The sequence below is a fragment of the Diaporthe batatas genome, assembly GCF_019321695.1.
Source record: "Diaporthe batatas strain CRI 302-4 chromosome Unknown Contig00003, whole genome shotgun sequence".
Classification (NCBI taxonomy): Eukaryota; Fungi; Ascomycota; class Sordariomycetes; order Diaporthales; family Diaporthaceae; genus Diaporthe; species Diaporthe batatas.
Window position 1 is genome coordinate 1,458,775 of NW_025408550.1, and position 204,693 is coordinate 1,663,467.

Consider the following 204,693-nt stretch of genomic DNA (forward strand, 5'->3'; position numbering starts at 1 on the left):
AGAGCGCTTCCTCCTCAGAATTTATACCTTCCTGAGACGCACTGCACGGCAAAGGTATTTCGACGGCCTTTGACGGCCTCAAACCAAGTTGCTCACCCCTCACTGTAGCTTCGAACTTGATGGGCCGGTTCATGTCAATGTTGATAACACTAACAAGGCGAGCATTGAAACGATGTATCACTAAATACTCTAGTGTGAGGGATGACCTAACTTTTAGAAAGGAAATGAAAAGGTCACTGTGTAACAACTGCTGTGGCGAATCTAACCGTTGAAATGGTGACCCACACGTCAATTACACATGCCAGGAATACAGCAAAGTCAACACGTTCAGTTAGCTCACGGTATCATATCCATATCTCGAAGAAATACACCAATCCTACATCTGCTATGATCACAAGTAGTGGAATTCTTGAGCCAGCGAAATGACCATCGGAGGACGATCCTCTAGACGGCAAAGCTACTTACCTAACTAGTGTAGCACTGTGAAGAAAAGATTTACTGGCAAAATAAACGGCGCGGCAAAATAAACGGCGCAGTTCTAATGGCGAGAAACTAACCTAGGATGCCTTACATCCATGGAACTGTTCATTTCGAAGTAAAATGGAAATACAACTAGCTTACTAGCACTCATACTCGTAAAAGGAAGTGCTCCCAGAAAGGCCTGGCTCTTAATCAGGCATAGAGTTTATGCTGCCGCCGTATTCTCCAGATGAAAACCACAACCTGTGGTGTTCCCTAGCTACTGAGAACGAACACCTCACCGCCACCGCTTAGACCTGGTTTACCTAGCGTAAGCACTGCCCGCCTTGGGTGGAACGACCCCCAGGGCTATATTTAAGGCCTCAGGTAGTGCTTATCGGCCTCTATGATACGGTAATTTAAGGCTTATATATTGATCTACTGGGTGACATAGACGCAAGGATACTTAGTAGTAGCTGATTGATACTAAAAAAAAGGCTTCTGTAAAATTTTCGTCACTCAAGTTGAGGGTGAGTCAAGGTACTTGAGTATCATGTGGCCTCGTATATCACCCTACTCTATGTGATGAGACTTTTCCGCCTATTCTCCATCGACTGCACGCTATATCGTCACGGACCTCGTAACAGTTGATCCAGGTATTCCTGTGCACATGCTCCATGCCACTCCTTCATTGCGTATGGTCAAGAATCCATCGGTAGAGCATTTTCTGGTTGACACAATCGTCCAAGGGCATGGTTTGAGTTCTCCTGAAAATCGGGTCATTGTGAGGCTCCTTGTCGGCTATGAAGAGCTCAACTTTAAAATCATTTTGAGCCTATCAATATCTGTTATTAAAAGCATAAGGAGGATCTCAATGGCGAATCACAAGTGTTCCTAGCCTTTGTTCCCTTGCCAGCCATGGTGATACAATTTGGATATGAGACTTTGGGGTCCGGATCCTCTTACCTTCATCTTGCCGGCCATTTCACAAATATCGTCGACGAACAGCTCGTCACCCCCCGCAAGAATCAGTATCCTGTCTACTGGGAGATCTCCCCACCAATCCTCTGGCGCGTCAAGTGGCGTATTGAAGAAGTCAATTCGACCATGCTCCAGATATGTGTCGGAGCACTTCTTCAACCCCTCAGAAATCATGTTATCCTTCAAACGGTTCGTCCTGAATGAGGCTGCGTTCTGGTCAAAGGTTACCCATGGTGAGACAAGGACGACCCCCCTGAGGTTCTCTCCACCTGACCGTAGATCAGGGACGCAAGGGTGATCGTGGGAAAGGAGGGATATCAGCCCTAAAGCAAGGTTGCCTCCCGCTGAGTCGCCACCAAGCAGGATCTACGCTTCATAATCAGCTCGACTCCCGGCTCCGCAGTTTATCTTCATACCTGCGAGTTAGACTTTCCAAGTTCAGAGTTAAGGTAGCAGACAGCGGCTGCAGCCTGCTCTAGCTGGCGTGGGTACTTCGCATCGGGGGCAAGATCTGGATAGAGAACCGTGTTAACCTGCATCATTGACGGTGGGATCTCGACAACTCTCACCGTATTCTGGAACGAGGACCGCCAGCTCCTTGGACTGACGCTTGGCCTGGGCCACCACCTGCTCCAACATGTCGAAAAGCTCTTGTCTTGCACCCAGTACAAAGCAGCCACCTGGGGGATGTTAGATATACACGCGCGCGTGTGAGAACATCAAGAGATGCGGACCGTGAAGCCAAATAAGAATAGTCGTCGCGTTTCTCCTATCGCCCAACCAACACCCGGATAGCCCATCGCAGATCGTAGTAATATCTGGCTCGAACCCTTTTGATTCCGCAAACAATTTATAGGAGTCCGATGTAGAGGGCATAAAAGTACTTCGTAAGTAAATGAGTAAGAAATATTTCAGACTGGTTAAGTGGCTGTTCAACCCACTGCAGTTGGCGTGCGGTGAAACTGTCCAGGACCGCTCCATTCACGGTATGTAGAAATTGTCTCTTATATACCTGCCACCCATTTGAACCGCGAAAAGCGGCGTTGATGACCGCTTTGGTCAAGATGTATGCTGAGTGGGTGTGAGCGCTTGTGGCATCTGGCGTAGGGACCCTGGAGTGGACTGCAGTGTTACGTACCCACGCGATAAAAGCCGCATAGAAATGTCACGTACTCCCAAACAGAGAGCTGAGGTCTTTCGTACATCTTCGATGTCATTTCAACCGCCGATTTCTAATCAACGTCTTTAGATGCAGCTATACAAGTCTCGAGTTCCATCCTGGACTACTAGTACTTGTTGCCGAGAGACGGAGTGTTGGGGTTTAATGAGCAATTAATGCAAACAATAGTTAGTTAATTGATATTAGGGAGAAGTCTACAATCTCTCCCAGCGCTCAGAAAGAGTGAGTATAAGTGTTAGTTAGCTTAATTAGCTAGACCTAACTATACCTTCCAATACACCCTCTATCTATTAATAATATTATTATTATAAAAAATATTTAAAATATATAAATAATATAATATTTTAATTATTAAATTAATAAACCTACTATTAAACTTTCCTTTATTATTCTATTAATATCTATTAATATTAAGTCTTAAATCTATTAAAATTAAATAGATAATAAACTTAATAAATAATAAAAATTTAATAATATAAACTTTAAAAATACTTTTATATAAATATTTATAAAATTCTTTATAAATAAAATATATTTAATATTATAAATACTTTTAACACCTTTTAAATAAAGTAATAATAAATAACTATATACTTTAAATAAATAGTAATTTTAATATTTTAAATAAAATCTAATATAAATTAATTATTAATATAAAATATAAATAAATACTTAATATATAAAATCTTTAAATCTTATAATATTTAAATTATCTAATATAAGTAAAAGAATATAAATAAATAAACTATATATTTAGCTTTATAAATTAATTTAATAACTATTAATTAATATTTTAATAACTAAATAATAAGTAATTTATTAAGAGCTAAATCTAACCTTTAAATACCTTTAAATTATTTAAATTTATATTATATAAAATATTATTATATATATTAAGCTTTATAAATATAATATCTTAAAGATAAAATATTTAATAATTTAAAATCTACTTAATATAATAAAAATACTTACTAATAATAAAATATTATTTTATTAAATTAGTATTAAATATTAAAATAATAGTTATTAAAAGATAAAATTAACTTTTATATTTATTATTAAAAGTTTACTAAACTAATAAAAACTAATATATTATAAAATTAATAAAAATATAATTATTTTTTTATTTTAAAAATAAATTTAAATTTATTAAGGTATAATAACTATTACTATTAAGTATATTAAATTATTAAAATATATATTTAGTATAACCTTATTAAGAAATAAAGATCCTAGCTTTAATTTAATAGATTTTAAAGTTAAAAATACTAATAAAAATCTATATTAATATATTTAAATTTATTTAAAAGGATTACCTTAAATTTAATAATACTATTAAAATAACTAATAACTAGAATATTATTAATATAAATAATAATAATAATATTATTACTTAAAAGATATATAAATTAAATATAATTTAATTATAAAACTTAATAAGTTTATTATATAATTTATTAAACTATTTTATTTTAATTACTTTAAATTATATAAGGCCTAAAACCTTAAATATAATATTTTAAATAATATTTAATATTTAAATAGTAAATATATATAAATATTATATTTTAAGTATTTATAAAATATATAGTTTTAATATTAAATTATTAAAGATTTATTTTAATTATAAAGGTAATTTAAATAATAATTTTAATATTTTATATTAAATAACTAAATTATAAATATTATTATAGTTAATTTTATAAATTTATATAAATTTTTAAATAATTAAATAGGCCTTATATTAAATAAAATTTCCTTAATATTATATTTCTTTATATATATTTATTAAGGGTTAATAATATATTAATTATAATAAGTAGAAACTTCTATTTAGGTTTTTATAGCTTTAAGAAAGTATAATTCTTTTTATAATAATAAACTAATTTAACTTTTAAAACTCTTTAAAATTTATATATAATTTTATAAAATATTATTATTTTAAATTATTAAAAATATAGTAATAATAATAGGTAATTTATTATAATTAATATTAATTAATACTAATAAATATATAATAGATTTAGTAATTATAATAATTAAATTATTTAAATTATTATTATTAAAGTTAGTATTTATTAGTATTAAGTTATTTAAATTAAAATTAATACTAATTAATATTAAGTTAAAAATTAAAGTTTATATTAATTAATATTAAATTAGTTTTATATATTAAGTATTAACTTTTACTTTTATAAAGGTTATATATAATAACCTTTTAAACTAATATTTAAAAGTATTTTACAACTAGTTTAGGTAATATTATAGGTAATTATAGGGGTAATAATAAAAGTAAGTCTATAGTTAATTAGGGATTATTTTACTAATTTAATAATTACTTTAATAAAGTTTCTAATTAACTATATAATTATAAGTTAGTATTTCTTTTATTATATATAATTATTTATAATAGTAATAATAACTTTATAAAGTAATATATATAAATATAAAATTAAATTATTATCTATTTTAAATTTAATAAAATATACTTTTTTAGCTTAATTTATTAGTTTTATTCCTAATTTATAGGTTTTTATAAAAATATAAATATAATAAAAATAAAAGTAAAGTTAAAAATATTTAATATTAAGTTTCTTTTTATATAGTATTTTAAAAAATATAATTTAATATAGTAGTTGTTGGTCGGCTTTTTGTATATATATATAAGAGGAATGGAGGTTATTTGTAATATGGTTGTATTTATTTTAGTTGTGTGTGTTGCCTTTTTAGGAAGTATGGTGAAGCTATGTTTAACGAGGCAACCTATCTAGTATATTTACTTATATAAGTAGATATAGTCTACTTACTATTATTAATTTATTAGATTAGTTTAACCTATACTAGTAGTCTTTAAAATTATAGTGTTAATTTATTTAAAATTTATAAAGAAAAATATAAGAAAAAAAAAGTCCTTTAAGGTTAAGTTAAACCTTAAACCCTTTTATATTTTAATTTAAAGTTTTATAACTTTTTACTTTATTATACTACTATTAAATAAAGGTATATATAAAGTACTATTATTATTATTAGGGAGGTTTAGTTTATATATTTTAGTTTTAATTATTACTTTAAAAGTTAGTAATAATATACTATTTTCTCTATATAAATTTTTAATCCTAAAAGATTATTTACCTTAAATCTTAAATTTAAATATATAAATAATTACTTTTAAATATATATATAGGCTTATACTTTTATTATTTATAGAATAATATAAATAAATATAAATTTAAATTTTTATAGACTTTTATAAACTTTTATAATTTTAACTCTAATATTATAGATTATTTAATAAAAATAAAAGCTTAATTATTTATAATTCCTTTAAAATAAAAGTTTATTATTAGGTTATTATATTATTATTATATTATTATTATTAGTTATATTATAATATAATACTTTTAAATAAATTAGTAATATAGGTATTATAACTATAAAATCTAGCTAAGAATACTTATTATATATAAGTTAATAATTTAAGTACTTATATAATAGTAAATAATATATATATTTTTAACTTTACTAATATAAATTATTAGTTTAAACTTTAATTATAAGGTTTATTTTTAGGAGGGATATAAAGTTAATTATTAATTAATAATACTATTTTATAAAGTAAGATATAAATAATTAATATAATATAGATTTAAACTTTTATTAATTCTTTTATTATAATTTATAACCTTATAGTTTTTTTAGTTATTATTCTACTTTTAGCTTATAGACTCCTTTATTTTACTTTTTATAAATTTTAATATTCTTTAATTTTACTAAGCTAATTAACTACTTTAAAGGTACCTTTATAAATAACCTTAAAGATTAGATTTTAATACTTTTTAATTAATATATTTTTATATTTTAAAGTAAAGTTTATTAGTAAAAATAAGTTTCTTTAAGGTTTTATTTAATATTAACTTTATTATTATATTAATAGGTTATTATCTTTATAAATTTAATAGATTTTATTAATCTCTCTTTATTTATAAGATTAATAAAGTATTATTATATTAATTATTAGTGTTTTTTATAATTTTAGCTTAATAAAGTATTTATATAGTAAGAATAAGTTTATATAAATAATAAGAGTATATAGTTTATTTTAAGTTAGTTAGTAATTTTATAAAGTATAATAGAAATAATTATTATTATATTAAATTTATTAATTATTTTATAGATTTTAAATATTAATATACTTTTATAATATATTTATATTTAATAGAAAATTAATAAATAATATTATTAGTTATATTTTAGTATATTTTATTATTATTTATCTTTTAATTATTAAAATAATTATAAATTTAATTTATAAGTTAAGGTTAGTATTATTAGTAAATAATCTATTTATAAAACTATTAACTTAGTTTTTATTAAGTTAATTAGTATATATTGAGTCTTTAATTAAGGTTCTTTATTTATTACTTTAAATATTTATTTAATTTTATATAGTTATTTTTATTAGTTTTATAATTATATTATAATTAATAAATTAAATAAGGCTTTTAATTAGTATATTAATACTAGATATATTTTATATACCCTTTATTTAATATAGTAATATACTTAATTTAATATTTTTATATTAATTAATTTAATCTTTATACTTTAGCCCTTTTAATAGATATATATTTAGTTATTCTCTTTTATTATATAAACTTTATTAAAGTTAAGTAAGTTATTTTTAGTTAGTTTTTCCTTTAGCTTATATAAGATCTTTTCTTCTTTATTTTTTATTATAAAGCTTAAAAGACTTTAATAATTAAATTAAAGTATTATTAATTTATAAGATTATTATTTTAAATATATTTAATAAGTATTTTAAATTTATTATTAATAAATATAAATTAAATATTAATATTTTTATTTTAATATATTAATATAATAGCTTTATTATATTTTATATTAATAAACTTTAGATTTAATAAGTTTATAAAGTAGTTTAATTATCTATATTATAGTTTTAAAAATATTTAAGTTAGAGTTTAATAGAGAGATAAATAAAATAATATATTTAAGGTTAGACTTTAATTATAGATATACTTAAATAATATTCTAACTCTTTATTATTATTTTATAAAACTTTATTAATAAAATTAAAATAATTAATATAAATTATTAGCTAACTTATTAAATTATAAATAATTTTATAAAGATATCTTTTTTAGGTTATTATTCCTTATATAATTATATAAATTTCTTATAAAGCTTAAAGTTTTTACTTTTAATTTTATATATTATATAAACTTTAAATATATAGATTTTATTATACTTTTATTTATTATATATTTTAAATATAAAGATATTATTTCTAATTAAGTTTATAATTTTAATAGTATTAAACTTTTAAATAGTTTTTAATAGTATTTATTATACTATTTTTAGAGTTTTAGTATTAGTATATAATTATCTTTTTCCTTTTATATTATATAGATATAAATAATAGGTATTTTAGGTTTATTTTTAGATTTTAAGGGATATTTTTATTATTTATATTCTAATAGTATTAATAGAATTACCTATAGTGTTATATAGTGTTATAGATTATTAGAAACTAATTTATTCCTATCTCTATTTATAGGTTCTATCTCTTTATAATTAATTTTTATATTCTTATTATTAAAGTATAATTATATAATTATAAAGTAAAACTTAATAAATTTATTTAATAGATTTAATATTATATTATACCTATTAATTATAATTACTTTATATAATTTTATTATTCTTTTTCTTATATTATATATAAATATTACTCTAAATAAATAATATTAAAGTCTTTATTATTTTAATTTATTATATATATTTACTATATTCTATATTTATTATTTTATAATATATTAATATACTATTTTATTATTTTTAAATTAATTCTATTTAATAAAGTATAAATAATATAAAAGGAGAGTTTATATAAACTTAAGGGTATACTTTAAATATTAATAATATTAGTATTAATTTATTTAAATCTATTATATTATTAATAATCTTTACTACTATTTATAAGATAGTATTCTAGCTTATTAATTTTATTATTTCTATATATAGTATATTAAAAGTATACTTTAGTAGTTTATAGTAATATTCTACTTTCCTATAAACTAATAGGCTTCTATAAGGATTTACTTATATATAATTTTATAATTTTTACTTTAAATTTAAACTTTATAAAGATAAAGTTTATTTTAATATTATAAACTAATATATCTAATAGTTTTAAGTATATATTAATTTATATTATATATAATACTTTTATATATTTTTATAAATAAAGATTAAAGAAAATATATAGTTTAAAAGGAGGTTACTATATCTATTATATAAAGAGTTAGTTTATTATTAAAGTATATTATATTAATAATTAGTTTATAATTAAAGTTATAATTATTCTTTAAAGAGAATTTAAATTATTTTAAAGTTAAATTATAAAGTTAATAATAATAATAAAACTTAATAATTATATTTAATATATTAATATTTATATTCTTATAGTTAGCTTATTTAAGTAATTAATATAGTTAGTTTATTAATAAATATTTAAAATAATAATAAAGTTATTATAGTTTTATTTTAATAAAAGATTATAATATTATATTTAAATATATAAAATTATAAATATTTTTACTTATATATAATTAAAAGAAATTATCTTTATTATTATAATTCCTTTAAATAATTTAGTTTATAATATTATTAAAGAAAATATATAACTTATTTATATCTTTTAAATATAATAAAAAAGTAGGTATATTAATAATATAAAATAATAGTTTTAATAAAAGTTTAATATAAATAGTTTTAAATAAAGAAATCTTTATACTTTTACTAAATTTAATAATAACTTACTTTATTTATTTTATATTTAATAGTATATTTAGGTTTTATATTATAGTATTAAGTATTAATTATAACTTATTATAGAGTACTTAATAGTATTTATATTTAGGATAATATTTTAAAATTTCTACTTAAAGTATCTCCTTTCTAATAGAAATTATAATAAAGATTAATATTTTCTAATATAATAAATCCTTTATTTTATTTAGGAAATATAGTATAAAGGAATAAAGTATTTATAATATATTATATAGTTATTATATTATATAGAATATTAGTAAAGTAGTAATTATATATTTTTATATTTTTAATTTTTATTTTTTAATTATTTTTATTTAAATTAATTTTTAAAGTTAGTTAAAAGGTAGTATATATATTATTTAAATTATTATTATTATAGTATTAAATATATATATTAAAGTTATTTTTAACCTACCTTTTTACTTTAAAGGGTAATAAGTAAATTAATAATCTTCCTTATTATATATATAATAGTATTTATTTTACTATTTTTATTATTATAGTTATTATATTAATAGAATTCTTTATATTTATAATAACTATTACTATTATTATACTAATTATAAGAGGGTTTATTATTATTTTAATATAAATTATATAAAGGTTAGTTATTTTTATTACTATATTTAAATCCACCTTTTATATAGATAGTATTTATTATTATTATATTTATAGTTAATATAATATATTTTAATTTTAAATTAATATTCTCTTTATTATTATATTTTATAATTTTAAAATTATTATACTTAAAAGCTATTAACTTATTATTAATATAGAATTATTAATTTAATAAATTTTAAATTAAAAGGTTAAAGGAAGAATAGAGTTCTAAAATAAATATTTATATAAACCTATTAAAGTAAATAGTATATAATTAAACTTAAATATATTAAAGTATATTTAAATAATAACTATATATAGAATTTATAGCCCTAGAATTTAAGTTTAAATACTTATTAGTATAATTATAGTCTATTAAATAAAACTTAAAGAATTTTTATAATTTTTATTAATATATACTAAATTACTTTATATATTATATATATTAGATTATCTTAATTAAAAATACTATATATAATTAGAATTAATTTTAAAGTAATCTTTTAATATAAAATATATATTTTAAAATATAAAACTATATTTAATAGAGTAAATATAGTATATTTTAATTCTTTTATTAAAATAAAAGGAGTATAATATAGAATTAATTTAATATAATACTATATATTATATATATATAGAATAATAAGTATATCTTATTATTTAATAAGTTATAAAGTTTATTAGTTTATTTAATATAGTTAGTTTAAATTTTAATAAACTTTATTATTTTATTTAGGTTTATAATACTATTAAATACCTTTTAAATAATAGGATAATATAGTTATTATCTTTAAAGTTAATAATTATCTTTTAAATATAAAATATAGTAATAATATACTTAGATATTTTAATATCTTATATTTAAAAGTATTAAAAGATACTTATAATTAAGTATTATTTATTATATTATAAGTTTAAAAAGTTCTTACTTTATTTCTATTTTAATATAATTATTACTATTAAGGTTATTAATACTTTTAAAGTATATAAAGTTTATATATATATAAATTTATTATAATTTCTTAAAGATAAATATTTAAGTTTATTAAGTTTTTATAAATAAAAGTATCTTATTCTTTTAATATATATTAATATTATTTTTATTATTTAATATTAAAGTTAAAGATTATAATTAAATAATAAATAATATAATATTAACTTTTATATTAAAAATTTAGTATTTATTACCTTCTTTTAGTTTATTAGATTAAGTTTAAGTTATTTAGTAAATATATACTATAAAGAAAAGGATTTTAATTATAAAAATAGTTAATTTTAATTTTATTTTATACTTAAAGTTAATAATTTTAATAGTTTTAATCCTTTTATTTTAATATTAATAAAAATATTTATTAAGCTTTAAAAGTTAAGGAAATTATAAAGTAAAAGAGTGATTTCTACTTTAAAACTCTTTTATTATATATATATCCTTAACTTAACTTTAATCTTTATATTTTAAACTTCTATTAAAGTTATTAAAGAAGCTTTTAATAATTAATAATTAGTATAATTATAGATAAATACTACTATTATATTTTAATTTAATATAAATATTATACTTTTATATAAATTTCTTTAATATATATAATATATATATAGTTTAAAATATATATTTTATTTATTTAATAAAATTACTTTAAATTTATATAAAGTTTATTATTTACTATTATTAAAAGTAGTTATTATTTATAAATTTTAAAATATATATATTAAATTAATTAAATAAATTAATGATTATTATTAAATTTATAATAATTAATACTATTATATTTTAAATATTTTAATTTTATTTTAATTAAATCTTTTAATAATATTAAACTTTATATAAATATTATTTATTATTATAGAGTTATTTATAATAAAGTAAGTTATATTTTCTTTTATATGGTAGATATATTACCTTTAAAGTTATACTCTTCTCTTAAGGGTTATTACTTATTATAATAAATAATATAATATTTAATTAATTTTTTATTTTTATTATATAGGTATATTAATTATTAAATTTATAATATATTAAAAAAGTATAAGTTAATTAATTAAATAAGTAAATTAATTATTAATTCTATTTAAATAAGTAATTAGGAGAAAAGATCTATTTTAATATAAAGTTTAAGATAACTTTTATATTTAAGTAAATAGTATTATTATATATAATTTCAATAAATAATATAATATATTTAATTATATCTTATTTAATTATATTTATATTATACTTTATATCTATATTTAAATAAATAATTAATTATATTATATTTATATAATTTTAATATATTTTATAACTTTTATATAATTTATATAATAAATTATTTAATTTATTAAGTTATAAATATAAATAAGGGTATAAGTATAGTTTTCATTACTATTAAAAGTAGTAATAAGAAGGGATTATAGTTTATAATATATTATTAACTATAGGAGGAGGACTAATAACTTAATATAAAAGTTATAAAAGTAAGAAAGTATTAAAGTTATAAAAGATAAAAATAATTATTATAATTATTATAAAGATTTAATTAATATATTTATAATTAAGTTATTTAATAAAAGTTTATATATAATCTATATAATAAATATAATTATAATTATATAGTTTTAAATATTTTAAGGATTATATAATTATAACTTAATCTCCTTTAATAAAGTTTTAAATATTTTAAGGACTTTATTATAATTAATTATAATATAGGTATTACTATTTATAAGAAGAGTTTTAAATATTTTAAAACTCTTTTATAATAATAATAATAACCTACCTTTTAACCTTATTATTTTATAATTATTAAATAATTATTAATTAATATTAATTAGCTTTTATATATATATATAAGAGGAAGGAAGATTATTTATAATATAGTTATATTTATCTTAGTTATATATATTACCTCTTTAAAAGGTATAGTAAAGCTATACCTAATAAGGTAACCTATTTAATATACTTACTTATATAAGTAGGTATAGCCTACTTACTACTATTAACCTATTAGATTAACTTAATCTATAATAGTATTAAATATAATTTATAATTATAAAAGTAAATTAAATATATAATATATTTAAATTAAAATATAAGGAATATTTTATTATAAATTATAGTTTTAATATTAATAATAACTATTTATATATATTATTTAAGTATTCTATTTAATTTATAATAATATAATAAGGATTTTTAATAAATAATTCCTTATTAATAAAATAAGTTAATTATAGTTTTATTAATATATTTATTTTATTATTAAAAGTAAATATTTTAACTTTTATATTAAATTATATTTCTACTATTATTAAAAGTTTTAATAATTATAGAAATATAATCCTTCTTTTAATAAAAAAATTTAATAATATTTTATAAAGTTATTAATAAGTAATATAAAGTATTAAAACTCTTTAGTAATCTTATTAAAAGCACTTTAAAAATTTAAGTAAATAATTTTAAATAATACCTCTAATTTCTATTCTAATAGTAGTTTTAAATATTATTAAATAAATTTTATAAACTTATAAAGTTTATAATTAAATACTTTTAGTTTTATTAAAATAATATTAGTATTAATATATAATTATTAAATAAAAGTTTTATTAATATTACTATATTTAAATACTTTATAAAATTCTTTATATAATAAAAGGGCTTTAATATTTTTATTATTAATAGTTTAAATCTTAAAATTCCTTTTAAAATTTTATTTATATTACTTTTAATTTATTATTTTTAATTATAAGAAAATATTATTTCTTTAAGTATTTAAATAAAATTAGTTTTAAATTATAATTTAATTAAATAAATAAATATTTTTAATTTTTAATTATAAAGTATATTAATAAAAATATTTTTAATAATTAATCTATTAGGAGCTATAAAAATATTTATAATATTAACTCTTTTATAATAAAATAAGTTCTATTAATAATAATAATTATTCTATTATATAATTAAAATAAACTAAAATCCTTTATATATTCTATTATATATTTTAAAGTATTTAAATTAAAGATCTATAATATTTTATTTATATTTTTAAATAATAAAAGTTTTACTATATATATTAAAATATTAATATAAAATATTATATTTTTTATTATTATTAAAGATTTTATTATATTATCTTTTATTTAATTAATAATAATTTATTTTTACCCTTTTTTACTTTTCTTATATTTTACTAACTTATTATAATTTATATATAAATAGCTAATAAAAGTAAGATTATAAAAGTAATATTATATATATTCCTTTTATTAAATTTCTTTAATAAGGAGTTAAAGTTAGTACTAAATAATATAAATTTCCCAGGCTTTTTAGTACTAGTTAATACTAACCTTTTAAAAGGTTAAAATATAATAGCCTTTAATTATTTAATTTTTAAATAAATAATAATATTTAATATTTTAAATTTAATATTAAAAACTTTAAAATTTTATAATTATTAAAATTATTAATAATATTATTTATTATATTAAGTAATATTATAAAAAAGAATTTTAATTTATTATTTTAAATAAAATTTTATAGATTTTATTATAAACTAATTAAATATTAAAGTTTTAATAAAAGTTTTATTTAAAATTAATAAAATAAATTAAAATATTTTATAAATTAAAACTATTTTTATAATATAAATTAATTAATTAATAAAATAAATAAATAATTAAATTTTTAATATTATAATTAAAATAATTTTTAAAGTTTTTAAATTAATAAAAGTTTTATATAATATAATATATATTATTAGGTTAAAATATATAATATTTAAAAATATAATAAAACTTAGTTATTTTATTTTATTATTTTATAAAGGTTTTATTAATAATAGTTTAGCCTTTATATTAGTAATAATTTTATTAAGGTTTATAAAGTGGAAAGCTTAATTTTAAGTAATATATTAGTTAAAATAATTCTTTTTTAAATTAAGCTTAAATAATAATAATAAATTAAGCTTAAAATTAAAGTTAAGTATTTTAAATAATATTTAAATTAATTTAAATAGTTTTAAATTAATATTAATTAATATAGAAAATTAAAGTAAAAGTAATAAATTATTATAAGTTATATAAAAGTATAATATTTATTAAAAAATATAAATAATATTAATAATTTAACCTTATAATAACTATATTTTAATAATTTTTAAATATAAAATAATTTAAAATTAATAAATATTAATAAAAATAAGTAAGTAAAGATATATTAAATAATATTAGGCTTATAATCTAATAAGTAATTAATATAAATAATAATTAGTTAATTAATATTAGAGAGAAGTCTATAATCTCTCCCGGCGCTCAGAAGGAGCAGGTATAAGTGTTAGTTAGCTTAGTCAGCCAGACCCGACCGTGCCTTCCAACAGGGTTGCCCTTCTCCCTTTCTTACCCCTCCCTTGCCTCCAGAGCCTACGGCACGTCGCATTTCTCTTCAGCTTACAAGAAGAGGACGCAGATATTTCCCTTAGTAAGCGACTTGTTGTGGTAAAGTTCAAATTCATTGGTGTGGCTGGAGAGACGCATTTTGGATATGACATCTTGGCCTATCAAGAAGATAACATGGGTACCTAGGTAGTCGATAACTGCGCGTATTTTCTGGAGCGTCCTGAAACCTATCTTCTAAATGGTGAATGTTCTTTTTCAACTGGTCTGCGGTAAGTTGGATAGGCCGCTTTACCTATCCAACTCACTAGCGACCAGCATGATGGCTTCTGAGTAGATTGAGTTGCAGAAACAGGATAGTTGAATGAAGGTCATTGGAAAATCGCAGCAATATATCAGCTTTGACCGGGACCGGCTGGTTTGCGTCAAAGCTCATGTCACCAACACAACCGCATTGCCTAGGTACCTAGGTAGACAGATATGGCCCAAAGCTGAGACGAATGGATATTTCGAAATGACAACTTGTAAGAGGATACCAGTCTGTAAAAGTAGATTGGAAGGTTGCTGATGAAAGCCGACATAGAAAAGCTGACTGTATTCATCTAACACAACATACTCATAAGGTACTCGAATTAAAATTGGCATTGCCGCGTAATAGAAGAACCCAAAGAATACAATTAATCTATAAACCTGCTATGCATTCCTACCCCGGTAATGTCCACACTACCAACACATCGCCGTGGTGATTCCAAAAACATTCCATGGCCCAAAGCGAACGTAATAATGCAATTTTCGAGGTGAACGACAGACACCAAATATTACAAAAACCCGCTCCGCAATTAATGAAACCCAGCCGCGCAAAATATCTACCCAGGGTATCAAAAGGTACTCACGCACCAAGCCCCCCACGCCCCTCTCACGCCCCTCTCACGCATTCGCGTTCCTATGCTCAGCCTCCTTAGCCGACTGCTCCCAGTCGGACCGCGCGAGGTACCACAGCTCGACGACGCTGACGAGGGCCAGCCCCAGCGTGACGCCGAACCACAGGCCCAGGAGCTTCCAGCCGAGCCCGAACGCGGTGCCGAAGGCCAGCGGCAGCGCGACGACGTAGTACGAGACGAGGTTGGCGTAGCCGCCAAACTCCTGCTTGCCCGTGCCGCGCAGCAGGCCGTGCGAGATGGCGGCGAGGCAGTCGAAGAACTGCATCACGGCGCAGATGGGCATCGTCTTGGCCACGAGGTCGATCACGTCGCTGTCCGAGGTGAAGAGCAGGGGCAGCTGGTACCGCAGGGTCGAGAGGATGGTCACGTTGAGGACGCCGACGAGGCACCCGGCCCAGAAGGCGACCTTTGCGCACGTCTTTGAGGCGTCGACCAGGCCGGCGCCGATCAGGTTGGCCACACGTGTCGATGATGCGATGGCGATTGGGAAGGGGATCTGGAATGTGGTGGACGTGATCGTGATGAGGATCGATTGTGCAGCTAGGTAGGTCGAGCCGAATTGGCCGGTTGCGAGTGTCAGGATCTCAAAGGCAAACCACTCTGCTTCGACCATGATCATCCCGGGGATTGAGAGGCGTATCATCGGGCCTAATAGAGGTTAGTATGACAATCTCAGAAGTAGGCATGGGAGTAAAAGGCTCACCCCAGTTAGTCAGTGCGCGCTTGCTGAACCCTCCCCAGCATTGCATCCCGTCCACAAAGTAGACGTATAGGAAGAGTAGCATTGGCAGCAGGTTCTGAGTGATGGCAACCGAGATCGGTGCCCCGACAAATCCCAGGCCAAGATGCCAGACAAAAAACCAGTTGAAGAAGGCGTTCAGTGGTGCCGCGATTAGCAGGACGTATGTGGTCGCGTGGAAGAGACCCTGAGCCTGCACAAAACGTTTCCCTCCCTCAAATACGATAAAAGCGGGAACACCAAGGAGATAGATCTTCAGGTACATGCCAGCGAGTTCTGCTGAGCGGTACTCTGGGATCATCATGGCCAGCAGCTCCGTGGAATACATCCACAGGACGATGAGCGGCAGGAAGAGGAGCATCAGGAAGCTGATCATCCGCTGGATTTGCAGCCCTACGAGGTGCTTGTGGCCGGAGCCGTAGGCTTGAGCGCAAAGCGTGTCCAAGCTGGTGGCCAACCCCTGGAAGGGAGCTGAGCAGGTGATGTTGGCTGTCATCGTTGCCACTGGATATGTGTGAGCCGTTATCCCGGAATCATTTCAACCAATTTCAAACTCACAACTGATAGCACCGAGCTCGATCGTGCCAATACGGCCGACTGCGAAGATGCTGGCGACATTGATAGAGTACTGGAGGAGGAATGTGATGATCAAGGATCTCGAGTAGGTTGCGATCGTCTTGGCTTCTCTCTGCCATGTCGTCTTGAGCTTGCCTGAGGCCACGGCAGCCTCCCACTGCTCATTCAGAAGCCCATCCGCCGCCGGAGGGACCTCTCCGTTCCTGCTGATCTGGGCCAGCAAAGGCGCCGTCTCGGACACAACGCGCGACAGAGGTGCATCCTCGTCGTCGTCGTCTGTGAGGGGTACCTTGGTCGAGAATAGCTTTTTGTAGATCCGGCGCGGGAGACTCTCCTTCTCAGGCACTGGATGCTTCGGTGGGAGGATGTGATTATCCCTCAAAAGGCTGAGCTCTGCATTCCTGGACTGTTCCCATTCCTCGTGCGTGAGCACGGTCGATGCTCCTCTGGGCCCCAAGGCTGGCCGGGTAGTACCATACGCGACTGCGCTCGGCCTACGATACATGGCAGGTCCATGAGACTCCTCATCTGAAAGGTCATCGCCGAAGGTCGAGGTGAGATCGGCCTCACATTCGGAGTCTTCCTCAAGATCCCGCCTTAGCGCCTCTTGAGCGATAGGCGAGCCAGCCTGGAAGGAGGCTGCCAAGGACGATGCAAAATCATGGGCATGGGCATGAGACGGTGGGTTCGACCGACTGCTGTCATTGCCGGTTGGGATGGGCTTGCTGCCGGCCATTTTGCCTGCCCTTCTGAGTCTTGGGTCTCCGCCGTGGAAGTATATAATGTGTGAATGACGGGAAGCCAGAAAGATGTAAAAACCTGGGGATGGCAATTTTTAACAAAACCGGGTGCCCAGGCCAATTCCGCCGAGGGACGTTCGCCACTAACAAGGACCTGGGTAGTAGTGTGACAATCAATAACGGGGTGGTATACGTGCTAATAAAGGGCGCCAGAGCCGTAGTCCAAGCCAGCAAGCACGATGTGGTGGGCAAACCAACGGAACGACTAACAAGGGCAAGGCAGTCTCTAACACAGCCAGTAGGGCTGACAGACAAACGGCCTTGGTGAAGCGGCGGAGGTCACGACATGTTATGGGAGCACGGGAATGAGTCGTGTAGGGCGGAGGAGGCGGTGGTGACCATGATATGACACATTGGGAGGGATAAGCCGCAGCCCGCAACGGCGCACATGTGGGAGCTAAGGAGAGATATCGGAGCAGTGGTGCGAAGATCCACATGCACCCAGGGTAATGCAATGCAATGCAAATGTACGAGAGCGGCGCGCAAGACGGATGGGCCATGAGCAATGGCGATACCGCACTGTAGGTAAGCAGCAGACAACAGACACAACGGCGGCCGGGACTGGCTTGACTGGACCCGCCTGGGACCACCCAGGCATAAGGACCACGAGCCGGGTGACCCTTTATTAGGAAACATGAGCGGGCTGGCGGGCACTCCTGGCACTGGCCCAAGGACCCAAGACGAGATCCCTTCCCCACACCATGGTCAATGGGCTGTCATGGGTTGATGGGCCCAGATCCATGATCGCCTCGCTTCCGCAGTGGGGCTGCTGCTGGCAAATGGCACCAGTCGACCAGGCCGTGGCTTACTTCGGAGCCTGTGGGGATGGATGTTGGTCGTCTGAGAAATCCGGGAATCAGGATAGATAGGTGATAGGCAAAAAAGCACCAGAACTAGCGGATAGGCAGCGCTAGATGGCTAGCTCTTGTTGACGGCTCAATGATGCGGCCAGTCAAGTGAGGTCATTTGTCCTGCCTTCTCACCGCACCGTCTGGGCGGCTCAGAACATGGGTGGCATGTGCCGTATCTTTCCGGTGCCGGCCATCTGAGGAGATGTGGTTGTATGACAAGACTTGTTCGCACGGCTAGCCGTCGCTGCGTCGCCATGGTTTGCTCTGGTGGCACTGATCTGTGGTTGCTCACCCCGGATTGCCGTGCGTGGAGTGTGGTGGCGAGACGAACTGGCGAACCAAAGCATCTCAAGGCTGAGTAAGGTGCATTAGGAGGTGAAGGCGCACAGGTAGTGGTGCACATAGATCGGAAGGCGGCCCCGGCCGAGTACAGCATGCGCGACAAGTAATTTGACAGGGATGCTGAGGTGTGTCGGTGTGTCGAATGACGACGCCACAACCGCCGAGGTGCGTAGTCGACGACGTCCTCGACTAGAGTGCATCGTACTGAGACCTGTGAAGGATGGCAGTGCAATGTTCGAGAAGGAGGCTTGTGGGAACAATCAAGAAAATTGATGATGCTGAGAAGCGGGCCTGACTTCCAGTGTCTTTTGCGACAACTCCGCGTAGCATAACCTCCTATAGCACAAGCCTTCCAGAGGACAGGCATCCTACTATTGGACATGCTCGTATGAGACATCCTCCCTTGCATAGGACAGTCGCCCAGTCGAGCAAGAGCACTTGAGGGGAGTCGACAAGATTGATGCTGGGGAGCGGGTCTGGTTCCGTAGCCGGGCAGCCCCTCAACCGGTCCGACCTGCACCTGCACCCGCACCTGCCTGCACCAACAGGTCCCCGCCATCCCAGGCACGCAATCACGCAATTCCACAGGCAAGAGCCATTGGCCTATCACAGCAGACTGGCCGTCTCAAAACGGAGGCATGTGTGGATGCCGTAGTTTACAGCCTGACTGACATCATCCACCCACTGTACATATCCTCAGCCTCGTCAAGGTTTATAGTCTCTTTCTTCGACAGCCCAGGGACTGAAAAGAAGAATCGGATAGCCAGCTGGATCAGTGTTGACCAGGAAGAGTGTGACACATCACAGACATAGCCGAACCGCCTGCGTCTGCCGACCCGTAGCGACAGCCGCTATCGGGACATCCAGCTCGAGCTCCAGCCGCTATCGACAGGACGTCACGAGCACGCGATAACCAACGACGAGTGGCGCAATCAAGCCTACCAACTGAACAAATGAAGCCATGATGCGGATGGACCCCAGCCCGACTTCAATCCCGCCATCAGATAGACCCTAGACCCTTCAAAGTCATTATCCCCAGGATGAGGCTCTGCTGCCCATATTGCCTGGTCCCCACATTCATGTAGTAAACCTTAATTGTCCATCCGACCATTTTTAACCTCACTTAATAAGGGACCCCTCATCTCATAATATACTCACTCACTCCCGCCAACCCCCGAACGCTTTTCGGGGACACCAACATGGCCGACATCCGCGACGAAGAAGACGGCACCTTCTGCGCCGTGAGCTGCTGCAACACGCTCAAGGAGCTCAGGCGGCCCGTCGACGTCGACGACCTGTTCGACACGGGGTATTACTAGTAAGTTGTTGCCATGCTCAACACACAATGTACCAATCAATCTACGATGTGGTAGCAGGAGTTTGTGAATACAAACCCTTCAACAATACACAACACATCCAAACTAACCACCAGCAGCGAGTCCAGCTCAGGCCCCTCCTCGGCCTCCTTCTTCGCATGGCCCTTCCTGGGCCCCCTGCTCTTCGAGAACACGACCTCGGACGCCCGCGACCACTGCGCCAACGAGCGCACCTTCCTCAGCTACCTGCGCCTCTCCGTCTACATGGCCGTCGTCGCCGTCGCCATCGTCCTGTCCTTCCACCTAAAGTCCCAGCCCTCGGCCGCCGAGCTGCGCATGGCCAAGCCCCTGGGCCTGGTCTTCTGGGGCCTGAGCGTCGCGTGCTTATTTGTCGGGCTGGGCAATTACATTCGTGAGTTGCTTTGTTGCCCTACTTTGTCTTTTGTTCCCTTATGGTCTGTTTTCATGTATCTGTCACACGAGATGAATGCATTTAGCCGCGGACGGCCGCTCACATGGTGATCTTGCTCGGTAGAAACGGTAAATAAGTACAGCCGGAAGGCTGCTATAGTGCAGAGTGGTATCAAAACACAGCTTGTGAGTCTCGCCCGGAGCCCTCCCCTCTTTCCTTCCCGCCCATAAAGAAATGCAAGGGAAATCAGAAAAGGATACGTCGGTCCTGACCCACGACTGCTGCCAGACGATGGGCATCGTATCCCTCAGTATTATCGCGACCTGCGTGACGCTTCTGGTCGTGAACAAGATGAGCGAGGGAATGGACGACAGCAGCTAGGTCCGGATGCAATGCACAGACATGGCGAAATCCGATCAAGCAAAATCTTTGGAACCCCCCCCCCCCCCAACCCAGCCTCGCTCATGATCCCTTAGTCACTGCACAGTGAGACGTGTGAATCTTTAAAGAGGTATATACAACTTGCCAAATAAAACAAACAACGTCAACTATGTCCTCGATGACCCTAAACGCCAAGACCGACGAATCCAGAAGCGCCTCGCTTGTAAAGATACCTACACCCCGTCGTCGCCCATGCAGTACAAGTCCTTCGCGGACGGCTCTGGCGCGAAGGCCTGGCCTATCTTGCAGCCGCCGACCACGCGCCTGAACTCGGCCGCGTACTTGATCGACTCCTCATTCAAATCCTCGAGCGATATCCGGTCGTCGTCCCACGTGAGCAGGGGCATGTCGTTGAAGCGCGAGAGCCCCTCGCCATTGGACAAAAAGGTCCCGTGTCGGAGGATCACCGAGTCCTCGTCCCCGTGTTTCGAGCCCGACTTCTCGTTCTCGTACTCCTCGGGTTTCTGGTACAGCTCGCCGTGGATGGTCGCCAGGTCTGAGGCGAGGTCTGCCCCCGGGTAGACAGTCATGTACCCGCGGGCGCGACAGAGCCGGAGTGCGTGCTCCAGCCACGAGGGATAGTCCTTGCTTACGGACTTCTCAGCCAGGAGGGTGGGCGTGCTCTGGAAACCGTGTTGCGCTTCCAGCAGCTGCGAGACGAAACCGTGCAGCTCGGCCCACCTTTCCCCCAGGAAGAGTGCCGCGTTGCTGTTTGGCGCTTGCCAGAGGAACGAAGATGAGTGGCCGGAACTTGGGGCGCCGAGCTCGGCTCCATCAGGGCTGCTGGCCGGCGCCTTTGGTGGCACAAATGTTGCCGAGCCGTCGAGGGTCTTCCTGGGCAGGTCGAGACTCAAGCTAAAGACCCTCTTATCCCATGCTTGGTATATCGCAGGGCCCGAGTATCGGTATTCCAGAAGGGCCATCTTCAGGTAATGGTAGTAGTTGGGTGACAGCTCGACTTGGGGAGATAGGACCAGCACGTGGGAGAGGCTTGGGTCCAAAGGCCAGAAGCCCTCGAGGAACCGTACCGAGCTCTCCTCTTCCGTGGCACCACGCCTTGTTATCCGATGTCTGAGCGTCAGCTGGTTTGCAATCGCCGGATTGGTCGCTCTGCGAGGCGGCCAGCGGAAGGTCTTCAGGAACTGGGCCGTCGGTGGGTCGATCTCCTCCGGAAGTTCGATAGTCAGGTGTGGTGCAGCACTCGCAGTATAGTCAGCTGCGCGCAAAGACTTTAGCAGCCTGATCAGGCTCCCTGAAGCTCCCGCATGCGCGTGAACCAGTATATCCACGCTGAACTTGTTCCAATGCGATAGCGATCGCGAGTCTAGCTTCGAGACCCAGGACAGGCGATCTACTGCAGATCCGGGAAGCTCCACGACAGCCTGGCCGATTTCCATCTTGTTCGCTTGTTTCTGTATAGACTTGAGCAGCAGGGGATCTTCCACCCCCGAAGAGTCGACAATGATTGCTTGCGGGTGCATGTAGTTGTTGATGTGGTAGAACGCTCGTTCGACGGATTTTGCGAACCTCTCGTCTGAAGATATGCTAGGGAATTCGACGCGTGCATCTGCAGTCTGTTAGGAAACAGGCTCGACCTCTGGCAATCAACAGTGTACACCTACCGTGAAATATGATCTCGCAGCTCTTGTCGATCCCGTTGACAGCCCGCAGCTCGTCGATTTTGATCTCGTTCCTGCTCATCAATGCAAAATGGACATACGACTTCAGCTCCCTGCCCATCTTACAAGCCAGCGGAAGCAATGAGCCGGCGCTTCTCAAGCTCGACGCTGCAAACAGGACGTTCTTGTTGAGCGTCGCCCCTCCGTGTGTACCAGCTATCGCATTCAGGGTCCCGGCAAGCTCCATGAACCTTATGGGGCCATCAAAGCTGCGAGCAGGAGGGCCCTCGTCGTCCCCGTCGTCGTCGGCATCTGCGCCCGCCTCGGGGGCATGAGGCTTCGGCGCAGCAGCAGCAGCAGGTGGTGGTGCTTTCGCATTCGGGTAGGAGGGGCGGCCGGTCCGCCGCGGGCCCACGTCGGTGGGAATGTTGTGGATGAAGAGGTAGGCGGCAACGGCGATCACGACCAGGATGCCGAGGCGCTTGAGGGTCTTCCGGGGCGCCACGCGGGGCGCGGACTTCCAGCCGCCGGCCGACGTCGACGAGTTCCTGTTCCTGCCATGCTTGACGTGCAAGTCATCGTCTCTCTTGTGGGACCCAAGCTCCGGGTCGACGGTGGCTGGCATTGTCCCCAGCCGCCTCGCAGGGGCACGCGGGGATGCGACCACGTTGTGCGCAGGGCCGGGAGGGTGCGACGGTGTCTCGTGTCTTGGGGGTGCGCAGGTCGGGACTTCACGTCATGTCTGGCGTGAGGCGTATGCTGGCCCAGTGCAGAGGAACGCGGCTGTCTGGGTTGGGCTGCCGTGGACCGTGGCTCAGTGGTCCTTGGTCGGAGGACGAACGGGAAGGAGAAGGAGAAGCAGGGACGAGGGGCACACGAGTGGCACGTCAATAACGTGGGATCATCACCATAAATGGAGATCGGAGAAATCAGCCCTTGGGGAACACAGGTAAGTGTATGGCTCGGTTACTCCAAGCGTTCGAAGGTTGTGGATGTCTGGATTGTAACCACGTTGCCATTTGGGGCGGAGATGGGACGAATTGGGAGGGGGGGAAGACCAATGCGTGCTTGGGCGCGTGGGTGCGCGGGTGACAGCCCAGACCAAATTCAAATGGCATCTTCCGCCCGAGATGATCGAGGGCCAGGCTACTGGCCGGGTTCAAAGACAGCCTGTCCCTGACCCCTGTCGTCGTGGCCGATTAGCCACCTGCCCCACGGCCCTTGGGCCTCTGAACCCTGCATGCTGCTGGCTCACTGCAGATCAGTCCCGTGGTGGGGTCCAGCAGAGAGGAGCTTTACCTGCCTCACAGCCCTGACCCAGGTACATGGTAAAATCTCCAATCGGGTTCAGAATTGGATGCACAGTCACGAAAATTTGCAGCTTGATGAAAAGTTTCTGGCTGCTCAGCAACCCCATCCAAAATACCGTTGGTTACTGACCGTTTGGTTTTTTGGTTACCACTCCACTGCATTGGAATAAATTGGTTCAATTCACCCATACACCGCACAACTTTAACCGGAACCATCGACCAAAGCAGGGCAAAGCAGAGCGAGCAAGATGGGCAAATCCCGTAGAAACAGAGCCCATGCGCATCGCGCAGACCCCATATCCGCCGCCATAAAACCAGTCAAGGCCCCGACCGACCCTGAGCTCGCCGCACTTAGAGAGAAGCGGATTCTGCCTGTCATCAATGACCTCCGGAGCGTTGACCCCAACGCCCGCTCAGCAGCCGCCGGTGCTGTTGCCAACATCGTCCAGGATGCAAAGTGTCGCAAGCTTCTCCTCCGGGAGCAGATCGTCCCCATCGTCCTCACCGAGACCCTCACCGACGCAAGCCTGGACAGCCGTGCTGCCGGCTGGGAGATCTTGCGTGTGATTGCTTCAGAGGAGGAGAGCGATTTCTGCGTTCACCTGTTCAGACTCGATGTGCTCTCTGCCATTGAGCACGCTGGCAAGAATGTGAGTATCCAATCTTTCCAAGACATTCCCCGACTTCTGAGCCGCGGGCTAACACTTTGCATAGGTGGTCCAAACAGTCGGAGAGCCATCTTTCGTCAAGACACCCAAGGCTCAGCAACAGGTCGTGTGGAACATCACAACGGCCTTGATTGCGCTGGTAAATGCCCTCGCCACAGCTCGAGACGAGATCCTGGACGCCATCGCCTCCAATCCTCAGATCCTCCCCTTCCTATGTTTCCTCGCTACTCATAATTCCACGCCATATGAGACGTCTACCGAAGCTATCAGCTGTCTGATGTCGCTGTCTGAGGACAACCTCAAAGTATCGCAGCTCGTGCTGGCTGATCCGTCAGGTTGTTTCAGAACCCTGACCAAGTTCAAAGAAGGCCCTGACGTTAAGAATGTTTATTCTTGTGGCGTTCTTCACAACATCTACTCGTCACTCGAGTGGCACGACGGTAGCCCTGGCCAGGACGGCGCCACAGACGCACAACTCATACCGGCTTTGTCTAACGTGCTGCGACGCACGAGGCAGGAGTCCAAGACGAACAAGATCAGCGGGGTCCCCCCCGAAGCTGTGTCACTCGCGCTGGAAATTCTGGCCTCTATCGCAACAGATCTGCAAGACACTGTGGCAAAGGGCAACAAGGACAAGGACAAGGAGGAGTGGAATGGGATCGAGGACGACGACGAGATGGCGGATAACGACGAGGATGAAGCGAAGCAAGGAGACGACGAGGATGAAATTGCAGATGCCACAGACGCCATGGAGGCTGACGGAGCCGAGGGCGAGGAAGACGACGAGATGGACGAGGACGCAATGGAGGCTGACCTGGATTTGGTAACTGGGGAGGGCGACGACGCTGAGGACGACAGCGGAATCGATGACCTGCCGACGCTCAGAGAGTTTGTGACGAAGGCAGTGCCACAAATAATCCGCATGGCCAACCTGGCACCTGCGTCCGACGAGGCCGTCGCAATCCAGAGTGAGGCGTTTTCCGCTCTCAACAACATTTCTTGGACGCTATCCTGTTTCGACTACTCGGAGACTGGCAACGCTGGCATTCTGAAGGCCTGGACGCCGGTAGCCAAGCAAATCTGGTCCAACGTGATTACGCCCGTCCTCGCAGCGGACACGGGGGATGTGTCCTTGGCTTCCCTTGTCACTAGCATCGCATGGGCCGTCTCTCGCACTCTGCAGGGTTCGACCCCTCTGGTAGGCGACGAGCACCGGAAGTTCATCGCTCTTTACAAGGCATCTAAGGGTCTGCCCGCAAAACCCGAAGATCAGGCCAGCGAAGAAGAATCCGACCCCTTCCAAGCTCTCGGGGTCAAGTGTGTCGGCGTGTTGGGCCAGCTTGCTCAAGATCCCGCGCCCACCAGCCTCAATCGCGAAGTCGGCATCTTTCTGATAACGATCCTCAACGGGCTGCCGGAGACACCAGCTGCAGATGCGGTGGAGGCTCTCAACCAGATCATGGACATCTACGGGGACGAGACCCTGCCCTGCGACAAGGATGTGTTCTGGAAGGACAACTTCTTGAAGCACCTCGAGGAGATTCTCCCAAAGGCCAAGGCTGCGGTGAAGACAATCGACAAGAGGGGCGCGACGGCTGAGCTGAGGTCCCGCGCAGATGAGGCCGTTCTAAACCTGGGCCGATTCATCCAGTACAAGAAGAAAAACCCGCCAAAACCCTGAGAGAATAAGAGGTAGCATTCACGGTGGAGGGGTCAAGCACTTGGGGGCATGATTCACGACGATCTTGCTGATCGCTCACCTAAGTTCTCTGAACGGGTCGGAGGCTTGTACTTGGGATGTCGGGGGCGAACTGTCCCATAAGTCAGCAAGACGCAAGCTGTGCCTAGACAGGCACCGAAGGCAAATCGTGCAAACCTCGTTTGAAACGATGTGATTCATGAGTAAATAGCAAAATGACAGACAGGTCTCTGGCCGATACCATCAACTGGCCCACGTCGAAACCCGCAGGACCGGGTGCTCCTAAAAGAGAAAAAAAAAAAGGTGTCGTAGAGGGGGAACGCCGTGAAGTCTGTCCCGTAAGCAATACACCGCAACGCCACAGAAACCTTCCCGAAAGGAGTTGCTTTTTGTTTTACCCAATGGGCTTGAGCTTCTTCTTCTTCTTCTTGGACGGCTCGTCGCCGCCGCCGCCGCCCGTCTTGCCCTTCTGGAACTGCCTCCACGAGTCGATGCGCACCTCCCTGGTGGCCTCCCAGTCCTGCTCGTGCTGCCTCTTGCGCTTGCGCTCGTCCAGCTCCTCGTCCTCGCGGCGCTGCTGCCGGCCCTCCTCCTGCATCTGTCCCTTCATCTGGCGGCGGCGGCGCTGCTCGTTGTCGACGAGCACGCGCACCGTCTTCTCGGCCCACTTGCGCTGGAAGGTCTCGTCGGGATCCTTGACCTCGGGCGAGTCCACCGTCCACTTGTTCTCGCGGATCAGCAGCATCCGCGCGTCGGCGATGGCCTCGTCCAGCTGCGCCCGGTGCTTCTCGTCCATCAGCTCCGTCTGCGCCTTCTTGAGCCGGTCGAATGCGTCCGGCGCCCGCGGGTTCTTGGTCTTGTCCGGGTGGATCAGCAGCGACTTCTTGCGGTACGTGATCTTGATGTCCGACTCCGGCACGCCTGGCTTGAGGCCCAGCACCGCGTACGCGTCGAGCCGGAAGGCTTTCAGGATGCGGTCGATCTCGGCATCCTGTGGGGTTGGGAAAGAGGTGCATGTTAGTCATCAGCCTGTTCTGTTCTGGGCGGCGCAGAAGATCGGGCCCGGGGGGGGGTGGATGGTTGACTTGCCTTTTCCCACTCCTTGCCCTCGGATTCGAGAATGTCCAGGGCATCTCGGTCATCGACTGGCTTCTCTTCTGTGGATGCCATCTTGGGATCGTGACTTGTGACTTTCTTGCCAGGTGAAACTGGACAAATTGGGAGAGTTGTCGCAAGGCCAGCTGAAGTCGTCTTCAAATGCCGTCGAGTGCCACAATGGACAGGGGTCGGCTGCAGGAAAGCGCGATTACCTACTACCTAGGTAAGTAGCTACCTTTAAAGTGGGTCCACCCCACCAGTGGGCCAAGACAACCAAGGGTCCTTATCGATAAACCCGTCCCTCCCCAAAATTTCGGAATTCTTTAGTCCTGTGAAGATGGAAGAGGTGCTTGCTTCACCGCGGTAGCAAACTTTCAATTATTTGCGGTTTTCCTTCGCGCAACCCGCCAGAATGCCTCGTGCTGCGTCACCGACGCCTTCAGATGGCGAGATTGATATCTTCGACTCGCTATACACCGACAATGTAAATACGAAACCGCAAGCGACGGATGGAGGCTTCGATTTCCTCGACGATGCGAACCAAGACGACGGCGATGAGGCCTTCATCGCCCTCAAGCAAGCAGCCTCGTATCGGAAAGCTGCGAACCAGACGAAGGGAACTGGTCAGAAAGGAGGTGGTTTCCAGTCCATGGGTACGCATGCACATTTGCTACGGATCTTGACAATGCCCGGACCGTACTAACGAAAACCAGGGTTGAACGCAAAGCTTCTCTCGGCTATCCTACGCAAAGGTTTCAAACAGGCGACTCCAATCCAGCGAAAAGCGATACCCCTTATCCTACAACGGAGAGATGTGGTGGGCATGGCAAGGACAGGTTCCGGCAAGACCGCGGCTTTCGTCATACCCATGATTGAGAAACTGAAGGCGCACAGTGCTCAAGTTGGCGCGCGAGCCTTGATCCTGTCGCCATCCCGAGAACTTGCGTTGCAGACTCTCAAGGTGGTGAAAGAGTTCGGCAAGGGCACGGATCTGAAGTGTGTATTGCTCGTGGGTGGTGACAGCCTGGAGGAGCAATTCGCCTCGATGACGACGAACCCGGATATCATAATCGCAACGCCCGGTCGATTCCTCCATCTAAAGGTGGAGATGTCGCTGAATCTTTCCTCGATCAAGTACGTCGTATTCGACGAGGCAGATCGGCTGTTCGAGATGGGTTTCGGGACACAGCTAGCAGAAATTCTGCACGCCCTGCCAGCATCGAGACAAACCTTGCTCTTTTCCGCGACTCTCCCAGCTTCGCTCGTGGAGTTCGCCCGCGCTGGTCTACAAGACCCAAGCTTGGTGAGACTGGACGCCGAGACCAAGATTTCGCCCAAGTTGGAAAGCGCATTTTTCTCTGTGAAGGCTGCGGAGAAGGAGGCCGCCCTTATCCACATCCTACACGACGTGATCAAGGTGCCGACGGGTGAACCAGAAGGCGCACCCCAAGACGAATTCTCGAATCAGGTCTCAAAGAAGAGGAAGCGAGGGCCGGACGAGCCCAAGCATGATAAGCCAACCGAGCACTCGACGATCGTATTTGTAGCTACCAAGCATCATGTCGAGTATGTGGCCGCTCTTCTGCGCGAACAGGGGTTCTCAGTTTCATACGTGTATGGATCGCTGGATCAGACCGCACGAAAGATTCACGTCGACAACTTCCGCCGGGGAAGGACAAATATCCTCGTAGTCACAGACGTGGCGGCGCGTGGTGTCGATATCCCGATTCTCGCAAACGTTATCAACTACGACTTCCCCCCTCAGCCAAAGGTCTTTGTCCACAGAGTTGGACGTACCGCAAGAGCAGACAAAGAAGGTTGGAGTTACAGTATTATGCAGGATTCAGATGCTCCTTATTTGATAGACCTGCAACTGTTCCTGGGAAGGAAGCTGGTATTGGGCCGAGAAGGGGGTAGCTCGCCGTCATACAAGACTGATATGGTGGTCGGCTCTCTACAGCGCGAGGAGGTCGAGACGCAAGTCGAGTGGCTAAACAATCTCTTGAAGCAAAACGAGGATATCAAGGCACTGCGGAGCGTTGCTGCCAAAGCAGAGAAGCTCTACATGAGAACCAGAAACCCAGCATCAAGTCAGAGCGCAAAGAGGGCAAAAGAGGTCGTGGTGTCAGATGGTTGGAGTCAACTGCACCCGCTATTTGGGGTTGCGGACGAGGAGGCGGAGAATGCGCGCAACGATATGCTGGCGAGGATCAGCAAATGGACGCCAAAGGAAACCATTTTCGAGATCAACCTGGGCAAGAAGACTGCCCACAACCCAGGAGCAGAAGTCATGAGGAAGATCCGGGCCAAAATTATACCCAAGAACCGCGTGGAGAAGAAGAAGGGCGATGCAGAGGCATCGGATGATGACTTTGACATTGCCGATGCACCAGCAGCCCACGAAGACGGAGAAAGCGACGAGGACGACGACTCTGTTGAGAGCAAGGACGGGGACGACTCCGCATCCGAGGACGACGAGGAAGACGACGCCTTCAACCACGAGGTGATCTACCCCAGCGAGCACAACAACAAGAAGAAGAAATCCTACAAGGACTCGGAGTTCTTCATGTCCTACACCCCGCGCACGATCAACGCAAACGAGGAAAAGGGCTACAGCGTCAACAACGGCGGCGCGTCCTTCGTGCAGGCGGCCCGCGACGTGACGATGGACCTGACCAACGACGACGGCGCCAAGTCCTTCGGCGAGCCCGCGCGCGCAAAGATGCGCTGGGACAAGAAGCAGAGCAAGTACGTCTCGACGGCCAACGACGCCGACGGGTCCCGCGGCGAGAAGACGCGCATGATCCGCGGCGAGTCGGGCGTCAAGATCGCGGCGTCCTTCCAGTCGGGCCGCTTCGACCGCTGGCGCAAGGAGCACCGCCTCGGCCGGCTCCCCGGCGTCGGCGAGATGGAGAAGACCGGGCTGGCGCGGCTGGCCGACGACAGCGGGCCCGGCGGCGGCGGTTCTGGTGGGGCGGGCGGGCGCGGTGGGCTGCGCCACTTCAAGCACAAGCAGGAGAAGGCGCCCAAGGAGGCGGACAAGTACCGCGACGACTACCAGGAGCGCAAGAGGCGGGTCGCCGAGGCGCGGGAGAAGAGGATCGGCAAGTTCAAGGATGGGGCTGGCAGCCGGCGCGAGGTCAAGGGGAGGGAGGATATCAAGAAGTCGCGCAAGATCGAGGCGCTCAAGAAGGCCAAGAACGCGAGGCCTTCGAAGGGCGGCAAGAAGTAATGGAGGGCGGGCGGCGTCACTGCTGTGTATGTAGGAGTGGCCAGCGGCGGGAGATCAAGCCGTGCATCTTATTGCTCATATGATATCAAAACCAAGAATATTCCTGCTCGCTGTGAATCAATCCTAACGGGCCTGGAAATCAATGTAATTGGCTAAGATAGCTATTAACACTGTCTCATTCAATACAAATAACATCAACGTGACTCGTATGTAATCAAGGTATTTGGTACCATTCAAGTTTCCTTTAGTTTGCCATAATCCCATTAGGCACATACCGCAACAGCAGAATACATACATATCACAATTCCAGACTGAGCCATCCCAATCGCCTCGCCCCTCTTCATTATCGTCTTCAAAAGACAACCAGTCCAACAGAACTGCGTTGCCGAAATTCGACACACACACATCTCGTATTTCAAAGGGTCCGAACTAGCACTCCAAAGCCGTGGCCAGGGACTTATCACAAGACAAAGCCAAGTCAGCCAGTCAGTTCTAGAGAAAACAGAGACTCAAAGTGACCTGCAGCCACCAAATGGAGGAAGAGGAGGGTCAACGGGCCATCGCCATGTCCCTATCTAAACGTCTCCTAGGTTGGCTTTGGCTTCAATGTTTTCCCCCGCGGTGCGATAAATCAAAACAGAGGTTGAAACGGCGCATTCTAGCTCGGTGGAAAACTTGAAAGAACTACTTGTAACTCGAGAACATCTCTGTGAGAATAGGTTTTGCAAATTGGAGCTCTGACCCGTCATACTTGATTCACGCGAAGAAAATTCTCGTCCCTTATAATAACTAAGCAGTTCATCACCGTCACTTCATTGGGTATCACAGTAGACAGACAAAATAGTCACCAAGTCACACCGGGCATTTCAAAGCAGTCCTTGATCGGGATATCTTTCAATTTTTATTTAACTTGAAACTTCCACCCACGAGCACACGTTCGAGATATCTCCATCTCTCAGCTCAAGCCACAAAAGGCCGCTCTCCCCGTCTCCCCGTATCCGGAGCGACAAACTTCCCTGCCCTACTCCACCAACGTCCACAAAGACCGACCACAGTCAGGATGACCGAAAAAAAAAGACACAGCATCCACCCACATGCCCGTCCACCTTTCTAGAAGAATCGAACCAAAAAGAGAAGAACTGTGTATGGAGAAGAATATAAAACCGCTTGAAAAGAAGGCTGCAAAAAGTGTTTAATTTGTTCGTAGGTAAGGATTCGCTCTTGGATTCCCTGGATACCCTGACCATGAATGGAACGCAAGGTTCGTGTCGTTAAGAAGGAAAAGAAAAACATTCATTGCTGCCTCCAACGCCCGTTGTGGGGGATAAGTGGTCGTTAATTGCGGTTTGCTCAACTGCTCGCTGTCGGCCCTTGGGGTATAGATAGACTCCGCTGTCGAAGTGTGCCGCACTCTCTTCAAAGTTTTGTTTGTGCGAGGTCGTTAGAAAAAGTTGCAGATGTTGGTGCTTGGGTGCATTATTGTACACTTTTTGGAATCGACACATGTACAGATGTTTGATTCGGAAATTTTAGCATTTTCTTTTCTGTTTTCGATCATGTACACTTTATAGTCCATTAGACGTTCTCGTCGGCGGGATAGTCTAGTGATGGTCAGCGGACAATTGTTTTTCTCCGTAGGGATACTGTTTCAAACTTACACCACGAGCAGACTGCGATAATCACATAAAGGCACATCAAAAGCATTCCTTCCAGCCAGTGACTCTTGCCATCGCCGATCAGGTAGTTGACCAAGAGCACCGAGACGAACAGAACCGCAACCTGGAAGACGTCGAAGCTCAGGCCCATGGCATCAATTCCCATGCCCCACCCGATAATAACGAGGAGCGGGATCAGGAACAGCGCGACCTGCATGCTCGAACCAACAGCGACACCGATGGCAAGATCCATCTTGTCCTTGATGGCGACCGTGACGGCAGTGGCGTGCTCAGCTGCGTTTCCGACGATGGGGAGCAGAATCAGGCCGAGGAATTCCTTACTGATGCCACCCTGGGTTGTCACGTAGTCGATGCTGTCGACCAGGAACTCGGCGCAGAAGGCGATGAGGACGGTGGAGCCGGCCAGTGTGCCCATGGCGACGCCGAAGGAAAGTTGGGGCTCCTCCCCCTCCTCCTCCTCGTCGTCCATGCTCGGGTCCGCGTTGAGCATCTGCTGGAGCTTCTTGTTGTTGCTGCTCTCCTCGTCGTGTTTGCCGGGCATACCAATAAGCCCTGTGGGCCCGATCAGACCCTTCTTGATAGCGCCGGGGCCCAGGTCGTTCTTCTTAGGCCGCATGGGCACCTTCTGGCTCTCCTCGGAAAAGACCGAGTGATGGGTCTTGAGCTGGAAGTACAGGTAGCCCGCGTAGACAAACAGCAAAACGACTGATGTGCCCCGGGAAAGCGCGGCTGTCGCTTCGACCGGCAGCTTGGTTTCCCTGTCGAAGACTGTAGGGATGATGATGCCTGCGATAGCGAGAGCCAGAAGACTAGCGGCAGTTTGGGCGACTGTCATGTTGAAGAACTGCTCTTGCCTGCGGAGACCGCCGAAAAAGAAGCACATGCCCATGACCAGCAGCAGGTTGGACAAGATACTGCCGATAAGCGAGGTCTGCACAATAACGACTTCGTTCTTGACCAGGGCCATGATAGCCACGATGAGCTCGACGGCGTTTCTTTGCGGGTCAGTAAGTAATGGACGATGGGGGTGACAGGTGGAACATACCCAAAGGAAGCATTAAGAAGACCTCCGAGGGTCTCGCCGGTGCGCAGTGCAATCTCCTCAGTAGCAAAGCCAAGGAGGGCTGCGAGGGGGATGATGGCGACAAAGTTGACGACGAAGATGGCGATGGGGTTCATGTTCGGGATGGCACCCAAGGCAATGCCGACAGGGGCGGCTATCAGCAGTATGTTGATCCATGAGCTCAACAGGGTGCGCTGGATCTGGTTGCCCACTGTGAAGGGCTCCTTGGGCTGGACGTTCTTGAACAGACGGTGGTCCTTCTTCTTCTTTGGCTCGTCCGCGGGACCTGAGCCGGCGGGTGAGTCGATGGGCTCCTTCTCGATCCGCACCCGGTTGCGCATCTGGGCCCCTGTGTCGACGGCGGTGAAGTCGGAACCCGGGGCCTGGGAAGCAACGACGGTATCGCCGGAGCTATCGGGCCTCTCCCGCTCCCGGTCTTGGCCGGTGAGATCTGCGCCACCATCCTTGCTTGTCCTCCCGGCGGCGGCGTGGCTGGATGCACCGTAAGCCCCTGTCGGCGCGGTCTGCGAATGTTCTATTGGGGAGCCTGTCTCGATATCATCGTCGTCGGGTAACTGCCGCTGTGCCTCGCCGTCCCACGTTTGGCGACGGTCCTTGCTATTCCAGATGTGACCAAAAGGATTGAAACTGGCGTCGCTCCTGCTCACGGCATGTGCCGCACGTTTGATCTGAAAAGCATTGACTGGACGTTGTTCCATGTTAGCGCGGACTCGGAGTGGCGCGCCCCGCCGATGGGCCTCGTGAGCGGCGGTGTGCTGTGCTGCAAGAGTACGAAGAGCGGGTGTCAGGCCGTGCTACAAGGGGTGCTTGCAGACGACAGCAGCAGCAGCAGCAACAGAAAAGAGAGTGGTGGCAGTGATATGAGGTGGTGGTGGTTGTTCCCGGGGACAGACAGGCGGAGAAACGATTCAATTGGGCATGCCCATGGTATTACTGAAACGCGAATGAACCGGCTCGGAACGGTAAGCGAAGGAGAGACAGGAAGAAAGATGACGCCGATCGACGACGGATGGGCTCGTACAGATGATATGTGCAAATAAGGTAGGATGTGGTGATGTAGGGGGGGCAGGTAGCCTATGGGGTCAGGTGGATGTATACAAGGAAGGGGCAGGGCAGGAATGTAACCCCCGAAAAGGCAGAATCGTGAAGTGGAATGATGGGGAGTGAAGTGATTTTGAGTGCAGTGCAGTGCAGGTGCAGTGCGGTGCAGAGATGAGAAAATAGCGCGACGTGGGAGAGTTTGGGCGCAACGCAATGCAAGGTCAAGCAATGGTCTAACAAGAGACGGGACAGGGATGGGCGGTGGTCAGATTTGTTAGGAGGCTTGTTTTGCGGTTGTAGGTCTGTGGAGCAAAAACAAGGGAGACGATGGTCCAACAACCGTGCATGTGGTGCATGTGGTGCTTGTGCACAGGACAGGCCGTGGACTTTGGGGATTTTGGGTGGACCACTTTTCCGCCTGGCACTTTTGTGACCCTTTTATTTTTTAGGGACTGGCCGCTGTTGATGTTGATGTGGAGGTGCTGGGTGAGGGATAAATGATGCGCTGCAGAGTGATGTCTCAAGGCGGCAGAAAAAAAAGAAAACAAGAGGGGAAAAAAGGTACAATTGCACTTACACTTGTAGTCACTCATGACGGCGATGGGTGAGTGAGCTTGACTGTTGTGGGTGACTGGTGCTGCAGGTGCGTCGTCGTACTAGAGTAGAGGGTGCCGTGCGCGTCACGGAAGTTGCCCCTTTCTAGTAATCCAGCCGCGTACCTTCGGATGCCGTAATTTGAATCTCGGAGCGGCGACCTGGAATTTCGCTTCCTTCGCTTGGATTGTTCGCTTGACGTGCCCCGTCACAAGCAACCCTCGAAGAAGAGAGCTGGAGAGTACTTTGGCAGCTTTCTTGGACCTCCAATGCAATGCTAATAATGCTGCTTGCTGCTTGCTGCCAACGCTGCTGCTGCTGCTGCTGCGGCGGGCGATGGGTTGGGGGCTGAAGGGGGTGGGGAAATCGACCGTCAAACCGGTATCAATCGTACCCGTCCGACAGGCTAGCCGCGTTGGAGTAGACGCAGGTTGATATTCTTTGACGTGCGTGAGGAATTACTGTGCCGTATTAGAGTTTGGCTGCTGCTGCGGCTGCTTGCAGTTCTGGGCTGGACGTGGCTCGTTTCGGTTCTTGTTACCGTCGTCTGGTGTTCAACAATAGTATTATCGGCCGTCGAAACGGTTGCTGGCTTTGTTTCTGCAGGCAAGGGAGTACAGTATAGCCAACGCGGTCGGGCAGCTCTCGGCGGTGGATGACGGGTGGGAAGCCAAGACAAGAGATGTGGAGAGAAGAGATGGGAGAAGGGAAGCAAAAGGGCAGAGGCGATCGCCGGGAGAATTGGGCTGGCTGGCGTTTCTTTTTGACGACTTGTATCTCGCTCAGACTGGCCCAGTCTTGGGGGGTGCCCGCTGGCAGGCTGGTTCCTGACGGCCACCACAATCAAAGCCGGGGTGGGCTCGAGAATGGGCCTCCAACCAAGGCCCCAGAGGCCCCCAAGGGGGTTGCCGCCGAGTGACTTAGCCGACCCATACATTCGACGTGGCTGTCGCAGGTATCGATCGGTACCTTGGGCCTGCCATTTAAGATTGGCGGCGACTCAGAGTTGCAGGGAACCACCCGTGTGGGGTTTGGACTGTTTTGAGCATCACCCGGGGGCGGCGGCGCCAATGGGCTGAGTGGGCGCCACAGGCACGAGTGGACAGAACGGAGTCAGGCAGTCCCGTGGGACGGTCCTTCCCTGTTGACGGTGTGCGTAACGCCCAGCACATTCCAACGGATGAGCCCCCTTCCACCGGGATTCCACCGGAAAGGACTGGGAAGGCGCATATGAGAACAATGGCCACACCTTCCAATACCAAACATCCATATTGCACAGCCCGTCGCTGGGGCGAACTGGCAGAATAGGGTTCAAGAATATGCCTTGCCTTGCCCTTCCATTCAGCCATCTTAGCGTGGCGATGTGCACGAACGGAATGAAGACCGCCCATTTTCCATTTCCGACACTCCTCTTCCTTCGCCGTGTTCCAAAATAGGTGATGCTGCTGTGCCGCGGCCAGTTGGTGAGCCATGATATGATGACTTCGCGCTGGGCTGCATAGGGGAGACCTCGCTGCCGCCTCTAATTCTGTCCACAGGTTGGGGTCCGTCCTATGCAGAGCTGCACAGAGTGCGAGCCACTAGTACTATTAGATGTTGCAGTGCAGGCACAGTCCGAGGTGAGAAGGAAGGTCAGAGAGAACGAGAAGCTCTTTCCTCCCCTGCACCCCTGGCCGGAAAATTACCTACCGTGCGCGCATGCGACGTAATTTTGCATCTCACTTTCGCAGCAACCATCATCGACTTTCCCATATGCCGCTATTCCAAGGAATAATAAAGAATAATAAGTCCAGTCTAGTCCAGTCCGCCGTCGCCTTGAGAGCATTCCGAGTCTCACGTCCTCCCGTCAACGACAACACCGCGACGCTAGGGCACCAAGATGACGTTGCTCTGGTTGCTCTGCCAATGACCGGCCATCGCGACAGCCACAAAAGCGACTCTGCTAGCCACCACCGGGCCCCGTTTCCCTGCTTCCACTGCTGCCACTATCGATGCCCTAGTCGGCTGCATCAGCCATCATCGTCGTGGGGGACGGTGAGTGTGAGATCCACCGCCGATGGGGCCGATTGACGACGGCGTCAAGCGTTGTCGTCGTCGCCGTCGTTCCTCCAGCGCAGCCGCAAGGTCTTGGTCAAGCTTTTCGCGAGTGAGCCGGGCTGTCTTGGGAGGTCTTGGTGTCTTAGGCCAGAAGCTTGATCTGTTGCTTGGCCTGCTTGGCCGTCTTGGGCCTGTTCTCAACCTCTTGGAAATCTTGCTTGGCCAGCTTGGCAGGCACACAACAAGATCTGGGACTGAGGGACTCCGAGGCGGGCACGACTCGGGCTGCTACCAAAGCCAAAGGCCCCGCTTGTCGCTCCCCGGCATGCGATTCGACGATCAGTCGATTCTTTGGCCAGCACAGCACAACAGCCACCTGTCGTCGTCGCCGTCGCGCCACATCGATGACATTAAAACATGGGATGGGCGGTCAGCAGCTTAATGCGATGCTTCTGTACCACCCGAACCTACAGAGTCGACGATTACAAGTCAGAACAACGCCAGGGCCCGTCGCCACGAAACAACCGCAGCCCCGAGCCAAAACAAAACCCCTGCATTTACGTATGTACCTGCACATTCAGCCACCCGACCACCTGTCAGGCCCGCAGCCCGCAGCGTCAGCAATCAGCCACACACGTAACTCCACCAAGCTTGCGGGAAGAAACCCGATTAAAGTTTCGTGCAAGACTAGCACAACGCTGGCAAAAAGCTTGTGTGTGTACAGACGTGAATGACAACCAGCACGCATACGCTGACTATCCGATCTGCCCATCCGACGTGTCGCAAAATGTTCGACGGTGCTGCAGAGAACGGGCATCAGATTAGATAGTGACACCCGGGAGGCCTCATCGTTTGCGGCCTCATTGGCATTGTCTCCCACCGTCTAGACTACACCCAGATCCGCCCTCATCCTGCGCATCCCAATCCCGCCCTACGTACTAGTTGCCCACGTTTGATTGGCTTACATATTAGGAATCTGACCTCAATTGGTAGCCCGATATGGGGAACAGGACAGAATCGCACCACTCACTCACTGCCAACACACAACTACAAGCCCAAGTTCCGCGGTCATCCTCCTAATGTGTAGGAAGGAACCACAACCAACCAGGCCGAGACATCCCCTACAACAACGGGTCTTGGGCTGTGGCTCGTCACACACACACACAAATGGTTTCAATGCCCGGCTTGATATCACACGTCTCCATTAGTATAGTAAGTCCTAATAAGACACCCACATTATTCAGCATCAGCACAAAGGCCTGCCCGCCGCCACCTGTCACCTGGTCACTGTCAATCCGTCACCGATCCCCGGATCATCACCCGCGCATTTCCGGCGGCCTCCATCCCCCGACGCCTGATGAAGCCGCAAAGGTTTCACAGCTCGCTCGCCCTTCCTCGCACAGGTTTCCCACCGCATGGCGAAAATGAGTCGGAACGGGTGGGCGTCAGTTCATCACAATCACGCGTGATGGAAGGCAACGCCAAGAATCCTGTGATGGGAGACATTTATCTGCGACTGTCTAGGGTAGATTAGAATATACGACCAACCCACATCGTCCACCGCCAGTGTGACACAAACCCTAAAATGTAAACACGGCTCATCCCGAAACGCCTGAGTTCCATCAGCCATACTGCACGCTGCCCCTCCTCAGCAGGTGGCTGGCAGCCCCCATGATGCTACCAGGGCTGCTCGTCCGCGGCCCGGCCACAGAGCTGGGACTCCCCGGCCCGCCAGCGGCCCCGGCCCCGTCCTCGGAGGCCTGCTGCTGCGCGGCGAGCACGGCGGGCGGCAGACCCAGCGTCGGGATGTTGCTGTCGGCCACGACAGGGCCCATCCCGGGCGTGACCATCAACGCCGACGCCGACGCCGACGACGACGAGGCGTGGGTCGTCGGCCGCAGCCGGCTGCTGCCGAGGCCACCACCGCCCGTGTGCAGGCCGCCGGGGTGGGCGTGGTGGTGGTGGTGCTGCTGCTCCAGGACCTCGCGGTAGAAGGCCTCGAGCCCGGCCGCGTCGCCGCAGAACCGCTCGAACTCGGCCTTGACGCCCGACGGCTCGTACCCTATCGACGCCGTCACGTTCGCCGTGGCCAGGCCGAACCCGCCGCCGCCGCCGCCGCCGCCACCCCGCGAGGCTGAGGCTGCCGCTGCCGCTGCCGCTGCCGCTGCCGCGGCGGACGTCGGCGGCGGCACCGCGAACGGCTGGTCCACGTTGGACGCCGTGCTCGCCGCCCTGATCACGGGGCTGCTGAACGCGCCGACCGGCCGGATCATGGGCGACGACGTCGGCGTCGCGCCCGCCAGCCCCATGGGCGTGAACGCGCCGCCCAGCGGGCCGCGCACCGACCCGGCCCCGTTGCCGACGCGGTCGATGGACGCCTGCTGCTCGCTGCGCAGCTCGCGCTCGCGCGCCGCCATGGCCGCCCGGTTGGTGTACATGCGGTTGGCGACCATCAGGAAGTGGCCCTCCTCGTTGATCTGCGCGATCACCGTGCCCGACCGGTGGATGTACTGCGTGTACCTGAAGTCGGGCTTGCCCCACGAGAAGGTCACCTCGACGTTGCTCGGGAAGTTGGACGCCGCCTCCATGTCGAGCACGAAATCGAACTTCCTCAGGATCGCCTTTTGGTAGAAGTGATCTTCCATCTTTGCCTGCGGTGTAAAGGATGTCGGGTCGTAATACGTGATGGGCTGCTGGTTTGGGGTTGGCACCGCCAGCTTGACAATGTATGGCCTGCGGAATGGGTTTGTCTCGCTGATCGTGCAGGCCTCCGCGATGGGGACTTCGACTAGCCGCAGGCCGAACCTCGCCATGTCGCGGGTCCACTGCTCCACGGCATCTTCAATCAACTTCGCTGTCGTGTTCATCCACTCGATCCGGATGTGGTAGCAGTTATCCGGGTTATGTAGGCGGTCATAGTGCACGTCGATTCTTTCAGGCCGATACGATCGTTTCCTGGGGTCCACATCGTACTTCATGATTTTGCTCAAAGCAACCCTTGGTCGCCTCCTGCCGGCTTCAGTAGCCGGTATAGTAGGAGTAGTCCCGCTCGATGTTGACGAGTCCTCCTCGTGGATTGAACTCGGTCTCTGGAAAGCCAGTGGCCGGGGCGAGTCACGGGGCAGGTTTTCAGATATCGGCGTCGACGGAACAGATGCAAGGTTCCGCCTCGCACTGTTGAACCAGCTGGGCGGGTGCGGCTTGGCGTATTCATTACTGATTTGGTAGAAGTACTGCCCGTCTCGGAAGGTATGCCGCTTTTCGACGTGGACGAACAGGCCGGGCTCCTTTGACCCATCTTTCTCTTCCTCTCTGCTCTTATCCACCATCAGACTGTCGCCTAATGCTTCGGCCTCCTCTCGGCTCTCGAGATCCTCGAAGTTGTCAAGCAGCCAGTTGGTCATATCAGATCCGATGAAGCAGTTGTAATGCAGGCGGAAATGCCATCGGCGATTCTGAAGCCTGACACCACCCTCTTCCACTGGCTTCTGCATAGCTTCAGCTAGAGCTGCTACGCTGAAGTTCGATTTCTTGAACTGCTCTCGGTTCGTAACGACAAGATGTCCTTTCCTGTTTCCAGGTTCCATGCTTTCAAGCAGCGGTAATGTCTCGAGCTCCGCGGCGATCACAACCGAGGGGTCTTCAGTCTTGTAAACGATATCAAGCGGATTTGGATCTTTTCGATTTCGAGGGCCCTGAGGCTGAAAGCGGCGCTCGCCTGGCGGGACGTATCTGTGCCTCAACCACTGCTGAGCAAGGTACCGGATCCCTTCCAGGCGTACCTCTTCTTCGTTGTCCGCATACTGAGGGTTGGACATGTCCTTTGAAGAGGTAGTGGGTATCAAGACATATCGAGCTCGCCAGAACCTCAGACTCTCAGACATCTCGTCATAGTGCCCGGCTATGAAAGAGTCGATGTAGTTCCAGTTCCGCTCCATCTTTGGTGTAGTTATGTCAATCTCAGCTGTTTGGTAATCCCGATCCAACAGTGTCCGGATCGCCGGCCGGTACATTGCAGCAAAGCCATCAACGTGTTTAGTGGGCTCGGTCGGCTTGCGCACGTAAATGGTGACCTCCACCTCCGTCTCGTTGACACATGACAGCTCGTGAATCGTATTGCCTACCGTCATAAAGACGCTCGTTCCATCCTCTATCTCGCGGTCCCTCGAGAACACGTCCCCAATCTTGACGTGCTTCTGACCGAACGCTTTGGCCACAGCGGGTCCGATGACGACCTGGAAACCTTGCGAGAATCGCAGGCTGATGAGCTCTCGAAGGAACTCTTCTCGACTTCTTGGTTCCTCAGCGACTTCTTCATCGTCGAAGTCCTGAGCGATGTTGTATGGTTGGCGCTGGTATTCACGATCGAATTGCTCCTTGGTTGGGAAGTATTCCGTTGTCAGAGGCACTGCCGCTGGGGAGCATAGTGACTTCCACTTCATAACCCTCATCTCCGAAGGGCGAACAAAAACGTGCTGCCATCGGCTGTACAGTCGGGCCATGTCAACCTTGTCCGTTTCTGGATTTGAAGGATTGATCATTGTCAACCAGGGCGACATGGCAGTCTTAGGCGAGAGCATGGCAGGCAGTTCCGGCACATCACCTGCGAGCAGCTTGTTGATCTGGGCAGCATCCTCAACATCTTCGGTCCTTTCCTTCTTCCTCAGGAGATTCGAAAGCTTCAGCTCAGGGTTGTCGTCGCGAAGGAAGTTCGATGGCCTGAGGGTGGAGATGAGCGACTCGTTCACGAATGTCCGCGGCAAGAAATCCTGGGATGGCAACGTGTTTTTAATCAGCATCGGACGACTGGGTGTCTGCGCGCGGCTGTCCTTGGTCGGTTCAAAAGCAACGCTTCGAGGAATCTCCTTGGGCCCTGGCCCCGAACTTGCGCTTGACATGCTCTGTGGGGTAGTAGGCCGGCGTGGCTTCATCGTCATCTTGGAGGCCGAAAGTGCCGGCGAGGTGACAGCCACAGGGCCCATGACTGGAACAGCATTCTCAACATGAACTTCTGCTGTGACAGCCTTCGGGGCAGCGATGCCGAAGCCTCTCTGTCCAAGACTTATCTGCCTGAGGAATTTAGGCGCCTTGAAGGAAGACACCTGAGTGCTCCCGCCCACGCTTCCAACCGTGCCATTGGAGCTCTTCCTCGAGTGTGTTCGATGTTCTGGGCCATCGCGAATTGGGCGGGCAGATAGGCCAGCGATTGTGGGCACTGCTGGAGTGCTGGTCGATCCCCGGCGCTCATTTACGGACGTACCGAGCAACCCTGTGTCCTCTTGATGATGCCTCCTTGCTCCTTCTTCCAGTTCTCTGGCAAACCTTGGTGCCCGGCGTTGCCGCCGTTTTGCCACAACCTTCGCTCTAGCCTCGTCAAATTCTTGCAATTGCTTCCACAGAGACTTTTCCCCTGGTTTGGTGTGTTTGTCGGGTACAAACTTCTGGAACCCGTAAACGTAATCATGCAATGGGTCATGGACCTTCTCAGCCGGTAGAACAGCGAGCTCTTGCAACTCACGGAGCCGAGTCTGCTGTGCAGCATTGCCCTGTAAAATGCTCTGTGGGAAGAATGGGTCGCTGTGAAGGGGTAGCGTCTCGATTTCATTCGTCTCCAGCACGCTCCTCATTTGCAAATCGTACATGCGGCATCGGATAGGGAAGTGGTCCTGAGAGTGCTTGGACTGGTCTGCCACGGACAGAGCAATGCCTTCAAAGGACAAGGCATCGTCCGAGTTGCCCGTCCAGTACGACACATGCAGCCACTGGGGCAGGACAAAACACCAGTCATCGCCTTGCCGGAGGGATAGGGACTCGAACCTATGTGAGATATCGCTGGCCCTATTTGGCGACAAAGAACCCGCCAGGCTCTGATAGCTGGTACCCAACGGCGTAGATGGCTTCGGTGTGCTGCCGTGGCTGAAGCTCAGCTTTGACTTCACTGAATGTCCGTCTGGCTTCGCTGGGTTGCGATAACGGAAGAGGGGAACAGAATGAAGGGGTATCTTGGGTACGCAAATGAGATCAATACCAATCCCATTGCCGACAAGTGCCTCTGTTGTACGTCTCAAGGTCTCGTACTCGACCTCGAAAATACCTGGGCCCGGGGATATCACAACAATGGAGATTCCAGTCCTCCTTAGGTCCCGGTCGATGTAGTCATGGGAGAACAAAGAGGAAGCGAGATTGATGGCTTCAAGGACGTTCCCATATAAAGCTCTTGATGCTTCGGCCTTGATGCGGGTCGAAGGACCCTTCCCGCCTGGTTCTTCAGCGAGACTAGGGGCCGAGCTGAGGGCGCTCAGGTGGTGTATGCTAATGTCCCTGCGGAAGTGGTTGAATTCCTTCTTCAGCTGGTAGAGTATTTTGGTCCACTCGCCACTAGCCATCTCGCTTACTACGACCCGGTAAAAGTCCTTGTAAGGCCTTCTGTCACCGCATTCCTGAACGCCTGTGTAGTAGTCATTGTGGAAGGTAGCGTTGCCCAGCTCGGCGGTGATGCCGGTATCGTACTCGACACGCGCGAATAACACTATAGTGACGAGGTGCTTGACGTTGAGATCGGCCCATTTCTTGAGCAGGGCGGGCAAGAATCCGTTCACGACCTTGTTAAACATGATCTCACCAGAGTCGTCTGGGTCGAAGTCCCACATTTCCTTGGCCATCTGAATGAATATCACGTATCGGCCAGATTCACTGCGGAAGATGGGCTTTGTATTCTTCCCAAAGAAGGCCGAGTGGACCTTTCGTCCGTCGACGAAGACAGCCGAGATCTGGGCCTTGACAGTTCCCATGAACAGCATCATCTGGCCCTTGTAGACGGTGCGGCCAGCGAGCTCTCCAACAGTGATTCTCCACATGTCTGCGCGCGACAAGTACTGGTCCTTGAATGTCAACTCGACGTGGGAAGCCTCGGTTGCCGGGTTGTTCTCGTCGACAGGAGCCAGGATGACCTGCGAGCCCTTCTTGATGCCGAAGACATCGGCGATCTGTTTTGCAACGTATAGCTCGACGTGAGGGTACCTGGCCTTCAGCTCTCTTGGCATATCCTTGACCACGAAGATGTATCGCTTGGACGGCTGGCCGGGTTCGCTCGCGACGTTCTTGCCCGCATCCTGAGAGACCAGTCTCTTGGCCGTTGTTGATAGCTGCTTGGAGAACTCAGGCTTCAGAATGTCGATCGACACCAGCGAGCCAGGCCTGATGTGGCTGCCGAACAGGTCGAGGTTGACAAGGATCTCATCGCGGGCGAAGGACTCGTTGATGGTGACGGTGCACTTGCGCTCCAGGCTGCCATCAGGATGGTCGCGGTGTATCCTATCCCTGTGCCTTTCTCTGTGGTCTCCGCGCAGGGTCGAGGAGCTCGAGACGGTATCGGGTGATCGCGGTGGCTCGGTGGACATCTTGTCTAGGCTCGTCCGAGAGAGCTGGCGGAGATGCGACGACCAATGAGGCCGTCGCGGCGCCGAGGAAGACGGCATGCCTCCAGCATTTCGGGGCATGAATGTATCGTGGTTGGGACGTGGCACGGCCAGATCATCATCCCGGACGATGCGTCGTCATCGCATAAATCACCGAACCTGGGAATTGCGCCGAGTTGATGGCATTGCCATTTCCTTTTGCCATTGCGCAGTTCAGGGTAGCTTGGCGCTGGCTGGAGGCGCGTGCTCCATTTATGGTGGGCAGATTCGGCAACTAACGTGACCGCCTAGACTGATTAAGCTTAGCTGGGGAGCTCCATCCGAACTTGGTAGGTCCAGGGACCAACCACCTCTGGCTTCTCGAGATCTACAAATTGACAAGAACACCATTGCTAAAACTAACACATATTTGCGATTCGACAATCTCAGAGGGAAAATTGGTTCTGGATACCCAAACAAAGACACAGTCTAACACTGATCAACACCATAAAGCTGAATAGCCTCACTAAGCGCGGAAACGGCCAACGACTGACCCCACATTGTCTGAAGCCTGGGCTTGTCGTAATAATACTGCGCATCTTGGCCAACGCCGGTCGAACCACTGACATTTCTCACAAGCCCGTCCGGCGCTATCTGACCCAGAACAGCCTTGAGACCCTTGTGTACCAAGGGCTGATACTCTGAACCAATGTACCCCAGACGCTGAGCCTTCAGATATGAGAACAGAAAGCCTGCCGCGGCTGAGGTCTCGAGGTACGAACCCTCGCTGAGGGGCCGGTCCAGGACGGTGCGCCAAAGGCCCGAGGGGTCCTGTAGCTCGGCCAGGGCCGCCAGTTGTCGTGTCAATATGCTGCGGAAGTAGATGGCATCTGGATCCGTGTCGGCTAGACCTAAGTATTCCGGCAGTTCCACGGCGGCGATCAACCCCCAGGCATTTGCTCGCGCCCAGTGGATGGCGCCGAAGTTATTGTTGTCGTTGAAAGTGTACGCGTGGAAGAATAAGTCGCTGGGAGAGTCAAAGATCCACTTGACGTGGTTTCGAAACTGGAAGACGGCTTCTTGTCGATACTCGGGCTTGTCGGTCAACACACCAATCTTGGCCAGCGGCAGAGCCGCCATCATGAGGGTATCGATCCACATCTCGCCGGGATGGGGTTCGGTCGTGAGGTGCTGCCAGCCGCCGTCCGCGGTTCTAGTCAGGTTGTACATGGCCCAAAAAGCCCAGTCCTCGAGCACGGGCAGGTAGGATGGGTTGCTGGTGACATTGTAGATTTCGGCCAAGGCAGTGATGGCGGCCATGCTGTTGACATGTTTCGTCACGCCGCGGGGAATGGCCCGGGCGAACCAGGTCTCGAGCTCTTGGAGCGACTGTACATCTCCGGTCGCCTCATAGTGTTTCCAAATGCCATAGAGCCCTGTTCCCTGGTCCCAGTCCCAGCCCGTTGTCCAGGCTGGCATCCTGGTGAGACTACCAATGGCACTCTTTGCAGCGACATTGAACTGAGTCAAATTCAGGCCTCGCGGGGGAAGCATGGCCGACTGCCCACATGCAAGTACCAAGGCGCCATAGCTTGCCAAGAGAGGATATGCCGATAGGATGGTGTACACAATATTCTTCATCATGAAAGGGGTGAGTGTGAATGCCACACGCTGGGTATTTGACAAGTCTTGCTACGTTGCTGTGGCAGGATATATTCAGATCTCACGCCCAGAGCAATATATAGACAACCTCAAATCTATTTCGACCGAAACCCCGAGAGATCAACCCCGCCTTCGATGTACCCAGGTATGCAGAGATGTATCACATAATGAAAAGGTTGATCTTGCCGTCAGATGCAATCAACGGAACGCGTCTCCGCAGCTTTTCCCCTTGTGGAATCGTACTCGACATGGTTTTGCAGCTGTGAGCTTGGCTCAGACGGTACACATCAATGGATTGGCTGTACAAACGTAATATTGCAGCGGTCTTCCCCGCGCATACAATGAATATGACCAATTTTAATCTTGTTTTTTGACAGTTGAATGAATTCAAAAATGCATCACTTGGAGTGGGAGTAGTCAGGAATTTATTGAAGACTTGGTGGATTTAGTCGGAATCAGACTGTGCATGTAAACTGATGGTGGACATAATTATATACGCACAAGAATACTGGGGGCCGTATGTAGGCCCTTCAAGTAAGCAGCTGGCTAATCAAGAGGGAAGCAAGTAGTTATAGTTAAATATACGGCAGCATCGCTAACACGTTGACGCTAGAACTTTGCGAGAACCTAGACTCAAGACATTGCATTCACGGTACTACCTACCTAGGTAACTGATTCGGTTGTTATTCCGCGTACATAGTGCTTTTGTTTCTAGTCCCCATACATAATATAAACCGTATGCGGCGCCTTCAAAAAAAGAATACAGTGCCTCCGCGTACATAACGAGACGTATACGGTACATAAAAAGACTTGTACTTTAGAGGCTGTATCGAAACCTTGGAAGTTAGACCCACGCCGGCGGTTCTTCATAACGACATTGCGGACCCGTCCTTGTCTTGCGGACCCGTCCTTGTCTTGCGGACCCGTCCTTGTCTTTCACTACGAAGCCTGGCTTTTCGGTGGGCTTATTGTCATTCCACGCCAAAAGAAGACGCTGTCTCACCAGAAGAAACAGTGCTGAAATTTCGGTTACCGTCCTTGTTGAAACTTCGAAAGTTGTGTGAGTACCCTATATGCTGATTCATACTGGAGAAAAGGTCGATATAAAAGCAAAGTGCAGCTTTGTAAACCGAGAATGCTTAAACTCAGTCGGTTATCTTGACCTACCTAGGTACCTAGTAGGAAGTGAAAAACCGTTTGCGACCTTTTTATGCCTTTTTTCCATTGAGACAACCCAATCCAGAAATCAAGAACGACACATGTTGCCAGACAACCACGCTCTGGTGCCACTCGAGCTGGCTTCCAGGCAGAATCAGCACGAGAGTATATCTAGGTAAAGGCCACAACAGTGATACCAACATTTGAGGGAAACACCAGTTTGAATTGAGTGTGTTCGTAAACCAAATGTTTCCAGTATTTCAACGCCAAATATAATGTTAACCAGACAGATGAGTCTACGGCACTGTTCTACTTCTTATTACACACGGTGATCGCCCTCAAGACCTTCTGAGTTTGAGTACATCTCCCTAGCACTGCACTGTTGGCAGAGACCTCAAATGCCGAACAGCGGCGGTCTCAAATGCTGCAGGTCCTTTGTGTGCCATGGGAGCTACTGATACACGTATGGTTCGCTGCCGGCTCGCTGCATACAATAAGTGGGTTTTGTCGTCACCAAATTCCAAATCATTGGCATTGCGCGTATCCAAGTTTTGGTTGAGAAATGCAAGTCCTCGTCGTCTGTTTTAGAGGCGGATTACTGTGCTTGATTCAGAATTCCAGAATAACTTTAGAGCTCAAAGGATATGCCTGGGCAGAGAGGCAGGCACCTGGGCACCTGGGCAGTCACCAATCTTGGGTTATACTTATGGAACCCCGTCTTCGCCTACGGGATAGATTTTTAAACCCCAGACTTTGCTCGTCAATCGACACGCCAAAATGGCAACCACTCTGTCCATCTTCACCTGCATCATGGAAACAAACAACGCCCAGCGCTCGCCGGGCAAGGATCTCGTCAAATCAATTAGTATTGGAGTGCCGGAAATCCCCCCCGCCAAATTTGCCAACGAACATCTCTGCACGGTTTGCCCAAAACCAGGACATTTCCAGTGCTCAGCCTGTAAGGCAGCGCGTTACTGGTAGGCACATTCCTTTTGTCAAGACAGACCATTTTCTGGCTGAATCGATCCTTTGAGATTCTGTAGGGTTACCAGTTGATTAATTCATATCAGTTCTAGAGAATGCCAGAAAATTGATCGACCGACCCACAAGATCTTCTGCAAGTCATTCAAATCTTTCACGACCAACGACCGACCGTCTCCATTGCACATACGTGGAATCCTCTTCCCACAGGATAAGGAGAAGCCGGAGTGGACGTGGATACTGATGAGCGAGGACCAAACTGCCGTTTCTGTTCCACATCTGTACGAGGGTCTGCCCACGGATGGGTTGACTCGGGATGTTACAACAATGGTTATTAGATCCCACGCAATGCGTCATACGCAGAACTGGCTCACAAGCATCCTTCGACACCAACCAAGCCGAGGCGAGAATGCTTCTTCCATCAACAAGAGCCTATTAGGCTTGGGTCCTCCCGGCCACTTGACGACGTATTGGGGACCACTGCTAATGGTCTCCAATATGCCGGTCCAATCCAGTCCTACCAACGACGCCAAGTCCGTCGCCCATTTCCAAGACCTGGAAATGCAAGACCTGAGCACCGCCATTGTGCTCCTAATGTACGGTGACGACAGGTTGCCATGCGTGGTCAATGTCCCTCGCTGTCCTTTCAAGTCGCTCCCCGGCATCAAGATAAACTGTGTTGGCGACCGCATTCGCTTTCACCCCGACAAGGATCCAAATAGCGACGCAGCCATCTACGAGGCAGTCGACGTGCCAAATGCAGAGCCGTACCCAGAGAAGTCCCAGTGGCCGTCCACGCTCGCCTTCATGTTGGGCCTGCCGTGGCTCTGCCGAGTCGTGGACAACTCCAAGAATTTATGGGCAAAGGATTCCAGCGGCCGCTACTCCCAGCCGGACAAGGCCGTCGTCTCCAATCCGGAGCTGGGCCACCTATCTGCCTTCCTGAGGGATATCAATCTGGATAGCTTCGACACCGAGATCCCGAGCACGCCCGGTGTCAGCACGTTGGGCATGACCCCGGAGCCCGGCCCCCATTTCGGCTCTGTCATCCTCGTGCACATGTTCGGCGAGCGCATCCCCTCGGAACACGTCAAGATGGTTAACATGTTTGCCGAGGAAAGGGGTTTTGGTACCTATGATTACCAGGATCTGAACCTGAGATTGGCCGGGTTCCGAGAGTACTGGGACCAGAAGCAGAGGGAGAACAATACACCCGGCGTGGACTTGCAGGGTCTGCCTTCGCCGTATAGTGCTATAGGCCGATGGTACCCAAAGGAGCGCTGCGTCGAGAACTTTGCTCACTACAAACGCTTCTTTGACGAGATAGAAGTGATCATGGCCCTTTCCTCACCATCTCTCGAGTTCGAGCCACTGACTGGATGGCTACTGCCACAGGCCTTTGGATTCAACAGGTTTTGATCTGATCTGAGCAGACGAGTGAGTGGACATTTGGTGACAGAAAAGGGGGCTGCGTTCGGTGAAATAGTGCTGGTGATTCCGTTTGCTATGGATTAAGACAAGTGTGTATTGTAGACTGAGCATTGGGCATAAGGATAGGGGGGTCAAAACAATCTAGTATCTTTGAATCAATTTGTGCTTTTTCCTGGATACTTCTCAAATTTTCCTCTCCTCTTTTCAGAATAATAAATGCGCTGTGGGTGACGAGCTAAAGGCTGGAGAGCGGGAAGTTTTCTATTCTTCAATTAAGGTATGCTTTGCACTGCGGGCACTAGACTATTTGTCTGCGGTGCATGCCAGGTGCTTGACTAGACTAATATTGATCACGGAAGGCTTCATCCGCTTGCCACCACATTGAATACGGGCCCAGCCCCACCTTACTGTAATACATATGTACCCTCTTAATGTCAGAGCTAGGAAGTCTGCATACTGTGATAAAAAAGGGCCAAAATCATAATTTCTCGGGCTTAGAGCATAGATTTATTTAGACCGAAGAAAAGGTGTTCATTGATTGACGAAACTAATTGCGAGGCTTGTATCGTCTCTTCCCAAGCCCTTGGCTTCCCCTCCTACCCGTGGCTAAGTCAATCAAGAGACCCAGATTATATACTTGGCACTGTCTTGCAGCTCGGTCCCTTCTGTCGCGAAGCTTCCCTCACCCTCGGAATAATGTACTCCTGTGCTACTGGCTGTGAAATACCACGGATTTCAAAATATCCATAAATCTCCAGCGTCCCCTCGTATTGCACTCAATTTCTAGGGGCATCACTTTATCGTCAACCACGGCCTCATCAGCCAGCATGGTCGGCTCGATCACCTTGTTAGGCCTCGCCCTCTGGGCTCGAGCCGCTTTCTCTGCCATCACTACCTCAGAGTCGTCGAGCGCTATCAACATCTCCAATGGAAGACTTTCCATTGTGGTCTCAAAGAGTGCAGGTACGGTAAGTGGCATCACCCTCGATGGCCAGGACCTGCTCGGCTCCGGGGGAAGGCTCTACCTCGACTGCCACTGCGATGGCGGATACTGGAGCTCGGGGACAGGAACCCTTTACAAGGGAACCGACAGCACCGGAACTGCCTGGGCTGGCGTCAAGCTGGGCAGCAACTTTGCCGACAAACACGTCATGGAATCGTACTTCTTCCTCCGAGATGGCGAGACTGGTCTTCACACATTTGGCCGTGCTGCATACCCTGACGGCGGTGCCCTTGGCGAGATGCGCTTTCTCTTCCGCCCCACTTCGACCATCTGGAATCAGCTCTCGTCCAGCAATGACATGTGGTCTGTAATACCCACTGGAACCCGCGAGACCGTCCAGGACACAACCTACTACGTTCCGGGAAGTGGTCTCAACGAAGTGTACCGCAAGCAAATGTCAGACTATTTTTCCAAATATATGTTTTCTGAGTCTTGGGAAAATCACACACACCACGGCATGTTTGCGGACGGTACAGGCACGAATGACGGGAGTGTATATGGAGCTTGGCTTGTCATGAACACCAAAGACACTTTCTACAACGGGCCAAAATGGTCTGATTTGACTGTCGATGGCATCGTTTATAACTATGTTGGTACGTGGCAATTCGACACTATCCTGTATGTTCACACATTATGTATCAATGCTGACTCTTTAGTCTCTAATCACCACGGAAATGGAAACCCCGATCTTACAGGCGGGTTCGATCGCACCTTTGGTCCAGTAAGGCTGTCAGTCCGAGTCCTATTCAGCACTTGGAAGACTAACGCAATATAATAGTCATATTACTATTTCAACAAAGCTGCGAAGGGCACCTCGATCCAAGCCCTGCGTGCCGATGCAGGAAAGTTTGCAGACCCATCTTGGAACTCGCAGTTCTATGATTCGATCGCCCAATACGTTCCGGGCTACGTCGCAACATCTGGTCGCGGTACTTGGACCGGTCAAATCAAACTCCCGGCTGGTGTCTCCTACCCTATCGCTGTCCTTGCCAGCAACGGACTCGACTTCCAGGACAACAACTTCGACACAAAGTCATACCAATACTGGGGCTACATCGGCTCCAACGGCGCCATCACTCTTCCCCGTGTGAAGGCTGGTACGTACCGCCTGACGGTTTACGGCGACGGCATCTTCGGGCAGTACACGCAAGACGGCGTAGTCATAAAAGCAGGAGCTACTACAACAACATCGGCAACCTGGGTCCCAGAGTCCGCTGGCACTGAGCTCTGGCGTATCGGTACGCCTGACCGGAGCTGCGGCGAGTTCCGCCACGGCAAGGAGAGAGACACGACACGCTCCAACGCGCCGAACCAGTATCGCCTGTACTGGGCGGTGCACGACTTTCCGAAAGACTTCCCGAACGGCGTCAACTTCCACGTTGGCAAGAGCAACATCGCCACCGACTTCAACTACATGCACTGGAGCGTCTTCGGCGGAAAGGGAAACACCATCCGGCCCGAGCCGTACTACACCAACGTCAACAACTGGACCGTCACCTTTGACGCGACCGCCGAGGCTTTGACGGGGAAGACAAAGGCGACCTTCACCATCCAGCTGGCCGGTGTCAAGACGTCCGCTGGCAACACCGACAGCGATAGTAAGCCCTTTGGCAACTTGCCATATACTGTGGTCTTCAACGGAAAGGCTCTTCCTGTCTGGACTATCTCGTAAGTGCAATACAAACGCAAGTCATGTTGTCAAGGGTGAGCACGGGACTGACATTCCAAAAAAGGTCCAAGCAAAGCAGCTCGTGTGGTGCCCGCTCCTCTGATTCGTGCTATGTCACGGGCAATAAATGGACCTTCGATGCCAGCACACTAAAAGCAGGCCTGAATACTATTGTGCTCTCTCTCCCTGAGCGAGCCACAGCGCCTGAAGACGCGGTCCTGCCCGAGAGCACCTATTTGCAGTATGACGCCTTGCGGCTGGAGCTTGCTTAGGCGACTCATTACTAGTAGATTGAAGTCGCTCTTATCCACTAGTTATACCACGATATACAATGCTGCCTTGCGCAAATACCCACGTAGCCGTGGACTTGGACGTTGCGTCTTTTCCCCAGGATATTCAAACAACATATTAGGCATTACCGGTGACTTTGAAACCTTTCTAGGCGCTCTCAAACTAGATCCCAGCGTCTACACGCTTTGGGCATAACTTCCAAAACTTAAGCATGCGGCCCTCTTCTAAAGTTCCTCTTGAACCACTCACTGCAACATCTGCTGCATGGCATTAACGCGATAACTCTCTCTCCTCTCCATCAATTCAGCGTGTGTGCCCTGATCCACAATACGGCCCCCCTCAATAACAAGGATCACATCCGCCTTCTGCACTGTCCGCAGCCGGTGTGTGATAGCCAGCACCGTGGTGCCCACCGCAGCCCTGTCCAGCCCCTCCTGCAGCACCGCTTCGCTCTGCGCGTCCAGGGCTGAAGTGCTCTCGTCGAGGAGCAGCAGCCGCGGACGGCGGACCAGCGCCCGCGCGATTGCTATGCGCTGGCGCTGGCCGCCCGACAGTCTCGCCCCCGCCCCGCCGCCGCTGCTGCCAACTTCGGTGTCATAACCATCCGGGAAGCCGACGATGTCGTCGTGGATGTTTGCCGTGCGGCAGGCGGCCTCGATCTCGGCGTCCGAAGGGGTCGGCGAGCCCGGGCTGGCGCCTAGGGCGACGTTGAAGCGGATCGTGCCGTCGAAGAGGGCGGGTACCTGCGGCACGAGGGCAATCGATGAGCGGAAGGTGTTGGGGTCGGCGTGGGCAGAGATGTCGGCGCCGTCGATGGCGATGGTGCCTGATGTCGGGTGGTAGAGACGCTGGGCGAGGCTCATTATGGTTGACTTGCCTGCGCCTGAGGGCCCGACTAGGCCGCAGAATTTGTTAGGCGGGAGGGTGAAGGAGATATTGTCGAGTATTGTCTTTTCTGGGCGCGAGGGGTAGGCGAAGGACACGTTGGTGAATGTGACACCTGCGCCATTTCCTCCCTCATTGGCTTGTTGTGGAGGAACAATGGCTTTGGAATCACCGGCAGCTCCTTCGACATCATCGTGGCTGCGGCCGTGTCTTTTCGAGACATCCATGATGGCTTCCTTGTCTATGGCACTCATGACTCTCCCCAGTGCCAGTCTTGCACGAGAGAACTCTGGCGCCAGGGCAAACATGCTGCTCCACAGCTGGGCACTCGTGAGCATGGCAACGAGGATGATCAAGAAGTCGGTCTGGGTATATTCGCCCTTCATGATCTGCTGAGAGCCCCACCAGTACGCGAGAGCATTGACGAATATGCCACACGAGTAGCTGAGAGCGAGCCAGATGTTGGTCGACACGGCATTACGGACGGCCTGCTTCTTCGGGCCACGTACAAGCCGCTGATACTCGTCCATATACTCATGCTCGAGCGAGAGCACAGCAACCGTGCGGATAGACTGGATAGCCTCTGTCGCGAGCGTGGTTGCGGTCGCGAATGCTCCCCGGTGCCGCTCCTCGTAGCGCGCCAGCATTCGTAGCTGCATGAACCCACTCCCCAGTAGGATTGGAACCGTGACCATGCAGACGAGGGCGATCTTCCATGCGAAGCAGAGCGAGAGCACGATGGCAACGACCATGTTGACTAGCACGCCGAGAACGGTGCCGAACGTCGACCCGGAGAAGGCCCCGACCGCCACCGCGTCGGCGGTGATGATGCTCAGCAGGCCTGAGGGACTCTGTCCTGGGGCCTGGTGGAAGGTGAGAATATCTCTGTCTAGAAGAGCACGCAGGGCGAGCACACGCAGGTGGTACAGGAGGCGCTCTGCCACGATACCGAAGCCCCACCAGGTGAAGAAGTTAGCGAGCAGCTCGACGCAAGCTAGCATAAAGAAGAGACCTCCGAACATTTTGCCAACGGAGCGAAGGGAGTCTCCGGTGGCGCCGGCGGCACATGGGTTCAGCTCACCCACGGTGAAGCCGAATATAACACCTTGGGCGGAGAAGGTCGAGCCAACAATGAAGGCGGCGATGAGGGCAAGGATGAACCAGCCCAGATTGGGCCGGATAAGATAGAATAGACCCTTGAACACGGGAGTGCCTCTTTGTTCCTCTTGTTTGCCATCGTTGTTCTGTGCTATCGATAGTTGGCTCGATGCGGCCGGTGGCGAGGGGGAGGGAGGAGAAGAATCCGTCCCCAGGTCCTCCTGGCTGGCGGTGACCTTCGAAGAGGCGTATGGCTTTTTCTCGTTGTGCTCCTCGTCATTCTCAACGGCCTCATCATGACCAGCTTCTCCGTTACCAGTCTGTAGCTTGACCATACGAGAAAACTCGCTCGGCTCCGGGCCCCTGGCCATGAGCTCATCGTAGGTACCCTGCTCGATAACGCGGCCAGCCTGCATGACGACGATGCGGTCGGCGTTGCGAATAGTGCTGAGGCGATGTGCGATTGCGATGACGGTGCGCCGCTGGTCCGGCGGCGTAGCCTGGTACGTGGCATCTAGACGGTCCATGATACGCTTCTCGCTGGCCGAGTCGAGCGACGCCGTGGCCTCGTCCAGGAGAAGTACGTCCGGATCACGGATTAGGGCGCGCGCGACAGCGATGCGCTGCCGCTGCCCGCCGCTCAGGGAGGCACCACCTATCCCCGCAGGTGTTCCGTAGCCGTGGTCCAGGCGTGAGATGAACTCGGCTGCGTCGGCCTGCTCTGCAGCATCGCGGACCAGGCGGGCGATCTCGGCAAGCTCGGGGCCCAAGTTATGGGCACTGACAGCGGCGTCCAGGTCCACAATGCCTGATATTCTAGACTCCGCCGCGGCCTTGGCCAGGCGATCAAGATGGCTGTGCACGAGGAAGGGCTTCAGGGACTTATGTTGGGGTCGAGGGCTGTTGACCAGGCCCAGGGCGATATTCTCGAGGATGGATCGGTCCAGCAGTTGGCAGTCCTGGTGAACAACACCGAGAGTGCTCCTCAGCGAGCGTACGTTAAGCTCGCGCATGTCATGGCCGTCGAGCTCGACAGTGCCCTCGGTCGGGTCGTGTAGGCGCGCGAGGAGCGAGGCGAGGGTGGATTTTCCGCTTCCTGATAATCCCACGACGGCTGTATATGTCCCGCGCTCAAGCTCGAGGTTGACGTTCGATAGGGCTGGCTGGCCAGGACGGGAGGCGTATTCGAAGGAGACATTGCGAAGGGTAATGGCCCTACCCCGGGATGAGGTCGAAGGTTCGAGGGTCTTCCCCGATGATAAAGTGCCGTCAATTGTCGACGGTGCGTCCATGTCCTCCTTGAGACGGCCGTAGGCGGCAACTGCGGCGCTCAGGAAAGGCATGGATGGGGCGATACCGCCAAGCATCACACAAGCGTCCACTAGTAGGAAGACAATGGAGTAGATGGAACCCACACTGGCGTTATTGGAGGAGGATCCCTCGAAGACGGCGGCAATCAAGATGCTGCCCTGCCAAAAGGCCAGGGCGTTGGCACAGTACGAGACGAAATAGAGCGATCCCGTCTGCACGGCAGCAAAGGCGGCCTTGGATACAGAAGCGTCTCGGGCCCGGGCCATGTGGCCCGCAAAGGAGGCGACGAGGCGAGGCGCGGCACCAAAAGATTGCACGACCTCGACGTGCTCTAGGGCCTCCGAGGCAATGGACGCAGCGGCGGAGGAGGCGACAGTGGACTGGCCCACCAGCTTTGCAATATAATGTCCGTTGATCTGGCCCGAAAGCAACAAGGCTGGAAGTGTTGCCGCCAGCAGCATGCCGGCCAGCGCGGGCTGACGCATGAAGGCAAGGACAAGCACAGTGATGAAGAAGGAGAGCGTGGTAATAATGTTGCCGACCTTCTCGCTCGTGCCGGCCTGCACAGCTGTGATATCACCTTGAAGCCGACCTGACACTCGCCCAGAAGCTGCGTCGCCAACAACATCAAAGAACCCGGGTGGTTGCCGTAGTAGAGCAGCCACGTATTGTGCTCGAAGGCGCTGTGCCAGACGCTGGGAGACCATGTTCCAGCACGTCAGGTGTCCGTATATGAGCACCAACGCGATGGCTCCGATCCAGGCAGTCTGAATCACTTTCTCGTTGATGGCCTCCTGGTAGGCAAAGGCGTCAACATCTTGGGACGCCGCGCATGTTGCCGAGTTGAAGTCGTCTATCAGTTCTCCGAACAGGACACCCATCAGGGGGAATGGCACACCAGCGCCGGCTGCGCACAAGAAGCCGCCTGCCAGCAGGGCGTAGTCGATCCATGTAGGCGACGCCGCGGTCAACACCAGCTCGAACCATGCGAACATGCCTCGTATCTTCTGCTTGTTCTTCTTCATCTCTTTGGGGGCCTTTTCATCTTTTATGTCAGCGGGTCTTATCTGATTCAATTTCCTTTGTCTGTCTAAAAAGTCAAATTAAGCTAAAAAAAATACCACTCACAGGTGCTGCTACCGCCATCTTACTGTTGGCTTCCTCGCCAGCTGCTGCCGCAGTGGATGCATGCGCTTTTTCGTTCTCGCTCATCGCACTTGTTTTGAGTGCTGTGTCCAAGTACACGTATGCAACTCGTTCGAGACCGGGCCAGAACGATCAAAAGGGCATGGTGGAGGGAAAGCCAAGCGAGTGGAACAAAAGACGGGGTTGTGTTTATCCCCGGTGCGGTATACAAATGCGTCTCCTTTCCTCTGTTTCTCACATTTCGCACCGAAATAGGAGTCCACAAATGCTATATGGTAATTGGCAGTAAAGGCCAAGCAGGCCAAGCCCTGGTGCAAAAAGCTACCCATCGCCACCCATTTGTTATCAGATCTCCTCTGCTCCGTAAGCCAAGAGGTTGCATCCATAAAAATAATGGGGCCTCCACACCGAAATTTCCCTCATTGTGCCGTGCTACATGGATCTAGGGAAATCCCGAGAATCACAGGTCGCCTATTCAAGTTGCACCATGCGGATAGATGCAATTACGCGGGCTAGCCTTAATGGATCACAGGTAGTGGGTACTTACATATATATGCTGGTTGATGTTTTAACATGGCACGCACTGCGTATTTTCGTCGATCACTTTCAAATGATACTTGCTTTTACGCGTATACTCGAGTTCAAAATTTGATTCTAACTATTCTAAATACATACAACTGCGAGCCGCTGAGTGGTGATTGTACTGTTTAATTGTCCCCACTCCCAAAGACACAACACCGTAGAAACTCGGCTGTGAACGCAGCAAAGGTCTCCCTGGCAGTTTCACGTCTTTCATTAGAGAAAATATCAACGTGATTGGCCCCAGGGGTGTCTACAGAGGTGGTGCTCAATGCCGGCCAAGGACGGCCAAGCCCGTCAGATCGCCTCCACGACTCCATCTCAGCGTTGTATTCCAAGACTGTATGCTTGCGCGTCATTACCATCTATACAGCATGTGTTCCTGGTATTTAAGAGATCGTCCCCGAGGGTCTCCATCACGTCAACGTCGATCGTGTGCTCTTCTACTATCTGGTCAAGACCACGACACTGTTGTTTACTTATACTATTTGGAACTGAGAAATCCACCAGTTGACACGACGGTCATTATCTGACACTTCACCATGTCGCAGCCAATCATCCTAACGCCCCGATTGGAGCTAGTTCCTCTTGATCAAAGCCCCGAGCATAGGCAATTCCTTCTCGAACTAGATACCGACCCGGAGGTAATGCGCTACATTGCTTTTGGACGACCATTTGACGAAAAAGAGGCGGAGCTGTGCCGAGAAGCCCTGCTCAAGACCGCGGAGCCGACCGGGTTCGGGACCTGGGTCGCACAACTACGCAACAACCGAAGCAACCAAACCACCACCAACAAGAACAGCCCAAAGGAGTTGGTCGGCTGGTGGGTTCTCAGCCCAAGCGAGACAAACCCAGAAAAGCGCGCCGAGTTCGGCCTGCGGGTCGTACGACAGTTCTGGGGCCAGGGCTTTGCCAAGGAGGGCACGTTGGGCCTGTTGCGGTATGCCTTCGAGTCGATGCCCGGCCTTGGCACAGTCTACGGCGAGACCATGACGGTCAACGAGGGCAGCTGCAAGACAATGGCAAGCTGTGGGATGAGATTTGTGCGCAAATATTTCAACGAGTACAAGGACTTCACGCCGGCACCGGGAATCGAGCACGGCGAGGTCGAGTACGCCATCACCAGGGAAGAGTGGGAAGAGGCTCAGATCCGGGCTGCTGCTCAGGAACACCATGCCACACGGATCCACCAGGCAAAGCTGCAACCGAAGCAACTTGATAGTGGCGAGCACCGGCGCATACCCATGCATGCTAGCATGCCAGCGGTAGCTGTCGGCTCATTCTCGGCTTGAAGGACGAATGGGGCGGAATCGCCCTATACTACGAGTAATTGGGGTGGGGAACGCCCAGGAAATCCCACGCATTTGTACAGTGAACAATTGGCAAATCTTATCAATCTCATCTAATCAGTTCTGCACGCCAAGATGCCATGCCACTAGTGAACGGGGAATCTACGCCAACAAGTTTTCCTCCTCCAGTTGACGGCCATGTCGTCAGGTTGCAAGGCGACACCCCTGGATTGGATCAGCGTCTAGATGCTTGTCCTGAGCTTAGCGATGCCGAAGCGACGCTGAAGCGACACTGAAGCGGAACCTCTTGCATAATTTTTTCTCTCGCTGGTCTTGGCTCGGCCGTTCTTTCGCCCTGCCTTTTGTATTGAATACTCAAGTGCTGAGAGCTGAGCTCTGAGTCTCTGTACTCGTTATGTTCATATTCATCACACCACAATGGGGAAATCGTCGTACCCAGTGCACAGTACAGCATGCCCGTCCTTCCTATCACGGATGGACCTCGCCACGCGTCGTTTCCAATCCTTTCGTTCCCATGTGATGGCCCTCTAATAAAATACCTCGCCTTCTCGTCTATTGCCGTTGTAACTCAAAACTGCGTCCAGATCACGGAAAATCCTGCAATTGGGACGCACCCGCAAAGCTGATATGGCAAGATCACTCGACAAAGGCTTTGGTGGTAATACAGACGTCGGCCAAGCGGTCGAAATGCCTGTTGACAGCCGCAAGGATGGGGACGAGTCATCCCCACCAGCAGTGGCCGTGGATGGCACTGGCCTTAACGAGGTCAGCGACAACGCGCAGATTGGTGTTCAGGAGATGGAGGCAACAACTTTGACCTGGACCAAGCCATCTCTGGCTTGCCTGTTCATTGGGTGAGTACACCTGTCTCGGGGTAGTGATCGGATGATCATGCCCAGAAACCAGATTGGAGAAGACATGGATGCTCTAACAAGAAAGCCGAGCGCTGCAACAACAGCATCTGGTTCATATTCCTCGTCAACGGCTTCCGTCTGTCCATTCTGTCCTCCCTGTCGCCCTACATCACGTCGCAATGGGCGTCTCACTCCCTCCTCGCCGTCATCAGGGTTGTCTCCAGCTCCATGGCGGGGGCCGTCTACATCCCCATGGCCAAGCTCATGGACGTCTGGGGCCGTGCTGAGGGTTATCTCCTGATGGTGGGCTTCACCGAGCTGGGACTAATCCTGACCGCCAACTCCCACGACCTGTACACCTACTGCGCCGCCCAGGTCTTCTATACGGTCGGTTACTCCGGGCTTATCTACGCCGTCGAGATCCTGGCCATCGACGCCTCGGATCTGCGCAACCGGGCCCTCGCGTTCGCCTTCACATCCAGCCCGTACATGATCACGGCCTTTGCTGGGCCCGCTGCTGCTGAGGCCTTCCTTCTCAAGGTCTCGTGGCAGTGGGGATTCGGTGCCTTCGCCATCATCATGCCCTTTGTCACGCTGCCGGTCTACCTGCTGCTCAAGCTCAACCTGAACAAGGCCAAGAAGATGGGCTTGCTCAAGGACCGTGTAAGAAGCGGGCGCACCCTTGCTGAGAATATTGTGCACTGGTTCCACGAATTTGACGGTACGTTTGAGAAGAGGCCTTTTTTTTTTCTTGTGTACCCGCATGCGTCGCGCGACGTTTGCGCCATCTCTCAATTTGGTCGCTAATCACCCACACCTTACAGTTGTCGGCGTCTTCCTTTTCGCAGCCGGCCTCGTCGTTTTCCTCCTTCCCTTTACCATCGCAGCGCTAGCACCAAAAGGCTGGGAGACAGGATACATTATTGCAATGATCGTCGTGGGCCTCTTTTTGATTGCCGCGTTTACCGTATGGGAAATTTGGCTCGCACCTGTTCCGTTCCTCGCGGCCAGGCATCTGCAGAACCGCACGCTTCTCGCCGTCTGTCTCATCAACACGACATACCAGATGGCCTATTACTGCTGGAACAGTTACTTTACCTCATTCTTGCAGGTTGTGAATGGAGTCACTGTGGCACAAGCAGGCTACATCAACAATACCTTTCAGGTTGTGTCGGGCGTAGAGCTCTTTATTGTCGGGTATTTCATCCGACGCACTGGTAAGTTGGCCATCGCCTTCCCATCCCCTACATAGGTGGATGCACACGAAAGGGAACACTTGCATTAACCATCATCACTGGAAACAGGAAAATTCAAGTGGACTTTCTACCCAGCTATTCCCATCTACATCTTCGCCCAAGGCCTTATGATTTACTTCCGCCGCCCTGGTTTCAGCGTCGGCTACCTCATCATGTGCGAAATCTTCATCTCGATGGGTGGTGCCGTCTTCATCCTCGTCTGCCAGATTGGCTGCCTGGCTGCCGTTGAGCACCAGTACGTGGCCCCCACCATCTCCATGGTCTTTGTCTTCGGCACGGTGGGCGGTGCCATCGGTTCCACGATCTCAGGTGCGATCTGGACAAACACCTTCTTACCGGCCTTGATTCGGTTCCTGCCCGAGGCCGAGAAGGCGAACGCCCCCATAATCTACTCGGACCTGGTGACGCAGCTCTCATATCCTGTGGGCTCGGCGGCGCGTATCGCAATCCAGAACGCGTATGGTTACGCACAGACAAGGATGTTGGCTTCGGGCACAGGAATCATGGCATTGTGTTTCATCTGGGTTCTGCTTGTGGAGAACTTGGATGTTAAGAACCGGAGGCAGACTAAGGGAACGGTGCTCTAGTCTGTTCATGTTATGGGTTACTTTATGACAACTTGATGAGTGTGAGGATGGTCGTTGAGATGAGCATGATTCACCTGGCTGCTTGATGACGGAAAAAATCTGGACGGGTGGCGATTGTGTCATAAAATTGATGAGAGCAAGGGAATAAGGGAAAGGAAGGTAATGGCACGTATCTCTGTACATATGAAGTGCAGGTTGCATAATACATTGAGCAGTCGCATAAGCAATGAGTTGATGGTATGTCAAAAATCTGAGAACTGAGGATTAGTAACGGTCGAACATTTGAAGTCTTGATACATCACAGCCTGAAGGCCCCAGGCAGTGGTACGTAGGAGGGTAAAAATAAAGTAGGAGGCCACGCAACAGTTGAAACACAAAGAATCTGTATCGGTGTGTGCAGTACCGTTGAGATTCATTAATTGAGTACTCGTTCAATTTAAAGTCAGTGTGAATTTGGATAGGCTTGCGCCTCGTAGCAACGGCGTTATTAGTGTATCTAATGTCTACAGACTTGCAGCAATCAACATTGAGGTGAATAAACCTGTGCTTCTCAGAATGGCCTCCTTCCATGATCATGTGCCGAATTACAAGTCTCCGGTCAAGAATTCCATGACGCCGTGCTGGAATCCCGGGAGCGCAGCCGAGCCATGATCTTCCCCCAGAAACGACCTTACCTCCAGTGCCCTCAGGTTCGGATGGCCCTCGAACCTCTGTACCAGCCCCTCCACCGCCTTCCGGATGCCTGGAAGCTCAGCACACCGCTGCCTCTTATCGAACCGCGCATCCGTCTCCCCAGGCCGCCGTACCATGTCCTGCGCCTCCTCGCCATAAGTAACGAGCAGCGCCGGCGGTGGGCTGAAGTCGAGCTTTCGGGCGCGGAACGACGCCTCCTGCTCGCTCACAAACTTGCATTTGTTGAACTCGACGTCCGCGCTCGCGGCCAAGTACGTGTCCCACGTTTCCGGGTGGGTGTAGAGCGCGTTGAGCGTGAAGATCCCGCCGTAGCTGTGGCCCAGCAGCGCCTTGCGGCCCCACCGGCCCTCGAGGTGCGGGAAGAGGACGCCCTGCACGTAGTGCTTCATCACGTCCTCCCGGATAAAGTCCAGGAAGTCATCCGCCTCGCCGAACTTGATATCCGTGCGGGGCTTCCCGTTGCGGTCCAGGGGCGCGTCGTACGTGCCGTCGCGCGAGGGCGGCGTCAGGTCTGGCCCGCGCCGGAAGTCGTAAACGGCGCGGGCTGGCGGCATGGGGTAGCCAATGCCCACGACTATGCAACGGGCGTTGTGGGTGTACTCAAGGCGGCGGACTACGTCCACAGTGGTGGAGAAGTAGGCATTTCCATCAGTGAGGTAGCTGTTGATAGTTAGCAATCGGGGCCCACTCCAGAGTGGCAAGTAATTCATGTTTGGAGTGGTTGTGTCTACATTGATGGTATATCCTTGGCAGTGATCTTTTCGTCCTCAGGAGGGGTTCGGTCCTCGTTCCATTTGAGAGGCCATGCCACTTGTACCAGGAAGTCTCCTCTGTGCGTCCGCACAGTGGACTGGCAGGTGTTGGGTGCATGCGCATCCTGCAAGGGCTCGAACACGGGTGGTTTAATTTCCATTTTGGTGTAACGTTTGAGAGTCACAGAAGACGACGAGTACAAAGCTCTCCGTGGCCAGGTGACGCTGGGCCGAGAAGTCCGAATCGGCGGCGAAGGAAATCGACTGACGTGTCGGCAGAGCATGAGAGGATTTAACGCGGCTTGGCAGATGGGTTTTGCACGTGGGCGAGCATTTAATTGTGGGGTCTACGCTTCCGCAACCTGGTCAATCGAACGCGAAAATTCATGGCCTGATTTGTTTTCATGTTGTGGGAATAATTATGAAGACTATGCAGAGCCCGACTCCCTGTTGAAGTGATATACGTTTAGACGATCATGCAAAACAGATTGGGTGCACTGTGTGGTGGGGGTAATTGTGGGTCTTTGACGGTCTCGTGGAGAAAATTTTTATCAGATTGATTGATTAGATGCGACCTTGATCAGATATGAACGCTTGGCCGCTTGGCACCGGAACTTTCCCTGCGACAACGGCGACTGGTGATCCCTCGGAACGCCGAGAGTAGCAGGTTTTGAAGGCAAAGATCTGCGGCATGTGATGCAGACACAAGCAGTGAACTTTCGAATCTTGATCTCAAAGTTTCTTGAAGAAAATGGTGTTCCAGAGTCCGTCACAGAAACTACAATACCGCCCTTCAAGAAAGGAAGATTGAAGTTGATTTAAAATCGATATCCAAATCTACCTAGGTATCGAGGTACATCGAAAAATATGATGAGAGGAGATGTTTGCGGCATTGTTTAGTTGATGTCGGTTGAGGCACCAGGTCACCTTTGGCTCGATTCCTGGGCGTCTGTGACGAGTTCTCGCCCACTTACAGTTGCATTATTGCCACTGGACATCTCGTGAGGGCCTTCGCCCTCGTCTTCATCCTTCAGCCCGAACTCAGTGACGAGCTCCTTGCGCAGAGGGACCTCATGCAGCACGCAGGCGATGGGCACAGAGATCACACAAAAAGCAATCAGGACTTGCCATACCTCCTTAATCCCTGCGGTGTAGACGTCGACGAGCTCTTTCTTTAGCTCTGGTGTTTCATTGAACGCCTTCATGAAGTTGACCGTCGCGTGTTCTATGATTAAAGCATTGGTTAGACGAACGGTGATACATGGTATTTTTGTTTCTAATGCCCACCCATACATATGAAACATATATAGGGCCTTCATATAGTAGTAAACTCTCAAGACCCAGTGTTTTAGAAAGCTAGTGCCGATAATAGTATAGAGAGAATACAATACGTGGTACGTGACCTCAGCCTCGTGCCGTGTAGATAAGGCTAGGAGGTATCGTTCCTAGCGGGACTGCTAATCGTCGACATAAGTAGCCTGAGGGCTAATCTGCCACGGTGCTGAAGTCAAGGCCGGCAAAGCAGTCAAAGGGTGATATAATACGGGCAGCGCGGTGGAGGATGAAAGTTCTGATTTCTATGGGGGATCGACTTACCATAAGCACCACCACGCTGCAGAAGCTCACGGGTGGCAGTGTCACTGATGGTATATAGCATCCTGTCAACGCGAGAGTTGAAAATGGTCGCAGGGGTGGCAGCTCCCCAAATGGAGCCGAAGCTACGGACAAATGCCCAAGACGCCGTCGCCACCGCAACATCCGCTTCTGCCAGTGGGGCTTGGATAGCCGGCAGGGCTGCGGTGTGCGCCAGGCCAGCGCCTACGCCAGCTATGATCTGGAAGATTACCCACTCAGCCGTGGATGAGTGTGCGTCAAGCGTAACGAGGAGGCCGGCGCCGAGCGCGAGCAGGGCATGGCCTGCGATCATCGTCGGCTTGTAGCGACCAGTCTTGGCGATGATGAGGCCACCCGCGATACCAGCGGGCATGAGCGGGATGATGATGGCAAGGAGGTTAACGCCCGACTGCAGAGGGGACGCCTCCAGGAGGACCTGGAAGTAGACCGGGAGGAAGAAGCTGAGCCAGCTCATGGCGATGCCGTGGAGGAAGGACAGCACAAATGACAGCAGAGATGTGGTGTTGCTGTACACACGGAGCGGCATCGTGAGCTCTTTTGCGAAGTACTTCTGGTGGGCATAGAAGACGCACAGGCCCGCGACTCCGATCAGGAGCGGTACCAGAACGTGGAATGAGCTCCATGGGTAGAGGGTGCCGCCCCATGTTAGGCCGATGAGGACAGCGACGACGGACGCCATGAGGAGGAAGTTCCCAGACAGATCAACCCGGCCGAGGCGCGACACAAGGCTCCCCTCCCGCTTGTGATGCATCCGCAGGAAGAGGATCACCATGGCCAGTGCTGCCCCAGTGATGGGCAGGTTGATGTAAAACGCCCAACGCCAGGATATATTGATTGGTCGCGATAACGCCTCCGATTATGGGTCCGATGAAAGTTCCCAGCGCGAAGGTGCCCGTGACGAGGGCCATGTACTTTTGCCTTTCGCGGAGCGGCACAAGGTCGGCTACGATGATATCGACGAAGATGAAGAGCCCTCCGCCACCGAGGCCCTGGATGATCCTTCCGGCGATAAGCATTGCGGTGTCGCTTGCACCACCACACATCCCGCTGCCCAGTGTGAATAGTGCGATGGGGATCAAAAGGGGGTTTCGCCGCCCAAAGATGTCGGAGGCCTGGCCAAAGACAGGCTGGACAGCCGCCGTGCTGAGGAAGTAACCATTGACAACCCAGACGTACAGAGCGCCTGAGTGCAGGCTGTTGACGATTGTGGGGAGCGCCGTGGTCACGATGGACGTGTCCAGGCCGACTAGCAGTACAGAGAAACAGAGCCCTGGGAAGACGGCCCAGAAGCGCCAGCCGTGCTTCGACTTGGTCCCATCTGCGGGCCGGGGTTTGGAAGAGGATTTCATTACTATGGCCCACGGGGTCTCAGATTCTGTAAAGGAACCAGGTCGCATTAGGAGAGATAGTAGTGGGCGGGACTAATTATAATGATTGAGTGATGACGGTCTTCAGGTCAGACTTATATGTTGAAGATTACCTACCATAGGTTAGGTATGGAGACAAAGCGGGTAGAGCCGGAGTTGGTTCGATCGATCACTTCATGTTTTTGCCTCCCCCCTCTCTCTTACTTCGCTTCCCTTTCTCTTTGCTGATTTTCTTCGCTTTCGGGACAGAGTCTGGGGGCACGTCAGTAGCCAGGGCCGCTTAGCCGGAGCGGCGTCATGCGGGTCGCCGCCACGTTCTATTCTACATGATCTTCTGTATCTAAAACCTATTCTCTTCAAAACATTTCTCCTACTTAGATCTGTATTTTAAAATATATCCCTATATAAATGTCTATGAATGCTATGAACCGCCGTACGCAGTGACCTAAGAGGATGGCCATCACCGGGTGAGGACTGCATCCTTCTCGGGCTTTTGCGGGCCGCGTCTGACGAACCCTGGACAACTTATCCCAAAGCTCCGGAATGGACCACCCGGCTGCTTGGATGGGGTGAGCTCCAGGTGGATTTTGCCGGCTGTCCAATCAGGACGGGCTGCTGACCCTGATAGCCTCAAGGCAGCCTGTTGGTTAGGCTGCCACCTTGGCTTGGGATTGCCTTTAACCACCGGACTCGCAGTCTCAGCGAGTGAGCCAGGGGAAACGATGACGTCTCGTCCTGCATGAAACGCCGGTTGTTAGTCGATTCGTATCATGACGAAGACTTTGTCGTTGTTCGGAATGCTGGATGCCGAGACTACCTAAACATGTAGTAATTTCTGTGCACACTCTCCAAGAAGAAGCTGATAACATGATAATCCCACGCGGAAATCTGGTTCCCGCCTTACTAGCAGGTTGGCGTTGGCCAGGTGAAGCCCTGCGCTGAAGCATCTGGACATCATCAAAGGGGACAAATGATGGCTGAGGTGCCCAGTATAAGGACACATATAGATGCTGAAACTTTCCAGGAGTTGTCGAGGACCTAAAGTGGAAGACACTTTCAAAGCACATTGAGACACCAGACAGGGGTCTTTTGTATATCCCGGAAACGTTGATCCTTTGGAAATGTGCGGGTCTCCTTGTCAGATTACGAGCAACAATGCCAGCAACTACGCTGCACTTGGATCATAATGTGGGAAGCCCGAGCCACGACTCACCGTTTGGGGCTGAATAGAGTTACAGTACCTAGGTACTTGTGCGATGTACTTCTAATTGAAATTCATCAATAGCTTACATGATTACTCTCCCCCGCCGTCGACTATCACATCGTCATGAGTATTGATATAAGTAAGTACTTATAGGAGAAGGGGCCGGTAATACTGCTGAGCCCACTAACACACTCCTGCCACCTCCGGAGATCACGCGGTCTTAACCATTCCTTCAATCCAATAAAAATGGTTTCTCATCCGATACGATACTGGATGTAGCGGTACCTTTCTGGGACTGGAACAGCAAGTGACTCTTTTCTTCGGGATTGGCACTCGAAGTGGCGGTATCTTTGCGGAATCTCATGTTCAGACCGTCTGCCAATAGTTGGAGTCTGCCCTTGATCTTGGTAATAGGCGACGTGTGAATTTGGGGCTTTGATACTCGAGAGTGGGGGACACGAAGCGGTGCACCGGTTGAGTGTCTGGCTAACAGGTCCATCGCATGCTTGCTGATCGTATAGTTTGTTGGACTGGATATATTTGTGTAGTACATGCGTTGCAAGTCGTCCATACGCCCTAGTATCGTAGGACGCCGTGATTCCAGCCATTCCCGGTTCAAACAGAGGGTGTTGTGGCCACAGAGGTTGTTGTAAATCTGGCGATCATAGATGAGAGTTTCAGCCAGACGTTCCCAGTCACATTCTTGGATAAGCCGTGCGACGTAGGCACCTGTACCTTTGGCCCCCGCTTGACGTGCAGCTGCTGTAGCACAAAGCCTGTTTTCTGCGTGCGATACAAGAGAGCCCAGGTTCATCTCCTCTAAAGGAAACAAGACGTTCTCTTGGTAGTACTTGTCGTTATCGCTGGTACTACCATCTTTGGGTTGTCTGTGGTGTTGCACATGGCTGGACACATCCGAAAACCAAGGGTCACCGGGTAAAAGGGGCTCAAAAGGGCTGACGGACTGTAACGTGTAGTCCTCATACAACATCCCGACCAAAACGACTTCATAGCGATTGATGTTCACCAGGAGGAGACTGCGATCCGATGGGTCCTTGAAGACCTTGGACCAGTGTTCGTAGATGTCGTTGTGCATACTGTCCAGCTTCTCGACGAGATCAATATCTGCGGACAGCCGAGGCTTCCGTATCTCTTTTGCCATCAGTTCAATTGCGCTGTTCATTTCCTTTTGTAGAAGAGGTGTCAGGCGTTCTTGTTGAAGTTGGATCTTCCAGAGTGCAATGCGGGCCTCCAGAGTTGTGTGATAAAGCTCCTCGGTACTTCCCGAGGACTCGTCACTAGAGTCGGGCACAGAGGACGCGTCGCTCGCGTCAACGAGCTCAGGCTGTTCTGGTTGGCTCATTGCTGTGGGAGGATTGTAGAGATGACAAAAGAAGTGAAACAAGGTACGAGAGTGAGCTCAGATGTATGGCCCAAATAGATATAGAATAGATGGTGAGTCGAAGTGAAGAGGAGAGGGTGTTCAACATTATTTGTACTCCAGGAAAAGGAGGGGAACAGCCTTCCAGTTCTGCCCAAGTGACGTACAAGTACCTAGGTACTTGCGGTGAAGAGCAGGGATTCTGGAGGTCAGCGCGAAGGACGGGAGACGGGCTCACACCAACATGCATCCCTCGGTGTTAAGCAAATTGGCGAACGTAACGCGGGACTGCTATCAGGGCCTCCCAAGAATCTGTGGATCCTCTTGCTTGAAAATGACGCCAGTCACCTATTTCCTGCTTTTTCCAACACCCAACTTGAGGATTCCATTGTGTGTCGCTGGGCGTCATTCACAACATGCCAGCAGGCGGGACCGTAGATGTCGAAGGACTCATACTTACACCTGTCTTTCATGGTCCGGGTCACAGCACTGCCCGCACTATGCGCCTAGGCCAATTAACAACCCCGGGAATCTCAGGAAAATCGGCTTCCATACCCCAACTGGTAGTGCTGGGGCAGCCTGCGAGTTAAAACGGAGGGCCACCAGTACCCAAAATGCAGAGGTCTCTTGATGACTTGGGATTGCCACCTGTACATGCCGTGTCCTCTCTCGGAAAATGCCACCCAACTGAGCCCAAGCCAATCTCTTTCAGCTATTAGTTGACAGCAGGGCAATGCCAAGTAATCATGGCCGATTATTACCCTAGGGTACTCAAGGACACTTGGGTTTGTTCCTCCGCGTTCACTACTTGGCGTAAATCATTCTCTATTACAAGTCTTTACAGGTTCCATTTAAATCAACTTTCTGTCCTTAACCTTCTATAAATCTAGTCTTCTAGGAACACAGACACCTCTCGCTCGAAGCTAGCTCTATCGGAATCATCAACATGCCTCATACACAAAGGGGCTCTGGAAGATGCCCATCCTAGGTTCAAAGATGCCAGTTCCGAGCCCCTTATTGACCCACTAGACTAAACGAACCGACTCACTAGTCAGCTAGAATTCAAGAACCACCCATACTTTCATCACATCACTATTTACACCATGTCCAGCCAAGTTGTCCAAAAGATGCTTGATAAAGACATTGAAAATATTGTGACGCCTTTGGCGGAATTTGTTCGTGCCGGTCTTCTGTCTGAACGGGGCTCGGGACTAGGAAGGTGAGTGGCTTGCGTATGATCGTCTTGAGGACCCTCCATACCCTCAATACCATGACGCTTCCGTTAGTATGAGGTAGGTCTTTAGAGACAACCTACCCAACGAGGATTTCTATCAGAGGTCTTTTCGTGGAAGGTGCTGTGTCACAAAGCTTTCCTGCAGGAACTACCTAGGTACTTATACTTATGGACTCACGTCAAGGGGAGTCTACAGGAAATTGATCCATTTCAGTTCGTGTAGAAGGCTTTTCTATGAGGATGTGTTATTCTCCGGGGATTAGTTAAATGAGATTGTTATATATCAGAGTATCCAGTGATCCTGGGTTTATCTGACAGGAAATTAGTATCGGAAGCTTGGTAGCAAACAATATCCCCAGGCCTCTGGAGGAGAAAGACAGCAATTGATCTTGACAATCGGGCTTCATACGTGCAGTGAGTTCGAAATTCCACCCATCCAGGCTATCATTGGGATCTGTGTATAGAGCACCTATTTAGTGCTTCCTATGTCTATCAGAGACCAGAATACCTACTAGAATAATCACTGGGCGGGCATGGTAGATATCACGTCTTTCTCGCAATACTTAGGTACCTTTTCTAGAGCACTTGTGCGGCATGAGGTTGATGCTCCGTGCCCACGTAATGCATTCTCTCTGCACTATTATTGGCATTGAGCTTTTAAATGCTAGGTCTTGAGTGTTTACCACTCTATGAAGGCGCCACATAGGTTTTATATGTATGGGGACTCACATAGTAGTGGTGGACACTCAAAAGGCCCGGTCCTTGCTAGGAACAACATCATTGCTTATGACATTGATGATTCGTAGAAATGGTGTTTCTTTTGATTTCTTCTCATTCTGTACTCTTAGACTCCAATTTTACATACCCCACATCAGCAGGATCTCAATAATAAGAAATCTTCGGCAGCGGTGTCGCCATCGCTCATCACCAATTCCCATTAATGCGGTCCCTTTCCGGTGCGAAAAGACCATTAGGCAGTTTCTTCCGCTCGGCTGATTTGTACAGCCCGTCAACAGCGATATAGACCACAATGGAGAAGAATGCAACCATGATAGTGCTAACAATGAGCTGGGTCGTTCCGCTCTCGATGACACTGAACAAACTAACCACGAATCCGGCTGGTGTTAGGACAAATGCCAGAACGGTGAGGACGCCTAGTCGTGCATCGGTGCGGGCGGCCACTGTGTTGAATTCGGTGTCCATTAGGTAGACGCATTGTTCCTGCAGCATTTCTACCTCCAGATTCAATGTCTCCTGTTCATTTCCTAGCTGGTACAGCATATCACAAAGGCGGTCAGACGAGGTCTGCCTGGAGTGGTCTGTTTTTTCGTCCACCGTGACGTAGTACTGGACAATCTTCTCCATCGACTTCCGTGCTAGTTCGTGCGTCTTGAACTCGGTTCGGAACTCTGCCACTGAGGTTATGGTCAGCGGGAGACCGGGAGGTGATCAGAGGACCATACTTACATGTAAGTAAGGCCTCCTTGAGTCTTCCCACCCGGGGTATGACTCCATGTCTTCTATCATATGGTCCAGGATCCTGCTAAGTTCAGCGAGTGTTCCATCCTATGCACTTCCCTGGCTGGGGCCTCATAGACGCTTACCATATATTTATTGATCCTCAAGCTCGATGTCGCGATATTAACATGGAATTTGTTGAATAGGCGGTCCATATCCATGAAGAGGAATAAGGGCTGATCGCGCACGCCAGCCCACCGATAGTTGGTCCCCATCGTCGTGTACTGATCAGCCATCTTCTTCCCGTAGTAATTTGGATCAGACGATGCATGACGCGGATGCCGGTATATGATGATCACTGCCATAGGCGGCTTTGGTTTCTCCTCGTGCCGCGGTTTAGCAGTGACAAGAACCTGGCGGCCGACCCAGGCGCCGACCCACGTCGTCTCCGTCATCAAGTGGTCGGCCTGCTTTGAGTTTGGTTCCGGGTTATCATGGAAGAGGCCAGTCCCGCCCCGGTACTTGAGAACCCAGGCAGCATTGCCGCGGGCGTTACCGCGCTCGCCTGGGACGTATGGCTGGCGGACCTGTCCGTTGAAGACCGAATCAATGATGTGCGTGGGGAGGCGGTTAGCTGTAATCCGGGCGAGCTGATCGCGGAGACCTGTGGGCAGGTTGCCAGTGCCGTGACAGGCAGTCTCGGGCCGGGTCGCTTCGACAACGATGGTGGCCAAGTTCTCCGGCCAGCGGCGACGGTTCGCCTCCACGTACGGCTCGAACTCATCCATAGTGGTCTCATTATTGTAGAACCGGAACTCGCAGCTTTGCCCATGAACATCGAACGGTTTTTTCGTGAGCACCGTCACGCCAACAGGCTGCTCCGGTTGTGCGACTGTGGGGCTTGGCCGACAGTGACGCCGTGGCCGTCTTCTCTCCGTGCCCCTCCTGACGATGCTTGAACAATCGAGAGGCATTGGTGGACAAATCTCAAGCAAAAAAGTATTCAATTCACAGCCTCACTACACATCAGTGCGGGGCACCTTCAGCCTCTGTCGTTATCGTGCGTACACCCATGCAGCTCGTTGTAACTGTCAGACGTTCGACATATTGCGACCCACAGCGCTTACTACCTTGCCTGCCGCATCTCTTGTTGGTTTCGACGAGGGTGTGCTGCCCACTACTTGGTGTTACCGTAGGAGCTAGGCGTATTAAGATGTACATAAGACTACCTACTGAGCCGCGATGACTAGTAGATGTCTCCAGCTTCATTCCAAGGTTTAGAACGAAGCGCTTTGACAACATCAAGCGCTTGCCCTTTCATGGGCATCCCACTATGCCAGCATATCGCAGATTTTTGAGCCAGAAAGGTGAATCAGACACTTTAGAATTTGTACTGGCTGTTAAAAACTATCAATCCATTGAGGCCACCTGGGCAGTTTCTGTACCTACCCAACACGTACCACCGTCTCCTGCTCACTCCTGTAACTATATGAAGTTTCTGAACTGTCTTTAGTCATGACTACTGCGTGGGCTGGCTTGCCTCACTAGTCTACATCTTCTAGAATTGACCGGGTTGTTCCTTGGCTTGGTACCTCCACCAGAATCTGCAGACCTCCCCGCGTTTATTGCGGTGAAACAAGAGAATCGTGGTGTGATTTTGAACCTCAGTGTCATGTTCTTGAAAATCCCACATTCCTTTCTGAAGCCACTCGTACCTTGTCAGAGGCATGAAGCTGTAGGCATCTGTCCCGTATCGCTTCAGATCAAAGCGGGAGCCGGCGCATGAGTTTATAGTCATTGCCAAGTGGGCTGTTTCGGGGTCCAAGGATATATCCACACATAGGTTGAAACACTCGTATTTTCCAACGTAGTCGCCGAGGTCTGATTCTGGATGCGATATGCTCCGACCATCATGCCACTTGATCAAAATTTCGTCGAACGATTCCTTCCAGAGAGCGGCTTCTTTGTTCGCCAGGGGAATGATGTCGACTTGTGGTTTGGTTTCGAACAGCGCCTGCGCCAGTATCTTGCTAGCCCAATCTGCCGAATCTCCGAGGTCCAGTCCGTTCGCGAGGGCAACTATGGCCGTTTTGGTGCCAGGGCATATCGTAAAAGAGGAAGTGAAACCATTGTTGAACCCCTTATACAAGACTACACTACTAGCCTTCACACTATCCTTGGAAATTAGTGAGTCATAACCAATGGAATTGTCTCTGAAAAAACCGAAAATGTCAGGTCCGACGCTCCAAAGCTTTTGATTCATCCCGTGCGTATGGAAACCTAAAGATGGGAAGTTTAGCACTCGGCCGCCAATGCCGTGTGACATCACGTTGTCTTTATCTACTTGCGGCCAGATAGTTGCGATCTGCCGGAGAGGATTCGGAGGTTCTCTCTGATCGTGATTTTCGGATTCCTCGACCTCAAAACTATAAGCCGAGAATGCGGTTTCGGCGAGCTTGAGCATGTCCTTTACCGAGCTTCTGACGCCGAGCGCGCTTAGAACAGGGGTGTGAGCGTCATCAGTCAGGGCGTCAGTTGCAATTTCCGAAAACGTGTCGTCCCCGAGCTTCGCATACCCCACCGCAACGTTTCTATGAGATCCCATGTGGATCCGTTTGACAATTGTATCCTTCATTCCAAGTGGATCAAGTATTCGTGTCGTAATGAATTCAGAATAGCGTTGTCCCGATGCATTCTGAACCGCGAGAGCAACCAGGGCCATGGCATACTGATTGTAACGGAAGTCCCTGTCTCGAAAGGCATCGTTGGATTCTCCGTCTGCTGTCGAATCCTGATTCTTCGCGAGTTTCCTTCTCTTAGCTCTTCCGTTTTGGTCGTTGTCTATCGCGGCATCTTTCCCGGCTTTGTCGTGCGTTGGCGCATGGTTGATCAGTTGCACAAACCCGTCCTCATCTACCAAAAGGTGACCTCTGATACCTTGAATGAGTGAGTCCTGACTTCCTAAGCCGGTTGTGTGGCACATTGCTTGTCGAATAGTCGCCCCTTCGGAAATGCGCTTGTCATCCACAACATCGAATTCGGGGACGTGTTTCCTGATCGGGTCGTCCCACGACATTTTTCCCTCGTCAACGAGTATGCCCACAGCATATGCGATGAGGGTCTCGGAACATTGTGCGATCAGGTATGCGGTGCTCGACATTGCAGGAAGCGGCTCCACTTGGCCGTTCTCCATATTCTTGAGCTCCCGTGAGCCAAAGCTTCTGGTGAACATTTCGCCATTATGAAGCACGCCCACCGATATCGAGGGCACGCGGCAGATCTCCAGTAGCTCAGAGACGCGGTCGGACGCCGTTTGCAAACGGCTGCGTAGATCCTGAGGTGCAGGATCGGCCATGGCGTGAGAGCGAGGACCTTTCTTCTGATGTTCCCAGGGTTGGCAGAAGTTGCGGGCTACCAAACGATGATGTATGAATCTGTGGGTGGTATGGGAAGAATATCGTTGGTGGTGGTTCTGATGACTGTCGCTTGTGTTTGTGTTGTGGTGTCGGTTCATGCGTTCTCTTGGGTAAGTTCAAGTACACCTGGGCAGCTTCTACGTTTGGGGCCACAACATGACAACACTGGTGGACGAGGAAGGTACAATGGTCAAATGGGCTAACGTCACTCAACACCGCGGATCATTCAATGCAAAATCCACTTGGTACGTCAGAGGCCTGAAATCATCCCAGGTAGATGGAAACCGTCATTGTCCCCATACAATCTACTGCAGTCACTGCCAGTGCTTTGCCATCAGGAGTTATCCTTACGTGGTTCACAATTATCAAGGTCGTGTGGCGTCTTGGCCCATCTTCATGCTTGTGGAGCCCTGTGCTCCCCGGGGCCCACGGTAGATCGATGTGAATGTATTTGAAACAGTAGAAGGAGCTGTCTGGTATTGTCTTAATACAGATCTATCTACGAATGCCGCTCTCACACATGAGAATTGCTCGAAAGGTATGTACGGATCAAGAAGCATAAAATTATCCGAGCCAGCTAGCCGCCCAGCTGCCCAGGTGCTAATCCAACTGCAACGCCTCTACACTACACTTACTAATTAATTGAAATTTATTTCGGTAGTCTCAAGGTCACGTATGCAGACAGGTTGGTGCGAGTGGGTTTTGTATTCGTGTAGGTTGAAGGTTTGCTTACACCTCGACGCCCGTCTGTTCATGGTTGATTGCACCTTCCATTCGCCGGCCAATTCGCCAGACCACCTGAGGAAGACCAAATCCAGAGACATCAATGAAATGCGAAATTCTTTACAATACTATGATAACAAAAATGATCCAACATTCTCATATTTAATGAAGGACACATATAATAGCGCATTTCAACAACATCGTGTCACCCTGCCTAGCAATGCGCGTTGATTCGTTCGAAAATTTTGATGCGAAGAGTACCTAGGTATGTATCCTTCTTGATAGCGCCAAGACGGGTGACCCCAAGTCCACGCTTCTCGTCGCTGGGGCCGGGGCCGAGGGCCATGACATCGAGGCTCTCCTCAAGGCGCCACGGGTGGGCTAGTCCTAGAGGACTTACCGCCTGTGATTACAAATATCAAGCGGCTCGATGACAAGATCATACGCCAGCCCCATGACATGTTTGGGGAGCAGCCGGTGAAGGGGACGCGCGCATACCGGTACTACGTGCGCAACATCTATCACAGCTACCCGGACGTGCAGTGTGGAGATCATGAAGCGCATTGCTGAGGCCATGACACCGGGCTACTCCAAGCTCCTGATCTTCGAATGGAGCTTGCCGGTGAAGGGTGTTTCTCCCTATCCAGCTCTGCTGGACATCAACATGATCTCCTCACCAGGGCTAGGTAGGTATTGAACGGGCGCTAAAGAACAAAGAACGATTGGAGAGACCTGTTACAAACCGCAGTGCTGAAATTGAGAAAGATCCATCGGGTTAGCCGTGATGATGAAGGTATTCTTCAGGCGGAACATGCCTGAATGATATAGGATGGGGTCTGCAGTGCAACTGAGTATTAAACGAATGTCGCCGCCTGTGACGCATTTGTCAGTGCTGGTTTCCCTCGGTCCTACCTGAGCTATGGAGAGATTGACTGAACCCATTTCTTCTTTTGTAATTTAGCTTTCCCACTCTTGAATCAATCATCCTTCGACATTGTTTTCAACTGTGATTTCGAAGTTCGAGGCTCTTTCACGCCTATCATATACGAGGCAGCACTCACGCCCTGTAGTTTCTCTCCGGAAGTCTACTAGTCATGTACATCCTCAATACTATTGTCATTTTACCATATCCTTATTAACATCCTCCACCCTGGTCACCCGTAGCTTTTTCCTCTTTCTCTCGAAGATGTAGGTGCTTGGTACAGGCCATTGAATGCTTTCATCCTTATCTGGTGTCATTTTCGATCCGTTTCATACAGTGATAAAAGCTCAGAGTGCCAGAAGAATACCGAGAAAGGCATTATGAAAACATAGTCATGGCTGTGTAGTTACAAATAATACATGCAAGGGTCCCGCTGCAAGTCTGGCGTTACATCACAGCCTACGCGAAATTCGTTTTAGTAACAGGTCCTAAGATGTGTCTGTTCTGTTTATACTATTTCAACCTTCTGTAACCCGTGTGTATGAGGTGAAAAGAAAGCCTTCTCTTTGCTGAAATCGAGTGACCCGGTTGTTCGAAGTATCGGATCGTTCGCAAAGTCCTCCTTTGTAAGATCCTGCCGCAGATCAGCACCTAGGAACCCAACTCTCTGATATATTCCTTCAACCTCGGTTCTTTCTAAAAGAATTGAGTAAAATTCGAAGCGCAATTCTGTTTCAGAACGGCTGAGGATACGAGCACTGATAGGAACACAAAACACGCTCCAGGGGACTGATGGTCGGGAATCCTCGTCATCTAATTGTATGTGCAGGCACGTTAGCTCCCCATTGACCAGAATGGCTTCACCTCCCTCATTTCTTCCATTGCGGGCCCCGTGACGGTCAGGAAAGAGCCTTTGAACTTCAAGCTCAATGAGACGGCACCACAAAGTCAAGGATCCTGAAGTCACTTGACCCATTGGATCATCCGTCAATAATTCCACGTCGACATCCAGGACTTTTGCTAGGGGATAAAATGCCTCTTTTGTCTGTTTCAAGGTTGGATGGTCATTGAGAAATTTGGAAAATTGGATATTTCCATCGACGCTTGCCCAAGACCACGATGGTGCGCGATATGCTGATGCTCGCTGGCTACTGTTTGAGCCAGTCCAAGCAATCTGTCTGATGAGATCGGTCTCCCAGTGACCAGCAAGGTAGCGGCAATTCATGAAAGGTTGAAGCTCATGGGCAATAGCCGAGATGGCCACCAACTTGTCGGATGGATTTGTCAGGTTACTAACAGACTCCAATGTTCCATCCGCTGATATGTGGTGATGATCAAGCCTAGTGTACGCTGAGACTGCATTGGCCCAAACACTGAATGCCCTCTTCACCAAGGGGCTAATTCCGGTGTCGGCTAGAGCATCTTCCTCCTCGAGATTCATATTGGAGAGACTGAATGGATTTAAAGCCTTTTCGTTTATATTCGCCCAGGCCTCGTTTGGAAAGCCATAAGGGTATGATTCTGAGGCTTGCATCTCGTCGCATTCCCAGTACATTTGTGCCTTGGTGAAGTTGAGTACGCGTGGGGAGAGCAAACGCTGTGGTTTGATTAGCTGATGAGTGTGACTGGCAGTCTGACTTCCTACCTCCTGTAATACCCAGCCTCGAGCATTTAGCGGCGACTGCCTAATGTCAAAAAACCAGGTTTGCTGGTTGCAGAGATCATACAATCCATGCAGAGAACCTTTGCCGTTTTCCACAGCGGGAATCACAATAGTTCCAGCAAGTTTTAGCTGATTTTCCTCAGTATCAAAAGACAACCGCAACGGGAGATCCATATCAACGTCTCTTCCAAAGAAGCAACCCTCGGTATCGTCGATTGCAGAAGTAGCTGCAATGTTGCAATAAGATCGTTTGTATATGTTGCTCATCTGGGGACACTGGTGTTTCCAGTCATCTATCGAATCCTGAATAATGCAAAGTGAATCTATCCAGATATATGGGATCTGTAGTTGCCGGCTCGTCTCTATTGCGTCCATGAATGTCTTCCACTTCGCTAGCGACGGCAGTTGCTCATACCAGTCCTCAATGTTTGACTGGGTTAAGACAAGTTTGTCTTTGACCTGGCCCCAACGATGAGACAAGGTTGTGTAGGAAGTGTTAGATGGGATGTCAGCGCCACGGACGAGCCTAAGGCGCGAATTCTCATCGTCGATGTAGATAAGACGCTCTGGGACCCAAGTAGAATTCGAGGCAACCCCTGGGCGTTTACATCTGGAATGGTGCTTGTGACAGTCGCTGATCCAGTGACGAGCAAGAGCCATGCTTTGAGGCGAGCCAACGGTATTGGTGGGCGCATAGCTCGGAAACGTCAGACGGTCTGGAACCTCATTAGAAAAAGCTCGAGGAACTATTATAATTCCCACTACCAACCCTCTTCAGTCTCGATGGGACGTAACCAGAATCTTCCCCAGAGCCCAACGCAATCTTCAAAATCGGCCGTAATGGTGAGCGATATGACTCCGATTCCTGGCTCATCATCTTCAGATAGTGTCCTCGCAATCAAGCTCGTGGAAGCGTCAAGCTCAGTAGCTCCTGTAAGTAGTAGGAATCGCCGGCAAAGAAGACACTTCTGCTCCACAGCCTTTTCCCAATCACGGAGTGAGGCATGATGTGGGAATGTACCACCGCCACCTGGACTTTTCTGGATCTCGCTCAACACGGAGTGGCAAGGCTGGCACAACATGGTGTTGATTATCAGCAATTGAGACCGTTGTGTTAAAGCAGTACAGAAAATGAAACAGTACTGAGTTTTGATAGTGGACTGGGAACCCTGGGGATTTTGGGCAAGAAAAGGGGGAAACAACATTGAATGCGGGGTTGGGGTCTCTCGAGGTATTAGTTTAACACAGTGTCTGATGCGGGGCAGCTTTCACTACATCTGACTGTATCTTACTTCTTTGTAGTAATTTCGATCATTTAACCCGACTAGGAAATCCTTGCAATTTGCGTCCTAGGCAAACACCGTGGAGCTCGTGTAACAGTGTCATGGCCTGCAGCGAGAGCAGCGAATCTGGCCACGACTGTGACACTCAACATATAACGATCGAGTCCGCCATAACAGGTGATTATCAAGAAGTTCTGTGGCGGCAATTCTGTAAGAACAGCATCCTCATACCTCTATTAACTAAAGGCTATAGCTTGGCTTGATCTGGGTGAAAAGAAATGTGCTCGTGTTTCGCAATTAGGAGGTTTCAACGAAGGCACACCACCTGGGCAGATGGACTGTGATAGCACCCGGGTAGGCTGGTCTTCCTTCAATACCTGCAAATGTCTTATACCAGAAAATGCTAAGAATGTGGTTTTAATATTTCAATTCCATTACTATGTGATGATTCTATAAAAAGACTTTCGATTTCCACATTCATCTATCCAAAAAGTCGTCACCAGCACTGGCCGAATCGATACCAGTTGACAGGTTGCTTACATGCACCCATTCAATTCACCACCTGATATTGTAAGCAGTCTTTGCTGAACCAACCTTAATATACTATTTTTGGCGTATCGGCTACAGGGCTGAATGAGACAAGTTCCTTTATTCAGGCTGGTATCACCCACCTGCGAATCTACAATCTAGTCAGAGTGACAGTTGTATCGAGTCCTACACCTTCTATTGTTCTTGAATGCTTCAATGTATTATCACGCCATCGTTTGTTGTCGGGGGCCTTGATGGCAGTTTGTCTTCGTCGACAGGCTTTGTGATTCACTGCCTCGCGGGTACTTTCACATCGGGCCTGCTGGCCCGCTTTATCGGGCGGGAGGCAGCTTTGGCGCATGAGATATGACGGGCGGAACGGGAGCGCTCGAGTGGGCAACATCATCTCGTACACCTGGGCATGGGAAGCACAAGATCTACTGTGGGCTGTGTGGTAGCACTTCCGAGCATTTTCGTTGGCAGGGTGCCCATTGGGTTGTTGGGGTCGGGAGTCACCCGCAGACCTGCACTTTGCCGGGTGTAAACCGTGTGTGCGACGTTCCGATCTGCGTATTCTCTGCCAAGCTCACCCCGGCGTCGTCCGTGCAGAGCATCCTCCCTTGCAGGTTGCAGCCCGAGGAGACCAATTCTCCGACCGAACAGCTGACGGGCAGACGGGCCTGCGGACTAGCCTCCTGGGCACGCCCGGCTTGTCCTGCTCTTGCATGAGACAGTCTGGGTAGGCCTGGTTAAGAGGGAGCTCCCCTGTCATGCCAGCACATGCAGCTTGTCTTATACCCTTCGAATCATCCCTGTGCAACTCCACGACACCATCCAAACAAGACTGAAGACGATTGGCAGGGTGCGTCTCATGTCCTGTTTCGATTCCCCACGGATCGGTTGCAGATTCCTTCTGGGTTTCCAGTCATACAGCACGTCTGTCCGGACAAATTTTGGAAAACCCCTTTATCTTCGTCCTCTCAAATTATCATAGAAAACTACAGCATCCAAGTGGAGATTCGACCGTGATCTGTCGCCCTCACATACAGCGTTTGCCCCAACAGCTGTGCCTGTTTCTATCCTGTTCTTCTGCCAACATGGCGTTAGCTGGCGGCCTAAGCCCAAAGACGCGACTTATCATCACAATATCCATCTCGTTTGCCTTTTTCTTGGCCGAGATCACTGGTTCGTCGGCATAATATGCCAAGATGCAATGCCGAAAGACTGACTTAATCCACAGTGGCATTCAAGACCCGCTCCCTCGCGCTTCTCGCCGATGCCTTCCACTATGTAAGACCGCTGGCTCCGCATCTCACCACTTGTGCGCGGGTAGCTGATTTTCCCTAGATGAACGATCTGATCGGCTTCATTGTCGCCCTCACAGCTGTCATCGTGAGTCCCGGAACTCAGCTGGGCCGTCCGCTTCAGCTCATCGTGTGCCCAGATATCAGAGCGGTCGCGCTCGCCCGCTGAGCTGTCATTTGGCTGGCAGAGGGCCCGCCTGTTGGGCGCCTTCTTCAATGGCGTGTTCCTCCTGGCTTTGGGAATCAGCATCTTCTTGCAGTCCATCGAGAGGTTCATCTCCATCGAGCGTGAGTCGATCTGGCCAATCGAAGCGCTGCCCTCATCTGACACATTCTGCAGGCATCGAGGATCCGAGACTTGTAATGATCGTGGGCTGCGTCGGCTTAGGTTTGAACATCATCAGCGCAGCATTTGTACATGGTCAGAATCCCCGAGCAATCGCACCATGACACCCGACAAGGAGACACGCTGACGATCTCTGTAGAACACCACGGGCACGATCACTCCCATGGCCACGATCACAGCCACGAACACGGTGAAGCCCACAGTCACGATCACGGCCACGGTCATGAGCACGCACATGACCACGGCGAGGCGGCCGTGGTGAACCTTGAGCCTGTCAGGGACAGCAGTTCAAGCAAGGCGAATGTCTCAAACGTACGTGTCACGGAGTCCCACATGCTTACACGTCAACGAAAAGTCTCAGAACTGACCGTTCCACAGCGTGTTCGAACCCACGCGGAGCACCGTCACAACGTGGCTCAGATGAAGAAGCCCGGGCGCGACCTCGGCATGCTAGGTGTCCTCATCCACGTCATCGGCGATGCCATCAACAACATCGGCGTCATCATCGCCGCCGTAGTCATCTGGCAGACACACTCTGAGGCCCGGTTCTATGCCGACCCGGCTGCGAGCATGTTCATCGCCATAATGATCTTTATCAGCTCCATCCCGCTGACCAAGAATTCGGGTGCCATTCTCCTCGAGAGCGCGCCCCGTGGTGTTGAAATCGACGATGTGAAACATGATCTTGAACAGGTGCGTGCGTCAGCTTTTCAAACAGGCGTGCCGGACCCAGCCGGTTGACTATATGCTGATACTTCTCAGATCCCCGGCATCGAGTCAGTCCACGAGCTGCATATCTGGCGCCTCGACCAGCAAAAGGCCATCGCGTCGGCCCACGTCGTCGTCTCGGACCAGTCCATGTCCAACTTCATCGAGAAGGCCCGCACCGTCAACGAGTGCCTGCACGCCTACGGCATCCACTCGTCCACCCTGCAGCCCGAGACTGCCGAGGAGCTGGCACAGGCCCCACAGGATGACTCCGCAGCCGATGCTACTGCTGATACTGTCATAACCGCTGCTGCTGATTCCTCTGGTAGCGTCTCCGAGGGAGTGAGCTCTGCTCTTAGAAGGAGGAGGCTCGACCCGGCAGCCTGCCAGATCATCTGCAGCAACCTGTGCCACAACCTGATGTGCTGCACCAAGATTGAGACCTGAGACCTGCTCAGGCGTGGACCCGAGCTTTGGGCGCGCTGGCCGGGCCTTGGACGATCTTGTTATTAGGCAACCTCTTTTCCTAAGGCGAGAGTGCAAGAATATGACCAATATAGCACTGAATGTGTAAAATGGGAACGGGTTATGGGTAGGTAGCTAAGATTTGCGAAACTGGAGGGGATCCGAATTCCTAACACATGAGCATGGAAAAGCCTAGAAGAAATCCTGCACGTGCAAACAGTCACATAGATTTCGTCTTTCATACCTAGCGACTGAACCACAACATGAATGACAATGTGTTTGAATTTGCGGTGACTATATCCTCCACTTGGCTGACCAAGACTGGTTTTGAGGGCCAGCCTTTATCAAAGAGTCATATCATGATCCTAGGCGCTGCTTATTATCCAGTATATAATTTTGACCGATTCACAGCCATTTTCCTAAGCCCCCTTTCCCATTCGACATTTATCCTTCGTAAGGGGCACCCATAAGCTACATGGAATCTCGATGATACTGCTTGCAATCGAAATATCCACCGTTACAGAACTTAAGCGGTGACCGTCTCCTGCGGGTCTGGCTCGCGAGCGAGGACAGCGGCCGCTTCTGCTGGGTCTGTGTTGCGAGCGAAGATAGTAATTGTCTCCGATGGGTCTGGGTCGCGAGCGAGGAGAGTAAGCGCCTCCGCTGGGTCTGGGTCGCGAGCGAGGATAGCAGCCGCTTCTGCTGGGTCTGTGTTGCGAGCGAAGATAGTAATTGTCTCCGATGGGTCTGGGTCGCGAGCGAGGATAGCAGCCGCTTCCGCTGGGTCTGTGTTGCGAGCGAAGATAGTAATTGTCTCCGATGGGTCCGGGTCCCGGGCAGCGATGTTGACTGTCATGGTCACTCGTGGGGGGTCGTCACGGGGAACAATACCCTCCGGCAGGTCTGGCTCGCGCGCAACGATGCGAGGGTGAGCGACGGCTGCACTGGCGACGGTGCAGAGCACCGCTGAAATCAGGAAGTGCTTCATTGTGACGGGTTTGAGTAGTCTGGACAGTCTTGAGATGACAAAGTAACGAATCTGTCGCGATCGACGAAACCATGACAGCCTCCATGGCTTTTGAGAGGGTGGAGCCCTCTTATATGTACACGTCGATGTATGAGATCGCGACTCAGTACCGTGGAGTGCCCAGCCTGATCAGTGGAGACAGTAACATGATACTTCCCGTTTTCAGGAGTTCGGTGTGTCGCTCGGCAGCCAGGAGAACCTGGCCACCCCGAGCGTTTCTGATGATCGAGGATATAGTGTAAGAATACCCCACGCTAAGCTGATAGACAATCCTAAAATACTTTGTCTTATAGTCATTCAAAAAGAAACAAGCAAATAGTTTTGAAACTCCAAGGAAAATAAGTAAAACGGGTTAGTCCTCTGGGAATTTGGGTCATGCCTAAATACTAGTCCTACTCGTAGCCGGTGGCTATGGTCTAGGGCTTAGCCCCTTTACCCTAGCCAGCCTTTTTAAAAAAGGAAGCCTTCAAGATACCAAGACCGAGAAAAGATAATTATGCATGCCCATGTACGTACATGGGAGTGCCAGAATCTCCGAACTCCGTTTTTAGGCAAAAGAGTAGGATTCTATAGTACCGTGGCTTACCCACACCAAGACTTGACTAAGGCGATGATCAACGTTGTGAACGCGTCAATTCAGTATCAGATTAATTGCTGCGCGCGCACGGGCCAAACATTGAGGGAAAAGATGATAAGAGAAAAACTCGCCTTATTAGGGACGAGAGATATTATACGCGTAATGGAGATGCTCTTTAGAGACACGGGCTTCCTAATTGTGATTCTTTCGTTCTTTCTTTTGGGAAAAGGTATTACCTGAGACCAAAAGCTTCAGCGAAACGGCTTTCGCGGAACCTTGGTAGCAGGCGTATGTGAGAAATCTACAGGACGGCTTCGATCTCATGATCCAAGAGGCAATCTCATTTGGAAATATTACAGGCTGGGCTCCACATATCACCAGCTGGGGAAATGCTGGAAGCTGTCTGGTGATCCTCTTCGGTAGCATAAAATGTGGGGACGGCGTGTTGTCGGGCGCCCCCTGCGAGCACGAAGATCTCCTGCCTTCCAGGCAGCTCTGGCGAGTTTCAGTGGCTCTTTATTTGAAGATGCGTGGGAGAAATCTAAAATCTCACTAATGGGACTTGAAGAATAGAATATCTACAGAGACGCCAGCACGCCGGCTAGAAGAATGTCCCGTTTGCGCTTCCAATTGTACCTCCGGGAAGTACTGTGATCTTCGGGACCTCGATGACTTCCCACTCTTCCGACTTGGCCGGGTCGCCAAAGGGCTTGAGAGCCGCAAGGCGGAAGCTGCGGAATCAGTGTGTCAGCCAAGTCGTTCTTGATGTCTCGTGTCTTCAGGTGCAGCTTACCGATAATCGCCGGGAACGACCGTTGACCCGTTGGCGTATCTGCCAAGCCACCAGTACCTCGTCCAATCTCCACGGGGCAGGTTATAAAGAGGGAATGGGAAGATATCGTCTTGGCTATGCTTGCTGGGATCGAAGTATGTCGAGGTGTCAGTGCCGTTCCAGCTTGTGGCGGATCCGATGTCTATCACTCATGTTAGCTGTATGAAATCCAAGCCCAGGGAATCGTAAGTAACACGTACAGTGATTTTCTCCGATGACGGGCGGGTACTTCCATTCCGCCTCGGTATAGTCGGCATCAAAGATGTCCCAGCGCAACTCCCGCGTGCCCCAAATGAGCCAGTTATTCCACTTGGGAAAATCTTGCGCTGGTAAGGTGAGGTTGAAGGTCATGTTCGGCTTGGTAGTGATTTCAATGCTATTGAGGCCAGTCTGGAGATGAGGAAAGCCCAGGAAGGTGTTATACATCTCTGTCACTGTCTTCTTCAAGTCTGCCGCAACGCCTGTCGGGCTGTCAGTTCCGATCAACTCACATGTAAACAACGGCTTGACTCACCAAAGTAAGGAATCCCGAGCTCTTCGCCATTGCTCCCGCTGATGAGGACTTTGCCGCTGTATACGGGTAGCTTGGTGGCATCCAGTCCCGTTGGCGCCGTAAAAGTGACTCTATGATTTTGGTCAGCCAGGTCGCAACTCGAAACGAGGGTGAGGCGCTTACTCTACTGTAGCCTTCTGCCCCGGCTCAACAGTAAGGTCGCCTGGGAGGTCAACCGTTGGGTCGAACTCCACGAGCACAATATCACCGTATTGGTTCACCTCAGGAAGATCTGGATCCCAAGCTTCGAACCCTCCAGCGCCCTGTAGGGTGAACTTGTACGTAACAGCCTCCTTACCGTTGTTGAAGACGTCAACAGTGTGAGTTCCCACGAAATTAGCCGTGTCGTTCATCTCGAACTTGCGGCCGTCAAAGCTGAGCTCCGTTGTGTAGTTAAGCACTGCGGCCGCGTCGACCAGGCCCGATCCAATCTGGACCGTGGGTGCCCAGAAGCCGTAGTCTTTGGCAGACGTGGTCCAATCAGCCTACTAAAGTCAGTCACATGCTCAAATTTTGCACTCCCGAGAGCTTTTAAGATCCATGGAAGTGGTAGGGTCGAGAATTACGCACCCAGGGCACAGAGCGGCCAGTTGCTGTGATGCGAGAGATCAGACGTTGAGCCCAGGCAGGATCGTCCTGATGCGCCTTGCGGCCGCCGAATTTGCCAACATACAGAGCCGCGATGCCGGCGATGTATGGAGTAGCCATGCTCGTACCACTCCGAATCCGGTAGGTCTTGTTCAAATCGGTGCTGAGGATCTGTGTGCCAGGGGCAGAGACATCCGGCTTGAGAGCAAGGTCATAGGTTGGTCCCCACGACGAGTACTTGGCCGGCCTGCCGCTCCCTGCGTTGAAGAGTCCGACATAGTGGCTCGTGTCGTTCACATTGAACGAAGCTGTAGCATTGCCCCCAGCCAGGATTGTCTCGATGATTGCTTCTCCGGCACGTGCCTCGATCATGCCGGTGAAGCCGGGCGATATCCCGGTGGTTGGATCCTCGTATGGACCGTCGTTGTTGTAGAACAAGATGTACCGCGGGTTGAAAGGGACAAGGTTTCTGTGCTTCTCGAACAGACGACATCCCCCAGACCGGACGAGAACGATCCTCTCGGCCAGATTTTCTGTGTTGTTAGGTAATGGTGTGCATGCGTCATTCTCGATGGAAGTGTTTAGTGTGAGTGGGAAGATGGGCCAGTCAACTATATCGCTCGGGAAAACATTTGGTCCTGAAATCCAGGCGACATTGGTGGTGTTGGTCTGTCCATCCAGATTGAAGTTGACTGAGAAAAGTGCCGCGGGGAATTGGCCCGGTTCAGACGAGGCGATGGTCAACTGGAGAGAACCTGGTCAGCAACTGTCTGTATCATGTTATCCGGCCCTACCCTGGGGTATTCACCACAATCGACCCGGGGTCCCAGGGCTGGTGAGACACGTTGACGCCGCCGTATAGGTCAAAGAAGCTGGAAGAATACATACCACGTGTGCGCCTGACGCACCATTAGCAGCGTCAAATGGCCCTACCTCACCGTTATTTCCAGCCGCGATAGCGACCACCACGCCCTGATCGACCATCCTGGAGGCCACCACAGCCCAGGCATTTGTGGTGAACCCGCTGCCTTCCCCGAGGCTCGCACTGATGATGTCGGCCTAGATATGATCTACATTCAGAATTTTGTCTCTCCCACGCCTCAAACTTTTGGGGGTCAGGGGCAGTAGGATCACTTACACCAGACTCGAAAGCCTTCAGAAATCCTTCGATGACGGTCTCTTCGTTGGAGTATCCATCCTTAGTGAACACCTTGAACGACAACAACTTTGCCTCAGGCGCAACGCCAACAAATCTTGTGTGGTCAGCTTACGAAATTAAAAGTCTCGAGGCTCGTTAGAACTTACTTCTCGCTTTGTCCGGCTATGATGCCAGCCACGTGGGTGCCATGGCCGTAGTAGTCCATGGGGTCCTCGTCAGGCACGGGAGGAGACTCTGGCCAATTTCCATCTCCAACGAGATCATAACCACCGATGACCTTGAAGCCAGGGCCGATCCCACCACCCAGCTATTGTAGATCAAGTCAGTCAACAATCACAACGAGATATATCTCAGTGTGTTCTTACAGCTGGGTGTGTGTACTCGACACCGCTGTCGACGACAGCAACAGTAGCTCCCGCACCCAAGATACCTTCTCCATGGAGCTTCTCGACCCCAGTGATGCCGTGAACAGAGTAGTTAGACGCGGCAGCATCGTCGCTGAAAGATTCGCCGTTGACTGTGTCCAGGATCCTGACACGTGTGGACTGGTAGACGGTGGCCACGGCGGTGTCGCTGCTGGGGTCATCGAGGGCCGCCCTCAGGGAGTCTGGGGTACAGTCGTGGTCACACTCAACGCTCACTCCGGGGAACAGGTCCGAGTCGAACTGCTTCACGATCCTGAACCCCGTGGTGGCAGCAACCTTGTCGAAGAACTTGGTGCACTGTGCGCGAGACTTGAGCTCCACCTGCAGCACTTCAGGTCAATTTTCAAGAACCACAACAGGAGCTTCATGCAAACAGGATGGTGGGTGAGTGACAAGGTGTAGATGTTGTTTTCACCTGTCACACAGCCTGCTGCTTGAAAACCTTTGTTGCAGAGCCTAATAAAGGTGAAGTGAATTTGTTTCTGTAGTGTTGGTGATTGTATCCAAAAGCTGCTTACGATGTATCTCCTTGGCACGGTGTCAATGGGCGAAGAGTGGGCCTCTTTCAGATCGCGACGAGAGGGAAAGTTGACAGCCCAGGCGCTGCTCGTGGCGCCGAGCAGGGCGAGGAGGGTGTGTGTCCCACGCATCTTCGCGATTCAGGGCTGGAGACGGTCCTGGCTGAGGTTCAGAGAGGACGTTGTCCCGAAAAGCGCAGAGGTGACCGTTAAATACAACCTTGGAAGGTTTGTGGTAGTTTTTGCTACGACTCAAATTGCAGGTTGCATTGCTTGGCCAGGTGGGTGCCAAGCGAGCCGTTCCTCGTATCTACTAATGGCAGCATGGCATGTCAAATGAGCTTAGACAAGTCTATGTATGATTAAACCGCGACAGATCCCTGAACCCGCATCACGATCCCCTGTCCGCTGCATTTGGCCTTCCTTTTACAGCGCTGTAACCGGGTCGGGATGGAGTGCGGGATCGGGCGATTCGGTAAATACGAAGCCAAGAACCCCCACGATGGGGCTTCATCAATGGGGCTGCGGGGGTTTAAAGACGTCAAATGGAATGACATCCTCACTTGATCCCCCTGCGAATCTGAGGATCGGTCTGCTGCCGAACATGCAGGGTGGCAGGACTTTTCCATTGGCTCAGCAACTTCTGCATCGAACTTTCAGTTGCTCCATGTTCTGTTTTTGGCATGTAACGTTAAAACGCGAGTTAAAAGGGGTGCCTGCCAAGGCCTAAAATTCCAATGCAGAACCCGGGGTCTACCGAAACTTAAGAGGTGTTTAAATCCTATCCAACATTGGAAGTGAGTAAGATCTTTCAGTACCTAGGTATGGTTTCAGGGTATCAAATTGAGCATATTACCTAGGGCAGAGGGCTCAAGAGGGCTTAAAGGAATATCTTTTTCTGTGCCTACAAATGCGGAGACCCTCGCAGACGCTGGCAATTTCATGTTCTCAGATAGTTACTTCCGGCATAATAGGCTATTCATATGAAAGACTTGACTTCAACAGTACTCGGCGCCTCTCCAGATGTCACTTCCCGCGAGAATCTGGTTTGTGGCCACAGGGACAAAGCAGCCGAGACAACAACAATGCTGAGTCCGGAAGCGGCCCAAAGAGACCGATACCAATTCGACTGGATTAAGGTCAACAGGGAATCGAATGCCATTTGAACGTCTCATGCGCACTTAGTCTTGCCCCAAAACTGGAAATGCTTTGGGAACTCCTGCCCACCCGTTCTTGGTAAACAGTGTAGTCTCAATGCTCAGTGAAGACGAGGCCTCGCTCCAGACGGCATTAGGGTATCCCACGGCTTGTACTCCAATTGGTTTCCAAGACAGTCGACCATTGAGCAGAGCCCAGCCTCGCCGATCGTCTGTGTTTTAGCCATGGGGCGAAATCGAACTTGGGCCAAGACTTTCAAATGTCAACAGTGCGGTGCACGGCATTTTGGGTTGCAAGGTGCAGCGTAAGTGTATCTCAGTCAAACTGTTGCCAGCATATTCATCCCTCCATCAAGTTGTGCACAACGTGCTGGTCCTCTTGCCCAACATATATTATCCACTGACGAACAATGTCTTCCAAACAGTGGGATCGCATTAGTCGTCCGCAACGCCAGACTCCCAGGAAACCCAGCAACTCACATCATACTGCAGTTCCGCAGGGACACAAGGAGCTGGGCCCTCCCCGGGGGGGTCTTGGACTACGGAGAGACGCCCAAGCAGGCCGCCCTCCGCGAGGCGGAGGAGGAAATATCCCTACCTCGCAACGCCGACGAGGGCAACGACCCGCTCATCACGATTCGGCAGCAGGCTGCGCTGTTTGACCACGGCCAATGGCGGTACACGACCTTCATCGCCGACGTGAACAGGCGCTTCCTGCCCAAACGGCCCCCGCAGGACACCGAGGGCATCGCGGTCGCGTGGGCGCCCATTGATGAGGTTGGCGTTCAAGGTGGGAGGTTTTTCCCGCTGCATCCTGCGTTCTGGAACGACTGGGAGAAGCTTCGCGATATGATCCGGGCGATGGATGGGCCGGCTCCAGTTGCCCAACCTGTCCCACCTGTCCCACCTGTCCAACCTGTTCAGCCCCAACCTGTTCAGCCTCAACCTGTTCAGCCTCAACCTGTTCAGCCTCAACCTGTTCAAGTTCAGCCTGTCCAGCCTGTTCAGCCTGCCGACCCGCCTGCCAACCCAGATGTCCAGCTTGGGAATGATCTTGCCCAGTTGACCCTTGGTTTCCCGGTGACGACCCCAGGGGCACAACAACCAGCAACTCGCAGGCCCCCGGTGAATCCTGGCTGGAGGCCAGCGGATCGTATCACCCCGCCACCAGCACCTCCCAACGTCCCGCCGACTCTCGGTTTCCCCAAGACAGCTCCGGGTCCCCCGCCAGGCCGAAATGTCCAAGCAACCGATCCCGGCCGTGGTGTTAACCCTATGCCCCCGGCGCCAGTACCACCTCTTCCTCCTGTCACAGCCCCGGCTGACACGTGGAGACCGCCCGTGGTCCAGTCTGGTATCATGATCCTAGATGACAGTGACGATGGCTCCGAGGAGGATTGGCGCACACCTCAAGCCCCAGGGCCGCCTCAGGTCCCGGGCCCAGCTCAGGCTCCAGGCTTTGCTAAGGTCCCAGGCCCAGCTCAGGTCCCAGGGCCGCTTCAGTTCCCAACGCCACCTCAGGACCCGGGCCCAGCTCAGCTCCCAACGCCGCCTCAGGACCCAACGCCTCCTCACGTCCCAGGCCCGGCTCATGCCGGACCATCTACACATGTCGGGAGTAACAATGGTACTTTCTTCGTGAACTCACAAGGGCCGCCTGACCCGAGCTTTGCCCCCGGGAAGATACGCTACATGACTTGGACTCAACAAACCGCGCCAGATGGGCAGTGCAGACCGAGCTAGATTTCCAACATGTTTCGTCTCGAACGGGGCTGTTAAGTGCATGGGATACAGGATAACTCATTTCTAGAATAAGTCTTTTGAAATACAATAATGTTTCTCTTGAATCGTGATTACGTGGTATTTACTTTTTGCTTTGCATGTGGCTGTGTTTTAATAAATCTATGCCATGTTAGCACGACATCCAAGGATCGCTGCCTTAAATATACTATATGGATATGGTTCCAAGACCAATGTAAGTATGATTGTCATTTAGCAACTAGCCTTTTGAATGCGGAGGCGATTTTCAATTCCTCGTAACTAGGTAGGTATCACACGCTTCCCATCCAGCTGTTGAGACATGGCATGGTGACCAGCCTCGGAACGCAGGCCCTGCGAGACGAAGGCCTAGTGACTTGCACCCGAGTTCGAACAAAGTGCTCAAGCTCGAGGATTCGCTAATGGAATTGTGCTCATATGTCTCGGTCGCTCAGGAATTTCAACTTCATTCTGCCTATTCTCCTGTGACACTAGTACCATGTCCAAAACCCGCACGCATGTCACCTTCATAAAGATTACTATTGAATCCTCGATATACTCTCCTAGGCAATACATCTGTTTGGGGATCCCTCCGTGAACAGGGCCTAGTCGAAGGATTGCGCCACTCTTGAGTCGCTCACGTGTAGTTTCAGCCATGTGCCTGACAAGATGGCACCTGGGCATCTACACACAACCCATGACCAGTAAAAAGTCACTGCTTTCAATTTTCCGTGTCCCGTTTGGCTTCGCCTTTTTCTCCTCATCATCCATCCTGACCGGCGAAATACGAGGCAAGTAAAAAAAAAAACAAAAAGAAGTAAAAACAATTCCCGAGCCGCTCAGAGTTTCTCCGTTCTTGCTCCCACAGCAGTGGTCCTGGGAAGACACACATTGCGACAGCCAGTCAGGATAGAACAACACATCGTGTGGGCGTCTTTGAACGGAATGGCAAAGCCCGAGGAAAGACGGTTGACTCAGCCAGAGTGGTAAGCAAAATGAAAAAATGTCCGCGCCTATCGATTCGAGGAGGGACCTAGTATATATAAGACAAAGACAGGCCCAAAACAAGCTAAGCTACGACGGCGTGGCGCGCGCAGCCCACAGTCATCACCCCCCGACGAGGCGTCAAACAGCTCAAGCCGTGTCTCAGGGATGAGCCCGAGGACGGACTCCAGACAACAACTTGAAGCTGTCCGGTGTCCAGCAGGTGGGTTTTGCCGCCAGACCTGCGCGCCTAATCCTACAAGGCGCGAAAACATCTTCCAATATTTGCCCTCCAACTTATTATCAGAAGTGTATGAGGCCCCAGGGAGTGTTGAACAAGCGCAATGCCCCCCCTCAAGCAGTAAATGCCCCCTCGCATGACAAAGCTGACACGAGGCGGGCAGGCCCGAGCCGCCCACGAGCTATATGTGTGTGGGCGTGCGCGCGTATTCCGCAATGGGCATGAACCCAACGAGCCAGGTATGTCCTGACCGGCTGGCGGCACCTAGTTACTCACTTTCTCACAGCGGTTCACAGCAACAAATAAATAAGCACGCCGCCCCATCAGCCCAGAATGCAAGTGTCAGCGTCTGTCACACACACACACAGGGGGGCACCTAGCGCGGTGCGCCCCATCCCCAGCGCGTTGAGGTCATTGTGTGGTGTTGAGAGAGGGCAGGGAGCTTATGAGTGGCGGGCAAAGGACGGGCGGGAACGGGGTAAGATGGACGAACTGCTCTGGCTTGCTTTACCCTGTGGCACACATCACCCCGGGGTAGGTGGTATCTGTCAGACGCCCAAAATGCCACCTTCCAAGCCCTTCGAACACGCCCTTTTCCAAGAAGAGCGAAAAGAAAAAGACTGACAGGGACAAGGAAAAAAAAGGAAATACCTGTCCCCAGCCAAAAGGACCCCGTTCATGTATCAATCCCAGTCTGCATGCGCATACGCAGACCCTGCGTGGCTGCTTGCTGCTCGCTTGCTGCTGCTGATCACAACCTGTCTCCCCGGCCTACTAGTCCTATCTCGTCCCTCCATATGTACAATCGTGTCTCATGAACTCGGCGCTTGCAACTCACATGAAGGGGAGAGAACCGGAGAGACACACCCGCGACCCGCAGGGCGCCGAAGGCGAGGTGAGCACTTGCATGAGCTGCCTGCCTGGCCCGGGTACGGTACCACCTTGGAGGATGAGAGAAGAAGAAAAGGTGAGACGTCATGCCTGCTGCACGCTGCGGCTCACGTGTGAGTGGGTGTTGCAGGGACGGGTCGCACGTGCGTGCTGATGCGTGTCCTGTGTATGAGTTGTATGTGTGCATGTGTGCATGTGAGTGAGTGTTGCGAAATGGGACATTATTTGTGTAATCGTGCGTTCTTGTCTGCGACGGCCTTCACTTCCACCACCTGTCGTCCCGTCGTCTTGGGGGAGCCGGGGGTCCCCCCCCCCCCTTCTCGAGGATGACAGCAGGTCTAGCCGGCCAGCCGGCCGGGTGCCAGCGACGAACGGTTCGCCGTGTTCCGCAGTGTGACGCGAAGGGTGTGTGTGCGCGCGCGCGTGTGTGTGGACACGAACACCTGGGACGATCTACCTGGGCGTGGTCATCACTAAATTACTGTCATGATTACTAGATACCACCTCGTTGACTTGTTGGTGGCTTGCGCCGGACGTTTGGATCATCGGCTGTCTGACAGGACAGGACCGGGGTAGGCATCATTGATGGGCCGTGGGCGCAAGGCTTGGCTTGGCTCGGCTCGCCCACACTTTGTTGACAGTGGCATTTCGACTGGGCCGTTGAGGATGTTGACTCTCTTACCTCTGATGACATGGCAGAGGAGACCCATCCGTCCCATGCCGCCCATGGATGATGCGTGTCGTGTCGTGTCGTGTCGTCCCATCGCATCCCTGGGCGCTGAGGCCGACCGCCCCGAAAGTGAGGCGGTCGCGCCGCCCATCAGTCAGGGTTGGAGGGTTGGGGAGGGTCGCGGGCCAGCCGGGCCAGGGCTTCCAGAAAGTATCCTATGGAGAAACCACCAGGGCTGTCCCCAACCGGCGTTCCCAGGGATGTGATGATAACGACACACAAAAGTCCACCTTGTCTTCCCTTCCCTGCCTTGGAACGGGACTGCCGAGATAATGCGAGAGGATGAGGATTCCTGCTGGTCCCCATCGGCCAGCCAGCGTGCAAGCTGGGTCGCAGGATGCGGTGAGAGCCTCGCTCTCGTTCAGCTCTCGTTCAGCCACATCATGGGGTTCCGCCAGTATCACCACTATACCCGTGCACAAGACACGAGACAGGTGTTCTAGCCCACATGCCCAACCAGTAAGCCAGCAGGCCAGCAGGCCAGACAAGCCTACCAGAGAAACTGGACAAAATCCAAAGCAAGCCCCAAGCTAGCCCTGGAGCAGAAGCCTGGGCCGGTGATTCGGTGCAGTGGCGGTCTGGGACAGCGGCAACATGCAGCTGCAAACAGCAGCCATCCTACCATTCTCGCCAACGAGTACAGTCGTCCTCGGCTCGGCAGGCTGGCGGGCGGGCAGCCCAACTGCGAGGATGATTGACTTTATTATTACTGCCGTTCTACAATTAACAATTTACCGTTTCGACCTTGGCACAGCTGTGGCGCGGCGGCCTAGGGGAGGAACTGCGGTAGTGCCGCCCCCCTCATGCCGGCACCCATCTCGCGAGCTGCCAGGCGTGCCAAGAGGCTGGCAATTCTGGGGACTGACGCGCAGCCACCCTCTGGGTCTTCCGGGGGACGGGTCTGGGGACTGGGGGAACACGACGACCGTGTAACCCGAGCGCTGGGCATGATAACTCAAGGCGCCGTGCTGCTGCTCCGCGCGCAGAAGCATGCTTGCTCTCCTGTCTCGCATTATGTGCCGCCGCAGGCGATCAGGGCTCTCAGGTGCCCGGCAAGTGAGCGAGCGCGCTCGCCGTGTTGTAATTATCCATGTTTCTGCGCGGCTGTGTTCCTGATGGTGGCAGCAAGGACGGTCCTGGAGCACGGTCCCGGTCGGGCAGCTCAAAACCACGGGGAAGCGTGGGAGGGTGGGCTGGGAGGTATCCGTAGATTAATAACAACGGTGTTATGGTTTATGACGGCTCTCCCGGTTCACCGCCTCGACCCCCTCGGATCGAGCAGTGGACGTCGGAGCTCGATCGTGGCAGGCGTGGCTCAGATCCCCGCCGAGCGCTGTGATGTGATGTGCCGTCAGAGGGCGAGACAGGCAGACAGGCCATGGCATATGCATGCCCTTTACCACATTGATACGGCAAGGTGGCATGGCCGGGTTGCACTCAGTAGGGACCCGGGAGCGCGGCTTGATCAACACTCGATGGCAGGATGGCTAGGGGGGGGGTTGTCTGGTTCCGAAGATGAGTTCATCCCCCAGCTGCCCCCCACCCCCGTCGTCCGTCGTGAACGGCTGGCGGCCGACTTAGCAGCTGCACTACTTGGGTGCTGGGTGGGCTGGGTGGCAGGCTGACAGGGCTGGCCTTCTGGGTGTCTGGGACTTCAGGAACCCTGTTCGGTCTGAGATGTAGCAAGGTGCCTCCCGCTCCGGGACGACTAGCCTCGAAGAGGAGGCCGGTGAAAACAAGTCGGGACTGCTGACAGCCCATCACCATGGATCGCCTCCCTCCATCAGCTCCGGCCCGGGGGGTGTGGGTTGTCAGCATAGCAGCCTACCTAGCACGGCTGGGAGGAGGATATCACGAACGAGCGCCAGGACGGTGGTAGCATTTAGCATTGTGGGACAGGAGGCTGTTTGGGTGTAAAACGAGGCTGGACGATGAAATTGCGTCTGCCATGAGCCCACAAGCCCGACAACAGGGCGGATCAAACCTTATGAGGCCCCGAGAATTCAATTGCGACCGCGGAAAGAACAAGCCTTCCGGAAATGAAATGCCCTCGTGCTCGCTCGCGATATGGTTTGGAGTTGGCGGCGCTTGTTCCAAGAAGGGGTCCATGGTCAGCCAGTTCGACCAGCAACAGGAGGAAGGGAAGGGGTGGGGGGATGGGAAGCCGGCCCTTGGTAGCGCGGGGTTGCTTGCATGACCATTGACGACCGACCCCAGCAGACGAGGTGCAGCCCAATGGCATATGACTGCTTGCTGCCCTACACAATGCCGTGTGGTGCTGGGGGGGTCTATCCCGAAGTCCCAGCACGACGGCCACGGCAGCCACGGCAGTACCACGGAATTACACTGCACAGGATTGGTCATTTGGTCGGGAGTGCCTGCTCAAATCGTTGCTATTCTGGGACATGGGATGAGCTCATCCTTGATCAACATGCAGTGTCTATCTCCGCGGGGCATGGTATTGAGCATGGTATTGAGCAAGATATCCCGCATTGTAGATAGATATCCATCTCTATCAGAGGCCAGCCAGCCAGCCAGATGAGTGAGGGATTTGTCCATGTTGAGTTAATAAGACGAGAGAAGGCTGAGAAGGCGGCATGGCACAGGATGCGAGGCCCCAACGCTGGGATATCCTTGCCCTCCCACGTTTTCAAGCTTCCCTGCAGACTGCAGTGCGGCGGCGGCAGCAGGGTGTAGGCGCAACAGCAACGGCAACGGTAGCAGCGAGGGTACTGTGTATTGTCGTACACCGCAACTTGGCCGCCCTGCCGTCGTGGCCGCCATGGCACCCACCCCGGCCATGCTGCTGCTGGCCGTCGCATTCATCTCGGGAGGGGAGAGCATGGCAGCATGGGAGCCGGGCATGTTGCTCTCGATATCACCCTCCAGGGCTGATTGGCACCGAGAGGGCACACCAGCAGAGAGCAGCGGCATTAGCACTGCGCAGCAGACGAGTAGCAGTCATGAATACATTCCTATGACGACGCTGCTTTTTTTGTTGTTTTCTTTCCTGGTCTTCTCCTGCCTCCTACCCTCAAGTGCTCCCACCCTCCTACCCTACCGTCTTTTAGCCCTCCCCCCACCTCGGCTTGTTCCTCTCTGCTACCTAGGTAGACTTGGACTGGCACTGGCACACACACACACACAGCCTTTTCCCCTTCCTCTACCAGTCTACTTAGACAAACTCTCCCTTGGACTCGTTGGACTCGTTGGACTCGCCCTCGACCTCGCCCTTCAGTTTTCAATGGTCGGCCATCCTCCGACAGCTGGGATCCCGGGCTCGTCTCCTCGTTCCCGCATTTCCTCTCTTTTTGTGATGTCACGCGTGGGCGGTTGTCGCAAATCCCAGTAGCGCCGGCGGTTTTATTGCATTTGCAGTCGGGACTTACTCGCGCTTCAGCCCACGCCGGTCCCGGTCCCCTTCTTCAAGTCATTTTGGCACGACGAGTACCAGCGCCAGCATTAGCAAACAACGGCGTTCCGGCCTTCGGGTTCCCAGTCTGGCCCTCAACAAACAATTCCCCCACGGGGCTAGTCCACTCAGCTTTGACGTTTTTTTGGCACTACGGCCACGACCACGGCCACGACCTCAACCTCGTCGACGACAACATCAATAACAGTATTCTGGTAAACTACTGCTGCGAGTGCTGGACCCACCACATCAACAACGGCCACCTGCTCCCAGTTCCCAAGCTCCCCAAGCTCCCCAAGCTGCAGGCCAAGCAGTCCCATCTCACCCGACCCCCCGTCAGAAGCTCGAGGCGCAGCACATGCTCAAGTAGTGTAGTCTGTCTCCCCATCGTCATCCTCATTTCCGTCGCAAACAACACGGCTCGGCTCGGCAACGGCACCAGCAACCACAGCAACAGCAACAGCAACGACGACAGGCAACCCAAGACGACGATCCTCTTGTGTCCAGAATCCAGACTGCCAGACTGCCAGACTGCACACACGCAGTCAGTTCCTGATACATCACAATAGTGCCCCGCCCACTCCGATCCACGCCCTGTACTCCGTACTTTATTGCCCTCTGGCCCTTCCCTGCGCCTGGCCTGCAGTTCCTGTACAGCCGCCCATTTATTACGTGGGCGAAACATTGTCATTTGGCCGACGGTCGAATCGACGCGGACAGATGTGCCTGGTTTTTGTGGACTGACTCCACCTCGCTGCTGTCCTCTCTGCACCCTTCAATTGGGTCAGAAGCCCAGGCCTGGCCATTGTACCGCAACAGCGCAGTCCACGCCCCAGAAGCAGTAATCCCGCCCTGCAACCAGCATCGTGACCACTCGCCCCTCCCTGCCATCCCACCGCGCCCCCCCCCCTGCTGCCCCTCGTCCTGCTTCCCTGCGATACACGCAGCGGTACATACGCAGCAGTACCTCTGGGTCGCCCCACCCCGCCATAGAACAAACAACACCCACTCCCAGCCAGGCCCCAAAATCATCGTGACCTCTCCTGCTCTTGCCTCCCTCGCCCGGCTGTCAGCTGTCTGGTCTGGTGGCCGCCATCCCTATATCTAGTACGGCGACTCTCACCGCCGCCGTCTGGATACAGACGCACTGTCCAGCAATATCAGAGCCGCACCGGCAGCTTCATTCACTCAGTATTCAACACCAGCACCACCCCCACCCGCCGACTTCACCTCTGACCGCCGTCCCAACCCCACGAGCCTGTTCCAATATCAAAAGCATCCAGGCCTGATCTAGGTCGTGGCCATGTCCGGATCGTATCACCACCATCTTGACATCGACCGCCGCCAAACGATGGTTCGGCCGCAGTGCGCTCCGCGATAGGACACGCCCCTTCCTCTCGGCGCTGCTCAAGTGGAGCTAGGTACATCGCATATCGTCTACCAGAACTGCACTTTTCAACACCACCGGATTCAAAACATACAACACACCATGCTGGGCAAGCTGTTCAACCTGGGTAACACCCCGGGTAACTCCAACCAGGCCCAGCCTTCTACCTCCAAACAGGTCTCGTCGCTCGAGTCGGTCCAGGAGGACATCCACACCCGCTCCCTCCTGTTCCCAGACGCCCAGACTCTGTACCAGCACCAGAATGACCAGGTCTTCCCCATGTCCAGCGCCTCTGTGCTGCCTCTGCAGACCTCGGTCGCAAACCCTTACGATCTCGACGGCGACCTCGAGATCGAGAGCCGCGACGTTCGCGTCATTATCATGCAGGACACCTCGAGCTCGTCTCCCGCCTCCCTGCTGTATGACAGCCAGCGGCCCCAGCTGCCCCAGGAGCCCTCGCCCACTGAGCGGCCCCAGACCATGGCAGGCATGTCCCAGGCCCTCCCACAGGATTCCCGTCGTTTCGCATCTGCACAGCGCAAAACCAGCACCGGCCAGTCGTCCAAGCCTGTTGTGATCCAGCCCGGCAGTCCCCAGCCACGCCAGAGCGCGTTCGACAGGAGGGCTTCCATGCACAGCCGCACCCAGAGCAAGGCCGAGACCGAGTCGCAGAAGCTCCTGAGGGAGTACAAGCAGGAGATCGACACCTTTGCCGGGTGCATCTTTGGAAACAATGAGTTCCTGGCCTACAAGGGGACGTCAACCAAAGTCCATGTTGTCCCCTCAGACATGCGCAACGACGTGCCCAGCTCGGGTCTCGGAGACGGCAGGGGATCAATTGGCAGGTCGGCAACGAGGACGAGCAAGCTGTCTCAGTCCTTTTCCTCCGAGGCGGTGCCTCCCTTCAAGCCATCAGTCTCTTCGCCACTTCCTCGATCGTCTGACCGAAAGAGAGTCCTCATCACGCGGCTCTTTCCAGTCAGTATCCCTGCCGACGATACTCTGGCATGCACCCCCAAGGGGCGCTTTTCCGAGGAGAGCTCAGGATTCCCGTTCCCCCAGTCGAGTGACGAGGCAAAGGCGAAAGCCAAAAAGGCACAACTGAAGCAGAAGCGGACACCAATGTACGCGGTGGCTCTCATCATCAGCCTGCCACCCGGCTTGCCTCAAACCGCCCCCGCCAGCGCGTCGCGGTCGGCCTTTCGCGGTTCGAGCTCCTACAACGAGCAACAGGACTCATTCCCATCATCCTACAACTCCGCGAGGCGGTCTGGCTGGGCGACGGTCGGGCCAAGCTTCGGCGGGTTTGAGGCTCTCGATGCCGGCTTCAGCATGGACTCGGAAGAGCGGATCGACGCCATCACGCGACACTGGGACGTCATCATGCGCAGCCTCACCTCTCTGCAGTCTACCGTCGCCACTGAGCTGTTTGCCCTGCTGAAGCAGGCGGACATCGCGTCACCGAACCCAGCACCAAGCTCGGTCAACAGCCATTTCCCCCGGGCGCCCTCGAACGCCAGCCAGAAACCGCCAAAAACAAACACCAAGTTCATCTCTCTTCTCCCAAATTGTCTAGCAAATGACAAGCTGGTCAAGGAGGAGGTAGACGCTGCCAGGGCTCGGATCGTGCTGGGTCTACGGGCCACCAGGGTCGTCACCGGTCAGAACCGATGGGGAATCTGGCGCGAAGAGGCTCGGTGGGTGGAGCGGTGGGCTGGCGGACGAGACCAAGGCTTCTTCTTCTTCAACCTGCTCACGGGATTCCTGTCGGTGCACACGGACTGGCTGCAGGCTTTGAGCCCTTCTAGATACCGCCGGCAGTTTTCCGCCCTGCAGAAGCTCAAGAGCGACGATGACCTTTCGCTTCCCGCGAGAACAATTGTGGTCTCGCAGGATCGCGTGGCTGCGCGAAGGCTCATATTTCTGCTTTCTGCTTTCTTGCCCGCCAACCAACAACTGTTGTCGATGCGGACGCAGAGGCCGCAGACCTCAGCTTCTTTCGGGGGCTTTTCACAGTCTCCTCCGTCATTCATCATTCCCCTTACGAAGGAGGAGTCCCTGCGTCGCAAGATCAACCGTCGCGGTGCCTCGAGGCATGCCTCGCACTCCCGCACCGCGAGTACATACACTACTAGTACGAAAGTCTCCGTGCCGGCCCACCTGGCCCACCTTAGCATGGATGGACAGCATGGGCGCCGGGCGTCAGATGCCGCGTCTATCAGAACGAGCCTGCCGCTCCAGGGAAGTGATACGGACAGTCGGAAGGCCAGCGCCGCCACAACGGCGACTGTCACGCAGGAGCACAGCACTATTATTCCGCATTTCGCGACCCAGAACTCAGAATCGCAGGCCTACGGTCACCCCGACAGCAGCATGGCAGCCGACGATCTGAAGCGTTCGCTAAAACGAGGGGACAGCATGGGTAGTTCTGACACCCAGACGAGCTCGCGCTGGAGCGTGATCAGTGGGCTCTGGAACACGCGGCGGAGGGAATCCTCTCTTAGCACGGCGCCGAATAGAGACTCGCCAGGCAGTCGGGACAGCATACCCGTGTCGCCAAGGAAGCCAGTCTCGAACCGAAGGAACTCCCTTGCAAAGATGGTGGAGGAAGCCGCTGCTCTGGATCCCATGTCGTCGCAGGCCAGGACCAGGAACTCCCCCAAAGAGAGGGACGCCGAGTCCCCAGAGACGCCAGACGCTGAACAGGGACCCGGGCAAAGGTCGCGCGCACCGATCCCGATGGAGAGGAAGCCGGATCCAAGCGGGGCCTTCGAGTCGCCGGTAAAGACCACGATCAACCCTGAGGACGGTGTCATCGACGTTGACGTACCGTTTCCGGACTTTATCGCTTCCTTCGAGACTGCCGTCAGCTCGCCGTCCAGCAGTGGCTACCTGTCAACGCCAGGCCTGAGCGGCCTCGAGTTGTTCGAGCAGGCATCCCGGGTCGCTTTTGACGGCGATGTGCCGATGAACGTGGCGGGTTGGCTCCAGCGGTACCATCCGGACTTCATACTGCAGGCGATCCCTCCCCAGAACGACCTCGTGGAGCAGGTGAAGGCGTCACTCCGGGCCGAGCCCACCCCATACCCAGCTGCGCTGGCCGACGGCAACGAGGAGAAGTGGGTGGATGTCAGCTCGGCGCTCATTGCAGACAGCACCGACTTCTCGATCCGGCGCGTACGATACCGGCGCCTGATCAAGCCCAGAAGCGGCGCCGAGAGGACAACGCCGCTGCTGTCCTCGTCTGTCAACACGATGAGCTCGACCAACATGACGCCATTGATCTCTCCTTATGAACACCACCTGCAGGAGGACTTTGTCGAGGAGCCAATCGTGACGTTGGACGACACCCTGATCGAGGCGGTGGAGCGGGTGATCGCCCACGGGAGCGACATGAGCAAGGACAGCTCGCAGTGCTCGTCACGGTCGACGAGCAAGAGGCGGGAGAGCTTTGCCGACCTGCTCGCCGCGGCGGCCGCGAGCACCACGGTGTCCAACACTGTCGGCTTGGCCCCCGAGGTCGAAGTGGCCCAGGGCAGCACCCAGCCGCGGAAGGGCTCGCCTCAGCAGGGCGAGGTGCCGCGGGGGGAGTGCAAGACCGTGGTGCTGTCCGCGCTGGAAAACATCGCCAGGGACGTGACGCAGAGGAAGAGCGAGAGGGAAGAGCTGGGGCGGGCCAGCAGCGGCGGCCCGCGCGGCAGGGAGAAGGAGAGCGTGCTGAGAGAGGCGGTGCGCTCGTGGGTTGAAGGCGTGGATGCTGGCATGGAAGCGAGCCAGTAGAGATGTGTGCATGAGGGCGCCGGACTGAGGGAGAGGAGGAAACACGCGGGCACCGACCCGGTGCTTGAGGAGGAGGGGAAAGCTGCGTGGATTGGTGTTTGAGGATGTTTTGATGATACCCAGAGGTCGAATGAGCATGAGCTATTCACCGTTGCATTTCGAGGAGGACGGTCATTATAGATGGATGTGTGTGTCAGCGTTGGGAGCAGCAGTCTGGCCATCTATCTATCTTTCTGAGAGACGGAGGGAGAACTCCGCAATGGTCTATGTATGGCAGGCACACATGCACATGTGCCCAACAACTAACTGGCTGTTCATATGATGACAGCATGGCCGCAGAACCAGAATAATATGATAAGAAAGTCCCTCAGCTGCAGCAGACTCGGTGATTGTGATGTGACATATCATGCACGGGCGGGACGGGCTGACGGGATGGATGGATGGCTGGCGCCGTGTGGATTGTCGGCCCGCACCCAAGGCTCCACCCGACGACACACACGGGCGGGCGGGTTAAACCCCGACCTCCGAGCCTTGCTTGATCTCTCACCCGGGCGGCGAATTCTCACCCGACGACGGCGGCCCTTCTCCACTAGCTTAACCAGGCAGGCATCGATTCACGAATTTTGAAGTTCCTTACTGAAGATCACCGCGATATTCCTGACTGGACAGAATTGCTGCTCTCGAGCTTGAGGCACGCGAGAATCTCACCCGCGCCACCTGCCGCACGTTCTCGCCTCGTCTCCCCAGGCCAAGCCGCCACCGCCGAGGCTCCGGACTGTTGAAGTATCGGCCGTCTGACGCCCACCTTGTGCCTTTCTGCACACACGTACATACACCAACCCTCATACATTCCTATGAGCAGGTGAACGGGCTGTTGATTGCCCATCTTTTACCACGTGCAGGTGACGGAGTGACTGAGGAACGGCTCTCATCGCACACCCACGTCACAAGCTATTTTTTTAAGATATCAGGATACATTTCCGGCAGGGTGTAGAGAAAGTGAGCGAGACAGATAGTGAGGGGGACTTCCCGGGAGATCGCCCATCATGCCTCGCCGGGGTGGTGTATTCGACGCACCCCAGCCAATCCTTCACCCAATAGCCTCACACGCGACATTTCACGACAGCACAGCAGCAGCTTCAGCATCAGCATCAGCACCACAGCCCTCGGCCTCGGAACCACAACAAACAAGCTGGAAGATCACACGGCCGGACCGGCCGCCCCCGGAGCAGCTCTCATTCTCGTACCTCCGCTCCCGGAAGCTAGAGCCCTACCTGCCGCCGCCCGTGGACGAGCAGCACACCTCGCCCTCAAACTCACACACGCTCGCCCTCAACTTTGCCCCGCCGGCCCAGCACCAGTATCAGCAGCAACAGCAGAACCAGCAGGCCCCCCACCATCAACACACGGCAGGGGAGGCGCACCACCAACAACAACAACTACTACTCCAGCAGCAGCAGCAGCAGCAGGCCTCATCCCCAGAGTCCCCGGCACCCTCAGCCCACGGGGAGGGAGGAGATCGCCACCACGGCCACGCAGCAGCAGCAGAGGGATCCGAAGGCGACGACGAAGAAGACGACGACCTCGACTGGAAGCCCCGCCCCTTCATAACCCTGACCTACGCGCAGTCCCTCGACTCGGCCATCGCCACGGCGCCCGGCGCGCGCACGGCGCTCTCGGGCCCGGCGACAAAGGCCATGACGCACTTCCTGCGCAGCCGGCACGACGCCATCCTCGTGGGCGTGGGCACCGCCGCCGCCGACGACCCGGGGCTCAACTGCCGGCTCGAGGTCGAGATGGGCGGGGGCCACCAGCCGCGGCCCGTGGTGCTGGACCCCCGGGCGCGGTGGGCCGTCTCGGACGGCAGCAGGGCCGTGGAGCTCGCGCGGGAGGGGAAGGGGCTCGGGCCGTGGGTCCTCGTCGCCGAGGGCGTCGTCCCCGACGCGGGGCGGGCGGCGGTGCTTGAGGCGGTCGGGGGGAGGTATATCGCTGTCGCGGGGGCGGGGAGGGCTGCCGAGCAGGGGGTGGCGAAGGGGGGAGGGGAGGAGGCGGACCAGGCGCGAGGGGAGGGGGTGGGCGGCGGCGGCGGCGGCGGCGGCGGCGTTGCCGGCCCGAGGCCGGTGATGACGTGGGACAACATCTTTGGCGTGCTGTGGGAGGAGGGCATCAACAGCGTCATGGTGGAAGGCGGGGCCGCCGTCATCAACGACCTGCTGCTGCTCGCCAACGAGGGGCTCGACGTGGTGGACTCGGTCATCGTCACGGTGGCCCCCGTGTGGCTGGGCGCCGGCGCCGTCACCGTCGCGCCCGAGAGGCCCGTCGACGCGCACATGCGCCGCGTCCCCGGGCCGAGGCTGACGGACGTCGTCTGGACCCAGATGGGCGACGACATGGTGCTCTGTGGGAGGATCATGCGGTAGTCTTTGTCTCTACAGCCAGCGTCGGTGTGGGTGGATGGGTGGATGGGTGGATGGATGGGACAGCGGAATGATTGATTGATGGACGCATGAGATGAAAGAAAAGAAACAAAGTTCAAATGGTATTGTCGCGTGTCATGGCTGCATGTCTATATAACCCTCTTCCAGGGGAGAGGGGTGCAGTCTATGCCGCCGCCGTCAATGCTGTCTATACTTGTGTTGTTGTTGTGGTCGGTCATTATCGTCGTCACGTCGTTCAGAGCCTCAGAAACGGGGCGCTGTTCCCTTTCCATGCAGCATATCTATCCCATCCCATCACAGCCGTCCCCTCCACCTGATCTCAAGCCACCGAAGAGGGAAATAACACAACCCCGTGACCACAAACGCCGACTCGAACCCAATGTCCCCCGTCTTCTCGGCAATCGGCCCCGTGTACCACGCCTCGGCCATCCCGGGGACCACCAGCCCGAAGCTGATGATGCTCGCCAGCAGCGCGGGTATCCCCGTGGGCAGCTCCCTCCCGACGTTCCAGATGGCGTGGTCGTACGAGGAGTAGTCCATCCGCCGGAAGACGACGAGCTCCATGATGAGCACGGCGTCGAAGCACCCGGCCCAGTACCCGATGAGGGCGAGGAAGTTCTCGAGGGACTCCTCCCAGGCGCGGGCGGCCTCGATGGAGCAGGGGATCATGACGGCGAAGGTGGCGACGATGAACAGGAAGCGGTGGATGCGCGCGAAGAAGGGCACGATCATCTGCAGGCACAGCGCCACCGAGTACATGGAGATGGCGATGTTGCCGATGACGCTCAGCGCCAGCAGGACCAGCACGAACTTGCCGAAGCCGCCCGCCGGCGCCAGCATCTCGGCCACGACGCCGCCGATGCCGAGGGACTCGTACGCCGCGGCCCACTCGGGCACGTTGGGCGTGGCGCCGCCTATCGCGGCGCCCAGGATCAGCAGCGGCACCGACGGCGTGAACATGCCCAGGTAGTAGCTGGCGAAGACGACGGGCTTGCGCACGGCGCGCGGGTCGTGGTAGATGGAGTAGTCGGACACGGTGCCGCCAAAGGTGAGGAAGTAGCCCGCGATGAGGCCGCCGTACGACAGGACCTGCTGCACCGTGGCGGGCGGCACGTCGGACTGCAGGCGCAGCTTGGACCCGCCGCAGCCGACGGCGATGACGATGGCGACGAGGTTGGGGATCCACGACCACGCGTTGAACACGTGCAGCGCGCGGTAGCCCATCAGCGAGGCGGCGAAGCTGACGAGGCAGACCACCACGATGCCCACGTTGTCGCTCACGGCCGACGGGTTGACGGCGGCCAGCGCCTGCCCGCCCACGATGGCCGCCACCAGCGAGAAGCCGATGATGGTCGCGGCGTTGAGGAGCAGCGGCACCGTGGCCAGGTACAGGCCGAACGAGTACCGCGCCTGCACCTGCTGCCGCAGCCCCGTCTGCGTGCCGCCGATCCCGAGGAAGGCCGGCGGGATCACGGTTATCACCGAGAAGAAGAGGATCACCAGCGCCGCGTCGCGGAGGGACATGCCGAACGAGATGGTCGCTAGCATGCCTGTTGGCAGCCTGGTGGGGATTCAAGGCGGGTTAGTGATCAGTCATGACTCATATATCTACATGGTCAATGTGAGTGTGGGAAGGGAAAGAAAAAAAAACAGGATTTGTATCATACGGTAGCAGGCACATGAGCGCCGTGAACATGACAGTGAACAGGTTATAGAAGCGCCCGTCCGTCCGCTTCTCGAGTGGGACAGGCTTGATGCCGTTCTCCTCGACGCCCACCTCCAGGATCCGCTGGTACCACCGGGGATGCTTCTCCGGGTGGCTCTCGTAGACCTCGCCGTCGTCCACCTTGAGCATCGACACCAGTTTCCCGTGCTTCTGGTACAGCTGGTGGTGATGGTGGTGGCCATGGTGCTGCTCCTCCGTTGTGCCGTGCTTCTCGGCGTCACCGGCGTCCACCGGGACGCGGGACACTACTGTCGACATTTTTGTTTTCTCTTCTTATATATTACTTTCTTCCTCTCTCCTCCTTTGCTGAGGGATTAGGAATCGAGTAGAGGGAAATAAAATAAGCAAGTGTGTGAGCAACACTTGAGTCACAAGAATGTGCAGTTGAGCCCATGGGCTTGAGGGCCCGTGTATGACAAACTAGATATGTAAGGTAGACAGGTAGATGGATAGATGTATGTGCGTGGTTGTGGGGCCGGTCCTTCCAGACCGGCGTGGCGAGTGCCCAGTGTCGAAATTTTCGGGTAGATCGTTTATAGCCCGTTGACAACACACACCGTGACCTACACACCTGCACACCTACACACCGCGGAAGGGCGGGCCTCGTGGATCAGGAAATCTGCCTTCAATCTGGCCAATGGTGCCTTATCCGCCAGCGCGGAACTGTGCTGGGCGTGTCCAGAAGCAGCAGACAAAAACGAGTCCAATGACTTTATGCATATGTAGGATTACATGCAGCAGTGTCAGAGACCCGTGTCTGACCAGCTAGTCTTCCTTCCACCCGCGGTAGCGCCAATCGGATATCGGGTTGCGGTACGGCAATGTGTCGAGGCGGATAGTGCTCGCCCGCCCCTGAAGTGATGTCGTAAGTCGGAGTGTGCGGCCGTGTCTCCTTATGGTCTTGTTGTTTGAAGATCGGTAAGAAAAAACATCAAGTCCTGAGGTGGTGGAGGTGTGACCTTTCGTAAGCAAGTAGTGGAAGCTTGATTCTGGATAAGCACGCAAGTGGAAGTGTATTTCAGTGTGGGCGCTCTGTCGAGCGGCCGCTTTCGCTGTCACCTCCGAAGGGGTGGAGAGTTCAAATATCACGAGCAGCAAATGGGAGAGGCCAAGACCATGGTTCCAGGGATAGGATGGGTAGAATGGGAATGCCAAGTTCCCCATGGGTTTCTTTAGGCTTCTCGGGCGAAAAAGAGTTGGCTTCGAGCATGGGGATCCGGGCCATTTAATAATCTGCTGTGTACTGTCGGTTTATCGTTCGCTAGGCCAAGAACGATATCAGCCACGTTAGTGTCGCAATGCCGCGACTCAACACAGACGTCTCCGAGTCGTGAAGTTTCCCGCTACCCAGTCAGCTGTATCGCCTCCCTGCCTCCCTGACGGATGCGTGGAATCTCCTCGACCTCTACTGGCCGAGAGACGGGCCAAGGGGAAGGCTAGCACCAAGACCTTTTATCGTCGGGTAACACCCTGATGAACACCAAGAGGCTTGTAGTCATTCATGCTTTGCTGGAACGGGCTGATGTCACTTGGGGTCCAAATAGCCGTTCCCAAATGGTCCGGAATGGTCCCCAAAACGGGTGCCGGGTCCAATTGGCTTTCACCGATCTGCCCATGGCGTCTTTGCATGTAGGGCCCAGCTGCAAACCTGGGGTTCGGCGGTGGGCGGTGACCGGGGCACGACTCGAAGTTTAAATTCGTTCTGCAGCTATTCTAGAAGGATGACAGGCAATTGGCGGGTGGCGAAAGACTGGGCGCGACTGTACGTCTGTCTCAGCCTACACAGTATCGCTTTTCGTGTGTGTCTCAAACTGATAACGTCCGGACCAACACCGTTGTGTGCCGTTGCACCGAATATGGTAGTATTAATGAATACATTGCAGCAAAGATACTGCGACTGAGCGTGGTTCGCATTGCACAATAAAATGCCGTAGGGGACCTTTCGCAGGAACCCTTGTGCGCATGCTCGTATCCTGGGTATGACCGAAACATATTACATATACTGCATGAATGCAGTGCGGACACTGCTCGATCCACCGACAGCCTGAACTAAGGGTCAGGCAGATTAATCCTCCAGCACGCTCGGCGGGCTGGATATGTTCGCGACGGGCGGGCTTTGACTTATACATGCCGAGAAGTCAAACAATTACCCGCTACGAATCCTTTTCCTGAGAAGTCTCGGTTTTATCGGTATCCTCCTCCTTCTTGTCAGTTGCTTCTTTGGGAGCGTCCTCCTCAGCTGAGACCAGGGTCTTCTCGTTGTGCTCCTCGGCCTGCTCCGTGGCAAAATCTTGCGTGTTTGTCGTTGAGAGATCGCCTGCGCTCTCGGTAGCTGCGGGTTCCTTGGGTTCACCAGGCGCGGCAGCCTCTTTCTCTTTCTCTTCGCCCTGGCCATTGCTTTGAGCCGCGTTATCTGCGCTTGCCGCATCATCGCCTTTGCTCGACGCCTCTTCCTTTTCCGCAAGGTCAGAAGGTTGTTCAGCCTGCGGGTCAGCTGCACAGGCGTCCTTCTCCGGTTCCGCCGTGGGCTCATCCTGAGGTCCAGTTGTCTCTTTCTCCTCACCGACCTTCTCATTCGGTCCCTCCATCATGCCATGCTCGACAATAACCGGTACTTCGGTCCCTTCAGATTCCTCCACCACAGTCTCCGGTGTGGAGATGCGCATTTCTCTCAGCCGGCCGGATACGTCTGCGCTGTCGTCCTCATCCGCCTCCATCACCGTCGTCACAGCGCTCCCTGTCGACGGGCTACTTCTTATGTGGCGCCGAGTATTAGTCCTGCCCGCTGGTAGAAAGTTGTCGTCGTCAGAATGCTGCTGGATCGTAGGCGTTTGAAGCTGGCCGTGCTCTTTCTTGGTTCCCCTGTCCGTAGACTCGGCAGCAGCCGCAGCGCTTTCGAGACCTTCCGCCTCAGGAGGCAGTTTGTAGTTCTCAGCCGGCAGTGTGTCGAACATGTCGCAGACAGTCTTGAAGAAGACATATAGACCAGTCTGTCCCTCCACAGACCAAAAAACACCCCTGTGCTGGAACCATGCGTGCGCAAAGATACGGTGAAGGCGCCGGAACACGTTGACCAAGTTCTTGAGGGCGGTGTTCCTGTCGTGTCCGGGGCCGTCGCCGCCAGACAAGGCCACAAAGCGCGATGGGAAGAGCTTCGGGTTCGTCACGACGTTGGCTGCCCAGTCAAGAGTGTGGCAGCAATAATCTATGGCGCAGCACGACTTGGGTTGCTCATGTACAGCGCACAGGAACTGCCATTCTGAGGCGCGCATCTCTGGGCACGTGTTGAAGCTGCAGGGAGGGGTGTCGAAGAGGAAGCCGACAATCAGGCTATTGCATTGTGCGACGAGGAACCGGCACAGCTCGTACAGCCACAGCGTCTTGTCCGTCGATGGTGGGGGAGTCGCAAGCAGGCTCGCTATCTCTCGGGTAATAGGGCGCGTGTTATTGGCGGTGTGGTAGTAGTGAAGGGCGGCGAGGTGCTCTTGGAGTTGGAAGGCGGAGTCAAGCTCGTTCAAGGGCACAAGCGGTGGGCCGGCGGCCATATCGGCGCTCTTAGTGCCAGGGTGTATGCGCCTCCTCGAGTTCGCGTTGAGGATTGTCTGCTCCATCTGTTGCGATTCTTGGTCTGCGGGCAAGCCTGGGGATTTGGGTCCGATCTGGATCTCGGCTGGGGGAGGAGGGCTGGGGAGACGGGGCGACATGGCTGCCATCTTGACGTGGCACCCGGCTGGGCGAGGACGCGACTGAGCAGGAGAAAGGTGGCTTAAAGAGCAACCAACGGCGACAAGCCCGTCGATGGGAAACAAGGCTTTGTTCTCTTGACTGTCCCTGACTTGAAATCCGCCGCGGTTGATGGGATCATGAACCGTCTGTAGTAGAGATGGGAGTTGTCAACTGTCAGAGGTGGGCTTCATAGATGCGAATGTCAAGTTGTTGTCGATCGAAGACAAGATGCAGACAGCCTGCGGCTCAAGCAAGCGAAGGGTGGGCCCAGCCAGGCCTTGTCGGAGCTTCGAGTTGCTCGAGTCTCACAACGCGGGAGCTCTGGCGCGCTGATTCGCCTTAGCTAAGCGCCCACGCCCCTGCAGCTTTATCGATAGTGCGCCGCGGGATGGCCAAGCTCTGGGCTATGATGGAGCTGGGCTGGCTGGCAGGCTGGGCCGCACTGTGGGGTTGGGTGACATAACATGACTGACAGTAGGCATTTTGTCACTGCCTGTCTTGGCTAGGTATTTGGCGTATTTATGCATGTCGAGAGCAGGGCGTTTGCAGAAACCCATTTATATCGGCCTGTCTCTTTCATAACCCATTCGCTCAACGGTGAACTTTTCTTGCACATTATTCGCCTGTCCCGATAATTTTTTTCACCCCTCTTTACACAGTCTACCATACATCATGGACTCGGATGACGAAGCACCACCTGACCTGGTTGAAACTGGACCCGATCTGGCAGACGAGGAGATCACTTCCAAAGTCCCCATAACAATAGTCACTGGTACTCTCTGATATACCAAGCCCTTTTCTCCGGCGTGTCAGCATAGGTTTGGGCTGACCACTGCGCCTGTAGGGTATTTGGGAGCGGGCAAGACAACCCTCTTGAACTACATATTGACGGCACAACATGGCAAGAAAATTGCTGTTATTATGAATGGTCTGAGACACCTACTGCGCTTGCATGCTGCCATTTTTGTATAGTATCAATCTGCTAACACACAGTATAGAATTCGGTGACTGTATGTGCTCACGACACTTGGTGCTGTTTGACTCATACTGATCTGTCGCTAGCACTGGATATCGAGAAGTCACTCACTGTCAACAAAGATGGCGAGTCGGTAGAGGAATGGCTAGAGGTTGGAAACGGCTGTATCTGCTGTTCGGTTAAGTGAGCCATACGTCATGGTGTAGAGACAAGAGAAGCCCCATCTTACATTGCGAGTAGGGACACCGGCGTCAATGCGATCGAGAGCTTGATGGCGAAGCAAGGAAAGTTTGATTACATCTTGCTCGAGACGACTGGTCTGGCAGATCCTGGGAACCTGGCCCCCCTATTCTGGGTCGACGAAGGACTCGCCAGCACAATCTATCTCGACGGCATCGTTACTCTGGTCGATGCCAAGAACATTCTCAAAAGCCTTGATGATCCCGCGGGCAAGGTCGACGGCCACGATGAAGGCGACCATCATGGCCCTGTCATGACGACCGCTCATGTCCAGATATCTCACGCCGACGTCATCGTCATCAACAAGACGGATCTCGTATCGGAGCAAGAGCTTCAAGCCGTCCAGGACAGGATCAGGTCCATCAACGGGCTGGCAAAACTGCATCTCACCAAGGAGAGCGCCGTGCCTCAGCTAAAGGGATTCCTGCTGGACCTCCATGCTTACGAGAACGTTGTGGAGTTGGACAATTCCAAAGGACACAGTCATCTAGATTCGGTCGGTTGCTCCATGCGCCCTTTCTCAGCAGCGTTGCTGCTGCATACATACTAAGATATCCCCTTGCAAATTGATGCTAATGCATTCTAGACGATCTCAACAATATCCATCCCGCTTCCGGTGCTCGATACAGAACAGGTGGGTAGGGTAGATGCGTGGCTCCGGTCGGTTCTCTGGGAAAACGTCTTGCCGGATGATAGTGACAAGCACAACGTCCCCTTCGAGATTCACCGTCTGAAAGGGCGCCTCGTTGTGCGAGACGGTGGGACAAAGATAATACAAGGTGTCAGGGAGCTGTTTGAGATATTCGAAGCCCCATCAGGGGGAGACCAAGGCAGCAAGGAGTCAGGCAAGATGGTGCTCATCGGCCGCCATGTAACCGACTTCAATTTCCAGAAGAGTCTCCTGGCAGCCATTGCCTAGCCAGGAAGATGAGGCTTCTGAACCTGATCTACAGTTTTTTTTTTAAAAAAAAATCAAAAATCGACGGTCCCAATGATGCTTGTTCTAGCTTGACAGTCCATTATTGCTAAGCATCTGGCACAACAGCAGACTTGTGAACGTGAAAAAAAAAAAAATCCAAAGTTGATCAATGAGGCACCTACCTATGTCATCTGCGGAGCCATCATTCAAACAGCTAGCGCATTAACAGCACCCCTGTTTCCCCAATCTAACGTCCTTTGAGGTGCCAGGCTGCCAGGGTGCTTTCCCATGGTGGGGGCCCACTGGATACCTGCTGGGGTACAGAGTGCGGTTTGAAGCGTCCGTGCACGCACCTGCATGGTCTGCGGCGGAATGCCTTTGCTGGAGTTCGTCCTGAGCGTCCTGGTAGAGCCAACCTCACCTGCACTCTACCGACACCTTGACCAAACTCACCGACCCCGCCAGACACAGCGCAATATCCAAACCGAGCCCCTCCGAGAATAAACCCACAGTGCGATACCCAAAGGTCCCCATTACCATACTAGCCAGTGGGAGGCAGTCAGGAAAGAGCTGGCAACCATGAATAGGACAGGTACGAATGACCGCGAACTGCCCTTGCACGCCCTCGATGCCGGTCCCTCTGTCCCAGGTGCCCAACAACCCCTGGGGCTCCTACCGATCCCAATCCAGGAGCATCATTCCCATGCGACACGGCTGCGATGCGCTCGAGACGGTCAGGAACGACCGCTGGTGGTCGGGGCTATCGAGAGACATCTGGCCTTGGTGTCTTAACCAGTTGCCAACCTTGCAATGTTCCGTGGCCTGTGGCTGGTTCCAAAGGGGCTATCTGCTGTTGAGCCTGGAACGCATGGACCATATACATGTTTCTCCAGATGTCCTGGTTCCCAGGCCGCGACTGCATCAGGCTGCGCATGACGTCGCATCCTATCGCATCATGCCACACTATGTGCACCGATGGTCAAACAGATAGCTAACAAAGGTTATATGGGCAGGTACAGTTCCTCAGTCTATGAGGGGGATGCCCGGCGGCTTTGGTGGCGGCCAGCAATCACAACACGCAGGAAGAGCTGGTGGAAACAGGTTACCAAATGGAAAGCTGGGTAAGGCACAAGGGCCCTCAGCTTGTGTGTCGCAGTGGTGCTGATGTCTACAGCAATACCAGTGAACAACTCGTCTGGATGGGCTTTTGGAGGAGTTGGTCCTATGAGCTCTGGTGGCATTCAAAATCCCACAAGGCAGCTGGGAGGCAATGCGACTTTTGCCCAAAGCTTGAGTGGCTCGACACCTGCCACACCACTGGACCTATCGTAGGTGCCACCCTCGCCCTCGTCTGCACCTTCACACCCTCACATCCTCGCACCCTCGCAACCCTCGCGCCCCACCGTCGTCACTCCTTTACTTGCAGTTCAAAGCTCTTTCCATTACTTTGTCGTGTGATTGGCCCGTCCCCGGGCTTTTGTTTTCCCCCTCGCACCATGGCAATCCCAACTTCCTCCAAACCAAAGCTGGTGCAGAAGTCCAAGTTGTCAGCTCCTCCACAAACACCAACAACAACCAGTCCGTCTCAGAAGATGTGGTCCCGCATTGTTTCTAGTGAGGCCAAGCAGACGTGGCCCCCCGTTATTTCTGGTGAGGCCAAGGAGACTTTGGCCACAACACCTAGTCCGTCTCGGAAGCTGCTGTGGTCCAGCGTTGTTTCTAGTGTGGCCAAGGAGACTCAGGCCAAGGAGACTCAGGCCAAAGAGACTCAGGCCAAGGAGACTCGGCCCAAGGAAACTGAGGCAAAAAAGATGTGGTCCCGCACTGTTTCTGTTGAGGCCAAGGAGACTCAGCCCAAGGAGACTGAGGCCAAGGAGAAGAACGTCCCAGAAGATAACGACGACTGGTCGCTGGTTGCTTCTGGAGAACTTGACGAAGGGTACCATGGACTTCCTCAAAGCCACCCCTCTCACCACAAACACACAAACATGCTCATGCACTCAATCCAGCACACACATACATGCAAAACAGGTCCCATCACCTCTACTGCTTTCCATCTTGCTCTCACCTCACACATGTGGTGACATGCAACAAAATATGCACTGTATTTAGCACAAGCAAGACTGACATTGATCACAGTGAATTCCCCCAACTGAGCAACAATGCCCCGTTCGCAGGTGCCTCCAACCAGGGCCTATGGGCGGGTCAAGCTGCCAGGAACCTCGGGGGACCAGGAAACGGCCCCAGGACTCCCGCTTCATCTATGCCTCAGGCGCAACAAGAAGACCTCTTCTCTCCTTCGTCTCGACTACCATCCAGTCAGACCTCGTTTCGATTTGGTAGCCAAGCTAGTATCGCTCAGCAGGCTCCACAAGCTCAGCCCAGTGGTGGTGACGAGTTTCCGCCGTTGAATAGGAACGGCAACGGCGAAATCGGTCAAGATCGAGTTGCGAGTCTCATGTCGAGCATGAATATGGGTTCTCAAGGACCAGTTGCATCCTCGTCGACACAGGCTAGAGGCTCTGGCAACGGGCTTCTTAATGCAGTCACCGCCAACACCCGTGCCTCTGAGGCCCGCTCACCCGTTGGTATGGTTGATCCCAGGCTTCTAGGTGTTCACTTGCGCGTCTCACTAAACTTACTACAGGTACTCGACCATCAGAAGGACGACCCTCGATCACTGAGGACGACGCGCGACAGAAATCCGCCTTTCGCGAGGATGGCGCTGCACCCCAACCGCCCATCCAGGATGGGGCTGGTCAATCTGCAGATGCCCGTAACCCGATTGGCGCTATTGGCAACGACGCGTCAAGCGGCAAAGGCGTCGAGGCTCCCACTGAAGCCTCGGCCTCCACAGCTCAGGACCCGCTTGCTGGCATGTCGGAAGCGGACAAATGGGGCATAAAGGGCCTGTTGACGATGATGGCAAAGTACCCATCGTACCACGCGCTAGTCCACGGTCTCAACCCTGCGGAGCTGGGTCTTGATCTGAGCAGTGACGCGTGAGTATCACCCGTCTCCTTGTAGGCAATGTCGTCGACTAACGCACCGTGACGGCAGTCGAATTACCGAGCAGACATTCTCGCTCACCAGTCACGAGCCCCCAAAGCCACCGCAGCCGAAGTTCAACCTTCCCGAGTGCTATACTGTTAGGAACACCCAGCCCATCGAGCAGAAAGTGGCGAACTTCACCGAGGAGACCCTTCTCTACATGTTCTACTCGAGCCCGCAGGACAGGCACCAATACCTGGCGGCACAGCAACTGTAAGCTCGCTTTTAGAGTCGGCCGTTGGTCATACTTGCTAATCTCGTGTCCAGGTACCAGCGAGGTTGGCGCTGGCATAAGGAGCTCCGTGCCTGGCTGACCAAGGACGTGGAGATGCAGCCGGTGGCGGTCAGCCCAGATGCTGAGCGAGGGTACTACGTGCTCTGGAACGCCGAGACTTGGGCGAGAGTGAGGGTAAGCCGTTCTTTCTGCATACGCGTTATGTTCCCTCACTGACTCCGTCGCAGCAAGAGCTGACCCTCTACTACGCGGATCTCGAGACCTTCCCCGAACTCCCTCCAGGTCCTCATTCTTAGGGACCAAAATGGCGACCTCAAGGTGTTCCCGGATCTTCCTCGAAGCCCTGAATGCCAAGCTCGACGGGCGAGGCTCGACATTTGACCTGCGACTTGCGACTTGCGACTTGCGACTTGCGACTTACATTGTTTCCAGTACTGTACCTATTTCTGCTTTCAGCTCGGTGCCGAATGAATGCGGCTCTAAAAAGGTACTCGTTTTGTCCAACTGGACATCTTTTCAAAATCAGGGATGAGGGCCGATGGATGATTTCATGTTTCGGTAACCCGCATTTGCAAAGGCGTATCTCGTAAGGGGCTACGATTGTGTCTTCGGAGGATTCCCAGGCTTGGACGATCAGGCTTCAGGGAATTGTGGTCTTGAAAATGCTTTTGCCAACGTGGTTTTCTGGCAAAAAATAATGAATTGGAGAGAGTACCTCTCATGGACATGAATGAAGTTGTAAACTGTCTCAACTGCCTGTCGATGTGGAACTTTTTGCGGGGATATGTGCTCGTAGGCTGTGTTGACTTGGGAGGGAGCTGCTGAGTCGTCCGCAAACCCGAACCCTGCCCCGTTATGACGGCAGGTTGAAAGAAGCCCCACAGAGCTTTAAGTAGGCATCTCCACCAAGCTGTCGGGCCCGAAAGCTGTTCTGACGGACCTGGCTCTCGCGCCATCTCGATCACCATCGCGGTCCCAGAATCCGTTGCCTCGAGCTCAGCATCCCCACTGGTAACGATATCACCGGCATATACTCACTAGCCCGCCAATAGTATTACACGACCCGGTGGGAACATTCCGCAGAGGGGCCAACGATTGCCATTCTGCTGCAACATCAGACCGAGCACCGATTCACCTGGGCCACGTGTGCACGAGCTGTAACCAGGAGAGCTCTCTTCGAAGGGGCGCACACGCAGCGATTCGACGTCCCGACTGAAACCTCCACTCCCTCCCCCCTTCCCCCTCCGACGTACGGAATTGTTCTCGAGGGTGTGTGTGGGTCGCAACGGGGCAAACCCCAAATACCAACAAGATGGCCAACGACCAGATCAACCTGCCGTCGCTGGTGGTAATACTGGTGCTGTCGGGTCTCATTGTGCGGTACCTGTTCTTCTCGTCGCCGGGGGGCGGCAACAACCAGCAGGGGCCGCGCGACTCGCTGTCGCAGATGAGGCAGCGCGAGGCGGCGGTCGAGAGGATCCAGCAGATGTTCCCGCAGGTGGACCGGAGGACCATCCTGTGGGACCTGCAGCGGAACGGGGGCAGCGTCGCGGCCACGACGGAGAAGATACTCTCCGGGAGGATGGAGACGGTACGTTGATTGAATTGCTACGTGATATCCCCTGGTCTGGATCCCTCAAGAATAACAATGACATATATATCTGACTTTTTGTTGTCCTGTTTTCCTCTCTAGCCGCCAATCACCTTCCAACCCCCGCCACCGCCGGGCTCTAACGGGGCCTCGTCGTCATCGTCATCGGCGACGGGCGCCCGGAAGGCGTCGGAGAAGCCGGCGCAGCCGAACCTGATCCAGAGGTACAACCTGGAGGACAAGGTCAAGCAGCAGCAAGAAGGGGGCGAGGCCGGGGCGTCGGGCGATGCCGCCGGTCAGAAGGCGTGGAGCAATAGCAAGGACGAACGGCAGTCACTGCTGCAGAAGAGGCGGGACGAGATGATCCTCGCGGCGAGGCGGAAGATGGAGGCCAAGATCGCGGCCGAGAAGGCCGCATCGGCCGGCGTGGCCCAGTGAAGGGGGCACAGTCGGCGGTTCAAACAGTGACGGGTCGTGGGGGATGCATGCATGGAGAGGGAAGGGATGGGCGGTATTTCTTGGTTCCCTAGAAGGGAAACGTCACGCATTGTACTACTCTGTTTCGCAGCGGCGAGGCGCAACGGTTACTCCTTCGGATCGACAAACAAGTTTGTAAAGGCGAATGGATTCTTCTATTACGGACGTTCGTTGTTCCCTTGGGGCATTCTGGATTTGGAATAAGGCTCATCATCATTATGTCTCTGTTGTGTGTATCACATAAGGGGCAAAGGGCGCGCAGGCCATGCCGAGATGCATTCCTGAGCACTCGTGTCTGCTCGGCTGTTGTCAAAGTCGCCTGGGCAACAGGCGGCCTTCTAGTCTGGACAGGACACAGCACCTAGAGCTTGTCAACAGAACTAAGACTAGTAGCAGGCATTATCCAGCCCAGTCGGTTCTGGTGGCTGGCAAGGACAATGAAAACGGAAGCCGGCCTTACGCAGAGCAGGTGGCCTGTGTTGGTGTGTGACCTAGTCCCGAGGCATCGTCAGACTCATGGAAAGTATCGTCATCAGGGTCTCAAAGCCCGAATTGAAGTCGTCCGAACGGGGGAGAGGACGGACCCACGTTGCTCCCTCCCCCTTGACCCGTCTGCCCGTCAGCCAGCCTGCGCGTCAGGGGATCCTTTGAGCCTCGCAGCCCAGCGGCCCGCCCAGAATACGATGGTGCCCCGCTATGATGCAGCAGCCGAGATAAGAGAGCATGGGTTAAATGGGTGCAGCAGTTAACAGGCTCAGAGTCACAGGGCAGCCAAGGACGGCGGGTGGATAAGCCCAAGAGGGATTACTTGCATTCCATCCCATGCCTGGTGGCCCCCCATTTTCACATGCTTCTGAACCTGAGCTTGCTCGACCTGGGCAGGGGTCTGGCTTGTAGACGTCTGACACCACAGTTCGATCCAGGGCAAAACAGAAGAGAAAATAGACTGGACAGGGAGAGAATGGGAAACCGAAGGGGAGGCAAAAAAAATCAAAAAAATCAGGAGCCTCCACGGACTGACACAAGCACCGGCTGACGGACACCAATCACAAGATCATGTCCTGGAGATTGTGCGGTCCCTCTCTTCATCACGCAACTGCAGACACTTCTACCTATCTATCTGATTCTGCACACGGGCACATGCAGGTGCACTGCACTTACACACTCATGTATCTCCGTACATGCCTGCTTGCTAATAAAGTCTGTCTAGGTTGGGGACTGCCCAGTCCATGCAGCAGCAGCTAGTGAGGCGCCTTCATCTCAACGGTTTTCTCTTGCCTCATCTCATCCCTCCGAATCCGTCCTCACTTTTTCTTATCTAGCCTCCCCTTCTACCTAACCCATATCCTATTCCGCCCTCTCTCCTCTCTGGTGATCCTTTCCTATGCCGTGTCACATGTTGGCTGGTATTACAAGACATCCTTAAGAGCTATCTGTCCATACTCGAGTTTATTCCGGCCTCTGACTGAAGCCAGGAGGCCCGTTCTCAACCCGGACAGTGACAATGCTGGGTCCGTCTTCCCAGCCATAGAGGTTACTTCCGCGCGGCGCCTCGCAGGTTCTCTTTTGCATAGCCGACAGACTCGGCCTAAACCCAACACTTTGTATATCTAGTATCGCCCTTGCGCGCTCTCGCAAGTGGCCATATGATGCATCAATTACAGCAACCTGTCATCGTCCAAGACAAGGACTCCCGTGACTTAGAGCACCCTCACCCTCGTCACCACCACCACCCGGAGCGGGCGGCATCCGCAGCCATCACCACCACCACGCACCAGCAACACCAACAACACCAGCACTACCGCTCCTCCCACAACTCCTTCCACCACCCAATGGCCTTCGAGTCCTCCCCCTCGGACCCGGAGACAAGCTCGCTGCTCACCCACCCGCCGTCCCTCTCGGACATCCTCGACAACCTGCCGTCCGCCGTCAAGAGCAGCCTGGGCCCGCTCAACACCATCCGCCGCTCCGTGAGCATCCGGAGCTGGGCCTCGTACTTTTACGAGATCTCGTCCAACACGATGGGCGTCGCCGCCTCGCACGAGGGTGCCACAGCAGCCCGCAGCACAACTGTCGTGTCTAGGACCACCAGCACCACCGCCGTCGAGATGCAGCAGCACAGCAACCGCGGCGAGAAGCGCGTCGCCGCCGCCCACTCGCAGGCGCAGGCGCAGAGGAGGATGGCCGAGCCGCCGCATTATGAGGAGGTAGATCAGAGCTTTGGGATCAACAGGTTCTGCGGCCTGCAGGGTAAGAGCCCGCCTCATCCCATCCTTAACCCCCCCCCCCCCCCACCACCCTCTCCACTCAACAACAGCGGGCCAAAAGTGCTGACTTCTCGTGCATAGGCCAGCTGCTGGTCAACAACTCTCTGTCAGACGGTAGGCCCTCGTCACTGCAGGGCCACGCCGCCGCGGGCAGGATCGACCGCAAGGCGTACGTCCAGGGCGTCGCCTGGCTGGTCCACGGGCTCCCGGACGACCTCGACAAGCACGAGCGGACGGAGTTGATAAGGGCCATGCCGCCGTCCCTGTGGGAGGAGGCGCACAGGACGCCGACGTCACGGCAGCCGGGGGCGCCGCCCTACCCATCATCATCATCCACGTCGTCCTCCTCGTCCTCATCATCAACAACAACACCACCACCACCATCAGGGTACGGCTACTACTACCTCGGGGCCAGCAGCGGGGCCATGGGCGAGGCCGGGTGGACCCTGGCCCAGAGGCTCCTGCACGCCGCGTGGCTGCAGCTGCTGGTCCCGCTGCACATGCTGTGGGCGTACGTCCTGGTGCTGCTGGGCCGCGCGGGCCGCCTCGAGCGCGAGTACAAGGTCACCGAGCAGGTCGTCAAGCACTCCGGGGAGCTGGGCTACGGCGTGGGCAAGGGCGGGGTGCGGCTGTCGGGCGTCATCTACAACCACGGCGGCGCGAGGGTCGGGCACCTCGTCACCAACGTCGTCGCGTACACGGCCGACGGCCTGGTCAAGGGGATCAGCGACGGGATACGGGAGGCGAGGTCGGAGAGGCACAGGTGTTGTGGGGGCGGGGGCGGTAGTGGGGAGGAATGTGGTGGTGGTGGTGGTGGTGGTGGTGGTGGTGGTGATTGAGATCCTCACCTCCTCTCTCCTCCGGTGTCATCTCCTTTTGGGGCATGCTGCTAGTTTTTTGTGGCGTTGGTTTTGCATAGAGGTCGGTGGGTTACAAGCCTTGCTATTTCGGTCGATCAGATTTTACTCCAGCGTAAATAGAATACCATACAAAAAGAAAAAGACCATTTTCTAGAGCGAAAGATTGTCGTGTGGCCCTCGGAAGTGTTCTTTGGAAGAAACTTGACCCCAGGTGTCCAATCAAAGTTAGAAATCTGGAACGGCTACATGCAAAGCTACGTTTTCACTTTTGGGTCTGATTCACAGTTAAATGCTCAACTCTTCCAATATATATACAGGCAATTCAAGCCTTGAAGTATTAATCTTTTACTTGACACTCTCAGACTCGCTGGACCGTGAGCATTGGAGAACTTGGTGCCACTCCGCCCTCAGGTACTGTGTTGCTTTGTGCATGTAGCTTTGGTATATTCTGTTTAATGATATGGGAGTCTTCAATGTTGCAGATTCGAATGATCTGGAGTTCTAGAAACATTACTGGCGGACATGAATACCTGGGAATCTAGCCAGAGGCAACCCTCCACTGAAGCCGTCCAACATCTGGTTCCGGTCTTCGTCTCGCCGGCCTTGCCCGGGATTAACTGATGGCGGAAAGGCAATGCTCCTGGCGACATACTTATCGATGTTTATTGTATTAGTCATTACTGCATGTTGGTGCAACCAACAGCATATATATGTTGACAAGGTTGAATTATCCCCGCATAACAAGAAGATCACGCCGCAAAACCCCAGTCGACTCTTCAATGCCAGTGCCAGGCTCGTCATATGGTACACCATGACAGCCTCCTTGGATCGCGTGCCGGTCGAGCTCCTTGAGCAAATCTCCTCTGGACTCAGTGGCCGTGATCTACTCAGTCTTTCCAAGACGTCCAAGCTTCTTTACTCAGAGGCTCACCTTTTGCTTTTTCGGCTTGTCAAGATAACATGGGACGTGGCAGGAAACCCCGAGGAGCCCTCCGAGTGTTACCCGGCTCCTGGAGCTCATTCTCAAGGAACCTGACTACGCCCGGTGCATCAGGAGGGTGGATATCAATATCAGCAGCCACTTGCACTTCCTGTGGCTTGCGAAGAAATGGGTTGAGCAGGGGATCCGATCACCGCTCAGTCTTGATGTCCAACAGGACGACAGCCTGGCCAGACTGGTCAGGAGTACCATCAGCGGGCCTCCACAAGCACAGTCGAGTTCCTGCTGAGGCAAACGCCTGGTCTCCGGTCTCTTGTCTACGACTGCACGAAGCCAACAACCCCAGGTGTCAACCTCGACTATTTACAGTCAGCACTTGGTCACGTCTGCGACACACTCAGACAACTGGTTGTCCGATACAGCCCAGATAACAGCCCATTGTTGGGACTCGCAAGAGCATCCGGTAGGGAGAACCTCCTCCAACTGGGCAATCTGTCCTGCCTGGAGGACCTTGAGATCTCCCTGGGGGTGTTGTATGGCACGACGGAGCCGCGGGATGCGCCCCCGCTCTCTGAGGTCTTACCCGCCAGCCTGAAGCGCCTGGCCATCAACGACAACCTCTGGCAGGGGCGATCGCTCACAGACAGTGAGTGGCGATTGGAGCCCAGCGGGACACTTTTGAAGGCCTTCTTTGGCGGCGGCGCCTGGAGAAGCGCCACCCCGCTGCTGGAGGAATTCGTGCTAGACCTGTGGAAGAACGGCGCGGTCAGGTCAGATGAGTACTGGGGTCGCAGGGCAATCCGGGACGAGCTGCAAAAAATGGTCAAAAGCCAGGGTGTACGGTGCTCGATTCTCTGGAATGATGATGCAGAACCGTATACTTTGGCCCATGTCCTAGAAGGAACGTCTCCATGGACGTCGAACTAATAGTAGACATGTGTTTTCAATTGTGACAGTAAATGTGCAGATGGATTGAATGCATTGCTGCTTGGGTGGCAGGTGGGTCGTCGAGGGGGACAGGGGTGGGGAGAATGGCAGGGGTCGTATCGCCTCGTAATCGATAACGACTTTTTCCGTCAGGTCCCTTGTACCCGCACCTGAACTTTCCCATATGTGCTTCTCATCCGCGCAAAACTTTCCTGCAGTTGGGATTCCTGGGACTGTCACCTCTCGCCACGGCCTTCCTGACCTCAATCAGTTTTTGTTTCTTGGACTTTGAGGGCTAGCTGCGTTCACAAGACAGCACACTTCCATCCCATCCCTTGCTCAACCCTGCCTTTCATTCCCAAGATGTTGAAGAGGCAGTTGCTGCGGCAGGCCCGAACATGTCGCGGCCTGCGCGCGTCTCCCTCCTCACTCTCGGGTCTGGTCTTCAGCGCCTCGCCCAAGCCATCCACTTCCTATAAGCCCGCCGTTCTTTCCACCTCAATCAGCCGCCAGATCATTTCGAGGAATTACTCAAGCGCCGCCGCCGCCGCCCAGCCCCAAGATGGCGGCAACCAGTCCGGTCTCGTCACCCGATTCGCCGACCTCGAGTCGCTCGGCGTCCACCCCAACATCATCAAGGCCATTGTCGATGACATGCGCTACGAATCCATGACAGATGTCCAGTCCATGAGCATAAACCCTGCCCTGCAAGGAAAAGACATGTAAGTACTGCCCCTACACGCTGATACCCCATGATGCATCTGCTGCGTCGCAACTCAGACTGACAACCGCCTTGCACAGTGTCGCCCAGGCCAGGACCGGTACTGGCAAGACCATTGGTTTCCTTGTCCCTACAATCCAGAGGATCATTGCGAGCGACCCCTCGCTCGGATCCCGTAGCTTTGACCGTGCCGACGCGACCAACGTCCGGGCCATCATCATCTCCCCCACAAGAGAGCTCGCAGAGCAGATCGGCGCCGAGGCCCAGAAGCTCTGCCGCCACACCGGTGTCAAGGTGCAGACCGCTGTCGGTGGGATGAACAAGCAGATGATGCTGCGCAGGACCAAGCACGAGGGCTGCCACCTGCTGGTCGGCACGCCCGGCCGGCTCATGGACCTGCTGAGCGACGAGTACAGCGGTATCGACGCACCCAACCTGGAGGCGCTGGTCCTGGACGAGGCCGACCGGATGCTGGACGTGGGTTTCGACAAGGAGCTGCAGCAGATCGTGCGCCTGCTGCCCGACCGCAGGCAAAAGTCCCGCCAGACCATGCTGTTCTCGGCCACCATCCCCAAGGACGTCGTGCAGATTGCGCGTGTCTACGTCGATGCCAACAAGTTCCAGTTCGTGCAGACCATCAAGGCCGACGAGGCTCCTACGCACGAGAGGGTCCCGCAGAACATCGTCCCCGTGGAAGGCTACGAGCACTTCGTCCCCACCATGCTGGAGATCATCGAGAGGGCACAGAACGGCGAGTACGGGTCTGACCCCGTCAAGGTCATGGCCTTCTTCAACAACACGGCCACTGTCAAGCTCATGGACGAGACATTCCAGTTCCTCAGCCGCTCCCTCAGATCCCTGCCACCCACTTACGCCATCCACTCGGGCCTCGATCAGAGGCAGCGGTCGAGAGTCGCCGATAACTTCAGGAAGGCCAAGTCCGCCATTCTCATCTCGTCAGACGTGACCGCCAGAGGAATGGACTTCCCAAATGTCACCCACGTCATCCAGTTCGGCGTGCCCCCGACCCGTGACCAGTACATCCACAGACTAGGCCGGACGGGGCGGGCGAACAAGTCAGGACAGGGCTGGATCATCATCAGGAAGGGCGAGATCCCAGAGGCGAGGCACAAGCTGCCCGGGCTCCCCATCAAGCGCCACGACGGCCTCGAGTGCGCCGCGTTCGACACCCGCAACGCACAGGAGGGCCAGGAGCCCAAGAACTTCAGCGAGGTCGCCCACGCCATGCGCCGCGTGCGCTTCGGCGTCATGAGGGAGGCGTACGAGAAGTACATCATCAGCGCCAGGGACACCACCCAGGACCAGATCGACGCGGTCAACCACTGGGTGACGACCCAGGGCGGCCGCCGGGAGCCACCCCCGGTCTCGACGAGGCTGATGAATGCCGTGCCCCGCCTGCGGCGGATGGACGGCATCACAGTCGAGGATGTGAGGGATAGGGACGAGGGCCGTGGAGGCTTCGGCGGCCGTGACGGCGGCAGGGGCGGCGGCCGCGGCGGGTTCGGCGGTCGTGGTGGTGGCGGCCGTGGCGGCCGCGGCGGCAGGGACAACAGCGACCCGTTCTCCCAGATGTCTGACCGGAGGATGGACGACCGTCCCGCGCGGAGGGAACGTGCCGCCTTCTAAGTAAGAAACAGGTTGAATGGAGGGTTTGGGGGGGACAAAAAGAGAGGGCAAACAACAACCCAAGCGCCAGGATGGACACCACCCCGGGAATTGTCCAAGCTCGCCACCACGGCCAGGCTGGTGCCGAGGCGTCTTGGGGGAGGGGCCGTGTTGGGACCGTTTTGTACAAAAACAAGAACACGACATGGACAGCAGGCTCACGCGACAGGAGTGAGTGGGTGCCTTCGGGTCATGATCACGAGATACCTTTGGGTTGGGATGTGTTATTATAAAAAGAGACAGCCACGATGTGTGTGTGCAGGCGCGGCCCATATCGGGTTGACGCCGGGCGGCCACGACACACATACGGTACACAACCGCCAACCCTTTCTTGCATCTTACCGGCGTTAGGCTGCCTTTGTCAGGGCTTCTTCTGGCCGGGGTTTATAGGGACACAAGCTAAAAAATCACAGAAATCTCCTCTTCCTCTTTTTTTTTTTTTTTTTTTACACTTTTGTGTTTTACTTCGCGATGTTGTTGGCCGGACTGGTTTTCACTGTATCACGAATCTAGGCTTGTGGGGGAGGGGCAAGGAAGAAATTTGGCGGCGCTCTCTCATAGAATGCTCTCGTAATCACGATTTTTCACCACAACTGTAACGCACCCCCCTCTTCCCCTTGCTCCAGCAAGCTAGCTATGTGTGTGTGTGTGTAAGTGTGTGTGTGTGTACGAGTGAACAATTGACCCGGTCGCCAAGTATTTCACCCGCTGCTTGCTTGCTTGCTTGCTGGCCACCTCAACGTGTGCGTTATGTGCGTGTGTGTGTGTGCATTCATCATTTCCCAAGTCCCCATCTAGTAGAGGATAGATGATATGATTCCCTTCCTCCATCTATCCTCTCTTCCCAACGTGCCGCGCCCTGCCCGCCTGCCTGCCCGCCCCTTGCTTTTCCCGAATCCCCTTCCTTCCCTTATGTGTGTTTGTGTGCAGCCAACACCAAAGAACACAACAAAAAAAGTTATTTTCTGCTTTCATGTCCTCATCCGTTTCAACGTCTGACCAAGATATCTTCGCTGATAAGATAAAAATAAGAATATGAGGTGTGGATGAAACGGTAGTGAGATAGATGATGATGATGATGATGATTCGAGGCGGGTAGATAGGTAATGGATGACAGTGGATGATGCAATATGAAAATAAAACAATAAGAAAAAAAGCCCAAGAGTTCGTCCACCACAGAGGGCAGGAGGGTATAAATTGGGCAGAGAGGAGGGCGCAAAGGAGGAAAACGAGAGATAAAGAGAGGCCAAGACAGAGAGATAGAGAGAGAGGGCAAGGAAATGATGGAAGGGAAATTAAAAGGGAAAAAAAATAAAAATAAAGCACAACGGCCATCCTCCGCCTTCCCATTCCACCATACCATATGCCCCTTTCCGACTTTCCCATATACACACTGAGAGACCTGGTAGTCTGTCTGTCTGATGAACATTCGGGCCGGGAACAAGAAAACACGCGTGCTGCCAGCCCTGCCGCGCACGCAAAGGGGGGGGATATCATCATTACACGGTGCGCCCCTCGGACCCCCTTCCCAATCCTTCCGAACCAAGAACCAAAAACCGTTGGGGCCGTACCAGCTTGTTCCAGTCGTTGTTGCAAATCTTGTATGGTCCTTTTCTTCTTTCCTCTTCCCCGTTCTTCTCGATACAGTATTCTGTCCATGGGCTTCTCGTCACCACCACCAGTGATCTGATCACAGCACGCCGTTGGACCCGGCTCCGCCCTGCTGGCCGCCAAAGAAGAACCCGTCGAAGAGGTCATACTGCTGCCCGTCGCTAAAGTCGTGGTGCAGGCCCTCCCAGCCGAGCCCGAACCCAAAGTCCCCGTTCTGGTTCTCCTCGACGCCGTCGGGCAGGTTGCCGTTGCCGTTGCCCGTGACCTGGTTCAGGAAGTCCATGCCCTGTAGGTCGCCAAAGTTGAGCTGCCGCGCGGGCGAGAAGCCGCCTGCCTGCTGCTGCTGCTGCTGTTGGTGTTGATGCGGCCCCTGCGACTGTGCCAGGAACGCCGCCATCTGAGCGGCTGTGGTAGCTGGCGGCAGCTGGGACATATTTGGCCGGCGTGCTGCGGAGCCGGTTGTGTTGGACGAGGGCGAGCCCACGCCTGGCGGCGTGCGCACCGCGGTCGGGGATGGCATCAACGACGGATCTATCGCGGAGGCGTCGGGGCTGTTTCCGGCCTCGGGTGCGGTGACGCTGCTGCGCGGCCCGCCCGGGACGGACCGCATCATCGAGAACCCGTCCGATTCCGCCTTGAGGTTCGGGAGTGAGTTCATTCGCTGCAGCGCAGACTGTATTGGCGGCAGGTGCGAGCTTGATGATGCGTTGGCGTAGGCATCCCCGATGCCTGGCAGGCCGTACTGCGATGCTGCCATGAGGCCGCGTTCACTGCCGCCTTGGTGGTGGGGATGTCTTTGACCTTTGGTAGAGGCCGTGTCGCTCCTGGCTGCCCAGTCACGCTGGTCCATGCTGTCTCTTGATCCTTGCCTTTTGTGGGGGAGGACCTGGGGACCGAACCCACCGGTGGAGTTGGCCATTCTGATGGTTGCCCGCGCAGTACGGTCAATTGCGTCACGGCATGCCTCAGCTGGGGGACACTTCTCGCTGAGGTCTGTGAAGACCGATGTTGCAGCGAGAATGGTGAAATCTACTTCATCCATTGTCTGTGCCATGTTGTCAGTAGGGCTTGCCTATGCATGATTCACAAGTAGTAGTAGTACTCACCAGACGGCTTCGCACGATTGGCGAGTGCCATATCGCGTACAGGTATGATATACCCGCCATGAATATGTGATGTGTGGCCAGGTAGGTGTAGTTGATGACACCGGCAATGTGTAATTGCCTGTACAGCCGCATGATCTTCTGCCCAGCCTCGGCAACCTTCAGGTATATTCTGTCCTCGTCTTCCCTAAGCTCGGCATTGTGAACATTGGGGCTGTTGACTTCCATCGACGTGTTGTACTCGCCCTCGAACATCGCAGGCACGCTGAGACTCTGTCTGTACAGCATGACCACGGCCTGCCAGTAGTTGAGGTCGAGGAACTCGGTGGAGAAACCGACACCCGTGCGCTGCTTTGTTGGCGCGGATTCTTTCCAGTGATATAACCTCTTGTCGATATCTATTCTCCATGCTCGGAAGGATTCGTACTTTGAGAGGAAGGGCGATGGGAGGCTGGTGTGCATGTAAGGGTTCTTGACGTTTTGACCTGAGGCCCTCGCGGCTTGGGCTTGCTGGTACTGTAAGACCTGCAGGATTTCTGACTGGAGCAGACGCAGGCGGAAGTAGTGGTGTGCGACGAGTTTGTATGTGGGCTGAGCGGCGAGATCTGGAGGGGGCTCCTTGAAGCCTTCGGGAGTGACGTAGACGTCTTCCAAAATGGACGGGAACTCGGTCGTGATGACCTGGTCCGAAATGCCAAACGGTCTGCCGACGCAGATACTCACTAAGCGGTCAAAGGAGTAGGTAGCCCACCAGAGACGCCTTCTTACATCCCGGATGAACTCTCTCCTGCCCCGCTCGCGCTGCTGTAACTCGTATTGGGGCCCCGAAACCTCCTTCAGGCCAGCATCGACGTCCTTGCCGTCCTCATAATGCAGACCAAGGTCGACTGCAAGCCTGACGGCAACACCGACAATGTACCACAAGCCTGGTGGAACAGGCCTAAGCAGTGCGAAGTTTGCCAGGAGCAGCACCGCTTGCAACTCCTCCAGCCCACCACCGCTGTTGTTCAGACAGGCCTCCAGGTGGACGATCGCGCTGGCGTGGTACTCCTCTGGCTGCGCTTGCCTCGAAGACATTTTCCCCTCGCCAGGCTTTGCCTGGCTGTTCTGCGTCTCGTTCTTGGCCATGGCTCCCATGATGATTCCACCACCGATGGCGAAGACCATGTTCAACATGTATAGCTCCTTGGGCCCGCGCTGGGGGTTCTCCGCGTAAGCCTGTTCGAACAGCCTCATGAACTCGACCTTGTGCAGGATAGGTATCTGTGGGTTCGCATGCTCGAAGTACAGGTTGACCAACGCCATGCCGACCTCTCTGTCCGGGAATGGTGCAGGGTGGATGGTTGGTTTTGTGTGCAGGCCGAAGAAGGAATCTCGCATAGTGGTACCAATCCCGGAATTGCCGTTTCCTCCCGTGGGCTTGTATGGGCGCACCCCGGCCTTGTCGGAAGTAGACTTGTTGTCATTGACTGACGACTGTACAGCGGCAAAGACGACACGCGCAAAAGATACACCGGAGGTAGACCCAAGATATCTCGGGTTTGCTGTGCCTTCCTTGCCGTGTGTGATATCGGACTTGGACACCAGCCTCTGCAGCCTGGCCTCGTCGCTTCTGTCACCAGCACCGCCGGCGGCGGTGATACTATCCATGGTGTCCGAAGGTGCGGGCGCCGCAGCCTCTGTTGGAGACCTCACAGATGCGGAGTCGACGCCCATGCGTGAGCAGTGTTCTAGGTCGTTGGCTGGAGGGAAGGGGATGTTATTTGCGCGTAGTAACGCCTCGAGCTGGTCCACCCGCGTCTCGAGATAGAAGACATAGCTGATTCACACAAGGTCAACCTCGGTGCCCCCCAGAATCCGGTGGCTGCTGGGAGGGAGAAGACGGGGATAAGCTCCTGGACCACTCACCTGCGAGGTATTTCCTTCTTTGTTATGGGGTCGTAGCCAACGCAGGCGACATTGGCCTTCTCGCAGCTCGCGCAGCTCGGCAGCTTCTGGTCGCACCTGTTCTTGCGGAGGCGGCAGCGGTTGCAGGCACTCACGTTCCGGAAGTTGCTGCTCTGGCCGACCTTTGCACTGGCGCTGCCGGCGAGGCTGCCATCGTGCTTGGAGCCGCCGCCGAGGCCGGCGCTGAGGGGCGGGCCGTCGCCGTGCTGCTCGCTGGTGGCCGGGGAGGGGCCCGAGGTGGCGACGTTGAGGGACGGGGGCGAGTCCTTTTCGGAGCGCCGCTCGGGCGAGGACTGCCTCAACCGCTTGGCTGGATGCATCTGCGGAGAAGGCAGGGAGTTCTCCGGCATCTTCTTCCGGCGCGAGGCGGGAGGGTTCCCCGGGTAATCAGCCGCGGGCGTAGCTGCTGCTGGTGATCGCTGCTGCTGCTGCTGCTGCTGCTGCTGCTTGGTCTCTCTGCTGGGGTGGCGGGCAGATAGCTCTCGACTCAAAAGCTAATTCCTGCTCCTCCTCTTTCGGCCGGCGTCCATTCCCCGTCACCGCCGGGCCTTGATTTTTTTCTGAACCTGGGAATCGGACCCGTGCTCAGGGTCGGGCTTCTCTCTGGCTTGGGCGAGGTTGAAGTCGAAATCGAAATCGAAGTCGAAGGGTTACGTAATGAGGGACTGGTCGGCTGGATGCAGGCCGAGGGAAGAAGACAGAGGATAGGTCAGTCGGCTCGTCTCGTCTGAGGTCGCGTCGTCCCGAGTGGCAGTGACAGGCAATGAATGACTGTGTGTGGCCTGTGTCTGTCCGGTGGACGAGGTGGCAAGGGAGCAGCAGCAGTGGTGGTGGTGGTGGTGGACTGGGCTGGCCTGTCCTTGTCCTTGTCCTGGCTTGCTCTTTGGGTGGCTGGTGATGGGCGGTTCGGAGGGCGGAGGGCGGTGGGCGGTGGTCGGTGGGCGGTGGTCGGTGGTAGGTGACGAATTGATTCTCAGGCGGGCACAATCAAGGCTGAACGGGCCATCATTTGCAGCTCCAATCCAGGGGCCCGGTTAGTAGGTTGGTTCAGGCGCCCAGATGTTGTTAACCCGGCGATAAGCTTGTGGCGTCTTGTCTCATCAGGAATTGGAACTCGAGCTGCCCCGGGCGGGTTCAGGCGGAGACGAGCAGGAACAGGCGAGATGAACTGAAGCCAACGACTCGACGGGATCAGCTTCTGGAATTTCTGGAAGGCTTCCGATGGGCCGCAACAGCTCGACTCCGCGACGAGGGTTGGGCGGGCACACAGAGGTTACACGAGTGGGAGGGTTGGTTGCTTGTTCGTCGTCGACGGGCGGTTGGTTGCGCAAGGCCGGGCAGGGCAGAGCAGAGCACCAGAGCAAGCACCAGAGCAGCCACAGCCAGGTAGGCAGGCACGAGGGCAGATAGAGAGAGACGATAGATAGATAGACAGACAGACTAGACTACGGATACCTACTACCACTGCAGGCCATAGTGGATCACTTCCAAGTTACAGGCAGACATATAGCACCACATCAATCGCAATAGCAAGCCGGAGGATTTGATTTGAGTTTTTTTTTTTTTTTTCTTCAACCATCTAAGATAAGATAAGATACAGTAGACTAGATGAGATGCTTGGGATCTGATCTGGGTTTGAAGTTTGGCGCGCACGCACTTGGTCCTAGCCTGGAACTAACTGATGGCGACCATATCGGCCTGACTGACTGACACACACGGCTAGCCGCGACGACAAATGCGAGATGGACAATAGCCTAGTACTATGTAGATGATTTGCATGCAATGCACAAAGGGAACAAGGGGCCCCAAAAGAGGGGAAGCAACCCCCATGTCATGACCCTTTGCCCGCGCCAGGGGCCAAGACGACACCCTCTTTTTCTGGCCTTCCTCCATCACATATCAGCACGTCCGACCCTCAAAAGATACAAGATAAGCAAATGGGCTTATACCTCATTGGCGCCCCAAAACCCGACCGCCTCGCTTGCCTCGTTTCCCACACTAGGCGTGCACACCACTTAGTACACGGACTACGCATGCAGCCTTGCTAGTGCTGGAGAGTCGGTCAGTCGCAAGGCCGCCGGGACTGGACTTCAGTAGCTGGGCAGATGTGGGAGGCGGCTTGTTGGTTGTTGCCGTTGACGACTTTCCCCTCTTCCCGTCGTTGCGGGAACCGACCGCTACTCACCTTGCCCGCACCGAGGCACCTTATTTAGCCTCCCCCAGCTCAGCCCAGCTTGCCCAGGTAGGGTGTGCGCCTAACTGGATGCAGCCTAGGCGCGCCTCTTCTGCACAGTAGTACATGTGCTGTCTGATTTGTTGGTACGGCCAGCGTACCCAGCAGTGGTCTAGCCAGACAGAGACTACCCAGGAATCGACTTACACATACAATAAAACTTATTAAAGTCACATGTAGATGCTACCGCATAACACGCTTCCCAACGTCACCTCACCCAAGCATAGCAACCTACCTATGTACGTAGCATGTCGGCATATCATATTCGATCGTGTCCCCATATATAACGCCCAGGCCCGACGCAGCCTTCTCACCGGTTCCTCCCCGAACCCACGCCCACGCGTCCGGGACGTCTCGCCCGCGCCAACAAGGTTCGGTCTGGACCAGTCCACCAGCCCACCGCCGGGGCGATGGGCTCGGGGAACTCTGCAGGGCTGGGTTCTCATTACACCACCACCCATGCCATGCCCATGTTTAGAAACAGCGACGACATCAATATCACCCAAGGCAAGAGCCGACTACCACCGCACAACCACCGTCCATTGTCGCCCGCTCTGCCTGACCGTCTAGACGTGCGGCGACTCCCTTCGTCAGGGGGGGGGACGGGGGACGAGGGACGGATGAACGCTACCGTAATGGCGACAGTACATGAGACTCACCTGCGATGTACTTACATACATACATACATACATATACACATATATACATACATGCATAGCATGTCTTGCTTTCTCCCCAGCAAGGCCAGGCCACCAGGCACGGCCCATGACGACACGACATGTGCCGGAATTACGATCCTTCGGGAAAATACCTACCCAGGCTCGCATCTGCACCACACAGGGGGGGTTTAACGCATGTAGACTCGGACCCGATCTTGCAACCGGCCGCCCGCCAACCTAATAAGCACCCAATCTGTATCTCTATCATGTCCCGAGGTCCCTGGGGTAGCTAGCTAGCCCTGACCTTCCTTCGCCTCACCTCACCTCGCCTCGCCCTGCCTCGCCTCATCTCTGTCCGCCCCCCAAACCCAACCCTATTATTTTTTCCCCTCCGTTTTGGTTTCGGTCTTCTCCCTTTCCGAGGTAACCTTGGAAGGAATCAAGTGTAATGTAGCCGCGGCCCTCTCCCAAGCTGACCACCGAAAAAACCCCAAATCCACCCCCGGCCGGGGGGGGATCAAAAACCAACAAAACAACCACCCAGGGCCGCGGGATCGCGTTTCAACACAAAAGCTTCTCGGCCTCTCACCCTGCGCTGGGCCTAGCTCCCAAACTCACACCACAGCCCACCCAGGCTGGCCGGGGCGGGGTGCAGATAGATATCCCAGGTTGATTATTGCATACATACATACTGTGGTATAGAAACGCCAGGGGAGGGGACAGGCGGAAGCAAAACCCCGATCCCACCTCCCTCCCTACCAGGCAGGCCAAGCTTACGGAGGGCCCGTGGGGTTTCTCCCTGTGCAGACGGCTTCAGGCCCTTGAAAGCTTCGAAACCATTTTTTTTATAAAAAAAAAACATGTATGCATGTACACATGTCGCCGGCGGAATGTGACGCTGAGTCGGCCCGGCTCAAAAAAGGCCCGCGCCCGCGTCCGCGTCCGCGTTATGCATAATGCGACACTTGTATGGAAGACTAGGTAGACAGGATACATAGACGGTATGCATAAGCGAAAGAGGTAATAGACACACGAAAAAAGTTTATCAAGAGGTATGCAATATCATTGGTAGGCGGATTTTAAAAAGAGTAATGCTTGGGAGATCCTCCTAGTGTCGGGGGCCCTGGTATCATGAACAATGACTTCTATGAAAACGGTAAGACGACATGCAGACTTTGGTGCGTCGAAAAAACAATGAAACCCAATATGCGTTTGCCATGAGGTGGGTGGGTGTTGGGAGGGAGGTGGTGGTGAAAGCAAAGGCCAGAAAAAAGTCATGGGTGAAAATGTGGAGGAAATGAAACCTGTCCATATCCAATGCCAAAAAAGAAGAAAAGAAATCTGTCTGCTGCTGCTGCTGTTTGCTACTGTCCGCGTAGCAAAAGTGTGTGAAGTCCATCTTCCCCCGTCCCATGTTTGTTCCCCCCCAGATCAAGTGTCCCATCCCAACCCGAATCCCCAATATCCCCCCGGTACCGAATTCCCACCCCCTCCAGAAACTAAAAAGAAATGACAAAAGACCCTGATTACTGGTTCCCAATCCCTCCCTCCTTGCACCCTAGCCATGTCCCATGTTGTCTGGCTGTGATGTCTGTTGTTTTTCCCCCTGGGCGCCGTGCTCGAAAATACAAAAATGGAAAAGGTGTGAAAAGGGCAAAACAAGAAAAAGAAAAGGATTCCGAAGAAAATACATCGTCTCGGGGGAAAAAAATAAAAGAAGTGATTCCCTGCTTTTCCCAATGTTGCCCCTAGTTTTTGTCTTTGCCCGAACAAGATCCCTTCTTGACCCATCCGAAAAATGAAAACGATCCGAATTTTTTTGTTGGTTGTGCGTGATCCGGTAAAAGCAGAAGTCCCTTGGGTCTCGCGCTCTGGCTGGTCAGAGAAGATAAGGGAAAGATGAGGGTCGGGTCCTCTTTCTCTTGGTGTTGGTGTGTCTGACAGGGGGTGGTGTGTGGTTCCGGCTAAAGCAGTATGGATGGGGAAGAAAAAGCAAGGCCGGCGATGAGGAATCTGAAAAGCTCATCTGGGGATCGGACCCGGCGAACCGTCTTGTTGTTGCTCCATTGCTCCGTCCTTCTGGGAAGGGGAAAAAAACCCATCAAAAAAATGTGAGAACTGATCGGGAAAAAGGACCAAATAAATGTGTTGAAAGAAAACACCTCGGGGCGCAAAGAAACCCCGTGGCTCCAGTCTACCGCTCCATTAAAACGCAAACCGTTTCGCCCCGTGGAAGACGAGGCAAAAAGTAAAAACAAAGGTTCGAAAAAGTAGAGAATTCGTGAGTCGGCATTAGTCTCGCAGGGGCTCTGCAGCTCCTGACCAGTCGTCGTGGGCGGTATTGCGGCTCGCCTTGCAAATTCCTCCCTGCCGGTTGAGAGAGAGGGAGTGTGTGTTTGTTGTGTGTTGGTTTGGTGGAGTGGGGTGGAGCAAGACAGCGCTACTACGCTCTCACAGGTCGGCCTGGCTGGCGCGGCGCACCATGTCGATGCTGAGCCGGCCGGGCACGACCTCGGGCTGCAGCTCGCTGGCGGCTGCCACGGTGGCAGCCTCGGTGGCCGCCTCCTCGTCCTCGTCGACCTTTTCAGCGTCCATGCGGCCTTTAGGCTCCGTGATCTGGAAGCTGAACAGGGCGCCTGCGATGGTCACAAGCCCGTTGCACCACCAAGCGAGGCCCGAGTACCCGGTCGAGAGGCCCACAGCGTACAGTGCGCCGGTGATTGTGGGGCCGAAGGCACGGCATAAGCTCGCCGTCGAAGCCGCCACTCCGTTGATCGTCCCCAGCGTCTGCAACGTCGGCGCCGAGTTCGTGAGCAGGATGGCGTTGCTGGGGTAGGCCATGGATGAGAACGTGCAGCGCCAGACCACTGCAATGTACACGCCCACCATGCGCAGGTTGTCGGGCAGGAGGACGAGGTATGGCGTGAAGAAGTATAGGAAGAAGTAGGTCATGGCGAGGAGTCGGAAGAGGTGGAGAGTGCCGATGCGCTTGACGACGAACGGGAAGAGGATGACGGTGGCGAAGAGCTGGTAGATACCCTGCACGGACAGGATGATGCCGATCGTTTTCTGGTCCATGTCGAAGCCGTCCACAAACTTGAACGGCAGGGAGATCGGCTGCGTTTCCTTCGGGGTGGGCGAGCTGAGGAACACGGGGAAAAGCTGGTCGAAGGCCATGGTGTGGCTAGAAAACATTGTTAGCTCGCAGAGAACACCCCAAGGTGGCTCCGGGATCACCTACAATGCCAGGATTCCGTAGGAAATGATGTTCATGATGACCGGCCTCGTGAAAGCCTCCCTGGCGGGAATGCGAGCCTTTTCCGCCCTCTCGGTTGACGATCGCAGGCGGTTGTCGACGTCGTCCGCGTCGAGCAGAGGTTGTGCCTCCATATCTGCAGCCGGTGTCGAGGAGAGCAGGGGCGAGTTCTCTGTCGTGCGGTAGTCGGGCAGGCCCTCATGGCCACTGAGCAGCGAAGAGGTCTCAGAAGCATCGTCGTCCTTCGTCACCTCGCGCTTCCGTGTGAAGCGGCGCGTGATGCACTTGCCCAGGGCAAGTCCCGGATCGTGGCGGCTCTTCTTGTCGGCGTGCGTCTCCTCGAGGAACAGGATTCCGATGATGACGCCAAAGACGCAGGTGGCCGCGCTGAAGAGGTTCGGTAGCAGGTAGGGGTATTTCTCCCAGATCGTTCCCGTCGCGAAGATGGATGGCATGTTGATGCAGGGTCGCGCGAGGTTTCCGCCAATCATCGGTCCGGCGATAGATCCTAGGCACCAGACCAGCGGCATAATCGTATACGCACGGGCTGCTCAATATCAGCTTGGAGTCCGCTCGTCAATGGCAAGCGGATTAAGATTTGTTGCCAACTTACGCTGATGTTCCTTGACAGTGACAAGCTCGGCCACGGTCGTCTGCAGGACCCCAATGTTGCTTCAGAGCGAGTCAGTCACTTGTTCCTAGGCACAGGGCGCGCTGGCTGAACTTACCCGTTCAACAGACCGCCCAGGGCCCTCGCGATGAGTGCCACCCAGATGTTGGGCGCAAATCCGAAGACCAGGACGCTGATCGCCGTGCCGGCCAGGCCGGTAAGAAGGACGGGCTTGCGTCCAATTTTGTCGCTCAGTCGTCCCCAGAGCATGCCCGTCGAGAACTCGGCGAACGTGAAAGCCGACGTCACCATTCCGGCGTAAAATGAAATGTCCTTCTCGTTGACGCCGAAATCTCGTACCATGTAGTAGATGTACGGAAATATCGACATGAACGCTATGGGCTCACAAATCCGGCACATGGCTGAATTCCCCTTGTCAGTACAGGCGGGCGAGCACAACTGCCCACGTCTCCGCGCTTAGAGACGGGCACAGGCTAGGCATTGAACGTACCGAGGACCAGCATTTGTTTGGAGGGAAAAGCAGGCTTGGGCTTCATGGCCCGTCGGCCTGGAATGTTGCGACGCATTGAGGCCATCTTTGCACTTCTCACTGCACTTCTGGGGGTTATTGGGTGTGGGTCATCCGTCAGGATGTTATTCTCAAGGGTGGCGTCTATCTCGAGATATCGGGGAGGGCGCCGGTGGAAGTGTGGACGCTACTGAGTGCCTGAACATATAATGTTTCTCAGAGCTCGGGGAGGTGCTAGTCCGCCTCGTCCGTAATAAACAGGGCGAGTCTGGTGTAACGGATAGGATCAATCACGAACACGGGTCGTGGGATAAGTGAGATGTGGTGGCTGTGGAGCCGCGGGTCTATGCAACAGGAAGCGGTTGTGGGTGATTCTAAATGCTCCAACACTGGCACGGGGTGATGCAATGCCAACACAGAACAGCGGGATTCAGGACGCTGTATGGTGGTTTTCGAACTTCGGACACACAAGAATTATGGGAGGGGGGTCATAGGAACAGAGTTAACGCAAGACGAGAGAAAGAGGCAGCGTAATAAGTATGCGGAGGGAGAGGGTCGAGATATGTATGACACAGGGGAGGGAGGCCGGGCGGCGGTACATAGTACATAGTACATCGTACCGTCAGACCCGACGAACAGGACAGGGATACGTAGCAGGAAACACTTTATTTTTTTCGGGAAATATTACAGAAGGAAATGAAACAGGCGGTGACTGAGAGGGCTCAGCATGACGGACAACGCGGCGAGCGATCATCCTCCCGGGGAACAGGCTTTACATTTGCGAGGCCTGGCACAGCCAGGGAGCCGGCAGGTTGGCGATGGGGGAACGCTCCGGGATGATGGACATTGACAGGGAAGGCTGGGACATGGCGTGGACACGGTGAGAGGGACTGTGAGCCGACAAGGGCAGAAAAAGCAGTGTGGATAGGGTGGGACCATTCCCATAGCCGTGGTTTCGTACCTGTTCAGCTCAATGAGCTTGTTCCCTGCCGACAGACAGGACAGGCAGACTGCTGCCATGCCATCCAGAGCACGGTACGGTACCAGTCCAGCACCAAGGCCGGATCCAGGATGGTCGCACATGGGCGTCGCCCAGAGCTCCATGACCTCCTCCGCGGGGGGGCGCGGGAGCGAAAGGTCGGACATTGGAGACGGACGCTGGCGCGCAAAGTACGTGCGTGCGTGCGTTGCGCCGTGCCGTTCTCAGGGAAAATTTGCGTTTTGCTGCCCTATGGTGGGACTGGACTTTGGATTGACTTTTGGGATGGGTGGGTCCATGTCGTTTCTAATCAAGAGGATCTGGATCCCCAAGAACCCTCTCCCCTGTCCAAAACGTGATGGAGGCTGCTGGGATACCCAGTCCGCCATCATCCCTTTCGCTGCATAACGCTACCAAGGTGACGTTGACGTTGACAGGGCCCCAGAAGGAGGTACCTCGAAAGTACCGGCCGTGACATTCACCGCCGCCAGGCATCACGGGACGGTTTGATGCATGTCAGTATGGAGAAGAGCCGGGCCGTGGCTACCCAACCCTCGAGCTGCGAGATGCCCATTCATCACGAGGCAGCTTCTAGCGCTGCTACTGTGGGCGCAGTCGCCCTGATTGGAATACTCTGCCATGCAAAATAAGTTTCCGATCCACTCCGATTTCATTAGTCCGCATTGTCAGCCCATCAACGAGTTGCTGCTTCATTTTTCTGTCTTTACTTCTGACCAGAGAAGTCACAGACCGGTGAGACTGTCCAACGGTCCACGGCAGCAGCACGCCTGGTTGGGGATAGGCGCGCATGCTGACATGACACGGCAACCACGGCTGGCCACGACCGGGCGGGCGAGGCGTGGAGTCAATCCCGTCCCCTCTTGGCCAGCGCCAGCAAACCGGAGCCGCAGAACTGCAAGGGTTCAAGGCCATTCAGTCAGAATGACTGACTTGGCTGGTGACGTGGACTGGCGGTGATACACACCTGGGCAGTAGCCTCGCAGGTATTGTCCTGCCACCGAACGGAACCAGGCGCTGTTGCGACGAGGGGAACAACTGCGCGGCGATCGACCCGGACATTGGCTTAAAGGGGACCGATAGGTGGGCGCAGGTACAGATGCGGATACGTAGGATGGGGGCTGCAGGTTGACAGCATCGCGCTAGTCTGATTTGTACTACAAGGCGTTGGCATGACACCTTGAAATGGTGAATGCCTCTGCCACACTGGGATTCCGCGACATACGGATATGAACGGATGCCCACAAGCAGGCAGTCCGGGACCCAGGACCAAGAAAAGCACGTACAGCTTCTCTGTACGTGCAGTACTGCGCATGTTGTCGCAGCGAGATGGCCACACAGCATCCTTCCCCTACCCAGTGGGCGGCATGAGGCTCATCTCTCGATCCTTCCCGGTAATAAAACCCTGTGTTCGTTGCCGCCGGGTTGTAGAAACCATCGCCCCGTCGAGGTGATGAGTCTGACAGGTGAGGTGGGCCCTGGCCTTACGAGTTAAAAGTGGACCTTGTTAGATGACCACTGCACTGAGACCAGGCTCAGACTTGGACAGGGGAGGGAGCAAGGTGAGCGAACGAAGCTGACCTGAGCCCGTACCCATTCGCATCTCGGTCAAGTCCTTGTCGGGTCCTCAGTCGCAAAGCGGTGAGCTAATGCGATGGTTAATGCGCCATGCGAGTGTGGCCAAGCGGAATCTTGCCCATCGTAGACGGAGCTTATTGAAGAAACGGACAAAAAGGCTATCGGGTGTATCGTTCCAATGGTCCGGTATGCTTCATCAGATGGGACTGAAGGGGGTCGTCGGAACACGGGGCATCGACATCATCGGGACGACCGCCTCAGCCCTGTCCACGTTTTGCATGCCGAACTTTAACCAGGGGCCCGGCTGGCTTCACCGAGCCTAGCAACCCGATGCCAGAATAGTCTCGATCAGTGTGCTCTTCCCGGTCCGGGATGGCCAAGGTGCAGATTGGAGCACATTGTGGTATCCTCTGTAAGATCCTCCGTGACCGGTGGAGACGATGGCCAGGTAGGGAGCAGCCATCATGCATATCGGATAGACAAATCGAGCCGATCTGATCCTTTTGCACAAGCACGACGATAACGCGGCAGGTACTCGTGTATCTTAGCTGCATACTGCCGCCCACGTCTGCAGTGCGATCTGGCGTCGTTTGCACCTGATGCCGAGCCGTCCTCCGTGCTCGCCGTAGTGCGCGGTGAGCCGCGAGGCCAGGTTGTACACCCAGGGAGGGTGAAGGGGTTGGTTCGCTACAGCATCCCCTGGGTCTTGCTCACGTCAGCCGGGCAGCGCTCTCGTCGAATCGCGTGCCGTGCCGTGCGCAGTTCGTGGCGTGATACCCCAGGCCTGCTACTCTCCATTATGAAGATCACTGGTTATCAGTGTGATTCCACGGGCGCACGACGCAGCAGTAGACAGCCGTTCCGACGAGAGTTTGAGGTGGTACGATGACGCCGAGTTGATGGAAATTGTATCCGAAGAGCTGCACCTGACCGGCGACCGCAGGTGCGCCCAGTGCTGTGAAAAGTTGCGCCGGCGGGCGCAAACCTGGCTGGTAAGCTCAGCTCAGAACCTAGAATGGCTCTTTGACGGGTCTTGCTCAATCAAGCTCAGCCGTGGGACTCGTGGGCCCGGCATTGTCTCAAAGCAGGATGGTTGTGCCCTCGGCTGGGGGGTCCGGCCGTTTGTGGCTTTGGACAGGCCCATGCGGGTCGCGGCCGGCGGCCATGGGGAGGCCCTTCGCCGCCCGTCGTCACCACACGTGTATGTAGTAGATCAAACGTATGTACTGTACAGCCGTTATATGCCAGTTATCACAGAGTCGCATCTGTATTCCGGCTTACTTAGCCGGCTGCGACAGCGTTGAACCATCGCGAGGTGGCCAATAGAGGCTTGGCAGCCCCTACACTACAACGGGCGAAACAGGATCCGCCGAGGCGGTCACAACCTCGTCCGACAGCTCCGTAGTTGATCTATCAAGGCCCGTGGTACATAAAAACCGGGTCGGAGAATCTTGTCAGCCTCGGAAACCTTGACCGAGGCGGATAGCACACGTATGCGGTGGCTGGTCGGGCAGCCGCCTGGTGTCCCCCTTCAGAATCTGGCCTGTTGCGCAGCTGCCTCCGTGGCCATGGCCCGGCAGGGAGCTCCGAGTCTGAGCGCCCACGAGCCAAATTGCAAGGGCGTACATGCACCACGCGGGACTCAGCACAGCCACGGCGGTAGGACGAGAAGGTGAGGCTGCGGCCATGCCGGCGACGATGAGAATCGACGTCAGATATTGATGAGCCGCATCGTGCCCGCAGCGGCTTGATTGGCGTCATCCAGACTCCCCAATTTACGAAGTGGGCTTGCTGCGCGCCCCGTCACGACGATGAGGGCACTGAATTCTGGGGAATCGGAGAAGCCGTTGGGCCCAGGAGGCTGTCAACTTCAACAAAGGCCACAGTGCTTGTGAGCACGGCAGGGGACCAGGTGAGCAGACCCGCCCGGAGAAGCCCCGGGGGCGAGAGAGCAGCGCAGGCCAGGCCAGGACACAGCGAAGCGAGAGGCATCCTGGGAGTCCTGGGCTCCTGGGACAGGGTGTGGGCTGGTGGGCTTGTGGGCTGGTGGGCTGGTGGGCAGTCTGGCAGGGCAGCTCACGTGTGTGGGCTCTGTGGAGCTGTTGTCGAGGTGGAGCGGCCCCAGGCTGGAAACAAAATGGAAGCAATGGAAGCTGTGGAACGCGTCGAAGGATTCTTTGGGGGCTGGTCCCTGCACGCCTGCACGCAGCCATATGGCTCGGGCGGAGATGAGGACTCGTGTCTCAATCTTTTTTTGATCTCTCTCCCAGAGTTAGATTTCAGGGTGGAGGAGGTGGCCCTCTGCGCGAGCAGACCCGTTGTGAGCATGACAGCAACGGCCGTCCAGCCCGTTGCGGACCACGTCTCGCCCGAGAAGAGGGTTGCTGCTTGCTCGATTGGCTGCCTTGGCTGCCTTGGTTGCCTTGGTTGCCTTGGATGCGTGTCCCGTCTCGGGCATTGGGGCCACTCTGGATGAGGTTCGCCGGACGACAGCGCCTGGGATGGAGTCGGGATTGATGAGCGGTCAGACAGCCTCAGTTTTCTTTCTCGGGGCGCCGGGAGTGAAAATGAAGCATCACGGGCCGGATGATGTCAGTCAGGCTGCGGCCAGCCAGGTGGAGGGGAGCTCGTTGTTGGCAGACAGGCTGACAGGTTGGGAGGACGAAAAGGAGGACCCCCAACAAGGAGCCGGCGTCACAGGAGGGCTCACAAATGGCGGTGTTGGAAAGGCAATTCAGAATCAATCAATCAGGGCTCGAAACTTGTCCCTGGGCCATGGGGAGACCCCTGCCGCCACTCGAGACAAGCGCCCTCCCCGTGCAGCGCCTTCCATGCTCGCTGGTTGGCTCAGGGAAGGTCTTTGTCAGGCGACTGCCGGAGCCCGGAAGAGAAGCCGAAGGAGCAACGGCGCTTGCGGTGGGAGTGGGATGGGAAGGTACTTGGCAGGTACCGCCTTCCTCTGGCCCTCCGGTCACCGTCTAGTCCACACCTAGCCTGGCCAGCCCGCACCTGGTCACCTTGATTGAACCTTTGCATCCTTGTGAACCTTGTCGCACCCTGCAAGGGAAAAGGGCCCCATAAGGTTTGCCTGTGGTTCCCCGAGCTGATTTCCAGGGCCCAACGTTATGCCCACGGCGGCTGGGCGGCCAGGGCGATAAGGCTGGCTTTTGGTTTCGTGGGTAGGTAATTTTCCTCCTCCTCGTGTTATTTGCGGGACGGCCACCCGGCCTGGCAACCTGGCAACCTGGCAACCTGGCTCGATCGATGCAATGCGATGCGATGCGATGCGTTCGATGGCTGCCCTGTCATGTACTTTTACCACGTGTAGCTGTGTATGAATGAAGGTACGTACCGCACCACACCGTACCGTGCCACACCGTCCCTGACCACACCGTACCAACAGCCATACGCCGCCACCTCAACGTCGACAGAAAGACAAATTACGATTTGCTCGTTGCATCCGGGGGCCTGCCACACTTCCACGCTTCCACGCTTCCACGGCCGCCAGAAGTCACCGCCAGTGCCCAATCTGCGGCGGGACACGGCCGACCCAGCCTTGCCTTCGTTATCCCTGGACAGGTACCCCTCCTCGGTTATGTCGACCGGCCGCATCATGTCATGTGGTGGTGCCTGGGCGGCTGGGTTGCTTGATGCCAGATCAACTCGCAGCCTAGCGAAAAGCTTGCTTCTGCCGCACACGCAGCACAAGCACGGCGTCCGGTCGCCGCATGCGATGCATCGTACGACTGACCAGAAAAGCTCCAAAGTTTCGCTGTAGGAGCGAGCCAGACAACCAGAGTGCGTGCGGCCAAGAACCAGGCCGGAGGGGCGGAACAGACCCATCTCTAGCTTTTTGCGGCCACGATGGCGACCGTGGAAACTCAAGCCACGCGCCTCTTTCGAAGTCTAATTCCGAGACGTTGGCCGGTCCGAGTCTGTGAGATCTGAGGCCCGAGGTGCCACTGATGGAGCGAGTTTCAAGTATGGGGAACCAGGCTGAGAGTCTAGATGGAGAAACGTATCATGTACCATGTAGGCGCGTCTATGACTTGCAGCTGGAGGCTGAGGGCCGAGGCCCCCGGACAGGGAGAGCTCCCAGCCTGCCTGCCAGCCTGCCTGCCAGCTTGTCAGCCAGCCTGCCAGCCCTGATGTTATTATTATCGTTGTTGGCTGCGTGCGTGGGCGGCCAATTGGCCAATGGCTGAGCTTCTTCTCCCCACCGCCCTGCCGCCCCACGACTATGATGTTTGTTTGCATGTGCTGTTATGCGGTATTCTGACAGTCCATGACTGTACGCACGTATACCTATCTATCAGGTGTATGAGCAAGTAAATGCTGTAAATATACGTGAATCGGGCCCGAGGTTTGGTCCCCGTGTCCCCCCCCCTCAAACTGCACATGTGCACTCACTGCACGCGCGTACAATAACGATAATATCCTCTGCAATATTACATTATATCCATTGTTAGTAGGGCAATGAAGGGACGGCAGTTGTCGTAGTGGAGCCTGGCGTGGGTCGACTTTTTGCCAGCCTCTTCCAGTAGTGACGACTTGGCCGTTGAAGGTTTCCAGCCGAGAAAGCACGAGAGGCCCTGGGGGCCCTGCCCAGTCCAGCCCAGGGCATGGGCATGGGCAGCTGTGGCTGTGGTGGCCGCGTGGGCGGGTGAGTGCTACCGTACCCTTTGCGACCTACCTGCCTACTACCTGCTTTGGCCTACACCCTAGGAGATGGCCGGGGATATGCAGGTAACGGGATCTCCACACGGCAGACAGCAGCCGTTGGCCACGTTTTCGTCAGGGAAAGAGCCGAATGGCCGGGACGTCTGGGAGGTTCCCCGCCCACGCTAGGTCTGGCAGCTGCAGCTGCAGCCCGCCCTACGGAAGTCGCCTGTCGCCTGCCCACTGTTGCATCGTGCAAGGTACGGCAGTCTGGGGGAGGGCGAGGGGGAGGGCTTGCCCGAGTACCCGAGTACCTGAGTACCTGGGTACCTGAACCGCCAGTCCCCCAACGCCTGGGGAGCCTGGGCAGGGCAAAAGGTGGCGTTCGAAGTGCCCTGAACCAACCGTACCTAACCTAAACCCCTTCCCTACTTCCCTAAAAGGGGGTGGGTCCCCTTCGCGCTCGTGCTCGTGCTCTTGCCCAGGAGCGCCCGTGCTTTTCCTTTGCCTCCCAGCCCTCCCGGGCTCCAGTGCCTCTTGCCATTTGCAGCCAGCAGGGCCCGCTGGGCTGCTGGACCAGCCTTCAGGCCCACCCAATCGGACCAAGGAGCCTGTCAATATCTCGGTGAGGGGGCCAGTTGGGGGGCTCGGATCACCCTTCCTTGGTCCCGTCTCCTGTTTCAAGTCGCACTCGCGGTATCTGCTGCACGCCTTTTTCTTTTTTGCCTTTGCCCGTATCGTATCGCCGTCGTATCATGTCACGCTTGTCTGCCCCCAGAGGAGGAGAGAACCCTTCTCGCCCTATACTCATCTTGCCCTGCAGGGCCGACCTGCAGATGCTGTTAAGATGACGGTTCCATGACAGACACTCAGCAACGGCAAGCAGCAAGCAGCAAGCAGCAAGCTGTCAATGAGTAAAATCAATCGCAGGAGCAGGCCACGCAGCACAAACAACACGCCAGCTTGGCCACCAACCCCTTTCCCTTTTCTCCAGAAGTCCCGCGGGGAGCTGGAATGCGAACAGGGATCCAGAGGGCGTGGCCAAATTAGATTTGTGCCTCAAAAAGTTTCAACGTCACGGCGGTTCCTGGTGCTGGTGCTTGCGCTGGTGCTGGACCGCTGCTGGTGGCCTCCGTTACCTGTCACCTCATGCCCAATGCAACCATGTCTCCATGGGAGGTCCCAGCTGCTTGCTTTCCTAGTGCGCCGGTCCGTACGCAGCAGCCCACACGCGGACGGTCTTGGGTGCTCCATCCGTAGCGTGCGGTGGATTGATGAACGCGATCTACAGTGCACCAAATCACCTGCATGAGGGCGCCACAGAGAGCCCATACTAGTGTATCTCCGAGCTGTCAGGCAATAGGGCTCTGTCGGATTCCGGGCTCTGGCAATCAGGAGGACCCCCGGGGCGGGCGAGGCCCTCACCTCTGTATCACATCATACATGTCTGCCAGGTACCCGCCCTTCCGCCACAAAAAAGACCGGGTCCACGCCCCATGGTCGCATCCAGACTGCCACATTCAGGCACAGTTCGAAGCGAAGGCCATTTCCTGACCCATCTGGGCCTGGTCCGCCTGTGGGGCCAAAGAATGTTCTGCAGCAAACTGACATGGGAAGATGGGCCCCCCCCTTGGGGAAGCGGAGCGGAGAGGGCTGAAAGGGTAGGGGAGAGCACTCAGAGTTCCGGGTGTACTGTACGGAGTACGGGGCACTGGCGGGAGGTCCAGTACTCCGTACGTGTGAGTCGCCCGCCAAACCGCCTGGCTACGCACCACCGGGGATGGCAGCCGGCTCGAGCTTGTCACACGACAAGTCCTGTTAGTGAGTGCGGAGTAGAGTGCTGCGGGCATCATCAAGGCTTGCACGGCTGTGGCACAAGGTTTTTTGCACGACACGAACACCAAAAATAATTCACTGCACCGAGGCCCGCGCTTGCATTGCAATACAATACGCTTCGGCAAGCCGTACCATCAGGACTGCCGGTATCGGGGAGCCGTTCCGATGTCCAGGATGGGGTTTCACCATACAACCTGGCCCAGTCCTACCCAGCAAGTGTGATCTTGGATGCCCAGCCAAGTCAGTCAAGCCAGTTCGACAGGCTGCTACGCTGCGGTTTCCGAAGTGGGCAGACCCAAGAGCCGAATCCCACCTCAGGAACGTGGCATCCCAAGCCTCTTATCATCACTCATTTATCTCTCATCTATTATATGGCCTTCTAGTGTATACACGCGACAGTAGAGTGCGCGTGTGCGTGTGCACGCCTTCACACACCTCACACTGCCCAGGTGCCCCAACCTGCTCAGGTGCCGGTATCTGCGCCAAGCCACAGACCTACAGCTCATCAGGCTTTTGCCAGTGGGGTGCAATACATAACGGCTAAATAGGACCTGTAAATAAAACACCCAGGAAGGCATGCAGTGAGTGGTGGTGCAGATCCATCTGTCACCGCCATCCACTGCGTTGATGCTTCTGGAAGCCACGACCTTCTACTTCGAGAAAAGACGACCGTGGCTCCCGAACTGCAACTTCGCCCCAGCAGAAGGAGGAGGAGGAAGGACAAGAACAATAATCACAAGCAGAGAGCAGAAGCAGACACAAACGAAGCAAGCAAGCGGCGGCAGCAGCAGCAGCATTAGCATCAACACCATCTCGCGGAAATGCAGATTGGATGTGGGATGGCAAACACATTCGCATACAAGCGGATGCAACCGATGCAGCACTTGTTCCGGTCAAGTACCCTTCGTGCCTTCCCGTGAACTCGCATGCATATCTGGTCCACCGTCTCGAGAAAACCAGATACCGTTCTGACCGGTCCCAGGGCAAGGCACGCATCGCCAATCATCACATCGACGTCCACACCATCAGAAAAGAGGAAAAAGCAACCAGCATCGTCCAGAGCAACAGCGCGGCACAGAGCAGCATACTTCTTTCTTGTCAAGGCCTCCCGCGGACCTTGCCATCCTCCGCTCGACCACGGGGGCACATGCTGTCGTACGAGGGTGGACATTCTTCACCACACCACCAGAACCACCCAGTGCCAGAATTGTGCATCCATCCATCATGGCCCATCCGGCCGGTCAATATGGAGCTGGCCTGCCGGTTAACGTACCCGGAGGGGGTCCCTGATCGGCCTGCACCGCCTGCACCGCCTGCATCATCATGGGCCGCATTCAGGCAACTTTCTGTTGAGCCGGAGCGCAAATCTTACCAATAATTACCTGTCATGGCGAATCTTGTCCTACGACCCCCAAGGTCGGGCCTTAATGTCGTGACCACGCCACGCATCTCGCGGCTATCTGAATATCTCCTTCTTAATGCCGCCCGGCGCTTTGGAAATGACAAGTTCGGATCGCCACAGCCTCATTCCGAAAAACGACATGTCATTTATGTCATTCTGCGTTACGGCCGTAAAAACCATTGTTGTTCTCGATCGCACCCGCTGTTGTTCCCCCCAACCCCAGCCGCCTGCATCATGATCTTCCTCAAGAAAGCTCATGTCCACACCTCAGCATGCGGCTTGCCTCGTCCAACTGCGTGTGAGCCTTGGTGATGCTCTGTCGGAGGGCCCCGTCGAATCGTTGCAGCTAACCATGGTTAATCTTGTTCGGCACAGCCAGTAAATTATGGGACGCTTCGGGGAGACAGCCGCCCAGATATTGCACATCTTGAGATACAGGTCGCACCGTGGGCCACTGCAACTGCCTTGAGACGCTGTTTTTCTGTGAGCTAAGATTACGAGTCTCCAGGTAACGTCACCAAAGCCAAGGGAGCTCGTACAATCTGCTGTCATCGTCTTGGCGTGGCGTTCCAGGTCACAGAATGCGGTCACGAGGCCCTCTGCCTTCCTGTACACGGCCGTCATCCGCAAATTGTCTCAGTCAACGGGTGAACCATCACTGATCAGAATGCCCTGGCCTCTCGATTTCAACCCAGCAGTAGACTATGAGTCGCACCAAATCGACTCCACGCTTGTATCACGGTCAGATTACCAACGCTGCTCCCCCAGCTCTTGCAATAACTACCCCCGAATCAAGATACCCTACACTCGTACTACGCTAGGATACCGCGCAGGAGAGGTTCAGGTCCCAGGGCTAGCGCTCCTACGGTCGCCGGCGTCCGGAGACTTCGGACTAGCTGTGGAGCTTTTACGCAGGACGATCTCGTGGCAGTCCATCAGAATCACCCCTGCTTCACAGTTCTCGTGGCCGTTAGCTTCAACAGCGTCCAGCCGAAGGCCCAGACTGGTCTCAGTTCGAGTCCTGTCCTCGCAATTTCAGAGAAGGTGATCGAGTAAACGAGCTATTCAGACTGCTGGATTCTGATCTTGATTCTGGATTCGGTGGAGGCCGCAAATGCTGGGGAAGATGCACCGTGACGAAGCCAGCTGTACACAACAGGCCATGGGACTTGTGGACCCCCGGTTTTGTATGGGTGACCTCTTGACCCGCCAGTATTTGCCTGCGGACTGCAAATCCGGGGATCAGGAAGAGCCGAGCTCTGTCAATGAGTTGCATCCCACCCCCAATCCTCCTGCTAATCATTTCAATTGGGAAAGTGCCGTCTCGCTGTTATACCAGGCGCCCAGGCTACCAGGCCATTGATCAAAACCACCAGTGTGTCCTGTGTGCCAACGGTGACATCGCCTCCTCAAGGGCCACATACCTCGGTACAGGCTGTTGGACGATCCCTTGGGTATGCAATACTACACTCTACAGCAACGAACTTTCGGACCCTGGGGCCGTGAGTGAGACCAGACCGGTGCATATACACAGTTGATCCGCTCGAACCCGCTCTTTTGACGACCTTCCGGAGGTCTGAATCGCTGCATGATATCATGTCCACATCCACGATCCTCGCCAATCATCTGATGGTGCTAGGTAGGACAACATCTTATTTGTTGTCCGGAATGGCAACCCGCGAAGCCTGGATACTCGATACGACATAAAAGGTCACGGTAGGACAAGACGGCGATCACGTTGGGCGAGTTTCGGTCATTACGCCCAAGACCTGTGGTCTTCCACACTCACTTCACGATGGAAACGCCGGATGAGCGCAATGAGTCCACCTCACCCATCGCCCGAAGACATACTGCCGTCGCATATTTGAAGTCAATGTCACAGAAAGGGCTCTCGGCAATCCGCAGATTGGCATTCCAGACTCTCTCATAGTTTCCGGGCACATATACTCGAAGCTGCTTGGGAGACGATCGGGGCGTTCTGAGCCTTGCTTGCTCGCCACAATCGTATGCCTCAGATGATGGCGACACAAGAAGTTGGTCACCGCTGATAAATACCGCGCCTCTACGTCAAGTACCTCTGTGAGACCGCTGTGCCGCTGTACATGCTTGTTAAGATTCTCGTGCCAAAACTGTACCGGGGAGTCTTTGGAAGTACTCGACCAAACTGCTACGGGCCTTCAACCCGAGTCCCCTGCCCACCCCTCAAACATGTCTCGCCATGCTTCACGGTTTTAAGAGTGCCAACTTACTGTTGAAAGGCAACTCTATCTCACCGGCTTCGACGTATCATGACAAGGCATAAGGCTACCCGCACGGGGCAACGTCGTACTGGCTGGCCAGCTCGGTCAGCCGCCCCCAGAACGCCACAACACCTAAAATTGCCTATGGCGAGGTGCTCCCTCCGGACAGCCTTCGCCAGAAATGCCCGAGATGGTAATCGGAGAATGCTACCCTCATAACGGCTCCAACGCAATAGTAAAACACACCGACTATCCAGCATATGCCAGGGCTATCACTTCACTGCCACCCGTAACCCCTGCTGCTCTACTACTGCGGGTGATGATGGAGTCGGTCCATTGCGCCAGGTCGCATCAGCACTTGTGGACCCTTCGGAAGGCAGATCGACGCCCCCAGCAAGCCGCTGCCAAGTGGCTTCGGGTTAACGATTCCTTCAGCCCTGTTGTGGAGCTCATAAGGTATCATTTAACATCCGGGGCTGTCTTCTACCGCCTGTGTCACCCAATCCATCGCATCGGACGCCAAAAGTCTGGATGTTCTGACCCACTTGGCATTGCATACGGTCACTTCCTATTGGAAATCGGCAAGGCTGTCTGTCCCCAAGCATTGGGTACTTCGAACAAGAAGCCCAGTACAAGCTGTGGCAGAGCACCGGCTTGTACGGGACTTCTTCAAAGACAGCCATCAGGGATGGAGCTCGACTGGCCGATGCGATGTAGTGTAGCCGTACGTGTACGGCGGATCGGCGGCTGGGTTGGTTCCGACGAATAAGAACATCATCTCCGATATACCGCCCACTTCCTAGCCTTCGTCTAGGCACGCCTGGAAAGTTTATTTGTTTTCAAGGACCAGCTCACCAGAAGCTAGCAGCCTCACCGCCGTGTCGAGCTCTCATGCAGCAGCTCATGCAGCAGCAGCAGCAACCCGGCGTTGTCAAAGGGCCACACATCTTGCGCTAGTCGACGGAGGCTGAGAAGACAAAGATCCATGGATGCGAGGCCAACCTGGTACCAAACCAGTACAAATGGCCAGAATGTGACGCCGTGGCAGTGCATTGCATATGCACTTCACGAGACCGCAAGATATCTGGTCTACTGCTTGAAGACGCTCACCGAGTTGACGAGTGCTAATCTTTGACTGGCTCACAGGTCGTGCATGGGAGCAACGTCCCATCCAACTCCGCCTCTTAATGGAGCCGCAGGGCCGGTACCGATGTACAACTCGAGCTCCCTTCCCGGGAACCGGTGCGCGTGAGAAAATAGGCTACGGATATTTGTATGACCTCCTCTCCGAGTCCGAGACAACAACCGAGTGTCCTAGTATGGCAAGAGAAGATGCATATTGTAGACAATTACATTCAAAATTACATTTCATTCAATTTCTCTAGCTCTGGATACTGAGTACTCGGTCTTCCGCAGGCTATATAGTATTAGAATACCTAGGGTAGATACATAGATAGAACCCACCATCTCGCACAATGCTTGGCATTGGGCCGTACCTCACCTCCGCTGCTCGGCGCCAGTGCACGCGTGAGAAAATAACCCCGCTGACGTCGATAAAAGGCATTGCTCATGCATGGACTCGCAGCCTCACTCGCGTCCAAACTTTTCTAACCCACACGATACTATCCACCCCACGCACTGCAACCCAAACAACGCTGAAGAAAAATAGTGTTGCCGACGCCAACCGGTGCCACAGCAGCACTCCCATTTTACGCGGATAAGACCCTTTGCAGAGCGAAAGGCCGCAGATCCTGGTCCAGTCACCCGGACGCGAGGGTACACCGAGCCCAACAGCAACCGCACCAAGCCAACCCCGGAACCAACACACGCATATACCTACCCACTTATACGCGCGCGCACATACATACACACACCTGAAACAAGATGGCCAAGAAGGGCGGCGGCGCTGGCGAGAACAGCAAGAAGGCTGCTGGGCAGGCCAGGAAGGCCGAGGCCGCGGCCAGCAAGAAGGCTGCTGAAGACTCGAAGAAGGCCGCGGTAGACGACGCCGAGTGGGCAAAGGGGTCCAAGAAGGCGAGCGCGAAAAAGTGAGTGATCTGCCCTGTTGCTTTCCGTCCGAAAGCACGAGCAACCTGTCCCTTTCCGTCCAAACCCGGTGGTCGGCCCGTCCCTCCCTCCCTCTTCTCTCCCCTGTTGATTCTATCATCCCGCCCCAAAAGAGAAGGCGAGGGCCTGTCGGTTGGCTGTCGCCGTCTCACACCAGAATGGGACATGTCACATACCTATCCAACCACATTACCACACCTTCGGGTCGCGGTCTTACATGCCTGCCTGCCTGGCCTCACCTCACCTTGCCCGCCTCGCCTCACATCCCGCTCCCCCCACACCTGCGCACGCCACACCCAGACTTCTTTTCTCCCGACCCGGCCATGAGGGACCCAATCCGACCTGCATGGGCCATCCCGTGACCGTGCACACCACCTCCGTGCTGGTGCCCGATGTTGCAGTTTCCTCGATGATTGCTGACTGTGTCTGTCTTGGGTGGTTGCAGGGAGGAGGACGCGGCCAAGAAGGCGGAGGCCGCGCGGAAGAAGGCCGAGCGTGATGCGCTGCTCGCCGAGGAGGAGAAGAACACTCCGGGGAGATCGGCGCCTAAGAATGCCAAGTCGGCTCAGAAGAAGACCAGGGTTGGTGGTATCGATGCCGCCCTGGGAGGTCTAGACGGACTCGGAGATGGCAAGTTGGCGACGCTTAATGCGTCTGGTCTTGATAATGCCCTGGATGCGCTCGATATTACGAGTTCGGATAACAGGGTTAAGATCGATCGTCGTCCGGAAAGACGAGCGAGAATTGCCAAAGACGCCTGGGTGAACGCGCAAATGGAGAAACTGTCAGATGAAGGTTTCTTCAAGATCAAGGGCAATAAACGCACCGCGTGGCTGGAGAAATTGCGTGAACAGTTCGACAATTCACCTGATAATCCATTGAACCAGGCCCACGGCACATATAATATGACACCGGACGAGATGGCGGAACTCAGAGCTCAGGAGACGGAAAAGATTGAGAACAGACTCGCTGAGAAATGAGGGGGCCGCAGGCTTTAACCAGACCAAGATTGGATCAGAGTTCAGCCCAGTGTGCGGCGTCTGCGGCCACAGGGGGTCTGCTCAAGCCACGGGTCGCCGAGCGATGGGGGGTAAAATTGGTCTTGAGTCCCACTTGTGCGGGTCTTGGTACGATCAAGAAGCGCGATATATTCATACGTGGTTGTTTATGGAGAGCTGAAGGAAGACGTTCCTATTTCTCGAATGGGGAGATTTCCGAGAGGTCGTCATCGGCGGCCGGGAAGCCGGCATGGCGCAGACAGTGATATAGTATCAAACATCTCCCTGGATTAGACAGTCCTGTCCTTTTCGAGAAGTCCTATTGTAGAAAGACAGGACACAATGACCAATCCAAGAACACCTCCCTTGTGAAATTTCGAGATCCTGCTGCTGGATGAATTTACTTTACTCGAGTGAGCTTTGCTTAGGCGTCAACAACTCTGCAGCATCTATGGACCAGCCAGGCAGCGCTGACTGCCCAAGCTCCTCAGAATGAGCCTGCAATGGAGTTGAACTCTTACACGGTATCCTCCGACAGGACAAGCTCTACCAGCGGGATAGACTGCTGTATGTCAACATCTCATAGCATAACATCTGACGAGGTAACCTCCTACTACCCTAGAGTACGCACGGGACAAGCTCCTGGAAGAAAGCAAATATTCCATGGAGGAATATCGTATGGATTGACAAGACAGAAGGCAAGTTAGCACAGGGGCTTCATATTGCACTTTCACATTATTTTCATGGCCTCTTCACTTTACAGTAATATTAGTATAATTCCTCTATAACGTCTGTTTTGGCCGCCCTGTGGTCTCCCGTCTTGAGCTTACTTTGCGTCCGATTAGACGTCTCCTATCAAATAATAATAAAGTCCCAGATGTCCATGTCTTCAGGATACCACAAATGATCGCTCTCCTCGCCCCAATCAATCCAGTCTTCGGGCTTGCTCATGGACAGATAGTGGAGTGGATCACCTTTCTCGGACTCGAACATACCAACTCGTTGGAACTTGCGTTTTCCAGCACATGTGCTGCAGAAAGACATCTCCCTTTCCCCGTCGTCAACCCAGGGCGTCAAGACGAGTCCCATAAGGTGCGGTATTTTGCCCACAAGGTCTTCTCGCAATGGAAGGCAAAAGAACCGTTCGCCCTCAAACTCCTCCACGTCAGGAACGAACGAGCCGAAGTATCGATAAGACTCGCGGAGTACAGGCTTGCGCCTAACTGGGATAAGATGCCCGCTTATATGTAGACAAGCGTGCCTCAGCGCCCCTGTTGGATCCTTACTCCCTGCCGCAAGCTCAATGCCAACATCCAGGACCTCGGCGTAATCACCATACCACTGGTATCTCGTGCGCGGCATCCTCATAGTCGGGGCATCCAAAGACGCCCAGCTCCATGACGGCGCTCGGTACACTTCTGACCGGACCGCCGGTATAAAGTCGTCTTTGCCTCTGGACTCTGGAGTAGCCATCCATAAGAGACCGTTGATGAAATCTCGTCGCCACAGGCCAGCTAGGTACTCATCGTCGATGGCCTTCGCGAAATCCTTGACCACTCCGGAAATAGCGACGAGCTTGTCGCTCGGGTTAGTGAGCGCACATCTGGCGTACGACTCTACTACGTCGTTCCACACCATGTATGGGTCTTCGTGCTGTACGTTTTCCCAGGGAATATCGTCATCAGCCACGCGGTAGGCGTAGGTACCATGGGCATTGGCCAGCTCAACAGCTCTTACAAAAGCTTTAATTGGGACTGTGTCGACCGCCGTAGGATCTTTCAGCTCACTTATGAACTGGGTCGGCACCCCGTTTGGGAGTAGTTCGCACGCGTGTTGTTCTCGGCATTCCCAGAAGAGTTGGCCCTCGCAAAAGTATAGGCTTCTTGGAGCCAGCATGCGTTCTTGGACAACCCATGCCCGTTGGCTGAGTGGTGCTTCCTTGACGTGGCTTTCCCATATGTCTGACTTAACCAACAAGCACGTCATCACTCCGTCTTCCTCTGTGTTGATCGTGATCGTGCTCCCCATCATTTCTGGGTCGCGACGCCTGAAAAGGCCGCCATGAGCATCTGAGGACGCCATTGCACCAATGGTGAGGAACGCATTCCTGTAAACCTGGTTCATTGTGGGCGCTTCACGGCGCCAGTCTTGCTCTGAACCCTGGATGATGCATAAAGAGTCGATCCAAATATATCGGAAACCAAGCTGGCGAGCCACAGCTATCGCCTCTTGAAAGTTGGATGCCAGAGACGAGACAGGTACGCCCTTCTTGAATTTTTTCCTGTTCTTATTTCTCATTACCAAGAAGGGCTTTCGACCCCAACAGTGGCTGAGAGCCACATAAGAAATTCCCTTTCTCCGGGGAAGTCGGGACGAGTTTACGACGCGGATGCGTCCCTTGTCGTACCTGAGAAGATCGACCAGCCGTGTCGGCAACCATGAGCCTTCCTGAGGGACACGACAATTGCCATGCTTGCTGCAGCAATCTTCAATCCACTTTGATACTGTAGACCAGCAGGACGGGTGGTTTGTTCGAGCGGCTAGTACTGGCACTTCTCTAACCGGGTAAACTATTGGACAAAGTCAGCCACTACACAATATATATATCTCCCACGTCACAACCTCCTACCTCCTGCCACCTGCCACCTGATGTCCTCCTTCTCATCCCTCTACTTCCTAGCCCCCTACTTCCTAACCTCCTACTTCCTAACCTCTTACTTCTTACTACCCAACAGCCCATGGTGGTAATTTATCCTTACGTATGTACTGGAAAATCCACTTACTATGAGGGTTTAAAATAGCGAATCTTCCGGCATCAGCCATGTGCTTCCCACCAACTTCATTATAATCTTCACAATCAAACAGATCGTCACCGTGCTTGAAGTCGATTGTTGCTAGGATACGCCCCTGTCTCTCGCCGTAGCTAGTCCTGAGACTAACATCATAGTCTATTCCGTCAAAGGTGGGCCGCATAGTAGTTTCTTTCTGCTCTTCGGTCAAGCTGCTCCATACATGAGAGCATATATAGCACTTGCTCTCAACTGATTGGCGAAAGGTCCTGTAGTCATGATGAAAGAGAGTGTCGTCGACTAACACCTTCGACGAAAGGGACTGCTCGCACAGCGCACAAAGACCCATGGCCCTCGAGCTTTTGTGCCTGAAAAATGTAGTGTTCAAAATACAGAGAAAGAACGAAAATTCATACCAAAAAGACGGAGATGCCAGACAGGCATGGGAATGAAGTTGGTCTCATCCTTCAGCTGTTTCGCTCTCCGCCGCAAGGTTGCATCGACCCAAGCGCCAAGCATCTCCACCACGGCGCTTGCACGCGCAGCGGGTCACTAAAATAGGTCGCGAACTCCACTCTTGCTAGAATACTTACTTGTAGTAGGTATCGTGGACAGGCAGGTAGGTGGAGATTATAAAAAACTTCCACTAAGTCTAAGTATCACTAACATTCTTTAGATTTATATAATATTATAATTATTCTATTATTCTATTATATATATATATATATATATATATAAAGAGAGTATATATATAATTAAAATTAATATAAAGTATTAATTAAAATTTAAAATAATTATTAAAAAAATAAAGAAATTTAAATAGTTTTAATTTTAATATTTAACTACTAGTAGTTTTTTACACTATTTACCTAGTGGAGTAAGCCTTTATAATCCAGTGAAATTATCTGGGGGAAAATCTCATAATAGTTGTAGGTGGGAATGCTATAGAAGAGCAAGATACCATAGAAGCGCAGGCTTGTAGGGTGATTTGTAGGAGGTCGACTCATGAGATCATTCCATAAGAAATTGACCAACATGTGATTGTTTTATAAGACGTTGTCCCGTAGGAGGTTGTTCTATAGGCAGTTATACCATAGGACGTTGTCCTTCAGGAGCCTGGAGGTTATTTGATAGCGAATTATTCTTGTTAGAGGAGGGAGTTCGTTGTCTAAGCCGCATTGTGTTGACTGGAAAGAGGCCACAGGCTGGTGGGGTTGGGGGGGGGGGTCAGACCACAGCTAACCCCGAATAACCCTACCAACAAAAACGACTTTGGTACATCTTACATAACCGCCTGACTGACGGCATACTGTACGGCCCATTCGTTTCAGCACACATCATATTCATGCTCAACATGATATGACATACGACCAAAATGGCGTCGCTGAAGATGGCAATGTTGCCGTCTTTACGACGGCAAAACCTCCTCTCAGAGTTGTGCGTGCACGCCCACATACCACCCCCAAGCACTTGGACATGTGATCGCTGACCTGGCCCTCTTTGCCTGCAGTGCTGGACTCAAGCAGTCCTGCCCTCAGGGCGTGTTCGTCAGTTTGACGCCAGGTGACCCTTCGCTCTGGTCGGGTGTCATGTTCGTGCGCAAAGGTATGCAGGCAGTATACGAAATGCCTGGATAAATCAAAAGCATATTGACAATCTCACCTAGGGCCCTATGCTACTGCGATCCTCCGATTCTACATCTCGTTCCCAGACACATACCCGGCACTGCCGCCGCTCGTGACCTTTTCGACCGACATGTTCCACCCCTTAATCACGCCACTCACTACCTACATGTACACGACCGACATCCAGGAGGGCGGCACTGTCAGTGCAACGGACGAGGAGCGCCTACCGCCCGGCGGCTTCAGCCTGCGACACGGGTTCCCGGACTGGTTCGGCCGGGGGAGCAGGGGCAGGCCCGCTCCTGGCCAGTACCCTCCGGAAACCCCCAGGTCCTCTAGGGTCCTTGCCACTGGCGGTGACAGCAACTCGAGCACGCCCAACTCAAAGATCGCCGCCACGCCGCCGAGCGCAGGCCGGGGTGCCGCTGGCAACAGCGGCACGGGTGGCAGCACTGGGAGCAAGCTGTCATTTGCAGACGTGCACAAGAGGGACATCTCGACCGGCGAGGTGCTGAGTTACATCCGCAGCACCTTTGACGACCAGGCAGTACTGGACTCGATCCCGCTCGAGGCGGCCGGGAACCCTGGTGCGTGGCATGCCTGGGCTGCGTACCGTGGCAACACCGCCATCCCCGAAGGCGAGCCTGCGGTCAGAAAGCCGGGCGAGTGGAACTGGGAGGGCGTGTGGGAGGAGAGGGTCCAGAGGAACATTCAGGCATCGCTGTCCGAGCCTGTGCTGTATGGCGATGCCAGCAGCGATGATACGGTGAGACACCATCAGCCCAAAGACGACAGGATTATGACTCTAACTGACATGTCAATAGATTCGATTTCTCAGCATGGAAGAGAGCGAAGTCGAGACAGTAAAGGACAATCTTTACAAGACACTAGGCGAATCAGCCAGGGCTGACCCCCTGGCTGTTCCTTCCGTCATTCCTTGAGCGTGTGATTTAGCAGTCATGAGGAAAGCGCGCATCACGGAGCATAGAGGAGTCAACACAGCACTCCGGGAGTTCCTAGTCCTTGGTAAAAAGATCAGCAATGCTTAGAATTGATACCCAATGATCCCTTTTACGACCCCATTGGATTATCTTGCCTGCTATCCAGACAGCTGCATCCCTTTCGACTATGCGTGAATTCAGAAGAAAAGTGCTTTTATATATGATTGTTCCAGGCGCACTCATGGTCCTTGTCGCTTACGTCTTCCTCAAGCTGTATACGCCGGTTCGAAAGCCAGCAGTCCGACCGCGAGCCTTACCACGTTTTCGCAGACCAGTACCTGTCCCCGCCCGCGCTGACTCCTTGCCAGATCTTGAATTGCAGGATCTGGGCGAAGCTCAGCCTTCAGGTGAAGCGCCACGCAGCGGAACCGAGGACGGATCGGGGATCCAAGCACCCGCACCAGCATGGAAACCCACGAGCCAGAGCCGGCTCAACTGAAGTTCCACGTTGCCGAAAAACCCGGCACGTCGCCAGAAATGAAGCATGTCCTGCCGCTCCGCATCGTCAAGCGGTCGGGCAGCACTTTCGGGGATGATGACGATGATCGTCCCTGCCGGAGATGCAGCCAGGCCACAACCGAGAGTCGCGGCAGCGTCCCTGGTTCCATCGAGGACGAGCGGCAGCTGACGCTGCCCAAGGTCCGGGGCAGCAGGAACAGCCACATATTTTCTGATCTAGGCGACGTCGACGAGAGCCCGGTGCCTCTTAGTCGCGAGGCATATCTGCGAAAAGGTTGGTCCCTTCAGTCCTGTCGTGAAACACACTTGTTGACAGAGTGGTAGAGCACGGGACGATTGACCACCAGCTCATCCGCAAAGGGCAGAGGCTGCCATCAAACCAATACTACAATGTCGACACAGAGGACATGCACTCGATTGGTTCCTGCTCTTCGCGCGGGCTACCAAAGCTCAGGGGGAAAGGCCTCGCAAGATCTGCCGTTAGGTTTCGCGATCAATTCAGCTTTCTCAGCCCTCGCCAAAATGTATCACCACCGTACCGTCCTTTTCCTGGTCTCATGGGCGATATCATGCAGAGACCAAGAACTTCGCAAACTCTACCTTCTGGCCACCAAGATGACCCGTTCTCTTCTCAACCATCGGTTGGCGAGCCAGCCGCTTATTCTCTTGTCATGCCTGATGTGAGGGTCACCCCTGATACTCGAGTTGTGGACCATGGGAATCACAACTTCTGGGCCGCCGTTGAGATTACGGCGACGAAAGGCTACGGTAGCCTTTGTGAGATCAAGGTCGACGTTGAGCCCACTGCCAACAGCGCCGTACTGGAGGTAATCGAGAACTTTTCCGCGCCAACTACTCTCGCTCCTGGGTCAACAATACTGGTCCTCGTGAACGTCGAGCTGAACCTGGCAAATTGCTCCCGAATCCGAGGCCACATCCGGTCCAACTCAGACGACCTAATCGAGGACCTAGAAGACCAGCTGGGCAGCGCGCAGTGCGAGTACCTGACGGTCAGCCTCATCTACCAGCACTCGGCCTTCACGCCCGGAATAAGCAAGATCAACGATGATGACGACGATGCAAACAGCACCGGGGTCACGAGGACACAGACCAGGATCCGCACCGCCTACACGGCAGCCGTGAACAGGCACAACGCCGCGTCGCCGTGGTCGCCCCCGCCGCCGGCGCCGGCGCCGCCCAGCAACCACCGCCTCCTGGGCATCGTCGCGGCCCACTAGGGCGTGGACGCCGCCGACGAGCTCCTGCACACGAAGCTCACCAGGAGGCCCACGCCGCGCAAGACGACGTACCTGGGCCCTCCGCCGGCGCAGCAGCACTACCCGAGCGTCCCGTCGAGGCGTGGCCGGCTGCCGATGCCGACGCGGCCTGCACCTTTGGTGCCAACCTCTGCTGCTGCTGACGAGAATTACCGGGGCGGTCGCCGAGGGAGTGGGCGGCGGCACCGTGAGGGCGGCGAGTACGACGACGCGGACCAGAGTGCCTCGAGGATCTGGGCCAAGATCCGGCGGTGCTCGGGGCTCAGCCTGGCGGACAGGACGAATATGAGCTTTGGTGGTGGTGGTGAGGAGCCGCAGAGCCTTGCTGCGAAGAGGGGGATACCGCCCAAGGCTGGTACGAAGGGGAGGAAGGGGTCTGGTCGGTGGGGGTTCGGGAATTGGTGGGCATGACTGGGCTTCTTGGGATGAGGAGGTAGGTAGGTGGTCTGTTGGGCTGGCTGCTGTTATTTGTTTTGGAGTTTTGGAGTATTGGGAAGTTTGTAAGCCTACCCTAGGGTATTGACACTTGCATAGTTGTTTATTGAATGATATGCTTGTTGGTGTCTCTTTAGCAGGCCACGGCACACCTTGTCGTTTCGTTGACTTGCATCTACAACACTTGGGCTTTGGTCCCTTGCCGTCATATATTCTAAACAGATAGATGGCATGCTTATAAAAGTTCGGCGCCAGACTCGTTTACTGATAAATGGATGAGACTTATATGGACGGTACGTCGACGGTAGCATCTCCGCACACTGGACACACTGAGAGTGAACGCAATTCATGAGCATCTGGAAACATCCGCAGCAGGGCTAAGAACTTTAGCTGGCCGCCTGCTCAGTCGGACCTCCAGGGCCAGCAGCCCCCCTACCGCGCCACACAGGATCCCCATCATCGTCAAACTCAGCCCACTGGAAGAACGTGCACCCGTCCTTGCCCGGCACGTTCCCGGCGTGGCACATCCAGAAGTACCTGCCCCAGTTCTCCCTCCTCTTCTGCACCACGCGCAACACGGTCGGCACCCCGCACCTGCACCTGGGCGTCAGGCTGGGGTGCAGGCTGGCCTTGTAGTCGCGGTACGTGACGTTGATGCGCCTGTTGCCCGCGACGGGGTGCGGGTCGATGGCCTGCGCCGGCGCGATGCTGTGCTTCCACTCCTCCTGCATCTCGGCGTGCATCACCAGCAGCGAGTTGTGCGGGAGGTGGATCGCGACCTGGCCCCCTGCGTCGCCTGCGTCGACTGCCTTGGCGCTGTTGCTCTTGTCGTCTCCTTCATCCCCTTGGGGGACGACCCGCCGCACGCGGAACTCCCGCGCCACCCCGAGCGAGAGCGACCCGATCACGGCGCGGGGCCCCAGGTAGGTCAGCTGGTCCGAGTGCCAGCCTACCGACTCGCCGGGGCCGTTGTAGCAGTTTACGAATGCTGCGTTTGGGGTCCAGGGGCGTGGGGACTGGTGCTTGAGCTTGACGGCCCCCGGGCAGCGGGTCGTGATCCTTTTCTGGATTTCCGAGTTGACGGCCTGCTGGACTAGGGGCTTGACTTTGTCTAGGTACGGCGTGATCTTGCGTACGTCGGTGAGACGCGCGCCGTTGTAGAGATACTAGGATGAGCTGGGGTCAGCGCATACCGTGGGATGGATGGATTGATGTATAGAGGACGAGCCTACCTCTATCTTTTGTTTGCGCATCTCGTCATGACTGTCAACATAGAACGAGGAAGTATGTGGGCTTGAGACGACATTGTCGAAAAGCTTGAATGTTATTTTCTCAAAGGTCTTGGACTCTTCAAGCATTTCTACCAGGAGACCATGGGCGAGGTCTGTAGGGAGAAAATTGTGGATTATAGAACAAGGCGTGTGCTCTGCTATATCATCAGGATCAAAGAGATGCAGTGTGGCGCCTTTCCGGGACAAGAGCCTCGTCTTCTTGGGCGCTGGGGCTCCATCTGAAGTGCGAGGCGCGGCGAAGTTCCTCAGAGATGTCTGTGATACTACTGAACTCGTAGCTCTATTCGATGCTGATGACGACGCGATGGAAGATGTGCTGTTGCCTGGCAGAGAGAGTGACTCAGAGGCTGCAGCGACAGAGCCATCATGCTCGAGCAGAATGTCGAGGAGAGCCTCCTGCGAGAAATTGTGGTGGAGAGATGAGAGAATAGCAAGCTTCACCTCTGTGGGCTCGTCGTCTGCTACTTCCGGTTGGCCAAGGGGGCTGTTCGTCTGGTCATCCGCAGGGGTAGCCTTCCGCTTTCTTTTGATGAACGACTCCATGGTTCATTGTGGAGCAGCGAGTTGGCGTAAGCCTGCAGCTGGATGGTGGTGTGATTGACCCGGGCTGGGGTTCTGGAGTGGCAGTTGCTTTGCCCTCAAGCATCAGAATATGCCGGCGGTTGCTGGGTTGTCGCACGAAGGGCGTGTGGACGTGGTGAGACGTGAACAGCCTGAGTTGATTGATTCGCGAAGTCACCACGACGGCACGTGCCGAACGCTGGGCGCTTTGCAGGGGTTCATGGTGTAAGTTAACCAAATAGGGTTGCTGGGCTAGACGCTGGTTAATCGCCATGTTTGTAATTTTGTAAGATTTAGTTACAACATAATAACCACAAAAATCTCATTATAAGTCTTTTTTCTATACAAGACTTCAATGACTTGAATATATTCAACGGTGTACTGCCTGTTGATAGATCTCCCTTTCCTACATGTGCCGGGCCGAGATCGGCAAAGTAGCGTGGGACAGCCGAGGCACGCAGCAATTGCTTGACATCACCCTGCTTCTCAGGTAGTTGGTCGCCCATGTGAGAACAAATTGTTCCTCCGCAAGCCACCAAGCCTGTCGCATGGCCGGCACGACACTTTTCACCCAACATGGCTGCTATGCTTGAGTTCCGTACAAGGGGCTTCAATCCATACGCCGTCAAATACTCTCCCTACTACGACAACCGAGTGGCCGTGGCCTCGGCTGCCAACTTTGGCATCGTGGGCAATGGACGGCTGTTTGCCCTCGGTCTGACGGCTGCTGGCATCCAGGTGGAGAAGACGTGCGTGCCTTTCACCATTTGGTATGGGCAAATACTGACGAGGCCTCAGCTTCGACACCAACGACGCACTCTACGACCTGGCATGGTCCGAAATCAACGAGAACCAGCTGCTCGCCGCCTGCGGTGATGGCTCCATCAAGCTGTTCGACCTCGGCGTCGACACGTACCCAGTAATGAACTACCATGAGCACAAGAGGGAGACATTCTCGGTGTTCTGGAACCAGACGACCAAAGACACCTTCGTCTCGAGCTCATGGGACGGGACCGTCAAGATCGTCAGTCCCCAGGCCCTTCTCCCAGCAGCCCCGTGCCATCTCTTTTTACCCCCCTCCTCACACGCAAGCCCAGCTGACACGCCATGCGCCGACAGTGGTCCCCAACCCGCCCACAGTCCCTCAAGACCCTCCCCATAGGCAGCTGCACCTACAGCGTCTCCTTCTCCCCGCACAACCCGGCCCTCATCTCCGCCGTGTCCTCGGACTCGCGCCTCCGCGTCTTCGACCTGCGCACCCCGCCCTCGGCAAAATACCACCTCGTCCACGACATCCCAGTGCACCAGACGCCCGCGGCACGGATCGCGGCTGCGCCCCCGGGGATGGCCCCGCCCGGGCCGGGCCAGCCCGCCGAGGTCCTCACGCACGACTGGAACAAGTACAGCCCGGCGGGGGTGATCGCGACGGCCGGGGTGGACCGCGCGATCCGCACCTTCGACCTGCGCGCCCCCTACGCGGGGCCCGTCGCCGTCCTCGAGGGCCACGGCTACGCGGTGCGGCGGCTCGCGTGGTCCCCGCACGCCAGCGACGTCCTCGTCAGCGCCAGCTACGACATGTCGGTGCGCCTGTGGACCGACGGGTCCACCATGGCGCCGCCCCCTGACCCGGGCCCGGCCGGGGACCTGGGCGGCGCGCCCGTGCGCCCCGGCGTGCAGCTCGGGCTGATGAACCGGCATACCGAGTTTGCGACGGGGGTCGACTGGTGCCTGTTTGGGGCGGGCGGGTGGGTTGCTTCTGCTGGGTGGGACGAGAGGGTTCTGCTGTGGGATGCGAACTCGCTTATAAGAAGATAAGAGGCAGGCAGGCATTTGGGGTTTCGTTTCTTGGTGGGATGTAGTATATATATCAACAAAGCCGATGGAAATGTCTTTTTTTTTTTCACGACGATTTTATATTGATACCCGGTAAGGAAGCTTAAGGCCCGCGGCATCCGCAGTACTGTTGGGAGGACGCACTGATTCTGGCTTAAATAGGTACAAGAAGTAAGGGCATAGACAGCAACGAGAAAGCATTGATCTCTCTTTTCAAGTCCCTCTTGTCTGTTCTCTTGTCGTGCTCGATAATGACCGGTGTTCCCCCTTCCATCCCGTCCATTCCGCAGGGGGCCTCACAAAGTTCTCAATTCCAGACCATCGAGTACAGCGGCAGCGGCAGCGGGCGAACTGTGACGAAACGGCGCACGGTCAGCCCTCGTCGTCGACAACGCAAGCCGCGCAGCGCAGAGGCGTGAGCGCCAGCTCAGACCGCGAGCCGCGCAGGTGGTGGGGGCCCGGGCTGGGCGCCGCCCTCTAACGGCCGTCCTTCTTGCCCCCCTTCCAGGACTTGCGCGGAGGGGTAGACTGTGTCTTACTGTTGCGCCCCTGTTGACCGTTCCCGTTGGTATTGTTGCCGCCGCCCTTGGCCCCGCCACCACCACCGCTGCTGTCCTCCCCGGACGCCGAGTGGTGCCCGCCATTATGCGACGACGAGGAGGTCGGGGAGGAGGCAGCAGCAGCATTCTTCCCCTCCGCCTTCGTATCCAGCTTCTTCACCCCGTCCCTGTCGTCTTCATCGTCGCGATACCGTTCCACCTGCTCGACCCTAGCCTCGACGCCGCCGGGCGCCGGGTCCTGCTGGAACGCCCAGGGCGACAGCGGGACAAACAGGCCCAGGAACACGCAGATGGCGGTGGCGAGCAGCTGGAAGACGAACCAGAGGGGCCTCCAGAAGCAGAACCAGTACGGGCCCGTGAACTTGAGGAACTCGTTGACCTGGTAGAGGTCCTCCTGGCGCGATATCCTCCAGACCTTCTGCCGCTGGCGGCCGCCGCCGCCGCCAGCCCTGACGACGGCGGTGGTAGGGGACCCCTTCTCGCCGCCGTCGGCCTTTTCCTTGTCCCCGATCACCTGCGGCTCGCCGTTGCGGTGCGCGCCGAGGTCGCAGGGGACCAGGTCGAGCACGGTGACCAGGCGCACGCGGGCGTGGTACCGCGGCGCGAACCAGATGGAGAAGACCTGGCGCATGTCGAGGTACATCTTGTCCCTGTCCTTGTCGTGTACTACATGCATGCTTATCAGAACCGCGGGCTGGACGTTCTGGAAATACAAAAGGGTTTTTTTCTCTTTTGGGTCTCATGAGGGATGGATGCCCACTTACATGCCGTGTCAATATCAATAACAATCTTGGGCGACAACATCCGGTACCACTGGAAGATGCCCCTGAGCGCGTCGCGGGAGCTGAGGCGGCGCAGCCCGGGCAGGCGCAGGTCGCCCTCGCTGAAGCGCGGCGCGATGCAGAACGGGTGGACAAACTCGGCGTCGGGGGTGAAGTAGCGGTCGATGGTCCGGCGCTGCTCGTCGGGCGTGCCCTGGCACAGGGAGCGCACCACTTGTCTTATCTCCTGTTCTGGTTGCCGACCCGGGCGCGGATATCGCCCTCGTGTTAGACAGATATAATCGGGACCATATATACGAGCACAATAGACTGGGTTTCGCTGCGCTGCGCAAGGGAATTGGGAAGGAAGGTGAGGTTTTCCTTACCGGGATTCTCCATTATCATTACACGCTTTTGCGATAATCCTCGAATACGGAGAGAGTGAATACTTAGGCAAGTCTTTGGAGGGTAAGGTAGGGAGGGCGTGTTTGTAGATAGATCGGTCCACGACTCGATGGCCAGTGTTCGAATTGGGTAGGAAAGGGGAAGCCAATTCCCAGCTCTGAGTTACAGAGGCCGATAGCCTAGATTACCTTTACGGCATCACATGGGAAAAGGCCTCAAAGCGCATCGCAGGCCGCAACGAGTGCGCCGGATGTGTGGTGGTGCTATGGCTATTATGCCCTGTGACACGCAGCGGCTGTTGCTCTGACTGGTGTGATGTCATGGCCCACTGACTGACACCGGGGGCCTCAGGCTCAGATCCCCCCAGGCATGTGAAAAGCGCAGGGCCTCTCTCTCTCGGGGCTTATCAACCGCCCAGCCCGCCGCCCCAGCAGGGGGATTTGGGATGATCTGCAGCAGCCCGAGAGAAAGCTCCCTGTGCCGTGTGGGTTTGGTTGGAGCTAGTCCCCGAGCCACATAAAATGTGCATCACACCGTAGTTCAAGGTGGGACATTCTTTGCGACCGTCGGCTCAACTGTTGACACTTTATTGCCCACATAGGTTACAGGTACTGAAGCACCTGTGAATTATTGTGAGTCGGCTACCTGGCATCTCGTCTCGTCTCCCATAACTAGAACCCCCCAAAGCACAACTTTTGTTCACCCGCTCCAAGCTGGTGACGAGTTGGTCCAACGTTGTTTGCGACTTCGCTGAATAATGTTGGACTACTCTCATGCTCAAGGTTTTGGGTCATCTGAGATCTCGCAGCATGAAATGTGACATGCCCGGACCGCTCCGCGGGCTAGTGCGTGTGATCTGAGACATCTCCATGCCAAAATGTGCAGTATATTTCTGTCTACCAGGAAAAAACAACATGAAGTGGTATTTCAAAGCGCAAAGAAAATCAAATCAAACAAAAGCGACGGTGATACTGCACCGCCAACGTCAAGCCTCAATCGCTCCATATGCAGACGGCAAGGGTCGTGGTCAGTGAGATGCCGCCCGGGGAAATGCCATCGTGAGCGTACCTCGTCACAAGCAACGCGATCCTCGCTTTAATGCTCCCAAGTCCTGTGATGAGCATCCTTGCCCTTGCCTCTCCATCTTGCTCGTGCTCGTACTCGTGCTCCTACAGGTTTCTTCCCGCGCCCACCGCAATTCCCGTTTGGTATCATCGGCCCTATCCTGTTGTTTCGTAAACCCGGTCCTAACCCATGATGTCGTAAACATTCAATAAGACCATTCCATATCTTCCCTAGCTATGCCTGTTCCCCCATTCCTAGATTATTATTACCCTGCCCTTTGTCATTCCAGTCACGCCAGCAGTCGGCATTTAACTACCTCCCGTGTCTGCTCGACCTCCTCACGTCCCTCAGAGGCGCGTCGCCCCCGCCGAACCGATCCGGGTCGACCTCGCGGAACCCACTCTCCCTCCTCGCGCTCGAGCTCCGCCTCCGGTGGCTCTTGGTCTTGTGCCTCCTCGGCGGCGGGCTGTGCTCCTCAATCACGACCACCTCGTCCTCGTCGTCATCATCGACCGGCACAAACCTCGGCGGTGGCGGCGCGGCCATGGGGGGTGGTGGGGGCCCGGGCGGCGGGCCGGTGGACCTGCGTATCGTCTCCTCCATCACGATCCTCTCGGGCGGCGGGTCGACAACCGAAGGGGCCGTGCGGCTAGTCCGGATCTCGACTGTCTCGCGGCGACGTGACGGCGACCGGTGGTGGTGTTTCGAGTGACGCCGGCGCGACTTACGCGTGACAACACTCGCGGTTCCGTAGGAACTTAACGTGTCTCGGCGGTTGCCAATGGACAGGCAGGTATATACAAGCCACAGGAGCAGCAGAAAGCCGCCCACGGAGCCAAGTGTGATGCCGACAACCTCGCCTGCGTCAGGGCCATCGTTTATGCCAGGGTACGCGCCGGGGATCGTGGATGTTGTGGTGTCTCGCTGGGCAAGAAGTACGCGACTCGGCGCATCTAATGCGGTCTTGACCGTTCGCGAGGCAAAGTGGGGCAGGGAGTGTAGGCGCCCTGAGATTTCGGGGGCTGTCCGGGGTTGTGTATTTTCCAGGTGAGGCTGTACTTGTCGCGGCGAGAGGTAGTCCACAAGCGTAGCCGGAAGGCGGGTGGATAACGACAAGGGAGCCATCGCAGGTGCGAGTTCAAACTCGACGGTGCCGAGTCGAGCTTATCCAGGACCGAGGGCTATATGCGCACGATGTTCGCAACGATCAATGTCGGACGGGGCTGGCTCGATCAAGGTAGGGTTTTCGCTTGGGTATTTCGCATTGCCTTGCAGTCTTGGGGCGGATCATAGGCAACGGTTCGCACTCGCTCGACGGTTCGCGCAGGGCGCCTCTGAGTTGCGGGCTTCAGGGTGACCGTCTGTGACACAACCCCTCTGAGGGTGGTGGGTAGCCTTGGTTGGACCCAAAGGCCCTCGCAATTCCAAGGTGCCGGCAGCTTGGACTGCCGTCGCTGGAACCGTCAGCACCAGCCAAGTTGCCCGGGTCGGTAGTCGCGATCAGGTCGTTATTAATGTTGTTCCGGCTTTGGAACCGGTCTATTCGTATGGCGCTTTGATCGCTGAGGCCGGAGATGAGGAGCACTGAAGGGATTTGTTCACGATCGACGTGACTTGAGCGAGGCGAGTTGGGGCGAATCGGGCTGTAAGTGCAAGGTGGACTGGAGAGGCTGAGTGAGACGGCGGACATAGGGTAGGTGGTGCGCAGTTTACGTAGGGTCAGATCGACGCAGCCGAGAATAGAAGGAGCGAGGCGTCTAGGACCAGAGTGCATTCGCTGCCCAGGTACCCGGCTCGAGTGTTGGCTGAGAAATGATATGCGGTGGTGGCAGGGGTGAGAGACGCAAGGAGGAGTGATCGCTTAATAGATCGGTCTACCTGGGGGGCGGCGGTAATGTACTCCCAAACAGGAGTACCTTTCCTTCCTTGCCTCTGGGATTGGGACCGAAGAGGGCGAGGTGGGAAGGCGGGAGAGGCAGGTAGGTGGTGGGGTTGGGGTTGTGCGGGATTGTGGTCGCGAACCACCTAGGCACCCTTGTACTTTGCACCTGGAACTACCAGGAGTTGCTCCTCCAACCGCTCCTTCCAAGGAATCAACATCCTTCACCAACCACCTCTTTTACTAATATTAAGCAGGACCATGTACTCCGTACTTTGTTAGCACGCGACGTGCACGCTTCAACACTCGGCGCCCTCGGGACAGTCAGAGTCGTCGTCGGCTGTGCCGGAGCGATTCTGGCAGCACCCTCTCAATTCGTTTTGTCTTTTTGAGTTCTAGGGCGCCGTCTCACGGCAGTTGATGAGTGGTATCTCTCTCGGGCCGCCAAGGCTCGACGCGCGGAAGTCCTGGTCCAGAAACTCCAAACACCGCTCAAGTGCATGTAGGTCTTCTTACTAGCGCCAGAAGTTGCGATTTACTTGACGAATCTCAGGGTAATATTCCTTGCTTTCGTCCCAACCCGTCAGCTCTGCTGCCAAGTGCAGTCAATTCTATCTCCTCAGTCAATGCCGAGCCAATCATCTTGCCTGACATCGATTGCCTCTAGCCAAGTGAAGAAAGTCCTCGTTGTTCGAAGAGGCGGCCACTGATTTCTGTCTAGATGAGGGGCAACAGCATTGATATGGCCCAGCGACTCAGACGAAACCTCGAATCCCTCTGATCCCGGATGATTTCTTGTCGCGCTTGTCCTTTCGACCCGCGTTTTGTACGCCACCTGTAGTAGAGCCAAGAGGTTAGCACTCTGGACTTGACCGGCTGTCATCCCCTTGAGATCAAAATAACTTGCCTCTCCCGTGAAACCTGTCCGTAGGGCTTCTGTCCCCTCCTTGGAGCGTATCCGTGCTTCCAGATGGTGTCGAAGGGCGTTGCAGTACTGTGCCAAACGACGAGCCCGTGATCGTCTCCAGGGGTGGCGTCACGTTGTACTTTGCCCCCTCGACAAAGAGTTCAGGGTCCGAGAAGCCTCGTCCGCGACGCGTTTTCCTTCTCACCGGGCTCGGTGGGTCTCCGCTTTGCACAATCGCCGAAAGCTCTGCGTCTGACGAGTCTGAAGGGATGCCCATCCTGGGCGTGCTGGAGAAGGCCGGCGACCTGGAGCTGCTGGATGCCTTGTCGAGTAACGAGGACTGCAGCTCGGTGCACTTGTTCACCAATATGTTATGTCTTCTCTGCAAGTCTGCCATTTTGGCTCGGCTTGCTGCCAGTGCACTCTCGATAGCCTTGTCATGGTCCTCTTCTCGCCTGGGTCGCCTGCCACCGTGCTTCAGAGCATCTTGAAGTTGTGTGTTGAGGTCGGAAATCTGTGTCTCGTACAATTTCCTCACCTCTACGACCTCAGCATCCCGCGCCTCCAGCTTCATGTTTAAAACCTCAGCTCGGCCGATCGAATTGGCGGCCTCTGCCAGGCGCTCTGATGCCTCTTTTTCCTTGGCCTGGTACGTCTGTTCCACCTCGATGAGTCGACTTACTTCTGCTTTGAGACGCGTAATCTCCTCGACGTGGTCATTGATCGCCTGTTGGTTTTGTTTGGAGTTGAGATCCGTCGTTTCGTACTCACAGACCATTCTCGTCAACTTCTCGCACTCCTCAGTCTTGGCTTCCAACTCTCGTTTGAGACCAGCCCCCTCGCTGATCCATTTCTTTTGTTCCTCTCTCAGAAGCTTCAGCTTCGCGGACAGGTCGGTCTCCCATTTCTTGGCTATGTTGCGCCGATTCTCAGACTCCTTCTTCGCCCGCAACTCCGACCGCTTTGCCTCTTCGATTCGGTTCCGCAGATTTCGATTGATCATGATGAGGTTCTGTGTTTCCGCCTCAGTCGCAGCTTCCTTGAGTTGTCGCCTCTTCAATTCTCCGATATGGATCATGTGCTGTTGTTTCATGTAACGTTCAAAGCTGAGGTCGTTGCTCAAGAGAAGCATCTGCTTGTGAAGCCGTTGGATCTCACTGTCACTGTCGGTTGATGGGGAAGCAGCGAGTGTGGCCGCCGGTGCAGACAGCTTGCTCGATGTTTTATCAAGCATCGACTCTTGGTGACTCAAGGCAAGTGACGGCACACTGTCATTAGCTAAGGATTGGTGCAAACCGGTCTTGATGGCTTTGTTCGAAGTGATCATGTCCTGCAGATTGGTATGTGATGCTGACAGGCCAAGCGATGGTGGTAATGTAGGGCTGTCGCCTGGCCCATCGCGGGCGCGAGTCTGAAATGACTCCCTGAGAGAAGGAGCGTGGCTGGAGTGGGATGCACGCCGTATCGTACCCGCGGCCGTTCGAGGGTCTTCTGAAACTGAACCTGCGCCTGAGTTCCTCCAGGCGCTCGCCAAATCCCGAGACGATGTCCTTGCCAAAATTGCCTGGCCGGTAAGGAAGGGCTGGTCGGTTCCACTTCTAGTGTTGTCGTCCATCTCGGACAGCCCTAGCTCTTGGGCAGGGCCCATTTCGGCACCAACCCCAAGCTCTGTTGCCAGGCACAGTGCAGTACATTCCGTAACCACTTCCGACGACTCACTCTTGATCCATCTGCTGAAGTCGGTCTTCTCGGTCTCCAGAGTCAAGTTATAGAAGTTCGGATGTAGTATGTGGTACTGTCTGAACCGTTCCGATTTCTGGCGGATTTCCGAAGGCTGAACCTCGATGTCGTCGGCATTGGGCATGTTCGCATGTCGCAAGTACCGTTGCGGCTTCCTGATGTAATCCACAAAATTGAGGGGGTACAGGCCATAAAGAATCGTGAAGTAGCTCAGAAGATTCGGAATTGACATGTTGTCGGCATCTGGCGCAAAGACGCAGACTTCCCAGTCAGTGGCCTGATTCTTCTCATCATCGCCATCTATATCTGTGTTGTCGGCTGCCAAAGACCTCTCTCTATCCCAGAACAACAGACGAGCGTATATGTTGAACAAATTTGGGAGGTAAGGCACCAGAGAACTGGGCACATTTGGTAGCAGCATCGTCAACGCAGTGATAGCCAGCGTGACAACGGTGGTCGAAGTATCACTCTGCAGGCACTTGAGGATGTTGTCGAAGAGCGGCGTCTCCTGGACGACGTGGAGATGAGGCGGCTCGCTCTGGACGAACTCACAGAGAAGAGTCAAAGCCCGGGCACGGTACTCTTTCTGGACAACGAAGGAATTCAACGCAGTCAGTATGCCCTACACTGTATCAGCCAATGATTCTAGACGTTCTCATTCCCAAAATTCCAGCGGAACCATGGGTGTCCGACGTGTGCGACCACTAGATGTGGATGGCGTCACAAGAACGAGACTCGTATCGCAGCGTCACGCTAATAGAACACAGCATTCTGGGGGTGATTGACGTTGATGAACACGAACCTTGGGCCGCTTCTTGCCATAGCTGAGCAAGCCATTGCGTATCAGAGTCGCCTTGAGACTACCCGAAGAGTTGCTATCGCTGGTAGAGAACTGGAAGCTTTCCATCCAGGTCTTCAGCAGCTTGATGGCAATTTGATTTGCCCCATGCCCTTCTGCAGCGTCGGACCCGTCATCGTGGGTCAGCACTGCCAAAGTGTTTGCCCAGGCTTCTTTTGCTAGATTTTTGTCTTGCGCCATGTGGTCGAGGATCGGCTCTGTCATTTGATCCCACCACTGAACAAGATAGGTGGGATTTCTCAGCACGGGCAAGAGCCTGCGCAGAATGGCAAGCCAAGGGGCGTAACAGCCCACGTTCTCCTTGACCGTCTTCTCCCATATTGACAGGAGGTCCTCTTGAAGGCGCTCTGAGGCCCCTTCCTCATCGTGCTTCTCGAGGTAGGCGTCAATTACCTGGGTCAGCTCGTCCGGAAGAGGTAGTCCAGAGTTAGGCAGGAATGCATTGATGGCCTTGGTGACGTCTTTGGTTGACCTGCGTTGAAGTCAGACGGAGCCTCATGATAGCGAGAGTGAAAATCAAAAGTGCACTCCTCTCGCTGCTGCAGGTCCGTGAATCGTCGAGTCAACGGGCCGGCGCGGCCGGCTCAAACACACGTCATAAGCGAGGCAATCCTAGATTTCAGATGCTTTGCCTGTGTTGCAAACAAGGAAGCCTCCGTAGATTGTGATTGCAAAGGCCTGCGCAGCTGCAGAATTGTTCCTGGGAGCTGTGCTGTCTTTGTGACGCCTCCTGGGCTGTCATGGGAGGATGATGTCCGCGGGCATGGCATGGCACTGTTGAAGGAAAGTCCCTGCAGAGTCCACTTGGCAAAGTGCGATGCAACGAGAGACTGGGCGTGTCGTGAGGATCAAGACACACACAAATGGGGGACACAAAGCGGCGACATGAAATGAAAAGGACAAAAATATGAAGCAGGGGTTGCCTACGCGGAAGACATGTTTGCAGTGCCGTCACGGTGACACGATCATGCTCGCACAAGTCGTCGACAGCGAGGCAGGCCGAGCCTCGTCAAGTGACCTCGTGTCGGGTGTTCTGACGGGTGAGTGAGTTGACGAGTGGATCTAAGCGCGAGGCTCCCCACGACACCTTGCTCATCAAGGACGTGTCGAGCTCCGAGGATATCCACCCGCGACTATATGCCGGCGAAAGGAGTGCTTAAGCGCGGTATGACTGCGCAGTGGGCTGCCCTCTGACGGCGGCCGATGGGTGGTGCGATAGTCTCGAACTGAGAAGTCAGACGACGTCGGGAGCAGCAGGCCAGGGAATGGCCGTCAGACCCACCCTAGCCCACCAGGCAGGCCACTGGCTGGCTGGCTGGCTGGCTGACTTGACAGACGAGCAACTGGGCAGGCCTCACAAGCACTAACCGGTGATCCTTGCTAGGCCCAACTTACCCCACACTCTACAGGTCCCACTCCCGCATTTGCAGCTTGAGGCAGCCCCACGGGAGGCACGTCGGCGCACGGGTGCTAGGTAGGGGTCCCAGGAGATCGTACCACTAAGATGGCCTGCTACGTGCCCCTCCACTGGTCAGGCCATGCCCTCATTGCCTGGTATGCCCAGCATTGCTTGGTCCAGCTGCAGGTTTGGCCTGGAGGCGCACTCCTTTAAGAGGGAGAGCTGGTCACGTTCAAGAAGGAGGGGTCGGGACGCAAAACGGACACTTCATCCAGCTCACGCACGAATTAAACCATCTTCCTCTGTTCAGATCTCTGATCTTCATCACCATTGAATCGTCTTTCTTGTCGCCAGGACAACCACCATCATCACCTACGTTGCTCTGCATCACCGTCAACATCCCAATTGACCACATCGAGACCATCCTTGGATTGTCTCTTGCTGCCCCATCGACTCGCCTGCTCCTGACACAGGAAACGTGACCAGCCCTCTTCCATTCCATTCCATTCCACTCCTCATCACCTAAGTTGCCCAAGATGGCCTCCAAGACGAGTGCAGTGGCCGACAACGAGCCAGTTGATGTGCTCTTCGCCCTGCACGACAAGTTCGACTTCCTGGACTTTGCTGGCCCCCTTGAGGTCCTGACCACTGCCCTCCACGATATTAACGACCCTTGTAAGCACTCAGCCCCGCCCCTTCATCTCCCTCCGTCCTCATGTTCTGCCCTCCGGACCGTCCGCTGAACCGTGATTCTTTCTCCAGCCACCAGAGCCTTCGAGATCACCGTCGCTTCAGATGAGCCTAAGGCTCTCTCTGCTGCCGGTGTCATTGTCGGCTCCCAGATCTCGTTCAAGGAGGCCCATGAGCGCATTGAGGACTTCGACATCGTCGTCATCCTGGGCGGAAATGCAGAGCCCATCATCAAGGCCAAGGCCGAGCCCCTCGGCCTCATCTCCGCCTACAGCGAGATCCAGAAGCAGAGCCCCGAGCGAGAGTAAGCATATTTTCTAGTACAATGCCATTTGAACCCGGGGAACAAGTTTGGCTGACAATGGGTTCACTCCACAGGCGCACTCTCTTCTCTGTCTGCACCGGATCTCTTATGCTCGCCCAGCAGGGTATCCTAGCCGGTCTTTCCGCCACTACCCACCCCGACTACATCGTCACCTTCGAGAACATCTGCAGTATTGCCGTCCAGAGAGACCTTGGTGAGCGCACCGATGTTGTGGAGGACGCACGCTACGTCGTCAACAATCTGCGCTTCGAGCTTGGCGACGAGGACGAGAACCCCTACGTCCGCAGCACCAGGCCTGACGGCCGACGACCCTCCAATGCTCGGTGAGTAGTTTTTTCTCCTATGGTTACATTGCATCGCACACCCAGGACTCGAGAGCTGACTCAGCCCATGCAGAAAGGGAAGCATGTCCCTCAAGAGCTCCAACTCGCGTCGCGAGTCGATCACCCGCCGTGCTGCCATGCGCCTCGGCGGTCTCCGTGTGATCACGTCTGGGGGAGTCAGCGCTGGCATAGATGCAGCTCTGTATCTTGTCAGCGTGATGGTCTCCGAGGAGTCCGCGAACGAGGTTGCTCGTAAGATGTGCTGGACCTGGACCAAGGGCACCGTGGTTGATGGACTTGATGTCTAAATACAACCCCGAGTGGCTTGTCACCATTTTTGTAATGGCGACAATTGAGGCAACAGTCGCACTGGACCCAATTTGTGTGGGTTTTACTGTATGGGATAGGGCCTTTGCCGTACCTGTTGCCCTGTAGCTAGGATAGGATCAGCTGTGGTGTCTTCTTCGGGCAACCTTCTAAAAACCAAAAAAGTAAAATGTTCATGACAAAAGAGCGCCTCCATATGATTCCAGACTCGAAGTTGATTGTGGATTGATCCTGTACTCCGTATAAGTGGCCGGCTGCAGCCGCGAGTCCCACTTCTTCCCACCTCGGAGCCGACAGCGGCTCCATCGGGAGAGAGCTCGGGAGGTCCGTGCGCCGGGCCAAAAAGTCTGGAGAGTTGACCTGGTTCGACAATGCGCGTGAGCGATCCGGCCGTCGCGAACTGCGGTTGACCAGCCAGACCTGCCACCGTCAACTCGATCACTGCCCAAAATGAGTACAACAGCAGCTGTAGGGGCTGTGGAGACCCTCGCCCGGCAGGCGCCCTTCCGCCTCGGTGAGAAGGCAGTCTTCCTGTGAGTTGAATCCAAGCTGCAATACTCGCATCATGTCTGCGACACCCACATGGCCACATCGCTCGACGCAACACTTCCAGGCCCCAATTGGCCCAGACTCAGCTGACCTCATGGGGGGCCCTGGACCCCCTCGCCCAACAGACCGAACCATGTCGTGGCCTTTATCCGCCCCAAGGAAGGCCAGCCGCCGACGATGGCGACCTTCAACGTGCCGCTGTCCTTCAACAAGCTCGACTTCCGGGACTACCTGTGGAACGTGTACAAGGTGGAGGTGCGGTCGGTGCGGTCCTTTGTGAACCAGATGCGGCCGCGGCAGAAGCGGTACAGCAACAGCCCGGGCGGCAAGTGGTACCGCCCCCGCTCGCAGAAGATGATGATCGCGGAGCTGGCGCGGCCGTTCGTGTGGCCCGAGGCGCCCGAGGACCTGTCGCCCTGGGACAAGCTCATGTTCGACGCCGTCGAGGACCAGCACCAGAAGGGCATGGACGAGCAGTTCCGCAGCGCGAGGGGCACGCCGCTCCTCCGGGACCAGCTGGAGCAGAGCTCCGAGAGGGACAGGCTGAGGACGGCGGCCGAGAGGCTGCTTGCCGGGAGGAGGAAGTGGAAGCCCGGCCAGCCGCTGGGGGCGTCGTGGGTCGAGATCGAGGATGCCGATGAGGCTGGGGAGGTTGAGACGGCGGTGTCTGCTGCGGGAGAGGACGTGCGACGCCCATCGTCATGATTACACGAGGAAAAGCTGGGTGGGAGGCGTGTATAAAGTTGTACGATACGGGCGTCACGATCTAAAAAATACGGCATCATGTGGTCGAGCAGACGGTTCAAGGCAATGTCGGAAAGGCTACGGCTCTACCCAGTGTTCTGGCTGCTGGAACTTGAGGACCTCGTCTCCCCAGCTCCACCAACCCGCCGTGAGGTTCCTGGCGAAGACCTCGAGGGCTTTGTACCCAGGGGGCATAGCATCCTCGAACAAGGGGCGCAAATTAGGTTTGCGAGAATGAAGGTCAGGTACAGAGACAATTACTTTGCCCTGGCTAGGCAGTTTTGCCAACTCAACCCCTCGCCTCTTCGCAATCAGAAGCCTCTCCCATGGCTTCCGCCACGCAGAGTCCACACTCAGAATGGGCTCGCCGCTTGTGGTGACCTTGAGCCACGTCCATTCGGCCACGAGTTCCAGCCCCCACTCGGCGAACAGGCCTCTAGGCGATGTCAGTAGCTCTAGTACGCGTGCTTTGTTGGTAATCCAGACGGCGAGGAGACCTCCAGTCGCCAGATGAGACGCAATGGGTATCAGGGATAGAGTCTCGCGCATATCGTCGAGATCATTGGCCGTATGGTAGCTGCCTCTCTTGCGCCGCACTGAGCGGCTCGGCCATGGAGGGTCCATGACTATGAGGTCGAACTTGGGGGCTTCCTCCAGGAAGCGAGACCTTTCCGAGGAGATTGTACCACGGAGATAGACTGCCTCTTCGGGGATCACTGGTTCACTGGGGATATTCTCTGGGAGATCGACCTCGTCTGCCTTCCTCTTGTTGCCCCGCCCATGTCCCTTCGCGTCCTCCCCCTGCGCAACGTGAATCCGAGGCAAGCACCAAGGCCCAGAATGCAAGTCGTGCAGCGCCTTCAGAGCATCCTCAATGGCTGCAGCAGCTGTCAACTCTGCCAAAGCAGCTCCCATACTCGGGTTGAGTGCGGGCTGCTTGGGTTCTGGAGTTTCGAAGGGCTCATCGGGCGGTCTAGAGGATATGAGCCTCCGTGCCTTGCCGGTCTGAGGTTCTCCCACAGGATTTAAGTATTGAGCATCCTCGATAGACTTAGGCCCATCGATGAGAACGACGCTGGGTTGCTCATTGCGGAACAGGATGGACTGCGACATTGCCCCTGTTTTCTCCTAATTGACGATCCCTTTTGTGATTCAACCTAATTCAAGTCGCTTTAAGTATTTTGTGGCCGGGCTGTTGTAGTGTGACTGGTTTAGTTGATCAGTACTTAAGTATGCCGAGGTCTGGAAGCCCGAGGTAAACCTAAATTTCTCATGGTGAGTACGCGCAGTAGACGAGACAGGGTGGTTATCAGTGAGTGCAGGCTTAGCTTACATGCAATTGTGTTTGCTCGCATGTCGGTTTCCCGACCTGAACCCAGAAGTCGATTCCGAGTCGGCTATTCTCGGTTAGCAATGACCGTACCACTGTAAGCCGCCCGTTAGGCCGTTGTGTGGTTCTGCGCAGGCGGCCATAGAAGGGCGGGCCGCTTACAAAATGACCCCTGGTTAGAGGCGTCTCCGGACTTTGGGGTTCATGACGTCCCCTGCCCATCTTGCCCGTGCGAACATAGCCGCGATCTGGACCCGTGCCTTGTTCACGATCCGCCCGCATCTTACCTCCCTGGGCACGCTACATAAAGAATTCGCCCTTTTCCTCCCCCGGCTCCCCCTTACTTACTCCTCGGCTTACCCCGGACTCGCAAGTTGTTCGCCGAAACGGTCGAAATGATCATACCCTCACTCTGACAACCCCACTACCGAAGTACTTCACATAGACACATATACACACACACACACGGGGCGCTGACCGCTGGTGGGGGGAATGTCATCGGCCCTGAGGGACGATGCCTCAATGCCGGCGCTTCCACAACACGAATCACGAAAGGATGGCGACCGGCAAGGCCGTCGCCTGCGCGAGGGAAATGTCGCCGTGTGCCCCACAGACGACGAGGCGGTAGTACCGAGGAAGGTCGACAAGCAGAGCCTGGACTACCTGTGGCGCTCGGGCACGGCGGGCGGTCTTGCAGGATGCGCTGTGAGCACAATGGATTCCTATGCGGTTCTGTCTTGGACAATTACTGGACTCGTCGCTAATCTGCTGGCCAACAGGCAAAAACCGTCGTCGCGCCGCTTGACCGGGTCAAAATCCTCTTCCAGGCAAGGAATCCACAGTTCGTCAAGTACTCGGGGTCCTGGGTTGGTACAGGCGCTGCTATGACCGAGATATACCGCCAGCAGGGCACCGCAGGACTGTTCAGGGGTCACTCTGCCACACTGCTCAGAGTGTTCCCCTACGCCGGGATCAAGTTCCTTGCCTATGAGCAAATACGATCGGCCGTTATACCATCCAAAGACCACGAGACCCCCCTGAGGCGGCTCCTGAGCGGCTCTCTTGCTGGGGCAACCTCGGTGTTCTTTACCTACCCACTGGAGGTGATACGGGTGCGGCTGGCATTCGAGACGAAACAACACGACCGGTCGTCATTATCTTCTATTTGCAGACAAATCTACAACGAGCACCCGGGTGCGTCATCTGCTACCGGAGTACAGGGTCCGGCTGCCGTCAGGCTAGCCACCGCGGCGGTCTCGAATGTGGAGGCTGCCGTTGTACCACAGAGGGGGATGATCAATTTCTACCGGGGCTTCTCCCCCACGATCCTCGGGATGCTCCCCTACGCCGGCGTGTCCTTCCTCACCCACGACACAATGGGGGACCTGTTGCGCCACAAGACGATAGCGAAATGGACGACGCTGCCGCAGCGCAAGAACGCGCCCCAGGGGAAACCGCCACTGCTGCAGTCCTGGGCGGAGCTGCTGGCGGGAGGCGTGGCGGGCCTGGTCTCCCAGACGTGCTCGTACCCGCTCGAGGTCGTGCGGCGGCGGATGCAGGTCGCAGGGGCGGTGGGCGACGGCCACCGGCTGCGCATCGCCGAGACGGCGGCGCTGATCATGAGGGAGGCGGGGTTCCGGGGTTTCTTTGTCGGTCTCACGATCGGATACGTAAAGATCGTGCCCATGAGCGCGGTCAGCTTCTTTACATACGAGCGGATGAAGTCGGTGTTTGGCATTTAGAGAGGGCGGGCTTTTCTGGGAGAGAATGCGGCGCTCTGGCGTATTTTTGGACGGCGGCACAGCAATGAATTGATACCGTTACGCAGATGTAGCATTAGGATAGAGGGGGATTCATACTTATGGATACAGAAGAATCAACAAGAGACTGATGAAATTGATAGACACCATGGGGTGGTCTGTGGTGGCGAGTAACACTCAAAAAGCAATTACGTTTACGTCTGTTGAATATCATCCAAGGGTGCCTAGGTCTTGTTCTGGGAGAGTACAACATCTGAATTGAGACCCTGGGTGACTCTGCACCTGCCAACATCGACTCTGGTAAGCTGGCCACGTCCCGTTTCCGGTTTGGATTCTTAATTTGGATGTCAAGTTGGTTGCTTCCTTCCTCTGCTGGACGTACCTTCCGATCACTGCATATTCTGGTCATGCAGGAAGGACATCGAGATTGTGAAAGAAACATAAGTACCAGTCGAAACGTTCACGGAACAGTCAGTCCATAATTCCACATCGCCTCGACCTCGATCACTCATATCAATCCTTCTTACGCTGCTACCTACATCACCTACCATGCCTTTACATCTTCAAGACTCTGCCACACCCCTTGTTTGAAAGTGCTTCTCAACACTTGGGTCAGCAGCTTGCGATAGTATCTTCAACCAACCCACTACTCTTGCTCACGATTGATACTCAGTCCTGATCCACGGACACGCGAACACAGGGAGCACAGCATTTACAGAGATCAGACCGTTCGAGACCGCGGACAATATTTCGAAGCCCAGTTGTCTCTAGGCAAGGCTCACCTACTAGATCTCTTATGCTAAATGAGCCGAAATTCCCCTTCGTTATCGCCGCAGGGCTTCTGGAATCCAGGGATCCGAGACTCGGCGCGCAGTTCCAGGAACTCAGCCAGCCAAGATCCGCCGCGACCCCCAAGAGAGGGATTTGAATGGGTATGGTTTCCGGAAGGATATTGGGCGGAGAGGCCGTCGCCCAGTCGGACCACCTCGAATAGCCATGGGCATCACGGCACTGCCTCGGCTGGCTCAGGGGGCAAACTGTTCAGATGGGCACCAAGGGCAAGTGGAGGCCCGGCACCATCCCACGAGCACGAGCTGCAGGAAGGCTCCCCGAAAATGGTGAAAGCACACCCTGTCCTGGCCGCACAGCAAGGAAACCCGCGGAAGCAGAGCTCTGGGGGATCTTTCAGCCCTGTCAGGACTCTTCCACAAAGCCCATGGCTTTCGGAGGCTGCCCAGGTACAAGCCTTGCAGCGACCAGTTGACCGACAGATGAGCCTCTTCGGCATGGGATCTCTGAACGAGCAATCTAAACACGCCCGCAAAAGATCAAGCACAGAGTCTGGGTTCTTGTCGGCTCTCCAGACTAAAGCAAAGGCAACGAAGTCAAAGTCTTCCTGGCATCTATTCCAACGGTCAAAGGTGAGTGCTTTCCCATGAGGTGGTTCGTGACAGTTTCAGAATATCTGAAGAAAACAGATCGAGGACTCTACGGAAGCCGTTCCAGAGCCGAACAAGGTCGAAACAGTTGAGCCAGACCCCAGTTACTTCACCCAAAATCCAACCGAGCCTGCACAGCCTTCTACACCACCTGAGGAGAAGGAAGAGAATGAAGCCCATGGTCCGCTCAAAGGCTTGCGCAAGTGGTTCAGCAAAGGTCCTCACGGTCACAAGGACAACGGGTCACCTCCTTCCAGGCATACAAGCTCCTCAAGCGACAGCAATCACATGTGGCCTGCACAAAAATCCCTGAGCAATCCAGCTGGCGGCGCCGGTGACCACAAAAGGTTCAAAGGCAAGACTCTCCTTGCCACAATTTGCAGATGTAAACTGACCCGGTCGGGATATCAGCAAGCGGTGCCATGAGTTCATATCCAGCCAATGTATGCTAATTGAAAGCACCCCTTTAATGGTACCTTGCTTACGCAGGACATGATCAGGAAGCTGTGCCAGTCACGACGCCCCCCCTCAAGCAGTCCGCAGATGGCCGTACGAGGAACTTCTTCTTCGAAATCAAACACCCTATTCCTACGGACACCTCGTTATCATCCTCCACAAGCTCTGCCCGGGCAGCACCAAGGGTGTTCTCCTATCGCAAAGGGGTCGATTCCCAGAGGAGGGAGTGGTGGGACGAGCCGAAGGCGTTGGTCAGAAGAGATCCCGTGAAGGGCATCTCGTATTTCGAATTTGATACGCCGGAACACCTTCCCTCCAGCCCCATGTGCCCGGCCAACGCGATGCATAAGCTCAAAGGAAGAGGGGTCTGCGTGGTGAGTGATGCGAAAAGAAATGAACAGCTATTCCTTGAAAGTCCAGCTCGAGCTAACTACTCACCGTACAGTTTCATGGGAGAGGAAGGCGGGCATCCACGGATGACGGGTCAGGGATTGCCGAGGACGTGATAGAAAGCGCCTGATAGAATACTGATAGGCAATGGCACAAATGAATCCCTCCTCCTGGCCTTGACTGACCTACCTGTATCAGTCACTGCCTCGTACAGCTTAGACCTTAGACTGTTTCCAAACGAGATTTTCACAAGCTTTATTACGGTATTTGGACAAGACCAGCTTGAACCAATTGTGAGCTGTGAGCCACAAAACTTTTTGACAGTCCGCCGCATCGAACTCTCAGCGTAATTGACTTCTGTTTTATACCGTCCTCTGCCTCGGTTTGCATGGTTTTTGCGTGCTCAAGCGGTTAGACACGATTGAGATGATGGATCTCTTCAGGCAGGGCGAGAGGCGGGAAGAGTGAGCATCAAGTAACAAGATACCGCTATTTCAAAAAGCAAAACTGAAGAGAAAAGCTGGATTGAATTTGCATGGTTTTTGAAAGTCTGATTGACTTGGCAGCCACTGCTGGAGCGCTTCAAAGTGCAAGACCCCTTGCTTGTCCCACATGGGGTAAGAGGGCCAGCCCCTGCCGGTTAGCTCCCCTGCCGAGCGACAGGGGCTGGCCGTGCCCAGACAGCTACAGCCTGCTTCCAGCATCAGCCTTACTTTCCAAGCTCTATCTTTTGTCGCAGCACTTAACCCAACCATCTTCAGCTTCGCACTCGTCTCGCGACCCAATCGGACACCCTCGGGCGACAGTCCTCGAGACGACCCGACCCCGACCCCGACCCCGACTGCGATCATGGCTGCTGCAGCGCAGGACCCCCTCCTCCTGTTCCGACAGGCAATCGCGACAGGCCAGCCCGTCACCCCCGTTGCTGGCGACTCGGCCGACGAGGCGCCTCTTTCACAAGCCACCGAGATCCGGTTCGCAGACTCGACCGCCCTCCCCATCGACTCGCCGACGCGGTTCCAGCCCGACGAGTCGACCACCATCGACCTGCGGTCCATCTACTTTGCCTGGGTGAACCGCGACCTCGCCATCCCCGACTACAATGCGGCCGCCACGGCGCTGAACGAGGAGCTGGCCGCCAAGGGCCTGGGCGCCACCGTGCACAAGCTCGCCTTTGTCGAGCGCGTCGACCTCATCACCTGGCTCGAGGGCGGCGGCGAGAGCGAGTACATCAAGAAGCTCCCCGGGGACGCCGCGCCGGCCGCCGGCGCCGAGGCCCTCAAGAGCTCCTCCCAGCAGGCCGCCGCCGCGGGCGCGCGGGCGGGCAAGGGGTCGCTCGACCCGCGGCTGCAGCAGATCTACGCCGGGGAGCGCAAGATGGGCGACCGCAACACGGTCCTGAGGGGCGTCAAGCCCATCGACTTCTCGGGCGTCCGCAAGCACGCCACGCTGTTCACGTCCAGGAAGCCCGGGCAGCCGGGGCAGCAGCCGCACCACCCGTCGTCGTCGGCGGCGGCGGCGGCAGGGGGAGGGCTGGGCGGCGCGGGGCTGCCGCTCAACCAGAAGCCGGCGCGGCGGCCGGACCCCATCATCCTGCTGTCGCCGTCGGCGTCGTCGCTGCTGCGCATCTCCAACGTGCGAGCGTTCCTCGAGACGGGGCGGTACGAGCTGCCGGAGAGCGGGTCGACGGCGACGATGCTCAACATCATGCGGGTGATGCGCGAGATCGACCCGAACCGGGCGATGCGCTTCATCCTGGTCGAGGGCCCCGAGAACTTCAAGCCCGAGTACTGGAACCGCGTCGTGGCCGTCTTCACGACGGGCCAGCCGTGGCAGTTCAAGAACTACAAGTGGAGCAACCCCAACGAGCTCTTCCGGCACGTCCTGGGCGTCCACGTGGGCTGGCGCGGCGACCAGGTCCCGGATAACGTCCGCAACTGGGGCCACCGCGTGCAGTGCTTCACGGTCGACAAGTGGAGGGACCCGGCGCTGCCGGGCGCCGAGGCCAGCCGGTTCCGCGACAGGGAGGTGGTCGAGAGCATCTGGAAGCAGATCGAGAACAACATGAGGTCCAAGGGCTGGAGGAAGGACGCGGCCCCGGCGTCTATCTAGCTGGGGCGCAGGGGCGGTCAAGACAGCACGGGCTCAGACCATGGGGCGGGTCCGATGCCTCCTACGATAGAGGATGGGACGTCGTCGACCGGTAACGCTCAGCACGAGGACGCCGGATCCCAATCCCGGTGCTCGGAGCAGACTCTCGACCTGGAACCGGCTGGACTGGAAGACATGAGGCTCTCTCTGGTCGTTCACGATGATACTGCAGGGGACGGCGGCTCGGGACAAGGGGGGTGCGAATAGTAGTGGCCAGACAGGATGGAACAGGAAAATAGCGGGCATGAAACGGCGTTTCTGAGGGATTGCAAAAATTGGCATTATGGTGGTATCGGCCTGGTGGTTTCTCCATAGAAGAAATGATACCATTACGGAGTACTCTTCACACGATCTGTCCGTCCGCCTGTCTGTCCGTCTGTCTTGGAGGCCGTGTAACACAGTATCGACTGTGCCTCAAATAGCAAGCAGGGAGCTTGTCAAGATTGTTGTTATGTGAAAACCAGCGGGCCGGCCCAACGCTGCCCGGAAGCGCAGTCTCCCGTTTGCTGCGGCTGACGAGCGTCTGGTCTCGATCGCCCCTGCTGCCGAGCGCACGCATCCTTCCCGCCTTAGCCCAACCGCAGCGTCAGCAGCACTATTTTGGGCTTGCACAGCCTGCAACTCACTTTGTGGCGCGGCACCTGGCTTCTCCAACATCCGGATGGCGTCTAGAGTAGATATGGGCAGGTTTGCTCATGTGTGCCGAAAGCGAAAGCAACAAGCTTTTGGCCGTCTCATGCTCTGACCTGCAGACTTGAGAAGGGCGTTTATCTACTCGTCACTCACTGCCATACTGTCTCACTCACTCGTCCTCACCACTCAGCTCATGTGCTCATCCCTGCCGCGCCCGTACTCGTCCTGACGCAACGAGATCAGTCGACGGTGTTGGTGTGCTCTTGTGAGGGAGGATTGGTTGACGCCTGCCGCTAAGCCTCATCCCGTTGGTTGTCGGCGGCGCAGACGTTGGGTGCACGTCCAACTCTCAAAAAGAAAGAAAACGGGGCGGCAAATAGTTTTCTCGACTTGTCGTGGTTGAGTCTCGTCGACAGCACACACACTTGCGACCAAGGCCGCCATGTCTAAGAGATCAGTCTTCACCACAATAAGCCCGCTGCCGGCGGACATACCGCGCGAGACGGTCATCAGCTTCCTACACAACCACCTGGAGATGATCGACCTGAACCCGCTGGTCAAGGAGAGGCACCCCATCAAGCCGCCGCCCGGCAGCCCCGAGGACGAGCTCGGGTGCGTGTGGTACTCGCTGACGGACCGCATCACGTACCTCCCGGGCGGGCTCGCCAGCGGCGACATCTCGTACACGTGCGCCTTCCACGACCTGCCCGACGGCATCCAGACGCACTGCCGCGCCCCGCTCAACGTCGACATCAGGGAGAAGTGGACGCTGGGCGGCACGCTGCCGGGCGAGCCGGCCGGGCCCGTCGAGCTGGGCATCGGCGCCCCCGCCACGGGCCTGTACATCCGCGAGGACGTCGACCTCCGCTGCAACATCCTCATGACCGGCTTCGTCAAGAAGAACCTCAAGAAGTCCCACGCCACCCTCGTCGACCACCTCGTCGAGAAGGCGAGGCACGCAGCGGGAGCATCCTCTGCAGACAGGGACAGCATCCGCACCGCCCAGTCGCCCCTGAGCGCCGCCGACGAGAAGCCAGCCCTGTTCCCACCCTTGTCGTCGTCGTCGCCGTCACAGGCGTCGCAGGACCAGCAGCCTGCCCACCCCAACACGAGGAGAAGCCCGCCCCCGCAGCTCGGGAGCCCGTTCGTCCAGGGATACCAGCCGGGGCTCCCGCCGTCCATGCGATATCCCAGCCCAAACACGGGCGAGCAGCAGCGTCACAACGCACCACCGCCCATGGCACATTACAGATCGCACTCGCAGTCCACCATCTCACCCAACCGGCTCGACCACCACCACCAGCAACAACACCACTACCACCACCAAGCAGCCTGGGGCCACCCGGCAGCCCACCCGCTGCCCCCGTCCATGAGGCCCCCCCAGCCGCCGCACCGCTACTCCCAGCCCGCCCCGCCGCCGGCCCATCACCACGACAGCGCGCTCTACCCCCAACCCCTCCGCGTCCGCAACACATCCGTGGGCTCTGCCTCCGCCCACGTGACACAGCCCCTGCCCGGCCCCACGACGACCAGCAGCAGCGGCGCCCGCACCTCGTCGTACCGCAGCTCAGGCTCCTTCTCCTCGTCGTCCGTGTCCACGCCCACGGCGGCTACCAGCACCAGCGGCGGCGACGACCACCCGGAGTACCCGTCCCTGAACCCGTACTCGGGCGTCGACGGCGACGACGAGGCAGCGCCGCCGCCGCCGCGCGCCCCGCTGGTCTTTGCCGAGCTCGCCGGGTCCGAGGGGGTCGGGAGGGCGCGGGAGGGCGGCGGCGACGTGCACCGCTCCCACCCCACGGTGCTGAGGCCCGGCGGCCGCTCTGGAATGGGGGCGCGGCTGGGGTCGCCCTTCACCGCGGAGCTGGAATGAGCGGCTCTGTCTGCTGCCTGGCCGTTTGCGGTCTTGTTCGACATCGGGCTCCCCGGCGCTAGTGGCGGGCGATGATTGTCTGGCTGTCTGGCTGGCTGGCTGCGTGCCAGGGGAGGAGGGGATAGGGGATCGGCGTGTCGGATCCGCGACGCCCAACGCGCTCTCTCGTCATCCGAATGCGGCCGGCCTGTGTACCCCGGGGGGGTTCTTGTCTCGGGCTCATATCACGTTGCCTCGGTGATGGGACGTCCTCTGGCATGTGGCCTTTATCTTTAGTTTAGGCGTTTCCTAGTTTTGTCTGGTGCCGCTTGCGGCGTTTTTTATTTTCTTTTCGTGTTCCTCTTGGAGTTCCGGTGTGTTGCTATCGTTTAGGATACCCCGTCTCAATACATACCTTTTCCGCTTGCTTTCACCGTGCATAGTGTCTGTCACAGAATGTTCAAAGTAGGGGCCATTCGAAATGAAGTGGTGACATTGGTCGGTTATCTATCCTGCTTTCCAGAACACAAATATACTTATGGAACAGGAGACGAGGAGCAGTCACACACAGGTCATAGACATAATAAAAATAATGATGTTTGTTCATGCTTCATTTGTTACCACTCACGCGTCCAGTCTAGTCCCCCTTCACCCCCGATCGCATGTTTTCATCTTTTCATCCCGAAAGCCATATTAACGTCGACTTCGTGAGTAGCAGGCATGGAAAGAACAGCAACAAGTAAGCCAGCAGAGCAAGGAGAGAGAGGCCCTATGCCTCCCTCCTCAGCGACCAACCAACTCATCTCGCCGTCTCTCTTTCCACACCCGCATACAAAATATTAAAAAAATGGAAAGAGTGACCCGAAACCCTATGGTGATGGGGTTTGGGGAACAACCGATTTACAGAAACGTCCCGAAAACCGTCCTGAAGAAAAAACACACGATAATAGATGAGAATGCCCTCGTGTGGAAAAGTCAACACCAAAAAAAACATGCGTGTTCTCCGACCAACCACACCACAACAGATCTCCCCCTCCCCCCTCATCTCCCATCAGGATGTCCATGTACCTATCCCAAACACCACTGCCACCCGCAGGGCTCCTCTCCATCTCCGTCACTGCCGCCCTCACAGGGCAGCCACGCCGGCAATGACACCAGCCAGGAGGCCAGGGACCGTGAGGCCGCCGGCGCCGGCCGTGACGTAGGTGGGCTTGGCCGGGGCGGGCGCCCAGGTGCCGGTGGCCGGCGGCGGCGGGGCCGGGATGGGGGCCACGGGCGCGACGGGGGGCTGCGCCGGGGGAGGAGGGGGAGGGGGCGGGGACTTGTCTCCCTGGGGGGGAGGGGGCGGGGGAGGGTACTCCGGGCCCTTGGGGGGAGGCGCGGGCGGGCCTGGCGGGGGCGGGCCTGGCGGGGGCGGGCCCCAGGTTGGCTTGGGCATGGTCTGGTTTTGGGTCGTGTTGTCAGCATGTGTGTGTGTGTTGTGTGTGTGGTGTGTACGTATAAAATATAAAAAGGGAGTGGGGCTGGGGTAGTATAGTAAGGCTTACCGTGGTGATGGTGCACGGGCAGTTGGTGATGGTGATGGGCCCGGGCTTCTTGGCCGTGTAGCACTGGTCCTTCCAGGTGATGACGGTGGGCTTCGGGCAGTAGGTCACGAACGACGGCACCACGATGGTGGTGGTGATGGTGCCGTTCCCGGGCATCATCGAAGGCGGGAGGCCCGTGGACTGGGCGGCAGCCCCCGAGGCCGCCAGGAGTGTGAGGATGTTTCGCATCTGCATCTTGTCTCTTGATTGTGTGTATGTCTTGGGTTTCTTTCTTTTCCCCGTGTCTGATGGTGATGTCGGTGGCGGGAACGAGAGAATTAGAGTCGACGGCTGAGATGAGAGGCCCAGGGGAGGTTTCTCCTTTCCAACCAAGAAGTGGCAACGTAGAATATTATAAAGAGAGTGTGTGAAGAAACGTCAAGTCGAACGAGTGAGACTGCGGTCGAGACCAAACAATTGCGATGCGGAGGATAAAGGTGCGACATCAACAAGACCAAAGAGAGGCAAGGCAGTCTTATATGAAAGCGGACGGCCAGTTCAACACCCGTCAACGGTCCCGTCACATGAATCCGCAATTAAACTCGCCGACAGAGGTTGTCTAATAACACATTGCTGGTATGAACAACAAACAAGCCGTGTTGTTTGGTGTCGAGAAATGCTTCCGGTGCGGCACATTCCAGCCACCCTGCCCGGGTGCAGCGCAGCACGCGACAGATCATCCAAATCCATCACGCATTCCATCAATTTCACCACCATTCAACAAGAAACACCGGTTCAAAGCGTGGGCAAGGCCCAAAGCGGTGATCCTTTTTTTTTTCTTTCGTAGTGTGTTAATGATCATCTAAGAAGCGGTCGATCTCATCGACTGGTATCGTATAATGGTCCGTCGTTATGTACACTCTTGTGCCGAAATAGCGCAGGGCCAGATCATGTGGTAAAAAGCCCTCGGTTATACGGTTCCACCCCCAGACACCGAGCTGTTCGACGGGCTTCATTGTACCGGCCCATTGCCTTTTACATCATGGATCCTATCCCATAGAGAATTAGAGTCCTTGACCACTCTGAACCAGGGACTCGCACAGTCCTTTCCTTTCCCCTTTCCCCATCCTCCATTCCACCGAGAAATAAAAACAAAATGCAATGATGACACTGCGGATCGGTCACCCAATGCGCTCCGTCCAAACGCTAGTCTTGGATGCTCCTGGAGGAAGATCCCGTCGTGAAGACCGAGCACCCATCGTCCCCCTTTCTTCATATGGACTGCCGGGCCATGTCTATGCCGTAAAAAGAGCCCAACGCCTTGACTTCCTGACCACGCAAGAGAAAAATGAAAAGCTTCCTGACCCAGAGCTTCCGCGGACATGGGCGGGCCACCGCGGTATAGAGGTACCCGTGTTGTGTGCGAGGCGGTGGGTAATAAAAGCGGAGATCAACTAGGCGAATGTGACCGAGGGGTTCGCTAGTACCGAGGCTGCCCAATCGTGCGACAAGTCTTGTCGATCATCTCAACGTTCAAGGTCCACACCAGGAACGAGAGACAGAATAAATATGCGACACTGGTCACAAGCCGATCTAGCCTGTAGTCCGTGGCAAGTCACTCCGATAGCCGGCGGACCGACGCCATGCTGTCAGACCTGGCGGGCGGGCCAAGGTGCCAAAATCGGAGCCAAGCAGTGTCCAGGGTGCTGTTGGCAAGACAGTAGGGTGCGGACCGAAGGCGAGTGGGCAAGTCTTCTGCTTACGCCGCATCGCTGCAGTTGCGAAAAGGGTCGGGCTGATCTTCGGAGAGAAAATGAGTGCTCGAACCATGTCGTCTCTCACTTGCGGTTGGATCGGCTTTGGCTTCGCTCGAGCAACCGGCCGGGCGCTGCTGAATCTTTGCCGACGGGGTGCGTTATTGTGTCAAAGTCGTAGTTCTTCAAGACGTGCTCGTATTTGGGGCTCCGCAGGAATTTCGGCACGGAATCCTATCGTCGCTATTAGTATCGGTGTCGCACGTCCAGAAAGTATCGAGGTGCTTCAACTTACACTGGCCATGAGCTTGAACACAGCGTTCTGCGCATCCTCAAACAGGGCCGTCACCTCGTGCAGGGTATCAATCATGGCAACATCCTGTCCCACTGCCTTAGTCATGCGGGTGGCAAGGTTGCTGCGCAGCTGATGGTCGATGTTGAGCTCACAAGGCGAGCCGGGGGCGAGGAACGCGTTGTAAATCCCGTAGGCCTGGGCCATGATCTCCTTGATGCCATCCATGGAGGTCGACGTAGGGTTCTTCTGGGCTTGGCGGATGGCCTGCTTGCAGCTGCGCACGAACTCGTCCACATCAATGTAGAATGACAGGTTCTCTTCACAGTGGGTCTCCCGCAGGTTCTCGCGAAACAGCAATCGAAGAGCAGGATCGCCCAGGATCTTATCCAGTCTCTGGGTGTTGGAGTCGCGAGCGATGCCCGGCCTGATGCCACTGGATGCGACCTCGCCCTCGGAGCTCCTCCCTCGGGACAGCGTGCCATTGACCAGGTCGATAGCTCTTGGCGTGAGCTGGTAGATGGCGTGCTTTGTGGGCTGGAACAGGTGGCTGCCAGGATATTGCGACATGTAAGCCCGGTCCTGCTGGATAGCCTCCATGAGCTCGTACTCGACAAACAAGCCGGCGACCTCGATAGTCTCCCGTCGATCCACGGTGGTCGAACAGTCCATCAGCCAGTCGGTAGCCGCCTTGCCGGTAAAAGTGTTCTTAAAAGTCTTGCCTCCTACTTTCCGCTCCGCGGCCATCTTGACACCAGTCAGGCCATCACGGTAATCGCTGAGCGAATCCGAATCGGCAGAGTTCACGTTGCTCTTGATGTTGAAGCCTCCGATGCCAACAAACCTCCGGAAAAGGACCTCGATCGTGCCACGGTCAGTAGTCAGCTTGTCCGTCTGTCCTTCTCTTTCCAGGATGACGAGCTGGGGTAATGAGTTGCCAATGAGCTCTGCCACCTGCTTCTGCTGGATGCCGTTCCTCGAGCAGAAGCGATCCAATATAGAGATGCCCTTGGGTGTCAATTGCCAGACGGAGCCCTTCATAGTGTACACCTGCTGGTACTTGCCATCTGCGGACTCGATGAAACGTGCCTCCAGGAATCGCTGGCATATCGAGCGAGCCATGTCCTTGGCCATGGAGAATGTGGTGGTTGTCGTCGTGGTTACGATTCGGGAAGGGTCTTTGGGGTCGGGCATGCGGTTGGATTGGGAGAACTTGAGGGAGCCGAGGTTGTTGATGGCATCTTCCGACAGGAAGGTGTGCTCGACCTTGGTCAAGCGCACGCGATGGGCTGAAAGCGGCAGCAGACTGACGATCAGGGTTGCAAAGAGATCCTTGAAGTCCTGCAGGCTACTGTCAGTCGCCGAATAGCGCAGGCCGGGGAGTGCCGCTGCCCCGCGCGGTACAGCAGCAGTGCCGTTGCTTGATTACTGGACTATTGCAAGGCCGCATGTGCCGGCGGGTAAAAACGAATCAGATCAAAGGGAACTCACCTTGGTGAACGGCCTGTCGTCATCCGTCATGCGCAATAGTCTCGAAGATGTTTGATGCATCTTGTTGTCAATTCTCGGGAGGAGAATTGGCGGGGGATGAGAAGGATCAGTCTCGGAATAGGGTCGCGAGTAAGGGGGGTCCTGAGCCGTAAAGGACTGGGCGCTGGGAGACTTGGACCCTGGCTGAGTGCTCAGCAGGTTCGAGGGCGACGCCGACAACGACAGGGTGGAGGCGGGGCGGTATCTCGAGATCCTGTCGGGCGAGGGCTCGGCGCTGAGGTAGTGTGCAGCAGAGTCGCCGGTGATGGAGAGGCGACTGAGGGATCGCTGGTGGCGGACCGTCTGGTCAGAAATGGTTGCAATTGCACTCTGTGTGCGGTCAATGGCAGAGGCAGCGAATGCGAAAAAGCCGCCCTGTTTCTGAAGCCTCGGGTCTCCTCGGGCAGAGTTGACGGGGGACTGCTTGGGTCGGGGTCGCGTGAGCAGGACGGAGTCTGCAGCAGGCTCGAAGGGCGATGAGGAAGAAAGAGGAGAGGACGCAAGCGTCGTTGGGGTGCTGGCGGCGGTGCTGTTAGGACTGATGCTTGGAGGAGGGCGACGCGGGCTGTCTCTGCTGCCAGGAGAGGAGGACAGCAGCAGGTGTTGAGATGATGGTGGTGGTGGTGCCGCTGGAGGAGGGCAGGTGAGGGAGGTCAGGCTGGGGGAAGATGAGGTGGAAACGGAATGTTGAGATGAGGCAGAGTTGAAGTTGGAGGAATTATTGTTTGTGTGGGACAATGGATCGTGAAGGTAGACTGGGCTTGGGCGGGCAGGAGACGATACGCCGGCAGCCATCTAACAAAGGCAGAAAGGAAGTTAGTAAGAGCGGGTTGGGCCTGGGTCTTGTCTTGTCTTGGTCTTGGTGGTCCCGGCGTGGAAAATGGAGCTGGGACTCGCTGGTGCGTAGTGCTGTGGTGCTTGGGTAATGGGCAATTGGCAATGGGTGAGAGCAGCGCAGGACGGGACTGGACAGGACAGTACAGGACAGTACAGTACGGAGTACAAGGAGACAGACAGTACAGTATGCACGAACGACACGAACGGACTCAGGTGGTAAGGATGGTGAGAGCAAGGCCGTGGGCAGGGTCAGGGCAGCGAGGATGATGGATGCCACAGATTGGGGGTCATTTGGCGGTGCCAGGCTGGGCCGTGAGCATCAACCACTTCTCGCGCTCTGCACCCTGTGGTTCCTGTGGTTCCTTGTGGTTCTTGTGGTTCTTGTGGGCTCCTCTTGCCTGGTCTGTCCGACTGGTGCTCGCCGAGGGGTCGTGTTGATTGAGTGACGGAGGGAAGGGGTGGGAAAAAGAGGGACCCTTTTCCCAATCGACCCAAACAACTCGCTCTGCAAGCTCCATTGACGGGTGGGAACCGGCCAAGGAATGGGCCAGGCAAGAGGGAGGGAGGGAGAGGGCGGGCGACAAGAGAAAGAACGTACCTATGCACTGCACTGCACTGTGCTGGGAGAGCCGTGCCTGCTGCTGCTGCTGCTGCTGCTGCGGATGCGGATGCTGATGCTGATGCAAGTGCTGCGGGCTCTGGGCCACTATCCCAGGCCGACAAAACGGATATGCAAAGGAAAAGTCGAACCACAAGGGACAGCTGGACGCAGCAGGGTACGCACGGCTAGGCCAGGGCAACAGACTGGGGTGTGGAAGGGGGGAAGTCGCAGACAAAGAGATGTGGAATGCGAGATGTGAACGGCGAAGGAGGTGGTGGTTGCGGTTGTGGTGGTGGTGGTGAGGACTGGATTAAACGGGCGTGGAATGGCGAGACTGAATGATGTGCCCAGGGGCGACGGGACAGAAGCAACAACGCAGAGGAGGATCGATGGAGTGCGTGTGTGGCGTGGAGAGAAAGGCAAAGCAGGCAGTTTACGTACCCAAGGTCTTGTCTTGTTCTTTTCTGTCTCGCTTCTCTCCCCCCCAAGACTGTCGAATGCCAGGGCAATTAAACCGAAAGCAGCGGCCGGCGGATGGGAACGGGATGGCAGCAGACTGCAGACTGGGCTGGGTGAAATCGAGGGTTGCGTACGGGAGGTAGCAACGGGCTGAGTAGTAGTAATTCAAGATTGGGGCAGCGACAATGGCAGAAAAAATGACAAGTGACGAACGAGTACGGAGTAGTGCAGGCGGGTGACGGGACGGGGGACGGGGGACTGGGGTGGACAAGTGACGAGGCGGCCACGCGGGAACAGGCAGACAGGAAGAGGTCACAGTAGAGAAAAGAGGGTCTCACACAGGCTCACAACACCATGCCATGCCCATGCTCAAATGCAGACCAGGACAAAAAGAAGCAGCCTGCGATCAAGAAGGCGACCGCCCGCCGTACTACAAGACAGACAGACAGACAGACAGACAGACAGACAGACAGACAGACACACGGTGGGCCGCGGGGTTGGGCAGGTACAAGGCGCTACGTATCTACGTACTGTGCGTAGCGTACGGAGTATCGAGAACAAAAATTGGCACGACAGGGGAGACTCCCGGAAGCCATGTGCTAGAAGCTGCGGAGGATGGGCAATGTGGTGGAAGGGGGGGTGGGCATGGCTGATGGTGTGCGGATGGGTGTGGATGGCCTGTGGGCGCAGAGAAAAATAAAAAAGCGAGCTGCCGGCCCCACCCAGTGCCACTCTGCCACTCTGCCACTCTGCCACCCAAGAGAGGGCAGCAGGGCAGTGGGAAAAAGGAGGACCAGGACATGGGCGTCATTGCATCAGGGCGCCGCATCGCATGGCACATGGGGCCATTCGGCGGGGTATCTGCTGGGTTGCACAGTGTCGCACACACGGCCTGTACTCGCACCAGGGAAGCTGCGACATCTAACCAAGCAAGTACTCCGTACACTACGACACTTTCTCTGCCCTGCAGACTGCTGAGGGGAGCGGAGGGGGGCGAGAAACAATCACCCCCCAGCCCCCCCTGCGGCCCCCCCAGGCCGTCGCCCTTCTAAACCCGTTTGGGCCAGCAGGGTCGCTACCACCCAGGCAGCCCCCGGCTAGGCTCCTACAGAGAGGCACAAGATCGGCCCTCGGCACAGCTCTTTTTGCTAAGGCTCGCAGCATGTCAACCAGATAGATCCAGGGAGACGAGGCAAAGGATATCCGCTACTCCAGTCAAGACGAACCGGGCTGCTGGGCTGACGGGCTGACTGGGCGAGGCGATGAGACGGAGATTCCACAGGACAAGAGCCTGAAGAGGTTGTTGGCGTGTGACACGTAGGGCAAGCACTATTGCTGAGCAGGTGAGTGAAAGAATGAAAGAATCAAGACAAAGTACTGCGTAAGTACGCTTTGGGCCACGGCCGGGCCACGGCCAGCCACGGCCTGGGCCCAGAAGGGAAGGCATGCCACCCTTCACCACCTCGCGCCCTGGACGCCTTCCGGAGCAACAAGATCCCCCAACCCACGAGCTGGTGGCACCCAGGGCTGCCAGGCGCGCTTGTCCATCTGTCCATTCCTTGCATCTTGCACCCCAGAGGCTGCTTGCCCGCCCTCGGGTCCCGACCAAGGAGAGAACCTGAGACATCCAGCACAGCAAAGACGCCTCGCCGCAAAACAAAACAGAAACACGGCCTCTTCCAAATCGTTATTTTTATCGGCCTCCAAAATAAACACGTCTCAGGCCCGCCTGCCCATTGGACCGCGACGCCCATTCAGCTCCCCCACGGGTCGAACGGTCGAGGGGGCGGCGACCCGTCAACCCGGGCTTTGTTGGCTGGTTGGCTGCTGGTTTTCCCTGCATCCCGTCTCACAGCCGCAAAAAGCACTCCTCCTGGTGCAACACCGCCAGCCTGCCAGCCAGCCTGCTGGCCTGCTGGCCTGCTGCGCGCAGCACCGCCAACAACCAACAACAACACGCGAGAGACCATCCCTCCGTCCTCCACCCCACCTGCCCACCTCCCGGGCCCCGGCTCTGGGACCACGTGGGATTCTCGTTGCCGGGCTGAAACAAAAATAAGGGAACTGGAGAGCCAACTGGTCGAGATGCGTCTGTGCAAGCACACAGGCACATCACATCGTAGGGCGGGAGCTGGCGGGACGAGCTTCATTGGAGCACGCATCCTCCCGAAACGCCCTCACCTGCCCTTTGCCACATGGGGCCCATGACCAGGTGCCCTGGTGCCAGGTGCCAGTCGAGCACAAGTAACATTCTCCGCCCTGCCCTCTCGCCGATCAGCACAGTCCAGAAACAGGCAAAGGATCAGCGGCCGGCCATCCAGCATTTCGCACATGCAGACATGTCAACAGCTACAGCGGTGGCTGGATTGGATGCCAACCTCAACAGCATGATGCACAGTCATGCCCAGTCCCGCCCTGCCCTGCCCGGCCCCTCGGCCCCCTTGGTCAGCAGCAGCAATCTGTAATCCATTTTCCGGCCAACGGAGCATTGGGGGCCGTCGGGAGGCGAAAGCCACGCGCGACGGGTTGCATGCGAGCAACCGACCCTCATCTGGATACGTGCAGCCTGCAGCCTCCTTGCAAGCACAACTGATCATGACGAAAGAAGAAAAAACGGCGCGCGCAGATCCCTCGTGAGCAAAGCCCGGACGACCAGCCTCTTGGTCCCATCTCGGGGAGCTTCTGAAACAGGCGTCTGGATGCAGTGGTTTTGTTCAGCTGCTGCCGGCAACAACGCCGGAGTTAAGCAATGGCACACGCCCTCGCTCAATTATTGCTGCGCCGGGGCAGGCCAGGCAGTGCCAGACAGACCACTTTACCAGGGCTGGCTGGCTGGCTGGCTGGGCCCAAAGTGTAGAAACGAGACCCGGGCCCGGCCTAGGCTCAGAGGGGGGTGGGCATCCTGCCGGGTGCGCCATGTGGTTGCCGGTTGCGCCCTTCGCCAATGGCACGATGCTTGAGGCGGTATTTGGCGAAGGGGGGGGGGTTGGTGGGCAAGGCAAGGCTAACTGGTGCAGCTGCCTGCGCTAACCACAGTTGCACAGTGAAGGAAAACTCGTCCCCCGGTGCAGAAAAAACACAGTGTATCTATGCATGTGTGTGTCGTCCGCATGCCTAGGGACGGGGGTTGGTCACCTTTTCTCCTCGGATGGGTGTGGTGGGTAGGTGGCAGCACGACAGGGTCGGCAGGATCTGCACATGGCCTCAGGGATCTCTTCCACGAGGCAAGCCGCGACACGGATTTGCTTGTGCGAGCTCGTTGGCCGTGAGGGCCTAGCCCCTGCAGCTGCACGCGATGCTGTCTGTTAATGTGCGTGGCCTGCGTGGGCGGGCTGGCGGGACAAACGTTTCGTCTCCTTTATTTTTTTTCTTTTTTGTTCGTCAATTCTTTTTCATTTTTCCCTCAAACCCCGTCTACTTCTTCCCGCCGTTGTCGTTGCTGCGGCTGATGCTACTGCCCCAGTCATTGTCAATCCGAACTCCGTCCTGTGGCCGCCCGTCTCATCCCCTATTTTTTTATCCTCCGGTTTCAGCAAAACGCTCCAACACATGGCCCTGGGCTTGGCGTGGCGCACCTCGCATGACGCTGCCCCACCCCCTGTCCTCCAAGTCATGTTAGTTGCCTGCTGTCAGGCTCCTGACTCCCCTAACACGCGCGCCGCCCCGGCAATGCTGTTGTTGCGTTTGCCTCGGGCAGTCATCTTGGTCACGTCCAAGATGATACCTGCTGCCCGGCGCGCGGGTGACAATCGAGGAATCGCAGCCGGATCTCGGGCAAAGCTAACTCCTGAATAATGCAGCCTGTCCCCCGTGCTGCCGTAATCTTCTGAGCCCGATTTTCGGTATTTCCTTGATTCAAATCCTCAAAGCTTAGTCACGAACCGGTCAGCTCCGGCGTGCAGAGCTCTCTTCTTACATGCCCAGGCGGTGGGATGGGAAATGACATGGTGGCGGTTCTATTTTTTCCCCTCGTGAGGCGTGCAGGGCGGCTGTTGGAAAATCGCAGAGCACGCAGCACGTATGTACCAGTATCTGCGATACTGTGGTAGCCTTTTTTTTTTTTTTTTTTTTCTCCATGGCAATCTAGCCGGAAATGGGCCCTTGGAGCGGTGTGCCACTGAGTGCAAATACCGCGCGCGACGGCAGATGGGAATAAAGAAAGGCCCCCGTTATGTCCGTCGAAATGCCAATCCGCGGCGGGCATGTCTGGACTCTGTACCATACCTTTCCCTGCAAGGGAGACGCTGGCACTGGGTTGTGGGAAATCCATGGCAACCAACTCGGCAGTATCGTGGAGTGCGCGCGCCAAAGAGGCGCGTACTGCACCGTGTGTAGTGAGGCCAGCCGCAAGCGGTCACACAGACCCTCTCTGCACTTTTCCTTCCAGGGTGCACAGTACGGTATAATCAACCCCTTGACGTCGGGTCCTACTGGTCCCTGGATTTCATCAGAGGGAACGGCAGATGCCAGCCTGGAGGTGACACAAGGCCAGCAGCAACCGGCCGGAAAACCACGTGTGGATGCGCACCTGTCCGCAAATCAGCGGCAGGCTCACTTCAAAAAGAGCCGCAGTAGCGGTGAACCCGTTGGCATCGTCCCTGCATTGGCCGTCTCCAACAAGCCTGGACCAGGCCAGCGCGGCCAGCAAAGGGTCTCCTCTGCGCGCACAGCGCACAACCGGGCGGCGGCACGAACGAGCGAAACGAACACCTGTCTCGTCAGGGGAGCGGGATTCGGCAACAGCGTTCTGGAATTCCTTGGGGGCAGCTGGGGGGAGGGGCGCACATTAGACGCTATTCCTTGCATCGGGTAGGGCAAAGGCAGTGCAAAGGCGATCTCCCATCTCCCCATCAACCCATCAAATCTGCTTTTTCTCCCCTCGCGTTGACCGACAAGAGCCCACAAGAATAGCAGAGCAGGACTTGACCGAAACAGCGCCCCCCAGCAGCATGCAGGCAAGCAAGCAAGAAAGCAAACAGCAATAGCAACGCGTATGCCTTGTGCGCGTGAAGGGGGGCCCCCCACGCCCGCACTGTGCTCTCCTTGTGGGCTCTCTGGCCACTCGTTCACGGACAAGGCAGGTGGGGGACATGGGTTTTGGGAACCGTGCCAGGGTATCTTGCACCGTGTCGAGATCTCGACACGGGACGCGCGAAAGACCCGCTTCACCAGCCACCTTCAAGGCAGCCCCCAGATCGGAAGTTCCTGCTCGTATGTGTGTGTACATGTGTGTGTGTACACGAGAAGGCGAAGTAAAACTATTCACGTGCTCGGCCAACCGCCCCCCCTTCTTGCTGACATGGAAGCAAGCTCCAGAGAAAAGGTTACAAGGGACCCTTCCTTCTAGAAGGGCGGCTGGAAGGGCCATCATTCCTTCGAGAAACTGGGGCCCTGGGTCGCACGAACACGGCACACGAACCATCCGGCCGGCGTTCACGCCGGCCGTGGGTCCCCTTCCCTATCTCTGTGTTCGGATTCTTCCTGGAGTGATGTACGAACTGGCGATGACGCAGGTCCCGGGGCCCGCGCTGACTCGCCGCCCTCTGGACGGGACCTGGCCTGGTGACGCCGGCTTGATGATGTGGCAGGCCACCCCGGATATGGGGAAGGGGGGTGTGTTTTTAATTTTTATTCTTGGTCAGTATCATTTTTTGTCTAATTGTCTGGTTTTGAAAAATGAACCCACGCGCAATATCCAGGGCTCGCTAGGAAAGTTTATGTCTTGGATGGTTACAGAGAATACCGGGCTTCATTTGCACAAGAGACAGGATGTACGCCGGACAGAACCATCGGGTGGGAAACAAGGTGTGGCACAGATCTGGTACGCATGCTGGGGTATAGTTCGTATTATCACGGCAAGCGCAACATCTGACACGACTAGCCAAATTATCAGACTAGATAGGCACGCATCGTGTGTTTGGCGCAGATAGTCTACCATGTGCTGATGCTACCGTTGCCGCCGACCAAAGAATCTCACTCGAACCATTGCGCATATCGCGCTCTGTACTGTACACCACGGCACGGGCGGTTGGCGGGGACCAAGAAGGCGAAAGCGGGAGCCCTACAAACTGACAGCCGAAATACGTACAGTAGCATGGATCTGGAGATATCCGACAGATCTGATGGTGGCGTCAACGACAACTTGGCTCCTTCCCCATATGGTGATATAATTAGCACTGTCAGGTGATTAAGTTTTCGCCTGCCAGCCCTGTGGGCTCTTACTATTTTTCGCCTCTCGGTGATGCCATGTTTCCTCCGGGCTGCCCTGGGCCTGGTCCGCCGCGGTGTGCATGTCGTCGTCGTAGTTTGTATGCACATGCACTTGTGACGAGATTTGCAAGGAGCATCGGGCACGAACAGGGTGCAGGAGGCGAGAGAGGGCTGGCCGCTGCCGAAGAAGAAACTGACGACATGGTGCGTCCTTGGCATGGTTGCTGTCCCCGTCCTCCGGCTGCGTAGGCCGAAGGACCCAAGCTGTCATCAGATTGGCATGGTGAGATGTCCCGAATCTGGAGTTGCAACCCGGGGACCCACAGTCGGCGACCCCGTATCGCTGGGAAAAAGGGACTGCTCTTGTGTAGATGTGATGCCCTGTCAACTTGGCAGCCTGGGTTGGGTGACTATCGTATTTTCACTGCCAAGTGAAAAGAGAAAGGAAAAAAGACATTTTAACGTGGATATGATGTCTGCCTACTTAGTATGCTTTGCCATCTCATTACCTCCTGTCAGGACTGGCAGCGGGGTAGACACCGTGCAGCTCATGTCGCGTACACTAAATCTGGAAACACAGGAGGAACTACCAGTCCATCCGGACTAGCATCCAACTCAAAAATCGGATTCACAGCCGCCGCGGGCTGCCGGGCATCATCAGCTGGCCTTTTCTGGCCTGTCCGGATTGTCGGCATGGGAAATTGAGCGCAACTGAATTCTCAGCCCTCACCTCACCACGAATGAACAGGATCGTGTTTCACCGTCTAGTCCAGTTTGACACTGCGTCAAGCCAGGGGAGGGGCCTGCTCGAACGGGCCGGAGGTAATCTGTAAATGGCGCTGCCCTTCAGCCAGGCAGGCCCTTTCGGCGCAGGCAACCTACTGATAGCGGAACCCATATATTGGCATCTCAATCTCCTTGTCCCACGTGGCTCTTTTTAAGTCCCGAGAGACCCGTGGGCGAACCCACTAATAACGGCATCGATCTGATCTTGACTGATCCTGAATCCTGAACGGGACCGCCCTTGCTGGAGCTTGTGTGGCTTGAGTCGCATGGAGTGGCCAATGTGGTGGACAAGATGAGATCTGTGATTGAAACCCGACAAGTACATACGATTTGTAAGCCCGCCATGCACTTACACATGCAGACATACATATACGCCCGTACGCAGAACGCGACCCAGCACCAGATATAGGGGACCGATCTCGCTCGCTCCTCGCTAGGTGCAGCCACTTGCTCATCACTCTAGCCTGGCTATAGGAGGCGTTCTATGTATCGCACAGCTGACAGCGGGCACGGCCATCGCGCGTTTTAGCCGGCATTAACACGGCCTAAACCAAAGGGCATTTATTACATGGGCAAATCATACTGTGATACTGTACAGCTGTACAACCATGCGCGGTACACTGGCACTCTGGAGCTTCCCGCCCACCGCCTCTGCCAAGGTTGAATGAACCTTGAATCTGACGGGCATCCCCCTCAAAGAGATGAACGTGCCCCTCAGGCCCCCGGCCTCAGCTGAGAGAACCCCGGGGTGCGGTGCGCCCTGGCCAGCGCCGGAGCCTCGGGGTCTCGACGGCATCAAACAGGCCCGGGGTGCCCAGGGGGCAAGAAGTAGGTAAGCCTCACTCACGAGGCATGTCGTCCAGGGAGACGGACGATCTGGCAGGGCGAGGCGACAGAACCCCGAAAATAATAACGCCCCCGGCAGATCATGCGGAGAAGGAAGAAGAAGGAGAAAAAAAAGGAAAGAGAGGGACACGCCAGCCACACCCTGTCTGAACTCCATGTGGCCCTCCTCGCAGGCAGGCAGAGCCTTCCGACGGACCCTCTTCCTCAGGAGTTGTATGAAATAGACGACATCTATCAACTACAATCCACGACGGCCAACTCACCGACGCCGCTGCCGGGTTTAGTGTAAACAGCCCGCCACAAACTCCGGGCGGGGGGGAGAGGGGGGGGGCTCGTGGGTTCGCGTCAGTGCTTTCGCAGGTGGTCACAAACAGGGGAGACATACGACGGCCGAAACGGGATCGACACGTGTTCCTCGAAGGATCAATACCCTTTTCGCATCAAAATCTCGACCAGCTCTCCAACAAGGCAAGGAAGGGCGGACGGCGTGTTCCGCACTTTCAGCCGCTCTGCCTCCCTTTCTCAGAAATCATCCTCGCACTCGCGAGCAAGCTGCACGGAGCGGGAGTACACAGTGTACAGTATGATTATGCCGGGCCAGGACGAGAAAGGTACTGTGCAGGGCTAGCGCTGACAAGGCAATAAGATACCTTTTCAGGAAAAACCAACCAACACCACCCCCCCCCTACTTCCCCCCCCTTCTCCGCTCCTAACATAAGCACCAGTTTGCCTCCCACGCACCCCCCCTCCCACTTGCTACACCATATACAGCAATAAAGCGACAGGCGGCGGGCTCGGGTCTGGCCTGAGCTGTGGCAGATCTACCCCCCCCCCCTTCGATTACCCAATCTCCACTGACTCGGGAAAAAAAAAAAGAATGAAGAGAGGAGGGCAGCACGAGGAACGTGCGCGAAGGAAGCATGGCAAAGTGGGCTGCCACGTGGTAGATTCGAGCCACGTTCCGCTGTTTCACCTTTCCTTTTTGATGTTTTTGGTATTATCATTATTAATAATCTCTTTTCTTGCTTCTTCTTCAGCGCGCCCTGCGTGCCTGCCACGAGATGATGGATGTTTCTTTTTTTTCTTTCCTACTGTGTCCCTCCCGCTACTGCGCATTAATTAGAGGGATCGCCGGCCTGGCCCTTCAATCCTTCCGCGTTCGTGGCTTGGGCGCCGGCGTGCTTGGCGGAGGACCAGAAACAGCTTCTGGAAATCTCACGTGGCAGTGGTGGTAGCAGCCGGCCGAGCTCCCGTGTCGGCCGGGCCTCCGTTTTCTCTCTCCCGCTACTGGTGATCCTGACGGCGCACTAACTGGTTTACTATATGCACGTAGTGTACTGTAGTGTTGTGGGGGGTGAATAGTAATCACGCCCGTCTGCCGTTGCCTGTGCGAGCGGGACATTGCACCTCAGGCTGAGCGGGTGGTTGGGACTAAGATTTCCCCCCCTTGACCTGCCTTGCCTGCCTGCCCTGCCCTGCCCTGCCCTGCCCTGCCATGTCCCCTTCTGGGCGAGGGCACTGTCACATTCGACGGCGCGCTGATAGTCGAGAGCCGATCAAATCCCGGAACACCGGACCACTGCCCATGTCTCCCGTCCGACCAGCTCACTGGCGCCCCCCTCCCCGGGGCGGGCAAGGGCATGAACCCTATATCGTCAAGATGATATTGGTGTTCTGTATCGCCCGGGGTCCGCTGCGAATCAGACCTGCATATCTGGGAGCTATCAGCCTGGCTAGCTGTACTTTTGACACTCGGTTGTTTTAGCCTGGGGAAGATGCTTTGAAATGCTGCTGCTTGTTTGGGCGGAGGGGGGCACACTCGGGCGTGAAGCCTACTGTATCCCTCACTGCCCTCCCAACACTCACCGGGGGTCTGTCTTTTTGTGACGGC

The 204,693-nt window shown here is 53.2% G+C and overlaps 53 protein-coding genes across 53 annotated transcripts; 25 read left to right on the forward strand and 28 right to left on the reverse strand.

The window, feature by feature from the left end:
* Window positions 1-16,375: 16,375 nt before the first annotated feature.
* Window positions 16,376-19,729, reverse strand: KVR01_003612 (uncharacterized protein; the record flags this gene model as incomplete). The annotated part of the gene is made up of 3 exons (XM_044784820.1): window positions 17,687-19,729; window positions 17,093-17,632; window positions 16,376-17,037 (listed from the first exon to the last, which is right to left on the reverse strand). The coding sequence occupies exons 1-3, from the start codon at window positions 18,438-18,440 to the stop codon at window positions 16,376-16,378; spliced, it is 1,956 nt and encodes a 651-aa protein (XP_044648627.1). The 5' UTR covers window positions 18,441-19,729.
* A 1,167-nt stretch (window positions 19,730-20,896) lies between these two features.
* KVR01_003657 (uncharacterized protein) lies at window positions 20,897-21,806 on the forward strand (the record flags this gene model as incomplete). The annotated part of the gene is made up of 4 exons (XM_044792957.1): window positions 20,897-21,015; window positions 21,133-21,425; window positions 21,549-21,610; window positions 21,714-21,806. 4 exons carry the CDS (start codon window positions 20,897-20,899, stop codon window positions 21,804-21,806), a joined length of 567 nt encoding a protein of 188 aa, XP_044648672.1.
* Window positions 21,807-22,039: 233 nt separating this feature from the next.
* KVR01_003858 (uncharacterized protein) lies at window positions 22,040-24,110 on the reverse strand (the record flags this gene model as incomplete). The annotated part of the gene is made up of 2 exons (XM_044785140.1): window positions 22,040-23,433; window positions 23,489-24,110. The coding sequence occupies 2 exons, from the start codon at window positions 24,108-24,110 to the stop codon at window positions 22,040-22,042; spliced, it is 2,016 nt and encodes a 671-aa protein (XP_044648873.1).
* A 743-nt stretch (window positions 24,111-24,853) lies between these two features.
* KVR01_002250 (uncharacterized protein) lies at window positions 24,854-28,434 on the reverse strand. The gene is made up of 2 exons (XM_044792735.1): window positions 28,252-28,434; window positions 24,854-28,153 (listed from the first exon to the last, which is right to left on the reverse strand). Exons 1-2 carry the CDS (start codon window positions 28,330-28,332, stop codon window positions 27,557-27,559), a joined length of 678 nt encoding a protein of 225 aa, XP_044647265.1. The 5' UTR covers window positions 28,333-28,434; the 3' UTR covers window positions 24,854-27,556.
* KVR01_002820 (uncharacterized protein) lies at window positions 25,044-27,144 on the forward strand (the record flags this gene model as incomplete). Its single annotated transcript, XM_044782165.1, has 2 exons — window positions 25,044-25,445; window positions 25,510-27,144. 2 exons carry the CDS (start codon window positions 25,044-25,046, stop codon window positions 27,142-27,144), a joined length of 2,037 nt encoding a protein of 678 aa, XP_044647835.1.
* Window positions 28,435-28,620: 186 nt separating the features above from the next.
* Window positions 28,621-31,681, forward strand: KVR01_002847 (uncharacterized protein). The gene is made up of 2 exons (XM_044782606.1): window positions 28,621-28,913; window positions 28,974-31,681. The coding sequence occupies exons 1-2, from the start codon at window positions 28,673-28,675 to the stop codon at window positions 31,490-31,492; spliced, it is 2,760 nt and encodes a 919-aa protein (XP_044647862.1). The 5' UTR covers window positions 28,621-28,672; the 3' UTR covers window positions 31,493-31,681.
* Window positions 31,682-32,370: 689 nt separating this feature from the next.
* Window positions 32,371-36,956, reverse strand: KVR01_003863 (uncharacterized protein). The gene is made up of 4 exons (XM_044781902.1): window positions 35,871-36,956; window positions 34,214-34,934; window positions 33,151-34,163; window positions 32,371-33,093 (listed from the first exon to the last, which is right to left on the reverse strand). Exons 1-4 carry the CDS (start codon window positions 35,884-35,886, stop codon window positions 33,068-33,070), a joined length of 1,776 nt encoding a protein of 591 aa, XP_044648878.1. The 5' UTR covers window positions 35,887-36,956; the 3' UTR covers window positions 32,371-33,067.
* A 332-nt stretch (window positions 36,957-37,288) lies between these two features.
* Window positions 37,289-45,324, reverse strand: KVR01_002609 (GTPase-activating protein IML1; the record flags this gene model as incomplete). Its single annotated transcript, XM_044781670.1, has 6 exons — window positions 37,289-40,933; window positions 41,072-42,797; window positions 43,185-43,501; window positions 43,565-43,686; window positions 43,936-44,059; window positions 44,093-45,324. 6 exons carry the CDS (start codon window positions 45,322-45,324, stop codon window positions 39,547-39,549), a joined length of 4,908 nt encoding a protein of 1,635 aa, XP_044647624.1. The 3' UTR covers window positions 37,289-39,546.
* Window positions 45,325-45,759: 435 nt separating this feature from the next.
* On the reverse strand, window positions 45,760-47,027 carry KVR01_002482 (uncharacterized protein). The gene has a single exon (XM_044785087.1). It carries the CDS (start codon window positions 46,963-46,965, stop codon window positions 45,811-45,813), a length of 1,155 nt encoding a protein of 384 aa, XP_044647497.1. The 5' UTR covers window positions 46,966-47,027; the 3' UTR covers window positions 45,760-45,810.
* A 2,593-nt stretch (window positions 47,028-49,620) lies between these two features.
* Window positions 49,621-50,541, forward strand: KVR01_003614 (uncharacterized protein; the record flags this gene model as incomplete). Its single annotated transcript, XM_044794352.1, is given in 2 exon segments — window positions 49,621-49,718; window positions 49,734-50,541. The coding sequence occupies 2 exon segments, from the start codon at window positions 49,621-49,623 to the stop codon at window positions 50,539-50,541; spliced, it is 906 nt and encodes a 301-aa protein (XP_044648629.1).
* Window positions 50,542-51,380: 839 nt separating this feature from the next.
* On the forward strand, window positions 51,381-53,497 carry KVR01_003894 (uncharacterized protein; the record flags this gene model as incomplete). The annotated part of the gene is made up of 3 exons (XM_044793874.1): window positions 51,381-52,277; window positions 52,335-53,224; window positions 53,290-53,497. The coding sequence occupies 3 exons, from the start codon at window positions 51,381-51,383 to the stop codon at window positions 53,495-53,497; spliced, it is 1,995 nt and encodes a 664-aa protein (XP_044648909.1).
* A 264-nt stretch (window positions 53,498-53,761) lies between these two features.
* Window positions 53,762-57,835, reverse strand: KVR01_003627 (uncharacterized protein; the record flags this gene model as incomplete). The annotated part of the gene is made up of 2 exons (XM_044782970.1): window positions 53,762-56,880; window positions 56,917-57,835. The coding sequence occupies 2 exons, from the start codon at window positions 57,833-57,835 to the stop codon at window positions 53,762-53,764; spliced, it is 4,038 nt and encodes a 1,345-aa protein (XP_044648642.1).
* Window positions 57,836-58,987: 1,152 nt separating this feature from the next.
* KVR01_002211 (uncharacterized protein) lies at window positions 58,988-59,827 on the forward strand (the record flags this gene model as incomplete). Its single annotated transcript, XM_044784218.1, has 1 exon — window positions 58,988-59,827. Exon 1 carries the CDS (start codon window positions 59,078-59,080, stop codon window positions 59,825-59,827), a length of 750 nt encoding a protein of 249 aa, XP_044647226.1. The 5' UTR covers window positions 58,988-59,077.
* A 392-nt stretch (window positions 59,828-60,219) lies between these two features.
* Window positions 60,220-62,658, forward strand: KVR01_003297 (uncharacterized protein). Its single transcript, XM_044783056.1, has 4 exons — window positions 60,220-60,699; window positions 60,804-61,420; window positions 61,524-61,916; window positions 62,004-62,658. Exons 1-4 carry the CDS (start codon window positions 60,473-60,475, stop codon window positions 62,540-62,542), a joined length of 1,776 nt encoding a protein of 591 aa, XP_044648312.1. The 5' UTR covers window positions 60,220-60,472; the 3' UTR covers window positions 62,543-62,658.
* Window positions 62,659-62,972: 314 nt separating this feature from the next.
* Window positions 62,973-64,426, reverse strand: KVR01_003839 (uncharacterized protein). The gene is made up of 2 exons (XM_044794074.1): window positions 63,967-64,426; window positions 62,973-63,895 (listed from the first exon to the last, which is right to left on the reverse strand). Exons 1-2 carry the CDS (start codon window positions 64,269-64,271, stop codon window positions 63,127-63,129), a joined length of 1,074 nt encoding a protein of 357 aa, XP_044648854.1. The 5' UTR covers window positions 64,272-64,426; the 3' UTR covers window positions 62,973-63,126.
* Window positions 64,427-64,910: 484 nt separating this feature from the next.
* KVR01_003121 (uncharacterized protein) lies at window positions 64,911-66,971 on the reverse strand (the record flags this gene model as incomplete). The annotated part of the gene is made up of 4 exons (XM_044789820.1): window positions 64,911-64,928; window positions 64,962-65,212; window positions 65,584-66,361; window positions 66,435-66,971. The coding sequence occupies 4 exons, from the start codon at window positions 66,969-66,971 to the stop codon at window positions 64,911-64,913; spliced, it is 1,584 nt and encodes a 527-aa protein (XP_044648136.1).
* Window positions 66,972-68,292: 1,321 nt separating this feature from the next.
* On the reverse strand, window positions 68,293-69,626 carry KVR01_002603 (uncharacterized protein). The gene has a single exon (XM_044787222.1). It carries the CDS (start codon window positions 69,554-69,556, stop codon window positions 68,426-68,428), a length of 1,131 nt encoding a protein of 376 aa, XP_044647618.1. The 5' UTR covers window positions 69,557-69,626; the 3' UTR covers window positions 68,293-68,425.
* A 1,984-nt stretch (window positions 69,627-71,610) lies between these two features.
* KVR01_003031 (uncharacterized protein) lies at window positions 71,611-73,318 on the reverse strand. Its single transcript, XM_044791872.1, has 3 exons — window positions 72,413-73,318; window positions 72,276-72,348; window positions 71,611-72,223 (listed from the first exon to the last, which is right to left on the reverse strand). Exons 1-3 carry the CDS (start codon window positions 73,238-73,240, stop codon window positions 71,733-71,735), a joined length of 1,392 nt encoding a protein of 463 aa, XP_044648046.1. The 5' UTR covers window positions 73,241-73,318; the 3' UTR covers window positions 71,611-71,732.
* Window positions 73,319-73,824: 506 nt separating this feature from the next.
* Window positions 73,825-75,621, reverse strand: KVR01_003763 (uncharacterized protein; the record flags this gene model as incomplete). Its single annotated transcript, XM_044782509.1, has 2 exons — window positions 73,825-74,658; window positions 74,740-75,621. 2 exons carry the CDS (start codon window positions 75,619-75,621, stop codon window positions 73,825-73,827), a joined length of 1,716 nt encoding a protein of 571 aa, XP_044648778.1.
* Window positions 75,622-77,835: 2,214 nt separating this feature from the next.
* Window positions 77,836-80,072, reverse strand: KVR01_002821 (uncharacterized protein; the record flags this gene model as incomplete). The annotated part of the gene is made up of 3 exons (XM_044783424.1): window positions 77,836-78,924; window positions 78,973-79,706; window positions 79,760-80,072. 3 exons carry the CDS (start codon window positions 80,070-80,072, stop codon window positions 77,836-77,838), a joined length of 2,136 nt encoding a protein of 711 aa, XP_044647836.1.
* Window positions 80,073-81,477: 1,405 nt separating this feature from the next.
* KVR01_003487 (uncharacterized protein) lies at window positions 81,478-83,911 on the forward strand. The gene is made up of 8 exons (XM_044788778.1): window positions 81,478-81,986; window positions 82,042-82,091; window positions 82,149-82,193; window positions 82,246-82,393; window positions 82,446-82,526; window positions 82,591-82,763; window positions 82,830-83,144; window positions 83,214-83,911. Exons 1-8 carry the CDS (start codon window positions 81,899-81,901, stop codon window positions 83,604-83,606), a joined length of 1,293 nt encoding a protein of 430 aa, XP_044648502.1. The 5' UTR covers window positions 81,478-81,898; the 3' UTR covers window positions 83,607-83,911.
* Window positions 83,912-84,150: 239 nt separating this feature from the next.
* On the reverse strand, window positions 84,151-84,612 carry KVR01_003322 (uncharacterized protein; the record flags this gene model as incomplete). Its single annotated transcript, XM_044786646.1, has 1 exon — window positions 84,151-84,612. The coding sequence occupies one exon, from the start codon at window positions 84,610-84,612 to the stop codon at window positions 84,151-84,153; it is 462 nt and encodes a 153-aa protein (XP_044648337.1).
* A 1,115-nt stretch (window positions 84,613-85,727) lies between these two features.
* KVR01_003540 (uncharacterized protein) lies at window positions 85,728-89,528 on the reverse strand. The gene is made up of 11 exons (XM_044785305.1): window positions 89,304-89,528; window positions 88,726-89,106; window positions 88,507-88,667; window positions 88,340-88,454; window positions 88,090-88,260; window positions 87,184-87,945; window positions 86,737-87,098; window positions 86,575-86,684; window positions 86,261-86,521; window positions 86,022-86,202; window positions 85,728-85,959 (listed from the first exon to the last, which is right to left on the reverse strand). Exons 1-11 carry the CDS (start codon window positions 89,433-89,435, stop codon window positions 85,830-85,832), a joined length of 2,766 nt encoding a protein of 921 aa, XP_044648555.1. The 5' UTR covers window positions 89,436-89,528; the 3' UTR covers window positions 85,728-85,829.
* A 1,157-nt stretch (window positions 89,529-90,685) lies between these two features.
* Window positions 90,686-92,203, forward strand: KVR01_002416 (uncharacterized protein; the record flags this gene model as incomplete). Its single annotated transcript, XM_044782946.1, has 2 exons — window positions 90,686-90,765; window positions 90,886-92,203. 2 exons carry the CDS (start codon window positions 90,686-90,688, stop codon window positions 92,201-92,203), a joined length of 1,398 nt encoding a protein of 465 aa, XP_044647431.1.
* A 5,882-nt stretch (window positions 92,204-98,085) lies between these two features.
* Window positions 98,086-104,008, forward strand: KVR01_003696 (uncharacterized protein). Its single transcript, XM_044782794.1, has one exon. The coding sequence runs from the start codon at window positions 99,966-99,968 to the stop codon at window positions 103,641-103,643; it is 3,678 nt and encodes a 1,225-aa protein (XP_044648711.1). The 5' UTR covers window positions 98,086-99,965; the 3' UTR covers window positions 103,644-104,008.
* Window positions 104,009-104,689: 681 nt separating this feature from the next.
* On the forward strand, window positions 104,690-106,063 carry KVR01_002431 (2,5-diamino-6-(ribosylamino)-4(3H)-pyrimidinone 5'-phosphate reductase; the record flags this gene model as incomplete). The annotated part of the gene is made up of 2 exons (XM_044783005.1): window positions 104,690-104,707; window positions 105,272-106,063. The coding sequence occupies 2 exons, from the start codon at window positions 104,690-104,692 to the stop codon at window positions 106,061-106,063; spliced, it is 810 nt and encodes a 269-aa protein (XP_044647446.1).
* Window positions 105,692-109,347, reverse strand: KVR01_003112 (uncharacterized protein). Its single transcript, XM_044781354.1, has 2 exons — window positions 107,749-109,347; window positions 105,692-107,642 (listed from the first exon to the last, which is right to left on the reverse strand). The coding sequence occupies exons 1-2, from the start codon at window positions 108,063-108,065 to the stop codon at window positions 106,376-106,378; spliced, it is 1,584 nt and encodes a 527-aa protein (XP_044648127.1). The 5' UTR covers window positions 108,066-109,347; the 3' UTR covers window positions 105,692-106,375.
* A 122-nt stretch (window positions 109,348-109,469) lies between these two features.
* KVR01_003463 (uncharacterized protein) lies at window positions 109,470-111,965 on the reverse strand. The gene has a single exon (XM_044791406.1). It carries the CDS (start codon window positions 111,518-111,520, stop codon window positions 109,961-109,963), a length of 1,560 nt encoding a protein of 519 aa, XP_044648478.1. The 5' UTR covers window positions 111,521-111,965; the 3' UTR covers window positions 109,470-109,960.
* Window positions 111,966-114,088: 2,123 nt separating this feature from the next.
* On the forward strand, window positions 114,089-117,706 carry KVR01_003323 (CCR4-NOT core subunit CDC36). The gene is made up of 8 exons (XM_044782866.1): window positions 114,089-114,260; window positions 114,682-114,789; window positions 114,843-114,996; window positions 115,808-116,256; window positions 116,316-116,670; window positions 116,729-116,932; window positions 116,987-117,128; window positions 117,182-117,706. The coding sequence occupies exons 1-8, from the start codon at window positions 114,248-114,250 to the stop codon at window positions 117,248-117,250; spliced, it is 1,494 nt and encodes a 497-aa protein (XP_044648338.1). The 5' UTR covers window positions 114,089-114,247; the 3' UTR covers window positions 117,251-117,706.
* A 160-nt stretch (window positions 117,707-117,866) lies between these two features.
* Window positions 117,867-120,045, forward strand: KVR01_003147 (uncharacterized protein). Its single transcript, XM_044794997.1, has 2 exons — window positions 117,867-118,545; window positions 118,648-120,045. The coding sequence occupies exons 1-2, from the start codon at window positions 118,267-118,269 to the stop codon at window positions 118,981-118,983; spliced, it is 615 nt and encodes a 204-aa protein (XP_044648162.1). The 5' UTR covers window positions 117,867-118,266; the 3' UTR covers window positions 118,984-120,045.
* Window positions 120,046-120,153: 108 nt separating this feature from the next.
* KVR01_003919 (uncharacterized protein) lies at window positions 120,154-122,304 on the forward strand. The gene is made up of 2 exons (XM_044794520.1): window positions 120,154-121,272; window positions 121,371-122,304. The coding sequence occupies exons 1-2, from the start codon at window positions 120,669-120,671 to the stop codon at window positions 122,126-122,128; spliced, it is 1,362 nt and encodes a 453-aa protein (XP_044648934.1). The 5' UTR covers window positions 120,154-120,668; the 3' UTR covers window positions 122,129-122,304.
* A 1,909-nt stretch (window positions 122,305-124,213) lies between these two features.
* KVR01_003259 (uncharacterized protein) lies at window positions 124,214-127,016 on the forward strand. The gene is made up of 2 exons (XM_044787829.1): window positions 124,214-124,738; window positions 124,818-127,016. Exons 1-2 carry the CDS (start codon window positions 124,380-124,382, stop codon window positions 126,382-126,384), a joined length of 1,926 nt encoding a protein of 641 aa, XP_044648274.1. The 5' UTR covers window positions 124,214-124,379; the 3' UTR covers window positions 126,385-127,016.
* A 26-nt stretch (window positions 127,017-127,042) lies between these two features.
* On the reverse strand, window positions 127,043-132,437 carry KVR01_003457 (uncharacterized protein). The gene is made up of 3 exons (XM_044782271.1): window positions 131,046-132,437; window positions 129,141-130,956; window positions 127,043-129,079 (listed from the first exon to the last, which is right to left on the reverse strand). Exons 1-3 carry the CDS (start codon window positions 131,432-131,434, stop codon window positions 128,114-128,116), a joined length of 3,171 nt encoding a protein of 1,056 aa, XP_044648472.1. The 5' UTR covers window positions 131,435-132,437; the 3' UTR covers window positions 127,043-128,113.
* Window positions 132,438-136,427: 3,990 nt separating this feature from the next.
* KVR01_003250 (uncharacterized protein) lies at window positions 136,428-138,438 on the reverse strand (the record flags this gene model as incomplete). Its single annotated transcript, XM_044792669.1, has 5 exons — window positions 136,428-137,160; window positions 137,218-137,779; window positions 137,846-137,904; window positions 137,961-138,264; window positions 138,354-138,438. The coding sequence occupies 5 exons, from the start codon at window positions 138,436-138,438 to the stop codon at window positions 136,428-136,430; spliced, it is 1,743 nt and encodes a 580-aa protein (XP_044648265.1).
* A 655-nt stretch (window positions 138,439-139,093) lies between these two features.
* KVR01_002976 (uncharacterized protein) lies at window positions 139,094-139,845 on the reverse strand (the record flags this gene model as incomplete). Its single annotated transcript, XM_044785784.1, has 3 exons — window positions 139,094-139,261; window positions 139,383-139,529; window positions 139,765-139,845. The coding sequence occupies 3 exons, from the start codon at window positions 139,843-139,845 to the stop codon at window positions 139,094-139,096; spliced, it is 396 nt and encodes a 131-aa protein (XP_044647991.1).
* Window positions 139,846-152,685: 12,840 nt separating this feature from the next.
* On the forward strand, window positions 152,686-154,570 carry KVR01_003756 (uncharacterized protein). Its single transcript, XM_044786544.1, has 2 exons — window positions 152,686-153,131; window positions 153,596-154,570. The coding sequence occupies exons 1-2, from the start codon at window positions 152,968-152,970 to the stop codon at window positions 154,128-154,130; spliced, it is 699 nt and encodes a 232-aa protein (XP_044648771.1). The 5' UTR covers window positions 152,686-152,967; the 3' UTR covers window positions 154,131-154,570.
* Window positions 154,571-155,003: 433 nt separating this feature from the next.
* KVR01_003905 (uncharacterized protein) lies at window positions 155,004-157,286 on the reverse strand (the record flags this gene model as incomplete). Its single annotated transcript, XM_044781883.1, has 2 exons — window positions 155,004-156,718; window positions 156,932-157,286. 2 exons carry the CDS (start codon window positions 157,284-157,286, stop codon window positions 155,004-155,006), a joined length of 2,070 nt encoding a protein of 689 aa, XP_044648920.1.
* An 80-nt stretch (window positions 157,287-157,366) lies between these two features.
* KVR01_003030 (uncharacterized protein) lies at window positions 157,367-161,257 on the forward strand (the record flags this gene model as incomplete). Its single annotated transcript, XM_044788998.1, has 6 exons — window positions 157,367-157,377; window positions 158,448-158,542; window positions 158,604-159,325; window positions 159,384-159,488; window positions 159,987-160,199; window positions 160,670-161,257. 6 exons carry the CDS (start codon window positions 157,367-157,369, stop codon window positions 161,255-161,257), a joined length of 1,734 nt encoding a protein of 577 aa, XP_044648045.1.
* Window positions 161,258-161,987: 730 nt separating this feature from the next.
* KVR01_003331 (uncharacterized protein) lies at window positions 161,988-163,830 on the reverse strand. The gene is made up of 2 exons (XM_044782967.1): window positions 162,964-163,830; window positions 161,988-162,897 (listed from the first exon to the last, which is right to left on the reverse strand). Exons 1-2 carry the CDS (start codon window positions 163,564-163,566, stop codon window positions 162,118-162,120), a joined length of 1,383 nt encoding a protein of 460 aa, XP_044648346.1. The 5' UTR covers window positions 163,567-163,830; the 3' UTR covers window positions 161,988-162,117.
* A 78-nt stretch (window positions 163,831-163,908) lies between these two features.
* Window positions 163,909-165,399, forward strand: KVR01_002717 (uncharacterized protein; the record flags this gene model as incomplete). The annotated part of the gene is made up of 3 exons (XM_044786072.1): window positions 163,909-164,333; window positions 164,383-164,608; window positions 164,704-165,399. The coding sequence occupies exons 1-3, from the start codon at window positions 164,161-164,163 to the stop codon at window positions 165,397-165,399; spliced, it is 1,095 nt and encodes a 364-aa protein (XP_044647732.1). The 5' UTR covers window positions 163,909-164,160.
* KVR01_003673 (uncharacterized protein) lies at window positions 165,354-167,395 on the reverse strand. The gene is made up of 3 exons (XM_044783074.1): window positions 167,125-167,395; window positions 166,742-166,990; window positions 165,354-166,643 (listed from the first exon to the last, which is right to left on the reverse strand). Exons 1-3 carry the CDS (start codon window positions 167,141-167,143, stop codon window positions 165,895-165,897), a joined length of 1,017 nt encoding a protein of 338 aa, XP_044648688.1. The 5' UTR covers window positions 167,144-167,395; the 3' UTR covers window positions 165,354-165,894.
* A 618-nt stretch (window positions 167,396-168,013) lies between these two features.
* KVR01_002664 (uncharacterized protein) lies at window positions 168,014-170,331 on the reverse strand. The gene has a single exon (XM_044793504.1). It carries the CDS (start codon window positions 169,331-169,333, stop codon window positions 168,521-168,523), a length of 813 nt encoding a protein of 270 aa, XP_044647679.1. The 5' UTR covers window positions 169,334-170,331; the 3' UTR covers window positions 168,014-168,520.
* A 149-nt stretch (window positions 170,332-170,480) lies between these two features.
* KVR01_002294 (uncharacterized protein) lies at window positions 170,481-174,807 on the reverse strand. Its single transcript, XM_044781553.1, has 4 exons — window positions 174,521-174,807; window positions 173,537-174,065; window positions 170,995-173,356; window positions 170,481-170,922 (listed from the first exon to the last, which is right to left on the reverse strand). The coding sequence occupies exons 1-4, from the start codon at window positions 174,529-174,531 to the stop codon at window positions 170,843-170,845; spliced, it is 2,982 nt and encodes a 993-aa protein (XP_044647309.1). The 5' UTR covers window positions 174,532-174,807; the 3' UTR covers window positions 170,481-170,842.
* A 337-nt stretch (window positions 174,808-175,144) lies between these two features.
* KVR01_003964 (uncharacterized protein) lies at window positions 175,145-176,837 on the forward strand. The gene is made up of 4 exons (XM_044784141.1): window positions 175,145-175,667; window positions 175,755-175,986; window positions 176,061-176,330; window positions 176,404-176,837. Exons 1-4 carry the CDS (start codon window positions 175,529-175,531, stop codon window positions 176,636-176,638), a joined length of 876 nt encoding a protein of 291 aa, XP_044648979.1. The 5' UTR covers window positions 175,145-175,528; the 3' UTR covers window positions 176,639-176,837.
* A 199-nt stretch (window positions 176,838-177,036) lies between these two features.
* KVR01_002687 (mitochondrial 54S ribosomal protein YmL41) lies at window positions 177,037-179,222 on the forward strand. Its single transcript, XM_044786017.1, has 2 exons — window positions 177,037-177,190; window positions 177,332-179,222. Exons 1-2 carry the CDS (start codon window positions 177,108-177,110, stop codon window positions 177,909-177,911), a joined length of 663 nt encoding a protein of 220 aa, XP_044647702.1. The 5' UTR covers window positions 177,037-177,107; the 3' UTR covers window positions 177,912-179,222.
* Window positions 178,029-179,063, reverse strand: KVR01_003358 (uncharacterized protein; the record flags this gene model as incomplete). The annotated part of the gene is made up of 1 exon (XM_044787249.1): window positions 178,029-179,063. The coding sequence occupies one exon, from the start codon at window positions 179,061-179,063 to the stop codon at window positions 178,029-178,031; it is 1,035 nt and encodes a 344-aa protein (XP_044648373.1).
* Window positions 179,223-179,772: 550 nt separating the features above from the next.
* KVR01_002731 (coenzyme A transporter) lies at window positions 179,773-181,022 on the forward strand (the record flags this gene model as incomplete). Its single annotated transcript, XM_044785976.1, has 2 exons — window positions 179,773-179,985; window positions 180,060-181,022. 2 exons carry the CDS (start codon window positions 179,773-179,775, stop codon window positions 181,020-181,022), a joined length of 1,176 nt encoding a protein of 391 aa, XP_044647746.1.
* Window positions 181,023-181,843: 821 nt separating this feature from the next.
* Window positions 181,844-183,455, forward strand: KVR01_003205 (uncharacterized protein; the record flags this gene model as incomplete). Its single annotated transcript, XM_044793921.1, has 5 exons — window positions 181,844-182,461; window positions 182,519-182,834; window positions 182,891-182,922; window positions 182,980-183,309; window positions 183,381-183,455. The coding sequence occupies 5 exons, from the start codon at window positions 181,844-181,846 to the stop codon at window positions 183,453-183,455; spliced, it is 1,371 nt and encodes a 456-aa protein (XP_044648220.1).
* A 719-nt stretch (window positions 183,456-184,174) lies between these two features.
* On the forward strand, window positions 184,175-185,437 carry KVR01_003873 (uncharacterized protein; the record flags this gene model as incomplete). The annotated part of the gene is made up of 1 exon (XM_044785927.1): window positions 184,175-185,437. One exon carries the CDS (start codon window positions 184,175-184,177, stop codon window positions 185,435-185,437), a length of 1,263 nt encoding a protein of 420 aa, XP_044648888.1.
* Window positions 185,438-186,013: 576 nt separating this feature from the next.
* KVR01_002575 (uncharacterized protein) lies at window positions 186,014-189,222 on the forward strand. Its single transcript, XM_044789750.1, has one exon. It carries the CDS (start codon window positions 186,552-186,554, stop codon window positions 187,980-187,982), a length of 1,431 nt encoding a protein of 476 aa, XP_044647590.1. The 5' UTR covers window positions 186,014-186,551; the 3' UTR covers window positions 187,983-189,222.
* KVR01_003721 (uncharacterized protein) lies at window positions 189,088-189,742 on the reverse strand (the record flags this gene model as incomplete). The annotated part of the gene is made up of 2 exons (XM_044786460.1): window positions 189,088-189,402; window positions 189,509-189,742. The coding sequence occupies 2 exons, from the start codon at window positions 189,740-189,742 to the stop codon at window positions 189,088-189,090; spliced, it is 549 nt and encodes a 182-aa protein (XP_044648736.1).
* A 1,583-nt stretch (window positions 189,743-191,325) lies between these two features.
* KVR01_002089 (GTPase-activating protein SST2) lies at window positions 191,326-193,084 on the reverse strand (the record flags this gene model as incomplete). The annotated part of the gene is made up of 3 exons (XM_044785405.1): window positions 191,326-191,475; window positions 191,537-192,874; window positions 193,025-193,084. 3 exons carry the CDS (start codon window positions 193,082-193,084, stop codon window positions 191,326-191,328), a joined length of 1,548 nt encoding a protein of 515 aa, XP_044647104.1.
* Window positions 193,085-198,255: 5,171 nt separating this feature from the next.
* KVR01_003726 (uncharacterized protein) lies at window positions 198,256-198,579 on the forward strand (the record flags this gene model as incomplete). Its single annotated transcript, XM_044788502.1, has 1 exon — window positions 198,256-198,579. One exon carries the CDS (start codon window positions 198,256-198,258, stop codon window positions 198,577-198,579), a length of 324 nt encoding a protein of 107 aa, XP_044648741.1.
* Between the last annotated feature and the right edge of the window lie 6,114 nt (window positions 198,580-204,693).

What these genes read in the sequence shown, in the direction of transcription:
- KVR01_002482 (XM_044785087.1), bottom strand. Translation starts at nt 46,965, where the DNA reads ATGATGAAGAATATTGTGTACACCATCCTATCGGCATATCCTCTCTTG.
- KVR01_002294 (XM_044781553.1), bottom strand. An exon ending in ATGGCAAGAAGCGGCCCAAG is followed by an intron (nt 173,357 to 173,536) that starts GTTCGTGTTCAT and finishes GATACAGTGTAG; the next exon opens with GGCATACTGACTGCGTTGAA. An exon ending in GGACAGGTTTCACGGGAGAG is followed by an intron (nt 170,923 to 170,994) that starts GCAAGTTATTTT and finishes GCTCTACTACAG; the next exon opens with GTGGCGTACAAAACGCGGGT.
- KVR01_003839 (XM_044794074.1), bottom strand. Translation starts at nt 64,271, where the DNA reads ATGCTCTGCCGACACGTCAGTCGATTTCCTTCGCCGCCGATTCGGACT. An exon ending in GCCAAGGATATACCATCAAT is followed by an intron (nt 63,896 to 63,966) that starts GTAGACACAACC and finishes AACTATCAACAG; the next exon opens with CTACCTCACTGATGGAAATG.
- KVR01_003031 (XM_044791872.1), bottom strand. Translation starts at nt 73,240, where the DNA reads ATGCCTCTCGATTGTTCAAGCATCGTCAGGAGGGGCACGGAGAGAAGA. An exon ending in TGAGGATCAATAAATATATG is followed by an intron (nt 72,349 to 72,412) that starts GTAAGCGTCTAT and finishes TGAACTTAGCAG; the next exon opens with GATCCTGGACCATATGATAG. An exon ending in CAAGGAGGCCTTACTTACAT is followed by an intron (nt 72,224 to 72,275) that starts GTAAGTATGGTC and finishes CCATAACCTCAG; the next exon opens with TGGCAGAGTTCCGAACCGAG.
- KVR01_003919 (XM_044794520.1), top strand. Translation starts at nt 120,669, where the DNA reads ATGATGCATCAATTACAGCAACCTGTCATCGTCCAAGACAAGGACTCC. An exon ending in CAGGTTCTGCGGCCTGCAGG is followed by an intron (nt 121,273 to 121,370) that starts GTAAGAGCCCGC and finishes TCTCGTGCATAG; the next exon opens with GCCAGCTGCTGGTCAACAAC.
- KVR01_002250 (XM_044792735.1), bottom strand. Translation starts at nt 28,332, where the DNA reads ATGGCATCCACAGAAGAGAAGCCAGTCGATGACCGAGATGCCCTGGAC. An exon ending in AGGGCAAGGAGTGGGAAAAG is followed by an intron (nt 28,154 to 28,251) that starts GCAAGTCAACCA and finishes CCAACCCCACAG; the next exon opens with GATGCCGAGATCGACCGCAT.
- KVR01_003673 (XM_044783074.1), bottom strand. An exon ending in TATTGATATTGACACGGCAT is followed by an intron (nt 166,644 to 166,741) that starts GTAAGTGGGCAT and finishes GCATGCATGTAG; the next exon opens with TACACGACAAGGACAGGGAC.
- KVR01_003964 (XM_044784141.1), top strand. Translation starts at nt 175,529, where the DNA reads ATGGCCTCCAAGACGAGTGCAGTGGCCGACAACGAGCCAGTTGATGTG. An exon ending in CCACGATATTAACGACCCTT is followed by an intron (nt 175,668 to 175,754) that starts GTAAGCACTCAG and finishes TTCTTTCTCCAG; the next exon opens with CCACCAGAGCCTTCGAGATC. An exon ending in AAGCAGAGCCCCGAGCGAGA is followed by an intron (nt 175,987 to 176,060) that starts GTAAGCATATTT and finishes TTCACTCCACAG; the next exon opens with GCGCACTCTCTTCTCTGTCT.
- KVR01_003457 (XM_044782271.1), bottom strand. Translation starts at nt 131,434, where the DNA reads ATGCCGGAGAACTCCCTGCCTTCTCCGCAGATGCATCCAGCCAAGCGG. An exon ending in AAGAAGGAAATACCTCGCAG is followed by an intron (nt 130,957 to 131,045) that starts GTGAGTGGTCCA and finishes TGTGTGAATCAG; the next exon opens with CTATGTCTTCTATCTCGAGA. An exon ending in CAATCGTGCGAAGCCGTCTG is followed by an intron (nt 129,080 to 129,140) that starts GTGAGTACTACT and finishes AACATGGCACAG; the next exon opens with ACAATGGATGAAGTAGATTT.
- KVR01_003323 (XM_044782866.1), top strand. An exon ending in GCCACACCACTGGACCTATC is followed by an intron (nt 114,997 to 115,807) that starts GTAGGTGCCACC and finishes CATTGATCACAG; the next exon opens with TGAATTCCCCCAACTGAGCA. An exon ending in TACCTGGCGGCACAGCAACT is followed by an intron (nt 116,933 to 116,986) that starts GTAAGCTCGCTT and finishes TCTCGTGTCCAG; the next exon opens with GTACCAGCGAGGTTGGCGCT.
- KVR01_003540 (XM_044785305.1), bottom strand. Translation starts at nt 89,435, where the DNA reads ATGCGTGGGACACACACCCTCCTCGCCCTGCTCGGCGCCACGAGCAGC. An exon ending in CTGGCCGCTCTGTGCCCTGG is followed by an intron (nt 87,099 to 87,183) that starts GTGCGTAATTCT and finishes TGACTTTAGTAG; the next exon opens with GCTGATTGGACCACGTCTGC. An exon ending in GTCGTTCCCGGCGATTATCG is followed by an intron (nt 85,960 to 86,021) that starts GTAAGCTGCACC and finishes CTGATTCCGCAG; the next exon opens with CTTCCGCCTTGCGGCTCTCA.
- KVR01_002847 (XM_044782606.1), top strand. Translation starts at nt 28,673, where the DNA reads ATGCCTCGTGCTGCGTCACCGACGCCTTCAGATGGCGAGATTGATATC. An exon ending in AGGTGGTTTCCAGTCCATGG is followed by an intron (nt 28,914 to 28,973) that starts GTACGCATGCAC and finishes AACGAAAACCAG; the next exon opens with GGTTGAACGCAAAGCTTCTC.
- KVR01_003863 (XM_044781902.1), bottom strand. An exon ending in CTTCTTAATGCTTCCTTTGG is followed by an intron (nt 34,164 to 34,213) that starts GTATGTTCCACC and finishes TGACCCGCAAAG; the next exon opens with AAACGCCGTCGAGCTCATCG. An exon ending in TATCGCAGTCTGCTCGTGGT is followed by an intron (nt 33,094 to 33,150) that starts GTAAGTTTGAAA and finishes GACCATCACTAG; the next exon opens with ACTATCCCGCCGACGAGAAC.
- KVR01_003487 (XM_044788778.1), top strand. Translation starts at nt 81,899, where the DNA reads ATGGCGTTAGCTGGCGGCCTAAGCCCAAAGACGCGACTTATCATCACA. An exon ending in TTTCTTGGCCGAGATCACTG is followed by an intron (nt 81,987 to 82,041) that starts GTTCGTCGGCAT and finishes CTTAATCCACAG; the next exon opens with TGGCATTCAAGACCCGCTCC. An exon ending in GAGGTTCATCTCCATCGAGC is followed by an intron (nt 82,394 to 82,445) that starts GTGAGTCGATCT and finishes CACATTCTGCAG; the next exon opens with GCATCGAGGATCCGAGACTT.
- KVR01_003463 (XM_044791406.1), bottom strand. Translation starts at nt 111,520, where the DNA reads ATGGCAGCCATGTCGCCCCGTCTCCCCAGCCCTCCTCCCCCAGCCGAG.
- KVR01_003147 (XM_044794997.1), top strand. Translation starts at nt 118,267, where the DNA reads ATGGCCAACGACCAGATCAACCTGCCGTCGCTGGTGGTAATACTGGTG. An exon ending in TCTCCGGGAGGATGGAGACG is followed by an intron (nt 118,546 to 118,647) that starts GTACGTTGATTG and finishes TTTCCTCTCTAG; the next exon opens with CCGCCAATCACCTTCCAACC.
- KVR01_003756 (XM_044786544.1), top strand. Translation starts at nt 152,968, where the DNA reads ATGGCCAAGAAGGGCGGCGGCGCTGGCGAGAACAGCAAGAAGGCTGCT. An exon ending in AAGAAGGCGAGCGCGAAAAA is followed by an intron (nt 153,132 to 153,595) that starts GTGAGTGATCTG and finishes GGGTGGTTGCAG; the next exon opens with GGAGGAGGACGCGGCCAAGA.
- KVR01_002687 (XM_044786017.1), top strand. Translation starts at nt 177,108, where the DNA reads ATGAGTACAACAGCAGCTGTAGGGGCTGTGGAGACCCTCGCCCGGCAG. An exon ending in GGTGAGAAGGCAGTCTTCCT is followed by an intron (nt 177,191 to 177,331) that starts GTGAGTTGAATC and finishes CTCGCCCAACAG; the next exon opens with ACCGAACCATGTCGTGGCCT.
- KVR01_002575 (XM_044789750.1), top strand. Translation starts at nt 186,552, where the DNA reads ATGTCTAAGAGATCAGTCTTCACCACAATAAGCCCGCTGCCGGCGGAC.
- KVR01_002664 (XM_044793504.1), bottom strand. Translation starts at nt 169,333, where the DNA reads ATGGCTCCCTTGTCGTTATCCACCCGCCTTCCGGCTACGCTTGTGGAC.
- KVR01_003331 (XM_044782967.1), bottom strand. Translation starts at nt 163,566, where the DNA reads ATGGAGTCGTTCATCAAAAGAAAGCGGAAGGCTACCCCTGCGGATGAC. An exon ending in TGCGCAAACAAAAGATAGAG is followed by an intron (nt 162,898 to 162,963) that starts GTAGGCTCGTCC and finishes AGCTCATCCTAG; the next exon opens with TATCTCTACAACGGCGCGCG.
- KVR01_003259 (XM_044787829.1), top strand. Translation starts at nt 124,380, where the DNA reads ATGTTGAAGAGGCAGTTGCTGCGGCAGGCCCGAACATGTCGCGGCCTG. An exon ending in GCCCTGCAAGGAAAAGACAT is followed by an intron (nt 124,739 to 124,817) that starts GTAAGTACTGCC and finishes CGCCTTGCACAG; the next exon opens with TGTCGCCCAGGCCAGGACCG.
- KVR01_003112 (XM_044781354.1), bottom strand. Translation starts at nt 108,065, where the DNA reads ATGTCGACAGTAGTGTCCCGCGTCCCGGTGGACGCCGGTGACGCCGAG. An exon ending in GCGCTCATGTGCCTGCTACC is followed by an intron (nt 107,643 to 107,748) that starts GTATGATACAAA and finishes AATCCCCACCAG; the next exon opens with GCTGCCAACAGGCATGCTAG.
- KVR01_003297 (XM_044783056.1), top strand. Translation starts at nt 60,473, where the DNA reads ATGGCAAGATCACTCGACAAAGGCTTTGGTGGTAATACAGACGTCGGC. An exon ending in CTGGCTTGCCTGTTCATTGG is followed by an intron (nt 60,700 to 60,803) that starts GTGAGTACACCT and finishes CTGCAACAACAG; the next exon opens with CATCTGGTTCATATTCCTCG. An exon ending in CTGGTTCCACGAATTTGACG is followed by an intron (nt 61,421 to 61,523) that starts GTACGTTTGAGA and finishes CACACCTTACAG; the next exon opens with TTGTCGGCGTCTTCCTTTTC.
- KVR01_002603 (XM_044787222.1), bottom strand. Translation starts at nt 69,556, where the DNA reads ATGAGCCAACCAGAACAGCCTGAGCTCGTTGACGCGAGCGACGCGTCC.
- KVR01_003696 (XM_044782794.1), top strand. Translation starts at nt 99,966, where the DNA reads ATGCTGGGCAAGCTGTTCAACCTGGGTAACACCCCGGGTAACTCCAAC.